This window comes from Musca vetustissima, unplaced genomic scaffold (genome assembly GCF_032173495.1).
Source record: "Musca vetustissima isolate MV318-11 ecotype Yass unplaced genomic scaffold, APGP_CSIRO_Mvet_v1 utg28528, whole genome shotgun sequence".
Lineage (NCBI taxonomy): Eukaryota > Metazoa > Arthropoda > Insecta > Diptera > Muscidae > Musca > Musca vetustissima.
Genome location: NW_026882033.1, coordinates 92,671 through 381,028, shown reverse-complemented (window position 1 = coordinate 381,028; position 288,358 = coordinate 92,671). Strand labels below are relative to the sequence as shown.

General features: G+C 34.2%; 3 protein-coding genes across 5 annotated transcripts; 1 reads left to right on the top strand and 2 right to left on the bottom strand.

The window, feature by feature from the left end:
- Positions 1–50,247: 50,247 nt before the first annotated feature.
- On the top strand, positions 50,248–148,425 carry LOC133328156 (calcium release-activated calcium channel protein 1). The gene is made up of 4 exons (XM_061536714.1): positions 50,248–50,378; positions 50,502–50,648; positions 58,775–59,317; positions 148,410–148,425. The coding sequence occupies exons 2-4, from the start codon at positions 50,526–50,528 to the stop codon at positions 148,413–148,415; spliced, it is 672 nt and encodes a 223-aa protein (XP_061392698.1). The 5' UTR covers positions 50,248–50,378; positions 50,502–50,525; the 3' UTR covers positions 148,416–148,425.
- Positions 68,141–266,974, bottom strand: LOC133328155 (transcription factor GAGA). Of its 3 annotated transcripts, XM_061536711.1 has the most exons (10): positions 266,784–266,974; positions 266,553–266,717; positions 71,706–72,542; positions 71,435–71,573; positions 70,682–71,164; positions 70,486–70,602; positions 70,042–70,431; positions 69,759–69,861; positions 69,497–69,677; positions 68,141–68,593 (listed from the first exon to the last, which is right to left on the bottom strand). In XM_061536711.1, exons 1-10 carry the CDS (start codon positions 266,928–266,930, stop codon positions 68,255–68,257), a joined length of 2,901 nt encoding a protein of 966 aa, XP_061392695.1. In that variant the 5' UTR covers positions 266,931–266,974; the 3' UTR covers positions 68,141–68,254. The 3 variants fall into 3 exon arrangements, with proteins under 3 accessions (XP_061392695.1, XP_061392694.1, XP_061392696.1); XM_061536710.1 differs by having other exon boundaries at positions 70,042–70,602; XM_061536712.1 differs by lacking the exon at positions 70,682–71,164 and having other exon boundaries at positions 70,042–70,602.
- LOC133328154 (uncharacterized) lies at positions 158,164–159,513 on the bottom strand. The gene has a single exon (XM_061536709.1). The coding sequence runs from the start codon at positions 159,511–159,513 to the stop codon at positions 158,164–158,166; it is 1,350 nt and encodes a 449-aa protein (XP_061392693.1).
- Positions 266,975–288,358: the final 21,384 nt, after the last annotated feature.

Sequence of the window (288,358 nt, the reverse complement as noted above, 5' to 3'; positions counted from 1 at the left end):
GTGGACTTTTTAAAGAATTAATTTTTCAAGGCGTGGATTTTTTAAAGAATTAATTTTTCAAGGCGTGGATTTTTTAAAGAATTAATTTTTCAAGGCGTGAATTTTTTAAACGAATATTTTTTCAAGGCGTGAATTTTTTAAACGAATATTTTTTCAAGGCGTGAATTTTTTAAAGAATTAATTTTTCAAGGCGTGGATTTTTTAAAGAATTAATTTTTCAAGGCGTGGATTTTTTAAAGAATTAATTTTTCAAGGCGTGGATTTTTTAAAGAATTAATTTTTCAAGGCGTGGATTTTTTAAAGAATTAATTTTTCAAGGCGTGGATTTTTTAAAGAATTAATTTTTCAAGGCGTGGACTTTTTAAAGAATTAATTTTTCAAGGCGTGGATTTTTTAAAGAATTAATTTTTCAAGGCGTGGATTTTTTAAAGAATTAATTTTTCAAGGCGTGAATTTTTTAAACGAATATTTTTTCAAGGCGTGAATTTTTTAAACGAATATTTTTTCAAGGCGTGAATTTTTTAAACGAATATTTTTTCAAGGCGTGAATTTTTTAAAGAATTAATTTTTCAAGGCGTGGATTTTTTAAAGAATTAATTTTTCAAGGCGTGGATTTTTTAAAGAATTAATTTTTCAAGGCGTGGATTTTTTAAAGAATTAATTTTTCAAGGCGTGGATTTTTTAAAGAATTAATTTTTCAAGGCGTGGACTTTTTAAAGAATTAATTTTTCAAGGCGTGGATTTTTTAAAGAATTAATTTTTCAAGGCGTGGATTTTTTAAAGAATTAATTTTTCAAGGCGTGAATTTTTTAAACGAATATTTTTTCAAGGCGTGAATTTTTTAAACGAATATTTTTTCAAGGCGTGAATTTTTTAAAGAATTAATTTTTCAAGGCGTGGATTTTTTAAAGAATTAATTTTTCAAGGCGTGGATTTTTTAAAGAATTAATTTTTCAAGGCGTGGATTTTTTAAAGAATTAATTTTTCAAGGCGTGGATTTTTTAAAGAATTAATTTTTCAAGGCGTGGACTTTTTAAAGAATTAATTTTTCAAGGCGTGGATTTTTTAAAGAATTAATTTTTCAAGGCGTGGATTTTTTAAAGAATTAATTTTTCAAGGCGTGAATTTTTTAAACGAATATTTTTTCAAGGCGTGAATTTTTTAAACGAATATTTTTTCAAGGCGTGAATTTTTTAAAGAATTAATTTTTCAAGGCGTGGATTTTTTAAAGAATTAATTTTTCAAGGCGTGGATTTTTTAAAGAATTAATTTTTCAAGGCGTGGATTTTTTAAAGAATTAATTTTTCAAGGCGTGGATTTTTTAAAGAATTAATTTTTCAAGGCGTGGACTTTTTAAAGAATTAATTTTTCAAGGCGTGGATTTTTTAAAGAATTAATTTTTCAAGGCGTGGATTTTTTAAAGAATTAATTTTTCAAGGCGTGAATTTTTTAAACGAATATTTTTTCAAGGCGTGAATTTTTTAAACGAATATTTTTTCAAGGCGTGAATTTTTTAAAGAATTAATTTTTCAAGGCGTGGATTTTTTAAAGAATTAATTTTTCAAGGCGTGGATTTTTTAAAGAATTAATTTTTCAAGGCGTGGATTTTTTAAAGAATTAATTTTTCAAGGCGTGGATTTTTTAAAGAATTAATTTTTCAAGGCGTGGACTTTTTAAAGAATTAATTTTTCAAGGCGTGGATTTTTTAAAGAATTAATTTTTCAAGGCGTGGATTTTTTAAAGAATTAATTTTTCAAGGCGTGAATTTTTTAAACGAATATTTTTTCAAGGCGTGAATTTTTTAAACGAATATTTTTTCAAGGCGTGAATTTTTTAAAGAATTAATTTTTCAAGGCGTGGATTTTTTAAAGAATTAATTTTTCAAGGCGTGGATTTTTTAAAGAATTAATTTTTCAAGGCGTGGATTTTTTAAACGAATTAATTTTTCAAGGCGTGGATTTTTTAAAGAATTAATTTTTCAAGGCGTGGATTTTTTAAAGAATTAATTTTTCAAGGCGTGGACTTTTTAAAGAATTAATTTTTCAAGGCGTGGATTTTTTAAAGAATTAATTTTTCAAGGCGTGGATTTTTTAAAGAATTAATTTTTCAAGGCGTGAATTTTTTAAACGAATATTTTTTCAAGGCGTGAATTTTTTAAAGAATTAATTTTTCAAGGCGTGGATTTTTTAAAGAATTAATTTTTCAAGGCGTGGATTTTTTAAAGAATTAATTTTTCAAGGCGTGGATTTTTTAAACGAATTAATTTTTCAAGGCGTGGATTTTTTAAACGAATATTTTTTCAAGGCTTGGATTTTTTAAAGAATTAATTTTTCAAGGCTTGGATTTTTTAAAGAATTAATTTTTCAAGGCGTGAATTTTTTAAACGAATATTTTTTTCAAGGCGTGATTTTTTTAAGAATCTTTCCCCTACTCCCCATTAATTCCCCATTGTTGCGAAAATAGTCCACTATTCACTTGTTATCCTATGTGTTATCTTATTCGTAATTTTTTTTGTTTTCAAATTTTAAAAATAACTACAAAAAGTAAATGCTAACGAAAAAGAACAAGAAACAAATTTGAATTTCTAATTTTTGTTTTTTTTTTTATCGAATCAAAGCAACGAGAAAAAAATGTCACTTCCTCTTCTAAAACCGCAACAAAAATGAAATGAAAAAAAATAACAGTTTTTGTTTTACATTGTACCGGCGCACAGTGGGTTAGAGTACCATGTTTTCTTGGATCAAATCAGGGAAGCTATGTTAGAAAAATTTTTCTTTATTTTTCAGTTAATACCATTAAAATAAGTTAAAAATAATGTTTTCTAAGTATATTTGAGTATAATTTTATTAAGTAGTGCCAAATGTCAGTGTAGGTATATAGTGCAAGGAGTACAATATGATAATTTAAACATTGAATTTTATACATCTTAAAGTTAATCATCCACATCGTCATCATCCGCAGCCGGGGATGGTCCGTATGACGAATTTTCAGGATTTCGACTGTCAAAAAGGTGTAAACGTCGAAAACGACATATACCTGTATAAAATGTAGTAAACGTCATTTATTTCAATATTATCACCATATACAGTCATTTTCAAGAACATATATTATTTTTACTGTATATCTGGCTATTCTTTACTAGAACTGATAAAAAATTCCGAATTTTTTTTAAGAAAAAAATTTTGATATTCGATATGAATTTGAGTAAAGCATACGTTATTTCCAACTCGATAAATGTTAATAGCCATTTTATAAAAAACATAATAGTTTTGAGTGGGTGTATGTCATTTACGTCACTGTTTCTCACAGGCCACCTCTGTCCGCAGCATCACCAACTTCTGATAATTGCTCAATATGTAAAAGGGCATTTGACACAATTTCGGGCCCGTGAATAAAAAACTTGTGCAAAGTGGTAGGCATATTATACAAAGGATACGTTTCAACAAAAAGTCGTCCTGTATTGTGTGCATATATTTGAAATTTTTCATTATTAATCTCATGGCCACTGGATACAGCTATAACCGACACGTGCATTTTTATTAAATTAACATATATTTTTGTTATTTCGGCAGATTTTTCTAGCGTTTTGGTGCGTTTTTTTGATTTATTTAGCTAAAAATGTCATCTTGTCATTCATTGTTTGAGCGCTCGAATTGATCATAAGCTTCGAACTTGTACCTATAAAAAATGCTAATAAAGAACGCTTTTACCCGACTACTTGAAACTGCACAACACAATCACTATTTGTCAAAACAATGAATATTATTAAAATAAACAAAAACAAAATATTATTGTAACAAAGAATATCATTAAAAGAAACAAAAATAACAACAATAAAATAATTAGAAAAAATAACATGAAAAACAAGAAAACACAACACTCAACAACAGCACCAGCCACGAGATCAATGTGACTTTTAGCTAATTTGACTGCTACAACACTTGTATTAAACAACGCATAGCTTCTAAAAGGCACAAAAGGGCAGCGTAAAATTTTGCAATATAACAGAGATTTATGTCCTCTTTAATATAAACCAAAAATTATGACACGAATGTGGACGAATAATAACTATTTATCCATTTAAAATATAAAAATATTAATTTTTTTGGCATTTTCAATATAAATAACTAAATCTTAATCACTTCCAAACACAATTTCATACTCAAATGTTAACGAAATATTTGCAAAATAACATAAACTTCATGTTTCCGTTGAAAAATGTTTAACTTTTACAATACTTTTTAAAATAAATAAAATTTTCTACGGGAACGTTTTCACTTTTTTCAGCCTTTTTTGGCACAAAAATTTGTATGAAGTTTGACTTTGAAGTTTCACTACAAAAACACCAGTCCACTTTTGACATTAATTTCAACGACAAATGATGTAGAATTTTATATACTTTAACCGTGTGCAAAAAATTTTAACGATACTTAAAATTTAATTTTTTAATTAATCCAAGGAAACAGGGTATTCTAACCCACTGTGCGGCGTCTCGCTCAATTCCCCTTGCCCTAATTTGCAATTCTAAAAATAATTGAATTTGGCGTTGATTTTAGTGGATTCGAAACATAGGCAAGTTGTTTCAAAATTTATTCCAACTTTGAGGGTTTTGTTTTTCAACTGTTGTTCCTTTTGTTGTTGTTTGGAAATTTCAAACAAAAGTTTTATTGCCATTCCTTACGGCAATTCTATTTTCAAACTTTGAAAAGAAATGTTTCAATGAAAATTCCTATTTTTGTTTTTTTTTGTTTTGAGATTTGAATACATTAGAACCTGAATATAGTTTCAAATGACCTTTGATCTTTAAACTCTAATCCATTTATTTTTCTTTCTGTTATATATAGAAGTGAAATATTAGGGTGTCACTATAAAAATCTTCAATTCTTCAAGGTCGATTATAGGTGTGGATTTTTTTTTAATAATTTTCAAATCCCTATAGTTTGGTTGGATATTTTTAAAAATAAAATCGTGTATTTTATTTTCGATTACCCCCCTTATTATCCATTTTGAAACCAGTATGCAGAGGATTTCACAATACAAAACCCCAAAATTGCAATATAGAAGGTTTTTTTACCTTTCTCAAAGATTTTAGTGACAAAAAAAAAAACACCTGTGTTTAATTTTCAATCAGCAAGGAGGTGTTACTGCATTCAAACAAATAAGTAAATATTTATTTTATTTATTTTATTTTTTTTTTTGTTGTGGACGGATTGGCGGATTATTGTGACAATACCACCATCACTTTCATTGTGATACGTGATATTTTCGATATTTCGAACGAAAAGAGTTTTGCTCTAATTTTTTTGTTTTGTTTTGTGCAATGCAAATACATTTCTAAATACGTAGTTTTATTAACACGTTTTCGTATTTGCACAAATAATAAAAATTAGATGTCGTTTGTTATACTAAATAAAATAATAAAATTATTAAAATTCGCCAACATCGAAATCTGACAATTGTTATGGAAAATAAAATTTTGATGGAACGGGTTCCTTTAAAAAATATATTTTTTCGGTATTTATTTAAAACAAGTGAAAAAGCGTTAAATTCGGCCGGGCCGAACTTTGGATACCCACCCTCCACCATAGATATACTGGCAGGTACTTTAAGGGGACCCCCAATCTCGGGGTCAAATTTTTTTTGATTTAATTCGAATCTGCACTAGTTCAAGAATGTCCCTACAAAATTTCAAGTAAAAATCTCAAGAACTCTTGAGAATATAGCCGATTTATTGTGTCAGCATCAAGTGACGGCTAAAGGGGTTCTCAAACTTTAAACGCGTTTTTCTCCTTTGCAAATGTCGGGCACGATAACTCAAAAACTAATAACCCAATCGATTCCAATCGATTTACACGTTTCTCTGTGTGTGTGTATAGCTATCGTATGAACTAGGATAAAGCCAATCGGTGGAGATCTTCCGTATTTTTTAACTTGGTTTTTGGTAAAAAATCGGCGATTTTTCAAAAATATTTTTTCAAAGGTCCGCCATTTTGTTAATTTTAGAGAGAAGTCAATAATCCTAGTTCATACGAGAGCCAGACATGTACTCTTTCTAACACCGTTGGAATTTTCGGATTCCGTTGTTCCAGTGAGGAGTTATCATGCCCGCTATCAAAAATAAGGACTTTTCTTTAATTACAAAAAACAACAATATGTGATATGTGCAAAAATATATGTGCAAAGTTACAAACCTTAACAAGCATTGGTATTGATTTACGAGCCCATTGAAAATCTTGAAAAATTAAAATCGAGAATGGGTGGGGTTCTCTTAAATGAAAATATAGGGAAAAAACCAGAAAGTGGACTCATACAGAAATTTCTACAAATTTCAAAAAAAAAAAAAATTTAATAGATAATTATACCCTCAGCCTTATGGCTAATGAGGGTGTATACACCTTGACACGGTGAAAATGAGCCTCATCGAAATATTGGTTCTAGACCCCATGTTTCTTTGGACCACATTTTTATTTTCATCCAAACTTTAACCATCTTATTATTTCTTTCAAAAACTTTGTTCAAGTTCGAAGATGGGGAATATCGGTCCACTCCATCTGGTATCTTCCACAGAGGGGCTAGGCCTAAATGCGGGTTATAGTTCATATATAGTAGTTCATATATTACGTTGTATTTTTTTATCTCGATATCCTCCACAGGTGAAATGATTGCAACAGAGTCTTAAAACTAAACCCAAAAAGCGGAACAAATTCGATAAATATTTTAATATAAAAAAGGGTGTTATATTAGGGCTACGCTCAAAAGGGGGCGAATATTAATACATTTTGGTAGGGAGATTTGTTACCATATACGACTACAAAATACCAAATTGCAGCAAATTCGGTTGAAAAACGCGCTCAAGAACCCCAAAATACTGAAAATTGGAGGTACCCTTATATGGGGACTACCCGAAAAAATTTACCTATATTCATAATTTTTTTGTGGAGAGATTTGCTACCCAATAAGAACTCAAAATACTAAATTACAGCCAATACGGTGGGAAAAATACGATCAAAACCCCCAAAATAATGAAAATTATATGGGGACTACCAGAAAAATTAGACCTATATTTATAATTTTTTGTGGAGACATTTAGTACCCACTAAGAACCCATTGTACCAAATTTCAGTGAATTCGCTTGAAAAACGCACTCAAGAACCCCATAATACCGAAAATTGTAGGGGTACCCTTATATGGAAGCTATGCATAAACGTGGACCGATATATCCCATTTTCTAACTTGACCTGCCTGCAGACAAAAGACAACCCTATGCAAAATTTTAGCAACCTATCTCAATTCCTTCAGAAGTTAGCGTGATTACAACAGACGGATGGACGGACGGACATGGCTAGATCGTCTTAGAATTCAACCCTGATCAAGAGTATATATACTTTATAGGGTCGGAAATTAATATTTCGATGAGTTACAAACGGAATGACAAAATTAATATGCCCTCCATACTATGGAGGAGAGTATAAAAATGCATGACCCATCATATGCATGCATTTTTTAAAGAATCTTTTTTCAAGGCCTAACCAAGGCGTGGATTTTTTAAAGAATCTTTTTTCAAGTCCCAAACAATGCGTGGATTTTTTAAAGAATCTTTTTTCAAGGCCTAACCAAGGCATGGATTTGTATACCGCACACCACTATGTTGTCAGGGTATTATAGCTTCGTGCAGCCCCAAGAGTTTGTAACGCCGCGAAATATTGGTCCTAGACCCACCTATCTCGACTAGCTGAGTCGATCTAGACATGTGTGTCCGTCCGTCTGTCCATTATAATTTGTAAACACCATACAGGCCATAGTTACGGACCAATCTTTTTGCATTTAGGGTGGGTTCTGGTCAAAGAAGACACCTATTGTTTTTGGTAAAGATCGGTTAATATTTAGTGGATGAAATTGACCAAATACTTTATATTTGTCGTATTTTCTGGTCGCTCGAGAGGCCAAAATTATGGCCCAAACATTGCAAATTTTTACATGGAGAAGCGGATCGGGCCAAGGAATAAGCATGCCTGTTTTTATTAAGACCGGTCAATACTTCGTGGGTCAAATGGACCCTGACTTTTGTGTGAATAATTACAAAATTTGTATTCTTTCCCTGAAGGTCATAGACCCGAGAAGCTGATAGTATATCCAAGAGGAGTAGTTAACCTTTAAATTGATATCAATTATATTTGTCGTATGTAATCGGATGTGGGAGTTACATTTAAATATTTACAGGTGCTTACGTATTCGGATATCATTTAGTAACCCTTTATAACGGAAAAATAGCGCTGATCGCTTTTAAATTTTCCATGAGGATCCAGGTATGGTCAACGACAACGGCTATAATATCGGTGATGATCAGATAATAATTTTGGGATGAATTGGACCAAAAAATTTTGTTTTTTTTTGTGTTTTTTTCGAGTCGATCTATAGGCCACAATTGAAAGCCGAACATCACAACACATCTCAAGGTTAAGGGAATCTGGACAAATAATTTGAAGAGATGTACTGAATTTTAGTAATATTCCGAAGAGGTGCTGTTGACCTCTAATCGGGCAAGAGGTTGCAACTATCACGAAATATTGCCCAGGCTACTAATAAAAATCCGTAGAAAGTTCGAGTTCCGTGGTAGATGTGTAGGGTATGGTATGATCGGTCTCGGAGTAGATTTATAAAAAACAAACATTTTTTAAAGTCCAACATAGGTGTTGATTTAATAAATATATTTTCCAAGCCTAACATGGGAGAAGATTTATAAAAAAAATTAAGTCCAGCATAGGCGTTACTTGTGTTTCGAAAATAGTCTTTTAATATCCATCCTAAAAAATATTTATTTTATATAAGACAGGGATTTTTTAAAGCATATTTTTAAGCCCTTACAGAGACTTGGATTTTTTTTAAAATTTTAATAATTTTTTTTTCAATAAAGGTGCAATTTTTTTTAAATATTTAATCAAGAAAATTGATTCATAAGAATTAATTGTTTTATGAAATTCTTTTAAACTCCCCTTACCCTTTTCGAAGATCTTCGAAGGTTCGGGGTCTATGCAATTGATATTAAAACCTTATTGATTGAGCCGTAAATGTTACATTTGTACGTAAATAAATTGTAATTGAAATAAATTATTATCGATTCATTTCTTTTTATACCCTACACAACTATGTTGTCAGGGTATTATAGCTTTGTTTCTATTTTAAATCGAGCATCGATTGCATTGCAAAGTTCTGTTACCTTATATTTTCGTTGCCCTAACGTTATTCGTTCCCATAGCTTAATTGAAGACTTAGAGAAAGATCTACTTACGTCATGATGCTTCCATAGAGCATGTGGTTGGTTCGTTCGTTGGTTGATATTGCAAATTGCGTTGTACCTCTTACGTTATCTCTTCTATTTGTTTTTTGTCTGAGCCAGCAGCTAGTAAGGAGGATGCTGCTGAGCTTGGGTTTAGAGCTATTGCAAAACAATCAACAACAACATTAATTACCAACAATAACAACAAATAAAAAAAAATAGATTACTCGATTAAATAATATTTCAAGTGCAAAATAACCTGAAACTATATGATCGAGGAAGAAGTGTGGCATCGCAATGATGATGATGTTGGCGATAAACCGATGCCACACGATTTGAAATATATACAACTTATTTGTTTATGTTTTATAAAATTATTTTTGTCAACAACATTGTTTATATTTGTGGTCTATTCTAATTAAAAGTACTACGTCTTAAATTGCCAAATGATAGGTATTGAAGAATCATCAAGACATGTCATAGATGCGGATTTTTTAAAGATTTTGCATGCCAATTTGAAAGAATAATTTTTCAAGGTCTCTAATGGGAGAGGATTTTTAAAAGATTTTTTTTTTGTCAGTTTTAATGTAGGCGTGAATTTTAGAATAGGAATAGGTTGCCAAATACAGCGGTCGCCAATCACTTTAAGATTACAAATATGTTTTCAAGTACCAAATATATTTGTTCTAGTCCCGTCGTTCAATATGATGATTGGTAATATATTGCTACCGATTAACATATCAACCTCATTTGATTTGAAGAATTCAGGATCTGCAAGAATTAAATCACGGATTTAATTTCGGTCAAATATTGGAATAGATTCAATCGGATTTTTACTAGTTAGGCTTGGTATTACTAAAGCACTTACGTTTACCATATTGTTTGAATTTCCACACAAAGTGTTTTTTGCACGTTTTCGTGGATTTTTGAAAATATTTTTTCTCTAAGAACTGAAAGATTTTTGAAAAAAATTTAAAAACTCCAGAGGCATTAATTTTGTAACTACAGAAATAAGTCTTCAAGAATTAAGAAAAGTCCACCTTACACTTTACTCGATAGGAAGAGGTTGATTTTTATTTTATTTTTTTCAGTTATACTCAATTATTATTCCAACAATCCAGCCCACTATCATTTTGGAATGTATCATCCTCCTATCTGTATATATTAACATTTTAAAGAAAATATTTACATATTTAAAAAACTTCTCAATTCACTGGACCCGATCATACGAACCAAACGAAAATAAGAATGTATAATAAGTTTGAAATCAGGAATAAAACACGTGAACTACAAAATATATATATGTGTGTGTACATATATATAAAACCACAATCAATGCACCATGTATTCCATGACAAACAAGCCAAGAGGTGAAACACAATTGTATGGGGGTCTGATTACAATTTTGAAGCCTTTGGGGAATGATTACAGCTTCAATGTAAATTCAATAGTTTTTTTATTTTTTGTAAATAAAAAACCCTGTAGAACATAAAGAAAATGTTCCATTCGCCCAACATGGCCTTGCCTCTGTAGTCGCTATAGCTCAGCTCGTGGTTCATTCGATGCAGATCGGCCTGGTTGATTTTTGGAGAATTTTTCTCTCAAAGACTCCAATGAAATGAAATTTCGTTCAGAATTGAAGAGCTCCGGGAGGTCCTTTCCGACCTTAACTGCTGACCTTGTGACAGATACAGTTATCTTTCATAACCGTATTAATCTGGGCTAAACGCATAGGGCTGTCGAATGCGGCTTTTCGACGACTAGGTGGAATATGTCTATGGGGTTTTTTCGTGGGTCTTTTCCATGATTAGACGCATAGTGAAAATCTGGTCATTGATGGATTTGTCAGGTCTGAAGTCGTATTGGTATGGCCCAATAATGCCATTGACCATTGGCTTCACACAGTACGCTGGACAGTACTTTATATGCGATGGGAGGGAGACTAATTCCTCTATATTTTGCACCCAGAAAAGACAAGACGATTCCCTTTTTGTGAACGGGAAACAGGATGCTGAGATTCCAAGAATTGGACATGCATTCCTCTAGCCGAATTATACTATTTGGCTGGTGTATGCTCCTGAACAGCATCTAACCACCGGTATTTGTCTTAGTTCGGTTGGTAACCCATCGGCACCTGCAGCTTTATTATTCTTCAGCCGATTGATAGCTATTCTGACCTCATCATGGCTAGGTGGTATACACTATACACGGTAATTTCTTATTGGCTCTGAGGTATCTTCATCATCGCTACTATTTGACACCCGAAGCTTTGCAAAAAGCTCCTTCCACATCCTCAACACGCTGCATATATCTGTCACCAGGTTTCCATCTTCATCTCTTCAGGAGGATGTATCTGCACCAAAGTCTTCGTTATTTTACTTGTTGGTAAAATTTTCGGATTTTTTGTTCCCGCTGGCACTTTTCTTGTCCTTTTATTAAAAAAATACGTTTCTCTTCTAGGAACGGTTCTGCTTGGCTTTAACATTGGCAAAGCCCTGTATTTTGTTTGTCACTCTTTCATATCAATTGTGGACACTGGACATCCCGCGGTGTCACCTTCGAATGTATATGCAATATCGTCTCTAATGATCTAGTTGTGGTTATCCTCGTTGACCCTCATATACCTAGGCAGTATGATCCCTGAAATAACACTATGATATTAATTTATTTTGGTGAATAGGTACATTTATCTTCGCTTTGTCCGGATCATAATTAAGGCATCTCGGACTCGCTCAATTGAATGCAGATATTTAATGACGTTCCAGTCTTCATTTCCCTTTAGAAAAAGTACAACTTTGTCTGCTTCTCGTCTAAATTGGATGAAAAACATGTATGGTGTAACCCTCGGGATGGGTCAAAGAGTCTCTTCTTGAGGTGCCCGGGAGGGGTCAAAGAGTCTCTTCTTGAGGTGCCCTCTGCCTTACGTTGTCTCCGATATCATGTAGGCTTTGGGCCGTTTGCCTTATCGGGTATAATAAATTAGTTGATCTGTTTTTCCTTCCTTGAAAAATGTATTATATAGACGATCTGTGATTTTAACTGATGGACGGAACTTCCGAATACTCCGATTTTCCAGATGTGACTATAAAAGAGTAGAATATTTTAAAAATATTACCTACTGGATGGGAAACAGAAATAAACTCACCTTTTTCCATTTTTTTTAATTTAATTTGTTTAATTCATTTATTTTCGAATCGAGGCTATCAAACACAATTCCAATCCCAACGTTCAATATTAGTGTATATTCAGAATAAAAAGATTTTCCCTCCAAAAAAATGCTTTAAATATCAAGCGATTCCTCGCTGTTTTCTGACAAACATAATGTGAGAACGCCCTCTATTGTATTTTCCCCCTAACAACACTCACTTACTACTTTCTTTAACAACTGTTCTCAAAGCAATTCGAGCAACAACACCACTGTTTGCAAAACAGCTGTTTCACATTTGTTTTTGGTTTGTTGTTTTTGTTGCTTTGCTGTGTTATCATCCGAACGACTTGTCATTATTTGGTGTCGTGTTGATTATTTCGTTTTTGTCTGTCGTCTTATTCGCATTGTTATTTTTTCGTAATAACGCAAAGTTATTAAATTTTATTTTCAATTGTTTAAGTTTGCTCGCTCTCTTTGAAATTGGCAAACAAATTTGCCAGACAGACTCTCTCCCTCTAGTTTATACTCTCGTGGCACACGTACTTAATAAGAGGAAGAAAACAAACAAACAAAACATCAATGAAATAAAAAAATAAAAAAAAATGTTTTTTAACAATACAATGGCGTGGCGGTATAAATAACTAATTAACAAAATATAATTTGTGTGAAATTTGAAAATAAAGCATTGCAAAATAAAATATTAAACAAATTATTAGAAAAAAATCAAAAAAGCAAGAGCATTCATAATAGAATTTATGAGTTGCTGCTCTGCTGCAGCGTGCGTGTGTGTGTTTGCTGTGTTGTTGCGTTTCATGTGTGCCGGTTGACATTGCGGCTCACTCTCTGCATTCTTTGCCTCTCTCTCTCTCTCTCTCTGTGTCAACATCTGTGTTTGGTCATGCTTGCATTGCAATGATGCATTGAGCACTGACTGTGCTGCCTGTATATTTGTTGTTATTGTTTGACGTGATTTGTCGTGCTGTAAATTATTACTCTGTGTAGCAAATTATTATTAAAAAAAAATAAAAAAGACAACAACAGCAACTTAAATTCACATTGAAAACTAAAAAAAACTTTATTTTTTGTTACTTTATTTCTAAAAAAACAACTTGCAAAAAAACAAAATCAACCATTCAAAATGTCATCGTTTGTGCTGTTTAGTTTCTGGCAAAACGTCAGCGTTTGCTGTAACTTCGGCCGACTCCAACAACAGCAAACAACAACATGTCTGTCTGGACAACAGCAACTTCATCGGGCCTAGTAGAAAGCGGTGGTACCAACTCCTCAGCAAATAGAACTGCAACAACAAATCCCTCTACTGAAGGACCTAAACAACCACAAAAACATTTAACCAAATCGACGACAATATCTTCCCAGCCACCAGGCAGCAGTTTACCAAACATTTTGAGTTTCAGTTCAACGCAACAGCACCATCAAGCAACAGGTGGTGGTGGTGGTAGCCTTCTCAGCAGTAACGCCAACCAACATTCCAATCAGAACTCTTTGCACATTGGTGTCATTGGCGCTGTGGGTGTTGCTTCTTCGATTATAGCCCATAGCAGCTTTCACAATAGCAGCGCTAACAATAACAACAACAATAATAATAGCAACAGTACCAACAGCCTGAACAACGGTGGTGGTGGTACCGGCGGTCATAATACTTATCAGCGACAAAGTCTTTCGCAATCCCAAATACTTAGCTATTCACCACCGAATCCAAATAAGGTAAGTAAACATGTTTTCTTTTTTGTTTTTGTTGTTTATTTAATTTATTGTCTTTTATTTCAATTTTATTTGCTGAGGTTATGCGTTTGCAAGCGTTGTATTCAGCCCCACCGAAAAAAAAACAATTCAACCTACAAAGAAAGCAAAAAAAACTTCTTTCAGTAAAAGTGATTAAAAACCTTGAGAACCGCGAATTTATTTTTAAGGCAGTAGATTATGGTACAATTTGCAATTGTGGAATTCAATTAGGGATGTCGACTAATGAATGTTACCACAGACGTTTCGAAATAGCCAGTTTGGAGAAGAAAATTTATAACAATATCAGCAATCGATATAAACATAAAAACTAGGAAATCCCAAGGTCTGATGACCTAAGAATTTTTTTTTGATAAAATGATAATGAATCCCGAAACACATGTTTTTTGGAAATTTTAAACAAATCGACTTCGCTTTGAAGCCTCCAAATCCAAGTTCAACAAATCTATAGATGAGGAGATTTTAAAACACCCTTCGTTCGTTAAAAAAACATCGTTTTAATCTACAAGAGAACCATAGGTTTTTTTGGCTTAAGTCTAGTTTAGGGGCTCCACCCGGATCGCTTTGAAATTTTTGCCGTAAGTAGTCCTCGTTGTGCTGATTACAGTGATATATATTTTATGTGGGGGAAATGCATACTTCCCGAGATATGGGCCTTGAAAGTTTTGAATATACCTTGGTTAAAACGGCCGTTTTACTAATGCCACCAAAGCAATATGGGTATCATTTTAAAGAGTTTGAATAGTGCTTTAAAAATAAATATAGTATATCATTGTAAATTATATAATATTAACTAAAATTGAAAGAAAAAACATTTGGATTGCGTAGCCATGTATGCGCCTGTCCATAGGTGAAAGTCTTAAGCCCCGGCCAAAGGCCTGCTACTTAAAAAACCTTGAATTTAATTTGAAAATTGCTCTTAAAAAAGGATTTGGATTGCGTAGCCATGTATGCGCCTGTCCATAGGTGAAAGTCTTAAGCCCCGGCCGAAGGCCGGCTACTTAGAAACCTTGAATTTGATTTGAACATTGCTCTTAAAAAAGGATTTGGATTGCGTAGCCATGTATGCGTCTGTCCATAGGTGAAAGTCTTAAGCCCCGGCCGAAGGCCGGCTACTTAAAAAAACCTAAATTTGATTTGGAAATTGCTCTTAAAAAAGGATTTGGATTGCGTAGCCATGTATGCGTCCGTCCATAGTTGAAAGTCTTAAGCCCCGGCCGAAGGCCGGCTACTTAAAAAACCTTAAATTTGATTTGAAAATTGCTCTTAAAAAAGGATTTGTATTGCGTAGCCATGTGTGCGCCTGTCCATAGGTGAAAGTCTTAAGCCCCGGCCGAAGGCCGGCTACTTAAAAAAACCTAAATTTGATTTGGAAATTGCTCTTAAAAAAGGATTTGGATTGCGTAGCCATGTATGCGCCTGTCCATAGGTGAAAGTCTTAAGCCCCGGCCGAAGGCCGGCTACTTAAATAACCTTAAATTTGATTTGAAAATTGCTCTTAAGAAAGGATTTGGATTGCGTAGCCATGTATGCGCATTCGTTGTAAGCTTTAAAATGATACCCATATTGCCTTTGTGGCATTACTAAAACGGCCGTTTTAATCAAGATATTCTCCGAACTTTCAAGGCCCATATCTCGGGAAGTATGCATTTCCCCCACATAAAATATATATCACTGTAATCAGCTCAACGAGGACTACTTACGGTAAAAATTTCAAAGCGATCCGAGTGGAGCCCCTAAACTAGACTTGTTCCCATGGAACATCGACATTGACAGAGAAGATCGACTCCGTATTCTCTCCGTCCTTGCATAGAGGACATTATTCCACGTCATTAATTTCCCACATTTAAAACAGAGATCTGATTCTTCAATGACCTGTGTTGATCCCTAGCACCATAGTCTGAATTATCATGGGATAACATTTTTAAATAATATTTCCCAATCACTAATAGGAGTGTAAATTTTAATGATCTGATATACTCCTATAGTCGTTTCATTCGAAGACATATAGTCCTAAAAGACGATGCATGGAGAGGATGTTATAAAGGAGAGGATAAAAGATGGAAAATTTTTAAATGATTTTTTGAGGGTCCATCTCGTAGAAAAAGCTTTCTGTTGCGAATCATGGAACATCGACATTGAGAGAGTAGATCGACTCCGTATTCTCTCCGTCCTCGCATAGAGGACATTATTCGACCTCATTAATTTCCCACATTTAAAACAGATCTGATTCTTCAATGACCTGTGTTGATCCCTACAGTCATATTTAACTCTTTTCTACCCATAGAAGTTAAAAGGTGTGGATTTTTTAAAGAATATTTTTACAACTCTAAATAAGGCGTGATTTTTTTTAAGAATATTTTTACAACTCTAAATAAGGCGTGGATTTTTTAAGAATATTTTTACAACTCTAAATAAGGGGTGGATTTTTTAAGAATAATTTTTCAAGGTCTTAATGGAGCCTTTCAAGGCTTCGCTAGGGCCTGAATTTTTTTAAGAATATTTTTTCAGCAACCTTGCAAGGCGTGGTTTTTAAGAATATTTTTTCATGGTCTTAATGGAGCCTTTCAAGGCTTCACTAAGGCCTGGATTTGTTAAAGAATATTTTTTCAAGGGCTCCACAGGGCGTGGTTTTTAAGAATATTGTTTTAAGGTCTTAATGGAGCCTATCAAGGCTTCATTAAGGCCTGGATTTTTAAAGAATATTTTTTCAAAAGCTCCACAAGGCGTGGATTTTTTAAAAAATAATAAGGCGTGGATTTTTTAAAGAATATTTTTTCAAGGGCTTTACAAGGCGTGGATTTTTTAAAGAATATTTTTTCAAGGGCTCCATAAGGCGTGGATTTTTTAAAGAATATTTTTTCAAGGGCTCCACAAGGCGTGGATTTTTTAAAGAATATTTTTTCAAGGGCTCCATAAGGCGTGGATTTTTTAAAGAATATTTTTTCAAGGGCTCCATAAGGCGTGGATTTTTTTAAGAATATTTTTTTGAGAAGCTACCACAAGGCTTCAATGTTTTGAAGTATATTTTTTTTGAGAAACTACCAAAAGGCGTGAATTTATTTGAAGAATATTTTTTGAGAAACTACCAAAAGGCGTGGATTTTTTAAAGAATATTTTTTCAAGGGCTCCACAAGGCGTGGATTTTTTAAAGAATATTTTTTCAAGGGCTCCACAAGGCGTGGATTTTTTAAAGAATATTTTTTCAAGGGCTCCACAAGGCTTCAATGTTTTGAAGTATATTTTTTTTGAGAAACTACCAAAAGGCGTGAATTTATTTGAAGAATATTTTTTGAGAAGCTACCACAAGGCTTGAATGTTTTGAAGTATATTTTTTTTTTGGGAAACTACCAAAAGGCGTGAATTTTTTATAGAATATTTTTTTCAAGTGTTCGGCTAGAATTGTTTTAAACGTCATTCCTATTTTAGATATTTTGATGATCCTCAGGACATTTTCCAAACAAAATGATTGAAATTTAGCCTTCCTGGTTCTTAGTTCCTATTTTGATATAGAACTCATATATAGATCCCAAAAGTTGTGCGTATATTACAGTCGTAGCCGATTTTTTTCCAACATCCTCTTCGATTTCTAGGCCTCATTTAAATGTTCCCACTTATTTTAGGCACTATCATGACTCTTGTGACAATTTTCTAAACAAAATGATTGTAATTTAGCTTCTTAGGGAATATTTTGACATCGACTTCATATGAAGTTTCCCGAAATATTTCCGAATTTTATACGGCGTTTACATTTAACCGAATTTCGTTAACCCAGTGGGTTTAAATTATCAATTCCATTGTATTTATGTCATAGAGTAGGTTAACCCGGTAAAAATTTATAATGTACACGCCGTATTACAGTCTTAGACAATTATTTTTCAATCTTATAGCCTATATTTCCGTAATTTCATTTTCTCCGAGGAATTAACAACTTCCTGGCAAACAATTTTCAATTCAAATCCATGTTTTTATATAATCTCCATATAAACTTCCCTCAAGATTTAATAGTGAAGGGCATAACAAATATTCGAACATTAAATAAACAGTGGTTCATTTTGCTCATATTTCAGAGCTTATACAGCATAGGGCATATTTAAGCTGTTCTGGCCGTTGTTACAATTACAAATCAAACTCAGAATTTTTGTGTGAAGATTTTATCTACGAACAAACTCTGAAATAGTTGCTCAACCTCGTTCCTATGATTGAAACATTTATTTCCGAACCATATATCCAAAATAAAGAAGTTTCTATGTCAAACCCTCTCTTCCAAGGCAACACCATTACTTCCCAACGTGACAAAATATTTGCAATTTCGTTATAGTTACGATTTTTTTTTGTGATTTTGTTATGGAAATGAAAATAAAATTCAATTCGCTTGACAATGCATACAATTGTATACACCAAACAAATTTCAATTAGTCATTCAAAGGAGGAGACGATAACGGGGGGTTTTTAAAATTTAAAAACCAGATTTTATTTTATTTAAACATTCATCAGCAACCAACGGTATTCACACAAAAGTTTGTATTAGCACCTCGCCAATACCTCATATTAAATGTATGTATGTACATGTATTTCAACAGGCCACGACGACGATGAAAAAGAAGACGCCACTCAATTCAATGGATATGCTTTTCAAAGTCAAGGTTTATTCCGTTGTGGCGATGTGGCTCTCACTCTCCCAAAATTTTTCGTTGATGATCAACGACTATCGACAGTGATCGATGTGGGTTCGTCATTGCTTAAAATTCTCAGTACTTGTCGTAACAGTGGAAATACAGCCCCAACCTTAGGCAAATGAATATTATCAAAGAACTGGATAGTCAGGTGAATCAAATTGGAAAAATTAAAAATTATTTGAAAATTTTCCTTGAAGGAATGGACTTGGTTTAAAATTTAGTTTTAAATGTGTACGAAGTTTTTAAATGTTAATAACAAGTATTAAATTAAAATTTAAAATCAGTCTTAAAAATAATCGTTATAGAGAATTATTCGTCATATAGATGTTCGCCCGTTGAATGCATGCTTGGTTGAGATCTTCGTTTGCTAACACAGCAAAAAAATTTAACATCATTTTTTTCTACATTGTGCCAATGAGTGTGTATGTTTTTTCTTGATTTAAAATATATTTTTCGCTGTTGTTGTTGTTGCTGCTGCTCCAATGAAAAACAATTTCCCTTGATATTTCAAGTTGAACAACAATTTTTTTTGTTTGCATTTATTTTTTCGTTAAAATAAATTTTATACAGTGAAATAAAATTAGGTGAATTCTAGGCATGTTTTTCGAATTCATGTTCCGGAATTAGATAATTTGAGGTTTTTTTTAAATACTTCCATACATTTCCATGATAAGAATATGAAATATAGTCTCTACCACAACGAATTGATAATTATTTCAGAGGGAAACCACATTTGAATTGGTTTAAATGGGTTATCATGGCTTGACATTTTTTATGGAAATATTTCTGGTCACGGTATATTGTGAAAATATATGTATGTATGTAAAATCCAGATACTTGTATTCTTGATCCAATTCTCAATATAATGAATAGCTAGAAATATTGCAAGTGTGTCTGTGTTTGGGCGTAGGTGTGAGATAAGGCTGAGGAAATTCGTACTAAAAACTACAAAATATTATAAAACGCTGGAATAAATATAGGAAAAATTGTAACATGTGCGTGAAGATAAAATCGATTTTAACTAGCAAAGGCTCAATCCACCCCATTTAGCAAGGACACCTATGACTGATTTTTGTTCAGTAAAACAGATTTTAAAATCGTTTTTAGGACTATTCAAAGACCCATTGTGGAATAAATATAAATAATACATGAAAAATGTCATTCCATGAGCATTCCATAACCGCTTTAACTGGAAAGAAACCATCATTTTTTTTTAAATTATTTTAGCAAAATTTGAAAAGTTATCATCGATGCCCATTGTGCAAAATCTAAGGGACTTTTCAATGTCTGATTCCATATTGGTGTGCCATTTGTAGTTTTCGTACAATGGGTCATTGAATATTCATCCCTAAAAAAATTAGGATTAAAAAAAAAAATAAAATTTAAAAAATTTCCAAAATTATTATTCTTTTTTTTTTTGATGTATACATTTTCTGAAAGTACACCTAGCGGGCTTTCCAATGCCGGATTCCATAGTGTCCATATTCGCACAATGAGTCATTGAATAATCATCCCAAAAAAAATCAATTTTAATAAAAAATTAAAATTTAAAAAAATCAAATTCAATTTTTTATGAAATATACATTTTCTGAAAGTACACCTACTGAGCTTTCCAATGCCTGGTTCCATGTTGGTGTAACATTTTTGGATTTAGCACAATGGGTCATAGAATTTTCATCCCTAAAAAAATTAAATTTTTAAAAAAAATTATAATTTAAAAAAAATCCAAAATTAATTTTTTTTAATGAAATATTCATTTTCTAAAAGTATACCTATTGGTCTTTCCAATGGCGGGTTCCATATTGGTGTAACATTTTTAGATTTCGCACAATTGGCATCGATGATAACTTTTCAAATTTTACTATTCATCAATTTTTCTTTTTTTAAATCAAAATGGATTTTTATAAAATACCTATATTATTTCTGAAAGTACACTTCGTGGGCTTTCCAATGCCGAGTTCCATATTGATGTGCCATTTTTAGATTTCGCACAATGGGTCATTGAATTTTGATACCTAAAAAATCGATTTTTTATAAAATTATTATTTAAAAAAATCCAAAATGATTTTTTTATGAAATATGCATTTTCTGAAAGTACACCTAGTGGGCTTTCCAATGCCGGGTTCCATGTTGGTGTGCCATATTTAGATTTTGCACAATGGGCATCGATGATAACTTTTCAAGTTTTACTAATATAATTTTTTTAACTCAAAGTGGATTTTTAAACAATGTATATTTTCTGAAAGTACACCTACTGGGCTTTTCAACACCTGGTTCCATATTGGTATAACATTTTTAGATTTCCGACATTGAATTTTCATCCCTAAAAAAATTCAATTAAAAAAAAAATAATAATAAAATGAATTTTCTGAAAGTACACCTTTGTGGTCTTTCCATTGCAGAGTTCCATATTGGTGTAAAATTTTTGAATTTCGCACAATGGGCATAACTTTTCAAATGTTACTAATATCAAATTTTCAATAAAACCATGATGTTTTTTCCAGTTAAAGCGGTTTTGAATAACTCTTGGAATTACCTTTCCGGTAGTACCACTATTTTGCCTGTATTATTTATATTTATATGTATTATTTCACAATGGGTCATTGAAATGTTATAAAAACGATTTTAAAATCTGTTATACCGAACAAAAATCTGTTATACATGTCTTTGCTAAATGGGGATGGATTGAGTCTTTGCTAGTTAAAATCGATTTTATCTTCAGGCACATCCTACAGAAGACCTGTAGATCTTTCGACTATAGAACACCGATAGAAGTAAGAAGAAGAAGTATGAAGCTATATAATGTCTATATAAGGTTTTCTCTTTATAAGAGATATATGTAGGGATTTCCTGTCTATAGAAGACATACACTATTTTCTGTCGTTGGAAGGCCTATACAATATGTTCTTGATATATGCACACTTATACTTGTGCCCACAGAATTGTGGTCCATCTGTTCGCTATACATATATACATATGTATGCATGTATATTTTTAATTAGTTAAAAAAACATTTTCATTTTCATGAGGTAACAACTACAAAAATTACCAAACGATATGCCAATTTTTTTGTTTATTCAATTCAATTTATTTTATTTTTAATCTGTGGTGTCTCGCCGTTGTACACTAAATTAAAAAGTTCCCAAAAAAATCCCCTCAACCGAGAAACACCATAAATATCTGCGATTATTTAATTTTTTTTTTTTTTTGTTTAATTTTCAAGACAATTTTTGTTTCGTTATGTCAGCCAAACATTATTTCTTTCCTCTCATTTTTTTAATAATTGTGCAAAGTGAAAGTTTTATTTTTATAAAAATTATTTTGGTAATATTTTTCAGTTGGTTGGTATTAGCCCATTTTTAATCGATATGTTGTGGGTTGTGTTGTGTTTCTCGTTGTTGTTACTGTTTGTTTGAACAAATGTGCTGGGTTTTTAATTTGATTTTTTTTGTATGAATTTGTTTTGGTATGTTTTTTTGCGATTTGCCTGTCTGCCTCGCATTACATTCGCGTCGTTTGTATTTATGACCGTAAAGAAGAAGAAGAGGAAAAAAATACTTGAATACTCCGCACATGATTGACAATGACGTTGACGTTCGACGTCAACGTTATCGACGTCGTTGTTGTTGTTGTTTTTGTTTTCTATGGGAATTGTCGTTTTAAGAGTAGGAGAGTCTCTTTTTTTAAATTGAATTGTAAGAGAGTAATAATTACTCGGTAATGGTACATTTTGTTCAGTGTTGGGCAAAATTAAATTGAGAGCAAGTGTGTGCGAGCGTAACTGAGAATTCACCATTAACAACGACTGACATAAAGAGAGAAAAAGAGAACATGTGTTTACCCATCGGCCCTCAGTTACGGTAGCGTATATGGGTAAGCATGCCTGATTTTGTTTGATCAAATTAAATTGGATCTCACTCTCTTTAGTAATAACCCATTGCGGTTTGATGGCATGCTGCTAACACACAATGAAAGCGTTTGGGCGTTTTTGTTTTAATGAATTGAATAAAGTTAAATGTGGTTTTCACATTAATTACGGTATATAGATTTCTCATACAAGCAAAACTATGTGAATAGAAAATAATTCCTCTGCACAGGACCTGAAGAAAGCATTCAGTCAACAGAAGGAATATGGTCTTTACAAGGACCTTTTGAAATGATGATCTTCATGCTTCAGGTTATAAAATACGTTGAATCTTTAGGAGACCTATAATCTAGAGGAGGCTTTTGATAACCTAACAATGTCATCTTTTCAATAAAATCTCCTATAGAAGATCTTCGAAGAACAGAAGAAATATGTCTTTACAAGGACCTTTTGAAATGATGATCTTCTTGCTTCAGGTTATAAAATACGTTGAATATTTAGGAGACCTATAATCTAGAGGAGGCTTTTGATAACCTAACAATGTCATCTTTTCAATAAAATCTCCTATAGAAGATCTTCGAAGAACCGAAGAAATATGTCTTTACAAGGACCTTTTGAAATGATGATCTTCTTGCTTCAGGTTATAAAATACGTTGAATATTTAGGAGACCTATAATCTAGAGGAGGCTTTTGATAACCTAACAATGTCATCTTTTCAATAAAATCTCCTATAGAAGATCTTCGAAGAACCGAAGAAATATGTCTTTACAAGGACCTTTTGAAATGATGATCTTCTTGCTTCCGGTTATAAAATACGTTGAATATTTAGGAGACCTAAAATCTAGAGGAGGCTTTTGATAATCTAACAATGTCATATTTCCAATAAAATCTCTTATAGAAGATCTTCGGCCCATATTGCACGAATTATGTCTATAGAAGTCTTGTCTATAGAGGGTCTTTGGGCTATAGAAGATTTAAAAAGTAGATGGTCGTTAGATAGCTTTTGGTCTCTTAAATCCCCTACAAATATTTCCCTGCAACAGAAGACCCCCCGAATGTCAGCTGTATATTGAGAAACATGTACGATGTTTTTGTATACATACGATGTTTCAAGGACTATCTATAGAGCTGTTTTCGTCTGCAGAAGACTTATGAAAAGACAATTTCCTATACCGATACTATTTCTTCACTCTTCAGAAAGACAATGAAAGGACTTCTTTATAAAACGGAGATCTGTAGGTCTGTGCGTATTAATCTTCTGCCTATAGAAAAAAAAACTATATAAATTGTATGGTAGGCCTATCGAAGGTATAAAAGACTGTCTGTCGAATATCTATAAAATATTTTAAGTGTTCGGAAAACATATCAAAAGAATTCCATTCTATAGAAATATAAGGCCTTTCAGTATAATGTGTGGCTATTCTATCTAAATGGGACATATTGTAGGTAAACTGCCTATAGAAACCTAGATATGGACTTTTGCCCATAAAATACACATCGAAGGTCTATAGAAGTCCCATTAAATGTAATCAACCTATATTAGACATACACATATCGTTTTTAAAGGTTCAAGGAAAGATCTCCTTGACGATCTATAGAAGACTTATAAAAAGGTTCCGGTACATAAAAAACTCATCAAAGGCCTTGTCCTGACGAATATCTTAAAAAAAACCTTCTGTCTTCGAAGAAACCTAGGGAAGTACTTCTCTCTATAGATGATATGTACATGCTCTTCTGTCTATATCATTCTACTGTCTATAGAAGTCCGGTGGAATGTTTTAGCATATTTTTTCCAAAAAGTGTGTCTATATTCAAGGTATAATGTCTATAAAAGTCATATAGGAAAGACTTTTGTTAATAAAATACCTATCGAAATACTTTTCGATTTTTTTTGTGTATAGAGAGTTAAAGACGATGTATAGAAATGAGTAAGTCTATAGATGACTTATAAAAATGCTCTAGACGTAAAAGACCTATCGAAGGCCTTGTCTGTGTTGAATGTCTATAAAAGGACTTCTGTCTTCCGAAAAAACTATGAAAATACTTCTCACTATAGAAGATCTTTAGAAGGCCTTCTGTCTATTTTTGTTCTCTGATAGATATATTGGAGGTATTCTGCCTATACACTAATAGTAAACTGGATCCGGTGGTAAACATTTTTTGGAGGTATTCTGTCTATAGATGGCCAATAAAATACCTTCCGAATGTCTACAGAAGTCCCACTAACCCCCCATCTATCTATAGATGAGGGGTTCTGTCAAAATACGACTGTCTATTGAAGACCTTCTGTCCCTTATTAGTTTTCGGATTATTGAAGACTGGTAGGAGATATCTGTATAAATTGTATAATGCAGACATATTGAAGGTATTTATCGTAGAAGGTTTTTAAGAGGACATTTGCGAATAGAATAACTTTAGTACGTAGAAGATCTATTGAAGGTTTTGTGTCTAGAATATCTATAAAGGTTTTATGTCTTCAAAAAACCTATGGAAGATATTTTCTTCATAGAAGATCTGTTGAAGACCCTTTTGTCTATATTATTCCTCTGCATATAGCAGACCGGTTGAATGTGTCTTTCTAAAAAGGAAATATATTGAAGATATTCTCTAGGCTTGTAGGTCTCTAGAAGCCTTAATGAAGGTATTCTGCCCATAGAAGACATACAAAAGGTTATAGGAAAGATCTCCTGTATATAGAAGGACTTCTGTCAACAAAATACCTATTGTAAGTCTATAGGAGTCTTCCTAAAGCCAATTATGTGCATCAAGATAAAATCGATTTTAACTAGCAAGGTCTCAATCCAGCCAATTTAGCAAAGACACGTATAACAGATTTTTGTTCAGTATAACAGAATGGAAAATCGTTTTTAGAACAATTCAATGATCCATTGTGCAATAAATATAAATACTACAGGCAAAATGGTGGTGCTCCCGGATAGGTTATTCCAAGAGCTATTCAAAACCGCTTTAAAATCCATCATGGATTGAATAATTGATATTAGTAAAATTTTAAATGTTATCATCGATACCCATTGTGCGAAATCTAAAAATGGCACACCAATATGGAAATAGGCATTGGAAAGCCCCTTAGGCGAGCTTTCAGAAAATGCATATTTCATAAAAAATTCATATTTAATTTTTTTTTTAATATTAAATTTTTTAAAAATTTAATTATTTTAAGGGATGAATATTCATCGACCCATTGTGCGAAATCTAAAAATGGCACACCAATATGGAACCAGGCATTAGAAATCTCACTTGGTGTACTTTCAGAAAATGCATATTTCATAAAAAATCTTTATTAGATTTTTTGAAAAAAAAAAATATATATTAGGAAAATTTGAAAAGTTATCATCGATGTCCATTGTGCGAAATCTAAAAATGTCATACCAATATGGAAACAGGCATTGGAAAGCCCCTTAGGTGTACTTTCAGAAAATGCATATTTCATAAAAATTCATATTTAAAATTGTTTTTAAATTTTAAATTTTTTAAAAATTTTGTTGTCTTAAGGGATGAGAATTCGTCGTCCCATTGTGCGGAACCAGGCAATAGACATCCCACTTGGTGTACTTTCAGAAAATGCACATTTCATAAAAAATCATTTTGGATTTTTAAAAAAATTACCTATATTATTAAAATTTGAAAAGTTATAATCGATGCCCATTGTGCGAAATCTAAAAGGCTCCAATATGGAGCCACCCGGCATTGAATAGCCCATTAGGTGTACTTTCAGAAAGTATATATTTCATAAAAATACATTTTGATTTTTTTTTTAAATTTAACTTTTTTTTAAAATTGAATTATTTTAAGGCATGACGATTCGATGACCCATTGTGCGAAATCTAAAAATGTTACACCAAAATGAAAAATGGAAGAAAAGCCATATTTCATTAATTTTCTATTTATTTTCTTTCAATTTCTATCATTCCACAAATGTATCACCCTTTAGCAAACAGCTGTTGTGTGCTTTTTATTTATATTTTTTGCCAAGCGTATTTTTTTGTTGTTGTTTTTGGTTTACCTTAACTTTGAACGATAACAGTAACAACAACAACGTCGTTGACAAATGACAAGAGCAAATAATACCAACCCCGCTGGTGGCGGCGGTGGTGTTCGTGATGGTGTGAAGATGGACGCATTGCTGCCAGAAGCTGAGGTACTATTAGCACCGGCTATTGACTGGCTGGCTGATTGACTGATAGAAGGTGGCTAAAGTAAACAACAAAACAAAAAGAACGACCAGAAACAGTTTCAACAACACCGGCAAAGCAATCGCATCCGTAAAAAAATCAACGAACAGACAGCTTAGGCGGGGCTGTTTGTAGTCTTTCCGTGCACTCGGTCTCTTTGCTGCGGGGTTATCAAAAATTGAAGAGCTAAATTTGTTTGTGTGTGATATACATTTATATTGAATTTTTAAAAAATATTATATTTCAAAAAAAGTATGAAGTGAAAAATTTAAAAAAAATGTATAAATGCTTTTCAAAAGCTTTCCCATCCTGCTTTATTGATGCGGTGCAACAAATAATTTTCAAAACAATTGATTTTGATTTTTTCCAACGCTCCTCCCCATCATTTGCTGTTTTTTTTTTTTGCAATTTCCCATTATTATTTTTGAATGATGATGATGTGCCTGGGAAGAATTGACCGTTCCAAGTCATGAATGAGAACTAATAATTTTGTTGTTGTTGTTTTTTTTTTTTTTCAATGAACGCTTGAGTGCTTCGAAATTGAATTGGAATAAATTTTCACTTTTAATTGATTGTAATGTGGCAAGTGTCATGATCTTGTGCCACCTCGTGACTATCAACATCATCTTGGTCTTGGAGAGGGAGTTCATAATTTTCAACTGTGTTTTTATACCCTTCACCACACTGTGGTACAGGGTATTATGTGTTTCTGCATATGTTTGTAACAGGCAAAAGGAAACGATATAGACACACATTTGGCGCAGGTAAAATATTTGGCCCAAGGACGAACCCTATTGAAATTAAGAAAAATCGGTTCAGATTTAGATATAGCTCCCATATATATTTTGTCCGATTTAAGGTAAATGGTGCATCAAAGTCCCTATATAAATATATTTATATATATATCTTTCGATTTGCACAAAATTTGGCATAGAGTACTGAATTAGGACCAGAATGATGTGTGCCAAGTTTCGAGAAAATCGGTTCAGATTTAGATATAGCTACCATATATAGTTTCGTCCGATTTAAGGTAAATGGTGCACCAAAATCCCTATATATCTTTCGATTTGCACGAAATTTGGCATAGGGTACAGAATTAGGTCCAGAATGATGTATGTTAAGTTTCTTGAAAATCGATCAGATTTAGATATAGCTTCCATATATATTTTCCTCCGATTTAATATAAATGGTGCACCAAAGTTAATATATATCTTTCGATTTGCACGAAATTTGGCATGGCGTACTGAGTTAAGTCTAGAATGATGTGTGCTAAGTTTCGTGGAAATCGGTTCAGATTTAGATATAGCTCCTATATATTTTTTCTTTCGATTTTATGTAAATTGTGCACAAAAGAACCTAGGTTCGTCCAGCTGCCACAAAATTATGTACAATGAAGTTAATATAAACTAATGTCTGGCAAGTCTCGTTGCAATCGGTTCAGACATAGATATAGGATCGGATATATATCTGACCAGATGAAAAATTTAGTATAGGTTGCAGAATGACATGTTTATGGATCCATTTCATTTTACTGGTCCTTCAAAAATGCGACTTCTGTTAAAATTCATCTGTTGAGTATACCCAAAGTGGTGAAGGGTATCATATAGTCGGCACCATCCGACTTTACTACTTTCCTTACTGGTTTATTTTCAATTATTGTGTTGGAATTTCATTCACACAATCTGTCCGCCTGTCTCTCTTAGATGTGTAATTTGTTAATTTGGAAGTAAATGAGTTACATATTTTAACGGGGAGGACTTCATGGAGGTACACAGTGTTTTGAATTGGAGAAATGTGGATCCCTTGTAGAAGGTAAAAAGGAATAAAGTATTTAGACATATAAATACTACTTGCAAGGCCATAGCTCTATGATGGACGTGGCGGCGAGTGTTTTCTGGTCTAATGAAACCTACACGACGTTCACAAAAAAGTAAAGATATGTAGACGATTTTCTTTTCGCAATATATCTGAAAAAGCTTCTTTGAATATAGAGTCTCGTTTATAGAGAATACCTATGTCATACCGAAGGTCATCTGTCTATTGAAGTCCAATACAATTCCTTATTACACATATAGTATAATTTCTGATATAGTCCCCGAATAAATTCCCGTAAGTCGTCTGATTATCGAAGACCGATAGAAAATGTCTGTCTATTGTTTATAATGGGCGCATAATTTAGGTATTCTGACGTACAGTGCCGACTTTTGTCGCTAAAATACTTATCGAAGGTCTGTCAAAAGGCTGCTAGGGAACATTTTGTGAATTTTTAAATTCCTTAAGAGGTCTCTATTTTAGCTATAGAGGGCGCGTTGAATGTATTTTGTCTATAGAAGGCTTAGAAAAGGACTTAGATAAGAAATATCTATCCAAGTTTTATAGAAGACCCCTTTAAGCCAATCCTCCTATAGAATACACAAAAAACTTTTGTCAATGGGGTTCTGGGGAATTTTTTCTGAACATAGAAATCTATTTATAGGGGATTTAGGATTTCTAAATGACCCTTGAAGGTCTCTTGTCTTCAAAAAAATTGTATTATAAAAGACCTCTAGTAAGTCATTTTAAACTTAGAGGCTTTCTAATAACTCTATAGTAGTTCTACGAGGGCAGTTCGGAAAGTTCTTAGCACAAAAAGCACGGTATAAACATACAAAAGTAAAGTGTTTTGGAAACTTCCATCTCTGTTATGAACACATGTTAATTTTTTTTCGATCTGGCAACTCCATCATATAGATACAAATGTTCACAAAAGACGAATCCGCATTTTTTACAATGAGAGCACGCATTTCTAATTTTTTTCATTTTTGTGCTAGGCTAAGAACTTCCCGAATTGACCTCTTAAGGGTTATTGGGATAATTTTATGAATAAAGAAAATCTCTCCTTTGATCCTCGATTTTCAATAGACCCAGAGATCTAATATTCCCAATAGAAGGTCAATATGGCTTATTGTACCCATGGACGACCTAAAAGGTTGTCATTGTCTATAGAGGACCTAGAAATGTTTTGACAGATCTGTATTCTATATATCTCGAGGTTCATGAAAACCTAGTGGCATATTTTTCTAAAGGAGATTATTATTATCGACGCTATTGTCAATAGAATTACAGTCTTTAGAGGGACTTTCTAAAATCTATCTACTTTCTATAGAAGGCCTAAAGGTTTTACTGATGCCTTCTGCGGTCCTGATGTCTTCTACGGTCCCGATGCCTTCTACGGCCCTTAGATGACCAGTAAGTGCTCTATGGCATAAAGAAGACCTAGAAGTTTTCAATGCCCTATATAAGTCTCATTGGTCGTCTATGGTCTATAGAAGGCATTCTATTGTTTACTATTATGTTCCGAATTATTCTTCTATTCCGAAACTGTGCGTCTATATTATATGTAGATGTCGTCAGTGGTGCATTCCAAATTATTCTTCTATTCCGAAACTATGCGTCTATATTATATGTAGATGTCGTCGGTGGTGCGTAAAAGATCCAAGACCTCTGAATCAATGTTCTAAAGAAGACATGTAGACTTTTTATTGCCTATATTCTTCTATGGTATATATACGATTTAGAGGTTCTCTATGATCTACAGAGGTCTCTAGTGGTAACCTATTGTCTATGGAAAACCTAGAGGTTGTCCAAGGATCCAGAGATTTTCTATGCTATATAGGCTCTAGAGGTTGTCTGTGGCCTATAGAAGACCTACAGGTGACCTGTGGTCTATGGAAGACCAAAAGATAAGTGCTATATATTTGATCTTCTTTGTTGTACATTGTGGACCTAGAGGATATTTATGGCCTCTAGAAGGCCTAGAGGTCGTTTAAAATACTACAAAATCTGTAGATCTTTCTTAGGCAAACAAGAACCTGCAACCTACTTATGAAGAAGGGAACACATATGAGACATTTATAGACAATATACGACCATTAGACATAAAAGTCAATATAAGTCTTCTATAGACTACTGAAGACCTTTTGTTTCTCTAAGGCAACAGTGGACTTATAAGTTCTTTATGGGCTTCATTATATATAGGTCTTCTATAGACAATAGATGGTCAGGTCCTGTGTGGGGAGTAGATAGTCTCAAGCTGGCAATCGCAGAACTGTAGTTCCTATATTGACAATAGGGTTGGTTAATATGATCTGTAGATCTTTTATGGACGACATATAGCCTCTAGGTCTTTCATAGAAAATAACAGATATCTAACTATTCCATGGGCACATAAAGAACCTCTAGGTACGTTATGGACAATAGCAGACCTCTAGATCTTTAAAAGACAATAGAAGATATTTATGTCAACTGTCTACTATGGAACGTCTTCAAGAGGATCATCTGAAGATATTTTTTTATACAAATACAAAACTTTCGTATTTTCTCAGTTTCTAAACACTGTGCCACCCCTTTCTCTCTATCGATCAACCCATATTTTTTCAACTCACTTGCTGCACAAAAAATTTGCATTCTCTCTGTGTTGTGGTGGTTAGTGTGTGTGTGCTGGCAATGATGAAAATTTATTGGAACAAAATTGAAATTTAATTGTGTGTGAATTCATTACGAATAGAAAAAAATTTGAATGTGACGAAACAATAGACCCGCCAGGCAACCGTTACAATAGAGAAAATTCCTTTTAAACGAGAACAACATCCGATTCAGATTTTGTTACTCAATTGTCTATCGTTTAAAAAAAAACAGATTTATTTTTAGATTTTGGGAATTCTATTTTTGTTGTCGCTTTTTTTTATTACCAAGTTAGCATAGAAATTACCTTTAGAAATTTACAATAATAAGATTTTTTTTATATTTTGAATCGATGAAGGGGTGGATGTGATAACAATTAATGTAATTGTAGGTGATTGTTAATTTTTACCTATAAATACACTGAAAAAAAAACATTGCATGACAATTTAAAAATTAAAATTTTGTTATTCTAGAACTTTTTAAAAAATCCAAAAAATCTCATCACGGATAATTGAGCTCCAATGTTTGGAAGTCTTTTTTCTCTCAGTGTGTTTTTTTTTTTGTATTCTTACCCACTATCTTCCTAATCATTATTCATCGGCTGTATCTTTGTTTTTTCATTCTAGTCTTCCATCTTCCGCCTTTTGTTTTATTGTCTAATTTGTTATGTTTTACCCCCTTTGATCTCTTGATTGCCCGTCGCTCTCTCCTCCTCTCTTTCCTCTATATAATTGATTGATTTTCTCATCAAAGCGAAAACACACAAATTTTGACATTTTGCAGGTTTCCATGGCTATTGTGTCACTGTCGTGTATTTTTGTTGACATCGTTGTTGTTGTTGTTTTTTATCATCACAGTCGTGGCACTCTCATGCTCCTTCTCTCAGAGTCAACACATCAAAGTGACAAAATGAAACATGATTAACATTGTAATAAATTGGGAAGATCGATCTATGCTACAGTTAACGTCATTAAAAAGTAAGAGGATGTAGAGGATTTAGAAGTATTTTATACGGGGTCTTGCTGTATATACGAGGGCAGTTCGGAAAGTTCTTAGCCTGGCACAAAAAGCGCGGTATAAACAGAAAAAAGTTAAGTGTTTTGGAAACTTCCACATGTTAAATTCTTTCGATCTGGCAACTCCTACATCTGTAGGTGTTCAAAAAAAGACGCATTCTAATTTTTTTTTACAATGAAAACACGCATTACTAATTTTTCCATTGTAAACAATTTCGGATGCGTCCTTATACCGCGCTTTTTGTGCTAGGCTATGAACTTCCCGAACTGCCCTCGTAAGGGTTATTGGGATAATTTCACGAATAAAGAAGATCACTCCTTTGATCCTCGATTGTCAATAGACCTAGAGATCTAATATTCCAAATAGAAGATCAATATGACTTTTCGTACCCATGGGCGACCTAAAAGACTGTCATTGTGTATAAAACACCTAGAGGGGGTTTTTTAGCATTCCCTTTAAAATATTTACAGATCTGTCTATAGAATACCTCGAGATTCATGAAAACCTAGTGGCATTTTTTTCTAAAAAAGATTATTATTAAGGCTATTGTCAATAGAATTACAGCCATTAGAAGGGCTTTCTAAAATCTATCTACTGGCTATAGAAATCCTAAAGGCTTTACTGATGCCTTCTACGGTCCTTAGATGATCAGTAGGTGTTCTATGGCATAAAGAAGACCTAGAAGTTTTAAATGACTTTTAAAAGTGTTATTGGTCTTCTATAGTTTATGGAGGGAATTCTATTGTCTACAGAAGCCCAAAGGTCTTCTATTCCGAAACAATTTGAAAATCTACATTTATTTATATTCGTCAATGGTGCATAGAAGATCCAATACCGCTGGATCATGGTTGTAAAGAAGACATGAAGACTTTTTATTGTCTATATTCTTCTCGGGTATATATAGAATTTATAGGTTCTCTATGATCTACAGAAGACCCTAGAGGTGGTCTTATTATCTATAAAAAAACCCAGAGGTCGTATAAGGATCTAAAGGTTTTTAATTATATATATAGGATCTAAAGGTTGTCTGTGGCCCATAGATGACCTAGAGGTGGCCTGTGATCTATGGAAGACCCTAAAGTATGTGTTATATAATTGGTCTTCTGTGTTGTATATAGTGGACCTAGAGGTTGTTTATGACCTCTAGAAGACGCAGAGGTCGTCTATGGTCTACAGAGGGCTTAGATGTCATCTATGGAAGATCCAGAGGTCGTCTATGGAAGATCCAGAGGTCGTCTTTACTATATAGTCGCTCTTCGTTTGTATATAGAGGACCTATAGGTTATCGGTGGTCTATAGAAGACCCAGAGTTTGACTGTAAAAATACCCAGAGGTCATCTATGATCCATAGGAAGAACCAGAGATTATCTGTGCTATATAGTTGTATATAGAGGGCCTATAGGTTATCTGTGATCTATAGAAGACGTGGAGATTGACTAGAGTCCTCTATGGAAAACCCAGATGACGCTTATGATCCATAGAAGACCTAGAGGTCGTTTATAGAAGACCCAGAGGTCCTCTATTTGTAATCAGAAGGCCGACTATATGGCACATACGAAAATAGTCGGCCTTCTGATTAAATATAGAGGACATAAAGGTTATATATGGTCTATAGATAACCTAGAGTTTGGTTTATGGTCTATGGAAAACCCAGATCTATAGAAGAGCTAAAGGTCGTTTATGAAAGATCCAAAGATTGTCTGTGCTATATAGTCGTCTGTAGAAGACCCAAAGGTCTGTTTTATATTGAGGATCTAGAGGCTATCTGTGGTCTATAGAAAACATAGTCTATTGTCTATAGAAGATTCAGAGGTCGTCTATGGTCTTTTGAAGACCCAGTGATCATGTATGGGCTACAGGGACGTACGTAGAGGGAGGCCCGGATGAATTGAATTGATTTTTTTTCACAGCAAATTTATGTTTGCAACACCGATTTTTTTTTATTTTGTACTACCCGGCCTCTCCTAAAATGAAATCCTGTATACGTTGCTGATGGGCTATACGGTCAGTATTCCTTTTTGTGACCCAGTACCCATGTAAAGTTTCCGCTTAATTTTCGGGTTATTGGGACACTTATCCCAGCTTCCAACGTGGATGTCTGCAATTTGGCGTTTAATTTTATCATAGCATAGAATTCCTTATGCTGACAATTTACCTTTTTTCTCTTTACCTTTTTTCGACACCCACTGTAGTGTGGGTAGCGCAGTGTAGTGATCGTTTAATGGATGTCGCGCGGCGTTATTGACATTTGTTCCGTACGATCACCAACCACCATTATCAATTAATTAACAGAACCCATTAATTTATGCTTCGCGCGTTATCTATTTTTGTTATTTTCTTAAAAAAAGGCGAAATATTTTTATAGCCATTACTCAGTTTATTTTTATTTAACTGAGGCGGAGGAGCTTTAGTTAAATGGAAAATTAAATATTTAAATAACCTAAATTGTTGGCAATCGAGAATCGAATCTCTGATTGTTTATTGTGGATCTGTATTTCGATTTACCTTTTCAGTTCGCTATTTACAGCTCTTATTAACAAAACAAAGATGATGTTTTAAAAATTAATAATTTATTAGCAAAAGTAGGTGGTGCCTTTGCAGATTTTGGGGTTTTGAAATATTTTGTAAAATCTGCGATTTTAAGAACATTTCCATAAAATAATTAGAGTCCTCTACGGTCAATGGGAAACCCAGAGGTCGTCTACGATCCATAGTACAGCTAAAAGGTGGTTTATGGAATACCCACCGATTGTCTGTGTCATATAGTCGATCTCCTTTTGTATATTGAGAACCTATAGGTTATCTGTTGTCTATAGACTGTAGTCCATAAAATACCTAGAATCATCTATGGGAAAGCCTATGATTCATAGAAGATCTAGAGGTCGTTTATTGAAGACCCACAGATTGTCTGTGCTATATATTCGGTCTTCTGTTGTATATTTAGGAACCAGAGATTATCTGTTGTCTATAGAAGACCTAGAGTCCATAAAATACCTAGAACCCTGTATGGGAAAACCCAGAGGCTGTCTATGATCCATAGGAGAGCTAGAGGTGGTTTATGGAAGACCCACAGATTGTGTCATATAGTCGGATTTCTGTTGAATATTAAGGAACCAGAGGTTATCTGTTGTCTATAGAAGACCCAGAAGCATGTGATGTCTTTGCAGATTTTGTGGTTTTCAAATATTTTTTTAAAATCTACGATTTTAAGAACATTTCCTAGGACGTAATTCTCATTTTGAAAATTGATGTAGGTCTATGGGTAATTCGGTATTCTATGGTCCAAAGAAGCATTCTGACTTTGTTATAGACACTACAAAGACCTCAGCGTCTCTGGGTTCTTATATACACTAGAAGTCCTCTAGGCCTCTTTAGTATCTGAGTTTTCAAAAATCGAAAATCGTCAGTTTTTAAAATCTATACGATTTTAAGAACATTTCCTAGGGCGTAATTCTCATTTTGAAAATGTGTGTAGGCTGCTTGGTAATTCGGTTTTCTATGGACCAAAGAAGCATTCTGGGTTCGCTATAGATACTACAAAGGCCTCAGGGTCTCCCATAGGACTTTGAAATCTACTTAGTGTCACTTTGGGTCTTCTATAGGCAATCGAAGCTTTTTAGGTTCTCTATAGATAATACAGGAGGTCTTTTGTTGTCAATATGAACCCTCTGGGTCTTCCATAGTCCACTGAAGTCCGCTAAGTATTCTTTTGGTTCGTCTATAGACAGTATAAACCTTCTGGGATCTCTATAGATAATACAAGATCTATGAGTTTTTTTATAGCTCACCTGAAACTCCCCTTTAGCCAAGTCTTTTAATTTTCTGTTACAGTTTATAGTGGCTCTTTGTTTTGTTTTTATTTTCTACCTTTTTTGTTCGCTATTGTTCCCTCCATTCCGTAATTTACATACATATGCTATCAATGGATTATAAAAAAGAATACCCCCACCTATTTTTTATTGACTCGTGATATTGATGACGCTGTTTGAAAGGGTCTAAGGGGATGGGTGTGATGTTTAAACGTTTTTTGTTTTTGCCCCATCGCTCTTCTTTCCATTGTTTATTTCACAATCCAATAAATAACAACAAATACAAATAGTTTTATTTTTGTCTCCCCTTACCCCTATTTATCCACATGTAAGCTTTAGTTTAGTTTTTAGTATTCTTTTTATTTGCGAAATTTTCTCCTTTTTTGGTGGTTCTGGTTGGTCTTTCTCTCGCTCTCTTTAGATTTTGGGTGTTACTCCGCTCTGCTCAACTATCAATGAACACCGAAAGAACGAACAAACGAACGATGACGACATCATTGTTGCCATTAAATCAAGCGAAAAACGCCACACTTTACTAACAACGGTAGTGTCGATATGGTTGCCAAGGTGAGGGACTTTATAAACAAATAGGGATATCTTGTTGCTGCAGATTATAAGGACTTCTTTAGGAGGAGGAATGATGAATCAGGGATTGGTATAAACAACAGATTTTTTTTTTGTTTTGAAAATCCATAGATGTCTTATATCGACAATGAAAGTCTCAGGTTCGAGTTATGGAAGATCGACTGTACCTAAAAACGACCAGAACTATTTTAGGGGCTCCGGCGATACATGTATCTTCATATTAAATTGTTTACCAGGAGGTTTTTTATTTTCAGTGAAAACGAAATACAAAATTAAATGGACTTAGGTTAAAAAAAGTCTGTTAGATGGTGAGGGTCCAGTCGAACTACCATAAATCAAAAAACCATTATCCAGAAAAAAACTTTTTATAATAATATGACTCCTTAGCGTTCGATTTCTGCGAGTTCGACCGTAGCGATTTCAAAACAACGACCCAACCAGTAACTGGAATGCCAAATTACCCCACTTCAATTGGAATATGTTCCTAAAACCCCTAAAAATAACAAAATTGAGCCATAGCATTAAATTTGACCAGTTGTTATTTTTTATCAGCCAGGAATATCAGTCACTTCGACAGGAAAATGTACTCGGTAGCATTGAAATATCTAAAATGAGGCAGTATCTCTATACGAGGGCTATACAGAAACTTGAACCGATCCATCCCATTTGCGAAATTTCAAACCTTTCTCGATCTCACAGACTCTTAAACATTGGTCCCATTTTCAAAATCGACATAGGATATAATAGATCCTTGTATTGATGTAGACCTCATGTGAAGGTCCGTCCCCCATAGACCATTATCCAACAGAAATTACTGTAATTTTTTATTCCGGTTTCCGAAAGTAAAAAAAGTTGCGATATAGTTCAATGATTTGAAAAAACCGATATAAGGCTTTCGGATATTTTGAAGATTTTAGCTGCCATTTTCCATAGTATTGGCTGTAATTTGGCTTGACATAGTAATTAATTCTTACAAATAATGTTATGGGGTCTCCGACAGCATAAAAACTTTTGGGTCTTTTAGGAACGATTGAAGATCTCAACATATTCTATAAACAATTGGAGCCTTCAGAAAATTCTCCGGGTATTTGTAAGGCAATTGAAACTCTCTGGGAACTCTTCAGGAAATAAAAACCGTATCGGTCTTGTGTAGGCTAGAAGCTCTTTCTGAACTTTTGTAGAAAGAATTCCTCTTGATCATCTATAGACATTAGAAACCAGTAGCCCTCTGAGTTAACTATTAACAAAAATAAGTCATCTATGTCGTTAATATACAACGTATGGGGCATCTGAAGAAGGTCATTGGGTCTTCAATTGAATATATATGTCAAGTTCTCTGTCATAGGGTTCATATAATTTATTTAGGTATCGTATAACCAATACAAGTCCTCTTGATCGTATATGAGCAATAGGAACCTTCTGATTCTCTGTATACAATAGGAGATTTTAGGGTTGCCTATAAAACATTGAAAGCCTATATTGAACATTGAAATCTCCTTAGTGTCCCTCTGGGTCCTCTATATTTAATACAAGATATCTCTGGGTTTTGTATATAAAATAGAAGCCCTGTGAATCTTATGTAGCCAATAGGAACCCTCTGGGTCTTCCATTCTATTCCATTGAGGTCCCCTAAGTATATCTTTGATATTTCTGGAATTTTTATAGATAATACAAGACCTATGGGTCTTTTATAAACAATATAGATTCTGTTGGTCTTTTGTAGAAAATTGAAACTGTCTTGGTTTCTATAAAGTCAAAACCCTCTTGATATTCTATCGACAATAGAAGTCCTCTGGCTTTTTACATGCAATAAAAGGTCTCTGAGTCGTCTATAGATGCCCTCTGGATCCTTCAAAGGCAATATAAGATCTCTGGGTATTCTACAAAAAGTAGAAATCTCCTGTGATAGAAGCCCTCAAGATGGTCTTTGTGATCAATAGATACCCTCTTGGTACCCTAGACAATAGAAGCACTCTGGAGGGTCTTCTTGTCAGTATTGATACCCTCAGGTTCTTCAATAGAAGACCCAGAGGCTATCTATTGACAAGAAAATCCTCTAGAGGGCTTCTACTATCTATTGAAAAACCTGAAGGTATCAATGGTGGCCATATATTGACCAGAAAGCCCTCTAGAGGGCTTTTATTGTTTATAGAAGTTGAAGAGGGTATATTGTGGTTAGAAGACTCTCTAGATCGCTTCTATGTTTATAAAAGTCCCAGAGGTTAAGAAACTCCTCTACAGGGCTTTTGTTGTCTAATGAAGAACCAGAGGCTATGGTTCGAACCAGAGGCTATGGTTCGATGGTCATATATTGACAAGAACACCCTTAGAAGTCCAAGAGGGTATATATTGACTAGAAGACCATCTAGAGGGCTTCTATTGTTTGTAGAAATCTTAGAGGGTATGTCTTTATTAGAAGACCCTCCAGGGGGCTTTTGTTGTCTATTGAAGAACCAGAGAATATCTATTGGCTAGAAGACCCAAAGAACTTATATAATACGCAGATGGGCTGTAATATCGATAAGAACAATGGGTATCTTCTATTTTCTATATGCAAACCAGAGGTCTTCTATTGTTTATAGAACACTCAGGCTATAGGACACCCAGGCTTCCGTAGAAAAAACAGATACATTCTATTGTTGATGGAGATTGGAGAGCGTCTCTTTTTTACTTTAAGACTTTTCAATACAAAAAATCGATTTATCCCTATTGCATATACACCCCAGAAGATCTTTAGATATTACTTAGACAATAAAAACCCTTGAGTCTTCTATAGACGATATAAGTTCTCTGGGTCTCATATAGGCCGTAGAATCTCCTTGTGTGTTCTATAAGATAGACGCTCTCGAAGATATATTTATTTCTTTTATTTTTAAGTCCTTGTGATTGTCTCAAGAAAATCCCTCTGATTCTTTTTTTTTCTGGAATTAGCAGGGAAATTTTCCCCTTGATTTTGTGGTGAATTATTTTTGCCATGTTGGCAACCCTGCGCACAAAACTACCGGCAACCAGGCAGTCCATTATTTTTGTTCAATATTACAAAGAAACAAAACAATAGCTCCCTAGTAGAGTAGAATAACATTTTGCGAGCTCATTCGGACCCACCTCACACACACACACACACTGATTCGCTCGCACATTATTCTGATGTCGTATCGAAAAACAAAACGTCAAAATGAGTGCGAACAACGAACCACGACAACGACGTCGATGATGATGACAAACAAAGTCTTGTTGGTGTTCTAGGCGAGTTAAGTTCGGTGTTTGGAAAAAAGCGCGTCTCAGCGGAACATTTGTTTTGGTCGTCGGTACCACCAGCAAGGCCGGGCGATAAACGTCAGTCGGCAGAATTTTTGGTCACCTTAATTCTGAAATATTTAAATATTTTGGGGTTTTAAAAAAAATAAATAAATAAAAAAAATAAAAAATAAAATAAATAAAAAATAATCGATATTTCAAAACATTTCGTGTGTGTGATGATTCTTTGCTTGTGGAAAAAAATCCACCACCACGCTTACCCTGGTGGTTATCGGTCGTTTGTTCTGTGATTAAAACAAAATAAGAAATAATAAAAGAAGACAAAAGAAAAAAACAAAAATAAATATATTAGCAATTAACATACATAAATGAAACAAGAAAAGAAAACCACAAAATTTAAATGTTTTTTTTTACTTACCCGGCTAAGACGATTTACTACGAACTGCAAAAAGTGACAGAACAAGAACCAGAACCTGAACATAATATATTCGTATTGAAACATTGTCATTATCAGGTGCTGTCGACCATCCCACGAATCTTCTTTATTCGATGTTTATCGTATTTTTATTGTTTTTGGGCTACTACCTCTCAGAGACAAATGGCAATTGCAGGCAATTAATTACCGAAACCAAACCACCCACCCTCAATCATCCATCCCATCCATTCATCTATCTCTCAATCTGTCCATCGTTGTGTCCACTCATCATTACCACCCCAGTCGTTCATCAATTGCTGCTGGCAAGGCACCTGTAAATAGTTTTTTTTTTGGTTTTTTCCTTACGTTCCCGAAAAAATCAACACCTCGCGATTGTGCTTTTCCGTCAACGCCTTGAAATTTTCGGTTTTCCATATGCGGTTTTAAATATATATCGGACAAAGTGTGTTCTTTTTTATTTAAAAAAATTAAAAGTATTGAAAAAATATAAACACAAATAATTTCAAATATTTTCCCATTTGTGCCATGTGAATAAAAAAAATCTGCATTCCATTTGTTCGCCGCGCGGGTCTCTATTACACGGGTATTTGAAAATTCCATTCAATACGAATGAAATTTATCGCCGCCATTAAAACAAAATGAACCGACGATGTCTAATTGTATGGAAATTGTGCGCTTAATATTTATTGTGTGATTTATAATAACACGACAAATAATTTTTAACTGAGGCCCTCCTCCTCACCTCCTTCCACCACCACCTCCTCTATTTATTACAAATAATTGAAGAGGTTATTCTCCCAATGTGTGTGTGTGTTTTTTATTCATTCATTAAATAAATGAAAAGATACAATTTTGGTATATACGGGTGAGCAAAACAAATTTGATATTTATTGTCTAGAGAAGTTCAGGAGGTCTGGACAATGGGAGACCTCGAGGTATTCTATTGACAATAGGTAATCTCTGGGTCTTTTATAGACAATAAAATGTTTCTAGGTCTTCCATAGATAAAGGACGGATTCGAGGTTTTTTTATAGACAATATGAAAAGAGGTTTGGAGGTTCACATTCACAAGAACCGAACCGCTTCTATACAAGATCTATAGGTCTCCTTTGGTTCAGAGAAAGGTCTAGAGGTCTTTAAAGGTTTATAGAAGTCTTGAAAAGATAAGAGTCTTTTCTGAAAGACTATTTTGGATTATATGGATGAGCAAATAAAATTAAAGCTATAGCTTATAGAAGTCCTGGATGACAATAGAAGCCTATTAGGTATTCAATGGGCAATAGAAAAATCTCTGGGCCTTTTATAGACAAATGAGCCTCTTCCATTATAGACATAGAGTCCTTCTTCGGTTCAGAGAAAGATCTAGAGGTCTTCTGAGGTCTATAGAAGTTTTGGAGAGGCTCTTTATCTATTGAAGAACATTTATTTATTTTGTTGTTGTTAAGTGGTCTATAGAAGATCTTAGAAATGCTCTTCATAACAGATGAGCCTCTTCCATTATAAACATAGAGGTCTTTTAAGATCTATAGAAGTCTTGGAGGGGCTCTTTTCATATTATTTATTTATTTTTTGTTCAGTGGTCCATAGAAGGTCTTAGAAAGGCTCCTATTCTAAAAAAGAATATTTCGTATTATACGAGCGAGCAAACAAAATTGTTTATAGAAGTCCAAGAAGTAAAGGAAGTCTATTAGGTATTTTATGGGCAATAGGAAATCTCTTGGTAGTTTATAAACAATAAAAAAAACTTCAAAGCTTTGAGATTTGGAGGTACACAGTCACAATAGCAGAATCATTTCTGTAGAAGACCTAGATACCTTATTTGGTTCATTGGAAAGGCCTAGAAGTCTTGGAGAGACTTTTCTACCATTTATTTTTTGTTCTATACATGACCCTGCATATTCTGGGTCTATAACATGTCTATAAGTCATATATGGTCTATACAACATTAAATTTTCATCTAGGTCCAAAAAAGACCAAAGTTGTTTTTGAGTTTTTTACGGCCTACAGATGACCATATTATCCATAAAGACTTAGAGGTATTCTAGTGCATATGAAAACTTTGAGATATTGTATATGTAAGACCAATACACCAAGTCTTCTTAGAAGAAATATATTTCTTACAGAAGGCACACATTTATAATGAAAGAAACAGCGTCCTCTTATATAGAAGACCTAGAGTCATTCTTTGGTTCATAGAAGTTCTAGAGGTCATCTTTTATGGTAGAAATCGCAGATAAGATTCATACTCTATAGAAGTCCATGTAATTTTTTTTTTGTTTTCCCAAAATTTTATACGGCTTATAAGACGCTGGTCCCCTATGGTCTAATGGACACTTAATTGTGATATTTTGTCCAAAAAGAAAACTATACAGACCTAGAAGTCTTCTAGTGCAACGACGACCAAGGGACCTGCGAAATTGGTCGCTATAGCAGTGACATAAGTGATATCAAATAATGGGCAGAAGGACTTCCTTAGAAGATATTAACCCTCTCGGTATTCTATTGAAAGTATAAACCCTTAGGGTCTCATGTATATAGAGGCCCTCTCGGACTTTTGTAGGCAATATGTGTCCTCTAGGTCTTCCGTAGACTAGGATTTCACTGTCTACGGAAGACCTATAAAAACCTCTTAAATTCCTGGTTAACCCAAAGAAATCCTCTCAAAAAACTTTATTTTTTATAGACATATTATATATAATAGAAGCCCTCTAGAACAATGAATGATATCGACACTCTTGGAGATATATTTAGTATATATTTCATGGAAATTAGAAATTCTCTTGGACTTATTTATAAAAAAGCATCCCCTAGACAATATAAGTCCTTTAGGTCTTCTGTAGACAGTAAAAGCCATCGAGAACTTCACAAGGTATTCTGAAACTTCTATATAGTAACCCTCTACGTTTTCTATGAGAAGAAGAAACCCTCAGGGACTCATATAGAAACCCTCTAGGACTTTTGTAGTCAATAGAAATCATCTAGCTTTCCTTTAGACAGTAGAAGCTTATAGACCATATAAAGCATCTTGATTTCCTATTAGCCAAAAGTGACCCTCTAAATAAACTTTTGGATCTTGTATAGACTATATAACATAAAGGACCTCGAGAAATTCACAGGGTCTATAGAATGACAGTAGAAACTAAAACTCGGACCACATTAAATGATAGTAGTCCTCTCGCTCTTCTGTACAAAGATATCTCCTGTAGACTCTCTGAATTTCCTATTGACCAACAAGAAACCCTTTTTCGATCTTTAATGAACATATTCTATATAACATAGAAGACTTTGAATACTGTACAAGGTATTATCTAGAGAGTTAAAACTCCGTTGAGGTTTTGTTTGGAAGGAACTAGCCCTCTCGGTCTTCTGTAGAAAGTTACAAACACTTCGGGACTAATATAGAAGATAGAAGCCCTTGTGGATTTTTTAAATAATATTTTCTCAATTGACTGCAGACTTCTATGCGTGGATGTTTAATATAAATATTTTCTCAAGTAACTACAGAATTCTAGGCGTGGATATTTCTAATGAATATTTTCTCAAGTAGCAGCAGACTTCCAGGCGTGGATTTTTTATTGAATATCTTCTCAAGTAGCAGCAGACTTCCAGGCGGGGATTTTTTGTTGAATATTTTCTCAAGTAGCAGCAGACTTCCAGGCGGGGATTTTTTAATGCATATTATGCTCATAGCATCCTTTTAGGCGTGGATTTTGTTAATGCATATTATCTTCATAGCAAACTTTTAGGCGTGGATTTTTAAATGCATATTATCTTCATAGCATACTTTTAGACGTGAATTTTAATTAATATTATCTCCATAGCATACTTTTAGGCGTGCAATTTTTTTTAATAATATTAACTCCATGGCATACTTTCAGGCGTGAATTTTTTTACTGAATATTAACTCATGGCATTATTTTAGCGTGGATTTTTAATTAATATTATCTCCATAGCATACTTTTAGCGTGGATTTGTAATTAATATTATCACCATAGCATACTTTAAGGCGTGAATTTTTAATGAATATTATCTCCATAGCATACTTTAAGGCGTGGATATTTACAGACATTAAGGAGTGGATTTTTAAAGAATATTTCCGAAGAACTAGCCGTCTTATAGGAGTGAATTTTTAAAGACAAAGTCTTCTAGACGTGGATTTTTAAAGACATTTAGGAGTAGATTTTAAAAGAATAATTTCACCAGTCCTAATTTAATTCCACAATCCTATTAACTATAAATCGTCATGCATATGCGTGTGTGTGTAGAAATAAATGATGACCACATGTTCTACTTGAACTTCTTTCAAGGACTTTTGTAACATGATATCTATCTTAAAGGGCAGATTTGCATGTTGTAAAACTTTTACGACTGGGGGATATTAAATAACGTTAAATCGGCTTAAGGAATTAGGCCAAAGAAACCCATGCCCCCAATATATTAGGTAATTTTGAAGGAACTGCAATGAAAATAAAAAGAAGGACAATGAACAATTATTTAGTCATACAGCAGGGGAAAATGTTGAACGAAATTTGAAAGGGGGTAGTATATTGAGGATATTATACCTCAACAATGAGGATCTATATAAAGTCTAGTTTCTCCAAGACTTTTTTCAACTATAAAGTGAAGTCCAAAAGGGCATATTTCAAATTCAAACTACAATTTTCTATTTAGTTAGAGCTCCAACAATTAAATATTATTTCATAACAATTGAAATTATTGAAAATCAATCACGATTGAACGAATTTGCCTTTGCCTTTTTTACATTTTTTGTGGAGAAAAACTGGGCACCTTTTTTTAATGATTTATGGCGAACTTTCAATAGTAATTTATTTGCGGCGGGTTGTTAAAAACAATATTGGACTATGTCGATGGAAAGTTACCGGACAGTTATTGGAAATTTTTTATTTACATTATCTGCAGTTGTTATTCGCAAAAAAAACTTTAATTAGACACGTTTCGATGACGTTTGGTAGGCAAAAAAAAGTATTTCAATATTAGGCTTGTGCATGGGAAACAATGTTGTTTATAATGTTATTAGACTTAAGAATTTGTGATGGAAATATTTTATAAATATTTTTGCATTTTTATCACAGTAAAATGTCTTCCTGTTTATGTCCTTCGTGACCCTTAAAAATGTAGGCCTTATGTAGAGGCTACACGTATTATTTTATAGAGCCTTGTCGTAGATTTTTAAAAATATTTCTAGAAGGGCCATCGAAAGACTATGTGTAGAATTGTCTTTATGAGGATTATACGAGCCCTGTGTTAAGTGTTTTTATGATCCTCATGTTCTCAATGCTGCAGAACCATAAGCTAATATTGTTAAAGATTATTTTTAGAAGTCTCTTATCCAGAACCCTAGGCGTGAATTTGTATAAATAGTTTGACAATGCATTTCAGGCCTCTAAAAATAGTTTTAATTTTTAACAACATTTTTAGACGGTTAATCAGGACCTTAGGCGTGGGATTTGTTAAAATGTTTTTTGAGAAGGTACTCTTGCCGTGGATTTTTTAAATATACTTTTTTTTAAATAAACCTTCGGAATTCTAGGGGTAGATTTTTATATAAGGTCCTGAGAACACTTGGCCTGGATTATTTAATATTATTTATGCAAGGTCTTTCGGAACCCCAAACGTAAATTTGTTTAAAATATTTTTAGAATGACCTGCAGAACCGTAGGCCTGGATTTTTTAAAAATATTTTGAGAAGATTAATCAGAACCCTAGGCGTGGACTATTAAAAAAATTTACAAGTACTTAAGACACTTAGCCGTGCATAGTTTTAAAATATTATTAGAATGTCCTTCCGAACCCTAGGCGTGTTTTTTTTTTAATTATTGTAGAAGGTCGTTCGGAACTCTAGGCGTGGATTTAAAAAATAGAAAGGTCATCAGCACTTTATGTGTTCATGTTTTAAAAATTATTTTTAGGCTAATCTGCCTTTAAGGCGTGAATTTTTCGATGGTTCGACAGCTTCCTAGAACCGAATATTTTAAAGAATTTTTTAAAGGGTCTGTTTTAATATTGTTTATGTCTCTGGTTTTCTACGAAAATTTTTGAAGGGTTATTCAGAAATTGTTTTCAAATATTCGTTGAAGGTTGTGAATTTTTTAAGAATATTTTTGGAAAACTCTTAGCAACTCAAGGCCAGGATTCTTTTAAATATATTTGGAAGGCTCCAAATTTTTCATAATATTTTTGGAAGGCCCGTGGGAACCATAAATTATCATGGAGGACTGAATTTTTACGAATATTTTTCAGGTCCAGAAACCTGGACCTGAATTTAGTTAAAAATATTTTTCGAAAGGCTATGAATTTGTTTAGACTATTATTGGAAGGATCTTCTGAACTCTATTCCTTAATTTAAAAATAATATTCTTGAAAGGCTCTACATTTTCAAGAATGTTATTGCAAGGCTTTGATTTTCTAAACTATTTTTGGATCTTTAGAATTATATTGAAAGGATTACAGTTCTCAATTAAAAAAAATTAAGATTCTTGAAAGCATCTGATTTTTGTACCCTACACAACTATGTTGTCAGGGTATTATAACTTTGTGCAGCCCCACCTTCAAGTATACCGATCGTCATATCTCCACTAGCTGAGTCGATCTAGACATGTATGTCCGTCCATCCGTCTGTCCATTATAATTTGTAAACACGATACAGGCCACAGTTATGGACCAATCTTCACGAGATTTTGCATGTAGAATTGGTTCTGCCCAATGAAGACCCCTATTTTTGGTAAAGATCGGTTAATATTGAGGGAATGAAATGGACCAAATACTTAATTTTTATCGATTTTCTGGTCGCTCCACAGGCCCCAATTATGGCCCAAATATCGCGAATTTTTCAATGGAGAGGGGGATTGGGCCTAAGAATAAGCATGCCTGTTTTTATAACGATCGGTAAATATTTATCGGGTCAAGTGGACCCTGACTTTTATGTGAAAAATTACAAAAATTTGTACTTTATAACCTATAAATTTATTTATAGCCTATATATTTACCCCTGAAGGACATAGACCCGAGGTGTTATATCAATTATATTTTCGAATATACTCGGATGTGGGAGTTGCACTTAAATATTTACATGTGCTTACGTAATCAGATATTATTTAGTAACCCATTACCACACTAGATGGCGGAAATATAGCGCGGATCGCTTGGCAATTTTCCATAAGGATCCAGGTATGGTTCAAGGACAACGCCGGTGATGATCAGATATTAATATTGGGATAAAGTGGACCGAAAACTTATTATTTTTTTTGTATTTCTTTAGACAACACAACCCACGGTGAAGGGAATGTGGACAAGTAATTAGAATTACTGTACTGAATATTAGTAATATTTGTTGACCTCTAGTCGATCAAGAGGGTGATATTGCCCAGGCTCAGAATATAGAACCGCAGAAAATTTGATTTTCGTGGTAGTTGTGTAGGGTATATATGGTCGACCCCGTCCGACTATACTGCTCCACTCACTGGTTTTTAACTAAATTTTTTGAAAAGTTCTTCAGATCCTTGGGCTTAGATTTTCTAATAAAAATTTTAAATCTCTAAAATATTTCTATTTTTTTGTCGGAAGGTACTAGGCCTCTCGGTGCTCTGTCCAAGATGGTTTGACTACTTTTTTAAAGGTTTTTCAGATCCTTTGGCTTATACTTTCTAATACCATTTTGACATCTCTAAAATATTTCTATTTTCGACGGCTCACTATTTTTACAAATGAAAATAAAATACAATAAAATCTCGATAATCCGGACTTCCCGAATGCGAGTAGTGCGCATTCTCGATAATCCGGAAAAGTCGGTAATCCGAATCAGGATTAGCGAGATTTTACTGTTAATAAAAACAAATATTTCTTTCTAAACAGAACACCAAACATTCCCTCTCTGCTCTGTCGGTCGTTAAACGCAATTTTTATATTATCGGCATATTAATTAATTTTGCAAAATGTTAACAAATTTAATAAAAAATAATAAAATAAAGCAAAAACAACAAAAATAAGCCAAAAATACATCAAATTGCAAAGAAACCAAAAAAAAAAAAAAACTATTGAACCCACACACCAGAAGAAAAAAATAAATGAGTAACAGCACAAGAAATGAAAACCGCCAAATAGTTTTGCAATTATTAACGTAACATAATTTCGAACATCGGCCACAAAAACAGCAGCAACAACAACAACAATAATAACTAGAACAAGATCGTTGTCATCGTGTCGTGTAACCTTAGCAAAGCAAGCGGGCCGCCAAGTGTCCCACTGACTCATAAACCAAGAAGCAGTCATCAACCAATCTTGCAACAGGAGGAAAGGAGGAGGCTACTCAAAGAAGAAGAACAAGCAAATCCAATATATCAAAAAGACATACCGCATAAAATAGAAAAAAAAATAGAGAAGAAACAAAAACATTTTTCAGCCGTTTGTTTAGAAATTAATTTAATAATTCAGTTCAGTGTGTATCGGAGTGTGTGCTCTGTGTCTCGTCTAAGTGTCGTTTGCGGTCTGTAATTCTTCTATTTTTTTTGTGCTCTTGGCGATACCACAATTTCGAAATATTTGTGCCACAGAAACACTTGGTCATAGTTTGTTATAGATTTCACCTAGAATTTTGCGAAAAAAAAACCCATTGGGTATTTTCCACCTCATAAAGACTTATCGGGGTGGTGCGGGTGAGAATCCACCTTAAGGCAACATCAGCATCGCCACCATGTTGCCCATACATTTGCAACAGCAGCAACACCATTTGCAGAAACCACAAACCACACCTCAGCCGCTGGCACCACCACCCCGTGATCATCGCCGGCCACGCCGTGAGAAGGCTCATCAACAACAACAGCGTGCCTCAGCCTCACGTCAGACAACGCCCGAAAATGATTTATTTAAAACATCCACAATATCGCTAATAACCCACCAGCCAAAAATACCAACAGCCACAACGTCTAAAATCGACACGGCATCACCACCGCCACCAAGCTCCTTGCAGCAGCCATCATCGTATCACAGTGTGGTGGCGTCTGGTAATGGTACAGCTGTACTTGCAGATGCCGGCGATGGGCCCAAAATGCATTCGAATTTAAGATATTCCCAACATCTTAACCTCAGCCAAAATAGTCTTTTGTCAAATCAAAATATTCTCAGCGATCTACAATTTTTGGGGCGACGCAGTCCCTCACAAGAGGCTGGCGAACGTCGAAGACGGAAATCACCACAGAAGCATGCCACCACTGCTTCTCATCGCCTGAAGAAGACAAAGGCGAGTCACAGTGAAAGCGATGATACCGATATTGAAGATGCCGATGAAGATGACGAGGAGGACGACGACGACGAAGATGAGCGAATGTTCAGTGATGATGCCACGGTACCCTTAACCGCAGGTTCTTCAACAACAACACTAACCGCCACCATAATACCATCCACGGCAGCCAACAGCTTTCTGAATCGCCAGTCGACAACAACATCTGCACGGATAACAGCAGGACCCACACGGGCCACAAACGGTATTAACAACAACAGCACCCTGTCAGCCTCATCGACAGCTGGTTCAACACATCAACACTTCAATCGATCAATATCAACACCACCTTCCGCGGCCGTCCAGCCCTTGGCCACAACCGCATTTGTTGAGAATCATCATCATCATTATTTGACGGAACGTCGCTCACCACCACCCGGTAGCGGTGGTGTTCCTTCTTCGTCGTCACATCTACCACACGATTATAAACTCTGCGATTCGTGTCGCCCCTTACGCTTTCAAACTCGTTCGGTTGCCTCAAGTTCGGGCCTTATAACACCCAAATCGAATTTCGGTGATAGTTCACGGTATCTAAGTGCAAAACGATTTCTCTCGCAACCGCCGACGTCGGCACTAGCTGCCGTCGCACCGGCCGCCGTTGCCCTCACATCGGTAGGCTTTCCTGCTTCACTGCTAAATACAACGCTTCAGCCGCAAACGCAATCCACCTCCCAATCAGCCAATTTACCACCCTTTAATTCTTTACGTTCATTTCCACCATTTTCTCGTTTCCAGCCGAGACGTCAGACCAGCAGCAGTATGTCACAGTCCGGTGAAGATTTGCATTCGCCCAGCTATTTGTCGTGGCGCAAGCTGCAACTGAGCCGGGCCAAACTGAAGGCGTCCAGCAAGACATCGGCCCTGTTGTCCGGTTTTGCAATGGTGAGTAGATTTTTGTATGGTTTTCTTAACGGAAAATCGAATATAGGCAATGCCCAAGTGATAATGCATAGAATACGATACCCTAAGATTTCTGTGGCAGTCTAGCATTTAAGTGAATTAATATTCTCAATAAAATATGAAGCGACACATACCGAAACGTTGGACTTCTCATTGACAGCGATATAAGCCTCTTACGGTTCTCGAATAAGCCTTAAGAGTGCTTCTATAGACGATGGAAACCCTTAAACGACAATAAAAGCCCGTAGAGACCTTCTATAGAAGATAGAGACCCTTAAAATACGATAAAAGGCTATAGAGACATTTCAATTAGAATAGAACCCCTTATTGACCTTATAACGATGATAGCAGAGATAGAAGACTTCAGATACCTTCAATAGTCGAAAGGCGACCTAAAGGCAGTCTATAAAGGCCTTTAGATCGCCTTTCGACTATTAAAGTTATCTGAAGTCTTCTATTGTATATCGAAGGCATTTAAGGGATGCTATCATCGCTATAAGGTCCATAATGGATTCTATCCTCATTGAAAGGTCTCTACGGCCTTTTATCGTCTTTTAATGGTCTCCATCGTCTATAGAAAGACTCTTAAGGCTTATTCGAAAACCGTAAGAGTCTTATATCGTTGTCTTCTATTGTATATCGAAGGCCTTTAATGTCTGCTATACAATACCTTTACAGACGAGAGAACCCCTGAAAGCGTTCCATAGACCACGACGATAGAGCCCCTTGCAACCCTTATTTACAATAGAAGCCTTCAGTGACATTCAATATTCGAAATGTGTCCCTAGAATCCTTTTATAAGCTATAGAAGTCCTTGAGAACCATTTTAGAGGTCTCCTACCGAACGGATGTAACCTTTATGTATATTTTATAGACGAAAGACGTTTTAGACACGTTGGGGAGTTTTGTGATTCTTTCAAAGAGAGCTTTCATAGGTCTTCCGTAGACGATAGAAGTTCCTAGAGGCCTCATATCGACAAAATAGCTTAAAGAACATCTACCGACGAACCAAATCCCTTTGAGGCCGACTATCGACTATAGAAGCACTTCGATGCCTTTTATAGACAGCATAAACCCTTAGATCTCCATTAGACCTTTAGAACCATTCTAGAGGTTTTCTAACGATGATCTGAGCCCATATGGATATTCTATAGACAATAGACATTTCAAGGACGTTTAAGGTTTTGTGATTTTTTTAAAGAAATCTCTTTGAATCATTCTGTAGACTATAAAGGCTTCATATCGACGACAGAAGACCCTAGAGAACATTTGACGATGACTCAATGCCCTTGAAGCTTTCTATGAGTGATGGAAGGCCTTAGAGGCCATCTATAGGCTATAGAAGCCCTCAGATGCCCCTTATAGACCCTTAAATACCTTCAATACACCTTTAGTGTCGTTCTAAAGACCTTATAAGCACTCTATATACGTTTTACGATTTTTTGGAAAAACCAGTAACACGATAGAAGACCTTTCGAGACCTTCCACCGATGACACTTTTGAGGCCTTCTAAATACTTTGGGACCCTTTATAGACTAAACCTTTTTGAAAGAACTATCATAACCCAAATCGTGATGCCTTTCAAACATAACTCTCTATGATCTTTCATGGGCAATATAATTCTTTAGAAGCCTCCTATTAATGACATAATTTTCATATTGACGATAGAGAAGACCCTTGAGATCCTTTGACTTGACCCAATGCCCTTGAACCCTTCTATGAGTGATGGAAGATTTTAGATGTCATCTACTGGTTATATAAGCCCTCAGATGTCCATTATAGACGCTTAGATACCTTCAATAGTCTTTAAGTATCACTTTGAAGGCCTTATGCGCTTTATATATACGATAGACGTTTAAGATTTTTTGGAAGGACCAGCCCCACTATTTAACACGATAGAAAACCTTTCCAAACCCTCCATCGACGACCCTTTCGACACCTTCTAAATACTTTGGGACCCTTTATAGATCAAACTTTTTTGAAAGAACAATCAGAACCCTAATCGTGATGATTTTTAAAGACAACTCTCTAAGATCTTTAATGGACAATAGAATTCTTTAGAGGCCTCCTATTAATGGCATAATCTTTCAGAGACTTTGTATCGACGACAGAGGTCCGTAGAAACATTTAAGAGACTTCTATAGGCTTTTTAAGACCATCAGATGAAAATACGAATCAGGACTTTAAGCAAAGCTAAAAAAATATATTTTTACAAAGGCCTTTAGGGCCTTATGTATGTATGGATTTAAAAAAAAAATATATATTTACAAGGATCATCAGGACCTTAGTCGTGAATTTTTCAAACAAAATTTTTAAAAGGATCATCAGAACCTTAAGCGTGAATTTAAAAAAAAATATATATATTTATATAAGGACGGTTGGTTTTCTAAGAATATTTTTACAAGGACCTTGATGGATTTTTTTAAAAAATAATTTTACAAGGATTACCAGGACCTTAATCGTGAATTTTTAACAAAATATTTTAAATATATTTTAAATATTAAAAAATATTTTTAAATGGATTATCAGGACCTTTAGCGTGATTGTTAGGCAATATTTTTACAGAAATCATCATGTCCTTATGCTCGATTTTTTTAACCATATTCTGAAGTGTGGATTTTTGAGCAATATTTTTATAAAAACCATCATGATTTTAGGCTCGATTTGTTTAACCATCAGGACCTGACGCTTGGATTTGTAAACTATATTATTTACAAGGACCCCCTAAGGTCCCGAATTTTTGAATAAAGTTTTTTTCTGAATATTTGTAAGAAATTTTAACCTGAAGCGTGGACCATCTGGACCTTAAGCGAGGACTTCTTAAACAATGTTTTTACAAGGACCATCAAAGCCTACGGCTTGGATTTTTTTAACAGTATTTTTACAAGGACCTCAAGGGCCTTAAGCGTCAATTTTGTTAACAACATTTTATCTCAGCCCGGATTTTTGTAGGAAGACCATCCGAACCGTAAGCCTGATCTTTTTAGAAAGAAAATCTTTCTTTCTTCATTCCCTTGGCTCTAATTTTTTAAAAATATTTTTAGAACTATTATTGAATCATTAAAATGGTCTTTAAAAAAATATAAAGGCGTTCGGATGCCGAAATATTTTCTTTTTATAGCAGGATTAGCCACCAGAGTCCTTAACCAAATTTTACATAGTTTTCTTGGATGGAACCACCAGCGAGGATTTAAAGACTTTTTAATTATTTTCAGAATGCCCATCAGAGCCGTATGTTGGAATTTATTTCATAAGACCCTTATAGTAGATTTTCTATGAAAACACCCACACATTCACCTGTAACTTTGTATCTACATCCCATTTTCCATTAGCAAAAAATCTGTTCGGATGTAATTACCAATGGGAAGTGATTACCAGAAAAAAACAACAACCGATCAATTGATGCAAATTTTCACAATAACATAACAAAGATTAACGACACAGGAAATTATCTGGGGATAGAATAGAAGAAACACCGATGAAAATTTTACGAAAATACAAAAAAAAATCAGGGGACAGACAAAAATTTAATCACGAGGAAACTGATAGATGCATCCCCACACAATATAAAAATTCAACAGCATTCATTGTTCTACTCTCTATCTACCTATCTCTCTCTCCCTGGGAATTTGTCTCTCTTTACGTAAATTTTCACAATGAAAATTTGTCGTAGAGGAGCTATATGCAATTTGTGAGGGTGGCCAGCCACATAAATTGTTTTACACTTTTTTTATAATTACTGTTTTTTTTTTTAATTTTTTGGTGACAAATTAATGCTAAATTGTATTTTATGCAGACCGCGCACTAGTTACGTCATTTTGCTTACGTTGTCGACAAACATATATTTTTTTATTTTTATTTTTTTTCAATTTTCCACATTATGAATTAAAATTAGCTGCACTCTTAGGGTGCAATGCCCAAAGTTCAAGGTAATGAACTCTTTGACAATTAATTAATTGTTTTTATTTTTTGTTTCGTTTTCGAATGCTCTTTGTATCATGTTCTCTCAGAGTCAAGAAAATATTTTTTATTCAGTTTTTGCTGAAAATTAAAAAAAAAATGTTTTCTCTGTTCGGGAATTTATTTTTCTATAATAGATAATATCAGATCTTCTCTGGAGGAATGTAACTCTTAGAGGTATTTCATAGGCGATATAAGTACCTTGAGGTCATCTGTAGATGATCACGATGAATGCCCTAAGAGAATTTTGTAGACAAAAACCATGGCCCTTAGAGGATTTTTATAGACGACAGAATCCCTTAGAGACATTCTATATGCGATAGAATGCCTTATACGCTTCTATAGATGATAGAGGCCCTTATATAGGCAACAAAAGAAGCCCTTGAGACCTTCTATAGTAGAAAGAAGCAGCAAAATGTATGAATATTTTTAGATAGATTATTCGTTTTTACTATAATGTTATCTGATGGTACTTCAAAAATATTCATAGGGAAATTAACGCTTTTGGATTTAATAGTATTTCTAAAACATTTCTAATCTACTATAATGGTTCTGATGACACTGTTAAAAATTTTTCTTGGAAATCCAAAGTAAGTTACAGTTGGTTCTTGGAAAAATATTTTTCCGATCCACACTTTTGGTTCAGTTGGTCTTTGTAAAAATAGTCAAATTCAATGCTTGTGGGTTTGAATGGAGGTTCATATAAAAATATTAAAAAAATACTTGTCTGTTCCTGACGTACCCAGGTCTTCAAAAATTCTAAATGGATAATTTAAAAATCCATTATCAGGGCTTATAAAAAGTTCCATGCTTATGTCAAAGTTAATCCTTGCATATATTTTCTTTAAAGATCCTTGCATAGGGGTCTAATGCAAAATTGCCAAAAAATATTCACATTGTAGAAATATTTTCATAATCAACGTTTATGGAGGAGATAGTTCTTTTACAATCTCCCTTAAAATCTCCACCCCTATGGTTATGGAAAAATATTCTATAAAAAATCCACAAAGAAAAAATATTCTTCAAAAATCCATGCCTTGATCCAGGAAGGAATATCCTTTGAAAAATCGCAAAAAAAATTATTTAAAAATCCACGCCTGTTGGTAGTCCAGGAAAAAATATTCTTTTAAAAATCGACTCCTATAAATATTCTAAAAAATCCAGGATAAATTATTCTTTTTAAAATCTAACCAGTAAAGAAAAGTAGTATAGTCGGACTGGACCGACTATATGATACCCTTCACCACTTTGGTTATATTCTACATATGTATCCTAACAGATGTCGCCTTTTTGAAGCAACATTGACATGAAATTGAACGAACTGAAATATGTGATCTTTATCTATATCTAAACCGATTAACATCAATCCCTACACATGACATTCTGCAACCTTTGCTACATTTTGTAAATCGATTTAAAGCAAACTTTGACACACGCTACTTGGTGTGCTGCACGGTTTAATATTTAATCTCAATCAGACATCCATTGATGACTTGGTTTACAGTTAACATGAATAGGTCGAATACATAGAAACTATGCTATATCTGAACCGATTTCCAGGAAAATTGCAGAGATTAATTTATATTAACTTCAGTACGTTGCGTTAATCGGCGTAGCTATGGATCTTTACTTAAAATCGGACGAAAATATATATAAGAGGTGTATATAAATCTGAACCGATTTTCACGAAGCTTAGCACACATTATTCTAGACTTAATTCGGTACGCTATGCCGAAATGTCATTTAACTAAATCGCCATTTGCCTAAAACCGGCGAAAATATATATGGGAGCTATATCTAAATCTGAACCGATTTCCACGAAACTTAGCACACAACCTTCTAGACCTAATTCAGTAGGGTATAACAAATTGTGTGCAAATCGAAACATATATAGGGACTTTGGGTCACAATTTACCTAAAATCGGACGAATCTATATATGGAAGCTATATCTAAATTGGAACCGATTTTCATGAAATTTGGCACACATCATTCTAGACTTAATTTAGTATGCTGTGCCAAAATTCGTGCAAATCGAATGATTTTTAGGGACTTTGGTGCATCATTTACCTAAAATCGGTCGAAAATATATATGGGAGCTATATCTAAATCTGAACCGATTTTCATGAAATTTGGCACACATCATTCTAGACTTAATTCAGTAGGGTATACCAAATTTCATGCAAATCAAACAATATATAGGGTCTTTGGGTCACCATTTACCTAAAATCGGACGAATCTATATATGGAAGCTATATCTAAATTGGAACCGATTTTCACGAAACTTGACACACATTATTCTAGACTTAATTTAGTACGCTGTGCAAAAAATTCGTGGAAATCAAATGATTTTCAGGGACTTTGGTGCACCATTTACCTAAAATCGGGCGACACTATATATGGGAGCTATATCTAAATCTGAACCGATTTTCATGAAACTTAGCACACATCATTCTAGACTTAATTTAGTACACTGTGCCAAAATTCGTGCAAATCAAATGATTTTCAGGGACTTTGGTGCACCATTTGCCTAAAATCGGGCGAAAATATATATGGGAGCTATATCTAAATCTGAACCGATTTTCATGTAATTTAGCACACATCATTCTAGACTTAATTCATTAGGGTATACCAAATTTCGTGCAAATCGAAACCTATACAGGGGCTTTGGTGCACCATTTACATAAAATCGGACAAAAATATATATCTTAACCGATTTGTTCTAAATTCAATAGGGCCAAATTAATGAGCTGTGTCAAATTTCATCTAAATCGGATTATAAATGCGACCTGTACTTTGTTTAAAATTTAACATCAACAGACGGACGGAGGGAAGGACGGACATGCATAAATCGACTCAGAAAGTGATTCTATGCATATTCTCAAAAGGAACCATGGATCTATCTCGATTCCTTTTGCCTGTTACAAACATATGCACAAAGACATAATACCCTGTACCACAGTGTGCTGAAGGGTATAAAAATCGCATTCATCGTGCAGGTGATCCAGGAAAAAATCGTTAAAAAATCCAATCCTGTTATGGCGCCTAAAAATATTGGTTATAAAATCTCTGTCTCGAAAATCCATGACTATGGATCCCTACAAAAAATCTTTAAAAGATCCTCGACTATATCGGGATCCTTAAAAAATCTTTAAAAGTCCTTGCCTGTTGACACTCCCAGGTCACTCCTATAAAATTCCATTAAAACCCCACGCTAAAGTTTCTTCTAACAAATCGTCTCCTTCTTCAAAATGTTCTCTTAGCGTTCTGAGTATTTTCTTGGTGAAACATTTATAAAAATTCTGTCATTCATTGAGACCACCAGATATTTTCTATAGAAAACAATATATATATATATATATATAATTTTTTTCTATAGAGAATAATATATTCCAGTCACTGAGTTACAGAAGTCAAATTTTATTTTTCAAAGACAATCTCTGAGTCCACCAGATCCAATTTTCTATAAAAAAAATACGTGGATCACAGAGTTACCTCAGTTAAATTTTTTCTATAGAAATCGACGAGAACAATAATTTTTCAAAGACAAATTCTCAGTTTCCGAGAGAAGAATTTTCTTTAGAAAAAGTCTCTCCTCAGTGACTGAAAAATATTATTTTTTTGTCAAGGTTGTTTTTGTAGTCAACCATCTGCAATGTTTAAAAATAATTTCAAATACCAGCTACCTGTGATTAAATTTATCTGTCTTGTAGTTGTATTTCCTTACGATTTAGTTAGGTTTACTTTGATAATGATTCCGATAAAATAGAAGGGAATATTTGCTAATTACGTAGCATTTAGCACATGATGTTCTATTTTTATTTTTGGGAACTCTTGCCATCAGGCAGTGCCAACAAATAGAATGAATGAATTTTTATAAAAAATCCCAAAATAAAATAAAATTAAAATTTGTTATGCGTATTAAGATTGTGGAATACATTTAGTTTTGAAATAGTTTATTTTGTTATTTCCTATTTTTAACTTCAGCATTTATTTTTTTATTTAAATATTTAAAATTTGTTAATATTTCATTTTTTTGTTTAAGTACTTTTAGTTTTGACATTATCTTTCCATCTGTATTTACTCTGTCCATTGTATTTGAATATTTTTCTAACATCCGTCTTCATCTCTGTTTTTTTTTTTCTTGCAGGTTGCCATGGTAGAAGTCCAATTGAACAATGATACCCAAGTACCCGCCGGCATGCTGGTCGCCTTTGCCATCTGTACCACGCTGCTTGTCGCCGTCCACATGTTGGCCCTGATGATCAGCACCTGTATACTGCCGAATATTGAGACTGTGTGCAATTTGCACAGCATCTCGCTGGTGCATGAATCACCCCATGAGCGTCTGCATTGGTATATCGAAACGGCATGGGCCTTTTCAACCCTACTGGGTCTAATACTTTTCCTACTCGAAATTGCCATCCTATGTTGGGTTAAATTCTATGATCTTAGCCAGCCGGCTGCATGGTCGGCGTGTATTGTTCTCATACCCGTACTCGTTATTTTCCTGGCCTTTGCCATACATTTCTATCGGTCACTGGTGACGCATAAATACGAAGTAACCGTATCGGGTATACGTGAATTGGAAATTCTCAAGGAACAAATGGAACAGGATCATCATATGGATCATCATCATGCCCCGGGACATCATCGTAATAATGGTCTTAATTATGGAGCACCGGGTGATATTGTGTGAGATCGGGAAGGGGATTATTTTATATAAAGTGTTTTATTATTATTATTTTTTTTTAATTTTTTATTAGTATATTAAAAATGTGTAAAACACATTCAAATAGTTTATATACGATACATATAATTTTTTTGTATATTTTATAAGAGGCACAGATGTTTTCATTACCGGCTGACTATTTCAAATTACTAATCTTTTTTTTTTTAATGTTACGATTCCTCCTTTCATGAATTTTAGTGTTAATTTTTTTAAAATAATTTAATTTTTTTGTCACAGCAATGTTTTTTTTCTAATATTCTGTACGATGATAAGTTTGTTATTAAGTTAATAGTTGTAATTTTTTGTATTATAAGGTCGAAAGTGTTTTTTGCACAAGGTGTATACGAAATGAATGGATAAACAGCAAAAAGAGGATTTCCATATAACTACTGAAGATTTAGAAATTGTCCTCGGTGAGAAAAAGTTTCATTCTCAGTGATGAATATATTGTTTGTCTATAGAAAAAAAAAACAGTAACTGAGAGAGTGTAACAGGATAAAGAGGATTTCCATAACATTTTTGAACATTTAGGAAAAGTCCTCAGTGAGAAAAAAAGTTTCGTCCTCAATGGCAAATAAAAAATCAGTATGGCAGAATCTGTTTCTATAGAAAAAATGTCCGTTTTTTATTTCTCAGTGATTAAGAATTTTTTTCTTTAGAAATAATCTAGAAAAAATTCTCAGTGGGGAATAATTCTTTCCATAGGAAAAAAATCCTCAGCTAGATAGTAAAACATTTTCCATAAACATGCTCAAACTTTGAGGACATTTTTTTCTATAAAACAAATCCTCATTTACTAGGGAAAAAAATTTTATGTAATCATTAAACTAAAATTTTTATAAAAAATCTTTAACTTAGGATGACAAATTTTTTATAGAAAAAAAGGCATGTCTGAATGCCGCTGAAACATTTTTATAGGAAAAAATTGTCCTCTTAAAAGTAGACATTTTTCTTTAGAAAAAAATTCCAATACTACAGACGATTTCTTTCTATAAACAAAAAATACTTGTCTTAAGCGATTCAGAATTTTTTTCTATAGTAAAAATTGTCCTCAGCTACCAAGGATTTAATCAATTGCTTAGGACTTTAATTAAATAAGGAATTGGAAGTATTTTCCCTATATTGAAAAAATCCTCAGTCTACGTCCTTGCCCCTGATAGACCTCTTTAAATTATTCTTCAATATTCTCGCTAAAGTGTTCAGAGTTTTCTTGGTAAAACATTTTTAAAAATATTCCTGTGACATATTATTCTCTTAAATCTAATATCTCGATTATTCTTTGGAACAAACTTCTATGACTGACACAATTTTTTTATATAGAAAAAAAATACCCCTGTCAATGAGGTAAATTTTTTGTTGGGAAAAATTATTACTCAGTCAATGAGATAATTATTTTTTCTATGGAGTCAGTCACTGTGACCACATTTTTGCTATACGAAAAAACAATGTTACATAGGTTTTTTCAAAGACAATCTCTGAGTCCACCAGATCCAGTTTTCTAAAAAAAAATCCCGGTATGACATAGTGACCTCAGTTACATTTTTTCTATAGAAGTAATATCGGCGAGGACAATCATTTTTCAAAGAACATTTTTCTATAGAAAAAGTCTGTTAAAAATCCTTAGTTTCAGAAAAATATTTTCTATATTTTCCTCAGTTAAAAACATTTTTTCTATACAAACAAATTTTTCTAAAAATTGTCTTCTTAAAAGTAGATATTTTTCTATATTTGTCAGAATTTTTTTCTATAGAAAAAATTGTCCACAGCAACTGCGGATTTAATCAATTGCTGGTGACTTTTTTATAAACAAAAATTTGGCCTCAGTATTTTTCCTAAATTAAAAAAATGTTCCTCAGTTTCTGAGGATTTTTTTCTATAGAAAAATTTTCCTCGGTTAAAGATATTTTTTCCTATATACAAAAATTTGGCTTTAGTGATTCAGACCTTTTTCCTATAGAAACAAAAATTGCCCTTGATAGAGAATCTTTTTCTATAGAAGAATTTTTTCTGTAGTGACGTACAATTTTTTCTATAGTTATCAAAATGTTTCTCAATGACTGAGGATTTTTTTTATTGTAAAAATTTGTGTTTAGTGACAGATTTTTTTTTTTTTTCATATAAAAAAGCAACGAATTGTCCACTAAAGAAAATAAATTTTTCCTCACTGACTGAGACCATTTTTTTTTGGACATATTTATTCACAAATATCAGGAAATGTGTATTCAGTGATAATAATAATACATACATAGAATACTAAAAATATATTCCTCAGTGAATGAAAATTTTTTCCATAGGAAAAATTTGCATTGCAGTAATTAGAGACTTTTCTTTTCTTTTTTATTTTTTTTTGAGATATTTTTTTCTGTATATAAAAAAATATTATTCGCCTAGAAGAAATTTTTATAATTTATATTTTTTCCTTAGGAAAAATATCTTTATATAGGATATATATATTTTTCTTAGGATTTTTTTTTTCATAGGAAAAAAATATTTTTTTCTTAGAAAAATATTTTTCAAAATTTGTACTGAAAAATTTATTTATTTTTATTCATTTTTTTTTCGATAAAGTCCAATACTTATTAATACAATGTATGATTTTTTAAATACATTTTTTCATTTCAATCCATTCATTTTGATATGCAATCTAGTATATATAATTTTTTTCACATCTAAACAAAAAAAAATTTTGAAATTAGACCGAATCAGTTTAAACACATTTCTTATTTTATTTTTTATGTAGAGAGAAGAAAAAACTTTAAATAAAAGACATATTTAAGTTAGAAACGAACTATAACCAACATTGAAAGAATATAATAAAGATGATGATACATATATAGCCAATTAAAATTATTACTAATATGTGAGCGATACAAAAATAATATATATAATATAATAATTTAAAATTATGTACAGTTGTGATATTGTCAAATGTATTTTATATAATATATATTCATTATTACTACTATATATATTTAAAATAAAAAATAATAATATACGAAAATATTAATTATAAACATTAAAAAATAAAAATAAATACAAATAAAAAGTAACTGAATAAGCAATATAATATATATAGTATTTAATAAAACAAAAACAAAAAATGATTTTTGGAATTTTAATTATTTGAAGGGGTAAGTACATACGGGATGTAACTTTAAAACTATATAAACTTAATTAAATTTAATGGATTTCTATAATTAATAATGAGGAAGCTGGAAAATATCCCAGGTTAGAAAAAAATAAGAGTTCATCTATTAAAAATCCTTTAAATTTAAAAAAAACGAACTTTAAAAAATTCAATACGCTATGCACAATTTCCTGAATAAAACGAACAAAGATAGCGTCTATTTGTTTAATTAAACAAAAAAAAAAAAAAAAATCAGTCGATATTTGAAATATCTTTCAACTTTCACATAATGCTAATTTTCGTTATATATAACATCCGTTTTTATATGTATTGCCAATATGTAATAAATCTTTGGAATTACCCCTAACCATTTTTTGCAAAATTTATAAAAATCGGTCAAGTTTTCGCCGAGTTATTTGAATTTGAATTCAACGATGTTCCAAAATATCCCTTGCTGTTCGGTGCTGGGCGCCTATTACATGAACATGAAAAATCACACATTTTATTTTGTCAAATATCAATCAAATAAGGTGGGTGGTAGGAAATAACTTACTTGCGCCTAAAAGTATACTTCGAATTACAAACACCTTCAATGAAAACTTAATTTAGGGACTTTTCACATCAATAGATGGCGCTATTCAGACGAATTTTCATTAAAGGCGGTTGTAATTCAAAGCATACTTTTAGGCACAAGTGAGTTAGTTGTTATCTTATTGGGGGAATCAACAAAACAAAATGTGTGTTGATTTTCATTTTAAGATAATAGGCGAACAGAACCGAACAGTAAGTATATTTCGCAACATCGTTGACTTTAAATGCAAATAACTCAGCAACTACTTAACCGATTTTTATAAATTTTTCAAAAATGGTTAGAGGAAATTCCAAAGTTTTATTCTATATTGAAAATACATATAGAAATATATGTTATATAAGAGAAAATCGACATTATGTGAGAGTTAAATGATATATTTAAAAATCGACTATTTTTAACATTAAAATACAAAACAAACATTATGGTCGATTTGGACGGCATGTGACGATATTGAAAATTGACGGCTTGACCCATAAATGATGTTTTTTTTCATAATTTATAAAATATATTAGTGATCCTGAGGGTATAAAAAATAGTTACTAATATTTAATTAAAATTTTTTTCATTTTTTAATGTTTATAAAAACTTATATTATTCCCTTTTTTACCCCCTGCCATAGAGAAAAAACAAACAATAAAATATTTTATTTTTAGTTTATTATATTTAATAATTATTTTTATTGAATAATTTTTAATTTTTTTCGGTAATTTTATGTTGTTGTTTTTTATTTAGTTTTATATTATTTTATAATCCATTAAACTGTTTCTTTTCATAATGTTGTTGTTGGTTGGTTGTTGTTCTTTGTGTGTGTGTTGTTTTTGTTGTTGTTGTTTATAACGATAATGGTTCACTTAATCGCCTAAGCCTTAAAGTTCATTTTGTTTAATATTAATTTTCTAAAATTTAAAGGGTGTTTCATTTCTTTTTTTCTTCCATTTTATATATATTTTGTAATATTTTAAATGTATTTTCTTACTTAAAATCAATAATGTTTACTATTATGTATTTTATACTACAGTTTATTTCAAAAAGAAAAAATATAATTTTTTTTATTAAATTATAACATTATTATTGTTAATTTGTTGTTTGTAGTTTACAGAGTTATTTATTAATAATAATGTAGGAGGATTTTGGGTATTTATTTTTAATATTTATTTTTTTGTTAATTAAAATTAAATTCTATTTATTTTTACATTTAAATTGAATTGTAATTTTCGAGTTTTTTTTGTTGTTATTTTAAATATATTTACTTTTCTTCTGTTTTTTTTTTATTTGCTTTCGGGGGGATCGGAGAGTTTTTTAAGATTATTTATTTTTGTATATTACATTTTATAAAATAGTAATATTAATTAGTACTTTAAAATTCTAAAATAAAAAGAATTCTTAAAGAAATTGTGAATATATATTTTTTCTTTTTTTTGAGTAGAGGCGGTCTATTAGAAAAGGATGGAAAACAATTTAAATATTTCCAAATTTAGAAACGTTTTTTCACTAAACAATGGAAAATGGATGGAAAATAATATTTTTTACAAAATTCAGATAATTTTTTGAATTTTTAAACTGAAATAACAGAATTTGGAAATCGGAATACAAATAATTAATATTGTAAAGAAAATGATGGATTTATTGCCATCAGAGCAATTCTGAGTTTTTTTTTTTTAAATAATAATTTTGAAATTCTAAAATTAAAAGAATTCTTTGAGAAATTGTGATTATTTATTTTTTAAGAGTTGGTGTGGTTCATAATGGTGGAAAATGATGATTTATTAAAAATTATTTTTACAAAATAAATTCCATTTAATTGAAATATCCCAAAAATTGAATATCCAAATACAATTAATTAACATTGTAAAAATTGATTTTTTTGTAAAAAAAAATTGAAGAGATTATCAGAGCAATTTTGGGGATTTCAGAAAAATTAATCAGGTAAAACAATCGTTTTTTATTTGGGAATTTATTTTTATCAAAATAACACCACTAATTAAAAAAACCCTGGAAATTTGGAATTTGTCTTAAACGATTTTTCCCAATTTCCGTATTTTTTTTTTTTAATTTTTTCGTTCTTGAAAATTTTTTGAGACAATATTCAATTCAATATAATAATTGAGATGTTATGGGGAACAATATAGAGATGAAAATTCATAGATGTTTTGAATTGCCATTGCCATTTAAAAGTACCTCTTGTAAAACGAATTAGATCCCATAAATGGGTTATCTAATTGAGTTTTAAAATAATTTAAGAAAATACCCATTGGACCTATTCAATATTCTCAAACGGTATTATCAAAGGGGAGAAATTTATTTTGAAAATCATCGGAGTGCTTCCGGGTACAAAAAAAAAATACTGAGGAGTTCATACCTAAAATAGGATTATGAATGGTCCAACTGAATGCACATGGAGCCTAGATGGTCCATGTTGTGTATGAAAATACAAGTCGTATACAAAAAAAGATCTTCACCGACGAAGATGTTGCAGATTTCGAGTGAATTGCTGCTACACTTCTAGAAATTTCCCATGGGAATTATTATTGCAATATAGGGAAAATTCTATTGAATCGGAAAACATGAGAGAATTTTAAGATTGTTTTGTTTTAGAAAAAAAACAATACCAATATTTTGTTGATTTTTTTTTCAAAATAAAAAGTGTATATACCCCGGTTCATTTTCTATTCTTCCTTTTTCGAGAAATTTGTAATACCTAGCTTTGGAGAAAATGTAATTAAAATTGAAAGGGAGGGTGTCATCATTTTTTTTTTTTTTTTGAACAGTATTGTCTTGGCAATTGAATTTAATTTGGAATATTAATTACAATGAAAAATTAGATTTTTTTCAAAAAATATTTTTCGACTTTTTTTGAGAACTTTTTTTAGTTGCATAATATTGCATTTATTTTCTCCTATTTTAATAAAATAAATAAAAGAATAGTTTATGTATTTGTTAAATTAAACAAATTTAAAGCTCTTTATTAAAAAATAAAAGAAAAAGTACCTTTTTTGTTTAAATTATTCATAAAAGGGTTGGTTGTTTGAGTTGAGAAATTTTCTTACTTGAAAACACTACTTAGAAAAATTAGATTAAATTTGAATTCTATATATATATTATGTATAGATATATTAATGATTTTACATTTAAAGGATAACTAGTGTAATGCTACAATGGTATACGAGAAGACTACTACTTTCATCAATACCAATTAAAAGTCGAAAAAGAAGAAAAAGAAAAATTATATAAAATACAAAATTATGTAAAAGGGCGGGGGGGTATGTTGTTATGTAGTTCACAAAATTCGTATATAAATATATATGTAATTCATTGAATAAAAATCCTCTTCCTTTTATGGGGTTTGGGTGAGTTTTTTTTTTAATGTTTCAAAAATAAAATGTTTTTCCTCTCCTTTTATAATACAACACCTCCTCTTCAAAACGAAAAAAATAGTCAACAAAAATTAGCTCTAAATGGAACCATTATAATTACAATAAAATTTCTTGTTGTAGTTTTTTTTTTAATTCAAAAAAATATATATTAAAAAGGAAATTCTTAAAAAGAAATAATGAACATTGTTTTATGTTTTATTTTGTTTTTAATTAAATATTTTGTTTAACAGTTTTGTGGTTGTTGTTTTTCGTGTTTCTTTCTTTATATATAGTCTAGTGTTTAGGTATTGAGTGAGTTTGTTGTTGGTTGGTTGATTGGTAGGTAGGTAGATTGATATTACAAACTAATTGATTGAAACGCAAGAAGAAAACATTTATAATAAAACTCCATTTATAAATAAATCATTCTTTGCTGTTGTTAACTCTATTTGTTTGTTGTTGTTGTATATTTTTATTACAATAGTTTTTTTTTATATTTTTTATTCTTCTTCATCAACATCATCTATTTCTTATAAAAATCCATACTTAAATTATGAAATAATAGTTGTTTTGTTTTCCTTTATTTTAATAAAAAATAATAATAAACTTAAACCTTAAAACTAGAGAAAAGAAACGTAAAAAACACCCAAATAATATCCACATCCGCATCCTGTCCAGCTGTTATTATCAACTCATGTATTATACAGAAAAATATGTGTGTGTGTTGAAAGTAAGTAAAAAATTGGGAAATCAACATAGAGAGAAAATTTTCTTTTGGAGGCATAACAAAGTTAGGCCTGATGAAAATTGTGTGGCCACAAAAAATTAGTTTTGCCTTTTCCAAAAAGAAATATTGAAATTTTGAATTCTTTATTTTAAAATTTCTGGAGGGGAGGTTACTCAAACAAGATATTTCTGTTATCCTCTAAGAATATAATATATTTATTAAATAATTTAAATAAAATCATATTTTAGCAGATAATCTAAATTTGGAGGGGACTGTTGATTTCACCTCCTCCTATCTCTATTTGTTGCCAGTGATATTATTTGAAATAAAATGAAATGTCTATTCAGTTTACACAAATCTACTAAATTTAAATAGATTTTTGTGGTTTTGTGGTTGTTGTTTTTTGTTAAATCTAAATAAATTGGTATACCTTGTTTGATTTTATTTTTCCGTTTTTTAACATTAGTTTTTTGTTTTCATGTTTTTTTAATTCTTCATGATTTGATTTAATTATTATTAATAATAATTATATTGTTGTTATATTACTAATATTATTTTTTTTTTTTATATAATTTAAAAATATTTCCATTTTACAATGATTTTTTTACGGATTTATAGATTCTAATGTCTTATACTTGATGTTATTGATCTTATACTCCGTTTTAAATTGTTTTATTCTTTTTTTTAAGTTTTTTTATTTATTTTAATTAAAATGTTGTTTGTTGTATTTATCCTGTCTGTCTCTCTGCCTTATCTGTATCTCTGTATGTGTGTGTGTGTAGTTTATGTATAGGTCAATCAGTCCCAAAAACATTTTTTGTTGTTGTTTTTTTGCTTTTGCTCTTCAATTATTATTTTTTTATTTTCAATAAAAATAAAAACGTTCGAAACGCATTCAACGTTTTGATTTTGATGATTTCTTGCGTTTGTTGGCGGCTGCCATCGAGGTGGAGCTTGTTGCACTATGATGGTGTTGCTGATGATGTGTTGTTGTTGTATGATGACCAACGCCGCCGATACTTAAATTGGCTGCTGCTGCCGCAGCCGCTACAGCAGCGGCTGCAACTGTAGCTGCTGCTGGTACCACTTGCAGTGATTCTCAACTTCTCTCGGGTGTACTGTGGTGATGATAGATCTGCTGAATTTGTTGTTGTTGCTGCTGTTGTTGTTGTTGCTGTGATGCCGCTGCGGCTGAATTGCTGGCGTGCTGAACTTGCTGCTGCTGACTCGATGAGGTAACAACATCCTGTTGCTGTTGGATATGTTGGGCATGTTGCGATTGCTGCTGATGATGTTGCTGCTGCTGTTGTTGTTGCTGCTGTATATGGACTACGTGTTGTTGCAGATGTTGTGGTGTTTGGCTTTGTTGCGGTGTACTACTGCCACCGTGCTGATGCGGTGATGGACTATATTGGAATTGTTGCTGAAACATAGGCAACTTGATAAATTTATGTGTTGTTGTAATAATTGTTGAATTCAAATTAAGGGGGAGTAGTAGTAGTAGTAGTAGTTGTGTTGAAGAGTTAAAACAAAAAATAGAGATATAAAAAATAATAATGAGATTAACAAAATGGAGATGTTGTGTGACACAGCAGCATATTATGAAATTATAATAAAAAATACATATATAAATACATTTGTTATAAACAAATATATTAAAAATTAAGTAGTTTTAAATGATTTGTTAGGGATCTTGTATAGAAATGTCGTTTAATTTGTAACTTAACATTTTCCGGGTTTTCAGTGGAATCTATTTTGGTTAACAAAACCGAATAAAAGGTTTATCTTTTATCGGAGACTCCATTGTTATTCGGTGATATACGCCCACCGTTTTTGAAGTTGTTTCGTCATTTGAAATAATATTAAAAATCAAGGACATGGGAGATGTTGGTCTTTAAAACAAATGTTCTTAAAAATTCACACATGTGGAAGTGTTGGTATTAAAACAAAATATTCTTACATAAATTCCCGACTTTGTAATTGTTAGCATTTGAAAAAAAAAATATTTCAAAAATCCGAGCCCTTGGAACTGTTGTTCTTAAAAAAATATTCATAAAAAAATCACATCTTTGGAGCTGGTGGCGTTTGAGTACATATTCTTAAAAAACAAACCATGGGATGGATGTATGTTAATTTGATTGGATTTGCTGGTATTTCCCTTAAATTTTATTAAGATTTTTGCAGTTTCTTCCTGATTGACATCTTCTAATTACTCATTTAAACATTGATTTTCTAAATCCTATTCAACGACATTTCTATATAAAATCAATAAAAGCAAAAAATAAATACACAAAAAACACATAAAAAAGTAGTATATACACAAAAATGTCTAACAACTTACCGAATTCTCTTGACTGTGTTCGATAATTTCAATGCTACCCGATGTATTGCCCGATGTATTATTTATGGAAGTTCCACTTGTATTGGAGACATCATATTTACCGCGTTTAAAACGGCCATACAAAGAGCTATAGGGCAAATTATAATGGATAGCAGCCTGATTGATGGACATTTGGCCAATTCTATAGAATAAAAAAAATCATTTATTAATACAAATCTCTCTTAATGTAATCAAATTATTCAACATGATAAACTGTTCTTACCGCACTGAATTCAAAGCTTCATTCATAGCATCTTCCGACCAGGGAGTAGGATTGGAGCGTGATAATTCGATGCCTTCACGTTTACAACGACCATAGAGGGTACCTTTTGGGTTTGCACATATCAGGAAGGAATACAAATAAAACGAATTATATACATTCTTATAAAAAATGAAATAATTAAAAAAAAAATCAATTTCACAGCCCAAGAATAACCATACACAAAGTTTGCCATGAATAATCATCTTAATGTAAATTGAAAAAAAAAAATGACTGGAAAGCTTACCTGTTGGTATACCAAATTCAGCACTTGCCTTCTGTACGGATGTATGACCCGCACGTATGGCCTCCAATGCCCGTTCCAAATCGTCAGGTGTCCATGTTGTTGGTGCGGCATTGAATGGCGCAGCCAATCGTATACCCTCACGTCTAGCTATCTTATACAGCGTCGATGAAGGTATGCCAAAGGCTTTCGATGCTTTATTCGCTGATATTTGTCCAGAGCGTAATGCTTCCAAAGCATTGTTTAACGAGTCTTCATTCCATGATTTGGTGCCTCCTTCCTTCTTCGGTGTCTCAATGCCCATGCGATGGGCTCGCTGCCATAGTGTAGTGGAGGGGATGCCATAGGTAACGGATGCTTTCGTCAGACTCATGTTTTGATTCTTCAATGCATCTAAAGCTGAATTCATATCATCTTGTGTCCAAGTTTTGGGACCATTAAACTGACCTTTCATATCTCCACCATGCTGCTGATCTAAATTAGTATAGTGTGGTTCATTTTGATCATGTGGTGAGCCATTGGCAATCATCATCGAATCATCGCTTGTATCAGAGTTATACATATCTGTAAAACCAAGTAAAGGGAACAACAGATATGAATAAGTAAATAATTAAAAATCATGTTGCTACAATTCTAAACTTACCCATATGCCCGGTGGTCATCATATTTACAATTTCCGGTGTTATTATCATGCCCGGTTCATGTTTTATTTGGCTCGGATCAATCTCCATCACTGTTGCACCCGTGATGTCCTGATGATGCTGTTGTTGTTGGTGGGTTTGTTGATGATGTTGCTGCTGGTGTGATTGTTGTTGTTGCTGATGCGACTGTTGCTGCTGTTGATGACTTTGACTTTGCGCCTCTGCCATTTGTTGAGCATGCAACTGTTGTTGTTGTGCCTGATGATGGGCGGCAGCTGCAGCAGCAGCCTGTTGCTGTTGAACCTGCTGCTGCTGTTGTTGATGCTGCTGTTTGGCATCGAGGACTTCTCTTTTAATTTGCTGTACCAGATTTGAATTTGATTCATCACCGGTTTGATGGTGCATCGAGTGCATTGGAGATTGATCGAGCCGTTGTATCATGTGTTGGGCCAAATGATTGTCGATATCGAGCGGTTCGGATGGGTCTAAAAAATGGGTAAGAAAAGAATTTGTAGCAAAATAAGTTTTACTGATTTTTGGGAAATATCTATGATATGAAGCTATATAGAATACTGATCTAAATTCGTGCATTTGTGACTGAAATGCAATTAGGAATTTAAAATGGGGCCCAAAATGGATATGTTCTGATGATATTTTTTTTTTTTTAATTTTTGAAACTAATATGAACTTATGTTTTAGATTTCAATACGTTACTAAAACTATATTAAGCAATATAAATACAAAAATATACTCACTTGATAAATCTCTGGTATCCGTACTGGGGTTACATGACAAGTCTACGTGTTCTGTAACCGTAACTGGCGTCGCTGATGGTGCCGGTGGTTCTGGGGCAAAATCTAAGAAGCCCATTGGTACTCCTAGAATGCCACCATTCTAGAAAACAAAACAAGAAAAAAATCGTTAAATCATATTCTGACTGGAACAGAAATGATGCGTATAGCTTATCACCCATTTTTTTATTGTTGTTGTATGTCTTGCTATACACATTATTTGACGGCCACTTACCATTCCCATGCCTAAACTAGTCATATTTTTATCTTTTCCGTCTCTAGCTACTACAATTTGTGTTACAATTGCTGTTCCCGGTGCCGTTACGGTAGTTACACCACCAGCATTATTCGATGCTGATGCCGAAGATGCAGATGCTGGCGAAGCCGATGATGCTTCAGTTTTACAAATTTTTTGTAATGTTGGCTTTTCCGAATCTGAATCTTCGCCTGTGTTTATCGCCGAGCCACCCTCCTGTTGTTGTTGCTGTCCACCGCCTGCTACACTAGTTGTAACTGTTTGTACACCGGATACGGGTATATAATTTCCAGATGATGTCTGCTGTAGACTTACAATAGCCGCTTGATTTTGATTTTGTATTAATATAGCTTGAGGATGTTGCTGATTTTGTTGTTGCTGCTGTTGTTGGGTCTGTTGTTCGTGATGTCCCAATATTATATCCGGTGATTTTGAACGTTTGCGTACTCTAGATTTACGACCACCGCTTAATTGTTGCGATGATATGGGTGTAGAGGTTACCAATTGTCCGGCAGCGGCCAATTGTTGTGCACTATTGGGACTGACAGCTTGTGTGAGTACAGCGGTATTGGCTAACTGTTGTTGCTGCTGCTGTTGTTGTTGCTGCTGTTGTTGTTGGTGATGATGTTGCTGGGGTATGGGTGGTGAGGATTGTCCCGGTACTACCGTAGCATTGACAATATTACCAACTACGGCTTGTTGTATATTCTCCGAAACGGTTATAGTTGCTGTGGCAGCATCATTTAGATCATCAGCATTTTCGGCGGTTTCACAGAGACCTTTGATTTTTAATTGCTCAGCAGTACGCAAGAGACCCTGTAAAGAGAAGAACAAATGTAAATTATTAGATATTTGTTATATATATTTGATTATTTACACAATTCAATAAGAAATTGTAAAATTAATTTACGCGCTAAAAGTAGCGCTGCAAGTGTCATTGCCAAGATCACCTGTTCCACCTTATTCTGTTGTCAATGACGCCGTAATTAGTGAGAGTCGTAACGGAGTTTAATTAACCACGTGTAATATTTTTACTTTTTGTTGTATAAAATGTTATTAATTATTTTAAATAAATAAAAATAATGTTTTCCCTTTAGAATGATATTCAATTGCAAATGAAAAGATCACCTGTTCCCTGCGCCATTGTGAATGGTTGTTTTTGTGGAAGTATGTGTTGTAGTTAGTGGACGACGCAACGTAACGAGAATGTAATATAGCTGCTTTATACTCTAATGTAATAAATGTATATTTTTATTAAATATTTAAATAATTGTAATAATAAATATATATTTTTATTAAATATTTAATTAATTGTACATAATGTATTATATTAATTAATAACATAATTAATACAATTGTTAATAAAAATATAATATAGGATTATTTTTTTTTCTATGATTTTGCGAGACATGCAATTTTAAAAGTAGGAAAATAAACAATATATTGTAATAATTCAATATTTTAATTGTTTTATATTAATTAATAACAGAATTATATTAAAATTTTAACAAAAAAACTTTGAGAATTTAGTTTTGCTTTCTCATAGAGCCAAACATAATTTGAAAGGGATAATAATAAAAACATCCTTGTAAAAAAAGGCTTTTCAGTTAGACCGATAAATTAATAAAAAAAATTAAGAAAATAAAACAGAAATATATAAACAATACAGAATTTAAATAAAACATAAAACCCATAAGCAAGTATGCAGAACACGAGGACTATAAAACACTGAAAATCTCCTTAGAAATATTCAAAATGAACGAAAAAAGCCTATAAAAAAGGACGTTAAAAATTCCAACTTACCCCAAGGAAATAAAGGACACAAATAACAAAATTACACTGTGTATTGTTTTGGACACAAAACGGTTATGATGTCAAATTAAGAACTACTCTTCAGCTGAATGCACATAATGGGAAACCTTAGCACTTTCGTTGCGCTGCCTCAAAATAAAAAAACTTAAAATCAGAGCTGTTATATTGCTTTGACGGTCGGGTCGGGTGGAAGGGGGTGAGTCTTAACAATTTGCCCTGCGTAATTTCCGCACAGTAAATACAACAGCAACATGACCCACGAAATAAGTAAATGATTTAAGTTCGGAAAAAATTGCTATGAAAAAAAGGAATTTTCAACTCTTTTTTGTGTTCGGTAAATAATTTCTGGTCCAGGGATGATGTTTCCTTTTTGAAGAAAGAACATCAAACAAATGACGGCTGGCGGCGGACTATCGGTTGGAGAGAAGAAAAAATGAATGCGCGGCATTGACTAAAATTTGTATTTTGTAAAAAAAGGTTGCTTAATAACTAAGTAATGGTAATGCAGATGACGGTGTCAATGGTGGTGGTGGGGTGGTGTGGATTGTTGCTCTGTGGTTGCTTGTTAGGGGGTGGTGGCAATGCCAATGTTTGTGTCTATATTTTCCCATTGATGAGGGGTGGCATACACGACTGACAGTCTATCAGTCCGGTCGGCCGGCAAGAGACCGTCCATCAGCAGCAGCATCATCATCAACGTCTTATCGTGACGCCAGCGAAAAAAGGAAGAGTGGAAAACACTTTTAGATTTCCACTTTATTCTTTATCATGTTGTTGTTGGCTTTTTTGTATTTTTCTTTAAGCAATTCATGTCCATGATGAGTTGTTGGCCCTGATATCCTGTTGGCGTTGTTATTGTGAAAGGATTGTATTTTTTTTCGTTTCATTTGCAAGACAAGAAATTAATGAGAATTCTCTTAAAAAAATACACATTTTTTCCTGCTTAATTTATAAAATTTGTATACAACAACAACAGCAACATAAAATAAGACGTTTGCAGATGACACCAACAGCAAAGGGCGGTCTTCTCCGGACAAAGATGGAAGAAAAAGAAAAAAATTGTTCTTCAAGAAAAAAATATAGAACTTCAAGGCAAGAGAAATCTTTTAAAAATGAATTTCAACTCATTAGAGAGTGAAAAAAATTTACATAATAAGTGATTTTTTTATGAAAGTAGGTGGTAGGTCTTTGGTATCTGCAAGGAATGGAAGGAGTATACTTTTGCTGGACAGGATATTGAGTACACAAAAGTAAGACCATAACAACAAAAAAATGGGTAAAAAAGGATAGATATTTCATGTTCTTTGGTTTTCTTTTCTAATTAAAAATATAAATGATGTGAAACAGGGTCTCTAGTATTCGTTGTTGTTGTTGTTGGTCCTTGTTTCCTCCTTTTAGTTGTTTCTATTCTAGTATCAAGGAGTACATGATTAAATTGTAGTTTTTCTGTTTCGGTGTTATTTTGTTGTATTTCTTTAGGGTGCTTCATTGTACGCCTTAATTTTGTTTCGTCGCCTTTGTGCCAGCAGCAGCAGCATCGGCATCAGTAATGAAAAGTGTTGTCCATCCTTAAGAAGTTTTTTCTTCATTTGGTTTCTTGTTATTAAAAAAATAGAGAGGGTTTTTTTTTCTGCTAACATGCAAAACTAAATTAATGTGTTTTCTTATTCTTGTAAATAATTATTTTGTTTCTTTGAAGATGATTTCATTATGAGTATCGAAAAAAAGTTTGGAAATAGTAGTGCTTGGCTTCTCTGTAATTACAAATAACAAGTATTTGGGCTAGGTTCACAGATTTTTGCTATAAAACATTGTTTTTATTGAATTTTCCAAATCTGCTTATTTCAGAAATTGAAAAAAAATTATATTAATCGTTTTGTATTTTTTCCTATAAAAGTTATATTATGTCTTTTATGTTGTTTGTTTACAAAATGATCAGCTGATTGCACAGATCACTTGTTTATCATATTATCATACTATTGAGAATGGTTGATCTCTGAACTTGACTAAGGAGAGTAATTACGCAAGTGAGATATTTTTTTTTTATAAATATAAATGCCATTCAGAGTACTGCAATTAAAAAAAAAATACTGTGAAAAATATACTTTAAGAACTACGTAAACGATATTTTGACATTTAACTTGAAAATCAGCTGGTCAAATCAATTATTGTGAAGTCAATTCACAATAATAAATTTGACAGCAAACTTATGAACAGCTGATTTTCCTAGATTTTATTGGGTTATCCTTTAAAAAAAAACTTTGAAATAATTAACTATTTTTAAGGCTTACTAATAAAGGGCGTACATTAAATTTAGCTGTCATTTGCTGTCAAAATCGTTTGTTGTGAATTGACTTCCATTATGAAAACTTAACACTTTTCGATATTTTTATAAATATACTTGTGGTGTAATTTTGCAATTGATATTTAAAAAATCATTCACAGTTGTTAACGATATATATTTACATATATATATTTATTTATATTACGTATATATATTTACAAATAATATAATCAAACATTAAACATTAAAACCAATAACAAAATAATCCATCATTGTCATGCCGCAATCAGCTGATTTTACTCGTAAAGGATAATATATAGTTGTAAAGATTTTTTTTAATGTGAATGATATTAATTTCAGTATTATAATTTAGAACATACATTAATTTACGTTTCATTGTAAATGATTAAAAAATACATTGACTTTAGAAATCTTTACAAAAAATTTATGCAGCTATTAGCACCTAATTCTAATTGATGTGTTATTGTGAATGATTACGATATTTTATTTTGAAATATATATAAAGTATATTCCCTTCTTCTAAAGGCTAAAGTCCAGTAATAAATAAGTTAACTAATGATTTAGTACACCGCACAACCGTTTTGACAGCTGTCGTATGTCATAATTCTTAATGCTAGGTCTTAAAATATTCTATCTTATATTGTAATTATTTAATTAATGAATTTTGACATCGAACTTGAAATTATATATCCAGCCATTCATCTATAGGCATTGGGTAGGTCTTAAAATATTCTATTGTGAATTGTAATTATTAAATGGCTGTGATTATTAGCAAATGTGTTCATTAACCTTTTATTGTGAAAGCTTATGAACATAAACCCTTTTATTTTGACAATTGCTCTGATTAAATGCGAAATATATGGTATTATTGGTCAGCATAACGTAGAATTATTCAAAGATTGATCATATTGTAGACCAATATGTACGTACATCCTTTTAAACCATTCACAATAGTTTTCTGCAAATTTACGTTAAATCAGTGATGCAAACTCCACATTATTGTGTTCTAACAATTTATTCACAATAGTTTTTTTATTCAAAGGAGATAAATTTACTGTCAACTTGGCCATGAATTCGGATACACAGGAGGCAAAAAAACGAAACCAGAGATTAATATTTAACTTTGGTTCCCCTGTTTTTTATATTTGTTAAATTCTAATAGGTTTGTTTTCGGTTTCATATTCAATTCACAATAATTCAATTAAGATTGCTATCTTATGAAACAGCTGATTTTTCTTGACTATGTTATCTGGCCTATTTTTAAGGCCTATTAATAAGGTCGCGTAGGAAGATTTCCTGTAAAACAGCTGTTTTCTTCTTTGCTGTCAAAATCCATTATTGTAAATTGATTAAACATTATAAATAAGTAAACAAAGTACAAATTTATGAAATTAATCTTTAGGACAGCCTATTGTTTGCACAGGCCTTGACGTTGTATTCATAAATATATGTAATATGAAACATTCACAATAGTTTGCATGACAATCAAGGCCTATGAAAAGGGTCATCCAGCGAGACCAGATGTATATAAGCTGCTTCTTAAGTTTTTTGTCAACATCCATTATTGTGAATTGACTTTCGACCATTATCAAAACGTAAACAAAGTCAAAACTTTTGGAGAAAAAATAGCTGATTTTCGCTTGCTGGGTGCACATCTTAGTAGATCTTGATTACAACTATGCATTTTTTATTCTCAATGCATTTAATCTAAACCAATCACAATATGTATGGCAGAACATCAAAAACAACAGTGATGCCAAGTTTTATTTTAAAAATCTCATCAGTTTGTTTATGTTTTATGATTTCAAATACTTTTTTGTTTAATTAATTGTATTAATTTCAGAATTTGGAATAAATTATTTCCTTTTATAAAATTTTGTTAATTATCTAATTAGTAGATCTTGATTACAATTATGTATTATTTTATTCTCAATGCTTTCAATCTAAACCATTCACAATATGTGGCAGAATCCGAAAAGTGATGCCAAGTTTTTTTAATCCCGTCAGTTTGTTTATGCTTTAATAACTTTCAATTATTTTGTTTGTTTTCCATAAATTGTATAATTTCCACAATTTTGAAAATTATTTTATGAAATTATATTATTATTATTTCTATTTAACACTCTATTTCTTGTGTATAACAGTTGTATAACACAACTTATCTTTTACACACTTTGTCCGCACTTTTCGACTTGGTTTATGTTAGAAAAACAATTACAAAATAACTTCGAATATTTCGAATATGCAATAAATGATTATATAAAAATAAAAAAACTTAAACACACACAAACAATTCTCTTTTTTTAATGATTATATATACTCTCTTACTCTCTCACATTGAATGACAGACATATTAAAAAAAAAACTTGCGGAGGATGAAGAAGGTACTACATGGAGTTGGCGATGGCTAAACCCCTTTTTTTAGATCTGTACAGAAAAAAACTTTAATTAATGATGAGTTTTTTATTGCCTGTATATATATGAATTGATTATTATATACTATGAATATATAGTATTTACATGTATATAATTGCTGTGGGTTTTTTTCATTTTGAAATATAAAAAAACGGTTTTATCTTGGGTCTACTACAAATTCAGGATTTAGGAAAAAATTACAATTTATATATAAAATATATATAAACAGGCCACCCATCCTTTTTCGTGTTGATATGTATGTGTATATAAATATAAGTCATTGCATATAATCTAAGCTAGTCATCCAGCAAACCAAGTAAGCCGAACTGGCAGCCGTCTGCCTGCCTGCCACCAGCCAGTCATTCAGCCGTTTATGTATTAGTAAATGAAATGTTATTTTTTCCATCCGGAGTATTTTTTTATTTTTTCTAAAAAAATTAATGATATAATGTTGCAATCAAGCTTACATTTCCGTTTACTCCGACAATACCATGCCATCCAAACCAGTCATTCATTCAGACACCAATGAACGCCTGTCCGCCTGCCTGCCTGCTTTGTTATTTTTTTTACTCCTTCATTTGATATGGAAGAAAATCGTTTGGGGAAGAATGGTTACAAGGCCGAAGAGGTATAGAAGAAGAAAAAAATCGAACATCGCGAGCTCTGGCCATGCTTAAAACAGTCGACGACGACCATTTAAAGGACCAAAGAACTAAAATCCATTTCATAACACCCAATTCAAAGCAACAAACAATCACACACACACACACTTAGAGAAAAAAAAACATCAAGTCCACTCACACTAAGACACCAGTCAGACGGGCGGACAGTCAGGAGCAGCAGCTTACATTGGTAATTAGTATGGCATAAAGGAAGTTATAGTAAAAAAAAAGAAAAAAAAAATAGATCCCACCCGAGAAGAGCATTAAGGTGGCAAAGGCTGTGGTGGGTAGCAAATGAGGCTGATCTCTGTGTAATAGGAAAGGGTGGAGAGGGGTAGAGAATCGCACACACACACACACACAGTAAAACAACGGTGACTATAAAGGTTTTGGGTGTTAAATATGAAACATGTTATGGGTGCTCACTCAGCTTAACTGGGTGGCTGCTGGGCTGGCGGACAGGGTTATCTTCTCTGAGCTAACTGCCATTAGAAAAAGGGATGGAGAAAGCGCCTGAGTGGCTGGTCTGTGTGGTGTTGGGTGGGTTGGTTTGCATTTGGCATTTGGGTACCGCCGCATCCGCAAGTTTTACCCCTAACTGCTCTCTTTATAATTTTTAGTGATTTTTTTCCACTTCGGCCTGACTCTTTTTTAATGGGGTTTTTATATAGGATTTTTTCCACACTTTTGCCATTGTATGTAATTAATTTAAAAATGTACATATAACAACAACAAACAACTGAATACAACAACAACTACAAGAGAAAAAAACTTTACTTCACTAGACAATTACATTTGGAGGGAAAAAAGAAGAGTATTTTTTTCTTGTAGTTTTTTTGGAACAGTCGCTGTCGTCTGTTCCGAATGGAATGAGAGGCAGGCAAATGGAGGGTACACTGGCCTGCTGCTATCAGCTGGCAGGAATTTAAAGAAGGTATTTTAGCCAGCAACACTACCAAACCATCAAAGGCATTAATGGTTCACGAAACAACAACAGCAGCGGGAAAAGAGGAAAAAAAACAGGCACGGAAATTGTATGGAAAAAAAGAATTCAAACTCATTTACATAATTTTCTGTGGATTGTTTTTGTATTTTTTTCCTTGTGTGCAGTTTTTCCTTAACTACGAAGGGCATCTTCGGCAAAACTTTACATTAAAAACTTCCCAGGGTCGATTTGGCTTCATCTCTCACTCTGAAACCCAAGAATGGGATTTTTTTCTGTGCCCACCACACTTGGTGGGGGGTAGAAGAGAGTAGTGAGCGGGTCAGGCCATCCCAGCCAGGCTGTGAGTGAATGAATGAGTGTGGTTTTGCTGGGCATGACCGTCGATCGACTAACCAACAAAACGAACAATCCAACCCAGAAGAATAACATAAACTGGGAAAAAATAATCTCTATATAATTTTTAACACCCTTTGGTGTCATTTAAATGCGCACAACAACAACATCTACAAAAAATACTGAGATGCTTATATACTAGTAGACTACTACCATTCAGTGTGGTACTTAGTTACAATATATACACCGCTTTTTTTCCAATGCAGTTTTATTCGGATCCCTTTTCCCCCCACCCGCCAATTTGGGTGTAAGTGTATCACAGTTCCGTTTTATTTCAGATTTTTTTCACAGCAAATGCCACGAATTTCGTGGAATTTTTTGTAGTTGATTATATGGAGAAAAAATAGAAGAGAAATGTCAATGAAAGGGTAGGATGTAATAAGGTTTCTTTCTTTTTTCTTGCATGATATTAAACTGAAATTAAAAATGCTGGATATTAGGTGGTGGAGTAACCGGAAATATTTAGTTTGAAATATGTAAATTAGCAATACTAAGCTCCATTCTCACAAGGAAACTTAATATATACTATTGTGAAGGCCTAAAATTATGCTATTTCAATTGTGCTTTTATAATGACAACGTCAACAAAGTAGTTCATTCACAATAGTAGGTTTTAACTTTCTAATGATGGCTCATAAACAAGTCATATTAATAAGGTATCCCAGAAAAATCATTTGCTTCTCGATTTTAATAACAAAATGCATTATTGTGAATGGACGAGAAATTATAAAAACCTGAATAACATCCCCATTTTTGATATTTGCTTTTTAAATGACTTGGCAGATAATGCCTCTCGTATTGTCACAAAATATATTTCCTATTTTGAATAGTATCGTATGAAATTGTAAACACAATTTTAGACAACAATCAATCACAATGGTAGTCTTTTTTCAATTTCTCATTGACCAGTAGGCCCTTTAATCATCACTATAATTCACAATAACATAATTCATATAATATTAATGACAATAATCATGTTAAAAGTGGTGTGTCATTTAGATTTACAAAATCCTCTCGAAAATCCTCCTCTCAAACGTCAATACCATACCGTCAAATATAATCCATGGGATTTGGGAACTATTGACTTTTGAAATCAAGTGGATTTAGTAGTCTAAACGTGCTCTATTTGTATGATTGTAATTCACAATAGAGTTTGTTTAAGATATTTGTTAGTCTAATAAAAAATTATCAATAAATAAACTGATTTCTTTTTCATATAATTCACAATAGAGTTAATGACATTAGTTGTATAATTCACAATAGTGTTATGATTAAATAGCAATATATACTCATCATTTTGAATGTATGTAATAAATAACACTGTTAAATTCAAACGTTTCAGCTTTTCTTCTTTCAATCCCCATTCATTTTTGGAAGTTCTATTACTAAGGTAACATAGCTAGCGAAAATCAGCTGTTTTTTCACTAGTCTGGACTTTATTAACGTTTTCATAATGTAAGTCAATTCACAATAATGAATTTTGACAGCCAAATTGAGAAGCAGCTGATATTCAGCTGGCCTCCCTGGATGACCTTATCAGCTGTTTTTTAATAAAAAGTACTTCATAGGCAAAACATTAAGTATTGAAAATAATTCACAGTGATGTTTTTTAAGATATCATATAAACAAATAAATAACATTTAAAATTGCACGACTGGGGAGCAGAATCATTTGTCATCATATCATTCACAATAAAAATAAATGAAACTAGAGGCTATTAGTTAATGAAGATAATTCACAAAGGTGTATCTACTGATTTTTCTTGGATCATCAACAAAATTGATCTCAAAACTTCATTATATTGAAAGTATATTATTTAATAAGTTTAATTCACAATAGAGTTCAGTTGTTTGAATTCACATTATTAGAGACAATATATAATTAAAATCTTACGCATTAAAAGCTCGTCTATGGATTCTGCTCTTATTGATTCAATAAATTTGCACTGATTCTTATATCACTGATTATCTTACATCACTGATTATCTTATATCATTCACAAATAAATGAATAGATCACAATTATCTAATTTTCATAATTACAAATAAATATTAAACGACATGTTTAAAAGAATTTTAACAGATCGATGTACGGCTCAGCTGTTTGTCCTCATTTTCCTATCATTCACAATTAGAAAATGCAGAGGGCTGTATGTATGAGCATTTATTTAATATAATTCACAATATGGCCACTGTCATTGTTATCAAATATAAAATCAAATAATAAATAGAAACATTTTAATAACATTATTAAAGTCTATTTATAACTTAAATCATATGTATTTAAAGCTCGTCTATGAATTCTGCTGTTTTTGATCTCATAAATGTGCACTGACTCTTATTATATCACTGATTATCTTATATCACTCACAATTAAATTAATAGATCACAATTGATCTAATATTTTCATAATTAAATTTATAAATAATAAATGACGTGTTTAAAGGAATTTTAACAGTTCGACGTAGGGATCAGCTGTTTGTCATCATTTTCCTGTCAATCACAATAAGAAAACACAGAGTGCTATGTATGAGCATTTAATTAATATAATTCACTATAGTAGTAGCATTATGTTGAATTATATTAATTGGTATTCAATTTGAAATCAAATAATTAATTGAAATATAAAAAATATAAAAGACAGTGAAATTGAACGGATCAGCTGTTTCATGGATGATCAAATAAATTGTCGTTTATTATGCATCACATTTGGTATGATTCGTTATTGTGGCGGATGAAATTGAGAGCATATTATTAATAGGTGCAATTCACAATAGAGCTTAGATTTTTATTATTTAATATAAATTTATAAAAACAGTATTAAAAATGAAATGTTAATTTTTATAAAATTGCAAAAGTAAAATTATACCCATTTGTATAGTAAATTAGTTTTCCTGGACAAGACAGATATATGTATAGATGTGTCTTAGAAATGTTGTTGCAAACGTATATTTACTCCATAGTCCTTCTTATTAAGTGCGATAACAAAAGTGCAATTATGAAAAAAAGGAACAGGTCCTTCCAATCCTTTGTAAGAAGTTAAAGACCTCCATGAAGTTGACCCCCTTGAGGTATGTATCTCTCTGCATGTCAAACCGGGGGTATATTTAAATATATTTTTTCTTAAGTTTCTTTTTGTTTAAGAAAGAAAAGTACCAAGATTTTTTTCTTACAATACACAATTTCTTTTAATTCATAATTTTATTTTGGTAGTTGTTGTTGCTGCTTGGTCTTCAGGCATTTGTCTTTTCTTTTGTTTTTTTTTAATTAATTTATGTAAGTATGTATATGCAAGAATAATGAATATTAAGAGGGTGGGTGGACAGAAAAAAAAATCCTTCATTATTAAAACTAGCGTTCGAGAATGATGGCCGTTCGCTTCGCCCGTTCAATGCTAAGAAATCTGAGAGTAAATAAATGACCCTTTTCAAAAGTTGCTGTTGTTATTGGTTCTTCGAGGTTTTTTTTAGCTGGCATTTTTAAGTTTTCTTTTTCATGTTTTTTTTTCTTGCATATATTTTTCTTTTAACAATGTCCTGCCGTTGTTGTACATATATTTATATACTTATTTATCGCCTTGTTTTTTTGGGGAATATTTTTGTACATTATTTTCCTCAGATTTTTTTTCTTGTAAATATTGTATATAAGTTGTATACTTATAAACATAAAGGAGAAACATTTTCAGTTTTTTGTATTGGAAAAAAAGAAAATATTAAGAAAAAGATTAATTATTGATTTTAATTAATGTTGTCGTGGTTACTTTGTTTCTTTCATAAAAACAAGAGGAATAATAATAAAAAAATCTTTAAGAATATTGTAAACATAATGAGGGAAAAAGTATACAATTTTTTGTGTTGCAAAAAAAAGAAAGAAAAGAAAAAGTATCAAGTTTATGTAATGAGAAAAAAGCTCAAGAAAATCTGATACAGAGAAAAAAATCTTAAAAAAATATTAATTATTATAAATAATGAAAAATAAGAAAAGGAAAGAAAAACTTTTTTAATTTGTTAGCTAGAAAAGGCAGTATATATTTCTGTTCTTTCATTCACAGTAACACAAAAGTTAATGAGAATAATTTCTAGGTAAATTACTTTGATTCTCAATAGAGGGGGTTTTTAAATATAATTCACAATACTAATGTATGAATTATGAAACTTTTAACAAGGCACAATGCCTTGATGTTTGATGTCAGTTTGATGTCAAAATCCACTTCATGAGTTTGCTGTCAAAATTCCACTATTGTGAATTGACTTCCATTATGCAAATATATACAATGTCTAATTTTTACATAGAACTTGAAAAAATCAAACAGCTGGTTTCCGCTTTCTCGGTAAAGGTACGTTTAGATTTACGAAATCCACTCGATCCCAAATGTCAATTCTATAGCTTAAACGTCAAATATAAAATACTGGATTTGTGAACAGGTTTAACGGAATAGAATTGAAATTTGAGATCTAGTGGATTTAGTAGTATACGTATACGAGAGATCTATTAATAAGGGCATAATTCACAATAAAAACACGGACGATACTAGAAAAAATTAATATTCATTCACAATAATAAACATATCTTTCCGATTAAATATCAATTTTTATAGTGTTTGGGGATCAGCTGGATTTTTTTTTAATGGTCTAATAAATAACACTGAAATATCACTCACAATAAAAAGTAGTACATGCGAGAACTTCGAATTAAAATAGATTATTAATTAAGATTAATAAATCACAATAGAGTCAGTCTAAAATGTTTACTTATAATAAGCAGTGACCATATGTATATGTTATATGATCCAATAAATTGATGTAGATTCTACAATTTTTTTCAATATCATTCACAATAAATAGACGTATAAATTTTGAAGAATTTTAATAAAAAATTACACTTTTTTGTGATTAGATATAAAATTATGAACAGCTTGGTCTTAAAAACTACAATGGAGTTATCATTCACAATAAGGAAAAATTTAGAAGCGTATTAATTGAAGAGTTTGAAATTATAAATATAATTCACAATAAAACTAATTTCTTTGCGATCAGCTCTTTTTCTCGGTTGGTCTAATAAAGAACATTGGAGTAACATTCACAATAAAGACACGGATGGAATTATACGTATTTTAATTATTGAACCTTATTCACAATTACATTAATTTATTTCTGTTCAAATATCAAATTATGAATAGCTAGGGGATCAGTTGTCTTTCTTGCCAGGTCTAATAAATAGAAATGGAGTGACATTCACAATAAAAAAGCCGAATGAAACGAGCAGCATTTTAATTAATGAAACTAATTCACAATAATCCTAATTTCTTTGTGAGTAAATATAACATTATAAGTGGCTATGGGTGCTCAGCTGTTTTCTGGAATGGTCTGGTCTAATAAAGAACAATGGAATATCAATCACAATAGACAGATGCAATTATACGTATTTTAATCATTGAATATAATTCACAATTATATTAATTTATTACTGTTGAAATATCAACAGTGTATCATTCACAATATAGACGCGGATGAAATTATACATATTTTAACAATTGAATATAATTCACAATTATATTAATTTATTTCTGTTCAAAATAGGGAATCAGCTGTTTTTCTTGGCTGGTCTAATAAATAGCAATGGAGGGTTATTCACAATATAAAAAACAGAATGAAACGAGAAGCATTTTAATTAATGAAACATATTCACAATAATATTAATTTATTTGTGATTAAATGTAAAATTATAAATAGCTAGGGGTTCAGCTGTTTTCTGGAATGGTCTAATATATAAAAATAGAGAAACAATGAAAAATAAAGTAAAAAAATGTTGTTACCATTCACAGTAACAAGAGCTAATAAGATCAGCTGATAATTAAATGACTTTAATCACAAAAGATGTTCTTTTTTCCTTTATTTTTTGAAGAAACACACACAATTTATATTTAATTTAGCAACATTTACGACCTGTTCCTGTTATTATTCACAGTAATAAGAGCTAATAATATCAGCTGATAATTAAATGACGTTAATTCACAATAGATATACTTTTCCTTTATTTTTTAAGAAACACACACAATTCATATTTGGTTTAGCCACATTTACGACCTGATCCTGTGTGTACTGCAATAATCTACAAATTTTTATTTCTACTTTTTTTTTTGAATAAAGTTTTTTTGAGGTTAGGAAGCAGCACGTGTATTTTACTTTATTCACAGTAGGCAAGAAGTTAATGGAAGGTTTTATTTTTAATTGTCTATAAAGTTTCAGCCCTGTTGGTATTTTTCCTTATCTATAAAACTATTTAAGTGCCTGCCATCAAATAGCTTGGCAAAAATATAACAAGACTAAAATAAACTTTCTTGCAAAATTCATTAAAAAATTAAACTTTCAAAATCATATTTCAATTTTTATTAACATAACTGTCAATGTTCGCCATATCAATGCATTTAAAATGCCAATAAAAATATATTTTAACAAAAAAAGTTTAAAACCAAAAAAACAAAACCCAAATACATTCACAATAATGATAATCAGATGGGGAGGCTACCTCATTTTGGCAGCCAGTGATTAAAAAAAATCAAAAATGTTACCTTTAGCTCCCATCGAAGAGGTCGATCAATAAAATATTTAAATAAAAAATTTCTGCCAACCACTCACTATTCACAACTGATGATGGCGACAATGACGTCGGTGTTTTCGGTATATATTTTCAATAGAAAAATCTCTATTAGCCAAAATTATGTTAATTTTAGCCAAAATTAACTCTAGAAGGGGGATTTTTTTTTTTTTTTGGTTTCTTCAGCGTCTACACAAATGTTTACCTGTAACGAGAAACAAAGAGAAAAGGTTTTTGCAAATTAGTAAATGGGGAAAGATACAAACTATTAATTTACATACATATAAACATAAACAAAATTTTACAAATACATTTATACAAAAAATATGTTAATAATATATAATTAATATGAAAACGAAATGAAAAAATAAAAAAAAAAACGATTAAGTATTTAATTTTTCTGCCCAGCTCTGCAAAATTATGTATTCACAAAAAATATTGAAATGAGATCATGGTGGTTTCACCACAGAGACGTATGGACGGCTTTGAACCAATTATAACAAGATATTCACCTAAGCTAACAAAGAAATTCCAAGAAATTAAACAAAAATCGCTGTAACAAGCAGTAAATAATAGAAAATAAAGACCCTCTATCCCGTTGACTAGGGGATTCCCTTTTTGTTTGATCGAATATAAATCATTGACAATAAAAATTATGTGTTAGATTTTAAAACATAAATATGATATTAGAAAAACATATTTTTGAAAAAAAAAAAACAATTTTAGCGTGAATCTGGGATAGTATTGGACAAGATGCCGAAATAAAATCTGTTTTTGTTGCCCTCTAGTAGAGGTATTTTCATTTTTTGGTGTTCTTTTAAATGATTTCAAATGCCAATTCCATATCGTATGCGGCACCTTAATCATGTTCAAAAATATTTGACTTATACGCTATGGAATTGACATTTGAGATCGAGTGAATTTCGTAAACCGAAACGCAGTTTTAATTCATAAATAAATAACAAAATAAACTTCATTTCTTTACGGTTGAAGCGGCGAGATCAGCTGTTTTTCTTTGATGATACAACAGTTTGATTCACAATAAAAATTGAATGCAATTGGAAGCATATAATTTAACGGTACATAATTCACAATAAAGCTATGTTATTTATGATCTACAAAAAAAATTACAAATTTGCATATTGCATATCCACAATAGAAGTCGATAAAGTTAGAAGCATGAAAAAAATTCACAATGGAACTGATAATTACTTAATGCGTAATTATAAATAATGATTGATCTGGATACTACAACATTTCCAAATTTCCATTCACAATAAAAATGTTACGCATTTGGAAGCATATTATTTAATGGTAAATAATTCACAATAAAGCTTCGTTATTTATTATTTAATATTAAACTGCATACATCTCATGGAATGCACAAATTTCCATATTGCATATTCACAATAGACGTCGATGAAGTTAGAAGCATGATGAAATTAATGAAAATAATTCACAATGGAGCTGATAATTGTTTAATGCGTAAATAATGATTATAATATAAATAATGATTTGCAACATTTCCATATCATTCACAATAAAAATCATATGCAATTAGAGGCATATTATTTAATAGCAATCACTTCACAATAAAGCTAAGTTCTTTAAGTTAATATCATGTTCAACTGTACACCTTTCATGGAATGCGCAAATTTCCATATTGCATATTCACAATAGAAGTCGATGAAGTTAGACGCATGAAAATAATGAAAATCATTCATAATGGAACTGATAATTTTATAATGCTTAATTCATATAGAAACTCCAACATTCCCATATCATTCACAATAAAAATTCTATGCAACTAGAAGCATATAATTTAATAGCAATTAATTCACAATTAAGCTATGTTATTTATGATATATTGTTCAAATGCATGCCTTTCTTGGAATGCATAATTTTTCATATTGCATATTCACAATAGAAATCGATGAAATTAGAAGCATGAAAAATTATTGAAAATGATTCACAATGCAGCTCATAAGATTAAATTGTAAATAATGATTAAAATTTGAATACAAATTTCCACATCATTCACAATAGAAATTGTATGCAATTAGAAATTATGATTAACTATTCAAGTAGAAATGTCAATTCACAATAGAGCAAATTTATTTATAATTTAAAAATGAAGGAAAATAAAACAAATTACATTTCAAATCCATTGTTCGAAGATGGCAGAGTGTTTAAGTCATTTCTAGTTATCATTCACAATAATAAGATAATACTAATAGTTTCCAGCACATAATGTTATTCACAAAATTTATGCTATTAAGAAATAGTGCGAAAATTGATTTTGTCTAATTTTCGGCATTAACGAAAAAAAATCGAAATAGTTATAATTTTTATTTTTGCTTAATAAATCACAATAACATCCCGTTCAGTTATTGTGATTTATTAATCAATAATAAAAAAGGGACCTGTTGGACCATGGACCATGTAACGGCAGTTTAAGTTGCTTTCATTCACAATAACACAATAATGTTTATAAATGTTCAATTATTTTGTATATTATCAAATTTTAATTCACAATAGAACTTATATTTTATATTTTTCCTTATATGCAGAGAAAGGTTACTTTTCGGAATGTTTAAGTTTATATAACCGATGTCAATTCACAATAATGGATTTTTGACAGTAAACACGAAAAGCAGCTAATATCCAGCTGATCTGCCTGGATGATCTTATTCAGAGACCATGCAGAGGATATTATTGAGTGACCTTATTAAAAGGCGTTAATAAAATTGTTTAATTGTTACTAAAATGAATTAATTCACAATAGTTCGCTCTATTAATTCCACAAAACATATCAAAAAAATTTCCGTTCGTTTCCGTTTTGCGATATTTCGAATCCTAAGATGCTATTTTAAGCAGCTTTTTCAGTTGATATAGTTTTTGAGATGCGTCCTTCAAATCGAAGGACCAAATTAAAAACACAATAATGTATTTTTTAAAGTAAACTTGAAAAGCAGCTGATATGCAGCTGGTCTGCCTGGATGACCTTATTTAGAGACCTTGCAAAAGATCTTACTTGGTGACCTTATAAAGAGGCGTTAATACAGTTTTTAATTGCTACTTACTAAAATTAATTCATAATAGAGCGCAGATCATTAATTCCACAAAATATATCAAAAAAGTTCCGTTCGTTTCCTTTTTGAGATATTTTGGATCATAAGATATTATTTTAAGCAGTTTTTTTCAGCTGATGTAGTTCTTGAGATGCGTTCTTCAAATCGAAGGACCATATTAAAAACACAATAATGTATTTTTGACAGCACACTTGAAAATCAGCTGATATGCTGGATGATCTTATTTAGAGAACTTGCACAAGAACTTACTGGGTGACCTTTTAATAATACAGTTTTATATTTGTTACTTAATAGAATTAATTCACAATAGAGCGCAGCTCATTAATTCAACAAAATATAACAAACAAAGTTTCGATCGTGTCCTTTTTGAGATATTTTAGATCCTAAAATAATAAAAAGATAACTATGTAAGAACTTACATAGTTATCTTTTTATTATTTTTTTTTAATTGTTACTTAATAAAATTAATTCACAATAGAGCGCAGATCATTAATTCCACAAAATATATAAAAAAAGTTCCGTTCGTTTTGCGTCATTTCGGATCCTATGATGATGCTATTTATAGGAGTTTTTTCAGCTGATGTAGTTTTTGAGATACGTTTTTCAAATCGAAGGACCAAATTTGAAAAAAATGGAAACACCTTTTAAGGTCTTTCCCATTAAGTTGGCGATTTTCTTTGCAAAATATTTTTCAAGTTGAATATTGAATGGACCAATGTTTTCCTTCCAAGATTTCTGAATGACAAATAATTTACAGATATATTTGCAAATAAGAAAAAAATAAACAACAACAACAAAAAGCGAAAATTTATGCATGGGAAATGGCAACTGTGTACTTCCTTTTTTGTGCAACTTTATAGAACGGAAATGTAGCACTTTACATTTCTTTACCACATGGGACATGATCGGATGGATGGATGAATGAATGGCAGGCTGGCTGGGCGATATAAGGTGAATGAAAGCCAAGAAGAAGAAGAAAAAAATTACAAAATTATTCAAAGAAAGTTGTAGTCGTTGTCGTCGCCGCCTGCAACATTGTAGTAGACTCAGCTGTCAAGAGATATGTGTGATATGCCAAAGACTTAAGAGGCGAAAAGAAAAAAATCACAACGATTTCAGAATCCAAAAATAAAACTGCAAACTTTCTTTTGAATGCAATACTGGCAGGCAGCAAGATAGGCAGAGGCTGAGGCAAAGAGAGCGAGAACGAGGGAGAGCAACATTTCCACTCGCTATCTCTGTCAGCCGTGAAAATTGTAAAAGAAAATGTTTTATGTAATTATTTTAATTTAATGTGACACACGCAAATCGATAAGGCGCGCGCTTGGCAACGAGCACGATGGGTGGGCAATAGAGGGGTAGGGTTGATATTGGAATCTATGTGGAGAACTCTGAACTTCATCATCATTGTATTATGTTTATTTATTCCGAACAAACAACAAGGAAAAAAAATCGTTCTTCAGATTAAATGATATAAATCCGCGTAAAAAAATTATTGAATTTTTTCACCCAAAACTTTTCTGTGTAATGAAACGAATTAATAAAAAGGCGAACTCCCTTATCGAGGTGGCGTGTCGTCAATGAGGTTCGGTAGAGGTGGTGGTGGTGGTTTCTCGACATCGTCGTCATTTCATCATGACATGATATGAATTTTAAATGATTTTTTTTAAGTATTTTTTCGTTGGGATTATCATAGGACTTTGACTCTGGATGGAGTGAGGCCGAAGGGAAGGAGCAAGATGATGATATTCATCAGCATGTAACCAAAAACTAAGGGGCAAGTGTGGAATTGCCAAAAAAAAAAAAACATTTTTTTATAAGAGCATGCATATTTATGATTTAAGTAGAAAAAAATGTGCAGCACCATGACTCTCAATTTGTAACATGAAGCCAGCCAAGGTGCAAGGATCCAGAATATGAAAGGGTTATATTGACTGACGCTGGTGGTGGGTATTTAACAAATAATGTACTATTTTTAAGTATATAATTTGCATAATTTATTTTGAGCGAAAAAAAACTATGACAAGAGAAAATTTAATGATGTTATTGAAAATGTGCACAGAAAATGGAGAGGTCATGAAATAAATTCCCAGTTTTAAAAAATTAAAATAAAATAGTCACAACATCCCGATTATAGTATTTTTTTATATATTTAAAGTACTGCAGGTCATATTTATCCCAGGAAAATTTTACGCAGAGGAATAGACAGAGAACTAAAAGAAAATCCTATATCCATGAATTTTTTTTTTTTGAAATTTCGATTCCCCACCGCCTTTATTTTTGGGGAATTTTTTATGCGCTATAAGGATATAACAGAGAGCATTAATTAAAGCGGAATTTATTTTGAAATGAACCCAATTTTTGGATTTTTTGCTTTCATTTTTTTTTTTAAATTTTCCCATTTAGGGATTTTAATTTTTATCTTTTTTTATAATCCTTTCAAATATGATCGATTTTTGAATCGAGTTTCAAATATAAATTGATATTTTTTTTGATATTTTAGGGCAGTATTAGAAATGTTTTTTTTTTTAATATTTGAAACATCTTCGTTTGTTTATGCAAAAAATTGAATTTTCTGCAGTTTAAATTTTCCCTAATTTTGGGTATTTACACCCCTCACCACACTGTGGTACAGGTTATTATGACTTTGTGTATATGTTTGTAACAGGCAAAAATAATCCAGATAGACCCATGGTTCCTTTTGAAAATAAGCATAGAATCATTTTCTGAGTCGATTTATGCCATGTCCGTCCGTCCGTCCGTCCGTCCGTCCGTCTGTCCATGTTACATTGTAAACAAAGTACAGGTCGCATTTATGATCCGAATTGGATGAAATTTTGCACAGCTCATTTGTTTGGTCCAAGGACGAACCCTATTGAAATTAAGAAAAATCGGTTCAGATTTAGATATAGCTCCCATATATATTTTCGCCCGATTTAGTGAAAATGGTGTACCAAAGTCCCTCTATATCCTTCGATTTGCACGAAATTTGGCACAGCGTACTGAATTAACTCTACAATGATGTGTGCTAAGGTTCGTGAAAATCGGTTCAGATTTAGATATAGCTCCCATATATATTTTCGTCCCATTTAAGGTAAATGGTGTAACAAAGTCCCTATATATCTTTCGATTTGCACGAAATTTGGCACAGCGTAATAAATAAGTTCTAGAATGATGTGTGTTAAGTTTCGTGAAAATCGGTTCAGATTTAGATATAGCTCCCATATATATCTTCGTCCGATTTAAGGTAAATGGTGTACGAAAGGCCCTGAAAATCATTCGATTTGCACGAAATTTGGCACAGCGTAATGAATAAGGTCTAGAATGATGTGTGTTAAGTTTCGTGAAAATCGGTTCAGATTTAGATATAGCTCCCATATATATTTTCGTCCGATTTAAGGTAAATGGTGTACGAAAGGCCCTGAAAATCATTCGATTTGCACGAAATTTGGCACAGCGTACTGAATTAAGTCTAGAATGATGTGTGCTAAGTTTCATGAAAATCGGTTCAGATTTAGATATATCTCCCATATATATTTTCGTCCGATTTAAGGTAAATGGTGCACCAAAGACCCTATAGCGTACGGAATTGCGTCTATAATAATGTGTGCCAAGTTTCATGAAAATCGGTTCAGATTTAGATATAGCTCTCATATATTTTCGCCTGATTTTAGGTAAATAGTCCACTAAAGTCCCTGGAAATTTGCATGAAATACTGAATAAAGAGTAGAATAGTGTTTGTTAAATTTCGTGAAAATCGGTTCAGATTTCATATATTTTCATCCGATTTAACTTAATTGGTGCACCAAAGACCCTATATATCTTTCGATTTGCACGAATTTTGGTATAGGGTACTGAATTAAATATAGAATTATGTTGCTAAACTTCGTGAAAGTACTGAAGTAATATAAATTAGTCTCTGGCAAGTTTCCCTGAAATCGGTTCAGATATAGATATAGTACAAAATGAAAAAAATTCTCTGTTGCAAACATACATTTACTGGCCCCCCGGGCCGCCCCCCTGCGTACGTCCATGTTGGTCATAGACCCACCTTTATGTATACCGATCATCATATCTCGTCGAGCTGAATCGATCTAGACATGTGTGTCCGTCCGTCTGTCCATTATAATTTGTAAACACGATACAGGCCACAGTTATGGACCAATCATCACGAAATTTTGCATGTAGGATGGGTTCTGGCCAATGAAGACCCCTATTGTTTTTTTTATAAAGATCCGTTAATATTTAGGGGATGAAATGGACCAAATACTTAATTTTTGTCCGTTTTTCTGGTCGGTCCAAACATCGCGAATTTTTACATGGAGATAGCATTTGTATTCTATGGCGTATATATTTATCCCTGAAGCATATAGACCCGAGAAGTTGACAGTATATCCAAGAGGAGTGGTTGACCTTTAAATTGATACCAATTATATTGTTGTATTTACTCGGATGTGGGAGTTACACTTAAATATTTGCAGGTGCTTACGTATTCAGATATTATTTAGTAGCCCATTACCACATTGAAGGGTGGAAATACGGCCCTGATCGCTTTGAAATGTTCCATGAGGTTCCAGTTATGGTCAAGAACAACGCCTATAATTTTCGGTGATGATCAGAGTAATTATATTGGGATGAATTGCATCGAAAACTTATTTTGTTTTTTTTTTTTTTTTTTTTTTTTTTTTTGAGACGATCTATAGGCTACAATTAAAAGACGAACATCACAAAACAAATCACGGTGAAGGGAATCTGGACAAGTAGTTAGAAGGGCTGTACTGAATATTGGGAATATTCGGAAAATATATCAGTGTAAGGAAGAGGTGCTGTTGATCGCTAATCGGTCAAGAGGGTGAAAATATCTCAAAATATTGCCCAGGCTCGAAATAAACATCCGCAGAAAGTTAGAGTTCCGTGGTAGTTGTGTAGTGTATCGTATGGTCGGCCTCGTCCGACTATACTGTTCCGCTCACTGGTTTTTATTAATTTTGTGAATTAATGTTTTGAAGTGAAGATTTGTTAATATAAAAATGGGTGTTTTGTTTTAAATTATACTTATACGATTTTTAACAATATTTTTTCATATATTTCCCAAAATTTTAGAAAATTTTTTTTTATTTATTTTTTAGTTTTTTTATTTAAAAAATGTCTAATTTTGTTTTAGTTTTTTAACATAGATTTGACTAGCATAAGTTTTATTTTCTAATCTCGCATCAGACAAACCCCAGCACGCTTGCTCTCTTTGAGAGTAATTTGTGTGAAACAGAAAGCGGTTCTATGTCTGTTCTAATCCAGTGTTGAACAGAGCTAAATTGAGAGTAAGTGTGGGAGAGCGTAACTGAGAGATCATCATCAAAAAATGACTGAACAAAAGAGAAAAAAGAGAATACGTATTTAGCCATCACCGCTAACGTACTATTTTGTGCATTTGTGTTCTAATCCCATTGTATTGTTACCATCCCATCATTCCCCGCCTCTCTCTCTCTCTCACTCACTCTCTTTCACCGCTCATAGCTACAAATTAAATGCCGCTAAGCATTTTCAATTAAACTCTATTGAAAATTAATTATTGTTTCCAAAGTTTTTGCTATCCAAAAAAAAAAAAAAAAAAAAAAAAAAAATCAGCTGACTTTGTTGCGAGAAAACCACACATACACACACACACACACACAGAGAAACATTTATTTGCAACAAATTACACCAGAAAATTCCCATCGAAAGTTAAAAAAAAATACATCGTGGTTAACAAATTGCTTCAAGTTCAAAAAGTTCAATGGTTAAGTATGTGGCAAAGTGATTTGACTTGAATTTTTTTGTTTCGATTTAGTTTCACAGGGAAGTAATGGAGGAAGACGAAGCAGCTTGGATGGGATAGTAATTGAAAAAAAAAACACTGCAAAATAATTCATTAAATTCCCAAGTGGAGTAGTGTGAGGAAGGTGGAAAAAGTCAATATAAGTAAATCTAGAAGTAAATGTTATTTGCCAAATGGCAAATTTGAAGTACTACGGGAGAGAGTGAGAGAGCGAGGGAGAGAGAGGGGGTACACAATTCGCATGTTTTCTTTCTTTGCAAAAATTAAAAAAAAAACAACAACAAATCAGCACAAATACAACAACCTTGCCATGTCGTCATCCAGCCATCCCGAGCCAGCCAGCTAGCAGCTATCTATCTTTGGTGTGCCAATATTCACTCTTGAGTAAACAGTGGTCAGTCAGTCGGTTGTCCCCCGTCATTTCCAAGTGTTGCGAGTGTATGTGTGTGTGCGTGATACACTCAACAGCAGTTTGCAAAGTTTATTGAACTTTTTTTTAAATATTTTTTTGTAGATGATTTTTTGTTGTTGTTGTTTTTAGCAATGCCATGGATTTGTTGTTATTGGCGGTTGCTCTTTTTCGAGAGTTCATTAAAATTTTGTTGTATTTACAACACCATGCGGCGGCCCAGCCAGCGTATTAGCACGCTGCGGAGGTATAAACAGCAACAACAACAACGATGACAACAACACCGCCAAATGCTATCCCCAGTAACAGCTGAAAAAATCGCTTCAACTATAGCATACTAATGAGTTTTTTTTCATCGTTCAGTTTGAGTTTTGGAATACGATTTTCGATTTTTTTGCAAAACAAAAAAAATAAAAATCATGCAAAATATGGGGGTTTAGAGTGGAGTGATCGATTTTTGGAATTTAAAAAATATAAAAATTAAAAAAACAATGTTTGGAAAAAATTAAAAATAAACAAAAATTTGAAAAATCGCAATTAAAGAAATAAAATTAAAACCAGTGAGCGGAGCAGTATAGTCGGACGCGGCCGAGCATACGATACCCTACATAACTACCACGGAACTCAAACTTTCTGCGGATGTTTCTTCCGAGCCTGGGCAATATTTCGTGATATTTGCTCCCTCTAGCACGATTAGAAGAGGTCAACAGCACCTCCTCCTTACAATGACATATTTTCCGAATATTACTAATTTGCGGTCCAGTCTTCTAATTACATGTCCAGATTCCCTTAACCGTGGGTTATGTTGTGATGTTCGGCTTATAATTGGGGCCTTCAGATCGACTCGAAAAAAAAACACCAAAAGAATTAAGTTTTCGATCCACTCCATTCGAAAATTATTATCTTATCTTCATCGAAAATTATAGGCGTTGTTCTTGACCATAACTGGATGCTCAGGGAACATTTCAAAGCGATCAGTGCAATATTTTCGCCCTCTAGTGTGGTAATGGGTTACTAAATACTATCTGAGAACGTTAGCACCTGTAAATATTTAAGTGTAACTCCCACCTCCGAGTACATACGACAATATAATTGGTATCAATTTAAAGGTCAACCAATCCTCTTGGATATACTATCAACTTCTCGGGTCTATGTCCTTCAGGATTAAATATATACGCCATAGAATAACAATTTTGTCATTTTTCACACAAAAGTCAGGGTCCATTTGACCCGCTAAATATTCACCGATCTACATGAAAACAGGCATGCTTATTCTTTGGGCCGATCACCTTCTCTGTGTAAAATTTTACAATGTTCGGGCCATAATTGCGGCCTCTGGAGCGGTCTGAAAATCAGACAGAAATAACGTTTTTGGTCCATTTCATCCCCTAACTATTAACCGATCTTTACCAAAAACAATAGGGGTCTTCATTGGCCAGAACCCATCCTACATGCACAATTTCGTGAAGATTGGTCCATAACTGTGGCCTACATCGTGTTTACAAATTGTAATGGACGGACGGGCGGACGGACAGACATGTTTAGATCGACTCAGCAAGTCGAAATATGACGATCGGTATACTTAGAAGTGGGTCTAGGACCAATATTTCGGACCATAATTGCGGACTCTAAAGCGACTAGAAAACCCGATAAAAATTAAGTACTTGGTCCATTTCATCCCCTAAATATTAAACGATCTTTACAAAAAACAAAAAACTACATGCGAAATTTTGTGAAGATTGGTCCATAACTGTGGACTGCATTGTGTTTACAAATTATAATGGACAGACGGACATACATTTCTAGATCAACTCAGCTAGTCATCGATCTTTTTTTCCAATATGCCGCGGCGTTAATTTCTGCACAAAGCTACAATACCCTGACAACATAGTTGTGTAGGTTATAAAAAGAAAATTATTTCATAAATTTTAAATCCGTGCTTCGCGCATAGGACCACAAAAACATTTTAATCATATAAGCCTTAAAAATATTTTTTTTTTCGAAACCTAAATCCAAGCCTTTAATATGTCTCTCAAACATATATATATATATATATATATAACTTCTCGCATAGTGCCGCCAAAAATATTTTTTAACAAATTCCCAACTTAGTCACTTTTTTTCTTGAATTTCCAAACACAATAAAAAAGTCTTAATTCACCTAATATCGCCACCCTTTATTTCTATTGGCATGTAATTATAATGCACAAGTGTTTATATACATATATAATTTTTTATATATACTTAACATGCTATTTATCTCTATATATCGCCACATTACAAATAAGTACTAAGTGCATAAACAATAAAAAAACATTTCATTTAATATGTGTGTAGAAGAAGAGAATGTGGAAGACAACACGAATGTAGTCTCAAGAGAGAAGTCTCAAAGGGTGGACGGACATTGGGCCATTCAATAATTGTCGGATATGTATGTAAGTTTTTGTCGATGTTTTGTTGTTGTTGCGATTTGCTATCGATAGGCATAAAATTATTTGTTTGCTTGTGTTTGTTTTTTATTATTTTTGTAAATGCTGGCTTCCATATTTGCGTAAGAAATTAGCAAGTCCATGGCAAATCCGTGGCGTACATTGAATGAATGACTTACAGACACTGACTTGGTTGGCTGTCAATAATTTGCGAAAATCAGTATTTTTTTGCGATATAGCTTGTTAATAATATGAGTAGCTTATTTTCTGCTAAATAATGTGCAAAAAAAAAACTTAACTAGGTATGAAATATAGAAAATTCCAAGTTTGTTAATAGAAAAAATTTAATATCATTCCATGGAGATTTTTTGGTACAGAAAAAAATATATATAAAATTATAGTAGCAGAAGAATTCTGTCCTAAATATCGGAAGCTCTGTTTTTAATAGAAAATATCAATTCTCAGTGAAAGAGGAATTATTTTTACGAAAAAAATGGTCTCAGTGTCCGAAAATATATACGGGAGCTATATCTAAATCTGAACCGATTTTTACGAAGCTTTGCACACATCATTATACTCTTAATTTAGTACGCTGTGCCAAATTTCGTGCAAATCCGAAGATATGTAGGGACATTGGTGAACCATTTACATTACATCGGTCGAAAATATATATGGGAGCTATATCTAAATCTGAACCGATTTTCACGAAACTTTGCACACATCATTCTAGACCTAATTCAGTACGCTATGCCAAATTTCGTGCAAATCGAAAGATATATACGGACTTCGGTGCACCATTTACATAAAATCGGACGAAAATGTTTATGGGAGCTATATCTAAATATGAACCGATTTTCACGAAACTTTGCACACATCATTATGGACTCAATTCAGTGCGATGTGCCACATTTCGTGAAAATAGAAAGATATATAGGGACTTTGGTGCACCATTTACGTAAAATCGGACGAAATTATATATGGGAGCTATATCTAAATCTGAACCGATTTTCACGAAACTTTGCACACATCATTCTAGATTAGATTTAGTACGCTGTGCCAAATTTCGTGCAAATCGAAAGATATATAGGTACTTGGGTGCACCATTTACATTAAATCGGACGAACATATATATGGGAGCTATATCTAAATCTGAACCGATTTTCGCGAAACTGAACACACATCATTCTAGAATCAATTCAGTACGTTATGCCAAATTTCGTGTAAATCGAAAGATATATATGGACTTCGTTGCACCATTTACATAAAATCGGACGAAAATATATGTGGTCGCTGTATCTAAATCTGAACCGATTTTCACGAAACTTTGCACACATCATTCTAGACTCAATCCAGTACGCTATGCCAAAATTCGTGCAAATCGAAACATAAATAGGGACTTTGGTACACCATTTACACTAAATCGGAGGAAAATATATATGGGAGCTATATCTAAATCTGAAGCGATTTTCAAGAAACTTTGCACACATAATTCTAGATTCAATACAGTACTATATGCCAAATTTCGTGCAAATCGAAACATAAATAGGGAGCTCGGTACACCATTTACCTTAAATCGGACAAAAATATATATGGGTGCTACATCTAAATCTGAAGCGATTTTCACGAAACTTTGCACACACCATTCTAGATTCAATTCAGTACGCTATGCAAAATTTCGTGCAAATCGAAAGATATATAGGGACTTAGGTACAGCATTTACACTAAATCGGAGGAAAATATATATGGGAGCTACATCTAAATCTGAACCAATTTTCACGAAACTTTGCATACATCATTCTAGACCTAATTCAGTACGCTATGCCAAATTTCGTGCAAATCGAAAGATATATAGGGACTTATGTGCAGCATTTACATTAAATCGGACAAAAATATACATGAGAGCTATATCTAAATCTGAACGAATTTTTCCCAATTTCAATAGGGTTCGTCCTTGGGCCAAATAAATGAGCTGTGTCAAATTTCATCCAATTCGAATCATAAATGCGACCTGTACTTTGTTCACTATTTAACATGGACGGACGGGCGGACATGCATAAATCGACTTAAAAAGTGATTCTATGCATATTCTCAAAAGGAACCCTGTGTCTATCTCGAATCCTTTTGCCTGTTACAAAACATATGCACAAAGACATAATGCCCTGGTCACCAAACAATGCCTGAAGAGGATTTTTTTCCCAAATAGGAGGAGGTTTCAGTGTCGGAGAATTTTTTCCTGTTATAAATGCGACCTGTACTTTGTTTACAATTTAACATGGACGGACATGCATAAATCGACTCAGAAAGTGATTCTATGCATATTCTCAAAAGGAACAATGGGTCTATCTCGATTATTTTTGCCTGTTACAAAACATATGCACAAAGACATAATGCCCTGGTCACCAAACAATGCCTGACGAGGATTTTTTCCCCCAAATAGGAGGAGGTTTTAGAGTCGGAGAGTTTTTTTCTAAAAACAAAAAATATGGTCTCACAAAGTCCGAGTAATTTATTCTACATAAAAAAATCTGTCTAAGCTAATTTTTTTTTCCAAATTGTCTCCATTCTCCGGAAATAGATCCAGGTTATTGACATTCCTTTAAGAATGTCTTCTTGCAGTCTTTTCCTCATAATTTGTTTCTTTTATTTTTCTCAAGAAAATCTCTGCAGGAAATATAGAGCATAATAAACAAGTCTTGTTTAATTTATCTGGTCGTTTATAGTCCCGACCAAGAAGTGGCTCTAAGCACAGGTTACCTTCACATTACCTTTACGTTGTTGGTGGCAATAAAAACGGTTATTTCTTTTGATCTGCTTCGTTCTTTTTCTACTTATTTTTTGATGGCAATTTCTTTTGCCATTACAACGAAACACAAGTATGTTGGCTGGCTGGTTTTCTGTAAACGTAAAAAATCGAGGACAAGGAAAGCAAAGCAAACCAGCCAAGATAATGGAGGGGGCCCGGCCGGTGTTTTGCTGCGTTTACACATGTTGCTTAGAAATTGCTGTAGTGTTGTTATTTATTTATTTTTTTTTTGTTGTGTTTTGTCTTTTTTATATATGTGATGTGAAGTTGTTGTTGTTGCTTTTTATTTATATTATATAATTTTTCTTTTTATTTTATTTTTGTTGGTTCTTCTCTTCACCCACATTTAACAGCGCCATCGTCGAGACATTGTCTTTGAAGGGGACTAAAAACATAGTGATGTCTGGTATGTCTGTCTGTCTGGTCTCTTTGAATTCTGGTTTCTTGGGGAAAAATATTACTTTTACTTTCTTACACTTTTATTTTTTTTTGTTTTTTTTTTCTGTTTTGTTTTCTTTCTTCTCACACTTTTTTTATTGTTTTTCGTTTGCCTATTTCTCGAGCTTCAAAGGCAATGTTTGGGGGTTTTTTTATATCAAGCTTGGATTTTTTTGTTTTTCTGCTTCCTTTTAAAAAAAAAAAAAAAAAAAATATTTTGTTTTGTTCTTGATATTCTTAAGAGATTTTGTGTACCCTTATTGGGTTTATATTTTCGTTTTTTTTTTATAAAAAGCGAATTTCTTATTTTTCTTCTCTTCTTCTGATTTTTATTTTCGTTTTATTTTTTTTTCTTATTTTTAGTATTCATTTTTATTTTCTTCTTCGTTCATTTTATTGTGCATTTATTTTTGCCATGAAGACGATGAAGATGTTCTATTTTTATAATCTAAAGAAATTCGACATTGACACACATTTATCGCCGTTCGCTTTTTTTGCAAGTGATGTCTTTCTTGAGTTTGGCACCAAAATAAATTGAAAAGAAAAAAATAAAAATAAAAAAAAAAAATAACTGAGAATTTAAAGAATGTCCCACGACAATGCAGTGGATTGGAATTGAAAATACTGTATGGGACAACAAAATTAGTTTCCTATTAAAAACCAGTTAGGAAAGTAGTAAAGTCGGACGGTGCCGACTATATGATACCCTTTTCACCACTTTGGCTATATTCAACAGATGGGATCCTAACAGACGTCGCATTTTTGAAGGACCATTAATATGAAATTAATCATATCATTCTGCAAACCTATACTACATTTTGGTCAGATATAGAGTTGATTCTTACAAAATATCGAAATCTAAACAGATTTCATTGAAACTTGTCGCATGTTAATTTACACCGATTTCAGTATGTTTTGTGTATTGGCCCATTTTTTATAAATCAAAATTTCGTGCAAATCGAAGGATATATAGAGACTTTGCTGCACCATTTACCTAAAATCGGACGAAAATATATATGGGAGCTATATCTAAATCTGAACCGATTTTCACGAAACTTAGCACACATCAGTCTAGGCTAAATTCAGTACGCTGTGCCAAATTTCGTGCAAATCGGAAGATTTTTAGGGACTTTGGTGCACCATTTACCTTAAATCGGACGAACATATATATATTGGAGCTATATCTAAATCTGAACCGATTTTCACGAAACTTAGTACATATCATTCTGGACCTAATTAAGTACCCTGTGCCGAATTTCGTGCAAATCGAAAAATATTTAGGGTCTTTGGTTCACCATTTACCTAAAATCGGACGAAAATATATATGGGAGCTATATCTAAATCAGAACCGATTTTCACGAAACTTAGCACACATCATTTTAGGCTTAATTCATTACGCTGTGCCAAATTTCGTGCAAAACGAACGATTTTCAGGGACTTTGGTACACCATTTACCTTAAATCAGACGAAAATATATATGGGAGCTATATCTAAATCTGAACCGATTTTCTCGAAACTTGGCACATATCACTCTGGACCTAATTCAGTACTCTATGCCAAATTTCGTGCAAATCAAAAGATATTTAGGGACTTTGATGCACCATTTACATAAAATCGTACGAAAATATATATCGGAGCTATATCTAAGTCTGAGCCGAATTTTCCCAATTTCAATAGGGTTCGTCCTTGAGCCAAATTAATGAGCTGTGCCAAATTTTATCGAAATCGAATCAAAAATGCGACCTGTACAATGTTTACAATTTAACATGGACATACGGACGGACATGCATAAATCGAGAATGTCACACCATAATGCAGTGGATTGAAATTGAAAATTCTATCTAGCAATAAAATTTGTTTGGACCAAAAATTTTATTTTTGTCTGATTTTCTGATCACTCCAGAGTCCGCAGTTATGGCCCAAACATGGCGATCTTTAAATTGATCCCAATTACGTTGTCGTATGTACTCGGATGCGGGAGTTACACGTAAATATTTACAGGTGCTTATGTATTCAGATATTATTTACTAACCCATTACCATCACACTGGAGGGCGAAAATATAGTGCTGATCACTTTGAAATGTTCCATGAGACACCAGTTATGGTCAAGAACAATGCATATAATTTTCGGTGATAATCAGATAATAATTTTGGGATGAAGTGGACCGAAATTTAGATTTTTCTGTTTTTTTTTTCGTGTCGATCTATAGATCACAATTTTAAGTTGAATATCACACCAAAACCCACGGAAAATGTGTCAGTGTAAGGAAGAGGTGCTGTTGACCTCTAATCGGGCAAGGGGGTGCAACTATCACAAAATATTGCTCAGGTTCGGAATAAACATATGCAGAAAGTTACAATTAACCTTAATATCTAATTTTTTTATAAAAATCACTCCTCTATAGCCAAGGAATTTCATCTACAAAAAACTTTTTTTATGAAAAAAAGTTTTCTCTGCTTTTTATAGAAAAAAAGTTTCTTAAGGATTCGAAAAAACGGGTGCTGCGGAGCCTTCTTTTGTCTATAATCTTCACTGATTATTTAAATGCTATGCCTAAGCACTTTTCTGGCTGTCCTCATTGTTGTTTTTTTTTTTCTGTTCGGGGGTTGAGGAGGAAGAGAGCGAGAGGAAGAGAAAGAAAACTGTGTGTGTCCGTCTGATAATGTCATTGGTTTTTGTTTTAATTTTTTGCCATTTTTATGGTTTCAAAAGCTTATTGGGCATTGGTCGAGGTTGGACTTAAAGCCGACACTACGACCATCACTACCACACTGCCACCACCACCATCAACCACGACCACTGCCTCTACACCAGTGGCCTTTCTATTCGTCATGTACAAAATTGTCAGCCAGCCAACCAACCAACCAACCCTTTTGCCATCATCTCCCCCTGGCCACCTCCCTCCCTTCCATTGTCCATTGCCATCCTCAAGCAAGTATATATTTGTATGTATGTTTGTAAGCAACATTTAAGATGACCCCTTCCACAGTGTGCCTTATATACACACATACATATATACTCTGAGTAAATGAAGAATTGTATAAATGGCTAGCTGGTTGGTCCTGTGCTGCCCCGCTGCTGTCATTGTTTTTTTGAAAGAAAGAAAAAAAGTTCTGCATGTATTTCCTTTTTTTTCGAAAGACCTTTAAATCATTTTTAAGGGTTGAACGATGAGGGCTTAACTACTTTGTATGCAAATGCAAAAAAACAACAACAACAAATTCCTTTAAAATATTATGTATATACAAACATAAGACATAATTTGTATACAAAATGGTACAGGGGTGTAGCAGGAAAAAGGGGAGGGGGATGAGGTTGGCAACATTTATTCTAATTATTCACAAGAAAACTATGTGATATTTGGGATGGAGGGGACGGACCTAATTTTTGTTAAGAGATATTTTATCCCACCCATATATATGTGTTGTCCACGCCACTGGCCTTCAAAGGTATTTGTGCCGCCAACGTCATTTCCTTCTTGATATTCAATCAATGCTACCTTTGATATTTCTCCCCACCTTCACCGCCTGCCCACACCCCAACTTATTTTTTATTTATCTCCTGATCTGGGGGGATTTATTCCTTTTTCTTATATTTTTTTTAATAAAATAAGCTGATGTAGAAGAAAAAATATCATATTTCATATCACGATTGGAAAAAAATACTCAAATTTTTATGCATAAAATTTACATAATTTTTTTTTGTTTCGTTTGGTTAGAAATCCCAATGGATTTATTGATTTCGTATCTTTCGTATTTGTGTGTAGATGTAAGAAAAGGGTTATGCTTATTTACTTTTATTTTCGTTATTCCGAAAATTCCTTATTGAATCCTTAGAATACCGTTTTAGATGCAAAAAAAAAACTATTTTTTGGGGAAATAAATCCCCAATTAGATGGAATTCGCATTTAAATGTGGTATTGAACTTTTGCGATTTTTTAATTCAATGGAGGGAGAATGGAGGGAAAAGGGAAATTGAAAATAGTAAGAGGAAAATGTACCTTCAGAAAGATCGAGGATTCTTTTTCTCTTCGAAAAAATATTTATAAAAAATCCCTCACATATTTTATCACATCTTTTTTAGACTTAGAAAAAATATTTAAAAAAATCTTGCCTATTTTAGCTCTCAAAAATATCGGACGGGCCGACCATACGATACCCTACACAACTACCATGGAACTCTAACTTTCTGATGATGTTTATTCCGAGCCTGGGCAATAATTTGCTCCCTCTAGCCCGATTAGAGGTCAGCAGCACCTCTTCCTTACACAGACATATTTTCCGAATATTACTATTCATAGTCGGTACAGCCATTCTAATTAATTGTCCAGATTCCCTTCACCGTAGGTTGTGTTGTGATGTTCGGCCTATTATTGGCATCGACTCGAAAAAACACAAAAAATTAAGTATTCGGTCCACTTCATCCCATAATTATAATCTGATCATCACCGAAAGTTATAGGCGTTGTCCTTGACCATAACTGAAACCTCATTGAAAATTTCAAAGCGATCAGCACTATATTTCCGCCCTCCAGTGTGGTAAAGGGTTACTAAATAATATCTGAGTAGGTAAGCACCTGCAAATATTTTAGCGTAACTCCGACATCCGAGTACATACGACAATATAATTGGTATCAATTTAAAGGTCAACCAATCCTTTTGGGTATACAATTAACTTCTTGGGTCTATGCCCTTCAGGAGAAAATATATACGCCGTAGTATACAAATGTTGTCATTTTTCACACAAAAGTCAGGGTCCAGTTGACCCGCTAGATATTGACCGATCTTTATCAAAACAGGCATGCATCCTCTTTTCCATGTAAAATGTCGCAATGTTTGGACCATAATTGCGGCCTCTTGGACGACCAGAAAACCGACAAAAATTAAGTATTTGGTCCATATCATCCTCTAAATATTAATCGATCTTTACCAAAAACAATTGGGATCTTCATTGACCACAACCCATCCTACATGCAAAATTTCGTGAAGATTGGTCCAAAACTGTGGTCTATATCGTGTTTATAATTTATAATGGACAGACAGACGGACGGACACACATGTCTACATCGACTCAGCTAGTCGAAATATGACGATCGGTATACTTAAAGGTGAGTCTAGGACCAACATTTTGCGGCGTTACAAACTTTTGGGGCTGCCCAAAGCTATAATACCCTGATACTTCGAAGAAATATAAAATCCAGGCCTAAATTTAGTCTTCGATTTTTTTAATTCACGCCTATTTTACTATTTGAAAAAAAATTTAAATATCTAGTTATGTTTTTGGCCTTAAAAAAAAGATTTTTGATAATTTTTTATTTTAGTCCTTGAAAAAAATTTAAGAAAATCCTAGCCCATAAGGCCGTCTAAAAATACTTTACAAAAATAACGCCTATTTTAGGTCTTCAAAAATATTATTTTTAAATCTAGGGGGCTTAAAAATTTAAAAATTCCGCAGTTTTAGATAATTTTTCGCTTAACCCTAGGCAAATTTTGTTTTAAATTTAAGTAAACCTAAACCTCAAATAAACCATTTAAGCCACAAATAGCTGACCAATTATGGTCAGAGAGCCATTGCCTTAAGGAAATTCAAAAAATTCCAAACTCAGCCGCAGAAAATGCCAAGCAAAATGGCAGTCGTGTGTGAAAAATTTTGTTTAGTTCACAACATTCATTCCCTTCATTTTTGCAAGGATGGTGAAGAAGGGCTTCTTCTCCGTCAGGTTGCGATGGTAGCAGCAGCAGTTGGAGGCGACAACAACGATTTGTTGTGTTCAACAAAAACATCTGTACTTATTGTATGTTTAGTAAATTACTTAAATTCGATGTTTTTGTTTTTGGGGGGAATATAATTTTTTGGTTTACCAACAACAACAACAACTAATCATGCAATTGCAAAAGAAACGTGCATTTTAATACGCTTCGTTGCATAAATGACCAACGAAAACTAAAAGAAGAAAAACGGCAAAGTTTGAAATTGTTTTCAAGAAGTTTTCTGTGTCTGGGAATGATTTGAATGGATTGACTGGATGGGATGAATGGTTGGCTTGGCTGTTTATTTGGTGGTTACTTGCTAAAAATTGATGAGAATCATTTTGGAGGATGATGACGATGACGCGGAAGGCATTAATGGAGTCGTCTTGCGGGTCAGGCTTCTGTGGAGAGTGGCATGTCATCATACAACAAAATGTACACAATAAATATTGTCATGAGACTCTGTCTAGTCTGTCGTCAAACAGGTTATGCTAATGGCTGGTTGGTGGGTTAGAGGTCAATGTAATAAACAATTATTTTTACACAAAATTATGGGGAAATTTAGTTTTTTTGAGGATTTAATGGCACTTAAAAATTGGAAACCCTTCAATAAAATCCAAATTTTTCAGATTTTGTGCTATTACAAATTCATATATACCATTCTTCATGTTCTCATAAAGAGTATAAGCCTCTCTTTGCTCTCTATACATTATTCTTTAGTAATTTTAAATAAATTTCCATTTATTATTCGAATTAAAAAATATATATTTAAAATGAATTTATCACCTCAATTGATAGGAATTAATGTAAATATGGCAACCCTGCTGTAATAAGTTTACAATTTATAATAAATATTTTCTTTTGTATTGTCTTCCCTAACTCACCAACAATTTAGCTAATGTAAACACAACATAAACTTTAGGTTAATGGCATTAATTTAAGTCGCAAATTTACCAACCGACAAGTAAAACACACAAGCACACAAACAAACACTCAACGGGAAATGGAGAAACAAACATCAACATCTTTAAGAGAAGATCCAGCCAGCCATCCCCCTACCAAAATAACAAGAGTTATTTGGTGGCTACCATAGAGTGCTAGAGCAGAGTCCCGTGAGAGCCTGAGAGATCATCCAAAAATGACAAAGAGAAAACGTGTTTGGCAATCACCGCTATCGTACTATTTTGTGCATTAGTGTGCTAGAGAGACGGCAGGCGATGGCAAATATGATTAGTGAGAGTGAGTATCCAACAGGAGAAAAAGAAAACAACAAATATATATTGCTCCACATGTTAAGTATGAATGACGGCTCTGAGAGGAGACTCAGAGTGTGAGTGGCAAATTAACACATAAATACTTTAACTCTTTTATTTTTGTTTGTAACGGAAGACGGAGACTTAACATGATAGAGCAGAGCCGAGCAGCAGTACACAAGAACGGGTGCAAACAACAAAAATACACACACACTATGTTTTTTCGCAAAGAAATCAACGAATGCGTGTCGCTGGCTTCGTTTCTGTTGTTGTTGTTGCTGCCGCCATTCTCGGCAAGGTGAGAGCAAATTTACACATACAATATTAACACGTATTACAAATAATGGTGTGTGGTTGTTGTTTTTGTAACAACGAGGAAGCCCCACATTGAAGCTCTGTTTATATGACGGAGTGAGAGGGAGAGAGAGGGAGTCATCTTTGTTGTGTGTGATAATGTTCTTTGCAAAATTTAACATGTTAAGGAAGTTACATATGGGCAACGTAAAAAAGCAGCAACAAAAAGAAGAGCTTCAAATGGTGAGAGATGCCAAAGAGAATGGGAGCCAGTGAGTAGTAATTGAGTGTGTGTGTTATATTTGCACTTGTAAGGTTTCGTATTTTGCCTCAAATGATGACGACAATGGAAATGGAAAAAAATAAAACATGGGCAAACAAATATATGAGCGTGAATGTGTGCGTGTGTGCAAATATGTGTGTTTGCTATTTTGTTTCCTTCCAGCTGTTTGTTGACCTCAAATTCAAGTCATGGTTATGGCCAAAGTTTTAATAAAGTTATTTGCAAAAAAATAGAAATAATCTCAAGGGAAAGATGGGAGGGCTACAATTACAATTGAGAGTGAACAGAGAGTGGGAGAAGCACAAAGAGAATCATAGAGGATTAAATATATGACGATCATCATGATTTCTTGATTTATTTATGGCAAAGAAAAATTAAAAAAATAACAACAAAAAATAAAATTGAATTATTTAAGGACATAGAACACACACACATACACATTTACATTGGCAGAATAAAAATTTGCAAACAAAAATGGAGCCATGTTTTTTTTTTGCAAAAAATATATGTGACAAATTTGTATTGAAATTTGTCAACTCTATCTCACAATAATTTCTCATAATCATTGTTATTGTAGTAGTTGTTGTTGTTATTATTGCTTGTGTATGTCTTAATTGCCGGCATTTTTTTTTGGTTTGCCAATAAAAAATTGAGTTGAGTGAATGACGGTTTTCTGTTGAATTTCTTCGACGAGTTTAAAGTTTCAGATAATGGCCGGACATTCGAGCAGGGACGTAGCTTTATGCTTGATTGTATGTCACGGTTCATTGTAATTTTCTAGTTATAAGTTTTTTTTTTTTTGTTATTGTTGTTGTTGCCCTTTTATCTGTTGTTCTTGGAAAAACATGAATTATTTTATTCTCCGTGAAATGATGTTGTGTTGAAATAATAAAAAATTAACAACAACATTGAAGTGAGGTCCCAAACAGACAAAACTTGTGAAATCGAGTCAATGTGAAAGAACTTTGCTAAAATGGAGCATCTTTTCAGAGAATATTTTTGTTTTTCTAGAAATTTTTCAAAAAAAAAAAAAAAAAAAAATAAATAAAAAAATAAATAAATAAAAAAAAAAATAAATAAAAAAATAATAATAATAAATTTGAAAGGCATTGGAAATGTTAACATTAATTATTTGGGAATACATATTACATTTGGAGGGCATTTGAGGTTATGTTAAAAGTATTTAAAATTTAGGGTTATGACACACTTTGAGGTTATATACAAATTAAAAAAAAATAATAGTAAAGATGAAATTTTCCCTGTCTAAAAAATGTAAAGTTATTTAAAACTACTTACATATTTAATTCAAGGAATTGTATTATAAAAAATATCACTCACCTAAAAAGAGAAAAACATTATGGAAAAAATTAATAGTTTATTAAAAAATCAAGGTAAAATAAAATTATATATTTTAGTATATTTATAAAAAAATCATCCACATATTTTTTGTGGGATTTTTCTTTAATATCCGCAATTTTTATAAAATCCCCAATTATCCCCACTTTTTTAAAAATTATTAGAATTATATATTTTGACTCCCTTTGAAATAAATTTATTTATACATTTTTTTCAAATATGATAATGATTTCAATTTCCTCATTTCATTATTTGAAATTCTCAAATTTCCCAATTTTTTAAATTTTACAAAAAAACTTAGGGGACTTGGAGATTTTTTGAAAACGTCTGGTATTTAAAAAAATTCAAATTTTAGTATTGAAATTTAATAATTTTTATATTTCCGAGTCATTTTTTGAAATTCTTCATTTTGCTCATTTTTCTAATTCTAGAAAAAAAATCATTATTACTGGGAATTTTTATAAAAATGCCAAGGATTAAAAAATATATCAGTATTCAATTTTAATAATTTAGTTTTAGTATTTCTTTATTTTCTTATCACTTTTTGAAATTCCCCTTTTTCCCCACTTATTTAATTCAAGAAAAAAAATTGTTATTTCTGGAATTTTTTGAAAATGTCACGAATTATTTTTTTTTTTTTTTTGTTGTTAATAAAATTTTATAATTATATTTTCTTATTTCATTTTTTCTTGGAAATTGTTTGAAATTGTCACGAATTATTTTTTTTTACTTTGTTAATAAAATTTTATTTTTATATTTTCTTATTTCATTTTTTTCTTGGAAATTTTTTGAAATTCTTCACATTTCCACACTTTTTTACTTCTAGAAAAATTGGTTATTTTATGTAATTTTTGAGATTTTTGATAAGGATTTTAAAAAAAATTATAATTCCAGTATCCAAACTTAGTAATGATTTTAATTTTCATATTTCTTTATTTTTTAAATTTTTTTTTTTTTTTTTTGAAATTCCCACTTTTTGTTAATCCTAGAAAAAAATCTTTATTTCTGCGATTTTTTTTTTGAAAATTGCAAGGATTAAAAAAATAATAATTTCTGTATTCATATTTAATAATGATTTCATTTTCTTGTTACATTACTTTCAGGAAATTGTTTGAAAATCCCAATTTTCCCCACTTTTTTCATTCTAGAAAAAATCGTTTTTTTTTTGCAAATTTTATGAGACCAAAATGAATTTAAAAAATATAAAATTGTAATATTCAAATTTAATATTTATTATATGTTCATATTTAATTATTTCCTGAACATTTTTGAAAAAAATCTCCATTTTCCCCACTTATTTTTAAATCTACATCAAAATTGTTATTTTTGGGAAGTTTTTAAAAAGGCCAAGGATTAAAAAAACATGTATTTAATTATTTATGTTTTCAATCACTAATTTCATAACGTAAATAAATTATTTCAATATATTGCAGGATTTGTTGCCAAAAAAAAAAATTCCCTCAATTTCCCCATTTCTGGGAATTCAACGGAAATTGAAAAAAAAAAATCCCTAAAAATACAAACAAAAACCTCTTTATAGGAAAATTATGAAATATATAACAATTATCCTTTGTAAATAAATTCCTGGAAATTTTGGTAAATCCCCACCGGAGGATTTGAGGCAACCCTTTATTATTTTTTTTAATTTAATTATCTTAACTCCTTCCATCCTTTGAGAAAACAAGTTTATTTTATTGCTTTTTCTTGTTTCGCTGGTTTGACCTAATTTTTCGGCTACTTGCCAGGGAAATTCCAAAATAAAAAGAAATAATAAAGGTGAAGAAAATAAGAAAAATAAACAAAATAAATCAACAAAAGGGAAGGGGACAGGAACAAAGCAAACAAAAACGCTTCACATATGTCGATGTGCCCATGCTGCTAAAGGTAAATTGAAAAAAAATGTATAAGGGGGACTACTTATTTAACATGTTTCGTAATTTTCGCATAGACTATGAGCGGAGGAGGAGGATTTGGAGGAGGAATCCACCAAACAACCATCCAAAGTCATTGTCATAAAACATGTTTGGCTGACTGCTTCGCTTAAAGAGTTATTTTGGCTCCTTTTGCTTTGGGAGTTTATTTTTTATGTGTGTGTGTTATTGTTCTTATACGATTATAGAGGTGCTGCTCTTGTTGTTGTTGATTTCGTTACTTGGTTGACTGGTTTCCTTTATGTTGCTCTTTACTTGGTGTTGTTGTTGTTCTTGCATGATCTGCCCCATGCTTTTGTGCTGTCGTCTCTCACCACACATATAATAAAAATAAATCTTTCAAGGACGTTAGAACATAAGGAAAACGAAACCCCAACCACCACCAACAACAACAATAAAATTCTACACACAAAACGTCGTCGTCTTATACGAGCAAGAGATGATGACGAAGACAAGCTAAGGAGTTTATAATAGGAGTATCACAACATCTCATTTTGTTGTTGTTGCTGTTGTCTTCGGTGTCTCACAAACAAGTTGTTTAACCACAATCAACTCGGGAAGCCAATATTCGGCAAAAAAAAACGACAAACCACCAACAACATCGTCATCTACTACATCACCACTACACTATCAACACCACTCGTCTCTTCTTCTTTTTCTTCTGCATTGAAAGGAGTTCCTACTTCATTGTTGTTGTTGTTGTTATTCTTAAAATTAAAGGCAGCCATAAAAAATAACAACAACAGCAACGAAAACGTTGTACCAGCAAAGGCATTCATGCCAAACTAAACCAGTTAAAACGTGCATTGTGGAATTTCAATAGAGCAATAAGGAGTGTGAGAAAGAGAGAGAGGGAGTATAAGGGAAAGGAGTGCGTTGTGTTTCGAACGGAAGTCTTCACTAAGTTGGTAGCATTTGTTTGTTGTCTGGGAATCCTAGATGTAGGTAAATAAAAAAAGATGAAGCCCCACCAAGAAGTCAAAGTAGACAAGACCAGCAAAATAAATTATCCAAAGAACCAGAAAAATTCCATTCTCAATGAATGGCGTTTATTGTTGTTGTTGTTGTTGTTTAGTGTCGGTTCTGTGGTGAAGTGTAAAAAACCGCAAGGATTAATTCGTTGGCTTTACACACAAATTACACAGGCTTAAAAAATAGTCATCTTCTTGGCATTATATTATGGGGAGGAGGAGAGGAAGAGAGGAGCAAGTGTAATTAAGTGATATTTTATGGAGGGAATTTAAGTTTTAATAATATTTAAGGATTTTGTAAAGGAAAAGAGCTCTTGGAGGCCACTCTTCAGTGAATAGGAAACCGTGTAAAAATCTTTGGTAGCTAGAAAAAATTCTAGCTTGCTTTTTGCTTCCTGAAGTGGTTCGCAGCGCAAAAAGGAACTACATCCATTCCATTTTCCTTCACTGGGGTACACGTACGTTAATTTGGTCAATGAACGGAAAGATCTAGATGTAAAATTGGATCAAAGGCAACTAAGTGAAAGTGTATCAAAAGAAGATCTAACATTGGGCGCCATTCAAATACTGCCTGAAAAATATACGAATAACTATATAATGCTTCGAATAACTATAATGCTTCAATTTCTATATAAATTCATTGACATTGGGCGCCATTTTCTATATGTCAGTTTCCATGTCCCACGTTGGGCGCCATATGCTTAAGATTTGTTTAAGGTCGCTATAATAAGTTGGAGAGAGAGAGAGTTCCAAACGTTCTCCAGACATTATTTGAATGGCGCCGAATAATGTCTGGAAAATATTGAAGTAATTTTAATATTTGAGAATACGTTAAATTATATAAAAGTTCACACGTTGGGCGCCATTTTTAATATGTCAGTTTTATATCCCACAAAAGTCGCTATAATATGTTAGAGAGACAGAGAGTCAATGTTGGGCGCCATTTGAATACTGTCTCAAAAATAAAATGTCAATTTAAAAATTTCTTTTTAAATGTTCACACGTTGGGCGCCATTTTCATTTGATATATATTTTGTTGAAAATTTTTGATTTGCCTGCAATTGTTTGACCAAAAATATTTATAAAACCTGAAATTTAAAGAGCCCAGAGCGTTGGGCGTCATTTTAAAATCATTTATATTTTATTCATGGGATTTATAATACGTCAAATTGTATAAAAATTCACACATTGGGCGCCATTTTTAATATGTCAGTTTTATATTAAATGCCCGCACGTTGGGCGCCATATTCATAAGAGTCCTCGTATCCCACCAAACTCGCTATAATATGTTAGAGAGACAAAGAATCAATGTTGGGCGCCATTTGAATACTTTCTCAAAAATATATATAATATAAATATTATTTAATTTTCACACGTTGGGCGCCATTTTCAATTAATATTTATTTTGTTGAAAATTTTAGATTTGCCTAAAATTTTTTATCCAAAAATATTTCTAAGATCGGAAAGTAAAAAAAGAAATAAATATTTAAGAGCCCAACGTTGGGCGCCATTTTAAACTCATTTATATTTTATTCATGGTTTTTATAATACTTCAAATTATATAAAAATTCACTAGTTGGGCGCCATATTTTATAAATCAATTTTATATTTAATTCCCACAAAAGTCGCTATAATATGTTAGAGAGACAGAGAGTCAATGTTGGGCACCATTTGAATACTGTCTCAAAAATAAAATGTCTATATATATTTTTTTTAATGTTCACACGTTGGGCGCCATTTTTAATATGTCAGTTTTATATCTCACAAAAGTCGCTATAATATGTTACAGAAACAGAGAGTCAATGTTGGGCGCCATTTGAATACTGTCTCAAAAATAAAATGTCAATTCTTAATATTTTTTAATGTTCACACGTTGGGCGCCATTTTCAATTAATATTTATTTTGTTGAAAATTTTTGATTTGCCTGCAATTGTTGGACCAAAAATGTTTATAAAACCTGAAATTTAAAGAGTCCAAACGTTGGGCGCCATTTTTAAATCAACAACAAAATGGTACTCCCCGAGAAATAATTGAAATAAAATAATAATTATAAAAAAAAACATACGTTGGGCGACATTTTCAACAAATAATTATTTTATATTTTAATGATTTTTTTTCTAAAGAACAAATAATGGAAACTAGATTTCTTAAATATAGTTAAGTTCTCTGAAGGTCTTCTGGTTTACTGAACAGAGAATATATTAAAAAAAACTTAAAGATGGATTTTTACTCCCTTTGTACTGATTTATTATTATTATTATTGTATTGTCTAGAGGATTTTCCCTAAGCATTTTCTTTTATTTCGTTTATTTTCTTCTTTTTTATGCGATGTTTTTGGCCTAAATATTTTTTTATATGTTTGTATTTGTTTTTTCTTTATTTTGGGTGCATTGGAACGTTGGGCGCCACTTTTAGCTTTAAGCGTAAATATAGATATACAAAGAAAGGCAGACAGAGAAGAAAGGAAAAAAGCAAACGAAAACAATTTTTTTTATATATTTTTAAAGGTCGTTTAGTTTTCCCTACTTCCAACACAAGTGCAGGCACCTGTACGCACGCACACACATCTAATGTTGAAGTAGATAAAATGTTTTTCCCATTTTTTGCCGTAATATATTTCTTACTCATGTGAAGTGTGCTGCTGCCTTCCTTCTTTCGTCGAAGGAATTATGTGTGTGTCTTGGAGCGTTGGCTTTAAGGAAAACATTTTACAATTCCCGTTTCCTAGACATCTTACCTATATTTTGTTTTTTATTATTATATTTTATTCTCTTTTGGTTTATATTTTGTATTTGATAGTCGCGCCTTTTTATTTGTATTTGAGGACAACAAAACTTGCTTTCTGGATAGGACAGTCAGACGTTAAGACAAACAGGTTGTCACATATCCGTCTAGGCCTTGGGCTTTTGTATAGTGGTATTGTTCTAGAAGCAGCTTTTGTCAACTCTCTGAGTCTTCTTCTTCTTATGACAAATGTCTTCATTTGTAAGAAAGGAAGTCTTTATTTAAAAGAACTGATATGAGAGAATCAGGGTTTCATATTTACAATCACGATATGAAATAGGAAAAATAAACAACACAGGGATTTGTGATTTTTCTTCCTTTTTTTTTGTTAAATTTTGGAAGGCCCAACGTTGGGCGCCATTTTTAATAAATTATTTTTATGGTCATATTTTCCAAAGAAAACGAGCTTGGGTATATCCCTCTTAAAAGATGTCGGAGAGGAAGCGAAAAGATTTCTTTGAAATAATCCATTTGGAAATATTGAGCAACACGTTGGGCGCCAATGGTCCTCCTTGTAAGGGATTTTAAATGTTTTTTACAAGTCGCTTTAAGTTTTCATTATTAAGAGTTTTGTTATTGGAATTGTACGTTTAAGAATTAAATTGCAAAAGATATTTTTCCTGCATTCCTTTGCTTGGGCGCCATTTTGGTATTAGTCATGACAATGTGTTCAATTTCTCTCTAAAAAAGGAAGAACACAAATTGGAGAGAGGTATGTCAAAGAAGTTTTATTGTCGATTCATTCGTCATAAATTATTTTAGAATGTTTAAAGTCACATTTAGCCCATCGTTGGGCGCCAATAATCCTCATTAGAAGGAATTTTGATTATTTTCTCTTTATAGGACGCCTTAAGTTTTCATTGTATAAAATTTGGAATTTTTGGTTTAAAATTTCAAAAAAAAAAAATCGACGTTCTCTTGCTTGGGCGCCATTATTATATTGGATTTTAAATTCATTTTTATTTTATTCATGAGATTGCTTGGGCGCCATTATTATATTGGATTTTAAATTCATTTTTATTTTATTCATGAGATTTATAATACGCCAAATTATATAAAAATTCACACGTTGGGCGCCATTTTCAATATGTCATTTTTATATTTAATATCCGTACGTTGGGCGCCATATTCTTAATAGACATTATATATAACTGAGTCAACATAAACAAGGCGGAGGAATTCGAAACACATCCCAGTTTCCTAAGGAATATATTTTTTTAGGATTGTTTAGAGTAATAACATAAGTGGCCCCAAGTTGGGCGCCATTGATTGATTATTGTAAGTTGTTCATCGCGTTTATCTTAAATGTAAATAAATTTACAAAATAATAAATTTCATTGCAAATACATTTTTCATCACAATCTCTTTCAACATAGTCAAAGTAATGTCCCCACGTTGGGCGCCATTTTCTAGTTTTCTTTGGATTTGTACAACATTTGTGATAATTTTCATATTGTTTGTAATATTTAACTCTCGATGTCAATATAATAAATTTCATTGCAAATACATTTTTCCTCACAATCTCTTTCAACATAAAAGAAATGTACAAACGTTGGGCGCCATTTTCATTTTTGTTGGATTCGAACAACATTTGTGATATTTTTCATAAAAATTTGTTAATATTCATCTCTCAGTGTCATTGCAGGTGTTCGGAACTTGTCGAAATTTTAAAACGAAATTACCAAATTTTTGATTAATTATAGGGCAGAACTAAGAAGGAAAGGTGTCTTTCTCGTTCTTAAAAAAAACGTCTCGCATTTAAAATTACTTTTGAATTTCTTTTCACACACTAAAAACAGGCCAATAAACGAGGAAACAGGTGCCAATTTTGTGCTACAACAGGTAGCAGTCCCTAACACAGAGGGGAAGCCAAAGAAGACAGGACGGAAAGACGCCTAAATTTAATTAATTGTTTTAAGGGGAAGATGAGTCTCCAAGGGGAAAGATAAAAAACAAATAATTCTTTAAGTCATGCCAAAGGAAACAAGGGTAATATATAAAATAACAGATATGGATGTTATCATATAGAGGGAGAGAGAGAATGGAGAGAAATAGAAATACCACTGGGAAAAGAGAGGGCAATGTAGTTACTTAAAAAACGTCAATATAGCACATAAGATGAATGTGAAACTCAAAAAATTTGGTAATCTAATTACAAAAAATATATACAATTTTTGTCTTATTGGCCCTGACTGTAATTTTACACTTCAGTGTAGATTTAATGAACCGCAACAAAAAAAAACTATTTTGTAATCAAGGTTAATAGTTTAGGCTTAATTTTTAACAAAAACCAAAAAAAAACCTACAGAAAAATATTAAAATCATGGCATTATGAAATGATCATTATGTGGAACAAAAAAAAAAATGCCATTGAAAAGGCAAGGTTATATTTTTTCGGTAGAAGTAATACAAGTAGGCCTAATTCTCCCCTTCAAACATTTTTTCCAACTAAAAAACTATATTAAAAAAATAAAAAAAACAACACACAATAAGAATTGAAAATCATTATCATTACCGGCAAAATTTTTAAATTTCGTTGGTACTTATGCTGGTTAACGACCAGGCGGGCTTAGACAGTCACCGAAAAATTCAAAATTCCGGTATTAACTTAAATTAAGAAAACAAAAAAAAAACCTAAAAACAAAAATTCCCTCTCCTGTGAGCCACTTGTGGCACCAGCAGAGACACAAAATACATAGGAATGCTGGTTGGTTGCTGGGGGTCTTTACCTGCTTAGATGGAAGACAAGCGGATATTTGTTGGCCTATGCGGGCAGCATAAACATTATATACAAATACAACACATACATGAGGAATAATTTGCGATGTAGAGAAGGAGTTGGGAGGGAGGATCGTTCAATTTAGGAAATTACGAAAAATAAAAAAATATAAAGGAATCCATAAACATAGATTGCACATCAGTGGCGCCCAACGTAAATTTCACATTTTGTAGGAAAATGTAAATGAAAAAAAATATAGGTTTATTACTAGTGGCGCCCAACGTCGACTTAATATCTGCGGGGTCAAAAAATAAGAATTCTCAAAAACTGAAATTAAATAAAGTGGCGTCCAATGTTGGGTATAGATTTCCAATTGTGGTGTTTTTGGGAATAACAATTTGTGGCGCCGAACGTTGGTAACAGATTTCCAATTATGGTATTTTAGAGTATTTAAAAAAGTTTACATAAAAAACAATCAAATAATATCAGCTTATTTGTGTTATTCAAACCAGTGGCGCCCAACGTGGACTTAATATCCCCGGTGGTAAATAATTTACAAAAGACAAAATTATTCAAGAACAATAAGGATTCTCAAATTAGATTTTCAGTTGTGGTATTTTGGAAATTTCGAATCTTAACTGTAAAAAGTGGCGCCCAACGTTGGGGATAGATTTCCAGTTGTGGTATTTTGGAAATTTCGAATCTTAACTGTAAAAAAGTGGCGCCCAACGGGGAAAATATTATTTCAATATGTTTGTATTGAAAGTGTCTATGGAGTTTACCCAAAATTCCATATTCTTAGGTCGTCATTGGTCATCTTTGGCGCCCAATGTCAGTTTTGAACCTCCGGTATATTAATTTAGATAATGGGGGCCAACAATTTTAATATGCATTTTTTTATTAAAAAAATTAGATCTGGAACTTCGGAAAGTGTCAATTAAGGGAAGTGGCCCCCAACGTGGAACATATGATTTCAATAATAAGCATTTAGAAGAAAAGGCCAACATTTTGAATATGTTTTTTCATTTCAAAATATAGTCCGTAAGTCTCAAATCCTAAAATTAAAAATTGTGGCGCCCAACGTGGAACATATTAAATTAATTAACACTTTTTTCCAAATTTATTTTAGTGGGAAATGGGACAAACATTTTTGATATGCATTTTTTTTATTAAAAAAATATAGGTCTGGAACTACTGAAAGTGTCAACTCTTCAAATTAAAGAAAGTGGCGCCCAACGTGGAACATATGATTTCAATGGTCAGCATTTAGAATGAAAAAGAGCCAACATTTTGAATATGCACTTTTTTATTTCAAAATATAGTTCTGTAAGTCTCAAATGCTAAAACTAAAAGTAGTGGCGCCCAACGTGGAACATATCAATTTAATGGCGGGCATTTGGAACCCAAAAAGGCTAGAATTCAAAATGAACATTTTTTCCAAATTTATTTAAAAAAAATATTTTCCTGAAAGTGTCACCTCTTAAAATTAAAGGAAGTGGCGCCCAACGTGGAACATATGATTTCAATGATAATCATTTAGGCTTGAAAAATGGGGCCAACATTTTGAATATGCACTTTTTTATTTCAAAATATAGTCCGTAAGTCTCAAATCCTAAAATTAAAAGTTTTGGCGCCCAACGTAGAACATATCAATTTAATGCCAGGCATTTGAAACAAAACGGCTAAGATTAAAAATAAATTTTTTTCAAATTTATTTAACATTTTTAATATGAATTTATTTTTTTAAAAAAATATAGGTCTGTAACCACTGAAAGTCTCAACTATTAAAATTACGGGAAGTGGCGCCCAACGTGGAAGATATGATTTCAATGGTAAGCATTTAGAATAAAGGCCCAACATTTTGAATATGTACTTTTTTATTTCAAAATATAGCCCCTAAGTAAGTCTCAAATCCTAAAATTAAAAATAGTGGCGCCCAACGTGGAACATATTAATTTAATGGCGGGCATTTGGAACAAAACGTCTAGAATTAAAAATTAACATTTTTCCAAACTTATTTAATTAAGTTTAGTGGTTAATTTGCGATGCTGGATAGGCCTGAGATTTGGCGCCCAACGTAAAAAAAATTAATAATTTTAATATATGAAATAATTTTTTGAAATTCCATATAAAAGAAAATAATTCTGCAGTTACTGCAAGCCTTAAATCCTGTAAAAACGACCACAACGATGTCAAAAAAATTTCAGTAAAGTAAAATAAGTTTAGTGATTCCGCCATTCCCAATGGCGCCCAACGTGTGTGCCAAAATTTAGGTGTATTAATATGGACTTTTAATATATGTTTATATCGAATAACAATTAATCTCAACTCTACGATTAGAAACCTTGCATTTCTAGCGCCCAATATTCAGTGGCGCCCAACATGGGCAACAAATAAGAATTCTTAGTTAAAAACTCAGACATTTTTGGAACTCAATGGCAATCAGAAGATAGATAATATATGGCGCCCAACATACTACCATCAACATATCTCTCAATATTCTCCTCCACATAGTTTTTTTTTATTTCCTCTAATTTTTCACTCGATCCTCGTACCAAATTAATATTGTTTACGCACTTTTGGCCTAATGATAATTGCAGAGCTTAACCAAAAATATAAAAACAAAAAATTGAAATGAAGCAATAGCCAAAGTAACACCATCATCATCATCATCATCGCCGTCGTTAGAAAAGACCAAGCAAACAAACAATCATCAAGCGTTGCGTCGTTTCTGTTTTATTTCTTTTATTTCGTTTTTTGGGTAACCTGAGGAATACAAGTTCAAGGCCTTTATTTGGGTAGTTGGTACTTGTTGTTGCTCTTTGAGTTTTGAGGTATATTAGAGAGTGGTTTGTGGTATGATGACTCGGTTTGTTATAATGATGCCGGTAGATAGATGATGTGTGAACAACAATTATTTTTATCGTTGTTGTTGTTGGTGTTGCTTTTATTACGATATACGACGACGACGAGTGTATGGAGGAAGGGAATTATGGACAGAGTTTTTGGTTTCTTAATTTCGTTGTTTAAGCTCTCTGTTGTTGTAAACAGACAATCATCGATGGTTGTGGTGTTGTTGTTGTTGTTGATAATCAAATATAATGATTATTTCTTTTTTTGGAATTATGATTAATTAGCTTTAATTACATGCTTTAATTTATAAAAAAAGAAAACTGAACAAAAAATCGAAAGCTCAAAACCTTTGAGGGACTTTTTTGGTTTTGAAATATTTTGTAATACACCCTGAATAGTATCATTTTTGAATAATATTTCTTGATAATCAAAGTGTCAGAAACAAAACTTTCGAAAAAGTGTTACAAAAGAAGTCAAATTTTTGATAAACAATTAACTAATTAATTGATCAGCTTAGCGTTTGAAAAAAATATGAACTTTTATAAATAATGGCTTTTAAATAAAAAAAATAAATAAAAACTCTTGAAGGGAAAAAAAGCCTTTTTAACAATTTTAATCAGATTGTACAAACTGACGCCCAACATCTTCACAAATATATTGCCATTTAACTAACAAATTAATTTGCGTTTGATCAGATCCATTGCTGACCCATAAACAAATTAACTGAGAAGCCTAGTTTAAAATTAGAAAATAGAGCAAAAATGCACTCAACTTAACAAGTGGCGCCCAACGTTTATTTTATAATTGGCAAAATTTACTTAAATGGCGCCCAATATTTTTTGAAAATAAATTATGTACACTAGCATTAGGAGGTGAAAATTTTGTTCCTTGGCGCCCAAATGAAAATTGATTTCATAGAGCATAAGGAAATCCAATTAAAAACAAAACAACTCAATTCATTTTGAAGTGACAAATTTTCAACAAGTGGCGCCCAATGTTTTTCATTAACTTTTTAAGTATTAATTTTTTTCCATTGGCGTCCAACTGAAAATTGATTATTTTCGTTCAGAAATATGTCAACAGTTTTTTTCCAATGAATAAACTTCAAAAGTGGCGCCCAACGTTGTCACACAACACAACACAACTTTGATATTATAATGGCCAAAGAAGGAAATCATCATATTTGAATTTTTATTTTTTCTTTCCACGGACGTCTTAATTTTCACGCATCAAAGTTTCGACAAACGAATGTAAATGTTTCTAAGACCAAAGGGAAAAAATGTCAGCAGTGGCGCCCAACGTGCTAAAGGTTTTTTTTTTTAATATCAGAAACTTAAGAAGTTCTGAGACAAAATCATCCATTTTCAGTTGGGCGCGAATTATACAAATAATATTTTTTTATTTTTTATATAAATCGACAGAAGTCACTGTCGTTTGCAATGGCGCCCAATATGAACCCAATTAAATAATTTCGCCAAACTATATAAATATTTACTTAATCAGAAACTATTTAATTTGGCGCCCAACATGTCAATGACAAAAAAAAAAAGAAAATGTTTACACAGTGGGATCCTTCTTAAGAAAGACCCAATATGAGTGGCGCCCAACGGAGACAACAAATATCACCTAAACACCAAACGGAAACCATGATTTAAAACAAGTGGCGTCCCCGTAATGATTCCAAATATTTTATTTTTCCGATTCAACTCTTCTTAGGGAGTGTAAGCTTCTTAAGAAAGACCCAGTATGAGTGGCGCCCAACGGATTTTGATACGACAAATACCAGCACTTCACCAGTGATTTCTCAATAATCAAAATCTTCTTTGAAAGACCGAACAGGAGTGACACCCAAGGGATTTTGACAAAACAAATACCACCACTGTACTAAAACTACAATAAAAATCAAGTGGCGCCCAATGTTATGATCCCAAATATTTGAATTTTTCCGATTCAACTCTTCAAAGACCAACTATGTGTGGCGCCCAACGGATTTTGAGACAACAAATATTACTCTCCACTTCACCATCAAACGATAACTACGCTTGAAATCAAGTGGCGCCCAACGTTATTATCCCAAATATATTAATTTTTTCCGATTTAATTCCTCTTATGAAGAAAAAGCCTCCTATGAAAGTCCCGCTATGAGTGGCGCCCAACGGATTTAGAGATAAGTCATAGCACCACTTCACCATCAAACGATAACTACGATAAAAATCAATTGGCGCCCAATGTAATGACTCCAAATATTTTAATTTATCCGATTCAACTTTTCTTAAGAAAGACCCAATATGAGTGGCGCCCAACGGATTTTGAGACAACAAAAACCACCATTGATAAAAATCAAGTGGCGCCCAACGTTGATCCCAAATATTTTATTATTCTAATTCAAATAAAGCGACAAATAAAACTTCGTTCAAGCAAATGTTCCAAAATCCAACAATGAATGAATTGATTTTGTGTCTAACTGGCGCCCAACATTCCTAACAGTACATGTGCAACATTACAACAGTTTTAATTGTCATGGAACGGAATTTGTTTATTTTTTCAAAGTCTCACCTTTGAAATTTGGAACCCAACATTAAGAAGGTGAACAATTTTTTTAAACTTGGATGCCTTAATTAGGGTAGGTTGTAACTTTTCAACGCAATAGAGGCTAGCAAACAACATTTTTCATATTGGCGCCCAACGTTTTTTTTTTACCTTAAAATAAATCCATGTTCCGCTTATTAGATTTTAGACTAATTTTATAATCACTAAAAATAATTTGGCTCAAGCGAAAAAATAAAGAGGAAAACTCAATTTTACATATGAAAAAAAATACTCCAATGGCGCCCAACGTGGGGTAATTGTAAAATTCAGCCCAGATTTAAAACAAATTCATATTCCTGCGTTTTTTTGTCGTTCTTTTCAAGATTTAACCCCCTTCCGAACTACATCATTCACTTTGTGTCTGCCTTGAATGCCACACATGGCCAAGAAATTCAATTTTTTTCGCTCAATATTGAAACTATTTTTTTTTTGCACAGTTATGCATGACTATCTATCGCCACACATGAATTGATTATAACTTAATTTGTGTGTGAGTGTATGTGTGTGTGTTGGTATGGAACAAACCATATATATCTGCGATATATATGAACTTTACCGTTTCCAATTCGTGTTATGTTGCATGGCTGCATGGTGGAAAGGGTATGTTGGTATGTGCGTGTGTGTGTTTGAGTGTAACCAATATTGGCAATTAACACTTTTTTCCCCCCTGCATATATACATATTTTACATGTTTTTGTGGTTGTAATGGTAGTTGTGATTCCATGACTGCAACACCACGACTGTTTGCTACCATGTTACGGTTGCATTACGTACGTGATACGTAGCACAAGTGAACTGCTGTTGTAGATGCCCCCCGCCAGTTACGTGCACATGTTAAAAGTTCATTTTTTTCAATGGCATACAAACTTGGTCTAAACATCATCAACTGGCCATCTTGGTGGATGATGATTGGAATATTTATTGAAATCGGTATTGAATGGTTCCCGACATCATCAAAACACCGCCAAGATGCGAATATATAGAACTATTATATCTTACCCTCTTCCCTCTGGCTTTTGTTTCCTCAGCTTCTTTTCATTTTTTATTTAATTGAAAAAAATATTAAGAAGCCAATACAACAACAATAATAGCAATGATATTTATTGCAAATTGCAATTTTTGCTAACAAACAACAGCAAGAAGATCGACCAGGCTAACAAAACGACAACAGATGTTGAGATGTTAGTTGTCTGAATGCGTTGTTGCATTGGGTTGTTGTGTGGTGGTATGAGGTTGAGGTTGGCACAGCTTTCTTCAATCATGCAGTTATTGACCCATAGCCAATGATCTGAAATAATAACACACACACACACAGCCAAGCAATCGTTCAATGTTTGACCGATACAATGGTCATTGAATTGGTTTTGTTGTAGTTGTTGTTGTTTTCTTCTTCTTTTTCTCATTTCATTTCTTTACAAGCGACCATGTGGATTCGATTCGATTTTATTTTTTTAATTAAATTAATAAAAGTTTTTGTTTTTTTTCTAGTTGCAGTGCAGTGGTGTGAATTGGTAACATATATGTCATCACAAACACATACACACTCACTCACATGTGTATGTGGCTGTTTTACCATTGACCTGACTCTTAGCCTTAATTGTATTAGCCATAAGTTGGATGAGCCTCTTTCGTTCGCTCCCTCAGCGTTTTTTGTGAATTCAAGACATAATTGTTGCACAAATTAAATTATGATTGATTGTCTCTGACGACGATGATGATGATGATTGAAGTTTTGAAACGAATGGGGCCCTGAAGATGGGGTTTTCCCCCATATTAGAAAAACAATTTTAAAAATAGATGTTAATATTTTAAATACCTACAAAGTAGGCAAAATAAGGGAGATAATTTTCGATATGTTTTCCTCGAAACCTCTAAGAGAACACCTTCTACAGAAAAAACAGATCTCCTAAGGTTTATTCTATAAAAAATTGGACTCCATGGAAGTCCCCTATTGATAGAAGAGGACGCAAGCTATATATAAAAAATCAACTATTAGCAGAATATTGAAATTGTTATCTTTTAGGCCTTAAAAAATGTTCTTTGGGAACCCAATGCCTTAGGTAGGCTTTGTTTTTTATCCGAGCGGAATATTGAAAATTTTCTCTGTTTGGGTCCTAAAAAAACATAGTCTTTAAAAAATCCAAGCCTTAAATAGACCTTGTTTTTTTTATTCAAGTCTTGAAGAAAATCCGAATTTTTTCTTAAATCCAAAAAAAATTTGCAGTCGTACCCTTCTTAAAATCTACCGTTGAACTCTCCTAAAGAAGAAAAAAGCTTCTTAAGAGCGACCCACTGTGATTGGCGCCCAACGTATTTTGAGACAACAAATATCATATCACCACCAAACGGTAACCACAATTAAAAACAGGTGGCGCCCAACGTTATGATCCCAAATATTTTTCTTTTTCCGATTCAACGCTTCTTAAGGAGAGTAAGCTTCATAATAAAGACCCACATTGAATGGCGCCCAACGGATTTTGAGACAGTAAATATCACTTCACCACCAAACCACGATTAAAAACAAGTGGCGCCCAACGTTATGATCCCCAAATATTTTGTTTTTCCGATACAACTCTTCATAATGAGAGTAATATTTTTAAGGGCCAGTATGTGTGGCGCCCGACGGATTTTGAAACAACAAATATCAATTCATTGCCAAACGGTAACTATGATTAAAATCAAGTGGCGCCCAACGTGATGACACCAAATATTTTATTTTTCCGATTCAACTCTTCTTAAGGGGAGTAATCATTTTAAGTAAGACCCACATTGAGTGGCGCCCAACGGATTTTGAGACAACAAATATCAACACTTTAACTATGATTAAAATCAGGTGGCGCCCAACGTGATGACACCAAATATTTAATTTTTCCGATTCAAACAAAAGCGGCATATAAAGCCTTGTAGAAGATCCGATTTTTTTAATACATTTAAATCCAAAAAAAAAGTTCACAGTGGGACCCTTCTAAAGATCTACCGTTGAACTCTTCTTAAGGAGAGTAAGGTTCTTGAGAAAGACCCACCTTGAGTGGCGCCCAACGGATTTTGAGACAGCAAATACCAACACTTTAACTTTAACAATGATAAAAATCAAGTGGCGCCCAACGTGATGACACCAAATATTTAATTTTTCCGATTCAAATAAATCGGCAAATAAAGCCTTGTAAAAAATCCTGATTTTTTGATACATTTAAATAAAAAAAAAAAAATATTTATAGTGGGATCCTTCACAAGATCTACCGTTGAACTCTTCTTAAGAAAGACCCACTGTGAGTGGCGCCCAACGTATTTTGAGACAAGAAATATCACGTCACCATAAAACGGTAACCACAATTGAAATCAAGTGGCGCCCAATGTTATATACCCAAAGAATTAATTTTTTCAAAAGGAGAGTAATCTTCTTAAGAAAGACCCACTCTGAGTGGCTCCCAACGGATTTTGAGACAACAAATACCAACACTTTAACTACGAAAAAAATAAAAGTGGCGCCCAACGTGATGACCCCAAATAAAAAGGAAGTAGAAGGAAGGCTTTCTGAGGATCTTCAGAAGCTTCAACAGAGAGAAGGCCTTCTGAATGCCTCCTTCAAATGCATATGGACCCTATGAAGTCCTTCTGAAGGTATTCTATGAATAGAAGACCATAAGAAGGACTCTATGGACAAACGGCTTTTGGAAGGTTTTAAAAGGAAGTCTTTTTACAACTAGCGGGCCTTTTGAAGTTCTCCTAAAGAAAAATACATTTGAAATACCCTCAGGTCTTTGACTGAAGATCTCCTTTATGAACATTGCACTTATCCGTGTTTTTTTGTTTGTAGAAGACCCTCTGAAGCCTTTCTGAACACCATAAATGCTCCTGTCCTTCTCAATATACATATATGTGGACCTAATGAAGTTATCCTAAGGGCCACATCACAAAAAGAACTCATTGACACAAGGCATTCGTATGGAATTTTGGAAGGCCCTAAAAAGGTCGTTATGCAACTAAAAGACCTGGAGGTTGTATGCCTATAAAATGCCATCAGAGGTTGTTTGTCTTGGTCTCACAGGATCTAAAGTCTTCACAAGGTCTAAGACCTTTTGAGGATGATCTCAGGCATGAAAAAAAAGTTTCTAGTCTTCAAAATCTTCATTAAGTAATTTTCCCCTAATGAAGATTCTGAAAAATCTCTTAAAAATATATATGGGGTCTATATAGAGAACATCCACTTGAAAATTTCTTTATAGACAGAATGTATTCATGTGAAATTTGGAAGGTACTTAGAAGTCTCTCTGCTGATGAAAGACATTCATAGGTTTCTCTAAATAAACCATATCGAGGTTTTGTGACCAATTTAACCATTCGGAAGTCTTCAGCACTTCTATAGAGACTCCCTTCAGTTCGTCTATAGGGTTTCTCTTTAGCTCTTCTATAAAGACTCCCTTCAGTTCGTCTATAGGGATTCCCCTGAGCTTGTCTATAAGGAATCCCTTCTCCCTCCCTTCAGCCAGGCTATCCCTTCAGCACGTATATAGAGACTACCTTCTGATATTGTATAGAGACTCTCTTTGGCTCGGATTTCTAAAATGCCTCAAGCCTTTTATAGAGGTCTTGTATCTATATAAAGCTCCCTATAAAAAGATCACCCAAAGACTAGAGTCTGTCTTCCGACGAAAGCAAATAGAAATGAACTTCAGTTACAGATCTTATACAAATAGACGATACTTTATTTAAAGATAGACTTACATATGATTTTTAGGGACCTCATGGAATTCTCCAATCGGGAGGTGATTATATGATTATAGAAGGGTTCAGATGACCCCCCCTTAAAATCCTTCTTTATAAGAATCTGGCATAGGCAGACATCTTTTTCAGTTTTCTTAATAGCAGAATACCCTTCGAGGACTTCCTAAAACCATGGCATATTTTGGAGGTAATCCAAGACCCTTTGAAATTCCAGCAGGTCGGGTTTTACCATTTTTTATTTTTTTTGCAATTTACATGACACTACACAGCAAAACTGTAAAGGGAATCCGACAACAACAACAATTTGTTTCAAGAAAACAACAATATGTTGTTTCCTACCCGATTTATAACAAATGATTTGGTTAACGGGTGCTGCTGCTGCTGAATCATAAATACCAGAGAGATACAGAGGGAGCCAGAAAGGAAAGGGGGAGCAAGGCAACAATATTGAATTGATCGACAAAGTGGCCCGGCTGTCCAGCCGACCGGCATGGCATAAAAGCATGAATGCAAGCAAAAGCAGCCAGTCAGCCAGCCAAGCAGTAGCAGTTATGGCCAGGTAAATGAGAAAATTAAATGTATATATTTAAGGGTATACATATGTAGATATATACATACATATGTATGTAATATTATGTACATTGCGTGCATGTATGGTCTCCACTTGCTATGAAAAAAAAAACAACCAAAAGAAGCCAAGTAACCGTAAGCCTCATTTCTTTGGCATCATTCAACGGACTGGTGGACTCAATGGCTGCCTTACCTTACCTTGGCTTGCCTTACTCACTCGCTTGTACTCAAAAGCCAAGCTATGTTACATGGCGCGCTATCCGGGTAATGTCTGCTGCACATTGTGTATATATATATATATGAATATGTTTCAATATATATAAACGGATATACTTATTTATATACATACTCACTCGCCCGTCGTACATGTAATTTGCAATGCCACACCATACCATAATCCACATGGCGTGCATTGATGAACTACCAACGACTGAACCGGGCGACCGAACGAACGAACATTGCAAGTGGAAGCCGTCGATGACGATGGAGAAGAAGAAGCAGTGAAAAAATATACTCAGCCACGGAAACTGTTCAATCGATAAGTCACGTCAAAAAAAGAGGAAAAAAAACAATACTGAGAAAATCCGGTAGGAAAAGGGGAGGGGAGCGGTTTTAAACGGGCAAGGAGGACCTAATGGGAGATTAAAAATGGGCTTTTAAAAATATGTGTTTTTGGAGGTCCTCGATCTGTTCTGGAGGAGTCCCTTTAGTACATTATAAAGCCCGTGACAGTTGACAGGTCTATTTAAAAAAAATGAAAAATATATCTTTGGAAGCCCCTGAGCTATTCTACAAGGTCCATGGATGATCCTCAAATAAGCATTAGACACTATAGAAAATTCGCTAGGGATATTAGGAGTTCGTAGCTGACCCTCTATATACTGAAATATTAAAAAAATCCGAACTTCTAAAGACAGTAGATCTCCAGACAGAATACCTTTCACCTTCAGATCTTCTCTCAAGATATTTAGATTTTTTGTTCGCCTATAAAGACTTCCCGAGCATTCAAACCTCACTATAGACTATCTGGCCCCTAATTAGTCTAAAAGGATCTATGAAACCCCACAAAGGTTTCTTAACCTTCAGAGCTATAAAAAAAAACTCCGTGGAAATTTAGATGGCCTGAAAAACGTCAGAGATCGTCTATAAAAACTAACTTCCGCTGGTCTTTAAAGACAACCTGTGACTCGTCAATAAAGTCATCTCGGAATTCAGATCGTCTATAAACCATCCCTGGCCTTGAGATCGTATATAAGAAGGACTCCTTCAAGTATAGGGACTACCTGGCCATCAGATGGTGTATAAAGAATCCCGGCATGTCTGTCGAGGCTCCCTACAGCACGTTTATAGAGACTCGCTTCAGCCCGTATAGACTGCCTTCACATTATCTTTACAGGGACTGTAGAGACTTTCATATAAATACAACCTTCAAAGATCATCCGATCGTCAGGTCGTCTATAAAGACCCTCAGACCTTTAGATCGTCTATAAAGACTTCCTTTGCGGACCTTCAGTTTACCTATAAATACTCCTTGCCATAAGATAATCCACCTTCAACTAGTTTTAAGTCTCTAGATTGCCTATAGAGGTTTCAGTTTACCTATAGAGGCTTGCTGATCTCAGAATGCCTATAGAGGCTTGCTGATATCAGCTTGCCTATAGAGGCTTGCTGATATCAGCTTGCCTATAAAGGCTCCCTGGCATTCAGCTCGCTTATAAAAGCTCTATTAAATACAGCTCGCGTATAGAGGCCCCCTGACCTTAAGGCTCGCCTGTAGAGACTTCTTGCACTTCATCTCGCCCATAGATGCTCTCTGATCTTCAGCTCGCCCATAGAAGCTTTTGACCTTCTGCTCGCTAATAGAGACTAACTGACTTTCAGGCTCTCCTATAGAGGTTCCCTGATCTTCAGTTTATCTACAAAGGCTCCCTGACCTTCAGCTCGCCTACAAAGGCTCCCTAACCTTCAGTTCGCCTATAGAGGTTCCCTGTCCTTCTGTTCACCTATAGAAGCTCCATGGCCATTAGACCGACTCCCCTACAGAAGCTGCCTGACCTTCAGTTCTCTCATTGAGGCTCCCTGATCTTCAGCTTGCCCATAGAGGCTCCCTGATCTTCAGCTCTCCCATAGAGGCTCCTTGACTATAAGCTCGCTTATAGAGGCTCTCTGAACTACAGCTCACCTATAGGAGATCGCTGCATTTCCTCTCGCCTATAAGGGCTCCTTCAGTTGGCCTATAGAGGCTCTCTGAATTTTAGCTCGGCTATAAAGGCTCCCTAATCTTCAACTCGCCTATAAAGGCTCCCTGATCTTCAGCTCCCCTATAGAGGCTCCCTAATCTTCAGATCGTCTATAAAGGTTCCCTGACCTTCAGCTCGCTTATAGAGGCTCCCTGATCTTCAGCTCGCCTATAGAGGCTCTCTGACCTTAAGGCTCCCTGACCTATGCGTAGGGATTCCGTACCGGGCCTTGCTAAAAATAAAAAATGAAATACCTTTAAATTTGGTCCTTCGACTAGATCATCTATATTGTTAGCCTTCATTGAATTTGGTCCTTCGACCAGGCCAAAATTTAAATTTCAACGATATAAAAAGACCAAATTATGCGTACGATTTCTTAGATTGATTTGACTCTTCGACTAGGTCGAAGGACCATGTCGAAGAGTCAAACCATGGCTTCTTCCAATCGAAAAAACCTATTTTATTGTTTTAGAAAAAAATATTGTTTTTAATTAACAAATTTGGTCCTTCAGCTAGTAAAAAAATGTTATTCGCATTGCAAATTTGGTCTTTCGATTAAAAACAAATTTTGTTAGAATTAATAAATTTGGTCCTTCGATCAAAGCATCGAACTCAACGAAATCGAAGGACCATTTTCAAAATTAACTCTCAACATTATTTTTGTAAATAAGACCATTGAAGAACTCATTAAAAATGTTCTTAGCCTAACAAATTTGGTCCTTCGATTAAAAACAAATTTTGTTAGCATTAATGAATTTGGTCCTTCGATCTAACAATGAAACTCAACGTAATCGAAAGATCATTAAAAAGTCCTCAAAAAAATCCTCATCCTATTACGCCATGTGGAAAATTGACGTGAAATTTCCATACCAAAATTTCCTTTACCCAGAATATAATTTATTCTTCGACCAAGGTCCTTTGGATTAAGTTAAAGAAAGTGTAGTCGTTCGTATGTAGTTCTATATGTTAACATATTAACACCATGTTATATACAAGACATATATACTTCTGTATGTATGTAACTACATAATATACAGCATTGCATGTTGTCTACTACATAACACATACAGTAGCCTCCATCGCATCGGAACAGCTAAAGTAGCAGTTCAGTATGTTTGGCATAAATGTGGCTTCCATCATCATGGACACGTCGTCGCCGTCATGTCATGCTAAGTAGCTAAAATGTATGTCTGTCTGATAGACTGTATGTTCATTAGTCAGTCATTCAGTCAGCCAGCCAACTATCCAGTTAACTAGGCACAGTCAGCCAGCAATCATATTATGCTTAGCCTAGTGAAGGCTAAGACATTCTTATATAGATTTGTCCGCCAGCTGTACATTGTCCTAGAGCTGGTCAAGATTTCGTCGCCCGTCTCTCCTCACCATCGACAATTCGAAATCTCTTGTTAATTTGCTACTTGGTGTAAATAAGTCCGTCTCGTTGTGAGACGGCCCAAACAACCGACATCATCATCATCATGTGGAACGGTTCCGCTAAACTACTTAACGCTTAAAAAGAAATACACTTTGTTGCAAAAAATACAAACACAAAAACATAGGCTTTTGTTAAACGGATTTTCTTGTAAGGAGGGGAAGATTATTTCACTAAAGAACTATCGATGAATATTGCCGTTCTTTTCATATGAGATTTTCAATGGTATGATATGTTGGGAGGGACGGTTTGGGACGGTGTTCATACCTAATAATATAGTGGTAATTTTGTAGTTTTTAGACTGATATCTTAATTATCCAACATGAAAAATAAACAGTTTTAATTACAGCTCAATGAAATTTTTAGAGGTAAAGAAGAAAGTAGGCAATTTATATGAAAAAATAAAAAGTATGGGGGAAATAATTTACACTAAGGGAAATGTGGTCCTTCGAGTAGTCGATAACCTTAAAAGCATAAATTTTGTTTATATTTCTGCTAATAATTCCCACAATTGATCATTAAGTCTAGTCGAAGGACCATATAATAAAATCAGATTTGCTCTATGCGAGCAATGGTTGCTAGGGTAATCCAAAAGTTATCGAAGGACCATTTATGAAATGAAATAGTATTGAAATTGAATGCCTAGGTTCTAAAAAATATCTAGAAAAAAAATTTATTGGCAACTAGTTGAAGATAAGCATAAAAAATTTTGCCCAAAATCTCTTGAAAGATCTTTGTGGAAAAACTCAAATAAAATTACCTGACATGTACATTTGGTCCTTCGACTAGAAACCAATGTTGCTAGTCATGAGTAATTTGTTGCTTCGACAAGATTAAAATATGAAATTTGAACTAAATCGAAGGACCAATTATACGAGAGTATACTAGGATTATGATTTTGTTTAACTTTTTCTAGGAAAAATTTTGTAAAATGGTCCTTCGATTGCTCACAAAGATAGTGATGAATATGTTTTCTTTTGAGAAAAAAATTAATTAAAATCAAAATTTTATATTTAAAATTAATAGTGAAAGCGATATTGAAACATGTCATTGCCATTTAAAATTCCATCGAAGGACCATTTAATAGCGAATAGATTTTATTAAAAAATGATTTCTCGAATGCTCACAGAAACGAACAAAACAAAAAAAACATAGTTTTACAAAAGGCTTGGTCTTTGTAGTTAGCCAAAATTTATTTTATGTTTGACAAATATGAAAAAAAAAAATCTGAAAATCGTTTCATATTCAGTCGAAGGACCACAAAATATTTATAAATATATGATATCTAATACATTTGATTGTAAAATGGTCCTTCGAGGAGGTGAAAAATAGTTCTTAAAAGCAAAAAAAAATAGTCCATTAAGTTAGACAAAGCTACAACAGAACCTCGCGAGAAGAAGTCGAAGGACCATTAACACATAATCATGCACTTTTGACATGACGTGAAAAATAGTTCTTAAAAGCAAAAAAAGTCCATTAAGTTAGGCAAAGCTGTAACAAAACCTCGCGAGAACAAGAAGAAGAACCATTAACACATAATCATGCACTTTTGACATGCATAGAGAATAATTTTTGGTCCTTCGACATGAACATTTTCTAAAAAAATTAAATATTTTTATAATAATATATACTTTTTCAATCCGAATAGATAACAATTCTTCTGTGATACCGTAGTAATTTTTCCGTAAAGATTTCTAAAAAATATTTTGGCAGATTTTATTATGTGTAGTATTAATATGTGTTTTCGGAATAATTTTTGGTCCTTCGACATGAAAATTCTCTCAAAATTTAAATATTGTTTTGAATATATATTTTTTTTTGCTTTTTTCAATCTGTATAGATTAAAATTTCTTCGGAGTAATTTTTCCGTATAGATTTCCAAATTATAGTTTGAAAGATTTTATTGTCATTTTATTCTGTGTAGTATTAATATGTGTTTTCCGAATAATTCTTGGTCCTTCGACATGGAAATTATATCAAAATTGAAATATTGTTTCGAATATTTTTTTTTTATTTTTTCAATCTGAATATATTAAAAATTCTACTGTGAGTAATTTTTCTGTAAAGATTTCCAAATAAAAGTTAGGCAGATTTTATTGTGTGTAGTATTAATATGTATTCTGGGAATAATTTTTGGTCCTTCGACATGAAAATTCTCTAAAAAAAATTAAATATTGTTTTGAATAATTGTTTTTTTTACTTTTTCAATCTTTATAGATTAAAAATTCTTCGGAGTAATTTTTCCGTAAAGATTTCCATATAATAGTTAGGCAGATTTTATTTTGTGTAGTATAAAGTGTTCTGGGAATAATTTTTGGTCCTTCGACATGAAAATTCTCTTTCAATTAAAATATTGTTTGAATATGTTTTTTTGCGTTTTTTAATCTTTATAGATTAAAAATTCTTCGAAGTAATTTTTCAGTAGAGATTTCCAAATAATAGGTAGACAAATTTTATTTTGTGTAGTATAATGTGTTCTGGGAATAATTTTTGGTCCTTCGACATGAAAATTCTCTAGAAAATGTAAATATTGTTTTGAATATTTTTTTTAGCTTTATCAATCTGTATTGATTACAAATTCTTCGGAGTAATTTTTCTGTAAAGATTTCCAAATAATAGTTAGGCAGATTTTATTTTGTGTAGTATTAATATTTGTTCTCGGAATAATTTTTGGTCCTTCGACATGAAAATTCTCTCAAAATTTAAATATTGTTTTGAATATTTTTTTTTTTGGCTTTTTCAATCTGTATAGATTAAAAATTCTTCGGAGTAATTTTTCCGTAAAGATTTCCAAATAATAGTTTGAGAGATGTTATTGTCATTTTTTTTGTGTGTAATTCTCTCGCAATAATTTTTGGTCCTTCGACATGAAAATTATCTCAAAATTGAAATATTGTTTTGAATACTTTTTTTGGTTTTTTTCAATCTGTATATATTAAAAATTCTTCGGAGTAATTTTTTTGTAAAGATTGCCAAATAATAGTTTGAGAGATGTTATTGTCATTTTTGTGTGTGTAATTCTCTCGCAATAATTTTTGGTCCTTCGACATGGAAATTATCTCAAAATTGAAATATTGTTTTGAATACTTTTTTTTGGCTTTTTTCAATATGTATAGATTAAAAATTCTTCGGAGTAATTTTTCTGTAAAGATTTCTAAATAATAGTTTGAAAGATTTATTGTCATTTTATTGTGTGTAATTCTCTCGCAATAATTTTTGGTCCTTCGACATGAAAATTATCTGAAAATTTAAATATTTTTTTTTTGGCTATTTCAGTCTGTGTTCTTCGGAGTAATTTTTCCGTAGATTTCCAAATGATATTTACTTTGTGTAGTATTAATATGTGTTCTCGGAATAATTGTTGGTCCTTCGACATGAAAATTCTCTCAAAATTTAAATATTCTTTTGAATATTTTTCTTTTGGCTTTTTCAATCTGCATAGATTAAAAATTCTTCTGTGACACCGGAGTAATTTTTCCCTACAGATTTCTAAATAATAGTTTGACAGATTTTATTGTTATTTCAGTTTGTGTAGTATTAATATGAGTTCTCTGAATAATTTTTGGTCCATCGACATGCATATTCTATCAAAATTGAGATATGATGTGTAGTTTTTGGTCCTTCAATGTGAATATTGTGACAAATTTAAAGGTTTTTTACGAGTGTTTCAGCTGTGATATTTTTCAATACAGTCGAAGTTGCGCCCATAACGAATTTTCCCAACAATTAATACTCCATAATGGTCCTTCGACTATTGATCATAACGACGAGATTATAGATTTTTTTTTTTTGATTTCTTGAAATTTTTGAGTATGACATTTAAAACCATCCCTAACATTATTTTAATGGTCTATTTATCAAATCAGGGGGATTTTTCAATTACTGCCGAACAATGTCTGTAGTATGATATTTGTTTTCAAAATAATTTTTGGTCCTTCGACATGCATATTCTATCAAAATTGTGGCAAGGTGTTTAGTTTTGACAAATTTAAAGGTTTTTTTTTACGAGAGTTTCAGCTGTGATTTTTTTTTCAATACAGACAAATGGTCCATATGGTCCATAATGGTCCTTCGATCATTGATCATTTTTGGTCCTTCGACATGCATATTCTATCAAAATTGTGGCAATGTGTGTAGTTTTTGGTCCTTCGATGTGAATATTGTGACAAATTTAAAGGTTTTTTTACGAGAGTTTCAGCTGTGATTTTTTTCAATACAGACGAAGTTGCGATGATTCCCAACAATTAATTCTCCATAATGGTCCTTCGACCATTGATCACAATGACCAAATTATACATTATAATTATTTTTTAGGATTTTTTTTAATATTTAGTATGGCTTTGAAAACAAATACCTAACTTTTCTTTTAAGGACCTGTTTATCAAATTAGGGGGATATCAGTTTCTGCTAAACAATTTGAAAGCTGCTTTCCCTTCTAATATGGTGGTCCTTCGAGCCAAGCCAAATTACGATTTCTCTCTTAATTAAAACCGATTGTTTCCCAATAAAATTTATGCAAAACGAATGAAAGCGTTGCAAAAGCAAAAACTACAAATCGTAGAGAAAATAAATAATTAACCCCCAATGGCCTTGACCAATCTGCGAAGAAGACGTCACCTTTGACATGTGCAAAAAATAGAAGACAGAGACAAAGACATGGTGTAATAATGAGGAGAAAATATGGGGAGCAACACAAATTTGACATGGTGCAAAAATAGTAATTATTGAAAAATAAAAAAAATATAAACGAGAAGAAAGATGAAGAAATTGCCATGAAGATGATGGTGAAGATGGCGGCAAACAAATGTCAAGGTAAATAAATATTAAAAATAATATTTGGTATTTAAAAAAAAATTTAATAAAAATAAATACAAACATTTGCTGTAAAACCCAGATAGATATTTAAAAGATCAAATCTGAGATGGCGATGACCCCCCCGGCAAAGGGTCATTTATTTTTGGGTGCTTTTTCGCAGAAGTGAAATCAAAATGTGGATTTCAAAATGTGTGAGATGATGTTTTGTAAAAAGCTTGGCTAATATTTTTAAAAAAGTATTCACAAGATGAGGGCATCAGTGGTTTGCTGATTATGGCTTGCAAAAGACTTAAACCTGACCATTATAATAATAATAATGATGCGGACATGTCAAAATTGATTGATGTTTTATCCGAGAGAAGATATTTATGAATAATAATATTTTAAAATTATTAAAAAAAACTAGTTTGGAACAAAAATGGCAAGGCACGTGGAAGCATAACCTATAAGACTTTTTGGGGTATGCAAAATGGTCCTTCGACCTAGAAAAAAATGATTAGGAAGCAAAAACATTGGTCCTTCGACCAATCTAAACAAATTGGAAAGGCTCGTGTGCGATAACGTGGTTTTGTTGTACACTAAAGAAATGGTCCTTCGACATATACAATATAGAGTTATGAAGCAAAAATATTGGTCCTTCGACCCCGGGAAAAAATGTCATTGAGGCCTAAATAATCTGAAGGAAAATTTGTACACCAGGTTTTGTGCTCAATTCATTGTAAATCTTCAAACCCCAAAAAAGAGACTCCAAATCAATTTTTTAATCAAAAAAAAAAAAAAAAAAAAAATCCCTTCTCAGAAACAATGGCAACCCCTATTTTTTTAAATAATCCACAATAATGCGAACGCACAGCAAAGCAAAATTGCCTCTACTAGAAATTCAAAATGAATAAACGAACGACTGACTACGCGTCAGCAATAATTAATCAATATTAATTAATGCAAAAACAACAACAAAAATCGGAACAACAATTATAGACTTCTCAGATCAGTCAGCCAGCCAGCCTTCCACGAAGCCTAGAAATACAACAAACAAATAATAAATACGTAAACAAAACATGAAGGAGAAGAGGGCAAAGAAGAATCAGAAAAAACGAAACTGAATTATGACAAAGAAGATTTTTTTCGAAGTTGAAGTACTTCAGAGCTAGCTAGGCTAGGCCTCCCCACCGAACCGGCAGACAATATCAAAATTAATGAAACAATACGCATCGAAATTGTTATTATATAAATGATTTTAAACAATGATAGGCTTAAAACCAAAAATTGATTTATTTCAAGATTTTTCAATACTGAATACAAAATGCAAACTCACATCCGGTCAAGGGTATGAAATCATGGTGGATAACTAACACATACAGTACATTTTTTAAAACAGACCGGGGTATGGGAATTTTTTTTTCTTTAGAAAAAAAAAACTAACAGACCCGAGTCTATAGATAGAAAAAAATCGCAGACAAGGGTCTACGAATTTTTTTCTATAGAAAAAAATCGCAGACAAGGGTCTACGAATTTTTTTCTATAGAAAAAAATCGCAGACAAGGGTCTACGAATTTTTTTCTATAGAAAAAAATCGCAGACAAGGTTTTTCTAGGAATTTTTTTTTATAGAAAAAAAAAAACAATGGACCACAAGGGTTCTACGAATTTTTTTCTATAGAAAAAAACCTCCGACAATCTACGAATTTTTTTCTATAAAAAAAATCTCCGACAGACAATTTTTTTCCTGAGGTCTACGAATTTTTTTCTATAGAAAAAACTAGAGACCTGAGGTCTACGAATTTTTTTCTATAGAAAAAACTAGAGACCTGAGGTCTACGAATTTTTTTCTATAGAAAAAACTAGAGACCTGAGGTCTACGAATTTTTTTCTATAGAAAAAAATCGCAGACAAGGGTCTACGAATTTTTTTCTATAGAAAAAAATCGCAGACAAGGGTCTACGAATTTTTTTCTATAGAAAAAAAGTGACAGACCGGGGTCTGTGATTTTTTTTCTATAGAAAAAAAGTGACAGACCGGGGTCTGTGATTTTTTTTCTATAGAAAAAAAGTGACAGACCGGGGTCTGTGATTTTTTTTCTATAGAAAAAAAGTGACAGACCGGGGTCTGTGAATTTTTTTCTATAGAAAAAAAGTGACAGACCGGGGTCTGTGAATTTTTTTTCTATAGAAAAAAAGTGACAGACCGGGGTCTGTGAATTTTTTTCTATAGAAAAAAAGTGACAGACCGGGGTCTGTGAATTTTTTTCTATACAAAAAAAGTGACAGACCGGGGTCTGTGAATTTTTTTCTATAGAAAAAAAGTGACAGACCGGGGTCTGTGAATTTTTTTCTATAGAAAAAAAGTGACAGAAAAAAAGTGACAGACCGGGGTCTGTGAATTTTTTTCTATAGAAAAAAACAGACCGGGGTCTGTGAATTTTTTTCTATAGAAAAAAAGTGACAGACCGGGGTCTGTGAATTTTTTTCTATAGAAAAAAAGTGACAGACCGGGGTCTGTGAATTTTTTTCTATAGAAAAAAAGTGACAGACAGACGGGGTCTGTGTGACAGACCGAATTTTTTTCTATAGAAAAAAAGTGACAGACCGGGGTCTGTGAATTTTTTTTCTATAGAAAAAAAGTGACAGACCGGGGTCTGTGAATTTTTTTCTATAGAAAAAAAGTGACAGACCGGGGTCTGTGAATTTTTTTCTATAGAAAAAAAGTGACAGACCGGGGTCTGTGAATTTTTTTCTATAGAAAAAAAGTGACAGACCGGGGTCTGTGAATTTTTTTCTGATAGACCGGGGTCTGTGAAAGAAAAAAAATGACAGACCGGGGTCTGTGAATTTTTTTCTATAGAAAAAAGTGACAGACCGGTGTCTGTGAATTTTTTTCTATAGAAAAAAGTGACAGACCGGGGTCTGTGAATTTTTTTCTATAGAAAAAAAGTCATAGACTGAGGTCTACGATTTTTTTTCTATAGAAAAAAATCTGCGACTGAGGTCTGTGAATTTTTTTCTATAGAAAAAAGTGACAGACCGGGGTCTGTGAATTTTTTTTTTCTATAGAAAAAACTTACAGACTGAGGTCTGTGAATTTTTTCCTATAGAAAAATTCGTCTATAGAAAAAATAAAATTCTTTGAAAAAATAAAAAAATATTAAAAAAAAATCCAATCTTACCTTAATTTCAAATAATGAAAAAAATGTGTATTTAATCCAAAATTCTGAAGAATTGTAATATCCAAAATGTGTGTTTCACTTGTTGCTGATATTCCAATAGATGTTTATGAATGTGTGTGTGTGTGTGTATCCTTGTTGCAGGAACAAGTCTAAATCACTTGTTGTAGTTATTGTTGTTGTTTTTTGTATTTCTTTTAAATTGGAAAAACTTGTTATTTGAAGTGACTCGGTAATTTGCCGGTGGTTTGTTTAGAATTTCAAACACAAAAGAGAGACACTCAAAAAAAGTGATTGTCTACCCAAAAAAAAAAACAAAATCCGGAAGATCATAAAAATGGAGGAAACAATTTTATTCTAAAAATAAAACGTGACGTATAAGAAAATCATTTAAATAAAAGAGGAGGAGAAGAAGAAGCAGCACACATGTGTGTCTTGGAATTTGCAACAAAGAAGAGAGCTGCTTAAAGAAAGTAATATAAAATAAATAAAAAAATATAAAAGAAGAGGCAGCCAGACAATAAGAAGGTTTGGGGTAGAGGATGGGGGCAAAGAAAAGAAAAACGTCTCAGACTGGTAGACTGAATGAATCGACAACAAAAAATAAATAGAGCACCAGGAACTCAAAAAAATGTATTCCAGACGACGATTTAGAAAGGAAAACCGGATATCTTTGTCACAATTTTTCAACACGACACTGGACACGAAACAAGTTCGGCTTAATGGTCATCATCAGGCAGCACTTTTTGGTAAATTTATAATTTTTTCTTTCATTCTTTGTCCTAATTTTTTGTGTTGGATTTTTTTTTTCAAATTTTTATTTTTCCAACAGTGTCAACAATTTTTTTAAAATTCTTAATTCCGAGTTTTTTCAAAAATTAACACCAATATTTTCACGTATGCATGTCGTTTGTACCTCTCAAACAACAAAAAATATATCTACACAAAATCCGTCCGTATACCGTCCGACGTTGTACCGCTCGCTGGGGTTCGTTATACCTTTTGCCGTGTTCAATTTTTTTCTTTTCAACACAAAAAATTAAAAAAAAAATACTTCGACGAAATGACGTGCGCTCGGTTGTACAAGAAATTAAAACACTGAAGCCAAAGAAAATCACCAGCAGTTTGAAAACCAAGAGCTGGCTCAGCAGAGAGGCAGCACCAGCCAGCCAGCCATCCAACACCACCAACAGTGGCGGCAGCAAGAGGAAACCAACAGCAGCAGCAACAACAACAACACATGCTAAGAGGCAGAAAAAAAAAAACACAATTCCAAAAACCTAAATTGTTTCATGTTATGCTCATGTAGTATTTCTTTCGGTCGGTTGAGGAGCTATAGCTGGCTGTTCGGCGTATTGGCATGGCCGCTAATGTTGTTGTTTTTGTTGTATTTTTTTCCTCATTTTACCACCAATACATTTGGAAGAAACAACAGCGGCTTAAGACTCGAACACACACACACAGATACTCAATACATGATTGCTCATTTACAAGATACAAATTCTCACTCATACACTTGCCAAGGGAAGCATGGATGGGAGATATGAACTGTACACAATTTTTTGTCTTGACAGACTGAGGTCTGTCCCCGGCCTGGTAATTTTTTTCTACAGACAAAAACATTTTAAGACCTCGGTCTGGTAATTTTTTCTATAGAAAAAAATTCTCAGACCTCGGTCTGGTACTTTTTTCAATAGAAAAAATTCTCAGACCTCGGTCTGGTAATTTTTTCATTAGAAAAAATTCTCATACCTCGGTCTGGTACTTTTTTCAATAGAAAAAATTCTCAGACCTCGGTCTGGTAATTTTTTCTATAGAAAACATTTTCAAACATCGGTCTGGTACTTTTTTCTACAGAAAAAAATTCGTAGACCTCAGTCGGATATTTTTTTCTATAGAAAAAAATTCGTAGACCTCATTCGGATATTTTTTTCTATAGAAAAAAATTCGTAGACCTCAGTCGGATTTTTTTTTCTATAGAAAAAAATTCGTAGACCTCCGTCGGATATTTTTTCTATAGAAAAAAATTCGTAGACCTCAGTCGGAGATTTTTTTCTATAGAAAAAAATTTGTAGACCTCAGTCGGAGATTTTTTTCTATAGAAAAAAATTCGTAGACCTCAGTCGGAGATTTTTTTCTATAGAAAAAAATTCGTAGACCTCAGTCGGAGATTTTTTTCTATAGAAAAAAATTCGTAGACCTCAGTCGGAGATTTTTTTGTATAGAAAAAAATTCGTAGACCTCAGTCGGAGATTTTTTTCTATAGAAATAAATTCGTAGACCTCAGTCGGAGATTTTTTTCTATAGAAATAAATTCGTAGACCTCAGTCGGAGATTTTTTTCTATAGAAAAAAATTCGTAGACCTCAGTCGGAGATTTTTTTCTATAGAAAAAAATTCGTAGACCTCAGTCGGAGATTTTTTTCTATAGAAAAAAATTCGTAGACCTCAGTCGGAGATTTTTTCTATAGAAAAAAATTCGTAAACCTCAGTCTGCGACTTTTTTCTATAGAAAAAAATTCGTAGACCTCAGTCGGAGATTTTTTTCTATAGAAAAAAATTCGTAGACCTCAGTCGGAGATTTTTTTCTATAGAAAAAAATTCGTAGACCTCAGTCGGAGATTTTTTTCGTAGACCTCAGTCGGAGATTTTTTTCTATAGAAAAAAATTCGTAGACCTCAGTCGGAGATTTTTTTCTATAGAAAAAAATTCGTAGACCTCAGCCGGAGATTTTTTCTATAGAAAAAAATTCGTAGACCTCAGTCGGAGATTTTTTTCTATAGAAAAAAATTCGTAGACCTCAATCGGAGATTTTTTTCTATAGAAAAAAATTCGTAGACCTCAGTCGGAAATTTTTTCTATAGAAAAAAATTCGTAGACCTCAGTCGGAGATTTTTTTCTATAGAAAAAAATTCGTAGACCTCAGTCGGAGATTTTTTTCTATAGAAAAAAATTCGTAGACCTCAGTCTCAGACCTCGGTCTGTGGTTTTTTCTATAGAAAAAAATTGTCAGACCTCGGTCAGTGGTTTTTTTTCTATAGAAAAAATTGTCAGACCTCGGTCAGTGGTTTTTTTTTTCTATAGAAAAAATTGTCAGACCTCGGTCAGTGGTTTTTTTTCGGTCTGTGGTTCTTTTTCTATTGAAAAAAATTCACAGACCTCGGTCTGTTGTTTTTTTCTATAGAAAAAAATTCTCAGACCTCGGTCTGTGGTTTTTTTCTATAGAAAAAAATTCACAGACCTCGGTCTGTTGTTTTTTTTCTATAGAAAAAAATTCACAGACCTCGGTCTGTTGTTTTTTTCTATAGAAAAAAATTCACAGACCTCGGTCTGTTGTTTTTTTCTATAGAAAAAAATTCACAGACCTCGGTCTGTTGTTTTTTTCTATAGAAAAAAATTCACAGACCTCGGTCTGTGGTTTTTTCTATAGTAAAAAATTGTCAGACCTCGGTCAGTGGTTTTTTTTCTATAGAGAAAATTCTCAGACCTCGGTCTGTGTTTTTTTTCTATAGAAAAAATATTCCGATCAAGTTGATATCCCATATTTTTTAATTTGTATCATTCTGTCTCTTTCTATTTTTATTGTCGCTCATAAATCAAAATTTATGATTTTTTGATAAGACCATCAAATTGAGAAAATTGTCTACCTGTTTCGATTTAAGCCACTCTCTCTCTCTCTGTCTTGGTTAAAAAGGGAGTGAGAATAATTGTGTAAGAGAACCACCACTTGTGGCAAAGTAATTTTTTGTGAAGGGAACAACAATTTTGCGGTCGAATAACATTGCTTACAAGTGTCTTTGACTTGGCTCACACACACATACCCATACCCATTTAGCCAACAAGACATTAAGGCTTATAAGCCAGCTACCTGCTTTACCGTCCGTCCAGCCTTAATGAGTTTTTTCTTTCAAATTTCCGAAAGCAATATTTTAAATTTTTTTCGAAGGAAAGTCTTCTTCGTATCTAAGACCTTGGCATCTCATATTTCCATATTTTCTTCTATGGTCACCCTGAAACGTTTCTCTATAAAATATAGGGCGACCAATTGAAGTTCTTATAACTAAAATCGTCGTCATCATCCATTCGTCTCCATCAATAGTTGGCTAGTTTTGTCGTCATCATCGCCATCGTGTCGGTTTTCCAAATCCGAGAAATATGATTCGTCGTCGTTCGACAATTCATTTTCACCGAAAATCAGTCATTCGTTCATCGTATCCCGCATCGGTTTCCAGCATTCGTTCGTTTGGTGTGTTTTACAGCAATTAGTAGTAGTTGGCTAAAAGTTCGGATATGTATGGGTGTGTGTGTGCGCTTGGGTGTGTGTGTAAGTGTAGTTTGTTGCCAAAAACCGACAATGACGGAAACGATGTCGAACTAAAAACTACTTCGTTTACAGCAGGGTGTTGATGAACAACAAATAACTAAATTTAATTCATATGACAGGGTGGTTGGTGGTGTGAATGTTGGTCAACATAGCAGGGTTGCCAAGACCTCCCGAACTACTAAAAATTTAAATAGAAAATTAGTTCAAATCGGGATTTAAAATCTTGAAATTTATTTTAGAAATTTTATTTAATTTTTTTCTCAAACATTCCCCCTATTCACTTCCCCACATTATAAAAAATGCACGTTGGCAACCTCTCTGGCCTCTCACCATAATCAGCGATGTGAGAGATTAGGCTGGCTGAGGGGCTGACTGGCATGATGGCTTATTAGCTACGGAAACCCAAAACCGTGTCTTTACAATTAAAGTCTTACTTCGAGAAGAAAAAAATGACTCTGACAACAACGGCAACAACAACAACACTATGGGTACAACAACATACTTCGAAGTCATTGCCAGCAAAGAATAGGTAGTGACTATGGGATTTTGATGGACTACCACAGACAGTGAAATACCGGCACAGCGACACACACACACACACTCGCACACCTTTGACAGACAGTCACTTACCAATACAAATGAAACCACGACTCAGAAAAAAAGAATTAAATAAATGTTGGTTGCGGCGTCATTAAATCGATGACGCTCTCTCACAATGACCACATAGGCAGAGATGGGAACTTGTAATTATCGAAAAAAACAGAGAGATTTTTTTCTAAGAAGAAAAAAAGTACCAGACTTGGGTCTGGAGTTTTTTTCTATAGAGAAAAAGTACCAGGCCGATGTCTACCCTATGATTATTTTCTATTGGAAAAAAATCTCAGACTGAGGTCTACGAATTTTTTCAATAGAAACAAATCTCCGACTGAGGTTTACGAATTTTTTTCTATAGGGAAAAATATCCGACTGAGGTCTACGATTTTTTTCTAAACCGCTAAGCACCGACCGCTCTTCATAAAAAGAGCCAATACTTGCTCCTTGTTCAGACCTATTTCTCCGTGTAGAATTTCATGATGTAGGAGTCATAATTGTAGACTCTGGAGCGAACAACTCCGGGGCGAAGTTACGACTGCTAACATGCCAATCAGCTTCGATCATTTCTCCGATTTTATCGACATTTTCGACGACAGGCCTAATGGATTTCTTTTTTTCCCCAACCTAATATTAGCCAATCATTTCCAAAAACAATAGGGGGTCTTCTTTGGTCCGAACTCAACGTGCATGTAAAATTTCGTGACAAATGCTACATAAGTGTGGCCTGTATTTAGTTTACAAATAATAATGGACAAACAGGTATACGGACGGAAACACATATTTTTGAAATTTCCATAGAAAAGAAGTGCCACAGACCTAGGGGTGTGAGAATTTGTTTCTATAGATAGAAGTACCAGACTGATGTCTGAGAATTTTTTTTTATAGAAAAAAGTACCACACTGAGGCCTGAGATTTTTTTCTATAGAAAAAAAGGAACCCAAATGGGAAAATTTCAATGGAAAGGAGTAGCTACCATAACAGAACCCGAAAGGGATTCTTTTTACCCAAATACACACACATCGATACAAAATTTGATTGGAAAGGAGTAGCCACCATAATAGAACCCAAATGAAGAAATTTCAATGGAAAGGAGTAGCTACTATAACAGAACCGAAAAAGATTTTTTTCTCTCTAAAAATACCTAGTATGTCTAAAGAAGCAGGTATCATTATAGCAGAACCAACAGGGGGAAGTTTAAATGGAAAAGAGTAGCTTCCACAACTGAGCTTGAAAGGGATCTTTGGGTCTGTGATTTTTTTTCCAATAGAAAAAAGTCCCACATACCTTTTGGGGTCTGTGAATTTTTTCCAATAGAAAAAAGTGCAAAATTTTTAAAATTTCCATAGAAAAGAAGTGCCACAGACCTAGGCGTCTGAGAATTTTTTTCTACAAAAAAAGTACCACACTTGGGTTTGGCAATTTTTTTTTCTGGTACCGGACCGAGGACTAATAAATTTTTTTCATAGAAAAAAGTACCAGACCGAAGTCTGAGAATTTTTTTGTATAAAGTACCAGACCGAGTTCTGAGAATTTTTTTTCTATAGAAAAAAGTACCCGACCGAGGTCTGTGGCAATTTTTTCTATAGAAAAAAGTACCAGACTTGGGTCTGGCAAATTTTTTCTATAGAAAAAAGTACCAGACCGAGGTCTGTGAATTTTTTTCTATAGAAAAAAGTACCAGACCGAGGTCTGTGAATTTTTTTCTATAGAAAAAAGTACCAGACCGAGGTCTGTGAATTTTTTTCTTTAGAAAAAAATGCCAGACCGAGGTCTGTGAATTTTTTTCTTTAGAAAAAAATGCCGGGGTCTGTGAATTTTTTTCTGCAGAAAAAAATGCCAGACCGAGGTCTGTGAATTTTTTTCTATAGAAAAAAGTACCAGACCGAGTTCTGTGAATTTTTTTCTATAGAAAAAAACACCAGATCGAGGTCTGAGAATTTTTTTCTATAGAAAAAAAAAACACCAGATCGAGGTCTGAGAATACTTTTTTATAGGCTTGGGTCTGACTGAGGTCTACGAATTTTTTTCTATAGAAAAAAACACCAGATCGAGGTCTGAGAATATTTTTTTATAGGCTTGGGTCTGGAAATTTTTTCTATGGACATTTTTCTACACAATTTTATGTCTACGAAGTTTTTTCTTAAATTTTTTATCCACAAAATTAGATAAGATATGATAATCAGTACTTACATATATAAATTCTTTAGAGGTTATATATTTTGATTAACAATCGCTTACCTGCAAAGAGAAAAATAAAATGGTCAGTTGGCGGAGTAATAAGAAAAGAAAAAAATGGAAAAAGAAAATATTCGGAAAATTGTGGGCCAACCTTTGATTGACCCCTTATTATATATGGGTTTGTTTAGAGGACTTAACTTTCGATTTTAGAAGTTGGATCCATTTGTAGATCCCATAACTCACCCTAGATATATACCCGATAATAAAAAAATCCAACAAGAAAAAGTCATCCTCCTTATTCTTCTCCTCGTATAAATAATCATTGAAATTCAAAACTTAATTGCACAGGAAGGAAGGAAAGCTTGGCAGGATGTTACATGGGGAGAAAGACAAAAAAACAACAACAACGACAAAAAATTCCAAATGACAACGAGAATGAAATGGCAATGAATAAAAATCTGCCTTTGGTTTTTTCGCTACTAAAAAAATGCAGTGGCTTCAAACCAATGGCATGAAAAAATGCCTGATGATTTGAATACCTAGTCGGAGGCAAAAAAAAAATGGATGGATGGAGCAGAGATAGCTTCAGTGGTTTGTTGAGATTTCTAACGCAACCAAGGCGGTGGGGTCTGAGATAGATGATAGGGAGAAGATATTGAAACTATAGGGGGACAAGGCTCATGAGAAGCTACAAAACAATGCATCATCATCGACAGCAGGGCAGCAAGAGCAGCTGAATCTCAGCCATGCAGTGTGAAGCCAAGTGGGATTGAGAAGAAGAAAGAAAACAACACAGCAACCAAATAATAACAACACCGATGTTGTTGTTGTTTGTTGCTGTAGCAATGTTAGAAAACTTACAACAACAAATCCTTGATAGTGCCCAGCAGCCACCTTAGCCCAAAGAGATATGGCCTCCAAAGGAGTAGAGGTAGAAGAAAATAAAAAAATGCAAAAAACACGTAACAAATACCCAAGGCAAGGACCACAACAACACAAGGATCTAGAGATGAGGAGTGTGGTTGCTGATGATGACTGGAGATTTCATAGAACAGCCCAACGGAAATCGAATGTAAACTAACAAACAACAACAGCAATAAAAAATGAAAAAAATAACGTAAGGATATCGATGTGAAAAACAGGTCCTAGGTAAGGAGAAACGTAACGCAACGTAACGGCACTGGAGAGGAAAAAAATTCGATTATCCACCGAAAAAGAATTGTAATTAAATCTGAGATACGACGACATTGCAATACAACAGCAGAGGTAGCAAGGAGCAGCAGGTATTGTGCAACAGACAGGATCCGACCCACGGACACACACACCACATATATCATTTGCAGCTACCACCCACCCCACACTTACTCTAATGTATATCCTTCCTTGCTTCCTTTGGAAGAAGATTTAAATGAGAAAGACAAATCCCTGGCTCAGCAGCTGCCATCACGACTAGTGAGAAGAAGAAGAAGCAGCAGCAGGAGTTGTAGGAGGTGGAGCCACAACAAACCGTTACGCCGGGCTTATCATCAATGTCGTCGCGCTCTTTTTTAATGGAAACTTTGCATAGTCAGCGATTAAAACAGAAAATGAAAACGACAACAACAACAACCTGAACAACGATGAAGGCTGAGGGAACCAAAAAAACTAAAAACATTTTTGAAAGAAACGACATTAGAAGGTGGCAACGGATTTAAGGTGAGGAAGATATTTTTCAATTCAAGATAACAAATTTTGAGAATTTTCATGTTCTATCGGATAGCGGAAAAGGCGGTCTGTGGGACTTTTTTCTATAGAGAAAAATTTCTCTATAGAAAAAAGTCCCACAGAAAAAAATTCACAGACCCCAAAGGGTCTGTGGCACTTTTTTCTATAGAAAAAAATTCACAGACCCCAAAAGGTCTGTGGCACTTTTTTCTATAGACCCCCAGGTCTATGGCACTTTTTTTCTATAGAAAAAAATTCACAGACCCCCAGGTCTGTAGCACTTTTTTTCTATAGAAAAAAATTCACAGACCCCCAGGTCTGTGGCACTTTTTTTCTATAGAAAAAAATTCACAGACCCCCAGGTCTGTGGCACTTTTTTCTATAGAATAAAATTCACAGACCCCTAGGTCTGTGGCACTTTTTTTCTATAGAAAAAATTCACAGACCCCAGAAGGTCTGTGGGACTTTTTTTCTATAGAAAAAAATTCACAGACCCCAGAAGGTCTGTGGGACTTTTTTTCTATAGAAAAAGATTCACAGACCCCAGAAGGTCTGTGGAACTTTTCTCTATAGAAAAAATAGAAAAAATTCACAGACCCCAGAAGGTCTGTGGGACTTTTTTCTACAGAAAAAAATTCACAGACCCCAAAGGGTCTGTTGTACTTTTTCTATAGAAAAAAATTCACAGACCCCCAGGTCTGTGGCACATTTTTTCCATAGAAAAAAATTCACAGACCCCCAGGTCTGTGACACATTTTTTCCATAGAAAAAAATTCACAGACCCCAAAGGGTCTGTGGCACTTTTTTCTATAGATAGAAAAAAATTCACAGACCCCCAGGTCTGTGGCACATTTTTTCTATAGAAAAAATTCACAGACCCCAAAAGGTCTGTGGGACTTTTTTCTATAGAAAAAAAATCGCAGACCCCAAAAGCTTCGTGGCACATTTTTTCTATAGAAAAAAATTCACAGACCCCAAAGGGTCTGTGGCACTTTTTTCTATAGAAAAAAATTCACAGACCCCTAGGTCTGTGGCACTTTTTTTCTATAGAAAACTATTCTCAGGCCCATTAGGAAATCCCGTTTCGAGTCCAGTTATGGTAGCTAATCTTTTCCAAACAAATTCCGCCTTTTGGGCACTGGCTACTCCTTTTCATTAAAACTTCCTCCTGTTGATTCTGCTATGATGATACCTGCTCCTATAGACAGGCCGTGGTATTTTTAGAGAAAAAAATCTTTTTCGGATCTGTTATGGTAGCTACTCCTTTCCATTCAAGTTTCTTCATTTGGGTTCTATTATGGTAGCTACTCCTTTCCAATCAAATGTTCTTATTCGGGTTCTATTATGGTAGCTACTCCTCCTTCCTTTTTGGGTTATTTTAGAGTAGCTGCTAATTTCCATTGAAATTTCTCATTTTGGGTTCCATTATGGTAGCTCATAATTTCCATTCGACTTCCCTCCTTTGAGTTCTGCTATGGTAGCTGCTCCTTCCATCCTTTGCATTTAAATATCCCCCGTCGTTAGTTGTTCTTTTCGACAGATCGGTGTCTGTGAATTTTTTTCATAACATCGTATATGCCGATCATCATATCTCGATTAGATGAGTCGTGTTTGTCCATTATTATTTCTAAACTCCGTACAGGCCACACGAAATGTTGCATATACGTTGAGTTCGGACCACAGAAAACCCCCTATTATTTTTGGAAATGATTGGCTAATATTAGGTTGGGGGAAAAAGAAATTCATTAGGCCGGTCGTCGAAAATGTCGATAAAATCGAAGAAATGATTGAAAAAAAATCCTTTTTCGGTTCTGTTATAGTAGCTACTCCTTTCCATTGAAATTTCTTCATTTGGTTCCAAACAAATTTTTTACCGTTGTGTGTGTATTTGGGTAAAAAGAATCCCATTCGAGTTCTGTTATGGTAGCTACTCCTTTACATTGAAAATTTTCCCATATGGGTTCTATTATGGTAGCTACTCCTTCCCTTTTGGGTTCTTTTAGAGTAGCTACTAATTTCCATTGAAATTTCCTCATTTTGGGTTCCATTATGGTAGCTCCTCCTTTCCATTCAAATTCCCTCCGTTTTGGTTCTGCTATGGTAGCTACTCCTTTGCATTTAAATGGTAGCTGCTTTTTTCGACAGATCGTGATCTGCGAATTTTTTTGTATAGCATCGTATATGCCGATCATATCTCGATTAGATGAGTCGTGTGTTACCTGTTTATCCATTATTATTTCTAAACCCGGTACAGGCCACACTTATGTAGCAATTGTCACGAAATTTTGCTTGCACGTTGAGGTCGGACCACAGAAAACCCCTATTGTTTTTGGAAATGATTGAATAATATTAGGTTTGAGGAAAAGGAAATCCATAAGGCCGGTCATCGAAAATGTCGATAAAATCGGAGAAATGATCGAAGCTGATTGGCATGTCTGCAATTATGACTCCTATATCATGAAATTCTACACGAAAAAATGGATCTGAGCAAGGAGCAAGTATTGCTCTTTTTATGAAGAGTGGTCGGTGTTTAGCGGATCAAATGGATTTTTTTTTTTTTTTGTAAATTATAATGAAGAATATATTGTTTTTATTTAAAAAAAAACATCGATACATATATTTTTTTAAATCGTATTACATTATTTTTTTAGCTCCTCCCATTAACCAAATTCGATTTCGAAGAAATTGCAATATATCAGGTTTGGGGAAATAAAAATAGAAGCAATAACCCAAAAAATACAAAAAAGATTTGAAGAAGTACTCTTCGAAATCCAAGCAAAGATTTTGAATATTTGAAACACTTAGGGGAACTAATGCCCTCCCCCAAACCAATACTCCAAACACCCAGAGAACCGAACCAAACACCTTCTCCACTCACACACACATCATCGCCTTTACATGAATCTTAAAAAATGAATATGTATAGAATAATGTTGTGATTGTTGTCAGCAGTCAAGAGAAGAGCATCACCAGCCTCAGCATCGGATTCATTGTCACCCCACATCCAACCGAGAAAAAAACACTACAACTATATTTTTTCACTATTAAAAAAACGAGGTATGTATAGGAGGAGAAAGAAGAGGTTTGGATGGCTTGTATACTAACTAGTCTAAATACAGGCCCAGGGAGGAGGGCAGGGTAGGCAAGGCTTAGGGATTAAAAGTGGCCAACTCTTTCCTAAGACTGACTAAGGATAAGAGGTCCATATTACCTCTACCTCTCCTACCACTTTTTTAAGTTCGAAAAAAAAAAAAACTTCAGGAGGGTTGAGCCACCAAAGGAAGAAGAAATTGCCAGGAATGATGACGTCTACCTCCACGAAGTATCTTCTCCTGTCGGTTCGATGTTGAGAAGTGGCTGTAAATGTGCAAAAAAAATGGTGGAAAGGGGTCTAAGTGTTGTTGGCAAAGAAATACGAGAAGTGTGTACCCAAGTTTTGTGGCAAAATGGATGGTAAAAAAATGGTATTTAATGCAGAGATCCTGCACCCCTACCTCCTTCAGCCTTCTTCAACATTTGCATAACATTTATGGGGCGGGATTAGCATGCCACCACCACGATAACGAGATGGCGACGGCGAACTAGGTGGAAGGATATTAGCAGCAAAACTTTGTAAGTTTTTTCGAATGCAAAACTAAAGGAAGGACTCCTTGCACTGATGGTCAGCAGCTGGAACACAAAACACATACCCGGACACACACACAGGAACGTGATACAATAGTAGTAATAACCTCTTCAGGAGGAGAACAACTGAGGAGAAATGGTAATAGAGGTTGGCGAAAAAAAAACGAAAGGACTCAGCAGCCAACAATAGACGACGAGACGAGTTATGTCCGCCGTGTATCGTTGTCCTGGGCGATTTGTGTGGCCAGTTGAATAGAAAAAATAAAATAAAACAGAACCAAACTAGTAGAAGACAAACGAAGAAAAGGCTTCATTAGTTTACACTTGCTGCCCAACCAAAGCCAAGAGCCTGGACACAAAGATGAAAGTTTAGACGACATCCACGACGGAAGAGAAGGATGCAAATGGAAAGCATCCTTTGGAAAAAAATGATATGCAAAAAACCAGGTCCAGAAAAAAAATCAACACTCTGTTGATTTTTGTAAGAAGGAAGGGGAAACAAAAAAATGGCAAGCAGAAATAAATGTGAGTGAAAGAAACAGCATGTCAGAAAGACACACCAATACACTCACACACACACATATCCAAACAGAGACAAATGTTGTCCGTTGTTGGAGGTAATGGAACGGGTTTGGTCGCCGCCAGATATCATTGTAGTTGTTAATGAATGTTGTGTTCCGAAAAAAAAAAAATAGAAAAATATAGAAACTATGTATAGAGGAGTGGAGTATATAACCCGATGGACCAGCAACAACATTATGGTCTGAAAGAAACACTAAGGATTCATGTGGGGTGCTGCCCTGGATATCTGAAGGCGAGGAGCAACTCAGAAGGATGCTAACTACCCGCAGTTTTGAGATTAGTTAAAAAAATGGAACCCCAACCTTTCTTTTCGTTAAAAAAAATGGACACCCAAACACCTCTCATAGTAAGAAAAAAAATCTGGAAACCCGACCTCCTACCTCTAACATCGGCTGCTGGGGATGTCTTGAGAGGAGACAAACTTTTTTAGCACTGCAGGATTTTTGTTATGTTTTCCAAGGAACCTGACAAAAAAACTTTTGGCTTCCAACAAAATACACAGAAGTTAAAAAAATCTGAATCAGGACGACAAGAAAAAAAATCACAATAGAAAAAAGGACATCGGCAGCAGTAGAGTGGAAACGAAAAACTATGACCAAGAAGTAGAAATATATATCAAATTCATATTGTCCAGTTGTACATCATACAACACTACACTGGTACATACACACGCACATACATATATATATATATATATATGTAATATTTAAAAAAAACAAATACATAAGCTTTTTTGTTGTTGACTATGTCTGTAGTAGTAGTTGCTGCAGTGACCCACCATCCATTGTTGGCCATTGTCAGTGATCAGAGCAGACCCGCCTGTCAATCTCCGCTTTCGAATGAAGGTTATATAAATTCTAGAATATGGAAATGTATCCCGCCACCAATCCACTAACAAAATGCTGGTGTAAAACAATACAAGAGTTAATGAACAATTATTTTTAAAAATGTTTTTTTTTTTTCTCTCTCTTTTGTATTCAATACCACATCACCTAGATTATCCTGTGGTCTTATGGGTTTCCAGCAGTCCTCAGTGAGACTAAGGAATTTTTATGTAAAAAAATCTTCAGTGGTACTGAGGAATTTTTCTCTATAGTAAAAAAAAATCCTTAGTGGAACTACTTCATATTTTTTTTCTATAGAAAAAATTCCTCAGTACCACTGAGGACTCTTTTTTTTTCTATAGAAAAAATTCCTCAGTACCACTGAAGACTCTTTTTTTCTATAGAAAAAAATCGTCAGTACCACTGAGGGCTCTGTCTATAGAAAAAAAAATCCTCAGCATAGAAAAAAGAGTCATCTTTTTTCTATAGAAAAAAATCCTCTGTAACACTAAGGACTCTTTTTTCTATAGGAAAAAAATTCCTCAGTAACAATGAGGACTCTTTTTTCTATAGAAAAAAAAATTCCTCAGTAAAAAAAATTTCTTCTATAGAAAAAAAATTCCTCAGTAACACTGAGGACTCTTTTTTTCTATAGAAAAAAAAATCCTCAGTAGAAAAAATTTCTTCTATAGAAAAAAGAGTCCTCAGTGTTACTGTCACTGTTACTTTTTTTCTATAGAAAAAAATCCTCAGTTCACTGAGCTGACTTCTTTCTATAGAAAAAACAATCCTCAGTTCACTGAGGTGACTTTTTTCTATAGAAAAAAATTCCTCAGTTCACTGAGGTGACTTTTTTCTATAGAAAAAAATTCCTCAGTTCACTGAGGTGACTTTTTTCTATAGAAAAAAATTCCTCAGTTCACTGAGGTGACTTTTTTTCTATAGAAAAAAATTCCTCAGTTCTCTGAGGTGACTTTTTTTCTATAGAAAAAAATTCCTCAGTTCTCTGAGGTGACTTTTTTTCTATAGAAAAAAATTCCTCAGTTCACTGAGGTGACTTTTTTCTATAGAAAAAAATTCCTCAGTTCACTGAGGTGACTTTTTTCTATAGAAAAAAATTCCTCAGTTCACTGAGGTGACTTTTTTCTATAGAAAAAAATTCCTCAGTTCACTGAGGTGACTTTTTTCTATAGAAAAAAATTCCTCAGTTCACTGAGGTGACTTTTTTCTATAGAAAAAAATTCCTCAGTTCACTGAGGTGATTTTTTTCCTATAGAAAAAAAATTCCTCAGTTCACTGAGGTGACTTTTTTATATAGAAAAAAAATTCCTCAGTTCACTGAGGTGACTTTTTTCTATAGAAAAAAATTCCTCAGTTCACTGAGGTGACTTTTTTCTATAGAAAAAAATTCCTCAGTTCACTGAGGTGACTTTTTTCTATAGAAAAAAATTCCTCAGTTCACTGAGGTGACTTTTTTCTATAGAAAAAAATTCCTCAGTTCACTGAGGTGACTTTTTTCTATAGAAAAAAATTCCTCAGTTCACTGAGGTGGCTTTTTGCTATAGAAAAAAATTCCTCAGTTCACTGAGGTGGCTTTTTTCTATAGAAAAAAAATCCTCAGTTCATTGATGTGGCTTTTTTCTATAGAAAAAAAAATCCTCAGTTCACTGATGTGGCTTTTTTCTATAGAAAAAAAATTCCTCAGTTCACTGAGGTGGCTTTTTTCTATAGAAAAAAATTCCTCAGTGAACTGAGGTGGCTTTTTTCTATAGAAAAAAATCCTCAGTTCACTGAGGTGGCTTTTTTCTATAGAAAAAAATTCCTTAGTTCACTGAGGTGGCTTTTTTCTATAGAAAAAAAAATCCTCAGTTCACTGAGGTGACTTTTTTCTGTAGAAAAAAATTCCTCAGTTCACTGAGGTGACTTCTTTCTATAGAAAAAAATTCCTCAGTTCACTGAGGTGACTTTTTTCTATAGAAAAAAATTCCTCAGTTCACTGAGTAATCTTTTTCTATGAAAAATATTTTAGCCTCTTCTTCTATTATCGTTGTGTGTGTTGCATACTTTTAGGAGTCTTTGTTGCTCATCAGCAGACTAGTTCAAAACATGTTTTTTCTGTAGTTTTTTTTTTTCGATGAGCCCACATTGGCTTAGATTTTTTTTAAGCGGGAGATCAAAATCGTCTCTTCCATTTAACTTTTTTTATAGAAAAAATTCTCTCACCAGATGTCACTTTTTTTGTACAGAAAAAATTGCTTCGTTTTCAGAAAACTCTTTTGTTCGTAAAAATATCTCGAAGTTTGGAGGACTCTTTTTCTATGGAAAATATGGTTTATCTATTATCTATTATGTGTTATCTTTTAATTGTATACATTATAAATATGTATATGTGTGCTGCATACTTTTAGGAGCCCTTTGCTGCTCATCAGCTGACTGATTCAAAACATGTTATTTGTTCAATTTTTTTGAGTAGCCCACGTTGGCTTTAATATTTTATTGTGAAGAGGGGGATCAAAATAATCTTTTTCCTCTTCGGGTAAAAAATAGTACTAAGAAAAAAATGGGTCGAACACTTACCATTAATTTAGGGTGTCCTGACAAAAATGAACAACATCAGACCGCGAACTCAGGAACTTATTGAAGGCACAATGTTACATGGAAATCGTTGTTGTGATTATTGCACACTGCAGAAAATATATTACATGGGGTCTTCCAAAATGTGGGATTCTGGCTGGGTAATCCACCTTCTGTTAAGGCATTGTGTGTGGTTTTATCTACTATAATGACGATCTCGTGATTGAGAATGGTCGTCACGGCGATTGTAAGGCAGTTGTGAATTGTGGATATTTGTAGAGGAGGGTCTTCTGGAAGCCTCATGTGAGGAGAATCTTTGGATTGAGGCGTCACCTTGCCATGAACGATTTTGTTGGGAAAATTGTGGCAACAGAGCTTGTGGTGGTGGCTGTGACCAGGCTGGAGCAGTGCTAAAAATTGGCTCGGGGGAAGCAAAAGGGTTTCTGCTTTGAGTCTGGTTGTAAGAACTGCTGTAGAAATTCCTCGAGCTGGCTTCTTGACTTGTTGAGGGTCCTGAGAAATCTTGAGAAGAATATTCCGAAAATGTGGATGTTTCATTTGAAGACTTTCTTTCTGTGAATTTTTGACTTGTTGAATGTCTTACGGAATCCGGTGAAGGCTTTTCCGAATATCCTGACCTTTTGTGAGAAGACTTTTCGTGATTTTGCTGCAATTTCAAATGGATGTGACCAAATCGATAGGCAATGTGACCCTTGATTTTCCTCAACTCTTGCCATGATTTTTTGTCGACTGCCAGGGATAGTTCCACATTTGAGCCCTCCGACCATTTTCGTTGTAAAACTCTCCATGAGGTGGCTTTCAGTTGATTTTGTGCCTCAATTGTACCCAAGATTTTGAAATTGGCCAAACCTTGACTATTGGGAAATGTGCCATGGACATAATAGGTTTGAGGAAAATCTGCCTCCTCAATGATTTGCAAATCTAAATCAGATTTACTTTTTATAATATCTACATTCATTTGAAGCCACTCTGCAGTATTTGCATTACTACAGCTGACCATAAGCCAGCCTCGCCGTGGATGGCATCCCTTAAATTGTGGTTTTATTTCACAACCCGTCTCAATGGCAGCATCTATGATGGCTTCTTGAAGCCTATCCAAATCTTCGGTGGTAAAGGGATTTTGATAGAGATCCCGAGGCATTAAACCCATATTTATGGTGCAGGATTCTAGACGAGATTTCTTGATTGATTCTCTAGAATATCTTTCAGCAGTAAAATTTCTTTTTAGCGGATATTTTCGTTCTTCTGGCTTTTTGGCTCTTTCCAAGGCTTCTTTACGGCTAAGACCCTCAGCCAAGGCCTTTTTGAAGCGTCGTTTCTCTGCGGTATTTAGTTTTACGAAATGCGGTTCTTGTTTCGCGGTATCTTGTGGTGAAGGTTCAGGAGAGCCCATTGCTGGTATTTCAGTATTTTCGGTATCACTTGAAGGCACTTTTGGGGAAGCCATCCCACTAGTCGTCTGCCAATTGGTCTCCCACTTCTCTGGATTTCCGATTTCGTTGGAGTCCTGGGTTGAAGGAGCCATTTTAGGGATTTCAGTTGTTGTTGTTTCTTTACTTTCCTGTTTTAAATTTTGATTGTAGTTCATAATACTGTCCTTTTCACATTAAGGATATTTGGAATTTTTTTGGAGAGAACCTCAATGTTCATCAACTATCCAAGAATAGCATTTTTATCTTCACTTAATATATATTTTTTGTTTTAATTTTCTTTTTGTAAGAGACACAAATGAACACAAAGTCCTTCTTATTAGCCTCTTCTTCTTTGTTTTAAATCCTTTAGAAAATAATTTTTAATTTAATATTTAAATTTCACAAAGAAATTACGACCAGATTTTTGTTATCATCCTAAATGTATGCTGCATATAATGTTTGAAATAAGTATAAATCAGGACCACAAGGAGTTTCGCAAAGAAGCTCCACAAATGGTTCCGGGAAAAAAGTACCATATTAAAAAATCCTCAGTAATATGAGGAAAGTGTCTATAGAGAACTGTTGATTTTTTTTCTGTAAACAAGGGCTGTGGATTTTTTTCTATAGAAAAAAGAGTTAACAGCGGGCATTGGATTTTTTTCTATAGAAAAAACGAGTCCACAGAGGTCTGTGGAATTTTTTTCTATAGAAAAAAGAGTCCACAGAGGTCTGTGGAATTTTTTTCTATAGAATAAAGAATCCACAGAGGTCTGTGGAATTTTTTTCCTATAGAAAAAAGTATCCACAGAGGTCTGTGGAATTTTTTTCCTATAGAAAAAAGTATCCACAGAGGGTTGTGGAATTTTTTTCTATAGAAAAAAGGATGCACTGAGGGCTGTGGATTTTTTTTTCTATAGAAAAAAGTATCCACAGAGTTCTATGGATTTTTTTTCTACAGAAAAAAGTATCCACAGAGGGCGTTGGAATTGTTTCTATAGAAAAAAGTATCCACAGAAGGCTGTGGAATTTTTTCTATAGTATAAAAGTATCCACATAGGGCTGTGGAATTTTTTCTATAGAAAAAAGAGTCCACAGAGGTCTGTGGAATTTTTTTATATAGAAAAAAGAGTCCACAGAGGGATGCGGAATTTTTTCTATAGAAAAAAATAGTCCACAGAGGGCTGTGGAATTTTTTTTCTATAGAAAAACATATCCACGGAGGGCTGTGGAATTTTTTTTCTATAGAAAAAAGAGTCCACAGAGGTCTGGGGAATTTTTTTCTATAGAAAAAAGAGTCCACAGAGGTCTGTGGAATTTTTTTTATAGAAAAAAGAGTCCACAGAGGTCTGTGGAATTTTTTTCTATAGAAAAAAGAGTCCACAGAGGACTGTGGAATTTTTTTCTATAGAAAAAACAGTCCACAGAGGTCTGTGGAATTTTTTTCTATAGAAAAAACAGTCCACAGAGGTCTGTGGAATTTTTTTCTATAGAAAAAACAGTCCACAGAGGTCTGTGGAATTTTTTTCTATAGAAAAAAGAGTCCACAGAGGTCTGTGGAATTTTTTTCTATAGAAAAAAGAGTCCACAGAGGTCTGTGGAATTTTTTTCTATAGAAAAAAGAGTCCACAGAGGGCTGTGGATTTTTTTCTATAGAAAAAAGTAATCACAGAGAGCTGTATAATTTTTTTCTATAGAAAAAACGAGTCCACAGAGGTCTGTGGAATTTTTTTCTATAGAAAAAACGAGTCCTCAGAGGTCTGTGGAATTTTTTTTCTATAGAAAAAACGAGTCCACAGAGGTCTGTGGAATTTTTTTCTATAGAAAAAAGTAACCACAGAGGGCTGTGGAATTCTTTTCGATAGAAAAAAGTAACCACAGAGGGCTGTGGAATTTTTTTCTATAGAAAAAAGAGTCCACAGAGGTCTGTGGAATTTTTTTCTATAGAAAAAAGAGTCCACAGAGGTCTGTGGAATTTTTTTCTATAGAAAAAAGAGTCCACAGAGGTCTGTGGAATTTTTTTCTATAGAAAAAAGAGTCCACAGAGGTCTGTGGAATTTTTTTCTATAGAAAAAAGAGTCCACAGAGGTCTGTGGAATTTTTTTCTATAGAAAAAAAGAGTCCAAAGGAGGCCTGACATTTTTCTATAGAAAAAAAGTCCACAGAGGTCTGTGGAATTTTTTTCTATAGAAAAAAGAGTCCACAGAGAACTGTGGATTTTTTTTTCTATAAAAAAAAGCATCCACAGAGAACTGTGGAATTCTTTTCGATAGAAAAAAGTAACCACAGAGAGCTGTGGAATTTTTTCTATAGAAAAAAAGTATCCACAGAGGGCTGCAGAATTTTTTTCTATAGAAAAAAGTCCGCAAATGGCTGTGGATTCTATAAAAAAGTGCCCACATTTTTCTGTAGAAAAAAAATAATTTACTGTGTTAATTTGTTTATCGCTAAATAAAAATGATATTTAATTAGACCACAAAATTTGTGGTCTACTTTTAGGCTTATCATCCCTCTGCTTTGCCTTCTCCAATTATTAAGACGTACTTGGGATCAAATTTCAAGTGCTATTGAGTTAATTAATAACATCATTTTGAACAAATTATCTGTTCCTCCTCAAGATACTTATTTCTGTTACCATGAAAAATATTGTCTTGTCTATCAACCAGGCGGGCGGTGTTTAAAATACCATTTCTGTTGCATACTTTTAGGATTTGTTTGTGTGTGAGAAATTTTACAAATGCCATTAACGATTGGTGGTGAGGATGATGGTGGGGTGGTGGTGGTCGATGTTGACAAGGATATCAACATGTTTGACTTTACAACTACAACAAAAACAACAACAACAATGACAACAGCAACAACAACTGCTACAACAATAACACAATTAAATATTCATATCTTAAGTTGGTTGTAATGCATATTTGCCAGTTTACAAAACATTTTCATTAATCTAATAAGACGACTTTGTAATAATTTTTCGGGGGACGGACAAATACACAGAGACAGACAGACGAAGACCAGATGATGATACGTAAGTTATCCTTTTTTGGTTGTGTGAACGGAGAGAGACTCATGAATCTGTCTATCCTTCTGTGTTTAACCATGAATTGGTAATTGTGCGGTATGTATGCCGGCGTTTGTCTACTCTAACCAGGACGAAATTTTCCACTGTTGGTCCTGGTGGCTATAGAGTGTTTACATTGGCTGTGGCAACAGTTTGCAAAAGTTTACTTGGGCGGAAAACCTCTATTAGTAGAAGGGTAATCTTTTTCGGTCGTCGTGGCAAATGTCTCATTGCGGGTAGGTGTGAGTGTGTATGTGTGTGTGTGTGTGTGCCAAGAGCCAAGGTTCTAAAGAGTTTTATGCTAAAATCCTGATGATGACGATGATGTCGTCTAGAGCTCCAGCCTGATGTTGGAGGATTCTCATCCATCCAGCTGGTGTGGCTTCTGTTCTGGGTGCCAAGATGAATATTGTTTTACATTCTTAGTGAGCTGTGAACTGTGAATTCTGAACTGATTTAACTTTGAACTTCTGGAGAGCACACATACACAGATACTCACACATTGAAATACACACAACCACCCACAATTACGAAACATCATTGGGTGTGTGTGTGTGTGTTCGAATGGCTTTTCTCCAACCAAGCCACCAGTTGCTTTGACTGTGAAAGGAGGTAGGAATCTCAGTCACAATTGAGGAATTATATTTTTACAAATTACAAGCATACTTTTAGGATGAATAGCTTTACTGTTTAATGGGCGGGCAATACACACACAAATTACTGATGATGATACTCAGCTGGCTGGTTACTACTCCTGATGATGATGACGATGATGCTGATTTTATCTACTGAACAGTACTTTTAACTTTTTAAAATACAACAACAACAATAGTAATGAATTGTGTCCTTTGAACGGATCCTGGGAACTACTTTTTCCCCTACTCTCCCTCTCTACGGAAAACAAAAACTTCATGTTCGGCAAGGATAATTATTTGTTGCTGTTTAACCATAAAGGAAGCCACAATTATTCCAGCCCCTCAGCACAATGATGGACAGACAGACAGACTGACAAATGAAGTGTGTGTGTGAACCACAAAAACTATGCAGGAGGGGTTAGGTAATCCCGTCACATAGTGTAAAGTCCATCCTTCTCGAAACAAAATGAGGAAAGGGGTGGGAAATTAGCTAGCCAGCCAAGCAAATACTTCATTCATTGATCATACGGACGGACAATAACTTAATCGGAGAGAGGTCCAGTTATGATTATCTAAAAAATAATTAAGGTTGTGATGTTGTGGTGATAGAAAAGGGTCAACAAAGGGGTTAAAAAGGGCACTGAAGGACCACACAAGGCAGGACAAGAAGGTATAAATGAATGGAAGGCTGGCTGACTGGCAAGGATATGCTAATGACCCTATATAAATATAACACTTAATTAGCTTAACATAGACACGTGATATGATAGTGCGCAAGGGGTGAACTGAGTGGACGGACCCTGTGGACAGAAGGGGTTAAACAGTCATAAATGTCCTCTAAATTTTCCTGCAAGTCCATGGCAATGATTGTAACCTTTCTTAATGACATTGTTGCATTGAGCTCGGAAAAGGGTTATCCTGACCTATCCTCCTCATCAGCATATTATACTGATGACTCTGCCAAAAACTTGAAACTAATCTGTACCAGTGTGTGTGTGTGAGTGTATGTGTGTGCGCTAAAGTGTCTTGTATCAAACCAAACCATAAGTTGAGTTTTAATTGAGCATAAAATGTGCAAATGATTGTAATTAAAAGTTATAAAAATCGGAAGTCAACACTTTGGTTGAATGCCAGCCAGCCAGCCAAGAGGAAACCGGTTCGAATGTCTATCAGTTTAGTTAATGACTCTCACAGAAAAAAAACTTGTATTACAAGCAATTTATTTTTTGTTGTTGTATGTAAATCTTGGCCAAACTCTAACGAAGTACTTAGTAAAGAAGAAAGTAATAAAATATGACTATTTTAGGAGAATTTTTTTTATAGAAAAATCAATTTTTTTCTATAGAAAAAATCCACAGTCCTCTGTGGAATTTTTTTCTATAGAAAAAAGTGTCCACAGAGAACTTTGGATTTTTTTCTATAGAAAAAAGTGTCCACAGAGAACTTTGGAATTTTTTTCTATAGAAAAAAGTGTCCACAGAGAACTGTGGAATTTTTTTCTATAGAAAAAAGTGTCCACAGAGAACTGTGGAATTTTTTTCTATAGAAAAAAGTGTCCACAGAGAACTGTGGAATTTTTTCTATAGAAAAAAGTGTCCACAGAGAACTGTGGAATTTTTTTCTATAGAAAAAAGTGTCCACAGAGAACTGTGGAATTTTTTTCTATAGAAAAAAGTGTCCACAGAGAACTGTGGAATTTTTTTCTATAGAAAAAAGGCATCCACAGAGAACTGTGGAATTTTTTTCTATAGAAAAAAGTCATCCACAGAGAACTGTGGAATTTTTTTCTATAGAAAAAAGTGTCCACAGAGAACTGTGGAATTTTTTTCTATAGAAAAAAGTGTCCACAGAGAACTGTGGAATTTTTTTCTATAGAAAAAAGTGTCCACAGAGAACTGTGGAATTTTTTTCTATAGAAAAAAGTGTCCACAGAGAACTGTGGAATTTTTTTCTATAGAAAAAAGTGTCCACAGAGAACTGTGGAATTTTTTTCTATAGAAAAAAGTGTCCACAGAGAACTGTGGAATTTTTTTCTATAGAAAAAAGTGTCCACAGAGAACTGTGGAATTTTTTTCTATAGAAAAAAGTGTCCACAGAGAACTGTGGAATTTTTTTCTATAGAAAAAAGTGTCCACAGAGAACTGTGGAATTTTTTTCTATAGAAAAAAGTGTCCACAGAGAACTGTGGAATTTTTTTCTATAGAAAAAAGTGTCCACAGAGAACTGTGGAATTTTTTTCTATAGAAAAAAGTGTCCACAGAGAACTGTGGAATTTTTTTCTATAGAAAAAAGTGTCCACAGAGAACTGTGGAATTTTTTTCTATAGAAAAAAGTGTCCACAGAGAACTGTGGAATTTTTTTCTATAGAAAAAAGTGTCCACAGAGAACTGTGGAATTTTTTTCTATAGAAAAAAGTGTCCACAGAGAACTGTGGATTTTTTTCCATAGAAAAAAGAGTCCACTGGCAACTGGGGAATTTTTTTCTATAGAGAAAAGTGTCCACAGAGAACTGTGGAATTTTTTTCTATAGAAAAAAGTGTCCACAGAGAACTGTGGAATTTTTTTCTATAGAAAAAAGTGTCCACAGAGAACTGTGGAATTTTTTTCTATAGAAAAAAGTGTCCACAGAGAACTGTGGAATTTTTTTCTATAGAAAAAAGTGTCCACAGAGAACTGTGGAATTTTTTTCTATAGAAAAAAGTGTCCACAGAGAACTGTGGAATTTTTTTCTATAGAAAAAAGTGTCCACAGAGAACTGTGGAATTTTTTTCTATAGAAAAAAGTGTCCACAGAGAACTGTGGAATTTTTTTCTATAGAAAAAAGTGTCCACAGAGAACTGTGGAATTTTTTTCTATAGAAAAAAGTGTCCACAGAGAACTGTGGAATTTTTTTCTATAGAAAAAAGTGTCCACAGAGAACTGTGGAATTTTTTTCTATAGAAAAAAGTGTCCACAGAGAACTGTGGAATTTTTTTCTATAGAAAAAAGTGTCCACAGAGAACTGTGGAATTTTTTTCTATAAAAAAAAGTGTCCACAGAGAACTGTGGAATTTTTTTCTATAGAAAAAAGTGTCCACAGAGAACTGTGGAATTTTTTTCTATAGAAAAAAGTGTCCACAGAGAACTGTGGAATTTTTTTCTATAGAAAAAAGTGTCCACAGAGAACTGTGGAATTTTTTTCTATAGAAAAAAAGTGTCCACAGAGAACTGTGGAATTTTTTTCTATAGAAAAAAGTGTCCACAGAGAACTGTGGAATTTTTTTCTATAGAAAAAAGTGTCCACAGAGAACTGTGGAATTTTTTTCTATAGAAAAAAGTGTCCACAGAGAACTGTGGAATTTTTTTCTATAGAAAAAAGTCATCCACAGAGAACTGTGGAATTTTTTTCTATAGAAAAAAAGTGATCCACAGAGAACTGTGGAATTTTTTTCTATAGAAAAAAGGCATCCACAGAGAACTGTGGAATTTTTTCTATAGAAAAAAGGCATCCACAGAGAAAGCACACTGTTAGGGAGATGAAAACGTGTAGCATACTTTTAGGGTTGATTAAATGAAATATCGATATTAACAATAACTAATTCCTAAGCCACACTATCAGCCTCCACATTTTTGAAACTTAAACATTAAAAAAATAAAAAAATACCTTATGAAGCCTATTTTCAGGTAGTTGAAAAACAGTTCTGTTAGTAAGTAACCTAAATTTATAGACCACAAAAAATACGATAATAATATCCTGCCCAAACAATACCAAGTAATTTGTGAAATCAGTCATTAGTAAAAATGAGTACAGCCATGTTAATAAAACATTGATGGGACCAACACTAAAACAACAAACCCAGAGTATTTAGGAGCAGTGCGGAAGCTGAGCGGAAGTCAACCACCAACAGGAAACTATATTTTTACCATCTTTTTTGTTTAAATACTTTGCACACACAGACAAAAGTAAGACCCAACCTAAATAAGTAGTTCTCATAGATTTTGTTTCACTAGACAAAGTGGATGCCAGACAGGCAGAATTGACTGGTCGTTCGGACGGGTTGATATTCTAAACACAGAAAGCCAACAAAAACTAGAACAGGAAGTTTAAAGGAAGCTGTTGTTCGGGTAGTTAGTTGATAAGTTCTGCATCAGTAGACATTAGTGTTTTTTGTTGTTGTTGTTGCTTTTCTTACTATTTCCACAACTTATTTTTATGTTGTATTTTTTGCTGCATGAGAATCGGGTAGCCAATAGTGCAGACACAAAATATATATTTGTTGTTTTTGTATTTTATTGAGTAATATAGTTTACTCTTTCTTTTACACTTTGGCCAATATTTAGTCTATATGATGATTTTGTTTTTGGAGAGTCGATTAAACTATTCAATCGAAGTTATTCTTCATTGGCTAATTGGTTTTTGAAGGAAACATCAGCTTTGGGTGGATAAAAAATTCCCAGGAGGGTTGAGAAATTTTTTTCACTCCACTGTTGTCTGTGGAGACTTATTTCTACAAAAAAATCCACAGTTCTCTGTGGACACTTTTTTCCTATAGAAAAAAATTCCAAAGGTCTCTGTGGACACTTTTTTCTATAGAAAAAAATTCCACTGTTCTCTGTGGACACTTTATTCTATAGAAAAAAATTCCACAGTTCTCTGTGGACACTTTTTTCTATAGAAAAAAAATTCCACAGGCCTCTGTGGACACTTTTTTCTATAGAAAAAAATTCCACAGTTCTCTGTGGACACTTTTTTCTATAGAAAAAAATTCCACAGTTCTCTGTGGATGCCTTTTTTCTATAGAAAAAAATTCCACAGTTCTCTTTTTTCTATAGAAAAAAATTCCACAGTTCTCTGTGGACACTTTTTTTCTATAGAAAAAAATTCCACAGTTCTCTGTGGACACTTTTTTCTATAGAAAAAAATTCCACAGTTCTCTGTGGACACTTTTTTCTATAGAAAAAAATTCCACAGTTCTCTGTGGACACTTTTTTCTATAGAAAAAAAATCCTCAGTACTCTGAGGACTCTTTTTTCTATAGAAAAAAATTGCACAGGTCTCTGTGGATACTTTCTTCTATAGAAAAAAAATTCCACAGGTCTCTGTGGACACTTTTTACTATAGAAAAAAATTCCACAGGTCTCTGAGGACTCTTTTTTCTATAGAAAAAAATTCCTCAGTAATACTGAGAACTCTTTTTTCTATAGAAAAAAATTCCTCAGTAATACTGAGAACTCTTTTTTCTATAGAAAAAAATTCCTCAGTAACACTGAGGTGTCTTTTTTCTATAGAAAAAAATTCCTCAGTAACACTGAGGTGTCTTTTTTGTATAGAAAAAAAAATCCTCAGTAACACTGAGGTGTCTTTTTTGTATAGAAAAAAAAATCCTCAGTAACACTGAGGACTCTTTTTTCTATAGAAAAAAAATCCTCAGTATCACTGAGGACTCTTTTTTCTATAGAAAAAAATTCATCAGTATCACTGAGGACTCTTTTTTTCTATAGAAAAAAATTCCTCAGTATCACTGAGGACTCTTTTTTCTATAGAAAAAAATTCCTCAGTATCACTGAGGTGTCTTTTTTCTATAGAAAAAAATCCTCAGTATCACTGAGGTGTCTTTTTTCTATAGAAAAAATTCCTCAGTAACACTGAGGTGTCTGTTTTCTATAGAAAAAAATTTCAGTACTTTGAGGTGTCTATTTTCTATAGAAAAGAAGAAAAAAATCTCAGACCTCTAAGTTGTGGACTATTGTTTCACAGACCTTTGTAGACTAGACTCTACAGGAAAAAAATTGCCTAAGATATTTTTCTCTTCAGAAAAAGGTTTTTTCTATAGAAAATCTTCAGCAGGCTAGGAAATATTTTTTCTATAGAAATTGAACATTCTTTTTTTGTGATAACTGTACTTTTCTATTTGCACACGAAATTTCTGGGCTTTTATTCCGTTATTGGTTTAATGAAACGACGAAAAAACTGAAGAGGAAGAGTAATGCAAGAATTGGTTACAACAGGAAGTGTGATGGCTAAAGCTTAGATGGTCTTTAGCTGAAACTGTCCTGTCCGCTCATGTAATATCAGTCTAATTGTATATTCTCTTATGACAGTCGTGCTGTTTTTGTGGCACCATATCCCATGGAGTTTTTTTCTGGAAAAATCTTCATTACCTCCTTGAAATGTGAGGAATGCGTTTCCCCCCAGCTAGAAGTTTTTTTCCGATCATTGTTGCAATCGGCAATGAAGAGGTTTTTAGTTCGTTTTTTTCTCTATGGTTCGAAGGTATTCTTAATGTCGAATCACTGTTCTTCCTTGTTAATTTTTTTAGTTCACAATTGCAATGTTGGCATTCCGAACATACATTAGGACGACAACGCGGCATTGAAGGAAGGCAGGAAGTTGTGTGTGAAAGAGAAGAAAAAAAAACGAATGTAAAACAATCCGAAAAAATAGAAAATCTGACGAAGAAAGAAAGAAATTGTTAAGGAAAGAATGAAACAACGACATGAAATTGTAATTAAATCTTGACCAATGTTAGTTACATGCAGCAGGACTCCCATCACTGCTGTTGGTGTTAGATACCAATGAGAAAATGTTGAAGGATGTGCGAGAGTGTGTATTTGTGTGTCTTGCATCCTTAGAAATCAATAGATGTCCTTTTGTTGCTGAGTTGCAACATTTCTTTTTCCTCCACCTCAGCCCTTAATGGCTTTGCTGTGGATGGTGGTCCTATCCACCGAGAAAAAAATCATTTACACAGAAATGCCATTTTTTATGAAAGCCCTGCAAAAAAATTGGAAACATCCTGAGGATGTTTCAACTCTTTCTTTTACATGGTTTCCTTCTTTACTGCTTTCTTTCGAAGAAGAAAATGAAAAAAAAAAAAATGGAATTTCAATTTTATTCTTATGTCTGCCTTCCTCTTCACTTCAATTGCTAGATTTCCATTTCAAGTGGACATTGCCTTGCCCCTGCCTCTTTGCATATTTGCATCTTGAGCCGGACTTTGTGTGTGTGTGCGAAATTTCCAATCAAGAAATTCACTGAGAAAGATGAAATTCACTGAAGCATAACTCTCGTGTGAAGGCTGCAGCTATTTTGCAATCTTCTGTTTGATAGCTTCATTTAATTAAAAACAAATGTATGGTCAAGTTGCATATTGACATGTGTGTGTGAACATGGCCACAACGAATTCTTAAGAAACGGAATAAGTTTCCGTGGAGATAAACGAGAAATTCATCAAGGTGGAAAAAATTGCAGTTATGCGCCTAAATGTAGGCAACATATTTCAATTTTCTATAGAAAAAAGACACCTCAGTGTTACTGAGGAGTTTTTTTCTATAGAAAAAAGACACATCAGTGGTACTGAGGAATTTTTTTCTATAGAAAAAAGAGTCCCCAGAGAACTGAGGAATTTTTTTCTATAGAAAAAAGACACCTCAGTGGTACTGAGGAATTTTTTTCTATAGAAAAAAGACACCTCAGTGGGTACTGAGGAATTTTTTTCTATAGAAAAAAGACACCTCAGTGGGTACTGAGGAATTTTTTTCTATAGAAAAAAGACACCTCAGTGTTACTGAGGAATTTTTTTCTATAGAAAAAAGACACCTCAGTGTTACTGAGGAATTTTTTTCTATAGAAAAAAGACACCTCAGTGTTACTGAGGAATTTTTTTCTATAGAAAAAAGAGTCCTCAAATGAGGTGTTTTTTCTGTGGAATTTTTTTTCTATAGAGTGTTACTGAGGATTTTTTTTTTTTTTTTTTTTTTTGGAAAAAAAGAGTCCTCAGATGTACTGAGAAATTTTTTTTTTCTACTCAGTGTTACTGAGGAATTTTTTTCTATAGAAAAAAGATACCTCAGTGGTACTGAGGAATTTTTTTCTTTGACCTTTTCACCTTTAAATGTGTTGAATGCCTTGAACCAGTCATTATTGCGTGAGGTAAAAAATTCCTTATTTCAATGTCCTTAATAAAGGATGCCATAATTTTAATAAATCCAATTTTTGAAGACTTGAAGCTCACGATTTTTGGGTGAATGCGGGTTAAGGTGTGGTACACATTTTCTTATTCGTGTGAAATACTTACGAACGAATTTTTTGTTTTCTAGCCCGCAATTTAGTAGAAGTGGAGGGGGAAGAGGCGACACTTACCTGCAAGAAAAGAAGGGAGAAGAAAAAAATAATTAATTATTTGATTAAGTGGCAAATAAAATAAATAAAAACAGGCCTTAAATTATGTTTAGAGAGAGACCTGAAACTCAATTGTAAAATTATGTTAAGGGCGGAATGGCAAGTCAAAAAAAATAAAGAAAAAAATGATGGCATATTTTTGTGCGTGCAAGGGTTGCTTGTAAGGACATGACAAGATAAATATCCTTTTACGACAACAACAACAAAATTTGTGTTTTATGATAGCAATTTACATGAAACCCTTTTTCGATTTTTTTCTTCCCAAAAATTCCTCTTTGACAAATAAGAAATTTATTTTGTGAAGGAAATTCTAGCTCTCTAATGAATTTAATAATTGACAAATGAAGCATACTTTCAGGAGAGGTAGGGGGTGGGGGAAGCGTGACCAAGATATTTCTTGAGGATAGAATTGGGGAAAATGGATTTGGGTTTGTTTATAATTAATAGAAATTATTTGTGGAAGAATTACGAAGTAGAAATGGACTCGATTCCTTTGGCCATGGCGAAAAGCTGAAGATGCTGCTTCATTAGTCCATACTTTTAGGCTGACTGACTTATTGTTATTTTCCTTAGAAAGTACAACAAAAGCGCGTGTCAAAAACAATTTTTTTTTATTTTTCTAGAAAAAGAATCCTTTACAAAAAAATCCTATTATTTTTGGTGGAGAGTTTTTAATTATGGAATTTATTTATTTTTTTACTGAAACACGCGACATATTTTTAGGGATGTTGTGATTTTTTTTTTCAAAAAATACCCAACAAGGAAAGGGTTGAGCGAGAAGGGGGTTTCTATTTCAATTGTTTGATTTAAGTGAACCCGAAATTATGTTTCTTTGTTTGTCCAAATCGTTTTTTTCAGCTTCATCAAATAATAGGCCTTATTCCAAGAGCAAGGAAAAAAAGGGTTAAGACAATTTGAATAGAAAACTATAGCATAATTTTGGGTTCATATTTCAAAAAATATTCAAAATAAAAACCAAACAAAATAGACGGCTATAAATTTCAATTGTTTGCCTGCCAGCAGCCGGATTCCATAGTAATTATAAAGAGAAAAAAAATTAATGGATGAAGGAAAACAAGTATTTGAAATGCAGTTTCCTGCAGGATATTCATTAAAGGGTTAAATTTTTTCCACAAAAAAAAAATTTGGTTTGAGAACTGACACGAGCCAAAAGGAGTAATTAAAAAAACGGGATATTTGATTTTTTTAGGAAAAGTCCTCACAAGCCCTTCTTTTGAAAAAAATCCACATTCCACTGTTCTCTCTTTTCTATAGAAAACAAGTGAAAAAGCGTTAAGTTCGGCCGGGCCAATACTGTCAGGTACTTGAAATGTGCCTCGTCGAAATATTGGTTCTAGACCCCACGTATTTTTGGACCAAATCCATTTCAGAAAATTTTGAATTCATCCAATCTTTGCCTATATTATTATTTATTCCAAACTTTGTTCAAGTTCGAAGATGGGAAATATCGATCCACTTCTTCTGGTACGTCCCACACAGGGGCTAGGTCTAGGCCTAAAACCGGGCTATAGTTCATATATAGTACATTATCGAACCTTACGTTCTATCCTCCACAGGAGAAATGATTACAACAGAGTCGTAGAACCAAACCCAAAACGCAGAACAAATCATATAACTATTTTAATATAAAAAAGGGGGTTATATGGGGACTACGCCAAAAAGGGTGCGAATATTAATAATTTTTAGTAGGGAGATTTGTTACCATATACGACTACCAAATACCAAATTGCAGCGAATTCGGTGGAAAAACGCGCTCAAGAACCCCAAAATACCGAAATTTGACGGTTACCCTTATATGGGAGCTATGCCTAAACGTGGACCGATGTATCCCATCTTCGAACCTGCAGACAAAAGACAACCCTATGCAAAATTTCAGCACCCTATCTCAATTCCTTCAGAAGATTACAACAAACGGACGGACATGGCTAGATCGTCTTAGAATTTTACCCTGATCAAGGATATGTATACTTTATAGGGTCGGAAATGAATATTTCGATGAGTTACAAACGGAATGACAAAATTAATGTACCCTCCATACTATGGTGAAGGGTATAAAAATTCCACATTTCCCTGTGGACACTTTTTTCTATAGAAAAAATGCCACAGTTCTCTGTGGATGCCTTCCAGTTCCCTGTGGACACTTTTTTCTATAGAAAAAAATTCCACTGTGCTCTGTGGACACTTTTTTTCTAAAGAAAAAAATTCCACAGTTCCCTGTGGACACTTTTTTCTATAGAAAAAAATTCCACAGTTCCCTGTGGATACCTTTTTTCTATAGAAAAAAATTCCACAGTTATCTGTGGACACTTTTTTTCTATAGAAAAAAATTCCAAAGTTCTCTGTGGATGCCTTTTTTCTATAGAAAAAAATTCCCCCGTTCACTGTGGATGCCTTTTTTCTATAGAAAAAAATTCCACAGTTCACTGTGGATGCCTTTTTTCTATAGAAAAAAATCCACAGTTCACTGTGGATGCCTTTTTTCTAAAGAAAAAAATTCCACAGTTCTCGGTGGATGCCATTTTTCTATAGAAAAAAAATCCACAGTTCTCTGTGGATGCCTTTTTTCTATAGAAAAAATTCCAGTTATCTGTAGACACTTTTTTCTATAGAAAAAAATTCCACAGTTCTCTGTGGATACTTTTTTTCTATAGAAAAAAATTCCACAGTTCACTGTGGATGCCTTTTTTCTATAGAAAAAATTCCACAGTTTTCTGTGGACACTTTTTTCTATAGAAAAAAATTCCACAGTTCTCTGTGGACACTTTTTTCTATAGAAAAAAATTCCACAGTTCTCTGTGGACACTTTTTTCTATAGAAAAAAATTCCACAGTTCTCTGTGGACACTTTTTTCTATAGAAAAAAATTCCACAGTTCTCTGTGGACACTTTTTTCTATAGAAAAAAATCCACTGTTCTCTGTGGACACTTTTTTCTATAGAAAAAAATTCACTGTTCTCAGTGGACACTTTTTTCTATAGAAAAAATTCCTCAGTTCCCTGTGGACATTTTTTTCTATAGAAAAAATTCCTCAGTTCCCTGTGGACACTTTCTTATTCAACTTTTTTTCTGTAAATCAAATTTCAATTGTCTTCAATCTTGTTTTCCCCAATTCCAATTCATTTGAAATGGTGTCCAGAGAGAGAGAGAGAGTACTTTTCCAGGATTTTTGCACATGGCTTAAATGTAAAGTCCTTTATCTGGGATGTATCAATTTCGTTCGGTTGTCACCATACATTTTTTGCTTACAATCGGGATACACAAATTGCCTTAACGTGACTTTTGAAATCGAATGTGGCCATAGAGGGACAAAAAAAATAAAATAAACGAGTGTTAAAAAATGGTTATCCACACAGCTACAGCATACATGACATTTCCTGTTTGGTACCTCAATTAAAGCATACATTCAGGTGTCCCATAGAAATGAAAGAAATGACGAGGCTTTTGCCATAAACGTACAGTGGAGCAAATTTGAAATGAAAATCAATCATTGATAAAAAAAAATTTGAAAGGATGTCCTAAAAAATCAAATGAAATACTGATTTTATATATATGGGATGTATGTATTAAAAAAAAAATAATAATTATATCCCGCGAACGCCCTAAGGTAAACATTGAATAAGTTGTTTGAAAAAAAATTTTTTTTTTTATTTTTTTAATTTTTTTTTATTGTTTTTTTTTTATATAGAAATCTCTCTTATTACGCTTTTTTATACGTTTTTAAAAAATAATCTTAAAATTATTTCTCTAATTAAAACGAATAAAAGTCGACGCCCCTAAAAGTATGCAATTCCATTTTTTAGAAACAGATGTTGAGGATCATTATTTTTTTAATTATTATATTAATTTTCAACTAATATATTTTTTTTCTATTTTGTACCCATCCCATTAAGAAAATATCCTCTTATTGTCCTCCCCTATTTCTAAAAAAATACCTGGCCTACTTCAAGGATTGCTGCTCCTCTTAGATTTCTGCTCAATTTGAGAGAAACACGAGGCAAAACAGATGCAAGACCCTTAAACAATAGCTATGATTTGAACTGATGATGATGACGATGATAACATACAATTTATTGTCTGTCCTCAGATGTTGGGAGGCAGTGCACACACACACACATGAAAACCACTTCCGATTGTCAACTTCCGTGGCCTATTCATTCATATGATGTGGATTGTAGATGAAATAGAAAAAAATACACACAAATTAAGGTATACATTTAGGAGGCATCTATCTATACAATAATCATTGGGAAAAATGGGGCTAATTCGGTTGTTGTCGTTCTTGTGGGGTAAGGTATTTAATTACACATTTCTTTGTAAAAAGAAAAAATTGTATTTATAGTATAATTTTAGGGGAGACAATAAATAATGAAATACTGAAGCATACTTTTTGGATGAAAAGTATTTTTAGGATACGAAAATGAGAGATTTTTTCTATACAAATAAATTAGTACCAGGATTTTACTTGATCCAAAAAAAACTGCAAGAATTTTTTTTAATCAATTAAAAAGAATTCATCTTTGGAAACGAGGGATTTTATCTCTACAGAATTTTATTAATTTCTGGGCCTACTTAATTTTTGCCTTTCGGACAGCTGTTTTTTTCTGTAGAAAAATCAATTTAATGTTCTTAGAAACTGTATTTATCTATAGCAAAAATAATCCTCAACTTAAGAAATTAGTTGGTTGTATTTTCTTTTATAGCTTCTCTGAGTGTGATTTTTTAAGTCCTCAGAATGGATTTTCTATAGAAAATTGTTTTTTTTTTTATAGAAAATCCATTCTAGGAAACATTTTTCCTACATGGAAAACCAATTTTTTTCTACAGAAGGAAACACAGTACCTTACACTCCTTTGATGGAAATCCTCTTTAAACGAGACTTCAATCGATTCTTCTATAAGAGAGGAATCCCACTGAACCTGCATCTTTAGACTTGATCATTTTTTTTCTTCATAAAATGAATCGTGGGATCGATTAGAAATTCAAAAAGCACGTTGAGAAAAATTCAGTAAGCCTAAAAAAATCCAAATAAATTACCTAAAAGTATGCTATCATCCAAAACATGCCTAAATGTATGCTGCAATAAATATAGAAAATATGCCGAAAACTATGCTTCCATTGGCAGTCTACAAAATTAAGTCAAAATAATATTAGTAAAACCTTTAAATGTCTTCTAACATATATTTCGATCTTCCACAGATAGTAAAATACCTTTAGAAAGGTTTTATGGTCATTAGAAGATCCTCGTAAGGATTTGCCCAAGTTATAATACTACACAAAGCCTGATAATATGCCAATAGGATATCTAAAGAAAGCTATAACCCAAAAATAAATAATTGTGTTGCAATTGCTATACAAAAATCTGCCTGAAAGTATCTGCCGTCTAGAAGAATGTATATGCCAAAATAATTTAAAAGACCTTCAGATATAATCTACCTAGATCTTCCGTAGTCACAGGAAGACCTTCAAAAATATCTTATGGTCTTTAGAAGGCTCTAAAATACATTTCCTAGTTCATAAAAATTTACAGAGGTGTATGTTAAAATAAATAGAAAAAAACTTCAGAAATCGTCTATAATCTACCTAGATCTTTCGTAGTCGCAGGAAGACCTTCAGATATAGCTTATGATCATTATAAGGCTATAAAAGACCTTTCCTAGTTCACAGGAAGACCTTCAGACATTTCTTTTGGTCATTAGAAGGCTCTAAAATACATTTCCTAGTTCATAAAAATGTACAGAGTCCAGGCCTTCAGGAGTATGTCAAAAATAATTTAAAAGGCCTTCAGAAATCATCTATAATCTGCATAGATCCTCTGTAATCACAGGAAGACCTTCAGAAATATCTTATGGTCATTAGAATGCTATAAAAGACCTTTCCTAGTCCACAGAAAGACCTTTAGAAATATCTTATGGCCATTAGAAGGCTCTAAAAAGTATTTTGTCCTAGTCCATAAAAATTAACAGAGTTCCTAAAGCACCTCAAACAGTAGACAGGAATAACGGCCAGGAAAGTTCTACCCTGCATTTGGTGGGACTGGAAGCGGGTTATTTATTATAAATTGCTTTCAAATGGCCAAACGCTGAATTCTGATCTCTACTGTCAACAAGTGGACCGTTTGAAGATACCAATTGACCAGAATTGGCCAACCGAAGAAGTGTCGTGTTCCACCAGGACAACGCTAGGCCAGACACACATCTATAGTGACTCGCCAGAAACTTCGGGAGCTTGGTTGGGAATTTTTGAGGCATTCGCCATACAGTCCAAACTTGGCACCAAGCCATTATCATCTCTTTTTCTTGCATTGCAAAATTTCTTTAATGATAAAAAAAATTGGTATCTAGGGAGGATAGTGAAAATTGACTACTACAGTTTTTTGGGCATATCGAGAGCAGGACTTCTATGAGAGAGGCTGTATGAAGTTACCTTCTCTATTTGGTCATAGAATACTCTTGTGATATTTTAACAGACTTCATAAGGTATTTAATTGTAAGCCTCTATACCTTCAGAATGTTTCTCAGGTTTATCGGAGGTCCTTTATCATCTGGTAAAAGACCTACAGTGGTCTCCAAAACCTGCACAAGTTTCTTAGGTTAGTCGGAAATATTTATGAATACCTTTAAACGTTTTCGAGAGCACTGTAGTTTTTCTTCTAGATGATAAGGACCTCTGAGAAGCATTCTGAAGGTATGCAGGTCTCCTATTACATACCCGAGAAACATATCTTCCTTATGAATATCACAAGAGTATTCTATGACCAAAATGGAAAATATTCAGACTTAAAAATCTTCAAGAATGCTTGAAGAAAATAAGACCCTTATGATTATGATTTAATTGTAAACTGTATCATCCAATAAGAAGATCAGTAATTGCATCATCCATCAGAATATTCTCAGGCAAACAGAAATTTTTCATAGGATTCAGCTCTCTATTAAAAGTTTTATTAAATTTCATATAAGAAAATATATGAAAAAGAAGTCGTGGACTATTTTTCAGGTATCTTCGAAGATGCCTAAAAATATTTGGATAACATTCAAAAGGCAAAATTTGAAAAATCCTCAGACTTGTGTTCTTCGATTGTGGAAAATATAAATATAAATTAAAAATATATGTAATACAAAATAAAAATAACATAAAATATAGTTTTTATAACATATTTTCAGGCAATCATAAATATCATAGGTATGAAGAATTAAATTTCTTAAAGAATATTTAAAAAATCTAAGCTAAAATATATAAGGAATGAAACGAAAACCCAAATAATAAAACTTGTATGAAAACCCACATGTATTTTAAGAGGTCTTCTGCAGCCTAATAGACTCTTTCGGTCAATACAGCTTCAGAAAACCCCTCGAAAGTCTTCTTTGAATTCTATATAAACTCAAAAGAAAGAAATGACTTTTTATTGCATATTTTCGGGCTAGCTTAGTGGTCTTCTGCAGCCCGTAGTAAGTTTTTAATAGACTCTTTGAGTCAATACAGGTTCAGAAAATTCTCAGTAGTCTTCTTTGAATTTTATATAAACCCAAATTAAACGATTTACTTTGTATTGCACACTTTCAGGTAGCTAAGAGGTCTTCTGCAGCCTCTAGTAGGTACTTAATAGACTCTTTCGGTTAATACAGGTTCAGAAAATCCTCAGAAAAATTCTTTGAATTCTGTATAAACGCTTTCAGGCTAGCTAAGAGGTCTTCTGCGGCCTCTAGTTGTTTCCTAATAGACTCTTTGGGTCAATACAGGTTCAGAAAATCCTCAGAAGACTTCTTTGAATTCTCTATAAACCCAAAATAAATGATTTATTTTTTAATGCATACTTTCAGGCTAGCTAAGAAGTCTTCTATAGCCTCTAGTTGTTTCCTAATATACTATTTCGGTTAATATAGGTTCAGAAAACCCCTCAAAAGTCTTCTTTGAATTCTCTATAAACCCAAATTATTTACTGTTTATTGCATACTTTCAGGCTAGCTAAGAGGTCTTCTGCGGCCTCTAGTTGTTTCCTAATAGACTCTTTGGGTCAATACAGGTTCAGAAAATCCTCAGAAGACTTCTTTGAATTCTCTATAAACCCAAAATAAATGATTTATTTTTTAATGCATACTTTCAGGCTAGCTAAGAGGTCTTCTGCAGCCTCTAGTATGCCCTTAAAAGACTCCTTCGGTCAATACAGGTTCAGAAAATCCTCAGAAGTCTTCTTTGAATTTTATTTGAACCCCAAATAAATGATTTACTTTATATTGCATACTTTCAGGCTAGCTAAGAGGTCTTCTGCAGCCTCTAGTAGGTTCTGTAAAGGCTCTTTCGGTCAATATAGCTTCAGAAAACCATCAGAAGTCTTCTTTGAATTCTATTAAAACCCAAAATAAATGATTTATTTTTTATTGCATACTTTCAGGCTAGCTAAGAGGTCTTCTATAGCCTCTAGTTGTTTCCTAATATACTATTTCGGTTAATATAGGTTCAGAAAACCCCTCAAAAGTCTTCTTTGAATTCTCTATAAACCCAAATTATTTACTTTTTATTACATACTTTCAGGCTAGCTAAGAGGTCTTCTACGGCCTCAAGTTGTTTCCTAATAGACTCTTCGGTTAATATAGGTTCATAAAATCCTCAGAAATCTTCTTTGAATTCTATTTAAACCCAAAATAAACGATTTGATTTCTATTGCATACTTTCAGGCTAACTGGGATACCTTAAAGTATGCTTCAAAAAGTAAATAATGGACAAATCCTTAAAGTATCCTTTAAATATATATAAAAAAAATGTCTAAGGAAAACGTATATAAAAAGGAAGACGGGAATACCCCAATAAAAAGCAGAAAATAAATAAATACATCCTGAATAACGTCATTGACCTTAAGACACATTGAGGAGGACGAGAGAAGGGGAAAACTAGGAAAAGGAAAAAGGAATTACACCATACAAGAGAACAAGTGTATGTAACCGTCAAAGAAAAGCCGGTCGAAAATAAAATAGAATATAAAATAACATTATATAAAAAAATCAGGACTAAACACACCATATATTTGATGTAGAAGTAGATAGGAAAAACCGAACTGAAAGGTTTTTGACATTGCTGCCAAAGGAAAAAGAAGAAATAATAAAGAATTGTGTATGTGGAAAAAAGCAAAAGTAATTTTATTTTTATAGAGGAAAAATAACAACAAAAACGAAAAATCAAAGAAAAGAAGATAAAGGCAAAGTAAAAGTAGTAGAAAAACGCCAGCCAAAAAAATCCTGTTAACGTGGCTTACAGAAAAAAAAAACCGACAATAAAATCGTCAAAGAATTCCAGCAGACAAGTCTGAGCAAAAATTGTTACAGCAAAACACAAACAAAAAATAAATAAATAAAAAAGAAGCGCAAAAATAAAATGTGAACAAAATAATGATGCTACCATATGGGAGGAATCATGGCAAACAAGTGAGAAAAAAAACTGCGGAACAGGAATAACCATAAAAGGCCACAAGTTAAAGACAAACTACCAGCCAAGACTACCCAAGGTAGACTAGTAATATCAGCCTATTCTCCCGACCAAACAACCAGCAAACGGAATTTTTGCAACAAAAACAAAAAAACAAAGCTTTGAAAACGGAAGTTGTAAACGCAGCAGGTTTTCTGACTTATTTCCTCCCACCCCAGCCTAGTAGATAGAGGCCACCAGAATATTATATTGCGGGAAAAAGCAAACTGCCTCATTCAAAGATGAAAACAAAAAATCAAAAAAATAAAAGAAAATAATGGCAGCAGAATATAACACTTGGAGTAGAATGGAGGATCTGCTCAGGTTGGCTGGTCTGTCGGTCGGTCGGCTGGCTAAAAAATAAAGGCTGAGGTCTAGGTAAACCAGACACAAAAGTGAGTAGTAGTAGCAGTAGTGAATGGTTCGACTCGGCACACCATCCATATACAATGGCCAAAAAGAGGGGGCGCTAGATGATGACGACGATGGTCATTGAAATTTTCGTTGAATTGCCAGACAGGTTTAAGCAGTTAAGTTAAAGCGCTATTTGAGAAGCAGAGCGGCGTTAAGGAAACAAACAACCTGCCTGCCTGCCTGCCTGCACCTCTATCTCCTTTACGGGAAAAAAACACACAAAACTTGTGCAATAAAATATCTACAAAAAGAAGAAAAAAATAAACAAAAATAAGTCTCAAAAAGCTACGGCAGTGATGATGCCATCCAAAAAATAGAAGAAAAAAAACACGAAGTGAAGGAAACCAAAATTGCGACGCGTCAGACACTCAAAGCCCAGTTCACTCACTCACTGGCTGGCTCTCTCATGGAACACCTCCCCACATATCCAGTTTTCAGTAATTCGGTCACACATATGTAAGGAGTGTTGGTGTATGGTAGTAGTAGGTGTGGTGTGTGTGTGAGTTTGTGACCATCACATTGGAGGTTATGTTATATTCTTGTCCTGCTTTCTTGTTATTTTATTTATTTGTTATTTTCGATTTTGTTACGCCATCACCATCGTCATTGTGGCATAAAACGCTTATTTTGATGTCATCATAATAGATATTTTCGTTTTACTTTCAATGGGGGAAAATTTGTTGTTATTTTTTCTTTTCTTATGTGTTATACTAAAAGGTTCTGATTTCCGCATTTTCTATGTTTATTCCTTAAAAATTCAAAATCATAGCTAATTCAATATTTTTTTTGTAATAAAATTTAAAGAGCCCAAATTGTGTCAAAACAAATACAGCCTAAATGTATGCTACATAATAAATTCTAACATCAGCCTTAGAGTATGCTACAAAAATTAAAAGATATCAGAAAGCTTATTCTGTGTGACATTAATAAAACCTGCCTGAAAGTACTGATACTTTTAGGAATTTATTTGCAAAAAATATAGGGATCTTATCCAATCATTAGAAACCCTTCCGAAATTTCATACAGTCACTACACGTCTCATATATATGCGCTGAGAAACCTGAAAGTATGCCACAGCCTATGACGCATGTCTGGTATTATACTATAATGGGTAAAAAAATAGCATTAAAATTTCTTCATATCAAAATCAGCCCGAAAGTATGCAACAATTATAATAATACTTTCAGGAGCCGTATATAAACCACCAGACATTCGAATTCATTCGCAGCCATTAGGTCTTTAGAAATTTCGTATGCCCAATTAGTGATATTTAAGAGAACTCCATTAGTTGATAAAAATAATCGTTGAAGACTTTTATTGTCGAACAAAGACCTTCATATATATTTTGTGGTTCTTTAGATGCAATCTATGAGATATAGGCCTCCAGAGGTCGATGATTCAAATTCAGAGGTCTTCAGACGATATACAAAAAAGACCTATGAATTAAAATTCGAAATCGAAAGCGTTTATATTTAAAAGTTTTTATAGAAAATAATAAAAAAAGTAAAGTGGCTAAAAACACACACCTAAAAGTATGCTCCACTTCGTAAACAAAAACATGCCTGAAAGTATGCTATAATGAATACAAGAAAAGCCTGTCTGCAATTATGCCACCGTGAGTAAAGGAACAATTTTTTTGTCAATAGAAAATATAAGGAATCTAATGTCTACTGCAGAGACTTTAGGCATTTTTTCAGATGCTTCTGATAGTGCGAAAAAATTGGATATTCAAAAAAGACCTCTGAATAAAATTCAATTCAGAGGTTTTCGGGCGATATACAGAATTCGATTATATTTAAAATTTATTATTGAAAATAATAAAAGAAGTAAAGTTGCTAAAACACACACCTAAAAGTATGCTCCACTTCGTAAACAAAAACTTGCCTGTAAGCATGCTAAGATGATTACAAGAAATTATGCCACCGAGAGTATAGGAACAACTTTTTTGACAATAGAAAATATAAGGCAATTAAGGTTTTCTGCAGAGACTTCAGACATTTCTTTAGAGGTTTCATACGGAATTGGAAAATTGATTCTATAAAAGAAGAAGAGAGACAAACTTTATTGTCCTCATTCATCCGCAACAATAATTTATGGACTGATTTTCATTGTCAAAAGTTGGCATTCAGAATCCTCTTGAGGTTATATAAATGGTCTTCTGCGGCAAATACAAGAGTTTAAGTGTGGTTCTATGGTCAAAATATGCCTCTGGGTAGATCTACTGTAGTCATTTTGGGGTCTTCAATAATATATTATAGATCTCCAGTGTCTTAAGCGTTCAGTTAAGTCTTCTGTTGATATATATACTCCCTGAAAATATGCTACAATAATTAAACAAAAAAACATGCCTAACAGCATGCTACAATTATTAAATATAAACGCCACCCTGAAATTATGCTACAATGAGTATAGGAACACCAGTACTCAGTCATTAAAGGTTTTCCACAGCCATTTTAGAGCTTTCATAAATGTTGTATGATTATTACAACACCTTTAGAGGTATTCTGCAGCCAATAAAACATCTGACATAGGCACTAGAAGTCCTTCAGATGATTTCTACAATCAAAAAGCCTTTTTAGGTTTCTCTGATTCAGATATGGTCCTTATTACAACTTAAGTAGTATTTTGTGACCAATAGAAAACCATCAAAAATGTTTCGGATGGCCTCAAAACATTCAGAGGTCTGCAGTTATGATTAAAATATTATCAAAGATTTTATATATTCATTAGAATATCGCCAGAGCATTCTATGGACATATGAAAAGATCTTCAAGTATTTCAATAGCCTTAGGTAATTGATAAACGTCCGACTAAGGTAAATCGAATACCTTCAAGATGTCTGCTATGATCCTCAGAGGATCTTTAACCGTCCTCTCTTGGTTAAAAATCCTCCGAGGACCATAGCAGACATCTGAAGGTATTCGATTTAAGGCGAATACATTTTAAATAATTTTTATGATATATAGAAAAAATTTCAGACGTCTTCCTTGAAACGAACTACCAAAACTTTTTTAGACCATCGGAACCCTTTCAAAGAATTTTTTTCGATAAACAAATTTATTCATGAGTCTTCATTGCCAAATAGAAGACCTTCAGAAGTTTCTCTGATTAATCGAAAAATACCAAAAAGCATTAGAAGACCATCAGAACATTCTATGGCTAATGGAAGACATTTAAAAGCCTTCAGTGGTCAAAAGAAAATCGTCCGATCTGCAAAGGGTTTTTTTTTAGTTATAGAACATATGCAGAAATCGCCTATTTCATATAGGAAAATTGTGGAATTATTTTATGGTGAATAGAAGGCCCTCAGTGGAATATGTGTCCAACCGAAGACATTTAAAATTATGCGGTGGTCAATAAAATACCTCCGGAGTGTTTTTTCTGCCTTTCCAAAAACTTTAGATATATTTTAAGACTAATGTAAGTTCTACAAATTTTATTGTGGTCAAAAGAAGGTTAATTAAAGACCTTTAGAGACCTTTTAGGGTCAATAAAGACTTTCAAAATGCGTTTATTGCCCCTCGGATAACATCAGTGATTTCAAAAGATGAAAATAAGACCTTCTTAGGTTTTTGTCGGGTAAATCGCAGACCTTATATATTTTTAATTGAATAACTTCAGAGGTCTTCTACAAATGAAACCAGACCTTTAGAAATCAGCAGAGGGTCATTATGAGTTCTTTAGATACCTATCCACGTATCCGAAGATATTTACATGCATTTTGGGGGTCTAGAGAACATCAGAAACAAGCCATGCGTAGGTTTTACTAATCATTTGAAGACATTCAGAGTCTATTGTTAAATGAAGCTTCTTCAGAGGTTTCTCCTTCTATCCTAAGACATTTGCAGGCATTCATGGGTCACAAAATAACTTCAGATGTCCTAAATGTATTTCAATAAACATTTAGGGATCTACTCATCTTCTACATTCACTTGGTGACCTTCAGAACTTCTTCTATTCTGTAAACACGTATTTCTGATGTCCTTCGTAATGAAAGAATAGCTTCTAGTGTCTTCCATTCTAGCGAAATAAGCTCCAGAAGATTTTCTATAGGCATAGATTTTACAAGTCCATTGAAAGGTATTTATATATGTTCGAATATTAGCAGATGACTATCTTGCCAGGGACTTTCTACGAGGATGAAGAGAAGAGAACTGCAGAGATCTTCTGTTGTCATTGCAAAATCCAGAGCTTTTTAGAAGCAGGGTTTTAGACCTTAGATCTACTCATCACCTACGCTAATCTGATGATTTTATCAAATCTTCTATATGAATAAGATATTCGGGAGTCTTTCAAACGTCGTCTGAGGATCATCAGAGGTATTCCATGATCGTTTTAGGTATTATGCTTCCAACTCCAATATAAGGTCTTAAAATATGTTTAAATATTAGCAGATGACATTTTCGGGCCGAAATAGATTTTCAGAAGTAGGTTTTTACACCTTAGATGTTCTGGTGATGACGTTAAACAAATCTTCTATAAGAATAAAATCTTTAGAATCATTTTAACTATCAACAGCCGTCGGAGGATCTTCAGAGATATTTCGTGATCATTTCAGGACCTCAACCAGTCTTTTATGACCACAATGACCTCTTCAGAGAATATCCTGGGGGTTGTAGTAATTCTTTAACTAAATGTCTCTATTACCCTTGCAGAATTATATAAAATCCTCTTTTTCAAGGCATACTTTTAGGTGTTGTGTTCAACACAAGTTCAGACAAGTAATTACCCTTTTAAATCATCATCAACTTCTTGGAAAGTGAATCTTATCGTCATTTGAAACATCAACAATCCACTTCTACTTCGGCAACAAGTCAAGTCTACCATTTAATTAACACTTTATACAAATTCGAAAAAGATTGTGTGTTGCATACTCTAAGGAGCTTGTCTGCCGTTTAATTATTGCCAAGCAGTTAACATCTTATTTTATTTGCGTTGCGTTTGTTGTTTTTAATGTTGAAAAGTTTAAATAGAGTTTGACAGTTTCAAAAGTTAGCAAAAAACGACAATCAATGAAAAAGGCAATGAAATGGCAAATTAAAATAAAGCATACTTTTAGGTAGCAAGAACAACTTTTTTTTTATTGTTGACAAAAACCAATGACAAATTTGTTTAGAAGAAAAAAATTAACAAACAAAAAAACAATTTTTTTTTTAATTTTAACCATGAAACGGGTTTCTGGGGGGAAGTAACTCTCCACAAAGAAATTCCTCCTTAAAGTATGTGATGTTCATTCAAAAATGATCCTGTGTAGCTTAATAGCATTAAATACCATTAAATTACCCTTGTATCCTTCTGTTAAATAATTTTTAAATGAATCCCAAACCAATTTACAAGCACACATGATGTGTGCCTGTGTGTGAGCACGGAGATTCGCACTTTGTGTTTGGTTTGCCTAAAGATATGCTACACATTGCAAGGTTATGTTGAACGTGTATGCTATGCTACAAAAGTTTTACATATCACCTTACAAAACCAGAGGGTGTTAACAAGATTGCTAATTGTTTACAGCAAACAAACAAAAAATGAGTTACCAAGAACCGGAAGGAAGGATGTAATGAAGAAATTTTTAAATAAGAAATTCATTTTCAAGACCAAGGACAAAGTAATTAAATCTGCAGGTAGCATAGGTTATGGTTTAGATAACATGCGTGAGAAGCAGTATAAAAAGTAGAAATAATTTTGTAAACAGAAAAAAGTCTGGAAACAATATTCGTATAGGGAAAAAATAGTCGAAATTGTACTATTTTAATCATAAACCTGAAGGCCTTCTTGGGCACAGAAGATATCCGAAGACCTTCTCTGAAGGTTCTTCCATAGGTGATTTCTGTAAGTATTCTATTGACCATAGATGAACTCTGAAGGTATTATCTTTACCATAGCAGAACTCTGAAGATATTTTATGGACCATAGAAGTCATCCGATAGTCTTCGATTTTTTAAAAGTTTTCTTCTGAAAGACTTTTAGTGACCATAGGTCTCGTTTTCTCTGAAGGATATATGGATCTATTATTTTAATGACTATAGCAACATATTCAATTGAACATAGGTGAACTCTGATATTAATTTATTTACCATAGCAAAACTCTGAAGATATTTTATGGACCATAGAAGTCATCCGATAGTCTTCGATTTACTATAGAAAACCTCGAAAGGTCTTCTACTGACAATGGAATACCTCTAAAAGACTTTTAGTGACCATAGAATACCTCTGAAAGTCTCGGAAGATTTTCTCTGAAGGATATATGGATCTATGGAAGATTTCTGAAAGTATTTTAATGACTATAGGTGAGCTCTGAACGTATTCAATTGAACATAGGTGAACTCTGAAAGTAATTTATTAACCATAACAGAACTCTTAAGATCTTTTATAGACCATAGATGTCATCTGATAGTCTTCGATTTACTATAGAAAACCTCTGAAGGTCTTCTACAGACAATACAATACCTCTAAAAGGCTTTTACTTAATATAAAAGACCTCTGAAGGTCTCCGATGTTTTTCTCTGAAGGATCTTCCATTGACTATATCTTGAAGGTTTTTTTATGACTATAAGTGAATCCTGAACGTATTCTATTAACCATATGTGAACTCAGAAGGCATTTTATTTACTATAGTAGAACTCTGAAGGTATTTTATGGACCATAAAAGTCATCCGCTAGTCTTCGATTTACTATAGAAAACCTCGAAAAGTTTTCCATTGAACATAGAATACATCTGAGTCTTCTGCTTTCAATAGAATACATCTTAAAGTCTTTTACGGACCATAAAATACCTTTGAAGGTCTTCAAATGACCATAGAAGACTTCTGAAGATCTCTGAAGATGTTCTCTGGAGGATATTCCATAGAAGATTTCTAAGACTATATATTGACTTTAGGAGACCTCTGAAGTTATTCTATTGACCATAGCAGAACTCTGAAGGCCTTTTATGTACCATAGAAGTCCTCCGATGGTCTTCGATTTACTGTAGAAAATCTTGAAAGGTCCTCAATTGGACATAGAATACCTCTAATGGTCTTCTAATGACCATAGAAAACCTCGGAAGGCCTTCACCTGGCCATAGAAGACCTCTGAAGGTCTTCAAAGATTTTCTCTAAAGGATCTTCTATTGAAGATTTCTGAAACAATTTTATTGACTTTAGTGACCTCCTAAGGTATTATATTGACCATAGCAGAACTCTGAAGGTCTTCTCTTAACCAAAGAAGTCCTCCAATGTTCTGTGATTGTTTATAAAAAATCTCGAAATATTTTCTTCTGAATAGAATACATCTGAAGGTATTATATTGGCCATTGTAGAATTTATATTGATCAAAGAATATCTTACAAGACATTTAAAGGTCTCCGAAGATCTTCAATGAAGCATCTTCTATAGAAGTCGTCCAATAGTCTTCGATATACTATAGAAAAACTCGAAAGGTCTTCCATTTAACATAGAATACTTATGAAGGTCTTTTAAAGACAATAGAATACCTCTGATGTTCTTCTAATGACCATAGATGACCTCTGAAGGTCTACGAAGAATATTTCTGAAGGATCTTCTATAAAAGATTTCTGAACGTATTTTTTTGACTATATGTGACCTCTGAAGTTATTCTATTGGCAATAGCAGAACTCTGAAGGTCTTCTCTTAACCATAGAAGTCCTCTGATGGTATTTGATTGTCCATAGAAAACATCGGAATGTCTTCAATTGACCATTGAATGCCTCTGAAGGTTTTCTATTGACCATACAAGATGTCCAAAGGTTTCCTATCGATCGTAAATGATCTCTAAAGGTATTCTATTAACCTGATGATTTTTTATTCTCTATAGAAAACATTGGAGTGTCCTCAATTGACCTAGAAGACCTCTTAGGGTGTTCCACGGCCCATTGAAGAATTTATATTGTCCAAAGAATACCACACAAGGTCTTGTACTGGCCATAAAAAACCTCAAACGGGTTTCTGTTGATCATAGACTATATCTGAAGGTATTTTATTGCTCGTAGAATACCTCTGAAGGACTTCTCTTGATCATAGGAAACCTATGGAGGTCTTCCATTGATCACATAAAACCTCTAGTTGTCTTCTATTGGCCACAGAAGACTTCTGAATGCCTTCTCTTCTCTTGACCATAGAAGTTGAATTTGGAATTCCTCGAAATTTCTTCCTTGAACATGGAAGTATTTATCCATTTATAATTCTAGAAGGCCTACAGAGGGCCTGCTACTGACATATAAGACCTCCAAAGTGAATGGAGGAGCCCAGAAGGGCAAAAATGTCTATAGAAGACAATTAAAGTTCTTCTCCATAGAAGACCATTGAAAGTCTGCTATTGACTGTAGAAGACATGTGATGGCCTTCTTCTGGGGTACATCGAAGACACCTGAAACCCTTCAGTTAATATAGCATTTGTAAATGTTGAAGCATACTTTTAGGAGCTGTTGTTTACAAATCAATATTCAGAGAATTAAAAATCATTCGGATTTTTTTTTCAGACACGTTTCCAAATAAAGAAAACTAATATTAGCTTTATAAATATTGGAGACCATAATGTTCTTAATCCGCTTAGTTTTGTAAAAAAAAAATCCCGCGCATAATCTGCAACTTCACAGATAAGCCAATAGCAAAGAAGATTTTCTATTTCTGTTTTTGCAATGGTAAGAGTTTTTAATTTGTTAATTTTTTGTGTCCTCCTCCCTTTAAAAATTCCTTTTTTCTCCACCTATAATTTTTCCCCATTTTGTCTGTGACGCCAAAAAGTATACTACGAGAATTGCAAAATTAACATTTTGTTCGTGTAAAACCAAAATCCCATTTCCAGTTTTTTTGATGGTGGGGAACAAAAACTTTGACTAGGATATTTTGTTAAATCCGCCATTTTTTCTGGACCTCCGAGTTTTTTTTTATTCTTTTTGTGCCCTTACTGGCCTTTGTCTTTCATTATTGTAATTTGTTTGATTCGGATGTTTTTCGTGTTTTTTTCCCCAGTTTCGCCTTAGATTCGTTAATGAAAAATAATTTTTTAATTAGAATTGTTCGTTTGTAATGCTTTTGCGGCGCGTCGCTAATTTTTTTCTCCTTACATGTTTTATTTTTAATGAACATTTCGTCGGGCTAGCTCCAGGAGCTCGTTAGTAGCTAACCAACGAAACAAAAAAATATATATATCCAGAATCCTCTCACTGGCCACCTAAAAGTATGCTATACATTATTTCGGTGTTTTTTTTTTCTTCTCATTAACTTTTTAATTCCCCATTGGAGGTTGGCGTTCTTTGACCTGTAACATTGTGTCTGCTCGCAAAACGTCAGCCAAAGTGATTTGATTTGTGTTGAAAAAAAGCAACAAAAACAATTACCACAAGAAAAAAACTAATAGTCTGGACACTAAGTTTTGTTGTAAGTGAAGTGCATTTTTATGTATATATTATTTTATTTTTTTAAGGGCAGGACATTTGCAGAATTGGCAGGAAGGGGTAGGGCTTCAAAAAAAAAAAAAAGGTAAAACCTCCAATAACATCAAGAAAAGTCAGACAAAATTATGAGATTTTTTAGGTTTGGGAAGCCACAAGCTTTCTATTTTCGGACTGCGGATGGTTTCATGGGGAATATAAGTCCTTCATCTGTTCTCCATAGACAAGTTTAGACCTTTAGATACCTTCCCATATCACGATTAGATTATTGATGGAATCTAAGGCAAAATGACTTCGAAGGCTATGCAAAGTTGTGGGACTTAATTTCAAAATTTTATTTTCTCCGACGATTAAAAAGATAGAGCTTATCTTAACTATATCGCTTCTAAAGAATATCCTTTGAGGGATCCGACGGTCTCCTATGATTAAAAAATATAACAGTCAGCTGTTCTTAATAGTCAATAGGAAGATATATTTTCAAGGAATCTATGGCCATCGTTCAGATTCGTTCGATAATCAAAAGCACTCATATATTGTTCCCATTTTAATTTGGAAGCCTTCGGAGCGTCTTCGTGGCAAAATAAAAACTTTTATAGTCAGCGGATCCTTATTGTCAAATGACCTCCTTAAAATTAATCAAACTTGTAAAGAAAAAGTAATGTTCCTCTCCCGTGCTAGCGATATATTCTTGTAAAGAAAAAGTAATGTTCCTAACCCGCGCTATGGAAATATTCCATGTGTGGTGCATACTTTTAGGCTAAGAAATCTCAAAGTTGACCTATGCTACCTATCTATACGAAATAAAATTGTATGGTCTATATACTAAACTAGGAAGTTGATTTGTAGCGTCGAATGGTCAATAATATATAGATTTGGGACCATTAGATGGCCACCATATGGTCAATAATTTTCAGTGGTCAATAGTTTGTCTTCAGAGGTAAACGAGGGGATGGAAGAGGTTCAAAAAATCAAATGTAAATCCCAAAGTGGATTTCAGTGGGATTCCATTTAACATCGAACAGATGTAATGGCAATTGTGATCAATGTGTGGTGCATACCTTTAGGCTGAAAAATTCCAAAAGTGAAATAGGGCTTTTACACATGCTCCAAAAGTCAAACGAAGATCCCTAAGTGGGTTTCTGTGGGTTTTTACTTAACAATAAACAGTTTTAATAGCAATTGTGGTCAATGTGTGGTGCATACTTTTAGGCTGGAAATTCTCAAAAGTGCACTACGGCTTTTGTCTATACGACATACAATTTTCGGTATGATAAACAGCATCCTGAAGATGGCCAATTCAAAATAATACTTTTTGAGAAAACATTTTGGTAAAAATATTTTTTTCAAATGGTCTCTTTGAGGCCAACGAAAAATCATCCAAGTTCGTTTAATTATCAAAAACCATGTAAATTTGAAAGTCTTCGTACAAAATTGTCGATAAAATGGAAATTAATCGAAGTTGTATAGAAAAAGTAATGTTCCCCCTTGTGATATAGAAATATTCAATATGTGCTGCATACCTTTAGGCTAAAATCTCAAATTTGACGTATGCTACCTATCTATACGTATGCGTATACCTATCTATATACTAAGCTATCTATATACTAAGCTAGAATATCCCTTAGGGGGTTTTAATTTAACTACGAACTGATACAATGACAATTACGGTCAATGTGTGGTGTATACTTTTAGGCTGAAAGTTCTCAAAAGTACACTACGGCTTTTGTCAATACGAAATAACATTTTCGGGATGAAAACTGCACCCTGAATATGTCCAATTCAAAATAATACTTCTTGAAAACAAATTTTAGTCCAAATAATTTGTTTAATTAAAGACAATATTCTTATGTCTAAAAATATATTATGGTCAATAAACTTAAAGCTGGAAGTCTCCCAATTCCAGAATTCCTCTGGCGAAAAATTTTAAGCCAATAAACAAAAAGCATAAATTCAAATAAAATTCTCCAATAGCCCTCGATGAGCATTAGAAGTCCTTCAGAGGCTTACAAAGGTCAATCGACAATAAAATTCAAATGGTCTCTTTGAGGCCAGCAAAAAATCCTCCACGTTCGGTAGATAATAAATGTACTCATATAGTCTTCACATTTTAATTTGAAAGTCTTCATAGCGTCTTTGTGGCAAAATAAAATATTGTGTAATAAAACTCAGACCTCCAGTGGATCCTTATGGTCAAATAGTATCTCTTTGGGGAAAACAAGATAGATTAGAAGTTTGGAAGAACATATGTAATAGCAATTGTGTTCAATGTGTGGTGCATACTTTTAGGCTGAAAATTCTCAAAAATGACCTACGGGTTTTATCTATACGACATAACATTTTCGGGGTGTTAAACATGGATTCTGAATATGACCAATACAAAATAATATTTCTTGAGAAGACATTTTGGTCCAAATAATTTTTCTTTTATTAAAGAAAATATTCTTATACGTAAAAATAAACAATAATTTTGAGACTAGAGATCTCCCAATTCCAGAAATCCTCTGGCGAACACTTATAAGTCAATAAAATATTAAATTCAAATAAATTTCTCCAAATAGCCCTCTAATGTCCGTAGAAGTCCTTCAGAGGCTTACAATGATCAGGTGACAATAAAATTCAAATGAGTCTAGCAAAAAATCATCCAAGTTCAGTGGATAATTTTTCATGTTAGTTTGAAAGTCTTCGTAGCGTCTTTGTGGCTAAATAAAATCTTGTGTAGTCAATTCAAGGACTACAGAGGATCCTTATGGTCATATGGTTTCATATGGACAATCGAAGAATAAATGAACAGAATTTAGATTTCCTGATAATCTAAAATCTTGTGTAATCAATCCAAGACCTCCCGACAATTCTTATGACCAAATGGTCTCCTTTTTAAAGACAATCGAAGAAGAAATGAACAGAATTTAGATTTCCTGATAATCTAAATTCTTGTGTAATCAATCCAAGACCTCCAGAAGATCCTTTTATGGCCAAATTGTCTCTTTTTCAATGTCAATCGAAGAAGAAATTAACAGAATTTAGATTTCCTGACAATCTAAATTCTTATGTAATCAATACAAGACCTCCAGAGGATCCTTAAGGTCATATGGTCTCTTTTTCGATGACAATCGAAAAGGAATTGAACAGAATTTAGATTTCCTGATAATTTCAATTTTTGTGCATCAATCCAAGACCTCCAGAGGATCCTTATGACGAAATGGTTTCTTTTTTCAAGGACAATCGAAAAAGAAATTAACAGAATTTAGATTTTCTGATAATCTAAATTCTTGTGTAAGCAATCCAATACCTCCAGAGGATCCTTATGGTCATATGGTCTCTTTTTCGATGGCAATCAAAGAAGAAATGAACAGAATTTAGATTTCCTGATAATCTAAAATCTTGTGTAGTTAATCCAAGACTTCCAGAAGATCCTTATGACGACATGGTTTCTTTTTTTCAAGGACAATCGAAGAAGAAATGAACAGAATTTAGTTTTCTGGATAACTAGGAGTTTCAGTATGACGAAAGCATGTTCCATACATTGGCTGTAGAGAATCTCTATGTCCATCTTAGTCTAGTCTCTGTTGAGCCATAGAAGGATCTTCAGAGGTTAATATAAAATGTTCCATTGTTCTATAAAATAAATTCCAGACCCCTAAGAGACTTTTCATTATGAGGAATGACTTGTTTGTAAATTACAAAAATTAAAACTTTAAACAAAGTTTGCCTTGTAATATTACACCCCAAAATGAACTAATCGCTTCCATATCCTCCCTCCTTTCAAAGATGAAGCCCAGAAAAATCCGCTCATTAGCATAAAACTAATTTCTCGCTACTTAATTATGTTCATAGTTGTAAAGAAAGGAAAAAAGAAGAGAAAAAACTCTTCAATAAAAAAAAACTTGGTCCTTTTCAAAGGAGATAACTAACTATTGATGAGTAAGACGTTTTTTGTGTCGCGATGCCTAAAAGTATGCATTTGATTTCAATCAGAAAAAATGGCAGCATATCATTGGCATGCAGCAGCTCGACAACCAACCAGGCACACGACATTCATGAAGAAATCGCCTTGCATAAGATGTCAATAAGTTATTACAAAGTGGGTCCACACAAGATGAAGAATTAACAGCAATTGTGGGGGTCGGGTCCTGAGCACCCCCTAACCCCCCTTTTTCTTCTAGTACATTTGGTGGTCCTTGAGAATCTTTTTATGCCCACCAAAATAAAAATGTAAAGAAACGAACTCCTTCATAAGCAAGTCATTTCCGTTGCAGGCAGGACTCAATACAACCTCAAAGTCGGATTTTTGCCACCCTACCTCTTCACTCTTCTCCCCACCCTTATTTTTCCACTGAACACAAACAATTCATGCCTTTGATGTTGTGTTGTGTGTTTTTTTGTGGCAAGTGTCATACTTGGCAATGTTGAAGCTGCGAATTGCTTGCCGTCTGAGAATGTATGCGGCGCATCGGTCGGTCGGCGACGGCATTTGTCCTTTTTTTTCTGTTTTAAGTTTTGTGTGGCTCAAACCGCCCAAAAATATGCATTAAATAATGTTTAATACATGATTGTGTGCTCTGCTTAAGAAACAGCATCTCTGGCTGGTCTCATCTTTGGCTTGAGGTAGGATGGCGAGAAGAAATATATGGGTGGAGAAGAGGGGAAATTGTGGCTTTTGGGTGCAGGATTTTTTTTCTTTTATAATTTATATAAAACATATGCGACATATTTCTATGTATATACATACTGTATACATATATACAACAACAAAAAATATATGTACATAAATACAGCGGCTTCTTTGCAGATATAAAGAAAAAAATCATTTGCATTTCTTTGTAGAGGTCGGTCGGTCGGTTTCTCGGTCTTTTGGTCGAACATCAAGCCTTTGGCTGGCTGGCTGGTTATTGGTATTCAAGTGTCCTTTCTTTCCAATATGGAAAATATGTGAGTGTATGTAAAGAAAAAAATGTTTCTTTGACAGAAAAAAAATCAAGAGCTTGGCATCATCAAGAAGGCCTTTATCTGGATGGGAAGGCAAGTTTTTTTCTTCTTAACCTCAGCAGCAATGCATTCTCTTTTTGTTGTTGCAGTGCGTACGATTTTTTTACAAAAAATAAATGAACACATACGCATAATTTTCCATTACGAACCCCACCCTCCACCACCTCCAGCTGTCTCGCACACACCCTCACACAAATATAAACCTTGTGCGTAGAGGTTGGTGGTTCTGGTTCTGCAGCTGCATTAATTACTTGCTTTTATGGCGGATTTTTTATACCGAGGCCTGGGCTTCCACCATATAACCTCGACATCGTTGTTTTTTCCAAAGAAGCTGCTGCTGCAAAAAAACTGCAATGCAAAACTTCTTAATCCGCAATGGACGGCGATGTTCACAAACAAAGATTTTCTTTCCTGTGTGAATTTTCCTTTCAAGTTTCGTTGTTGTTGTTGCTGCTGTTTTCTTTTTTTTAAGATGGCATTATAAATGCAAGTTCCTGAGTATTATGCGTTTGCTCACGCACACTCACTCGAACACCCACACACACCCTCACATACTCTTGGGTCTCATGTATGAATATCAAGAATCATGAATAATTGCATATTTATGCAATAACACCCACCTACCCGACCCAACCCAAACGAGACAGAGTTTTATCATCACCTGTAAAGAAGCAACCATCATCCCCTGCCACCATATTCTTAAAGAAATTTATGGAGGTTTATTTTTTTCCGTTTGAGATGAACATTGGACATTTGGGATTATGGCCAAGGAAGGTGGAAAGAAGGGGTTAAGATTATAACAAAGATTTTTTCCAGAAGAAGGATGAGGTGTAGAATGGGTTAAGATTATTTCCATATGAATAAAAAAGATAATCGATATTCCGAACATTTTATAATTTCTTCGCAGGTGAAAAATATAAAAAATGCAATGTTTGATGCATACTTTTAGGCTGACATTTTTCAAAAGCGACGTATAGCTCTATTATATACCAAATAGCCACGAAAAAATTCGCAGCTTCAATATTCCGGACATTTTATAATTTCTTCGAAGGTAAAAATATAAAAAATGCAATGTTTGGTGCATACTTTTAGGCTGACATTTCTCAAAAGTGACCTATTGGTTTTATATATACCAAATAGCCTACGAAGCCATGAAATGTTTTGTAAAAAATTAAAGTTTATCGTACTTCTGAACCAGACAAACATGTTTCCTCCATATGAAATATAGAAATGTTCAATGTGTGGTGCATACTTTTAGGCTGACATTTCTCAAAATAGACCTATAGATTTTATATATACAAAATAGATTAGAAAATTTCCTATAATATGAAAACTAATCGAATTTATAAACAAAAAGTAATGTCATCCACGTGATATATAGAAATATTCAATGTGTGGTGCATACTTATAGGCAAAAAGTCTCAAAAACCTAGTATGATCAAAGGAATGGCTTCATAAGTCTATATGATCAAATGTAACCCTTAATTTTTTTCTAAAATAAGCGAGAAAACCCTATTTAGGTATTCAATGACCGACAGAAGTCCTATAGAATATTTATCTGGGCAGCAGAAGTATTTCTTAAGACTTCTAAATATATCAATATCTCATTAGAATGAAAAATAGATCAATATATCATTAGAATACCCTTAGATAATTCGTTGTTATATCTAGCCCCTTCAGAGGCCTTCTGTATTAATTTGAAAGTTCAGTTCAGAGAGCATGCCTTCAGGGGCATCTATCGATATGGTCAAATACGGAATCCCTGCAGACATTTTCTCAGAAGGGGATGGGAGAGGCTTCAAAAATAAAATCAAGGAAAATCCCAAAGTGGGCTTTTATTTAACAACAAACAGATGTAATAGCAATTGTGGTCAATGTGTGGTGTATATTTTTAGGCTACGAATTCTCAAAATTGGCCAATGCTACCAATCTACACGAAATAAAATTGTATTGTCAGTATACTAAACTAAGAAGTTGATTAGAAGCCTCGAATGGGCAATAAAATATGGTTTTGGGGTCAAAAGAACGCTAACACATGGACCATCTAAATCTGAGAATTTTTATAGCCCCAATTCTCATATATAGTTTCAATTTTAATAGAAAATATCCTCAGGTTAATTGGGTTTTATTCAATTACATAGCAATTACGGTCAGTGTGTGGTGCATAATTTTAGGCTGACAATTCTCAAAAGTAACCTACGGGTTTTATCTATATAAAATACAATTTTAAGAGTGATATATTGGAGCCAGAAAATGTCTAATTCAACATATTTCTTCTGGAGAAGGCATTTTGATCAAAACAAAATTTTTAATTAAAGAAATGGTTCATATCATTTAAAAATAAACATATCATGGTCAATATACTTGAACCCAAATTATCCCAATTACAGAATTTTTCTTGCGAACCCTTGTAAATCAATAAATAAACATAAATTCCTCCTCTAGTTCTCCATGGCCATTAGAAGTCCTTCAGAGGCTTGAAAAATTCAAATGGCACCTCTGAAATGATACGTATACCCAAAGTCAATTCTTCAACAACTTTTCCATAGTCGATTTGTGATTTCAGGGGTTTTCTATGACAAATATGAGACTTTCGGGATTTTATAGCGAAAACTATGACTTCCGGTAGCAACTGAAGGCCCTAAGAGACTATGCTCTATTCTTTTAAGTGATTTTCAAGATTTACATAGTCAAAAAAGGATTAGCTGTTCTTTTGTGGCTAAAGAAAAACTTCTGGGGAATTTTGTGTTCCATTAAAGGCACTCCGAATTGGTTCACTAATATGGACAGTGAGATAATAGTATGTCTTCAACTTTTTGTTATGGCGCAGAGAAAGGCATCGAATGCCTTCTATTGATAAAAGAAGACTTTCAGAAGGAAGGCTTTTAATTCTTGTAACCCAATAAACGATTTTATTTGTGTATAGAATGTCATCATAGATCGCCTAGTATCGATTGCAGACTATCAGGAGTCCTTCTATTGTTATAGAAGACCTTCAGATGACTTTTATTATTAATAGAATACCTTCATAAGAAGACTATGGCAAATAGAAGTGAAAATATGGACTTAAAAGAAGACCTTCATAAGAAGACTATGGCAAATAGAAGTGAAAATATGGACTTTGAAGTCCACATATAGCAGAGAATTTATTTTGTGAATAGAATGTCGTCTAATGTCGATTGGAGACTACCAGGAGACCATCTACATGCAGGTGCATTTTATTGCAAATAAAAGACCTTTATAGCAAGTATATCGCAAATAGTAGTAAATCGAATGTAACATTAAAAATGAACTTCGAAGGTCTGGCATATGGAAATCAGAGAATTTATTTTGTTAGTAGAAGATTTTCAGAAGTATTTTTTGGAAGTAATATGCTTTACAGTCCCGAAAGCCTTTAGAGTTCCATAAGAAATATCTAAGCCCCATAAAAATACCTTCCGACGTCTTCTATTTACAAAGGAATGTCATCTGTCATTCCTCTTAAAAAAATTAAGATTCCAAACATAAAAAAATCCATCCCCTAAAAAAATTCTCCTGTCTGCGTAAATACAAATATTTGTAAATATTTTACACCTATTTTGAGGCATTCACTAAAAATAAGACATACTTTTAGGCAGCCAAAATAGTGTGAAGGATTTATGCGGTGAGCCGTCTGTCTGAGAATTTTAGCAAATAGAAGACGAGGAGAGAAAAAACAGTTATTTGCCAAAAAAAAAAAAATGAAAAAGAAAATCAAACACACGGAAGCTTTAATAATTCGTGGCAATAGTTTTCTATCAAACTTCTACACCGCAAGGAGGATATACATATATGAAGGAGAAGAGAAGGGCAAAACAAAATATGATTGAATATTAAGGAAGGAAATTGAGGCATCATCAGGAAAACTTTCTGTTATTGGCAACAATATTTGTTTGATTCAATGATTTTTTATTGATTGGAAATTTTCTTCTCTTGCTGCTTAACTTTTATTTCAGAAGAATTATTGCGCGAGAGAGAAGTTTAACTCAAAGTAAAGAAAAAATGGCAGAGACAAGACAAGGAAGTAAATGAGGGCGGCCACAAAAAGTTAATTGCAAGACTCCGACAAGGAATCGTGGAATGGCTTTGTGAGGTGTTAAAATGCTATGAGCGTGTGTCTTGGTTGTACGAAAACAAAAAATTAAGGCGAGGCTTGTGCTAATTTTTTTTGCCTTCGATTTTTTTCTGTCGTTTGTTTTTAGCGATAAATGAAAATTGCCTTAACGTTGGAGGGTGTGTCAAATAATAGCTACTAAACATGTTAAGACAATGATTAAAATTGTTGTTGTGGTGTGTAATCAATAAGAGACAATCAAAAATTAAGGCAAGCCGAAGTGAATCTTGGCAAAGGGATTATCACATGTGTGTGATAGGAAAAGGATAATTACTTTATGGATAGTAATTGGCATTAACATAAAGGACCCTACCCTAAATTGCATAGAACAACATTTGGATTCGAAAATAGCATTTACGAAGGTATGGAGGACTGGAGTCTACTCTTTGAGAATGTTGAATGTATTTGGAACCTTCTCATCTAATTCTTTTTTATGAAACCTTGAATCAGGCCAGAACTTTGTGCACAAGATCTTTAAATAGAAAAATCACTTTTTACGGACACATAAATCCTACTAAGGCTTAATGAAGTTATTAGAGGTTCTGAAGACCTCTGTTTGAGAATGTTAAATGTATTTGGAACCCTCTCGAAGGACCATTTCTCATTTATTCCTTTTTTATGAAACCTTTATTGATGTCAGAATTTTATACACAGGCCTCTATATAGAAAAATCACTTTTTACGGACACATAAATCCTACTAAGGCCTGAAGTTATTAGAGGATAAGAAGACCACTCTTTGAGAATGTATAATATATTTGGAACCTTCTCGAAGGACCATTTCTCATGTAATTCTTTTTTATGAAACCTTCATTGATGCCAGAATTTTATGCACAAGACCCTTAAATAGAAAAAAAACATAAATCCTACCAGGTCTTAATTAAATTATTAGAGGGTGAAGGGCATATAGGAGCACATAGAAGCATATAGTACTCTGAAGACATTCCAAAGGGTTTATATGACTTATTGGAGGTTAAAAATATATAGTGAGATTCTGAAATAGGTGTTAAGGACATATTGGATGTAAAGAAGGATGTTAAAAGACCTGAAGATGCTCTCAGAATGGATTAATTTAAGAGCATCCATTGAAGACCATTTTTACGCATAACCATATAATAATATAATTTGAAGAATATTTTTCTAGGACTCAGACTTTTTTACAGTTAGACAAGCCCGGATTTTTATTTAAAAGATATCTATTCAATAAGAAGGCTCTCCGTAGATTGTCATACAGAATCTCTTCTATAGACAAAATACTTTAAAAAAAATATTCTGCCTATCGAAAATCTTCGAAAAATTATCCTCTGAGATTGATATTGTATCTATAATGTTCGAAATCTCAGAACATTATTGATTTTTTTTACTTTCTTCTATGGACAAAATGCATGGAGAAATTTTTCCAAAATTGGCCTCTGTAGAGGTTTAAGGTATAATTCCAATCATATACTTGAAAAAATAATCTCCTGAAAATCTTCCATTGACATAATACCTGCTGAATTCCTTTAATATAAAAAGAAGACTTCTTGAAGGAATTATATAGTCAGAATACCTTATAAAGGACTTATAAATCGACTGTTGGGACTTCTATAGACAGAATACGATTTGTAGGTATGTTATAGACATGAGGTCTTCTATGGTACAGATTACCTCCTAAGGCGTTCTATAGACAGAACTTCAATAATCAGAATACCTTCTTAAGATCTGATATTCTGTATAAGATCTGACATTCAGTTTCTTACAGATATTCTGAAGTTTAGAAATACTACCGAAAGTCTTCAATATATCGGGTCTATATTATAGTCTTCTATTAACGGAATACCTTCCTAATACAAACAGAAGACTTCTTAATGGACGTGTAGAGCCGGAATATCGTCTAAAGGGCTTCAGTAGACAGAAGACTTTTGTATAGACATGTTTTCTACACATATGAAATAAATGTTTTTTTTTCAGAGAATTCGCATAGCTATTCTCTAGCTCTCTTGAAATACCTTCGTAAAGATCTGAGATCTTTTTGCAAACGTTTTCTGCATAGAACTCTAAAAGTAGTCTTGATAAAATATTTTCTAAGGTACTTTGAAGAAAATTTGCCGAAGGCTTTTGAAAATCATCACTTCTAGAGAATGCTTTACGATCTACATAGAAAGTTCTCATATAGAACAAAAAACTTCTCTTTAAATATTTATTTAGGAAAAAAAATTAAAAAGCGGCTAGATATGAGAAGTCCCTAATAATATATGGGGGTCGGCCCTCCATGCGGAAAGAATAAAAAAAGGATAAAGATAATGATAAATATAACAAAGGACATCTAAACTCTCCTACAATTTATAGGCCTGTGAAAAAATATACCTTGAATATATACCTTCAAAAAATATTCTTAAAAAAATCCATGCCTTTTCCTCTTCCGGCTGAAGAGCTGCAGGTATTATTATTCCTTTAAAAGAGCTGCTGGAATTCCTTTTCCAGTGGATGAGCTGCAGGAGTTATTCTTCCTGTGAAAGAGCTGCAGCTTATTATTCTTTCTGCGGAAGCGCTGTAGGTATTATTCTTCCTGCGGAAGAGCTGCAGTTATTCTTCTTGCTATGGAAGAGCTGGAGGTCTTCTTCTCCCTATGGAAGAGCTGGAGGTCTTCTTCCTATGGAAGAGCTGCAGCTATTCTTCTTCCTATGGAAGATATGCAGGTATTCTTCTTTCTTTGAAAGAGCTGCAGGCACCCCTCTTCCTGTGGAAAAGCTGCAGGTATTCTTTTTCCTTTGAAAGATCTGCAGGTATTCTTTTTCCTATGGAAGAGCTGCAGATATTCTTATTCCTATGGAATAGCTGCAGCTATTCTTCTTCCTATGGAAGATCTGCAGGTGTTCTTCTTCCTTTGAAAGAGCTGCAGATATTGTGCTTCCTTTGAAAGAGCTGCAGATATTCTGCTACCTTTGAAAAAGCTGCAGATATTCTGCTTCCTTTGAAAGAGCTGGAGGTATTTTTCTTCCTATAGGAGAGCTGGAGGTATTCTGAATCCTATAGCAGAGCTGCAGATATTCTTGTTCCTGTGGAAGAGCTATTCTTCCTATGGAAGAGCTGCAGCCATTCTTCTTCCTATGGAATAACTGCAGCTATTCTTCTTCCTTTGAAAAACCTTCAGATATTCTGCTTCCTTTGAAAGAGCTGGAGGTATTTTTCTTCCTGTAGGAGATCTGGAGGTATTCTTAATCCTATAGCAGAGCTGCAGATATTCTTCTTCCTGTGGAAGAGCAGCAACTATTCTTCTTCCTATGGAAGATCTGCAGGTGTTCTTTTTCCTTTGAAAGAGCTGCAGATATTCTGCTTCCTTTGAAAAAGCTGGAGATATTTTTCTTCCTATAGGAAAGCTGGAGGTATTATTTCTCCTATAGCAAAGCTGAAGATATTCTTCTTAAAATTCTCTTTAAAAAATCCACGCCTTTTATAGACCTTCAAAAAATATTCTTTATAAAAATCCACCCCTCATCTAGGTCTTGAAAAAAGTAGTCTTTAAAAAATTCTCGCCTTTGATAGGCCTTTGAAAAAATTATTTAAAAGTGTCCACGCCTTTTATAGACCTTCAACAAATATCCTTAAAAAATTCCACGCCTTTTATAGACCTCCAAAAAAATATCCTTAAAAAATCCACGCCTTTTATAGACCTCCAAAAAAAATTCTTAAAAAATCCACCCCTCCTCCAGGCCTGGAAAAAAGTAGTCTTTAAAAAATCCTCGACTTGGTGAGGCCTTGAAAAAAATCTTTTAAAGAATCCACACCTATTATAGGCCTTGAAAAAATATTCTATATATTGGGGAACCTCTGAGTTATCTATAGATCGAGGACCTTTGAAAGATCGTATATAGAGGGGAAACAATAAAAAATAGGAGTTACAAAGACCCTCTTCCAAGTAATCGGTGGGCACAAGATCATATGTTCATTTTTCTACAAGTCTGAGAGATTCCTGCGAGGAAGTTTTAATTACATCTGAAAGGTAGATCAATAAAATGAGGAAGGTTTCAAAAAAGAACAGAAAGAGAATAAGAAGGGACAAAAAGGATTATAGCCAGAACAACTGCCAAATCCTTGAAAAGAACAACACCAAACACATTTATATCATAAAAATATAAAATTTTATAAATTTTCGAACCTTAAACGGCAATTCCCAAGCAAATATATTGAGAAGAAAGGCAGCAAAGAAAAACAATAACAACAACAACAAGAAAAAAAGAATATTTTATTTTGGTCATAAGAAAAAAAGGACATTCCACTAAAAAGGAAAGGTTCTCATTTTCGATATAAAAAAAAACTACATCACGCTCATAGCGTAAAAAGGAATCTGAGAGCGAGAGAAAACGAGAAATGCCATTGCCACTATAATCAGCAATAATAACAATAACAACAAAAGGAATAAATAAAAAAATAAATCCCTCAAGGAAAAAAATATAGCAAAAAAGGACTGCAATAAAACTGCAAGGCAGAAAAACAAACGCTCTCTTTGCTTGGCTGGACAAAAAAAAAAAGATGAATTTCATGATATGTCTACCTTGTCTATATATATATATGTCACACGATATCAGAGGGGATATAGGTGAAAAAAGGAATCTCACATGTTCTCAGGATGGTGAGGAGTAAAAAGAATGAAAAAAATCACTAAAGAAAAAAATAAATATTTTTAATGTGAGCAAAGGAAAAAAATCAGCTCAAAGGATATTTTTTCATGGAGAGGGCGAGAGAACGAAAAAAAAATTCAGAGAGTAAAGCTAAGAGGTCTGAGAAAATGAGCCACAAAATGGCAAAAAAAAAAAACATCGCTGAAAGGAAGAAAAAAATATGTGACTCACACACACACATGAAGAAATATATTCACTCGACGGGTGAATATAAACATGGTGGGTGACTCGCTCTCACTCACCATCACTTCACCATACATATCCTTTGCATTAAGCTAAGAAGAAGAAAATTTCATTCACGCATCAAAACACACAGAGACTCACACAGACACATACACAAACACATGCCAATTTTTACAATATATATCGCACACACACAGCCACAAACACATCAATAATAAAAATAATGCTGAGGGTCGAGAATCGTGGCTGCTGATAAGTCGTTGGTTTTTTTTTCTACTCTCACCCACACATTTAGTCAGAGAGCGAACTTCCACCCGGCGGACATAAGAAGATGAAAAAATATCGTGTATATGTATAACAAACCTTCCAACCACCCTTAAAGATGTATTTCCTGAAATGGTGAATTTATTTTTTTTTTCGCTGGCGTGTGGTGCTTTGTCAGAGTCACATTATTGCCGGTTGAAAAAAAGAAATTGTCTCAGTGTTAAGGGGTGGTATTTGCCAACCTGACTGACGGCTGGCGAAAAAAGAGGTCGGCTCCAATGAAAGCAAAAAAAAAATAGAAAAAAACACCAGGGCAGAGAGAAAATCATGGCAGACGGCTTGAACCATTGTTAAATAGTTGCAAAACAAAATAAAACAACAACAAATCAAAGCGAATAAGGTTATCTCAGGGACAGACATAATTCAGGACAACAACAGTTGTGGAAAAACTGTAAATAAAAACAACTAAGGAATCACGCATGGAAAATTTAGAAGCAGAATAAGAAGAAGAAGCAGCAGCAGCAATTGACAAAACATCATCGAAAAGCAAACGTGGCGTCCCCTCTCGTAAATATTGTCAAAGTAGTAGCTCTTCGAAAATAACTTAAATCAACTGCTAGTCACCAGACTTGACTTAGCTAGACGACTGATTTCGAGCTAGCCAAATGCCAGACAGAAAATATTATGAAAATAGAATATGGGAGGAAATAAAATGTGAAATGGAAAATATTACGAAAATAGAATTAAAGGAAAATTAGGAAAGTTAAAGGAAAATTCGGGGTGGTAAGGTCCTTCAAGTCTGCAATAGAAAACAAATGGGTCCGCGAAAAAAAATTATTTTTAAAAAAAATTACACTTCTGAAGTCCCTAATTCATACATGTGTTGGTCCTTCAATAACATTTTTTTCTTTAAAAAGCCAAAAAAAGTCGTTAAGTTCGTGGTGGGCTTTCCACATTTTTTAAATCGATCGGAACCTATTTTCTGTGTAGCAACAAGCTCTTAAGAGACACTTTACAATGAGGTTGTTTTCGCCCAAATGGACCTTTATAAGGTGGGGCTATTAAAAACATGGACCAATATTGCACATTTTTTCATTCAAGAAGCCTTTAATTTACCCGGTATTTGAAGCGCACTTTGGGTCAAACCTTCAAAATACCCACAATAGGGTCAGAAGAAACGGTATTAGGGCCTATACCAAACATTTAATTTTTAAAGAAAATTTTCTGCAATGACCATTTTCGTTTTCCAAGATCCCGAAATCCCTAATAACATCGAAATTAGTAGGAAAGTATAGCTAAAAAAACCTCTTCAAGCTGCCGAAAAGGAGCGGGGACCTGCATTATGGCAATGGAACCTATATCAAAAATGTTCTGCTATGATAGTTTACGCCTCCAAGAACCTAGGAAATACCAAATTGAATACTCTTCGGTGGGATAATGTAAAATAAAAACTCCACAGCTTGGAGGGGTCTTCAGAAATGTTCATTAGAAATACACGCCTTTAAGAAGCGTTTAAAAAATATTCTGTAAAAAATTCACCACTGAAAAATATTCTTAAAAAAAAACTCCACGCATTAGCTAGGCCTTGAAAAAAATTTTTCTTTAAAAAATCCACTCCTCTGCCAAAAAATGGATCTATATAGAAAATTTTCATCAAAGGCGATGTTTGTTCTCCAAGATCTCGAAATCCCTAATAACATCGACATTGGTAGGAAAATATAGCTAAAAACCCCTTCAAGATACCGAAAATATGCGGGGGACCTGTATTATGGAGATGGAACCTATATCAAAAATGTTCTGCTATCCAAGAACCCAGAAAATACCAAATTGAATACTCTTCGGTGGGAAAATGTAAAATAAAAACTAAAAAATGTTCCTTAAAAAAATCCATGCATTTTATAGGCATTGAAAAAATATTCTTTAAAAAATCCACGCCTTTTATAGGTCTTGAAAAATTTACCTTTAAAAAATCCACGCCTTTTATAGGCCTTGAAAAACATTCCTTTAAAAAATCCACGCTCTATATAGGCCTTGAAAAATTATTCTTTAAAAAATCCACGCCTTATATAGGCCTTGAAAAAGTATTCTTTAAAAAATCCACGCCTTATATAGGCCTTGAAAAAGTTCCTTTAAAAAATCCACGTCTTGAAAAATATATATATATAAAAATATTCTTTAAAAAAGCCACGCCTTATATAGGCCTTGAAAAAGTATTCTTTAAAAAATCCACACCATGCCCCAGCCCACAAGGCTTTTATATGCCTTCTGGACTGGGGCATTTTCGTCCATTCTCACAAACATGACCTAGCCAAAGTAGTCGCTGCAGCTCAATACGTCTAACAATGTCGATGTCCGAGAATAGCTGGTACAACAGATGGTTCATTCGACGGCGATATTCACCGTCAAATCGGCCCATAGATCTTTCAGAGAATTTTTCACTCAAACACTCTAAGAGCTGCCTCATCTGCTTACGTAAGTACCCAGCTTCAGATCCATATAGCAGCACAGGTAGTATCAGCGTCTTGTAGAGTGTGAGTTTGGTCTGGCGGAAGGTGGCCTTGCTTTTGAGTTGTTTGCTCAGACCATAGTAGAATGGGTTGGCCATCACTATCCTTTTCCGAATTTCAAAACTGTTGTCATTCGTTTTATTTATGGCGGTACCATCGTAGTCGCTGCAGCTCAATACGTCTAACAATGTCGATGTCCGAGAATAGATGGCACTGGAACTTATGGTTCATTCGCCGGTGATATTCACCGTCAACGCAGATCGGCCCATAGATCTTTCGCAGATTTTTTCTCTCAAACACTCCAAGAGCTGCCTCATCTGCTTGCGTAAGTACCCATGCTTCAAATCCGTATAACAGCACGGGTAGTATCAGAGTCTTGCAGAGTGTGAGTTTGGTCTGGCGGGAGGTGGCCTTGCTTTTGAGTTGTTTGCTCAGACCATATAGCAACATCGGTTGGCCATCACTAACCTTTTCCGAATTTCAAAACTGATGTCATTCGTTTTATTTATGGCGGCGGTACCGAGGTATATAAAATCTTTGACTACCTCGAAGAAGTTGTAGTTCTCAAGTCCACAGTTGATCCAAGTCTACTGGACGTCTTGCGCGTTGATAGCATCAGCTTGGTCTTCTCGCCGTTTACTGCCACACCCACTTTGGAAGACTCCTTCTCAATTTGTTCAAAGGTGGCTGTTACCGCTCGCAATATTCGATCCATAATGTCGATGTCATCGGCGTAGGCGAGTAACATTTATTGTTTGGTGTACAGAGTGACATTTCTGTTCACTTTTGCCCTCTCGTATGACATTTTCCAGCAGGATGTTAAAAAGGTCACACGACAAACTATAACCTTGTCTGAATTCTCTTTCGGTATTAAAGGGCTCCGAGAGGTCATTTCCGACAATAACTGCTTATTTTGTGCCTGTTAAAATTATCCTGCATTGCCGAATTAATTTTGCTGGAATGTCAAACGCAGACATGGCTTTATACACCTCTGAACGGATAGGGTTGTCGAATGAGGCTTTATAGTCGACGAATAGATGGAATGTGTCGATCAGGGTTACCGTGTGCGACTAAAGTCGCAATTTGCAACCTTTTTGATGCTCTGTAACGCTGTTTGCAACTTTTTAAGCTTTGTGCGACTTTTCTTTCCTGTTTTTGTTAAGTTATATTTTCCTTTTTATGTCTTAATTCAAACTCATTTTGATTCGTCCACTTCGTTTTTGAGGTCCAAGGGTATCTGACATATTCTAGGAACAGTTTTATTGGCGATTTTACTTTTCTGTGCGACTTTTTTTTTCAAGGGAACGACTTTTTGTGCAACTTTTTTTTTAAATTCCCAACGGTAACACTGGTGTCGATGTGTTTTTCGTGGGTTTTTTTCCAGGATTTGGTGCAGAGTGAAAATCCGGTCAATGGTGGATTTGCCAGGTCTGAAGCCACACTGGTATGGTCCAATAATGTCATTGACCACTGGCTCCAGTCGTTCACACAGCACACTGGATAGCACCACTTTATATGCGATGGGAAGGAGACTTATTCCTCTATAGTTGCCACATGTCGTCTTGTCTTCGTTTTTGTGCACGTGACACACAGGATGGTGAGGTTCCAATCATTGAGCATGCATTCTTCTAGCCAAAATTGTACTAATCAGCTGGTGCATGCTCCTTACCATTGCTCCTTTATTATTCTTCAGCCGATTGATTGCTATTCTGACTTCATCTTGGCTAGGTGGTATACACTCTATACCGTCATCTATTATTGATTTTGGGGTATCCACTTCACACTGCTACTATTTGAGCAGTTTTATTAAAATGCTCCTTCCAGATCCTCAGCACGGTGTCTGTATCTGTCACCAGGTTTCCTTCTTTATTATTACAGGAGGATGTGCCTGCACCAAAGCCTTAGTCTTTTGTTAAGCCTTGAAGAAATATTTTTTTAAATATCCACTCCTTTGCTAAGTCCTAAAATATTTATGAACAATCTACGCCTATATTGGGCCTAGAGAAAATATTCTTTAAAAAATCACGCCTTGGTTAGGCCTTGAAAAAATATTCTTTAAAAAAAATCACGCCTTGGTTAGGCCTTGAAAAAATATTCTTTAAAAAAAATCACGCCTTGGTTAGGCCTTGAAAAAATATTCTTTAAAAAATCCACGCCTTCTATAGGCCTTGAAAAAATATTCTTTAAAAAAAATCACGCCTTGGTTAGGCCTTGAAAAAATATTCTTTAAAAAATCCACGCCTTGGTTAGGCCTTGAAAAAATATTCTTTAAAAAATCCACGCCTTCTATAGGCCTTGAAAAAATATTCTTTAAAAAATCCACGCCTTCTATAGGCCTTGAAAAAATATTCTTTAAAAAATCCACGCATTATATAGGCCTTGAAAAAGTTCCTTTAAAAAATCCACGTCTTGAAAAATATTCCTTAAAAAATCCACGCCTTTTATAGGTCTTGAAAAATATTCTTTAAAAATCCAAGCCCCCTACAGGTCTTGAAAAATATTCTTTGAAAACCCCACGCCTTATAAAGGCCTGGAAGAAATATTTTTCAAAAAAATCCACACCATGCCCCAGCCCACAAGGCTTTTATATGCCTTCTGGACTGGGGCATTTTCGTCCATTCTCACAAACATGACCTAGCCAAAGTAGTCGCTGCAGCTCAATACGTCTAACAATGTCGATGTCCGAGAATAGCTGGTCCTTTTTATGTCTTAATTCAAACTCATTTTGATTCGACCACTTCGTTTTTGAGGTCCAAGGGTATCTGACATATTCTAGGAACAGTTTTATTGGCGATTTTACTTTTCTGTGCAACTTTTTTTCAAGGGAACGACTTTTTGTGCAACTTTTTTTTGGCGCAGAGTGCAAATCCGGTCAATGGTGGATTTGCCAAGACTGAAGCCAATGGTCCAATAATGTCATTGACCATTGGCTTCAGTCGTTCACACAGCTCACAGGATAGCACCACTTTATATGCGATGGGAAGGAGACTTATTCCTCTATAGTTGGCACATGTCGTCTTGTCTTCGTTTTTGTGCACGTGACACACAGGATGGTGAGATTCCAATCATTGAGCATGCATTCTTCTAGCCAAAATTGTACTAATCAGCTGGTGCATGTTCCTTACCATTGCTCCTTTATTATTCTTCAGCCGATTGATTGCTATTCCGACTTCATCTTGGCTAGGTGGTATACACTCTATACCGTCATCTATTATTGATTTTGGGGTATCCACTTCACACTGCTACTATTTGATACCAGAGAAGTTTTTTTTAAAATGCTCCAGCACGCTGTCTGTATCTGTCACCAGGTTTCCTTCTCTATCTCTACAGGAGGATGTGCCTGCACCAAAGCCTTAGTCTTTAAAAAATCCACGCTTTTGCTAAGCCTTGAAGAAATATTCTTTAAAATATCCACTCCTTTGCTAAGTCCTAAAATATTTATGGACAATCTACGCCTATATTGAGCCTAGAAAAAATATTCTTTAAAAAATCCACGACTTGGTTAGGCCTGGAAAAAATATTCTTTAAAAAATCCATGCCTTGGTTAGGCCTTGAAAAAATATTCTTTGAAAAATCCACGCCTTGGTTAGGGCTTGAAAAATATTCTTTAAAAAATCCACGCCTTGATTAGGCCTTGAAAAAATATTCTTTAAAAAATCCACGCCTTGGTTAGGCCTTGAAAAAATATTCTTTAAAAAATCCACGCCTTGGTTAGGCCTTGAAAAAATATTCTTTAAAAAATCCACGCCTTGGTTAGGCCTTGAAAAAATATTCTTTAAAAAATCCACGCCTTGGTTAGGCCTTGAAAAAATATTCTTTAAAAAATCCACGCCTTGGTTAGGCCTTGAAAAAATATTCTTTAAAAAATCCACGCCTTGGTTAGGCCTTGAAAAAATATTCTTTGAAAAAACCACGCCTATTTGGTCCTTTAAAAAATATTCTTTGAAAAAACCACGCCTATTTGGTCCTTTAAAAAATATTCTTTGAAAAAACCACGCCTATTTGGTCCTTTAAAAAATATTCTTTAAAAAATCCACGCCTTGATTAGGCCTTGAAAAAATATTCTTTAAAAAATCCACGCCTTGATTAGGCCTTGAAAAAATATTCTTTGAAAAATCCACGCCTTGGTTAGGCCTTGAAAAAATATTCTTTGAAAAATCCACGCCTTGGTTAGGTCTTGAAAAAATATTCTTTAAAAAATCCACGCCTTGATTAGGCCTTGCAAAAATATTCTTTAAAAAATCCACGCCTTGGTTAGGCCTTGAAAAAATATTCTTTAAAAAATCCACGCCTTGGTTAGGCCTTGAAAAAATATTCTTTAAAAAATCCACGCCTTGGTTAGGCCTTGAAAAAATATTCTTTAAAAAATCCACGCCTTGGTTAGGCCTTGAAAAAATATTCTTTGAAAAAACCACGCCTATTTGGTCCTTTAAAAAATATTCTTTGAAAAAACCACGCCTATTTGGTCCTTTAAAAAATATTCTTTGAAAAAACCACGCCTATTTGGTCCTTTAAAAAATATTCTTTAAAAAATCCACGCCTTGATTAGGCCTTGAAAAAATATTCTTTAAAAAATCCACGCCTTGATTAGGCCTTGAAAAAATATTCTTTGAAAAATCCACGCCTTGGTTAGGCCTTGAAAAAATATTCTTTGAAAAATCCACGCCTTGGTTAGGTCTTGAAAAAATATTCTTTAAAAAATCCACGCCTTGATTAGGCCTTGCAAAAATATTCTTTAAAAAATCCACGCCTTGGTTAGGCCTTGAAAAAATATTCTTTAAAAAATCCACGCCTTGATTAGGCCTTGAAAAAATATTCTTTAAAAAATCCACGACTTTATTGGTCCTTTAAAAAATATTCTTTAAAAATCCACACCTATATTAGGCCCTGAAAAATATTCTTTGAAAAATTCACTCTCATATTCGGCCTTGGTGGAAGGATCTCAAAAATATGCTTTAAAAAAATCCACGTCTGGTGGAAGGACCTCAAAAATAGATTCTTTTAAATATCCACGCATGGCGGAAGGACCTCAAAGAGTATCCTTAAAAAATCCACTCCTGATGGAGGAAGTACATAAACAATATTCTTAAAAAAAAAACACGGCCATTATGAACCTGGCCTAAAGATCTCTGAAAGGTCTTTGGAACATTGGTCCTCTTCTTCATATCATTTACCTATCACCTTATTTCTCTGGTTGTGTGTATGTTTGGTAAACCATTACACATGGTACTTGGGAGACTAAATTTATTATCCTTATGTTTTTTTTTTTTTTTTTTTTTTTTTGTAAAGGGATACCACCCAACCAACACTCCTTCTCCCCCCTCCTCTACAAATCTCAACATAATAGAAAAGCTAGCAATTCCTTGAAAGACGAAGAGACAAAAATCTTAAGAATTTTAGTATTTTTATAAGAAAAAAAAATAGAAAAAAGTAACGAAAAATAGTACAAAGGAAAAGTAAACAACAACAACAGCTAGCTAGAAAGTGAATAAGGAAACGACAAAAAAACCTTGGAAAACCGGTACAATAAACTTGTATAACATATGATTCGGAGGACGAAGACGGCAATGATGATGATGATAATGGCGAGCGATGACGACAATGACGCGACCAACAATTTTTTTTTTTTTTGCGAAATAAAAAAATATTTACTACCACACATATTAACTATACACAAATACAGACATAGTAGATACGCATATACATACATAGACTCAACAAAAATTTACGACTATTTTCTTCTAGTCGCTCTCATATTTTTTTGTTTGTTTGTTTCGTATTTTTGTTAAGCAGTATTTTTTTATTATTATTGTTACTACGACGAAGGCGACTAGAACTCTGTTGACTGAATGGCTGGCTGGTAGACTGGTTATTTGGATGGCTGGCTGGCTGACTGACAACAGGGCCAGCAGCGTAGACTTGAATGGTGGGTTGCCAGTCAACCTGCCACACATTCCTTACACCACCACCATCATCTATGCCGACTTCTTCTTCTCCTTGCAATTTTTATTCGCAGCTTGTTTGTCATGTTGTTGTTATTGCTGTTCCTCCTTGTTCCTCCATACGCTATTTTTTTATTGTTAAAGGTTGTTGGTTTCAACGAAAGCGAAATTTTTATTTATTTTTCCTGTTTTTATAGAATTCTCTATATTTTTGTTGTTATTCCTCCTCTTCGTCGTCGTCATCGCCGTTTTATTTTATTTTTTCATTTAGCCTCAAAAAAATTCCGCATGACGCCACACGTGTATTATTTCGCTGCTAACATAAAAAAAATGTAAACAAGCCGCCGATGTTTGGCAAAAAAATAGAAAATCGAAAAAAGGACGGAAAACTGGCCTTTAATTCCAGCACATGGTATGCGGTGTTTCCCCAAAAAAAAAAAAAAAAAAAAAAAAACAACCAAAATAGGAACACGTTGTTTTTAGGTTAGGTGGAATTTCAAGGAAGCAACATACAAAGGTGATGGATATATTTTTTGGTCAATGACTTCTTGTGTTTACCGAAGAGAATAGATTTAACAAAAAAGAAAATAAAATTTGTTTATTTTTATGTTAGAAAATCTGATGCCTACTTTTAGGCCACAAATTAAAATAGGATGATTTTTATACCCTACACAACTATGTTGTCAGGGTATTATAGCTTTGTGCACGCCGCGAAATATTGGTCCCACCCACACACCTTTAAGTATACCGATCGTCATATCTCGACTAGCTGAGTCGATCTAGACATGTGTGTCCGTCCGTCCGTCCGTTCGTCAGTCCATTAAAATTTGTAAACACGATACAGGCCACAGTTATGGAGCAATCTTCACGAAATTTTGCATGTAGAATAGGTTCTCTGGCCAATGAAGACACCTATTGTTTTTGGAAAAGATCGGTTAATATTTATGGGGATGAAATGGACCAAAAACTTTATTTTTGTCGATTTTTCTGGTCGCTCCAGTGGCCCAAACACCGAATTGTATGTATGGAAAAAGGGATTGGGCCAAAGAATAAGCATGCCTGTTTTCATAAAGATCGGTCAATATTTAGCGGGTCAAATGGACCCTGACTTTTTGTCAGAATACAAATTTTGGCAAAATTTGTATTCTATGTGGTATATATTTGCCCCTGAAGGACCTAGACACGAGAAGTTGATAGTATGTTCAAGAGGAATGGTTGACCTTTAAATTGGTACCAATTATATGGTCGTATGTCCTCAGATGTGGGTGTTACACTTCAATATTTACAGGTGCTTACGTATTTATATATTATTTAGTAACCCGTTACCACACTAGAGGGCGGAAATATAGCGCTGATGGCTTTGAAAATGGCTTTGAGATTCCAATTATGGTCAAGGACAACGCCTATAATTTTCGGTGATCATCAGATAATAATTTTGGAATGAAGTGGACCGAAAACTTAATTTTTTTTTTGAGTCGATCTATAGGCCGCAATTGAAAGCCCAACATCACAACATAACCTACGGCAAAGAGAACCTGGACAAGTACAGCCCTCGTCTACCGAATATTAGTAATATTTGTTGACCTGTTAACACAAAGTTAGATTTTCATGGAAGTTGCGTAGGATATTATCATATGATCGGCCCTGTCCGATTATACTGCTCCGCTCACTGGTTTAAAATATTTTTCAATGGGTAGAAGATTTTTTCAAATGGAGAACTATCGGGAGAAAACGAGAGAGGAGAAATGTATTTTCAGAAAAACGAAGAAAGAGCAAGAAAAACGTGAGCGTGAACAAATCGAGATGTAAAGGAGTCAGAATAAAGTCCGAAAATTCTACCAAGGCCCAATATAGGTGTAGATTGTCCAAAAAATATTTTTAAAGCCCAACATAGGCGTGGATTTTTTAGAATATGTTTTCAATGCCCAATGTAGGGGTGCATAGCTTAAAAAACATTTTTTCAAAGCCTGTGGATTTTTCGAAGAATATTTTTTCAAGGCCCAATATAGGTGTAATTTTTTTCAAACGATTTTTTTTTCAAGGTTTGAAAAGCTTGGATTCCTTCCACTTAGATTCCTGGTTACCTTTAAAACCTATTCTTCAAGGGTCGAAAGCAAGACTTATCTTTTTAACAAATAGTTCCGACATTCCCATTTTGAAGTAATTTTCAAGCATCCAATAGTCCTTGGTGTTTTATAAAGATTATTTTCAGTGATTATTTATACTCTTTCGAGTCGAGCTTGATGATCGAAGATTTGAAAAGGAAAGCCAGGCATATTGGGCTATGTGGCTTTACAAAGGTCGTACGTTGATAACTTGTATTTATTCCGCCCTGATGGGAAACTTGCGTTTGCGAATTAAATTGAAATTTGTCAAAGTTCGACATTTGTCTTCATTCTAGGAACAGTCCTTTTCAAAGCAGATTTTTGTTGTAGCGATGGATAATTAATCCACACACCTACAATTGCTTCCATGGTATACACATGTTTTTGCGCAACCGTTTTGGAAGTGTGTTGATGGCTCAGAACGTTAGGTGGTCTGGGCAACATTTGTGTTGCTCCGAGGACCTATGTTCGAGCCCTAGCCTTGCTCAGCCGAAATTAATTTTTGTTATTTGAATTTTGCCTTGTAAGGGCAGTGATCATTTGAAAGTAATTTTAAGTGATTATTTATACTCTTTCGAGTCGAGCTTGATGATCTAAGATTTGCAATGAAGAGAAGACAAATGTCGAACTTTGACAAATTTGAATTTAATTCGCTTATGCAAGTTTCGCATCAGGGCGGAATAAATACAGGTTATCAACGTACAACCTTTGTAAAGCCACATAACCCAATATGCCTGATGAGCCGCTTAACCAACGGCGAAATGCGTCGCATAATGGTGGGCACGTAGGTTCTTCTCCTGGCATTCCTTTTCATTGCAAATCTTAGGTCATCAAGCTCGATTCGAATGAATATAAATAATCACTTAAAATTACTTTCAAATGATCACTGCCCTTACAAGGCAAAATTCAAATAACAAAAAAAAAAAAAGATTATTTTCCTTTGAATTTCTAAGGATAGAAGGAGATTTTAAGCTCTTCTATGGACAGTAGACCTTCCGCAGGTATTCTCCAGAAGATTTCCTTTATTTATAACCTGCGATCTATGCACAAAATTTCTTCTTTCTTATTTATTTGCAATTAAAAAACATCAGATCCACCTACAATTATGCTTTGAATTTCATCATAATTTGTTAACCCCTAAAAGTATACTTCATTTTTTAATTCATCATGCAAAAGAGGGTGAAAAAACAAAGTGAATCAGAATTCAAATTAATTTACTTCACACGTTCTGAAGATAATCAAGCCAAGACGATGGAGAAGAAGAAGACGAAATTGACTTCTACGCCCACTCATACTTGGATAAAGTTTTACAAACACACACAGAGAGTCATATATATACAAAACACATACACACATAAAGCCACACACACACACAGGATGATAGGATGTGCATGGGATTGTGTTGGTGCTCCTGATGATGATGATTTCCAATTGGCTGGTGCTTTACATTTGTTTAATTTCTACGTGCTCTTTTGGCCTGTTGGCATCTTTCCATAACTAGTTGTTGTTTTTTGTTGTTGCTATTGTCGTAGTTGTTGTTCGTTTGTTGTTTGGAGGAATGCATTGAGCAAGACAACAGCAACAACAACAATAAGAACAGTAAAACCACTCCTTTTGCATTGCAAAAACAACAACAACAGGAACAACAACAAAAGTCGAACTAAAAACTAGAAGAGATGAACTTTTTGACATAACGACATCAAAGTTTGACATTCATTGTCATGCCGCATCATGTTCATGGTGTTTGTTCTTTTTTTTTTCGAACTGCCAGGCACTATTTTTTCCTGTGCATTCATTCATGACTTGTCGTCTTAAGCGGTTGCCGTGTTTGGTTTTTTTGTTCTCCCACCTATTTCAGGCTTTATGTCTTTTCAAAAATTGGCCAGTTATTCTGAGCCGGAGGATGAGGATGATTGTAATCATAGTTCGGTTTTAGGATGGAGGTGGAGACAAATGTCTGGAAAGTTTTTGGACTAAAATGCCTTACGTGGCAGTCGTGTTTCGCAAGTTGTTCTTCTATGACAAAGGCGATATTTTTTTGGCAAAATAAAGAAAAATATATCCCCTGCAAAGGCATTCATCCTCGGCTACTTCGAGTAATAATCCGTTTCTTTTTTTTTTTTTGCCCAAGTGTATGCCATAAATTAATGTAATTATGACGCCTAATAGCATGCCATGATTTGTAATAATGGTACCACCCAAAACATTTAGCAGCGCCAAGAACAACAAAAATCGCGGGTTCTGTCATTGTCGTTGCTTTGTTTTATTTCATAAGGGTTGGGCCTTTTATTTGGGACAATTATTTTATGACCAGTTTTTTTAAGGTTGGACTGGCTGGATGAGTGGCTGGTTAGCTCGCCAGCCAAGTTGTTTTATTATTGCAAACCAATGGCTTTAGGGCGTTGGACAATCGAATAATGATAATTACTATTATCGTAATAAAAAAAAATCATAGAAATCCACTAAAAATATTAACCACAGGTAATTTAGCTATTAATTTTATTTTGGAGGTTCTATTCAACACGAAAGGACAAATGAAGAGTTAAATTGTGATGTCTACTTTTAGGCGTTCCTTAAAGGGAATTCTATAATAAGACATTGGTCACAAGGAGATTGTATTGGCAATATATCAATTAAAAATTAAGACTTGTAATATTTAAAAAAAAAGTGTTGTAATATAAAAAAATGTCCTAAAAAAATTTGAAGCATACTTTCAGGCATTTCTGAAAATCAATTACTTTCGAGTAAAATTTTTTTGAAATTTGTCATTAAATTTATTCTCAAATTCAGAATTCTATTCTATAGAACCTGAAGCTATAACAAGTTCGATGTGAGAGATATTATTGAGGCCTAGAGTCCTTATTCACATTAGGCAATGTTAATTGCCTAAATTCTATCCTTAAAACTATGAACATCATTACACGACATTTATTCACATAATATGTAGTAGAAAATCGTGCAGCCGAACAGCAATGTTAAACTGTTCGAGGACATTGAGAAGTCTAACCTACGAACGTACTTATAAACGTTGTGGAATTCAGAAACAAAAAGTCAAAGACCCATAGAGTGATATCTCCGGATATGTTCTGATATTTTACAACTACAGAACGGCATAGAGATTTTAATGTATGCAGATGATTGTACGACCATTGCAATGGATCCTATTATTGAGGACATATGTGAGAGGATAATCGTCTACATAACTGGTGATCTTGTGAGTTTCATCCATCTGAGAATATCAAAAAATATTAGGTTGAAGAAAAAGAAATGCATGTGGACGGTCGTCGAAAATGTCCATAAAATTTTAGAAATGATCGAAGTTGACCGGCATGTTAGCAGTGTAACATCGCCCAGGAGCTAAAAATCAAACATTTCCACAAAGCTGGATTCAAAAAGAAGCTCGAAGTTTGGATACCACACCAATTAACAAAAAAAAAAAAAATAGGATGGATCGAATTTCCATTTCTTAAACGGATGGTGACTGGAGATGAGAAATGGATCACATACGATAACCCTGTACGACAAGGATCGTGGTCAAAGAGCGGCGAAGCGCAACTCAAACGATGGCCAAACCAGGACTAACGGCCAGGAAGGTTCTGCTATGCATTTGGTGGGACTGGAAGGGGATTATTTATTATGATTTGCCTCCATATGGTCAAACGCTATATTCTGATCTCTACTGTCAACAATTAGACCGTTAAAACTTCCCAACCAAGCTCCCGAAGTTTATGGCGGGTCACTGTAGATGTGTGTGGCCTAGCGTTGTCCTGGTGGAACACGACACCACAGGAGATGTGGCTCAATACCAAACATTTACCAGAAACGACCAGATTTGGACAACAGGAAAGTTATCGTGTTCCACCAGGACAACGTTAGGCCATACAAATTTACAGTGACTCGCCAGAAACTTCGGAGCTTGGTTGGGAAATTTTAATACATCCGCCATATAGTCCGGACTTGGCACCAAGCGATTATCATCTTTTTCTTGCATTGCAAAATTTATATAATAATAAAAAAAATTGGTATCTAGGGAGGATTGTGAAAATCGACTACTAGAGTTTTTTGCAAATAGAGAGCAGGACTTCTATACACAAAACGGTGCATATTTGGCCCAAATTGGACATTCCGAAGCATGTTCAATGAAGTCCTAGAGTTCAAAAAATTCCCGCCTTGTGGAAGCTTGAAAAATATTCTTTAAAAAAATCCCCGCCTTGTGGAGACTTGTAAAAAATATTCTTTAAAAAATCTACGACTTGTGGAGCCTTGAAAACAAATTCTTCAAAAAATCTACGCCTTGTAGAGCCTTGAGAAGCATAATCTTTAGAAAAATCTACGCCTTGTGGAGGCTTTAAAAAATCCACGCTTGTGGAGCCTTGAAAAAAATATTGTTTAAAAAATCTATGCCTTGTGGAGGCTTTAAAAAATCCACGCTTTGTGGAGCCTTGAAAAAATATTGTTTAAAAAATCTACGCCTTGTGCAGCCTTGACAAAAATATTCTTTAAGAAATCCATGCCTTGTGGAGACTTGAAAAAATATTCTTAAAGAAAACCACGTCTTGTGGAGGCTTTAAAAAACATTTTTTTAAAAATTCACGCCTTGTGCAGCTTTAAAAAATCCTACACAGATTCCCTGTGCCTGCAAGCTATCCTACCCAGGAAAGTTTCGAGCAAAGCCTGCCGAAAATTCAGGTAATTGGAAATTGTGCCGGGTCCTCTACCATGCTGTAAATATTTTCACACAATGCATTTCAGTTATTCTTATTTTTTCCAAAAATATTCCTCGATAGTATAGTGATTAGTATCCTCACAATAGTTCAGAGACTATTTCGAATGGGTAATAATATTAATAATAAATAATATTCTTAGAGATTTGAAAACCGTGATTTAAAGAGTGTCTTCCATTATGGAAATTCCTGTTACTCTATATACTTTTTTGAAAATATTCCTCGATAGTATAGTGATTAGTATCTCCACCGGGCAATAGTTGGAAGACAGCTTTATAACCGCATCGTTTTAAAGAAAAGCTATAAAATTTGAATTAATATATTATTACTCGATAGTATAGTGATTAGTATCCGCATTAATAAATTTTGATTTTTTTTAACTCAATCAGACATGTAAACGAAGTCCCAAAAAACCAACATCGGAACAGCATAATTTCGAAGGAAATCAATAGAATTTGAATTTATATATAATTCCTCGTTAGTACAGAGGTTAGTATCCGCATTACTAAATTCATTCTTAAACTCGATCAGACAAAATATCCTCTTTTTTCTTATTTTTCATTTAAATAATATTCCTCGATAGTATAGCGGTTAGCATCCTCATTACAAGATATACATCTAAAGAAATTCTTTTAAAAATATATCTCTGGATAGAATATCAACTTTGGTGTAAAGATCCTGTATCGTATTTAATTTCTAATATTATTTTCTTCACTAAATATGTTGAGTAGATTGTAGATCCCTACTCTGCCAAGTCTGAAATTATTCATTAGAAATCACAGATTTAAGAACCGAATGGCTGAATTATAATTAGAATTATGGTAACAAACCATGGTAAAGTTTCTAATGACCTAATTTCTATAACTTACACAATTATATAATAGTAATACTAACAAAAAATCAGGTCTCTATTTTTAAAAGTTCCGCAACTATTTACCATAAATATTAATCACAAACATACAAAATATTTCAAATTACAAATATATACTACAAAACTCAAAACTTCTACAAAAATATTTTATAAGAAAAAAAAAAAACTAAAATTAATGAACTAATAGAAAAAAATTGAAAGTTTTTTCAGACTTACATTTGTGATTTGCAAAGAAGAAATGGTGTGTTATGAAGGAATTAATGGAATTCATGTTTTTTTCGAATTTTTATTAATGATTTATGAAAACAAGAAGCGCAGAGCGTAAAAAAACTCAACATATCAACACAAAACATTAAAAATGGCACACACTCACACTCTGAAAAAAAAACGTGTAGAACGTCGAACATAGAGACTACTTTTAGGGGTTGTATGGTTCGGCGGCTGCCGCCGGAACAATATGATTCATTTCATAATGGTAATGGCAATGTGCCGGCTTTTTGGAATAAATGGTTGGTTGGTTGTTGGTCGGGATCAACACACGACACAACATGCCGAATATCTAACAAATAAACACCGCACAAAAAAATTGTTCTACGTGAATCATTTTATGAAATGTGAATAATTTTTTCTATTGAAAATAACCCAAAATTTGAATATTTTTTTTTTGTTGGTTCATGATTAGCTTAAACATTGGCATTTGCTGCATATGTTTAAGGGGATTAATGGCAAAGAGAAGAAAACATAGACTACTTTTAGGGGTTGTTTCATTTTTCCGTATTACTAATAGAAATTATGACGAAGCAAAAACAAAAAATTATATGTATTGCCTAATTTGAATATTTCCGTTTAAAAACGGCAAGGCAAAAAAATCGAACGCACTCTAAACACGCAAAATGTAATGCTGTGAAAAATCATTATCACTATTGCCCGTCCCGCCGCCTGCCAGCTTTTCAAACCTTCATCATTACCCTACCTAAAAAAAAGAACGGGGGAAATCATTAAAAATTTCCATTGATGAACGGGCAAAAAAACACACACAAATCGATGGAAATTTTGTAATCTAAAACTCAAGGTGAAAGTCGTCGGAGTGGAGTTTTTCTTCCACTTCCCTCAACCACCAAATCAGCGGGCACACTTTTCTTATCGAAATGTGTTCAATTAACAATAGAGCCACAAACAAAACATTGATATTCAATTGTTTATAATTTCCAGCGGCTTCGTAGACCCAAAATTAAATAAGTGCTGATGAAAATCGGATTAGAATTCATAATTAAGGAGCATTTGGCAAAGGTTTTGCTAGTGGAAAGAATCCCTTTTTAGGACAAAATATTACCCTTTCATTGAGTTTTTTTCCGATTAAGTGAAGTCAAGCGTGCCAGTATTTTCAAAACACAAAATATGGGGGAAATATTTTTTTCTAAATTACAGTTTTCCAAAAAAAACTTTTTGTTTTAAAATATTTTGAGGAACGAACGGAAAATCATCTGGTTGGAAAAAAATCTAACATAAATTTGTTCATAAAATCTAGACTCAAAAATTCGTCTTCATAGTTCAATAAATCGAATTTCTGTCTTTAAACCCTTGCTTTCTACTCCAGGAAAAACATTACAATTTTCCCCTAACACTGATTAAAATTCAGACCTATTAAATGTATAGTTGCGGACATAAATCTTATATTACATCACAAAATTCTAAATATGGCAGATCAGTTCTAATCTTTTATAAAAATAATCCTCGATAGTAAAATTCTACTAATTCTTCCCACTAAATATATTTCTATAAGGGCTATAAAGAAAGGAAACACCGACTAGTCTGTATTTAGATGTTTAGAACCCGGAAAGCCACATAACATCCATTTCGATTGAAAGATGCAGCTACAGTAGCCAAAAACCATTTCTGAGTATATCAGTTTAACCCTTTTTCTCTTAAAAGATATATTTTGCTATAATTGACCGTATGTGGATTTATTTCTGATCTAAAAATTCGGTAAACGGTAATAATAACTACTTTCAAAAATGATAAAGCTGGATTTGTATGTCGGTGAGTGCCCAGGGACAGCGACGATAAGGCTAAAACAAAACTCAAAAATCGATCGCCTTTTCCAGAAAAAATATGTTGCGTATCGCACATAAAATTAACTAAACATCTACCTATTCTTAGATCCGAATTGAATGATCGCTGAGAAGATATGTTTTCAAAACTGCAGCCAAAACAAAAGACAAACAAACATTTCTTCGATAGTATTGGGATTAGTATATCGCCAATATTTTTGGAGTAAAAATTCCTCATCGCACTTTTATGTGAAACATATGTTTGAGCAGCGGGTCAGTTTTAGCACCCAACCTTTGGAATAGAAACTTGCTTTTCACTATGGATTTTCTTATTGAATAATATATGCGAACCATATATACTCGATCCTCGATAGTATAGTGATTATAGCCAAAAGTGATATAGCCAAAATTTCATATCGAACTTTTCATGTGAACACTATGTTTGAGAAGTTCAATAATATGCTTTGTTATATCTGAATTAAAATTAAGTTTTTCCTCGATCCGAACCTTATATTTTTTACATGAGTTTCAGATACTTTTCCTCTATAGTATAGTGGTTAGTACTGTCGGCATTCTTGCTACACTTGTTGAGTAAAAATTCGTCATCAAGGTCTGTAAACCATTCCACGATCAATGTTATTAGATAAAAACAACATTTTTCCTCGATAGTATAGTGGTTAGTACCCAACGCCGTTTTATGAAAATATCGTCTGTAACCTTCTACAAAATGTCGATTAAATCGGACAAATGATCGAAGTTGACCGGCATGTTTGCAGTCGTAACATCGCCCAGCAGTTAAAAATCGACCATAAAACTGTTTTAAACAATTTACACAAAGCTGGATGCAATTAACAGGAAAAATAGGATGGATCGAATTTCCCTCTGCGAAGCCTTGGCCAAACGGAATGAGATAGACACATTTCTTAAACGGATGGTGACTGGAGATGAGAAATGGATCACACATGAGAACCTTGTACGACACTGATAGTTGTCAAAGAGAGGTGAAACACATCAAACGGTGGCCAAACCAGGACTAACGCTAGGAAGGTTCTGCTATGCATTTGGTGGGACTGGAAGGGGATTATTTATTATGAGTTGCTTCCATATGGCCAAACGCTAAATTTGGATGTCCACTGTCAACAACTGGACCGTTAGAAACTTCGGGAGCTTGGTTGGGAATGCATGTTTTAATGCATCCGTCATACAGTCCGGACTGGGCACCAAGCGATTATCATATTTTTCTTGCATTTCTAAATTTCCTTAATGATAAAAAAAATTGGTATCTAGGGATAATTGTGAAAATCGACTACTAGAGTTTTTGCAATTAGGGAGCAGTACTTCTATGAGAGAGGAATTATAAATAAAGTCCTATAGTTCATATAAAAATAATGGATTTCTTTCTTTTATAAAAATATCGGTAGATACGTTTTTTAAATTACTTTTCCTCGATAGTATAGTGATTAGTATACCGCCAACATTTCTTGACTAGAAATTCTTTAAGGAACTTTGAATGTGAAGCATCTGTTTGAGAAGATGGAAAATATATTTTGAGATTAAAAATAAAGTTTTTCCTCGATAGTATAGTGACTAGCACCCAACCTTTAGATGAAAATATAGTCAGTAATTTCCTAGAAATAATATGTCATGGAATTTTTAAAAAGACTTTCCCAGATAGTATAGTGATTAGCACCCAACCTTTAGATGAAAATATCGGCTACATTTCTGCAGAAAATTGAATGATGTTATAAAAAATGTGTGCTTATGAGACTTTTAGAAAACTTTTCCTCGATAGTATAGTGATTAGCACACAACCTTCAGATGAAAATATCGGCTACAATTTTCTAGAAAAAATTATAAAAATTTGGTTTACATATGGAATTTTTACAAAGATTTTCCTCGATAGTATAGTGATTAGCACCCAACCTTCAGGTGAATATGGCTGAATACGTCTGCAATTCTCTAGAAAAAAAATCGTATAGAAATTTGGTTTACATATAGGATTTTTAGAAAAAATTTCCTCGATAGTATAGTGATTAGTATCCCAACCAAAATAAAAGTGTTTGCACCTTGTTATCGAACTTTGTATCGATGACCTTTTTTTATGCCGCAGAGAACCATATATTTGAGAAGATCATTAAATGTGACGACGTTCCCCCTTTTGGTTTTTTCGCAATGAAAAAAGAATCGATCTTGCTGTGAGTGATGCAATTTTCAATTTTTTGTTTGTGTTTCTTCTTTCATTCGCTGCTTTCTTGTTTTCTTCGCGATTTTTTTTTTTTCGTTTTTGGCTAAGTGTTGAATAGTGGAATGGCTGGCAGGCTGGTAGTCGGATAGAGGGCAACTAAACGAAACATATGTTAGCCTTCACCTCAAAAATAAAAAAGTGCAATTTTCGTAAGAGTTTTATATGTTTTCACACACAAACACACCAAGACAGAAATTCTTGTGAATGTCAAAATAAAGCAGAAAGATGATGAAAAAAAGAGAAAATAAAAAGGAAAATAGAAGGTGAACAAAAGAAAAACTGTGATGTTAGGTTGAAGAATTTGGGTTTTATAACAAATTAAATTATTGAGAATTATTTTTGTTTATATTTTTTTCTGGTAGGATAATTACATTTGAACACTCTTTTTTTTGGGTTTGGAGAACACACACACACTCCGCTAGCTGAAGACAAGCTTACTCTCGCAGTATGGGGGGAGCTCTCTTCCGGTTATATTATATTGTTTAACGGGCGGAGGCCGGTTTGTTTTTATTGGAAGCAAAGCCAGAGAGAGAAAGAGAGTATTTGCGAGAGAGAGAGTCTGCTGCTAAATGATGATAACAAAATATCTGGACGTAATTTTATTTTCTTTTCTTATTTTTATTTTTTCTTAATAAAATATATTTACTTTATTTTTTTTTTTTTTGGTTTTCTTTTTAGGATTCTTTTTGTTGTTGTTTTGGAACACTTGTTTTTTGTTGTTGTTATTGTAAAAGGATTGCAATTGATTGCACGTTTTGGTATTATTATCGCCCGATTTTCTTTTTTGAATAGAATTTTTATTATTTTCTTTGGAAAAAGATCGCGGGCTATTTTTGCGCGTAGTAACTTTAGGACCACTACCACAGGCCTCAGACAGGTGAGGAACCTCGCGTTAAGGAATGCTAAGCGCTATATTTTGTTTTTGGCATATGTGGAGGTTTCTCGTTCGTCTCGTCTTGGGGTTTTGTGTGACTGGCTGGCTGTTTTTGGTTCGAGTATCGTAGAGGAGCCAGAGATTATTGACACTTTTCCGTTTAAGCGACAAATGATTTGTATTGAGCAGAACGGCGGCCGTAACGACAACGACTAACGCGATGAACGATGATGATGAACAGAATTACAAATAAAAGATGATGCAAAAAAGACGACCGACCGACGACGACCAACCGACCAAAGGCAAGCAGGCAGGCAGCAATGTGATGACGACGACGACGATTAGCACACTCACACATTTATGTTGTGGCACAATCGCACACACACACACACACTCGGAGACAGTGAGGCAGAAACGTACACACCAAGGAGTAAAAGCATACTCACACTCAAGCTTTGCTCTTGACGCCGCCACCACCACCACCGCCATCGTCGTAGCTAACCCACCATCGTTGAGGAACTACACCGCCGCCGCCACACCACGCTACACTCACTCACCACTGCTGCAAAGTGCCACACACACACAAACACTGAGGCAGACACAGGCAAACACACACACCCTGACACACGTGTACGTACTCACAGCCAGAAGACGTGGAAAAAAAATATCGAGGGAAAAAATGAGAAAAAAACGCGAGGAAAAAAATGGCAGTAAGCAATCCAAAGCCAAACAGACAGCCAGTCAAGCCATTCAGTAGTTCAGCCAAAGACTATGCGAGTCAAGGAGCAAACAGCCGCCATGGCCATAAGAGCCAGTCAATCCGTCAGTTCGGTAAGTTAAGGCAACGGCAAAGGGTACAGTGGCTCCCAATGAAAAAAAAAAATACCGAAACGCCAACTCCCCAGTTAATACTCCAAGAAAAATCCAGCAAAGTGGAGCCTCCGAACATGAAAGGGAAGGCGGAAAAAATATCCAAGGTGGAGAACCAAAGCAGGGAAGATGGTTGGAGAAGAACCAGATGAGAACTGCAAACAAAAAAAATATGACTACAAATCGAAGTGAATGGGCGAAGCAAAAAAAAAAATCCATCAGACATGGCATGTTAGGGCTTCGAAGCCTCCAATACACCTCTCACTTTGATTGTGGAAAAAACTCCAAGAAATCCCAATACAAGAAGGTGGCCGACCAGCAAAAGAATACAACAACAGCAGGAAGAGGACGGATGATTGTAGGGAAGAAGAACCAAAAGAAAAAAATCAACACGAGAGCAAAGAGCGAAAAAAGCCAGCAGCAGCAACCACAAAAAGCCAGAAAAAAACGTTGAGGGAAAAATCAGCAGAAAAAGAAGCGAAAAAAATCAAAGGAAAAAAATTTAGCTTGGGCGGGGGCTGAGAGGGGAAACCTCAAAGGGAAGTGGAGAAAACGGTGGGAGATAAGGCCCTGCAAACACCACCTAGACGGAGAAGAAGAAGGAGCAGAAGTGGAAGACGTTGAAAATGAAGCTGCTGCACATGGAAAAAAATGCAATATTTGTTCCAAAGGAATCTCCACTCTCCCCTCCCAATTCCACCTTTTACAACTTGAGTCACACACAGTGGGACGAGGTGAAATAAAAATCAGAGACGAAGGAAAAAATATGAAAAACCTGGCAAAAGGATATTGCAAGATAAAGGAGAGAAGAAACAAACGACTAGGAAAGAAAAAAACTCACAGTGGGACGAGGTGGTCCAAAAATCAAAGTGAAGGGGGGGAAAACGTCAGAGAAAAAATAAAAAATGACAGAAAAGGAATTGCAAGATAAAGGGGAGAACAAAAAAGAAAAAAAAAAATCAGAGAGCTCGAAAAAGAAAGGCCCACAATTGTTTGGCAAAGAATTCAAAGGCGAGAGCAGTAGCCAGCCTGCCAGACGTCGTCGGCATTGAGGGACTCAGACTTGAGGCAGAGTCAAAGCAGTATAGGGGATGGAATGGGGTGACGTTAGGCAGGCATCTCTAGCTGGGCTGCTAATGCCAACTCTCTAATGCAGAGCGTAAGGAATGTAGGAAAGAAAAAAACGCTAGGGGTTGCATTCTGCAAAGAAAAAAAAAACGCTCACCAAGAAGGGGTGGCTGGGCTGGCGAAAAAAAAATCGGGGTACAGCGGCTTGCTTGTACTTTTTCTGGGGGGTGAATGAGCAAATTTTGTGGGTAAGCCGGCTGGGGTGGCAGGGCAAACATATAAAAACGGTACCGCTGCCAGGATTCACAGCGATACTAAGAGAGAGCAAGCTCAGCGAGAGCAAATAAAATAGAATGAGCAAAAATAAAGGCAACAAATTTGAGTAGTTAAATTACAGAAAAAAAACACTCGAATTATATAGAAACTATGGTGGACGAAAATACCAGAAAAAAAATGTAAAGAGAAAAATATATTTAAAAAAAATACATTCTTATTTATTGAGAATAAATTGTGTGAGGCAAAAACCTCAAAAAAAATAGAAAAATATATATAAAAAAGTGAGGTTATTTGTTTCTGTTGAGCAAAAATCGCTTCAGACATCCCTTACGAAACACATAACATGGAATACGAGCGGATATCACTCGAAGTAGAATTTTGTTAAGAAAAAAATACCTACATTTTGTGAAAAGGCCAAAGAGGCAAGGAAATATTTGCCAGAGATACAATTGACATGCTTGATTATTCTTCTCCAATAGGAATGTGAAAGTGCGGAATGAAGTTTTAAAGGACCTTAGGTGGTTAAAGAATTGCAAGAAATATACCCAGAAAATAATCCAATAGGCATTGGAAATATAATTAAAAAAATCTCCTAGGTCTTGAAAAAAAAAATTATCCAAGGACTTGAAAAATATTTAGGTATAACGAAGGCAACTAAAAGGGCTCCAAAAACTTATAAAAAATTAATTCTAATATTCTATGATCCTTTAAAAAGTATGCAAGGCTCCATGCGGTCTTGAAGAAAATTATTGAAGACTCCAATAGTCCCTGAATTAAATATTAACCATAAATTAAAAAAAATGGCCTAGGTACATGACCTCAGTAGATCTTGGAAATTGCAAAAAAAAAACGTAAACCAATCCTGTAATAAATAACTCTCCACCAAGTCCTCCAGAGGCCTATAAACAAATTATAAAAATGTCCACGCCTTAAAAATATTTATAAAAGACCCACGCCAGTGGATAGGACTTAAAAAATATTTATAAAAGACCCACGCCAGTGGATAGGCCCTAAAAATATTTATAAAAGACCCACGCCTGTGGATAGGCCTTAAAAATAGTTATAAAAGACCCACGCCTGTGGATAGGCCTTAAAAATATTTATAAAAGACCCACGCCTGTGGATAGGCCTTAAAAATATTTATAAAAGACCCACGCCTGTGGATAGGCCTTAAAAATATTTATAAAAGACCCACGCCTTAAAAAATATTTATAAAATACCCACGCCTGTGGGTAGGCCTTAAAAAATATTTATAAAATACCCACGCCTGTGGATATGCTTTAAAAATATATCTTTAAAAATCCACGCCTGTGGATATGCTATAAATATATATCTATAGAAGATCCACTCCTGTGGATATGATTTAAAAACCCACGCCTGTGGATATGCTTTAAAAACCCACGCCTGTGGATATGCTTTAAAAACCCACGCCTGTGGATATGCTTTAAAACCCCACGCCTGTGGATATGCTTTAAAAATCCACGCCTGTGGATATGCTATAAATATATATCTATAGAAGATCCACTCCTGTGGATATGCTTTAAAAATATATCTATAGAAGAACCACGCCTGTGGATATGCTTTAAAAATATATCTTTAAAAATCCACCCCCGTGGATAGGCTTTAAAAATATATCTATAGAAGATCCACGCCTGTGGATATGCTTTAAAAATATTTCTTTAAAAATCCACGCCAGTGGATATGATTTAAAAATATATCTATAGAAGATCCACGCCTGTGGATATGCTTTAAAATATATCTTTAAAAATTTACGCCTGTGGATATGCTTTAAAAATATATTTTTTAAAAATCCACGCCTGTGGATATCCGGACGGGATAGAAATCGTTAAATATGCAGGTGATTGTACGATCATGGCGTCGGGTCCCATTGTTGAGAACATATGTGTGAGGTTGAACGCCTATCTCGTCGATTTAGCAGCCTTCTTCAAAGCGAGGAATATGAGAATATCCGTCTCGAAGTCGTCAGCCACACTATTCTCCACATGAACTGCGGAGATGAAGAGAATGCAGTTGAATGTGCAGGTCGAGATGCATACAATTTCGACCTCCAACTACCCCACCAAAATACTCGGGGTCACATTCGACAGTATGTTCAAACCGTCCGCACAAACCACAGCTATTTGCGTTAAGTTGAAAAGTAGGAACAATGTCCTCAAGTCGCTTGCCGCAGCACTTGGGGCGCAGATAAGGAAACCTTGTTGACTTCTTACAAAGCGATAGGTCGGTCGTCTGTGGCAAGCTATGCGGTTCCAGTGTGGTCTGCGAACTCCAGTGATACGCAATGAAGAAGTATTCAGACCTGTCAAAATGCCGCACTGAGGACTGCGACAGGGTGCCTCCTCATGACACCAGTGGACCATCTTCATGAGGAGACGAAGATCCTTCCCTTACGTCAGCATAGCAATATGCTTTCGTTGCAGTACCTGCTCGGGTGTTTCAGGGACAATCATCCCAATCATCATATGGTGGATAGGACTCCACCACCCAGGCGTGTCAGGAAAGATCTGCATGATCTAGAGAGAGAGAGAGGTAAACGATACAAAAGGGAGCCTCTAGATCAAGTTGCCTATCGACCAGGTCTGAATGGAATTCATACTGATGCAGTAACCGCAGCGCTGAACGGATACAAAGTGAATGCTGTCCTCGGAGCTCACCCCCACCCATAGCAGCCGAAGAACGTCAGCTGCCCAGACAAACCAGAGTTGTTTTGGCCCAGTTACGTTCTGGATGGTGCAGCAGTCGTCTCAATTCGTATTGGTCACGGATTGATGATCAGGTGAAGAATGTCTGCCCAACATGTGGTTCGGGCCCTCATACCACACTGCACTTATTCAAGTCCATTCTAAGTATTTGGTCCATTCCATCCCCTAAATATTAACCCATTTTTACCCAAAAAAACAAGTTGCCTATAGAGCAGGTCTGAATGAAATTCATGCTGATGCAGTAGCCGCAGCGCTGAACGGATACAAAGTGAAAGGCGTCCTCGGAGCCCATCCCCCCACCATAGCAGCAGAAGAACGTCAGCTGCCCAGACAAACCAGAGTAGTTTTGGCCCAGTTACGTTCTGGATCGTGCAGTCGTCTCAATGTCTGCCCAGCATGTGGCACGGGCCCTCATACCGCACTGCACTTATTCAAGTCCATTCTAAGTATTTGGTCCATTCCATCCTCTAAATATTAACCAATTTTTACCAAAAACAATAGGGGGTTCATTGGGCCGGAAACCATCCTACATGCAAAATTTCGTGAAGATTGGTCCATAACTGTGGCTTGTATCGTGTGTTTACAAATTATAATGGACAGACGGACGGACGAACGGACACACATGTCTAGATCGATTCAGTTAGTCGAGATATGGCGATCGGTATACTTAAAGGTGGTTCTAGGACCAATATTTCGCGGTGTTACAAACTCTTGGGGCTGCACAAAGCTATAATACCCTGACAACATAGTTGTGTAGGGTATACAAATCCACCTCTTGGGATATGCCTGAGGATAGGCTTTAAAAAATATTTTTAAAAAATCCAAGCCTTGGTTAGTTCTTGAAAAAAAATATTTTTAAAAAATCCAAGCCTTGGTTAGTTCTTGAAAAAAAATATTTTTAAAAAATCCACGCCTTGGTTAGGTCTTGAAAAAAAAATATTTTTAAAAAATCCACGCCTTGGTTAGGTCTTGAAAAAAAATATTTTTAAAAAATCCACGCCCAGGTTAGGGCTAAAAAAAATATTTTTAAAAATCCACGCCCAGGTTAGGACTTGAAAAAATATTTTTAAAAAATCCACGCCTTGGTTAGGGCTTGAAAAAATATTTTTAAAAAATCCACGCCTTGGTTAGGTCTTGAAAAAAAATATTTTTAAAAAATCCACGCCCAGGTTAGGGCTTGAAAAAATATTTTTAAAAAATCCACGCCCAGGTTAGGGCTTGAAAAAATATTTTTAAAAAATCCACGCCTTGGTTAGGGCTTGAAAAAATATTTTTAAAAATCCACGCCTTGGTTAGGGCTTGAAAAAAATATTTTTAAAAATCCACGCCTTGGTTAGGGCTTGAAAAAATATTTTTAAAAATCCACGCCTTGGTTAGGGCTTGAAAAAATATTTTTAAAAAATCCACGCCTTGGTTAGGGCTTGAAAAAATATTTCTAAAAATTCCACGCCTTGGTTAGGGCTTGAAAAAATATTTTTAAAAAATCGACGCCTTGGTTAGGGCTTGAAAAAATATTTTTAAAAAATCCACGCCTTGGTTAGGGCTTGAAAAAATATTTTTAAAAAATCCACGCCTTGGTTAGGGCTTGAAAAAATATTTTTAAAAATCCACGCCTAGGTAAGGGCTTGAAAAAATATTTTTAAAAATCCACGCCCAGGTTAGGGCTTGAAAAAATATTTTTAAAACTCCACGCCTTGGTTAGGGCTTAAAAAAATATTTTTAAAAAATCCACGCCTCTAATAGACCTCGAAAAAATATTTTTTATAAAATCCACGGCTCTAATAGTCCTTGAAAATAGGATTATATACGATTTTACGAATGTTGTTAAAAATTGCCCCAAATTATTAAACCTCTCCCCTCATTGGTTAATGACGACTTTTTTTCCTGCTATTCTATTCAAATATATCACAGCTGCGAAGTGAGTGATACATGAAAGCTAATGCCGACGCCATTGCATTCTGACCAGTGTCCAGAAGTTCTTGAGATGATACATGCAGAGGAAATATGCGCTCGCGCTCTATCTCTCTCATTTTCAAGATATGTGAAAATATTTGTTTTTTTTTTCCTTTCGATTGGAAAAAAAAGAAAATCCAAGGAAGGAGAACCATATAAGAAATATAACTCAAGATTCTGCCAAGACAAAAAAAAATCACTCTTTCAGGCCAAAGAGAGTAAGAAAAAAATCTTACTCTCTTTTCAAAGTCTTGAGATTGGAAATATGTTTTTTTGTTTTCTTGCGAAAAAAAAAAACAATTTTCGTAGGAGTATATAGGGAATCTGAAATGGAATCGAGTGACACTTTGTCCATGGGGCCATGCTTCATTGCAATTTTCTTTTTGTTGATGGTTCGTTCTCCACGATGAAAGATTTGAAGAAGAGAGAGAGAGAGAGAAAAAAATAACCAAGAAGAAACCTCAGAAATCCGATACCAAAATGAAGCAAAAAACAATACTTCTTCGAGAATGAACCGAACCGAAGAATGAGGCAAAAAAAAGAACAGCATTGCAGTCAAGTGATTTGTTTTCTTCAAAAACACAAAAAGTGACTGGTGGTGGTCATGACGCTAACGTTTTGCTCCGCACCTCCTGGGTTATTGGTTCTCGTCCATCTGACCAAACCTCCCTCACATCAATTTGTGTTCAGTGCAATATGACGATATGGACAGCCAAAGAGTATTGATGAATGTCTTTATATGTTGGAGGGAAATCTCAAATGCTCCCCTTCTCCCCCTCCTCACCCGCCACATTACCTTGGATTTTAGGGAGCAAACAGCAAGTCGCCGTAAAGGCGTAAAGAAAAAAAAGAAGGCAGTGCTTGAGTGGCTGGCCTAAAACAAAGCGGAGCCACAAAACAAAATAAAAAAAATGTTCATACTGAAGAAATTCTGCAGGAAGGGGAGGAGGATGAGGAGGTTCGGGACTGTGTGATAAGCTGGAGAAAGATGATGGTGATGATGAAGAAAAAGAAATCGCCACTTGGCCACCACAACGTATCTTATTAATGACTGGCTGGTTGGATGGTTGGTCTGCAATATAGCTGTGATGTTCTTGTTGCTGTTTTTGGTGGCAACAACAAAAAACTCGCCATACAGTGGATGGTGTTATGCATAAATACCCCTTTTTTTGCACATAGTTTTTTCTTCTTCTTCTTCTCGGTGGTCCACAATAACCTTATTTACAACAACTGCAAGAAAGCGCTATATAAATATACTGGTGGCATGCCGGATGCAAGGGGGTCTTGAATGAGGGTGCCCAAGGTATATAACTGACGACACCCATCCTCCTAAGGCATCCTACTTCTAAATAGTATATACTATATCGGACAAATGGTCGTTGGGTTGGTCATCTGTCTGCATGGGAAGACCCTAATGTAGTTGTAATTAAGAATGGTAAAAAAACTATACCCCGGAAAAAAGGGAAGAGGCAAAGACACTCACACACACACACACTCTTTCTGAGGACAGTGGGTTGTGAACTTTATGGACCCCACCACTTTGTTTTTAATTCAGTTTTTTTTTTTTATTTAAATGGGGGGTTTCCTTAATGACTGCTAGAAAGAGATAGCTGTATATATACGAGTGTGTGTGTGTGTGAAGGAAAGCAAGAAAGTTTTTAAAATTTTTACCAATTTAAAAAGAGACAAAAAATCTGGGATGGAAAAAAAATCCCAAAACTGATGACGAAGAAAAAAAAAGTTATGAATCTTAACACTTTTGATGAGTATTGGAAAAAAGACAGAGAGAGAGAGAGAAAAAAAAAACAATCTTCGAAAGGATTGAAAATTTATTGTGTTTAATTGGTAAGTAAAAAAATTTTTTTCAGGAAATTAAAGTCATTAGAAGAGAAAACATGTTTAAAATTTGCGATAAAGGCAGGAGACTTTTTTCGAAATTAATATTTTACAAAATATTCCGCACATAGAAGACCTTCTATAGAATTTTTCAGAACAAAAAAATTCTTCATAGGTTATATATATAAGCTATTTATTTCCGCAGAGAGGTGAGGACTTACCTTCATGAATTTATAGACCTGACTTCATAGAGTTTTATAAAAATATATATTAAAATAATGGACATACCTGAAAAGAGAAAAAATATGTTTCAAAATTAAAAAGCGTTCCAATTTATAAAAAAGTAAAAGGTGTAACATTTTTCAAGACTTATGAGGTGTCGAGGATTTAAAAAATCTTTAACAAAAAGGCAGAAGCTGAGGACAAATTTTTCTGTAGAAAAAAAAAAATCGTGAGAACCTGTATATAAAAAGGCGTAATTTTTTTTAAATAATTTTAAAATATTAAAAATACCCTAAGTATACCTTATACCTTAAGTATACCGATCGTCATATATCGAATAGCTGAGTCCATAGAGGCGTGAATTTTTAAAGAATATTTTTCTAGGTCCCATAGAGGCGTGGATTTTTAAAGAATATTTTTCTAGGTCCCATAGAGGCGTGGATGTTTTTAAAGAATATTTTTCTAGGTCCCATAGAGGCGTGGATGTTTTTAAAGAATATTTTTCTAGGTCCCATAGAGGCGTGGATGTTTTTAAAGAATATTTTTCTAGGTCCCATAGAGGCGTGGATGTTTTTAAAGAATATTTTTCTAGGTCCCATAGAGGCGTGGATGTTTTTAAAGAATATTTTTCTAGGTCCCATAGAGGCGTGGATGTTTTTAAAGAATATTTTTCTAGGTCCCATAGAGGCGTGGATGTTTTTAAAGAATATTTTTCTAGGTCCCATAGAGGGGTGGATTTTTAAAGAATATTTTTCTAAGTCCCATAGAGGCGTGAATTTTTAAAGAAAATTTTTCTAGGTCCCATAGAGGCGTGGATGTTTTTAAAGAATATTTTTCTAAGTCCCATAGAGGCGTGGATGTTTTTAAAGAATATTTTTCTAGGTCCCATAGAGGCGTGGATGTTTTTAAAGAATATTTTTATACCCAACACAACTATGTTGTCAAGGTATTATAGCTTTGTGCAGCCCCCAAGAGTTTGTAACGCCGCGAAATATTGGTCCTTGACCCACCTTTAAGTGTACCGATCGTCATATCTCGACTAGCTGAGTCGATCTAGACATGTGTGACCGTTCGTCCGTCTGTCCATTATAATTTGTAAACACGCGATAGAGGCCACAGTTATGGACCAATCTTCACGAAATTTTGCATGTAGGATGGGTTCGGCCCAATGAAGACCTCGATCGGTTAATATTTAGAAGATGAAATGGACCAAATACTTTATTTTTGTCTGATTTTCTGGTCACTCCAGAGGCTGCAATTATGGCCCAAACATTTAGATTTTTTATATGGAGAAGGGGATTGGGCCACTTAATTGTTGTCGGTTTTTCTGGTCGCTCAAGAGGCCGCAATTATTGCCCCAACATCGCAATTTTTACACGGAAAACGGAATCGGGCCAAAAAATAAGCATGCCTGTTTTGATAAAGATCGGTCAATATTTAGCGGGTCAAATTGTATTCTTAATGGTGCTAGACCCACCAATATTTCGGACCCTTACCCTGGACCCTGACTTTTGTGTGAAAAATGACAAGCGTTGTATTCTAAAGCGTACATATTTACCTCTGAAAGACATAGACCCGAGAAGTTTATAGTATATCCAAGAAGAGTAGTTGTCGACCTTTAAATTGATACCAATTATATGGTCGTATGTACTCAGATGTGGGAGTTACACTTAAATATTTACAGATGCTTACGTATTCATATATTATTTAGAAACCCATTACCACCACACTAGAGGCCGGAAATATAGCACTGATCCCATTGGAACTTTCCATGAGGATACAGGTATTGTCATATAATTTTTTGTGATGATCAGTTAATAATATTCGGATGAATTGGACCGAAAACTTAATTGTTTGTGTTTGTGTTTTTTTTTTTCGAGTCGATCTATAAGCCGAACATCAAAACATAACCCACGGCGAAGGGAATCTGGACAAGTTTAGAAGGGCTGTACTGAATATTAGTAACATTTGTTGACCTCTAGTCGGTCAAGAGGGTGCAAATATCGCGAAATATTTCCCAAACTCAGAGTATAGAACCGCAGAATGTTTGTGGAAGTTGTGTAGGGTATCATATGGTGGGCCTTGTTCGACTGCTTCGCTTACTGGTTTTTATATTATTTTTTTTTATATCCTATCCACAGCTTGGATTTTTAAAAATTATTTTAAAAGGTCTACCAATGGCGTGCATTTTTGGAACATCTTTTTTCCAATGTCTATTTTTAGATTTTTTTTTTAAAATTTTTCATAGGGTACACAGGGGTATATTTATTTATAAAAATAATGTTCCGGAAGCACAAAGTCGTGGATTTTTATTAAACTATTTTTGCAAGGCCTATCCACAGGCATGGATTTTTTCCTATATATTTTTAAACCTATCCACATGCTAACATTTTTAAATATAAAGTATTTTTCAAGGACTTTAAACAGGATTTGGGATGGGATTTTTAAATTTTCAAGACCTATATTTTTAAAAATATTTTTCAAGATCGATAAAAAGTGTGATCTTTGTTTAAAATATTTTTTCAACGTCGACAAAAGGCGTAACATTTATGAGTAGTCGATGATTTATAAAATCTATAACAACAAGTCAGAAGCTGAGGTCAAATTTTTCTGTTGCCATTTTAAAGGTAATTTCATAATGCCTCTCTCATAGAAGTCCTGCTCTCTATTTGCAAAAAAAAAAAAAAAAAAACTCTAGTGGTCGATTTTCACAATCCTCCTTAGATGCCAATTTTTTAGCATTAAAGAAATTTTGCAATGGAAGAAAAAGAGATGATAATCGCTTGGTGCCAATCCCGGACTGTATGGCTAGTCACTGTAGATGTATGTGGCCTAGCGTTGTCCTAGTGGAACGCGACACCTCTCCTGTTGGCCAATTCTGGCCGTTTCTGGCCGATTGCTATCTTCAAACAGTCCAGTCCCGTTGACAGTAGATATCAGAATTTAGCGTTTGGCCATATGGAAACAACTCATAATATATAATTCCCTTCCACCGCTTCACCGCTTTTTGACCATGATCGTTTTCGCACAGGGTTATCGAATGCGATCCATTTCTCATCTCCACTCACCACCCGTTTAAGAAATGGGTCTTTTTTCATTCCGTTTGGCCAAAGTGGCTCCGCAGATGGAAATTCGATCCATAATTTTTTTCTGTTAATTTGTGTGGAACCCAAATATCGATCGCCTTTTTGAATCTAGCTTTGTGTAAATGGTTTAAAACGGTTTTATGGGCGATTTTTAGTTACTGCTAGTATGCAGGTCAACTTTGATCATTTTTCCGATTTTATCGACATTTTCATAATGGATTTCTTTTTCCCAAAAAAAAAAAAAAAAAAAAAATTTAAAAATCTAAGCCTTCAAAAAATATTTTTTAAACCATTTTTTAATCATGAAAAAATATTTTTAATAAATCCACACGTCTTCGAGACTTGGAAAACTATCTTTAAAAAAACCTAGCCCATGAAAAAATATTTTTACAAAATCCACACCTATAACCTTAAAAAAATATATTTTTAAAAAGTCCATTCCTCCTATAGCCCTTGAAAATAAATAACAAGTGAAAAAGCGTTAAGTTCGGCCGGGCCGAACGTTGGATACCCTCCACCATAGATATACTGACAGGTACCAGAAATGAAAATATAGGGAACAGACCAAAAAGTGGACCTATACCGACATTTCTAAAAAGGGATTATGTAAACTGTAATACAGATTTCAGAAATTTTGGATAATTGTACCCTCACCCTTATGGCTAACGAGGGTGTATACACTTTAACACGATGAAAATGTGGCTCATCAAAATATTGGTTCTAAACCCCATGTTTCTTTGGACCAAATCCGTTTCAAAAAAAAAATTAGATTTCATCCAAACTTTGCCCATCTTATTATTTCTTCTAATCTTAGTTCAAGTTCGAAGATGGGAAATATCGGTCCACTCCTTCTGGAAACACCACACAGGGGCTAGGTATAAATTCGGGCTATAGTTCATTATCGAACCTTACGTTCTACTTTTTTATTTCGATATCTTTCACAGGAGAAATGATTACAACAGAGTCTTAGAACCAAACTCAAAACGCGGAACAAATCTGATAACTATTTAAATATAAAAAAGGGGGCTATATGGGGATGACCCCAAAAAGGTGGGCGCATATTAATTTTTTTTTTTTTTTTTTTTTTGGTTGGCAGATTTGTTACCTTATACGACTACAAAATACCAAATTGCAGCGAAATCGGTTGAAAAATGCGCTCAAGAACCCCAAAATACCGAAAATTGGAAGGTAACCTTATATGGGGGCTATTCGAAAACATTGACCCATATTTATAATTTTTTGTGGAGAGATTTGGTACATATTAAGAACTCAAAATACTAAATTACAGCCAATTCGTTGGAAAAATACGATAAAAATCCCCCAAAATATTGAAAATTAGGAGGTATCGTTATATGGGGGCGACCAGAAAAAATTGGACCTATATTTATTATTTTTTTGTGGAGACATTTAGTACCCAATAAGAATCCAACGTACCAAATTTCAGCGTATTCGGTTGAAAAACACGCGCTCAAGAACCACAAAAATACCGAAAATTGGGTGGGGGTACTGTTATATGGGAGCTATGCCTAAACGTGGACCGATATAACCCATCTTCGATCTTGACCTGCCTGCAGATAAAAGACAAACCTATGCAAAATTTCAGCACCCTATCTTAATTGCTTCAGAAGATAGTGTGATTACAACAGACGGACGGGCGGACAGACGGACATGACTAGATCGTCTTAGAATTTTACTCTGATCAAGAGTTACAAACGGAATGACAAAATTAATATACCCTCCATACTATCGTGGAGGGTATAAACATGGCGGACATTTGAAAAAATATTTTTAGAAAATCGATGATTTTTGAACAAAAACCAAGTTAAAAAATAAGGAAGATCTTCACCGATTGGCTTTATCCTAGCTCATACGATAGCTATACACTCACAGAGAAACGTGTAAAAAATTGGAATCGATTGGGTCATTAGTTTTTGGGTAATCGTGCCCGCCATTCGCAAAACCAATGTTTAGAGAAAAACGCATTTCACGGTTGAGAAGCCCTTCAGCCGTCAATTGATGCTGACACAATAAATCGGCTATATCTTCAAGAGTTCTTGAGATTTTCACTTGAAATATTGTAAAGACATTCTGGAATCAGTGTAGCGACCAGAAAATCAGACAAACATTAAGTATTTGGCCCATTTCACCACTAGATATTAAACGATGTTTACCAAAACCCATTCTACATGCGAAATTTCGTGAAGATTGGTCCATAACTGTGACTTTTATCGTGTTTACAAATTGTAATGGACAGACGGACGGACGGACGGACGGACACACATCTCCAGATCGACTCAGCTAGTCGAGATATGACGATCGGTATATTTAAAGGTGGGACCAATATTTTGCGGCATTTCAAACTATTGGGGATGCACAAAGCTATAATACCCTGACAACATAATTGTCCAGGGTATAAAAATCCACGCCTCCTATACCCTTTGAAAAAAGGGTATGACTTCATATAATCCAAAGAAAATAAAAAAATCATCGACTAATGATTATTGATTTTTTTTTAAATCCACGCCTTTTATAATCCCAAAAAAAAAAACTTAATAATCAACGACTAATGATCATTGAAAAAAATATATATTTTTTAAAAAAACCACGACTCTTATAACCATCAAAAATTACTTTTGAAAATCCACGCCTCATATAATCCTCAAAAAAAAAAAGAACATCTTCTACAGTTCTCAAAAAAGAATCGAAAAAATACATAATTAACATTTCAACCTGTCTCCGAAATATTTTTTTAAAAATCCACGCCTGTTACAGTCCTTAAAAAATATTTCTTAAACTCTAAGGCTGGTGCAGCCTTTGAAAAAATGTTTTTTTTTTTAAAATCCACATCACAATTAGGCCTCAGAAAATATAATTTTAAAAAATCGCTGTGTCTTTTTATCCTTTAAAAAATATATTCTTTGTCCCACTGTTCCCCCTCTTAGCTTTTTCTGAATGACAGAAAAAAATGCAAACGACGAATGTAGCCAAGGAAAAAAATGTGAATGCTTCGTCGATTAATGCTTGAAGGAAGAATGCAAGAAAAAAATAACAGCAACAACAACAACAATTCATACATGAAGCATACACCACAAACAACAACATCAAGCATTTATACTGCGCCCTTTTTTCGCTTTTTTTTATTTCTTTGCTGGCATGCTATAATCGAGAAGCACCAGCAACAGAAAAAAAACACCATCGGTAAGCAGCAATAGCAACATCATCAACTACAACAAATAAATATATCAATTTGTTGTATGTTGGTAGAGAGTGTGGTGAGTGGAAGATATGAATACACAATATGTACAACAACAACAACACGAAGAAGAGCAACAACAACAACACCACCACCACCAACAAAATAGCAGCGACATCTGTAGTGCAGCCATACGGCCATGCCTCCAATCCTCCACAAAGAGATTCTCGTAGCTATAGCTCCATGAGTGTGTGTGTATGTTTGTGTATGAGTGTGCTTGAAGGGGGGAAATGCGGTTAAGGAGGGGTGTTGGTGGTCTGCTTATATATGAATGGCGGCAACCCAATAATACTACTACTACTACTTCTGCTTCACCATCATCTTCGTCTTGTTCGTCCCGATGACGACGACGATGTAAAAAAAAAAAATAAAACAATTTTTTTAGCGAAAAAAAATCCACCAGCTTGAAAAAGAACACGCAAAGAAGTATATGGAAAGAACACGAACAACAACAACAGCGACGACGATAGTGGCGATGAGCAAAGAACTGGCAAAAGTAAACGTATGAGATGTACAAGTGGACACAACAACAGCAGCAACAATAAGAACAACACCAACAGCAACCATCGTCGTCGTCGTTGTCCAACCATCCATCCAGCCATCCAAAGTCGCCAGCCAGCCAGCCACACTACAACAACCAAGAGGACACACAACATAACGACACTGGACATCATGTGGTCGTATACAACCTACGTAAGTATGTCGTTACGTATACGTATGTATGTTCGTACGTATGTGTGTGTGTGTGTGTGTGTATTTCTGTACATACGTTACGACGTTTTTTAACATCAACAACACGCGGTCGGTCGAATGTTAAGAAGAATCCGCAGCAGCAGCACGACGACAAATGGTGACGACAAAGGAGAAGAAGAAGAAGAATTGGATCAATTGGGCCTGCTGTGAATGATGATGACTGGATGGCTAACAGGCTAGTAGTAAAGCCATGTGTAGTTCTGTTGCAGGCGAAGAAAGACAGGGAATTCTGGCATGGCAGGCTGCCTGGTTGACCAAAAGACGAAGGTGAAGGCAGGCATCCGCTGCTTTCGATGATGAGAAGACACCAGCCAGCCAGCCAGTAGGGCTATAAGCCATCGCCATCACAGCCCTGCAACAACCACAACGGTGTTGCAGCCAGCAAACCATTGTCGTCCACGACCTCCTCGTCGTCGGAGTTGTTGTTCTTGGTATATAAAAGGTGGTGGTCGTTTGGACAAACGTTTCGCGGCCACTCTGGCTGGACATTGGAGAAGTGTTTCTTCGTTTTTTTTTTTTTTTAATTTTTCCTCTCCCAACACACACACACACAACATATAACAGTAAAAAAAATCCACCCATACACTGACAGACTTCAGACTTTCTATCCTCCTCAAAGGTTCTCAAGTTCTTTGGACTGACCACCATCATCATCATGCCAAGCCAACTGCACCACCACAACTATCATCTGGCTCTGTTCGTTGTCCCCTTCTGCCTTCCCCATTTTGGACACCATGCAAAGAAGAAATGTGGCCAAAAGTAAAGGAAGAAAAAGGAGAAGAAAAAAAACAATGACCAAAACAAAATAACACTCAAAGAAGAAAAGGAAGAAGAAAAAAACCAAAGAAAGACCGCCACTATTGGGACAAAGACATACATCGTAGGCTAAGTGGGAAGAAGCAGAAAAAAAACTTCGTTGATGTTGTTGTTGTATTGCATGGCAAAACCAATAACTCAATCCTTGTCGTCGCAGCAATCGTGGTTCTTATTCCATTTGGCAAGAGCTACGAAATCCTTTGGAGTAAAAGAATAAGAAATAGCGTGGCAAAACCCCAGGAAGTTCGGAAGAAGAAAAAAAAATAAAAGAAAAAATAGCAAAACTTAAATAAAGAGAAAAAATAGAATAAAAAAGTTCTCCAAAAACCACTACAAAAAAGAAGAAAGAAAAATAAAAAAAGGAACTGAGTAAAAAAGAGAAAAAAAACCCTCCAAAGATGTTTACCTTCCCTTCAAAATTCGGCGTAGAAAATTGCCAAAACTTCGGAAAAATAAAACAAAAACATTTCAGATATTGGAAAGCGATATCGGAGAGAAGCTACTAAAGCCTCGAAGAGAACATTATTTTTCTTATTGCCTTACTTTGGTCAGTCTGAGAAGGCTGTCTTTTTTTCTCACTCTGCCAGCAGGAGAAAATCGGAAACAGCTCAAAATTGAGTTGAAGAAAGTTTGGAACGAAGGTATGTCCATAGAAAGAGGGAGAAAAATAAGGAAGATGGTCCATGGTGTCCAAATTTTAAAAATACGGGAAAGAAGGCAACATTTTACACCTCGTAGGACCTTAAGACAAAATAAAATCGAGGGGAAGTTACCCAATGATGTTTTGTGTTTCTTTTTTTCCGGTAAGGCCTCGAAGTGATGACTTTTTGACTGCTATGGTCATGAGAGACAACTAAGAGAAGCTATTGAAGCCTCGAAGAGAACACTTTTTTCTTATTGCATTACTTTGGTCAGTCTGAGAAGGCTATCTTTTTGTTCTCACTCTGCCAGCAAGAGAAAATCGGAAACAGCTCAAAATTGAGTTGAAGGAAGTCTGGAACGAAGGTATGACCGTAGAAGGAAGAGGAAAAAAAAGGAAGAAGGAGAAGGTCCATGATGTCACCATTTTAAAAATACGGAGAAGAGGGCAAAAGCTGACTCGTCATAGGACCTTAAGACTAAATAAAATCGAGGGGAAGTTACCCAAAGATGTTTTATGTTTATTTTTTTTTACTTTTGTAGATTTTTTTTCTGCTGAGGCCTCAAAGTGATGACTTCTTTACTATTTGATTGCTATGGTCAGTCTGAGAAGGCTGTTGTTTTCTCACTCTGCCAGTAGGAGAAAATCGAAAAAAGACCAAAATGGAGATGAAGGAAGTCTGGAACGACGGAACGTGCTTTGAAGGAGAAGAAAAAACGAAGATGGTTCATGGTCAAAAGTTTAAATATACGGAGAAAAATACAAAATCTGACTCGCCGTAGGACCTTAAAAAGATATTAAATCGAGGGGAAGTTACCCAAAGATGTTTTGTGTTTGCAGATTTTTTTTTCTGCTAAGGCCTAGAAATGATTATTTTTATTTTTGACTGCTATGGTCAGTCTGAGTTTTTTTCTCACTCTGCCAGCAGGAGAAAATCGGAAACAGCTCAAAATTGAGTAGAAGGAAGTCTGGAACGACGGTATGTAGAACCAGGAGGAGAAAAATAAGGAAGATGGTCCATGATGTCAACATTTTAAAAATACGGAGAAAAAGGCAAAATCTGACCCGTTGTAGTACCTTAAGACGAAATTAAATCGAGGGGAAGTTACCCAAAGATGTTTTTTTTTCTTAAATTTTACAGTTTTTTTCTGCTAAGGCTTAGAAGTGATGACTTTTTTCTATTTGATTGCTATGGTCAGTCTGAGAAAGCTGTCTTTTTCTCTCTGCCAGCAAGAGAAAATCGGATACAGCTCAAAATTGAGTTAAAGGAAGTCTGAAACGACAGTATGTCCATAGAAGGAGGAGAGAAATAAGGCAGATAGTCCATGGTGTCAAAATTTGAAAAAAAAAATATATATATATGGAGAAAAACGCAAAATCTGACTCGTCGATGGATTTTGAGGCGAAATAAAATCGAGGGGAAGTTACCCAAGATTTTTTGTTTGTTTTTTACCTTTACAGTTTTTTTTTCTGCTAAGGCTTCACAATCAATATCACAGAACAATAATATCACAGAACGGAGAAATCGGAGGAAAATAAAGGCAAGAAGGTCCTCAGTGTCTAAATATCAATATTATGGAAAAGGACAAAGTCTAACATATCGAAGAGCCTATAAATGGAATAAAGATGATGTAGGGGAAATAATTCCCATATTCCAAGAATACGGAGAGACTACTAGGGGTCAATCTTAGATGGCTGGAGAAAAATGGTAAACATCTTAAAATAGAGATTAAGGATGACTTAGGCAATTAGAAAAAGAACAAGTGAAAAAGCGTTAAGTTTGGCCGGGCCGAACTTTGGATACCCTCCACCATAGGTATACGGGCAAATACTTGAAATGAAAATTTAGCGAACATAATTCTACAAAACGGTTTATGTAAACCATTAGCTACGCCAAATACAAAACCCCAAAGCTTGGACTGATACTAATGACGCATGGTGGAATATACAATTCTTAAACTTGAGCAATTTAGATAACAAAGTTAGATTACATACTATAGGAATTAGCGAATATTTGGGGCTATGCCTAATTAATGACCGACATATGTCAATTTCGAACCCAATATTTTTGTTTTGTGTCTCAATTGTTTCATTCAGGAGGTCTAATTATATGGGTGAGATGCATAAATGCAGGCCGATATATTTCATTATCGAGTTATTTTATCACGATTTCCTTAGAAAGCGGAATGATTACAACTGATGGCTAAATTGTCTTAAAATTCCATAATTTGTAGGGTAAAACTGACTATTTCGAGTAATGCTATGGTAGAATACGCCTATATGGGGACAACCCCTACACACGGAACTAATCTGCTAATTATTTTAATATAAAAAGGGGGTTATATGGGAACTACCCCTAAAAGGGGGGCGAATATTAATAATTTTTGGTAGGAAGATTTTTTACCATATGCGACTACAAAATACAAAATTACAGCGAATTCGGTTGAAAAACGCTCTCAAGAATAACAAAATAACGAAAATTGGGGGTACCCTTATATGGGGGCTATGCGAAAAAATTGACCTATATTTATAATTGTTTGTGGAGAGATTTGGTACCTATTAAGAACTCAAAGTACTAAATTACAGCCAATTCGGTGGAAAATACGATCAAAACCTCCAAAATACTGAAAAGTAGGAGGTACCGTTATATGGGGACTACCAGAAAAAATGGACCTATATTCATAATTTTTTGTGGAGACATTTAGTACCCAAAAAGAACTCAATGTACAAACTTCACCATATTCGGTTGAAAAACGCGCTTAAGAACCCCAAACTACCGAAAATTTGGGAGGTATTGTTATATAGGAGCTATGCCTAAACGTGGACCGTTATATCCCATCTTCGAACTTGACCTACAACAGACGGACATGGTTAGATAGTCCTAGAATTTTACCCTGATCAAGAATATATATACTTTATAGGGTCGGAAATGAATATTTCGATGAGTTACCAACGGAATGACATATTAATTTTAAGGGTATAAAAACAACTATTTATTAGTGGGGAATGTATGCCATTGTCCGCCGAGGGGTAAGGCAGGGAAGAGTATAGTTTCGGATCTCGCCACTGATCCTCATCAGTTCCCTTATGCATTTGCAGACAATGTATTGTACTTGTCTGAAAATGCCTTGTCGACCACGAAGTCAGGCACCGTCGAACTTCTCATTGAGGTGGTATCGCTGGTAACGTACGTACTTCGATTTGTCACGAGAGTCATTTGGGTATGAAAGGTTTTTTTGTAAAGAAGCAATAAATAGCTTCTGGGGAGAATATCCCAACAAAAAAACTAAGGGAACTGATGAGGATCAGTGACGAGATCCGAAACTATAGTCTTTCCTAATAAATATTTGTTTTTTTTTATACCCTTCACCGTACTGTGGTACGGGTTATTATGTCTTTGTGCATGTGTTTGTAACAGGTAAAAGGAATCGAGATAGACACATGGTTCCTTTTGATAATATGCATAGAATCACTTTCTAAATCGATTTTTGCATGTCCGTCTGTCCATGTTAAATTCTAAACAAAGTACAGGTCGCATTTTTGATTCGAATTGGATGAAATTTGGCACAGCTCACTTATTTGGGCCAAGGACGAACCCTATTGAAATTGGGGAAATCGGTTCAGATTTACATATAGCTCCCATATATATATATATATATATATATATATATATATTCGTCCGATTTAAGTTAAATGATGCACCAAAGTACCTATATATCTTTCGATTTGCACGAAATTTGTTACAGCGTACTAAATTAATTCTAGAGTGAGGTGTGTTAAGTTTCAAGAAAATCGGTTCAGATTATGATATAGCTCCCATATATATTTTCGTCCGATTTTAGGAAATTAGTGCACCAAAGTCCCTTTATATCCTTCGATTTGCACGATATTTGGTACAGCGTACTATATTAAGTCTAGAGTGATGTGTGTTAAGTTTCGTGAAAATCGGTTCAGATTTAGATATAGCTCCCATTTATATTTTCGGTCGATTTTAGGTAAATAGTGAACCAAAGTCCCTATATAACTTTGGATTTGTATGAAATGTGGCACAGAGTACTGAATAAGGTCAAGAATGATGTGTGCTAAGTTTCGTAAAAATCGGTTCAGATTTAGATATACCTCCCATATATATTTTCGTCCGATTTTAGGAAATTAGTGCACCAAAGTCCCTATACATCCTTCGATTTGCACGAAATTTGGCATAGCGTACTGAATTAAGTCTAGAACGATAAGTGTTAAGTTTTGTGAAAATCGGTTCAGATTTAGATATACCTCCCATATATATTTTCGTCCGATTTTATGTAAATGGTGCACCAAAGTCCCTATATATCTTCCTATTTGAACGAAATTTGGCATATCGTAATGAATTAGGTCTAGAATGATGTGTGCTAAGTTTCGTAATAATCGGTTCAGATTTCGATATAGCACCCATATTTATTTTCGTCCGATTTTATGTAAATGGGGCACCAAAGTCCCTTTATATCCTTCGATTTGCACGAAATTGGGCATAGCGTACGGAATAAGATCTAAAATGAAGTGTGTTAAGTTTCGTGAAAATCCGTTCAGATTTAGATATAGCTCCCATATATATTTTCGTCCGATTTTAGGTAAATAGTGAACCAAAGACCCTTTATATCCTTCGATTTGCACGAATATTCGGTGCTGTAGAGATGATGTTTAGAGGGTGCAATGAACTGAAAACTTTATTTTCGACAGATTTACTATTCGCTTCATATTTCACACGGTGGGAAAGGGGATCTGAGGAAATACTTAAAATTGCTGTCAATATTCCAAGGGTTAAATCAACATTAAATCTAAAGTGACCAAATTTTTATTCTATGGCGGAAATATTCACTTCGAGAAAACAATATGCCAAGGTTACAAAATGGAGCTGTTGACCTATAATCGATCAAGAGGGTGCAAATATCGCGAAATATTCTCAGGATCACCGAGAAAGTTAGATTTTCCACAGAAAGTTAGATTTTTATGGTGGTTGTGTAGGGTATCATATGGTCGGCCCCGTTCGACTATACTGCTAAATATTTAATTTTTCCATTTCCACCCCAATCTTTGATCAAAGATCAAGCCCATATATTCATTCAAGTCGAATCAATATCGAAAATCGAATTTTTCATTCGAATCGGAATGGCCTAAGATATTGGAAATTTCAGTTTGTTTTATTGAATCGACAATGGAAAGCCTCGAAGAATGAAGTCGTTTCGATAGGAATGATAGAAGCTAGGCGCCGCCACCCAGCAAAGACACCAACCATTGCACAAAATTCAAGCTGGCGTTATTTCTAGGCAACAATAGATGGCAGTCGCAATTACCTCAGGACCAGGTTATAGCAAATAATCAGTCGGCATGCCATAATCCTCGGATATTAGATGTTTTCTATTTAAAAAAAAAAGTCCCAAATCCCTGTCCTCAAAGCTACGCCTCTGCCAGTTTGCATAACGAAAAAAAATATATAAGCCAAGTAAAAAAAAACAACAAATAAAAAAGGAGAGCGAAAAAAAACGCCACAGAAAAAAATACCGTATCCAAGGAGAAAGGTAGGTATCGTAGCGGCCATCGTCATCATCATCACGGCGAGTTAAAATGTGGTATTTTGTGCTGCTGATTTAAGCTCAGTCAGCACATGGCCACATGGCTTGGGCAGCAGTCAAGCAGCTGGCTGTCTCACATAGACCTACAAACTACAAGGCTCAAAACTAATACAACGGAAAACCTCCAGAGCAGCGGCAGCAGCACCACCAATACCTTCCACTTTTACCAAGGTAAGAAGAAACCTTACAAGAGTGCCTGCCGTTCGAAAAAAAATATTCATCAGACTTGGTCGAACAAAAACTACTTGGAAAAAATTTCGAGGTGAAAAAAATTAAAACAACAACAATCGGGTTTTCTAAAGGCTCTGTAAAAAACAAATGGTCACTAGGAAGACAGGCGAGCGGACGAGCTAGACAGACATGCAGATGAATGGAGAATGGTTTGAATGGAGATGGTTTGAAGGGTGAAGGTTTGAATGGGTTTGTTTGTTGGCCCATCGCTGGCGACAATAACAATTTGGCATAGAACAACAACAACAACACATCTCAATATAAAGATACCAAAAACTGCAGCAACAAAAAATGGGTTATATACAACAACATCAAACTCATTTGGACGACAACAACAAACCAGAAATTGCAGTTAGAAAAAAATCTACAAATTTCCACCTAACCACCTCCCGAAGCCAAGGAGGCAGGCAGGCAGTGAGCTCTATTTTTTTCCAAGAATGTGAAAAAAGGCACGAATCGAATCTCCTGCAACCAGTCTTAGACTCCGAACACAAACACACACAGAGAGACACACTCATACATACAACCCAGCTAGACGTTGGTGGTTGGGGCGGCCAACGCTATGCAATGATGGTTGGTTGGTAAGCAAAGCAGCCATAGAGGCAGCATGGCCATCATCGTGGTCGTCATCCTTCTTCGTTGTGGGCTTTAGAACCAACTCCTTCTCTGCTTTCCTTTTTTCATTCCTTCTTTGCGCCATTCCTTTGGCAATGCGAAGCAATCAAACAAGCAGCTTCATGGAGGAAAAAAAAATGGAGTAAATTTTTTGCCTCAGAAAAAAAGGGTCTTCTTTTGGGTTGTTTGTGTTGCTGTTGTTGTTGGGATTGCTTGCTATTTTTTTCGCCGCGCCGCCAAAAGCTTTTTACAGTTTTGACTTTACAAAGAATGAATGGAAGGAGCGGAACGGAAAATATCCCCCACGAACATTGCTCGCAGACGTTTTGCATAAACCAACCAAATCTAGAAGGAGGAAGACAGACAAATAACACAAAACTCCGGAGATATCCTTTTCGTGGTAGTCGATGCTGTTGGTTGTTGTTTTATTTTCGGATTGTACACAATTCCACTAAAACAAAAAACCCGATTTTTTCCGAAAAATCATTTGAAAGAAGGCTGAAATGCCTTCCAACCACGCAGCCAAGCATCGGCGGAAAAAGAGTCTTGGAATAATTTTTTTGTTTTGGTTTCGGTTTCGGTTTTTTATTCAACTTCGGACCGTCATGACAACAACGACGGCTGTTGTTAACCTTTTGCCGGGCGAACTTCGCAATTGATGGCAACAAATTCACAACGGAAAACAGGACATAAATGATTGAGGATTGAAAAAAAGCAAGCTCGGGTTGATGGATGTTGATGGATATCGAAAAGGAGTTTGAAACAAAAAATCGAATCTAATTCTCAGCTAAAAGGAGGAAACTTAACAAGGATTGATAGGCAGCCGAACACAGCCATGGCAAAAACTGGCAAAGCATCTTTTGTAATATATTCCCGGATTGAGAGGTGTCAGCATTTGTAATCAATAAAAATTTACAACAACAACAACGGCAGCAAGAAAACAAAAACAAGTGAACAAGTGAAAAAAATCATCCTGAAACAAAAAACTAATTTGTTATTGAAGGCATATCGTTCATCCATAGATATCCTTTCGTTTCCTTGGTGTAATGGAAAAATATAATTCATTTGGTTTTCAAATTTCCAACAAAAAAAAAAATGTGTAATTACAAAAGATTTCATAAATCGATAAAAAAAACCTGTGAGCGGAGCAGTATAATCGGACGGGGCCGACCATATGATACCCTTCACAACGTCCACGAAAAACTTACTTTCTGTGGATCTGATATTCTGAGCTTGGGCAATATATTGCGATATTTGAACGACCATCTGGACCAACTAGAGGCCGACAATTATTACTAATGTTCAGTACAGCCCTCCTTCTAATTACTTGTCCAGATTCCCTTCCCTTGTGTTGTGATGATCTTATTCCCATTGGAGAGCTAATAGATCGACTCGAAAAAACACAAAAAATTACGATTTCGGCCCACTTCATCACAGTATAATTATCTGATCGTCACCGAAATTTGTAGGCGTTATCCTTGACCATAACTGGAACTTCATGGAATATATATTTCCGCCCTCTAATTTAGTAAAGGGTTACTAAATAATATCTGAATACATAAGCACCTGTAAATATTTAAGTGTAACTCCCACATCTGAGTACATACGACCATATAATTGGTATAATTTTAAAGGTCAACCACTGCCCTTGGATATACCAACAAATTTCCGGGTCTATGTCCTTCAGGGGAAAATATATACGCCATAGAATACAAATTTTGTAATTTTTCACACCAAAGTCAGGGTCCATTTGACCCGCTAAATATTGACCGATCCTTATGAAAACAGTCATGCTTATACTTTGTCCCGATCCCCTTCATTGTGTAAAAATTCGCGATGTTTGGGTCATAATTGCGGCCTCTAGAGCGACCAGAAAAACCGATAAAAAATAATCATTTGGTCCCTTTCATCCCCTAGATATTAACCGATCTTTACTAAAAATAGGAGTCTTCATTGGCCAGAACCCATCCTACATGCAAAATTTCGTGACGATTGGTCCATCACTGCGGCCTGTATCGTGTTTACAAAATATAATGGACGGACGGAAACAATGCTTCCAAATTCAGATTTCAGGATTCCAACTCTATCGGTTCGCGCACAATTCAAATTGTACACAGTAGTTCGAATTTCCAAAACTTGCTACATAACCGAAACCTACACCCCGACGATGCTCCTAAGTCTCAGTTTCAGGATTCCAGCTCTATCAGTTCGCCTACAATTCAAACTGTGCCAAATTTAGTACACAGTAGTATCAAATTCCAAAACTTCCCATATACCCCTACCCTACACCCCTACAGTGATCCTACATTCAAGTTTCAGGATTCCAACTATATCGGTTCCAAAACTTCCTACATACCCCAATCCTACACCCGCACAGTGATCCAACATCCAAGATTCCATCTCTATCGGTTCATCCACAATAGTACACAGTAGTACCAGTTTCCAAAACTTCCTACATACCCCAATCCTACACTCCCCACAGTGATCCCAAGTTTCAGGATTCCAACTCTATCGGTTCGCGAAAAAATTTTTCAATTTTCTACATACCCCAATCCTACACCCCCAACAGTGAACCTAAATCCAAGTTTCAGGATTCCAACTCTACCGGTTCACTCACAATTCAAATTGTACCAAATTTAGTACACAGTAGTACGAATTTCCAAAACTTCCAACATATCCCAATCCTACACCCCCACAGTGACCATAAATCCAAGTTTCAGGACTCCAACTCTATCAGTTCGAAAATTTCCTACATACCCCAACCCTACACCCCCACGGTGATCCTAAATCAATGTTTCAGGATTCCAATTCTATCGGATCACCCACAATTCAAATTGTACCAAATTTAGTAGATAGTAGAACCAATTGAAATTGTACCAAATTTAGTACACATTAGTACAAATTTTCAAAACTTCCTACATATCTCAATCTTACACACCAACAGTGATGCTGTCTTCAAATTTCATGATTCTAGCTATATTAGTTCGCCTAAAATTCAAATTGTACCAAATTTAGTATCATTTAGTACCCATAAGTATTAATTTCTTAAATTGAATTCTGACCCCAATCCCACACCGCTACAGTGGTCCTGGCTCCAAATTTCATTGTTCCCGCTCTATCGGTTCACCCACAATTCAAATTGTACCAAATATAGTACGATTTAGTACTTTTCGTAAACATAAGTTAAAAAGTTCCAAAACTACGTACATATTCCAATCCCACATTCCGACTTTAATGTTAATTACAAATTTCAGGATTCCGAAATTGTACTAAATTTAGTACATTTTAGTACATTTCGGATACTTATAGTTAGAATTTCCAAAAAAAAAAATCCTTTGCTACAACTATTCTACTCTCCATCAGTGACCCTAATTTAAAATTTAAGAGTTCATGCTGTACCGGTTCGCCAAATACAAATGGTATCACATTTAGTACGTTTCGTACCGTTTTAGTACGAATTTCCAAAAACCCAGCCTTATTTGAAACATTCGGACCAAGAGTAACCCTCACACAAAATAAGAGTTATCGTCTCATTTTGGTTGTTAATCGGTCATTCCAGTCAATGTTTTGTGGTTAGACGAAGTCGTCGAAGTCAAACAAAACCAACGAACCAGTTAATCATTAATTGTGTTCTCTTGGCGAAAAAAAATCAATGTTCGAAAAATTTCGAACATGTAAAATGACCATAATTAATACATTTTGGAAGGCAAATCAATTTCTTATCATAAAATATTGCCTTTTATGAAAGAAAATTACATCTTCGAATCATTAAAATCAATGTTCGAAAATTTTCGAATGAAAATCAATGTTCGAAAAAATTTGAACATATCCAAAAAATTACCATAATTGATTCATTTCAAAGTTTAATCAATTTCATATCATAAAATATAAGCATTATTACATTTTCGAATCATAAAAAAACAATGTTCGATTTTAATTTTGGAATAAAATTCAAAGTTCGAAAATTTTCAAACATTCCCAAAATTACCAAAAACTGTTTTTCACACAATACATCATATATTATCACAATCTACATAGCATCTAACATGAAAAATCAATGTTCGAAAAATTTCGAACATGTCTTAGAATTGCCATAGATGATTTATTTTGAAGGTTAATCAATTTCACATCATAAAATATTGCCTTTTGTCAAAGAAAATTAATTTTCAAATCATAAAAATCAATGTTCGAAAATTTTCGAATGAAAATCAATGTTTGAAAATTTTCGAAAATGTCCAAAAAATATTAATTAATTTTTTGAAGGTAAATCAATTTCTCATCATAAAATATAACTTTTTTACATGTTGTAATCATAAAAATTCAATGTTCGAAAATTTTCGAACATGTCCAAAGAATTGCCACAATTGATTCATTTTGAAGGTAAATCTATTTCTCATCATAAAATACCTTTTATCAATGAAAATTATATATTCGAATCGTAAAAATCAATGTTCGAAATTTTTTGAATGAAAATTAATGTTCGAAAAAATTCGAACATGTCCAAAAAATTACCATAATTGCTTAATTTTTAAGGTGAATCAATTTCTTATCAGAAAATATAACTTTTTTACATCTTCGAATCATAAAAATCAATGTTCGAAATTTTTCGAACATGTCCCAGAATTGCCATAGTTGATTTATTTTGAAGGTAAATCTATTTCTCATCATAAAATACATTTTATCAAAGAAAATTACAGCTCCAAATCATAAAAAATTAATGTTCGAAAATTTTCGAATGAAAATCAATGTTCGAAAAAATTCGAACATGTCCAAAAAATTACCATAATTGATTCATTTTTAAGGTAAATCAATTTTTCATCATAAAATATAACATTTTTACATCTTCGAATCATAAAAATCAATGTTCGAAAATTTTCGAACATCACAAAAATATATATATATAAAAAATGTAAAAATCAAATTCTCATCATAAAATATAACTTTTTTACATCTTAGAATCATAAACATCAATGTTCGAAAATTTTCGAACATCACAAAAATATATAAAAATGTTGATTTTTATTAAATTTTTAGGTTCAAATTATTTTCGAACATAAAATATCAAACTTTTATTTATTATTTATTTCCCTTTGAGCCACTGTATGGCCCTTTTAGGAGTTTTTTTTTGTTGTCTCTCACACACTCACGGCCACTAAAAAAAAAACAAAATGCACTCTTTGACACAGTCAAATAAACAGCCGAAGCAGCTGCAGCAATAACAACAACAAATCTACAACAACAACATATCATTATCATCTCCAAGAAAAATGCCAGGCAGCGGTAGAAATTGACGTCAGAAAGTTTGTGCATGTTGAAGTTTGAAAAAAGTTAAAAAAACACACACTTCAAAAAAATTACTCTGAGAGTTTTTTCTTTCTACACAACTCATCAGAAATTCACAAAACATCGAAGAACTAACACCCTTACACACACACACAAACTTCACTCTTTGGGTGATGATGGGCAAGCCGCATAACCCAACACCCAACAATCGAGTCATAGCCATTCTTCGTGACTCCCCGCCGAAAAGTTGTCATTGTGGTTGCCGCTCTTTCATTGAGGATACATTACAACGTCAGCAGTAGCATGAACATGGTGGTGGAAAGAGGGGTGGAGGCGGGTGTTGTGAGGCGGTTTAGTGCATTGCGGTGTAGCCAAAGAAGATATCGGCGGAAGAATGGCGCGAAAGGAAAAAAGACACAAAAACAAAACACCACAGACCGAAGAAAAAATTGCCTTTTTCGCGAAGTACCCCATTAACCATGAATGTCGGCTGAAATGCTATCTTTCAATGTGGTGGCGGTAACGGCGGCGGCTTGGCTGAGTCACCAACAACAGCCACACAAAGCTATCAACAAACTTGGCTGCCATTTGCCTCTGACTAACTTACAAGAAGAGTGTGGCTAAGCAGCAGCAGAAGCAGGCAGTCACATCACACGGAAAAAGATGTAAATTGAGAATGGCCACACAAACACAGAGGCACACACACACACTCACACCGAGGAGGAGACACATACCCAGGCACATGGGAAAAAACTATCTCTTCTGATGAGGAAGCAACCCAACCAAATGCCACCATATGCAACATGACTTAATACCGCCACCAACCATTACCACCCTGACATTTTAATCACCGTCATCAGACGACAAAGGGAGGCAGTCATTCCGCCAGTTGGCCACCTCTGCTTACCTTACCTTACCAACCAACCTCCTCATCAAATGCCGCCATGCCATCATATCTCCTTAGTTTAATCCCACAAATGCTTGCTTCATCGTGCCTTTTTTTGTAATGTTGGTTTCCATCACCCACCCAACCACATTGTGTCCGTCCTCCTTGGTAAGAACTTCATTCCTTTTTGTCCCCTCGCTTCTGCCACCTCAGGCCACACGAGAACAATTCAAAAGTTGTTCCATTTTTTCCTAGCGAATGTCCATTGCTGCTGTCTGGGCCAGGAAAAAAATGTTTGTAAAAGACGATGCGAATGATGGCGACGGCATCGTTGGCGGCGACGACAATCCGACAAAAACAAAAAATCCCACCATGGAGGTCAAGTAGGAAGGTGGAAAAAAAGCCAACGTGGAAAAAATTGTTACCCATTTTTTCGAAGCGTTTTCCTCTTTTGGCTTGAAGGAAAAAAATTAGAACACCGAGGACCAAGGAAGCAAATGAATGAAATGTTGTTGTAGCTACGAGACATGCACAAACATGAAAAAACACCTTTCTCAAGGAGAGAAGGAGTGCGAAATCCAGATGACGATGGCGAGAAGTAAAACAAAAACAATAACAAAAAAAAATTGGGAATAGGTTGCTTGTAGTGGTTAGGTTTTTTTCAGTTAGGAGTTTTTTTTTTCTATTTTCGATTTTCATTTTCAGGAAGAGTTGTTGTGCAATAATAACATCGTGGAAATCCTTAACCAAAAAACACGCAAAAAAACGAAAGGATATTTCTCCGGCACCACAAGGAATGGGGTAGACAAAGTCGACAACAAATAGTCTGTGGAACAGACTAGAAATGCTCCAATTATTTAAATTTGGGATTTTATTCACTTTATTTATACATTTTATACACTTCGCCTTAAGTTCGAAAATATTCGAATATAAAGGAAATGAGTAAATTGATATAAAAACCAAAAATATATCTTAATTTAGCCCTGGATAATGTTTAAAAGTAATTTTTGGAGCAAAAATCTAAGTTCGAAAATTTTCGAACATAACAAGATGTGCAAAAAATCTATTTTTTCATTCATAAGTAATTTTTTAATGAATTTATGAGGTTTGATTTTCATGTGTATGACATTTTTAAAAAAAAATTGAAGAAAAATATAAGTTCGAAAAATTTCGAACATAAAAAAATTTTGAAAATTTTACTTTTTCATCAATAAATAATTTTTTTATGAAACGATGAGGTTTGATTTAACATAAAAAAGCAATTTTTAAAACAATTTCGAAGAAAAATCAAAGTTCGAAAATTTTCGAACATAAAGGAAATAAGTAAATTGACATAAAAACCAAAAATATATGATAATATACCCTGGAAAATGTTTTAAAGTAATTTTTGAAGCAAAAAAATCAAAGTTCGAAAATTTTCGAACATTACAAAATGAGCAAAATTTTACTTTTTTCATCAATAAATACATTTTTAATGAATAGCTAAGGTTTGATTTAACATAGAATTCAAATTTTTAAAACAATTTCGATGAAAAAATCAAAGTTCGAAAAATTTCGAACATAAAGGAAATGAGTAAATTGACATAAAAACAAATAATATATCATAATTTAGCCCTGGATAACATTTAAAAACTATTTTTGGAGCAAAAAATCAATGTTCGAAAAATTTCGAACATCACAAAATGTGGAAAATTGTACTTTTTCATTAAGAAATAAATTGTTAATGAAACGATGAGGTTTGATTTAACATATAAATCAAATTTTTAAAACAATTTCGATGAAAAAATCAAAATTCGAAAATTCTCGAACATAAAGAAAATAAGTAAATCGACATAAAAACCAAAAATATATGATAATATACCCTGGAAAATGTTTAAAAGTCATTTTTGAAGCAAATAATCAATGTTCGAAAATTTTCGAACTTAACAAAATGTGCAAAATTTTATTTTTTTTATTTCGAATAAAAATTTGAAAATCGAAAATATTCGAACATCAAAAAATATTGAAAATTGTATTTTTTCATCAATAAATATGTGTTTAATAAATAGTTGGGGTTTGATTTTACATAAAAATCTAATTTTTAAAACAATTTCGAAGAAAAATTAAAAAATCGAAAATTTTTGAACATCACTAAATATTGAAAATAGTATTTTTCTTCAATAAATATTTTTTTTAATTAAACGATGAGGTTTGATTTTGCATAAAATTCTAATTTTTATAACAATTTCGAAGGAAAAATCTAAGTTCGAAAAATTTCGATCATAACAAAATGTTGAAAATTGTAAAAATATGTGTTAAATGAATAGTCGAGGTTTGATTTAACATACAAATCAGCATATTAAAACAATTTCGAAGAAAAAATCAAAGTTCGAAAAATTTCGAACATAACAAAATGTGGAAAATTTTACTTTTTCAAATATAAATACATTTTTAATGAATATGTAAAGTTTGATTTAACATACAAATCAAATTTTTAAACAATTTCGAAGAAAAATCGAAGTTCGAAAATTTTCGAACATGACAAAATAGTGAAAATTTTATTTTTTTATATCAATAAATACATTTTTAATGAAACGATGAGGTTTGATTTTACATAAAAATCTAATTTTTAAAACAATTTCGAAGGAAAAATCAAAGTTCGAAAATTTTCATTTGTATGACATTTGTAAAACAATTTCGAAAAAAATCAAAGTTCGAAAATATTCGAACATCACAAAATGTCGAAAATTACATTTTAACGTCAATAAATATGTTTTAATTTTTAAAACAATTTCGAAGAAAATTTTAAAAATCGAAAATTTTCGAACATCACTAAATATTGAAAATAGTATTTTTCTTCAATAAATATTTTTTTAATTAATCGATGAGGTTTGATTTTACATAAAATTCTAATTTTTATAACAATTTCGAAGGAAAAATCTAAGATCGAAAAATTTCGAACATAACAAAATGTTGAAAATTGTACTTTTTGTATCAATAAATATGTGTTAAATGAATAGTCGAGGTTTGATTTAACATACAAATCAGCATATTAAAACAATTTCGAAGAAAAAATCAAAGTTCGAAAAATTTCGAACATAACAAAATGTGGAAAATTTTACTTTTTCAAATAAAAATACATTTTTAATGAATATGTAAGGTTTGATTTAACATACAAATCAAATTTTTAAACAATTTCGAAGAAAAATCGAAGTTCGAAAATTTTCGAACATGACAAAATAGTGAAAATTTTATTTTTTTATATTAATAAATACATTTTTAATGAAACGATGAGGTTTGATTTTACATAAAAATCTAATTTTTAAAAAAATTTCGAAGGAAAAATCAAAGTTTGAAAATTTTCATTTGTATGACATTTGTAAAACAATTTCGAAAAAAAATCAAAGTTCGAAAATATTCGAACATCACAAAATGTCGAAAAATGCATTTTAACGTCAATAAATATGTTTTAATTTTTAAAACAATTTCGAAAAAATTTTCGAACATCACTAAATATTGAAAATAGTATTTTTCTTCAATAAATATTTTTTTAATTAATCGATGAAGTTTGATTTTACATAAAATTCTAATTTTTAAGACAATTTCGAAGAAAAAATCTAAGTACGAAATTTTTCGAACATCACAAAATTTTGAAAATTGTATTTTTTTTCAATAAATAATTTTTTAATGAACATATGAGTTTTTATTTATCATACAAATCAAAACTTTAAAACAATTTAGAAGAAAAAATCCAAATTCGAAAATTTTCGAACATAACAAATTTTAAATTTTATCATTTTAAAGCATCAGATAATTTGAAATTATGCAATAAAAGTCTAATTTCACTTTAAAACATTTATTTTGAGACATTTTTTGGTTAAAAGTCAAAATTTGAAAATTTTCGAACATAACAGAATTTTATAATTTTAGTATTTTTTAAAAAGAAATACTTCTTAAATAAAAATTTGAGGTTTTTTTCACATGAAAATCAATATGCAAAGCAATTTCGAAGAAAATAACAAAGTTCGAAAAATTTCGAACAGATCGAAATTGTATGAATTTACCGAATAATGAAATAATTTAACCCTACATAACATTTAAATGTAATTTTGAAGCAAAAAAATTCAAGTTCGAAAAATTTCGAACATAACAAAAATTAAAAATTGTAGTTTTTTATTGCCTTAAATATGCATTTGAAATTGGATTTCAATTAAAATAATAAATTTTAGAACAATTAAAAAAACTCAAACTTCAAAAATTTTCGAACAATAAAAAAATTTCAAATTGTTGAGCTGATTTCAAAATTTTAAATTCCAAACCATTATATTTTTTTCAAAATAATAATTTTAATTTCTATTTCGAATTCTAAACTTCCCTTCAAATTCTTATTGAACCACCCAATTGCAATCCCTTATTATGAATAGCAAAACGCAACATGCCGCGTACAATCTACGCAACAGTAGAAGCACACCAAGAATAACTCCTAGGCATAAACAATCAAACAAACACACACATACACAAACAACCTAACCAAAATGACGACGACTACTACTACTCCACACGATAAGTCTACGCAATTAATAACAACATCATTGTTAGTCATCAGACACGAAGTAGTTGTATAGGATTATGGATCGACGAAACGAAGTGCTAAAAAACGACGACGCCGAACGACAACTACTACCAACAAGCAAAGCAAAGGAAATAGACGAAGTGTCCACCACATAGTTAAAGAACAAACTACACTCACTGCTATCGTCGTATCGCACGAAGAGTTAACGATGTGTTTGAATGATGCACAACACACGAAGCATAGACAAGTGTTACGAAAGCTCTTTAGGTAAAGGCAAATGTTAGTTAGCACTGGCAAACAAATTGTTTGGCACGCACGCACACACACATACACATAGCCACACAAAGGCAACTAAAAACTTTCGTTGTTACACAGGCAAACAGACATAAAAGAAATTACAATAAAACTAATCTCACGCACAATCACGCTCACTGTCGCCCACCCCAGGTACTCAAACCAAATTTGACATTGACTTGGTAAGGAAGATGGTCTCATCGGACGTAGGATGAATGAAATGCAAAAATAGGCCCTGGTATTCAATAGGAATACCTTCTTCTTTTCTCAAAGTTCACCATCTGATCTGCTATGAGAAGACCCAAGATAGGTATAAGACCTTCTGGTCCTCTATGAGAACTCCTTCTACCTTATGGTCTCCTATAAGAGAACCTATTTGGTCTTATACGAGGAGTCTTTCTTGTCCTCTACATAAACCTATGAAAATGAGAGGTTCTTCTGGTCTTATAGGGAGACCTCCTGATCTGCTATGAGAAGACCGAAGATACATAGGTATAAGACCTTCTGGTCCCCTATGAGAACTCATTCTACCTTATGTTCTCCTATAAGAGGACCTATTTGGTCTTCTACGAGACTTTCTCGTCCTCTACATAAACGTATGAAAATGAGAAGACCTTCTGGTCCCCTATGATAATTCCTTCTACCTTATGGTCTCCTATAAGAGAACCTATTTGGTCTTCTACGAGACTTTCTCGTCCTCTACATAAATGTATGAAAATGAGAATTTCTTCTGGTCTTATAGGGAGACCTCCTGATCTGTTGTGAGAAGACTCAAGATAGATATTATGAGAACTCCTTCTACCTTATGGCCACCTATAAGAGGACCTATTTGGTCTTCTACGAGATTTTCTCGTCCTCTACATAAATGTATGAAAATGAGAAGTTCTTCTGGTCTTATAGGGAGACTTCCTGATCTGCTATGAGAAGATCCAAGATAGGTATAAGACCTTCTGGTACCCTATGAGAACTCCTTCTACCTTATGGTCTCTAAAGAGGACCTATGAGACTTTCTCGTCCTCTACATAAACGTATGAAAATGAGAAGACCTTCTGGTCCCCTATGATAATTCCTTCTACCTTATGGTCTCCTATAAGAGAACCTATTTGGTCTTCTACGAGTCTTTCTCGTCCTCTACATAAACGTATGAAAATGAGAAGTTCTTCTGGTCTTATATAGGCGGACCTTCTGATCTTCTACATGAATATCTCCCGGTCTTCTATAAAAAATACCTTCTAAACCTTCTACGAAAATAAATTCTGTTCGCCTATGAGAAGACCTTCTGGTCGTATAGAAAAAAAAACTTCAGTATTTTTAGGAATATCCTCCTCCCCTTGCCTTCCTTAGGAATATATATTCTAGGCACTTCTGAACTGTAGGTTATGGTACATTTCATTTTTTAAAATTAAACAGTCAGAACCCCATCTCTGTAATGTATGCTAACAGTGATGTTAGTCTATGTCACCCTGTTACTTAAAGAAAGGATTGTGTGTTATAACAGGGTGACCACAAAAAACATCATTTTTGTGCATCATCGTAAAAACGTAATTTCACCACATGTGGTTAGTTAACATGGTAGCCAAGTTCTAAACCATCAACTGTTTATTTTTAGCAAATTCCACCACCAACATAAAGACAACATTCACTACAGACTGTTAACTGCAATAAAATAAGCCCGCCTTTAATTCACAGAGTTGAGCGTATGACAGAGGCCGTGATTACACAGACAGGTCGTCATCATATGGTTGTAAATGATGTTTTAATAGCATCATGGTCTGGAGAATCGAAAATTCCTTATGTGGATGAAATCCCTTTTGCTAGTCTACCTATATTAAGAACCCAGAAGGACAAATTCGCCATAGGTCAAGCTATGGAGCTATGTCTAAATTAAATTTTAGAAGAAAACGCTTTATATGTTTGTTTGGTTGGGGCTATTGTAGAATAATTTTGGGAATGAGGAATAAATCGAATGAGGAATATTTTTGTGAAACATATCGAGTCCTTGGACATTTTTATACCCTCCACCATAGCATGGAGGGTATATACATTTTGTTTTTCCGTTTCTAACTAATCGAAATAATCATTTCTGACCCTATTAAGTATATATTAGGTGGGAAAGTGAACAATTCGATTCATTTTACAGTTTGATAAAGGCGAAAATGCAAGCCAAGCGGCTAAAATTGTAAATGGTGATTATGATTCCGATACTGTAACAGGCAATTATGTGCAATTTTGGTTTCGTAGATTCCGTTCAGGAATTTTTGTTGTTAAAGATGCACCTCGGACAGGTCTTCGAAAAAATGCCGATAAAATCGGTGAAAGGATCGAAGTTAACGGGGCATGTTAGCAGTCGTAACATCGCTCAGAATCTAAAAATCGACCATAAAACTGTTTTAAACCATTTACACAAAGCTGGATTCAAAAAGAAGTTCGATATCTGGGTGCCACACCAATTAACAGAAAAATTGGTTGGATCGAATTTCCATCTGCGAAGCCGCCTTGGCCAAACGGAATGAGATAAACCCATTTCTTAAACGGATGGTGACGGATGGGGATGAGAAATGGATCACTTACTACGATAACCCTGTGCGAAAACGATCGTGGTCAAAGAGCGGTGAAAAACCTCAAACAATGGCCCAAACTAGGACTAACGGCCAGGAAGGTTCTGCTATGCATTTGGTGGAACTGGAAGGAGATTATTTATTATGAGTTGCTTCCATATCAGAGATGGCCTGTCAGAAACAGTGACGTAAATGACATACATTTCCGACGTATAATACATACGTCAGAAACGTCGGAAACCTACCCAAATCCATTAGGTTTTTGACAAAATAGCAATTTCCATTAATCAATCTGGATAATACGCATGCTTAACTCAAATTAATATAAAATTTCAAAATTTTCTTCTAAAAAAAAAAATTAGTAATTTTTACAGTTCTAGCAAGGTATAGTGAGATATATGTAAAAATAATATGTATTCTTGAAAATAACTGTATATGCTCATAATATTGAAATAAATGACGTTTACTACATTTATTACATTTTATACAGGTATATGACGTTTTCGACGTTTACACCTTTTTGACAGTCGAAAACCAAAAAAATCGTCACACGGGCCATCCCTGTTCCATATGGCCAAACGCTAAATTCTGATCTCTACTGTTTGAAGTTGGTCAATTGCTATCTTCAAACAGTCCAGAAACGGACGGAATTGGCTAATAGGAGAGGTGTCATGTTCCACCAGGAATTTCGAGAGCTTGGTTGGGACATTTTAATGCAACCGCCATACAGTCCGGATTTGGCACCATCGATTATCATATCTTTTTCTTGCATTACATTTTTTTAATGATAAAAAATTGGTATCTAGGGAGGATTGTGAAAATCGACTACTAGAATTGTTTGCAAATAGAGAGCAGGCATTATGAAGTTATCAACAAATCATACAACAGAACTGTGCATATTTGGCGCAAATCCGACATTCCGAAGCATGTTAAATGAAAACCAATAGGTTCATATAAAAATCATGGATTTCTTTTTCCCCAACCTAATATATTCTTGATCGGCGTAAAATTCTATGACGATCTAAGCATGTCCGTATGTCCGCCTGTCTGTTGTAATCTCTCTAGCCTCTAAACGAATTGAATTGAATTGCCAAAATTTTGCATAGAGTCATCTCTTGTCTGAAGGCAGGTGAAGTTCGAAGATGGGCTATATCAGTCCATGTTAGCTATACCTCCTTATAAGGGTGCCCTCCCATTTTCTATATTTTGAGATTCCTAAGCGCATTTTCAACCGAATTCGCTGAAATTTGGTACAATGGGTTCTTATTGAGTTCCAAATGTCTCCACAAAAAATTATCAATATCGGTCCACTTTTACTGGTACCCTATAAAGGTATCGCCCAATTTTCGTTTTATGGGGTTCTTGAGCGTGTTTTTTAACCGAATTCGTTGAAGTTTGGTGCATTGGGTTCTTATTGGGTAACAAATCTCTCCATCTCTCCACTAAAAACAATATATATAGTTCCACTTTTTTTCCGGTAGAACCCATATAACGGTACACGCCAATTTTCGGTATTTTGAGGTTCTTGAGCGCGTTTTCCAACCGAATACGCTGAAATTTGGTACGTTGGGTTATTATTGGGTATCAAATCTCCCCACTAAAAATTATAAATATCGGTCCACATTTTCTGGTAGCTGTCATATAAGTGAACCACCCAATTTTCGGTATTTTGAGGTTCTTGAGCGCGTTTTCAGCCGAATTCGTTGAAATTTACTACATTGGGTTCTTATTGAATACTAAAGATCTCCACTAAAAATTATAAATATCGATCCACTTATTCTGGTAGCCCCCATATAGTGATACTCGCCAATTTTCGATATTTAAGGATTCTTAAGCGTGGGTTCTTATTGAGTACTAAAGGTCTACACAAAAAATTATTAATATCGGTCCACTTATTCTGGTAGCCCCCATATAACGGTACCACACAATTTTCGATATTTTGGGGGTTCTTGAGCGAGTTTTTCAATCGAATTGGCTGAAATTTGGTACATAGGTTTCTTATTGAGTTCTAAAGGTCTCCACTAAAAATTATAAATATCGGTCCACTTTTCTGGTACCCTGCATTTGGTTCTTATTGAGTACCAAAAGTCTCCACTACAAATCATAAATATCGGTCCACTTTTTCTTGTAGCCCCCATATAACGGTATCCCCAAATTTCTCGCTCGTTTTTCAATCGAATTCACTGAAGTTTGGTACATTGGGTTCTTATTGAGTACCAAAAGTCTCCACTAAAAACCATAAATGTAGGTCCACTTATTCCGGTAACCCCCATATATATCGGTACCCACCAATTTTCAGTATTTTGCGGTTCTTAAACTCGTTTTTCAATAGAATTCGCCGAAATTTGGTACATTGGGTAGAACTTTTTTAGCAATCTTAGATCAAGTCCCAATATTATGTGGGGCAGGGTGCACCCGTTGGCCCCATCTTCAAACTGTATAGAGGTCTAGTAAATTATTATGATCGATATGTCTAGTTCGCTGAATATTGAATTTAAATTTTTGTTCTCTAAATACGAGGTTTACACTTTTTAATACTTTTTACAGGGAAGGTACTAGACTGATTAGTCCAATAGGATGATAGGGCTCCTATAGACCTTAAAAAATCCAAGCCTCCTACTTATAGTCCTTGAAAAAAAAATATTAAAATAAATCTCAATCTCCTCCTTATAGTCCTCTAAACATTTTAGGGGGAAGGAACTAGAATGATTAGTCCAATAGGATGACAGGGCTCCTATAGACCTTAAAAAATATTTAAAAAATCCAAGCCTCCTACTTATAGTCCTTGAAAAAAAAATATTTAAAAAATCTCAATCTCCTTAAAATTTAAAATTTTTTTAAAAAATCCTCGCCTCTTACAGGCCGCTAATATGACTAGATTTATTTGCTATTTAAGGTTCCAAATTTGAATATTCTTAATTTTTAACTAATTTTCTAATCAACTTACCTGTAATTCAGATTCGGTAACATCAATTTCACCGCGATATACAAAATCAATGATGGTTTTCAAATCTGTGAATATAATATCGCCCGGCAATATAATCGTTGGATGTTTGCAGGGATTCTCAAGGAGAAGCTTTTGAAAATATGATGAACAAGCGGATAGGACCACCTGGAAGAGAAAATCGAAAATATGCATTAATATGAGTAAACCCCAATTGTATTCAAGTGCACATACCTTGTGGGCCTTGAGTGAACCATGTTCACAGGAGAGGGTGACATCGACAAACGATAGATCCTCGCGCAACTGTTGGAACACCGAAGTCATGGTGTTCTGATAGTTGTTCCATCGTAAACTAAAATATTGATGACTTCGTTGAGCCATTTTGTTGCCGTTGTTTTTCTTTTTGTTGCTCGTATTTTGTTGTAATTGTTGTTATGGGGGGGTTTGTTGGTTTGCTGGTTGTTGTTGCTTTGCCTTAAATTGGCGTCACGTTGTTGTTGTAGCTCTTCTTCTTGTTGTTCTTTTTTTCTACTATTTAATTGATCGAAATAGTAGTATTTGTTTGATATAATGACGATGCTGAGCTGCTAAATTGTTGTCTGCTCTACAGCGCACGTTCGGGTGTAGTCACTTTGCCTAGTGAAATAATAGTTGTAGGCGCTGGTGCTGTTATGCAAATTTTTTCTTTCGATACAAAATTTCCAATTTTTTGTATATAAATTTTAATTCAGTTTTGTTGTTGTTGTTTTAATTCAATAATATGTTCTGAAAGAAATAAAAAAAAATTATTAATAAAAAATTAAAAAAAAAATATTTAAAAAATATATTTGTTGGTAAAAATCGGCGCAAGGTAATAGTCCAGTTTCAGAAAATTTAGATTTCATTCAAACTTTGCCCATTTTATTATTTCTTCCAAACTTAGTTCAAGTTCGAAGATGGGGAATATCGATCCACTCCTTCTAGAATCTCCCACACAGGGGCTAGGCCTAAATGCGGGCTATAGTTCATATATCGAAACTTACGTTCTACTTATTTATCTCGATATCCTCCGCAGGCGAAATGATTACAACAGAGACTGATTTAACGATTCGTCAACGCCCAGACGAAACGGCTGAAGCTAGAATCTTGAAATTTTGGGTGAGCGTCACTCTTGGTCCAAAGGTGACTGATAAGGCTGGGTTTTTGGAAATTCGTACTAGAACGGTACGAAAAGTACTAAACAAGTACTAAATGTGATACCATTTGTATTTGGCGAACCGGTAGAGCTAGAAATTAAATTTGGATTGGAGGTCGCTGATGGAGGGTAGGATAGATGTACCAAAGGGTTTTTTTTTGGAAATTCGAACTATAACTATCCGAAAAGTACCAAAATGTACTTAATTTGGTACAATTCTGTAGCATGTGATTGGATAGAGCTAAAAACTTGAAATTTGGAATGCGAATTAGGGTTGATATGTAGAATCTATTTAAGGAGATGGTTTTGCAAGCGTCGTGTACTCATGTATACGAAAAGTTACTATATGGTACTATATTTGGTACACATTTAATTTGGAGATACAAATCGAACTGGAATCCTGAAAATTGAAATTAACATTACAGTCGGAATGTGTTTTTTCGAAATTCCGAACTATAACAATCCGAAAAGTACGAAAATGTACTAAATTTGGTACAATTCTGTAGCATTTGAACGGATAGCGGTAAAAACTTGAAATTTGGAATACGAATTTGTGTTGAGATATAGGGTCTATTTAAGGAGATGGTTTTGAAAGCGTGTACTCATGTGTACGAAAAGTACTATATGGTACTATATTTGGTACACATATTTAATTTGTAGATACAAATCGAGCTGGAATCCTGAAATATGAAATTAACAATACAGTCGGAATGTAGGATTGGAATATGTACGTAGTTTGGAGCTTTTTTACATATAAGTACGAAAAGTACGAAATCGTACTATAATTGGTACAATTTGGATTTGGGTGAACCGGTGGAGCGGGAACAATGGAATTTGGTGTCAGGATCACTGTATGGGGTCAGAATTCAATTTAAGAAATTATTATTTATGGGTACTAAATGGTACTAAATTTGGTACAATTTGAATTTTAGGCGAACCAATAGAGCTAGGAATAATGAAATTTGTAGTCAGGATCACTGTTGAGGTGTAAGATTGAGATATGTATGAAGACATTTGTACTAATGGGTACAAAATTTGGTACCATTTGAATTGTGAGTGAACCAATAGAGTTGGAATTTGGAGATACAAATCGAGCTGGAATCCTGAAATTTGAATGTAACATTACAGTCGAAATGTAGAATTGGAATATGTACGTAGTTTTGGAACTCTTTTATTTATGTGTACGAAAAGTACTAAATCGTACTATTATTGGTACAATTTGGATTTGGGTAAACCGATAGAGTGCGAACAATGGAATTTGATGTTAGGATCATTGTAGAGGTGTAGGATTGGGTTTTAGGACTCAATTTAAGGAATTATTACTTATCGGTGGTACTAAATGGTACTAAATTTGGTACAATTTGACTTTTAGGTGAACTAATAGAGCTAGAATCATGAAATTTGGAGTCAGAATCATTGCTGAGGTTTAAGATTGAGATATGTAGGAAGTTTTAGAAAATTGTGTTAATGTGTACCAAATTTGGTACAATTTAAGTTATGGATGAAGCGATAGAGTTAGAATCCTGAAATTTGGATTTAGGATCACTGTGGGCGTTTAGGGTTGAAGTATGTAGGAAGTTTTGGAAAATGGTACTATTGTGTACTAAATTTTGAACAATTTGTATTGTGGGTGAACCGATAGTGTTGGGATCTTGAAACTTGGATTTTGTATCACTGTGGGGGTGTTGGTTTGGGGTAAGAAAGCGGTTCTGAAAATTTGTACTACTTTGTACTAAATTTGGTACAATTTGAATTGTGGGTGAACTGATAGAGTTTCAATCCTGAAACATAGATTTTGGATCACTGTGGGGTGCAGGATTGGGTTAAGATGGATGTTTTTGAAATTCGTACTACTGTGAACTAAATTTGGTACAATTTAAGCTGTGGGTGAAGCGAAAGTTGGAATCCTGAAATTTTGGTGTAAGAAGGAGGTTTTGAAAATTCGTCCTACTGTGTACTAAATTTGGTACAATTTGAATTGTGGGTGAACCAATAGAGTTGGAATCCTGAAATTTGAATTTGGAATCAATGTGGGGGTGTTGGTTTGGGTTAAGTTGGAAGTTTTGGAAATTCGTACTACTGTGTATTAAATTTCGTACAATTTGAATTGTGGGTGAACCAATAGAGTTAGAATCCTGAAATTTGAATTTAGAATCATTGTGGGGGCGTAGGATCAGGGTTTGCAGGAAGTTTTGTTAGATGGTTGAGGAGGGTACTTATGGATACTTAGAGAGCGAATCATGAAATTTGGTACTAAGTGTTACTCAAATTTAATTTATGGTCGATATTAATGGGTGGATTCTTTTCTGACATATGCAGTTTTCTGTGAAAATAAAATAATATGTTAATACATGTTTAAATATTTCCTACATTCGATCTTTACCGAAAACAATAGGGGTCTTTATTGGCCCGAACACATCCTACATGCAAAATTTCGTGAATATTGTTCCATAACTGTGGCCTGTATCGTGTTTACAAATTATAATGGAGAGACGGACGGACGGATCGACTCAGCTAGTCGAGATATGACCATCGGTATACATAAAGGTGGGTCTAGGACCAATATTTCGCGGCGTTGCCAACTCTTGGTGCTACACAAAGCTATAATACCCTGACAACATAGTTGTGTAGGGTATAATATATAATATATACACGCCTCTTACAGTCCCCAAAAAATGTATTTTTTTTTTAATCTAAGTCTCTCACCGTCCCGTTTTACAAAAAATCCATGGCTCCTGTAGGCGTCGAACAAATATTTTTAATAAATCCACGCCTTTTATAGACCTAAAAAAATATAATTTTGAAAAATCCATGACTTTTATAATCACCGCAAATTAGTTTTAGAAAAAATCATACTCCTGTGCCTGTCCTTGAAAAAAATCTTTAAATATATTCTTCCCATTTTTTTTTTTTCAAATCTTACTACAAATCAATGACCTTTTTTTCGAATAGCCTTTTGCAAAATATGTTTCTCTAATTAGAAATTAAAATAATAACCTCCAAAACAATTGTATAGTTGTTGTTGCTCAGCTCTGCAATTTGCATAAATCCGACAACAACAGCAACAATAACATCGAGATTTTCTACATGTATAGGCAGATATAAAACAATAACCCCTTTATATCGACTGGCATACATGTACAGACGTACAGACAAATACAATTTTCCAGGGTGACTTTAATTTTTTTATACCGCTCGGTCCCCTGTCACTTCGCTCCCCTTGATTTTCTTGCATAAAATTAAAAAAATAAAAACCGAAATCCAAGACAATGCAGCAAAATACAACAACGACGACGACAATAAATATCTGAAGCAATACCCATACCTCGTCGAATTAAAACGAAAATTGATTTTGAAATGTATTTAAAAAAAACCCTTCAATTGCATTTTTTGCAAATTGCATTGTTCGATGGTGGTGGTGGTGGCATATGGCGTTCGGTGGCTGCTACAGAGTTGCCATTTAATTTCAAAAAAATACGAAAAAATATTTTTGAAAATCCACGACTTCTAGGGACATCGAAATTTCCTTTTTTTGATTCTAAGCCTCCAAAAAAACTCAAAAAAATATTTTTCAAAAAAAATATTCGATTTATGCGTGTCCGTTCGTCCGTCTGTCTGTCCATGTTAAATTGTAAACAAAGTACAGGTCGCAATTATGATTCGAATTGGATGGAATTTGGCACATCACATTTATTTGGCCCAAGGACGAACTCTATTAAAATTGGGAAAAATCGGTTCAGATTTAGATATAGCTCCCACATATATTTTCGTCCGATTTAAGTTAAATGGTGCACCAAAGACCCTATATATTCTTCGATTAGCACGAAATTTAGCATAGCGTACTGAATTGAGCCTACAATGATGTGGGCTATGTTTCGTGAAAACCAGTTCCGATTTAGATATAGCTCCCATATATATTTTCGTCCGATTTAAGGTAAATGGGCCACCAATGTCGCTATATATCTTTCGATATGCACGAAATTTGGAATAGGGTACTGAATTAGGTCTAGAATGATGTGTGCTAAATTTCGTGAAAATCGGTTCAGATTTAGATATAGCTCCCATATATATATTTTCGTCCGATTTAAGTTAAATGGTGCACCAAAGTTCCTAAATAGCTTTCGATTTGCACGAAATTTTGCATTGAGTACTGAATAAAGAGTAGAATGGTGTGTGTTAAATTTCGTGAAAATCGGTTCAGATTTAGATATAGCTTCCATATATATAATCGTCCGATTTAAGGTAAATGGTGCACCAAAGTCCCTAAATATCTTTCGATTTGCACGAAATTTGGCATAGCGTACTGAATTGAGCCTACAATGATGTTGCCTAAGTTTCGTGAAAATCGGTTCAGATTTAGATATAGCTCCCATACATATTTTCGTCCGATTTAAGATAAATGGGCCAACAATGTTGTTATATATATTTCGATTTGCACGAAATTTAGCATAGCGTACTGAATTGAGCCTACAATGATGTAGGCTAAGTTTCGTGAAAATCGGTTCAGATTTAAATGTAGCTCCCATATATAGTTTCGTCCGATTTAAGGTAAATGGTGCACCAAAGTCCCAAATATCTTTCGATTTGCACGAAATTTGGCATAGCGTACTGAATAAAGAGTTGAATGTTGGGTGTTAAATTTCATGAAAATCGGTTCAGATTTAGATATAGCTCCCATATATATTTTCGTCCGATTTAAGATAAATGGTGTGCCAAAGTCTCTATTTATCTTTCGATTTGCACGAAATTTGGCACAGCGTACTGAATTGAGTCTAGAATGATGTGTGCTAAGCTTCGTGTAAATCGGTTCAGATTTAGATATAGCTCCCATATATAGTTTCGTCCGATTTAAGGTAAATGGTGCACCAAAGACCCTATATATTCTTCGATTAGCACGAAATTTAGCATAGCGTACTGAATTGAGCCTACAATGATGTTGGCTAAGTTTCGTGAAAATCGGTCCAGAAAAAGATATAACTCCCATATATATTTTCGTCCGATTTAAGGTAAAAGGTAAAATGTTTTTCTTGTTTTTTTCTGGTGTATTTTTTCCGACCAAAAAAAAATAATTCATCCCAAAAACTGGCAACTCTTTTTCCCCCCAATTCTTGCAACAATTCACACAGCGAGAGTATCGTTCGTTGCATTTGAACTGAAAAACCGCAGAGCCTCTTTAGAGCTCAGCGGGTTTTTTGTACACAGAATTTTGTTTGCCTCACGAAAAAAATATTTTTGTTGTTGTTTTTTGAGTTTACCTTGCTGCAAAAGATCTTAACAAGCTTAGCAGAGTAGTGGAAGGTATTGTAAAGCTTAACCATTGAAGAGTCAATGGCAGCACAACAGCTCAAACAAAGTCTGTCGATATTTTTCAGTGAACAACAACCAACAAAAAAAATTCTGTTTTACTGTGAATTTGTAAAAGAACAAGAGGAAGGCGAATACAAAAACTACAAACAAAAAATAGTGGCGGCATTTCAATACCCACCAAAAAAGAGAGAAACTTTTTTTCTGTGCTCGAAAAACATGTTGCTTTGTATTGCAGCAGCAACAGCATCCCTATAAAATGATTCGGAGGAGGTAAATAGTTAGAGGTAGGTATAAGCGTTGCTAGTTTTGAAAACTGTAGAGTAACTGCAATAACAACTACTGCTGATGAATACAACAACTGCTGCAGCAGTCATTACTGCAGGAAGCTGCCATAGCGCAGTTGTCAAAAGCATTTCGGTCTTTTTTTTCTTTTTTTTTTTTTTGGGTAAAATCTCAACAACAATGGGGCATCGTTTGTTTTTTTGGGATTTGTAAAAGTTTAAAAAGGTAGTTCTCAAAACAATACAACCGAAACAACACAAGGTATTGCATTGTATTTATTTATGGTGTTGGTTTGTTGCGCGACGACAGCCCTTTGGTATTGCCCTTGTTATGTTATTACAGTTGGGGATAAAAGTGATCGAACATAGGCAATATTAAAAAAAAATCCACCCCTTTGTTCAACTTCATATGGTCCTTGAAAAAAACAAATATTTTTAACTAGCATATACCCGCTACTTCGTTGGCGAATGTGGGATGTATTAAAAACCCTATATCGACCATTATTAACATTTTAGAACAATTTAGTACAACAATGTTCTCCTATAGTATGTTTTTCAAATCTACCTCTATATCTCAACCCTACACTTTCATTATGTTATTTTCACAAAATACTGCATATGTCAGAAAAACAAATAAAGCTGCACGTTAACATCGACCATAAAGTGAACATGGTACCATTTAGTACCCAATTTCGTGATTCGAGCTCTAAACCCTGATAAATTTTACCAAATTTAGTTCCATTTACCATACATTATTTTCATAAGTACCCTCCTCAACCATGCAACAAAACTTCCTGCATACCATCAATGATTCCAAATTCAAATTTCAGGATTCCAACTCTATCGGTTCACCTACTATTCAAATTGTACCAAATTTAGTTCACAATAGTACCCATTTCCAAAACCGCCACAGTGATCCCAAGTTTCAGGATTCCAACTCTATTGGTTCACCCACTATTTAAATTGTACCAAATTTAGTACAAAGTAGTTCGAATTTCCAAAACTTGCTACTTAACCAAAACCGACAATGCTTCTAAATCTCAGTTTCAGGATTCCAACTCTATCGGTTTAAATTGTACCAAATTTAGTACACAGTAGTACAAATTTCTAAAACTTCCCACATACCCCAACCCTACACCCCCACAATGATCCCAAATCCAAGTTTCAGGATTCCAACTCTATCGGTTCATTCACAATTCCAATTGTACTAAATATTGTACACAGTAGTACGAATTTCCAAAACTTCCTACTTAACCCAAACCTACAACCTGACAGTAGTCCTTATTCCAAGTTTCAGGATTCCAACACTATAGGTTCACCGACAAATCAAATCGTACTAAATTTAGTACATAGTAGTACCAATTTCCAAACCTTTCTACATACCCCAACCCTACGCCACCACAATGATCCCAAATCCAAGTTTTAGGATTCCAACTCTATCGGTTCACCCAAAAATCAAATCGTACCAAATTTAGTACACAATAGTACCAATTTCCAAAACTTCCTACTTAACCCAATCCTACACCTCCACAGTGTTCCTAAATCAAAATTTCAGGATTCCAACTCTATCGGTTCAATCACAATTCAAATGGTACCAAATTTAGTACACTTAGTACAAATATCTAAAATTTCCTACATTCTCCAACCCTACACCTCCACAGTGATCCCAAATCCAAGATTCAGGATTCCAACTCTATCGGTTCACCCACAATTCAAATTGTACCAAATTTAGTATACATAGTACAAATTTCTAAAACACCTCCAAAAGTTTTAGGATTCCAACTCTATCGGTTCACCCACAATTCAAAATTGTTCCAAATTTAGTACACAGTAGTACCATTTTCCAAAACTTCCTGCATACCCCGATCCTACACCTCCACAGTAATTCTTAATCAAATTTTCAGGATTCCAACTCTATCGATTCATCCACAATTGAAATTGTACGAATTTCCAAAACTTCCTGCTCAACCCAAACCTACACCTCCACAGTGTTCCTAAATAAAAATTTCAGGATTCCAACTCTATCGGTTCACCCACATCTCAAATTGTACTAAATATAGTACACAGTAGTACCAATTTCCAAAACTTTCTCCATACCCCAATCCTGCACCCCCACAGTGGTCCTTAATCCAAGTTTCAGGATTCCAACTCTATCGGTTCACCCACAATTCAAATCGTACTAAATTTAGTACACAGTATCACCAATTTGTAAATCTTCCTACACCTCCACAGTGTTCCAAATTCAATTTTCAGGATTTCAACTCTATCGGTTCACCAACAAATCAAATCGTACTAAATTCTGTACATAGTAGTACCAATTTCCAAACCTTCCTACATACCCCAATCCTACACCCCCACACTGATCATAAATCCAATTATCAGGATTCCAACTCCATCGCTTCACCCACAATTTGTACCAAATTTAGTATTTGTACCAAATTTAGTACACTTAGTACAAATTTCTAAAATTTCATATATACTCCAACCCTACACCTCCACAATGATCCCAAATCCAAGTTTCAGGATTTCAACTCTATCGGTTCACCTAGAATTCAAATTGTACCAAATTTAGTACCATTTAGTACCCATAAGTATTAATTTGTTAAACAGAGTCCTTACCCCAATCCTACACCTCTACAATGATCCTGACTTCAAATTCCATTGTTCGCGCTCTATCGGTTCATCCAAATCCAAATTGTACCAATTATAGTACGACTTAGTACATTTCGTACACATACGTAACAAATTTCGAAAACTACGTACATATCCCAATCCTACACTCTGACGGTAATGTTAATTTCAAATTTCAGGATTCCAACTCGATTTGTATCTCCAAATTAAATTTGTACCAAATATAGTACCATATAGTACTTTTCGTACACATAAGTACACGGCTTCAAAACCATCTCCTTAAATGGACCCTACTTCTCAATCTTAATTCACACTCCAAATTTCACGCTATCCGTTCACATGCTACAGAATTGTACCAAATTTAGTACATTTTCGTACTTTCCGGATAATTGTAGTTCGAATTTCCAAAAATCCTTTGGTACATCTATCCTACACTCCATCAACGACCACGAAACCAAATTTCAGAGTTCTAGCTCCACTGGTTCGCCAAATACAAATGGTATCACATTTAGTACTTTTCGTACCGTTCTAGTACGAATTTCCAAAAACCCAGCCTTATCTGTCACCTTTGGACCAAAAGTGTCCCTCACCCAAAATTTCAAGATTCGATCATCAGCCGTTTCGTCTGGTGGACACTCGAAAAAAATTGTAAAAAAAAACTTTTATCCTCTACTGTATGTCTGCCGCGCTAACTGCTCTGTGTGTCTGATCTTTACGATCGAAACCAGTTTTGAATTGAATTGATTTTTTTTTCAAAAAAGGGGTTTTTTGTTGTTATTTCGGTACAATTGTCGTGATTATAATCTAAGGCTTCCATGAAGAAACCAAAAAAAAATCGTCTGGTATGAGCTTCTAATTGAATACAAAAAAAAACCAAGCAAATTTTTTTTTCAAGTAAACCCTTTGCCATCAAGAGGCCCGTTGAGAATTGAGAATAAGTGTTATATCGGTTTAATTGTTAGCAAAGGTCAGTGATTTCATTTCCGCCTAAATAAATAAAACAAAAAAAAATGGAATGAATGGCACACAGAAACCAAAATAATTAGTTGGGTAGCAAAATGGAGGTAGGGTTTGCAAGCTGAGAACGAACGCAACATTGTATGGCATACCCACTGATAAGGGGTCAATGGAAAGATGAAAACCCATGCAGCTTTCCTTAAGGCTCATTGCGAAAGAAAATGACCTCTAGGAGTTGAAAAAAAATATTTTTTTTCGATTTGTTTTTTTTTTAATTTTTCTGTGCCAAAATTCTGTGGCTCTACAAAAATCGCAAGATGTCAAGGGCTGTACCATCTAGTTGGGGTTCCAGCCTGCATTCCATGTTAGGTGTGTGTATCGAAGCTCTTCATCATGTTATAAACATCAATTATAAGACGATTTTAAATACCTTGGAAGGAAGGAAGGTAGAGTTAGTTACAAAGGAGGCTACGCTAAGCTGTTGTGTTTACCAACAGCCAACATAATGGGCAATTAAAACGTATTCATCACCATTCGAACATTGAATGAGGACAAGCCGCAATGCAAAGTGTTGGTGCGATGATGCTCCATCGTCCTCCCTCCACAAAACTGACTACTCAACGATATTCAATGGGCCAGACAATAACTCGTGCCACATTCACATATTGTCGTAGTAAAGGTATGAGAGAGAGCGGATAGCCAAGGTGTTGGGGCAGTCGATGCGATCTGTTTTGACAAAATCGTATTACCACAAATATCAGTGAACATTTTCCTTGGAATGTCGGCCTCCACTGCGGATCCTGTACAATGATGATGATGATGATGCCACAATATAGACACTCACCGGACTTGTTCCACTGCATCAGCACCAGACCTTGAAATCAGACGAACAACAATGTACAAGAGCAGTAAGTCGTCGTTGTCTTCATTGCTAAATAGCCGAAATAAAACAAAAATAAAAAAGATGTAAAAAAGCGAAAACTAGTAAAATTATGTTGCATGCTTTTCCACCGCGCTCAGTCACCAAAAAAAAAAGGATAACAAGAGCCACATTAAGCAACTAGTCTTCGGGCATGAGTACTGTGTGGCACAGTGGCACAATTTCGAAGAAAAATTTTGTAACAAATAAAAAAATATTAGCAATAAATCCACGCCCCATATAGTCCTCGAAAAAAATATTTGTAACAAATCCAAGGGTGGCTTAGGGGAAGATAGATACCAAGCCACGGCTCTAATTGGCTTTAAAATGGCGAAGTCCAGGCTTATCTTGGTCCCTCTTTCATCTCAATTGTGAACACTGACCTCCCCCCCGTGGTGCTACCTGGGTTACTTGTTTTCATCACCCGTTGAATATGTGCCGCGAGTTCACCCATAAGAACTATAGAAAAAATGGGTTGAGGCGCCCTCCTACTATGAAAAAGCAAAGAAAAAGAAAACCAATTAATGCAAAAATCGGAAGGGAAAATATCTTTGGCCCCATCGTCGGAAAACTCAGCCTTCATGAAGAAACAGCCGACAACGGCATGAGGTTGATTGACTTCGCGGCAGCAAAAAAACTTGATAGTTAGCAGCAGCAGATTCAAGCATCTCGATATACACAAGACTTCTCCTGATCAAGCAACTAGAAATCAAATTGATCATGTTGTGGTAGACGGAAGGCATTCATCCAGTGTATTAGAAGTTCGGTCGATCCGAAAAGCGAATATCGATTCGGACCACTACCTTGTAGCAGCCAAGGTTCGCACTCGTCTTAATGTCACACCAATAGTGCGATGCTAACACAACAGGTAGCCGAGGCCTACTCCGCTCAACTTACACTTCTTGTTCCGATAATAGTATAGAAGCACAATGGCAAAGAATTGCCATTATAGTAGACCCTCAAAATAATTTTTAAAAAATCCACGCCTTATAGAAGACCCTCAAAATAATTTTTAAAAAATCCACGCCTTATAGTAGACCATCAAAATAAATTTTAAAAAAAATCCACGCCTTATAGTAGACCCTCAAAATAAATTTTTAAAAAAATCCACGCCTTATAGTAGACCCTCAAAATAATTTTTAAAAAATCCACGCCTTATAGTAGACCTTCAAAATAATTTTTAAAAAATCCACGTCTTATAGAAGACCCTCAAAATATTTTTTTAAAAAATCCACGCCTTATTGTAGACCCTCAAAATAATTTTTAAAAAATCCACGTCTTATAGAAGACCCTCAAAATAATTTTTTAAAAAATCCACGCCTTATAGTAGACCCTCAAAATATTTTTTTAAAAATCCACGCCTTATAGTAGACCCTCAAAATAGTTTTTAAAAAATCCACGCCTTATAGTAGACCCTCAAAATAATTTTTTAAAAAATCCACGCCTTATAGTAGACCCTCAAAATAATTTTTAAAAAATCCACGCCTTGTATTAGACCCTCAAAATAATTTTTAAAAAATCCACGACTTATAGTAGACCCTCAAAATAATTTTTAAAAAATCCACGCTTTATAGTAGACCCTCAAACTGCAGCAAAAGCAACACTTGGGTACCAAAGATCACAATCACGAAATCCGTGGTACGATCAGGAGTGTCGTAATGCTACAGATATGAAAAACGCATTAATCTGCTCAGGAACAATAAAGCAGCAGGAGCCGACGGGTTACCAGCCGTACTAATCAAGACTGGTAGTCATGTTGGTCAGGAGCATGCACCAGCTGATTAGTAAAATTTGGCTAGAAGAATGCATGACCAATGATTGGAACCTCAGCATCCTGTGTCCCGCGCACCAAAAAGGAGACAAGAGATATGTGCCAACTATAGAGGAATTAGCCTTCTTCCCATCGCATATAAAGTGCTATCCAGTGTGCTGTGTGAACGATTGAAGCCGATGGTTAATTACATTATTGGACCATACCAATGCGGCTTCAGACCTGGCAAATCCACCATTGACCAAATTTTCACTCTGCGCCAAATCCTGGAAAAGACCCACGAAAAACACATCGACACATACCACCTATATGTCGACTATAAAGCCGCATTTGACAGCCCGATCCGTTCAGAGGTGTTTAAAGCCATGTCTACGTTCGGCATTTCTGCAAAATTAATACGTCTATACGGTATAACTTTAAGTGGCACAAGGTCAGCAGTTAAAGTCAAAAAGGACCTCTCGGAGCCCTTTAATACCGAACGAGGATTCAGACAAGGTGACAGTTTGGCGTGTGATCTTTTTAATAACCTGCTGGAAAAGGTCATACGGGGCACAAACGTGAACAGGAATGGCACTCTGTACACCAAACAACACATGTTACTCGCCTACGGCGATGACATCGATATAATGGGTCGAACATTGTGTGCGGTAACAGCCACCTTTGAACAAATTGAGAAGGAGTCTGTCAAAGTGGATCTGGCAGTAAACAGCATGAATACCAAGCTGATGGTTACAAGGCGCAAGACGTCCAGTAGACTCCGACCAACTTGAAAACTTCAGCTTCGAGGTAGTTAAAGATTTTATATACCTTGGTACCGCCATAAATAGAACGAATGACATCAGTTTTGAAATTCGGAGAAGAATAGTGATGGCCAACAGATGCTATCATGGTCTAAGTAAGCAGTTTAGAAACAAGGCCGCCTCCGGCCAGACCAAACTCACACTTTTCAAGACGCTGATACTATCCGTGATGTTATATGGATCTGAAGCATGGGTACTTGCGTAAGCAGATGAGGCATTCTCCGAAAGATCTACGGACCGATCTGCGTCGACGTTGAATATCGGCGTCGAATGATTCACGAGCTTTACAATTTATACGCGGACATCCACATAGTCAGTCGTATTGAGCTGCAGCGACTAAGATGGCTAGGCCATGTTCTGCGAATGAATGAGAATGTCCCAGCTCAAAAGGCATATAAAAGCGAGCCTACTGATGGTTCCCGTAGGCGGGAAAGGCCACGAATCAGATGGAAAGACCAAGTAGATAACAACATCTTGGAACGTGGAGGAGATGCGCACAAGACCGAGGCGCTTGGGAATCTTTTTTAAGCTCGGCTTATGGAACAACAATTCTGTAATCCAAGCCTCATATAGTCCTTGAAAAAAATATTTTTTATAAATCCACGCCTCATGTAATCCTTTTTTGTCGGAAACAAAATCTCACCTATGAAAATATGTTATTTTTTATTTCCATCCACTGTGCAGCACAACATCCCCGACCTCCACAACATAACTGACTGCCACGAAAAAGACAAAACATCATTACCAATTTCATGTTGGCCAAAAGAAAAAAAAAACGAAAAAAGACAAACTTTTCGAATGGATTTCGAAAAAAGTCAAATTGGTTGGTAATGTGTAGTAACGTGTAATGGTGCCACATTTTGTTTACATTGCCACGATGGATCTTAAAACTAGCAGTATGGAGGATGGTCGTTGTAGTACCATCGAACCTATCCAGCCATATATGGTTTCTTTATTTGAGAGCAAGAAAAAAAGTATCCCTTGGTTTCTCGCGTTCTGAACTTATAACCTTCATCCTTGGTAGCGTTTTTTTCGCAAATGCTATTTTTAGCTCCATGTATGATAGTGAGGGTTTTCGAAGGATGATAAGGGGAACAATGATGTTCTTCCTTAAAAGAAACAAATAAAAAATAAATAAAAATAAAAGTAATTTTACAAAAAGTATTCACCCTAGTGAGCTAGACATGTGACATGTTTTGAGATCATATCGTGAATATATTATTCGGATGTCGAAAAGGATGATGGGGATAAAAAGAAACGATGTACTTCCTTGGAAGGCCAATGGAGTCTTTAATGAGTCTTTAAATTTCTATAAGAGGCGTGGATTTTTTACAAACATTTGCTCGAGACCTACATAAGGGGTGCATTTTTTAAAATTATTTTTTCAAGGCCTTACCAGGCGTGGATTTTTTAAATAATACTTTTCCAATGTCTATATAAGGCCTGGGTTTTTATACCCTACACAACTATGTTGTCAGGGTAATATAAGCTTTGTGCAGCTCCAAGAGTTTGTAAGGCCGCGAAATATTGGTCCTAGACCCACCTTTAAGTATACCGATCGTCATATCTCGACTAGCTGAGTCGATCTAGAAATGTGTGACCGACCGACCGTCCGGCTCTCAATTATAATTTGTAAATACGATACAGGCCACAGTTATGGACCAATCTTCACGAAATTTTCCATGTAGGACCGGTTCTGGCCAATGAAGACCCCTGTTGTTTGGTAAAGGTCTTTAATATTTAGACGATGAAATGGACCAAATACTTAATTTTTCTCGGTTTTTCTGGTCGCTCCACAGGTCGCAATTATGGTCCAAACATCGCAAATTTTTACATGGAGAAGGAGATCGGGTGAAAGAATAAGTATGCCTGTTTTGATAAAGATCGGTCAATATTTAGCGGGCCAAATGGAGCCTGACTTTTGTATGAAAAATTACCAAACTTGTATTCTATGGCGCATATATTTACTCCTGAAGGATATACACCCGAGAAGTTAACATTATATCCAAGAGGAGTGGTTGACCTTTAAATTGATACCAATTCTATTTTCGTATATACTTGGATGTGGGAGTTACACGTAAATATTTACAGGTGCTTACGTATTCAGATATTATTTAGTAATCCATTACCACACTGGAGGGCGGAAATATAGCGCGGATCTCTTTGAAATTTTCTATGAGGATTCAGGTATGTTGAACGACGACGCCTATAATTTTCGGTGATGATCAGATAATAATATTGGGATGAAGTGGACAGAAAAGTTTTTGTTGTTGTTTTTTTTTTTTTTTTTTTTGAGTCGATATAGGCCACTAGGGAATCTGAACAAGTAATTAGAAGGGCTGTACCGAATATTAGTAATATTTGTTGACCTCTAGTCGGTCAACAGGGTGAAAAACTATAACGAAATATTGTCCCAGGCTCGGAATAAAACTCCGCAGAAGGTTAGAGTTCCGTGGTAGTTGTGTAGGGTATCATATGGTCGGCCCCGTCCGACTATACTGCTCCGCTCACTGGTTTAATAATATATTTTTTTCGAGGACTATATAAGGCGTGGATTTTTTAAAGAATATTTTTTCAAGGCCTTACCAAGGCGTGGATTTTTTAAAGAATATTTTTTCAAGGCCTTACCAAGGCGTGGATTTTTTAAAGAATATTTTTTCAAGGCCTTACCAAGGCGTGGATTTTTTAAAGAATATTTTTTCAAGGCCTTACCAAGGCGTGGATTTTTTAAAGAATATTTTTTCAAGGCCTTACCAAGGCGTGGATTTTTTAAAGAATATTTTTTCAAGGCCTTACCAAGGCTCTGAGGCTTATAAAGGGCGAGGATTTTTTAAAAATATTTTTCCAAGGCCTTACCAAGGCTCTGAGGCTTATAAAGGGCGAGGATTTTTTAAAAATATTTTTTCATGGCCTTACCAAGGCTCTGAGGATTATAAAGGGCGAGGATTTTTTAAAAATATTTTTTCAAGGCCTTACCAAGGCTCTGAGGCTTATAAAGGGCGATGATTTTTTAAAAATATTTTTTCAAAGCCTTACCAAGGCTCTGAGGATTATAAAGGGCGAGGATTTTTTAAAAATATTTTTTCAAGGCCTTACCAAGGCTCTGAGGCTTATAAAGGGCGATGATTTTTTAAAAATATTTTTTCAAAGCCTTACCAAGGCTCTGAGGATTATAAAGGGCGAGGATTTTTTAAAAATATTTTTTCAAGGCCTTACCAAGGCTCTGAGGCTTATAAAGGGCGATGATTTTTTAAAAATATTTTTTCAAAGCCTTACCAAGGCTCTGAGGATTATAAAGGGCGAGGATTTCTTAAAGAATATTTTTTCAAGGCCTTGCCAAGGCTCTGAGGCTTATAAAGGGCGAGGATTTTTTTAAAAATATTTGTTCATGGCCTTACCAAGGCCTTGACGCTTATAAAGGGCGAAAATTTTTTAAAAATATTTATTCAAACCTTACCAAGGCTCTGAGGCTTATAAATGGCAACGACTTTTTAAAAATAGTTTTTCAAGGCCTTACTAAGGCTCTGAGGCTTATAAAGGGCGAGGATTTTTTTAAAAATATTTTTTCAAGGCCTTACCAACCAAGGCTCTGAGGCTTATAAAGGGCGAGGATTTTTTTAAAAATATTTTTTCATGGCCTTACCAAGGCTCTGAGGATTATAAAGGGCGAGGATTTTTTAAAAATATTTTTTCAAGACCTTACCAAGGCTCTGAGGCTTATAAAGGGCGAGGATTTTTTAAAAATAGTTTTTCAAAGCCTTACCAAGGCTCTGAGGCTTATAAAGGGCGAGGATTTTTTAAAAATATTTTTTCAAGGCCTTACCAAGCTCTGAGGCTTATAAAGGGCGAGGATTTTTTAAAAAATATTATTTTCAAAGCCTTACTAAGGCTCTGAGGCTTATAAAGGGGAAGGCTCTGAGGCTTGTAAAGGGCGAAATTTTTTTTTAAAATATTTTTTCAAGGCCTTACCAAGGCTCTGAGGCTTATAAAGGGCGATTTTTTTTTAATATTTATTCAAACCTTACCAAGTCTCTGAGGCTTATAAAGGGCGAGGATTTTTTAAGGCTCCGAGGCTTATAAAGAGCGAGGATTTCTTAAAAATATATTTTTTCAATGCCTTACCAAGGCTCTGAGGCTTATAAAGGGCGAGGATTTTTTAAAAATATTTTTTCAAGGCCTTACCAAGGCTCTGAGGCACATAATGGGCGAGGATTTTTTAAAAATATTTTTGAAGGCATTACCAAGGCTTTGAGGTTTTTAAAGGGTGAGGATTTTTTTAAAATATTTTTTTCAGGCCTTTCTTCAAAACTTCGAAAATGTTTGCATTCACAACAAAATGTCAAAATTCAAAATCGTTCACGTTCCAAAGAAATGCAAATTATCAAAAAAAAAAATGTCAACAACAACAACAACGAAAAACTGTTAACGAAAATTTATAATCAAAACAAAATTGTTATATGCTCGTCGTCGTTATAAAACAAAAAGCAGCACCAGAAGAAGAAGAAACAATCAAAGTGTGTGTGTGAGTGAATGCCAAATGGACGAACCTGTGTGTGTGTGTTTTGTTGGTAGGTTGAATGCTGTTGCTGAGAACGAACATGTGGTAAATGGCATGGAGGGCTGTTTTGTGTTTTCGTTTTTAATTCTTCTCGATTACAATGGATACGATGATGATGATGATGAAAAGGAAGAAAAGAATGCAAAAAGAAAATAATTCATATACCTAGCTAGCTAGTTGTTGTTGTTGCTATTACTGTTGCACATACTTTTGGGTATTGTTTGTTTTCATTCGTCCTCCTCTCTGTTGTTGTTGTTTTTGTCGTTTTTGCCTTTGGCAAAGTTTATGCAAAAGCGAAAAATACAAAAAAAAAACATGTTTGTGCCATTGTTGTTGTTACCTTTCTTTCTGGCGCAAAAACAGCGAAAGTTCGACGAAATGCGACGATGAATGGCAAAAAATAACACAAACACACACACACAACAACCGAATGCATTGCACAAACAAATATGAGAAACAAAAATAACTCACAATAATGCGGGATATACTGAGAAGGAGAGGGGAAGGCAGAGAGTAGCATGCCATTAAATAATCCCCCTCTTTTATAGAACCGCGTTGACAACAGAGTTATAAAAAATATTTGTTGTATTTTAAGTAATTGATTGAATAGACGGAACGACGGAGGTACTAAAAAAGTGTCCCTCTATCGCTTGGGGAGTAGGAAGTCAGTCAGTCATTCAGCCATGCCACCATCCATCCATCCATGTACTTCTAATTTATTCAGCAATCAATTATTTACCGCCATTTTTATATTGACTCCATTATAGGGGAAGAGGGAGGGGTGTATGTTTTCGTTTTATCCCTATTTAATGTTCGTCGATTTTATTTTTATGTGAATTCTTCCCTACCTCATTGCGGGGAATTTAAAAACAGAAAATCGACCAAAGAGTTGAAGATATTTTTAATATATTTTAGGAAAGACGTAAATTAAAAGATTTTTTGGAATAGCGTGGATTTTTTAGAAATAATTGTCAAGGCCTATAGAAGTTTTGAAATTTTAAAAATATTTTTCGAGGACTGTAGAAGGATTGGATTTTTGTAAAATAATTTTCGAGGCATATAAAAGGCTTGGTATTTTTAAATAATCCTTCAATGTCGATAAAAGGAGTAGAAGCTTTGATTAAAAAAATCGAGCCCTTTAGAAGGCGTGGATTTTTAAAAAATATTTTTTCCGATGACTATATAAGGGAGGTTTTTTTTTAAATAATTCGTTCAATGCCTATAAAAGGAGTAGAAGCTTGGATTAAAAAATCGAGCCCTTTAGAAAGCGTGGATTTTAAAAAAAATATTTTTTTCGAAGCCTATATCAGGAAGGAGGGCCTTTAGAAAGCAAGCAGTTTTTAGAATTAATTCTTCGAAGCCTTTAGAAGTCGTGGATTTTAAAAAATCTTCGAGGACTTCGGAAGTAGTGGATTCAATCAGTTGCCCTCCAGTAAACGGTTTTCTTGGGAGTCTGTGATATTCACATCGCATTCACATATTGTTGCTGGGTATTTTCCCCTTCGCTGTTTTCCTTGGCTTCACATCGTCTCCAATCCTTGCCTTACCGATTTTGAAGTACACGTTATTGGACACATCGTAGTTCGCCTTGCCCTTGGTCTTAGCCAGACTTGCCATTGAAAACCTGTCTAAGCCTAACACAAGGAGAATCCGTTCCTCCTTCTCCTCCCTGTGGAAGACTTACCATTTCTTCAAGTGCAGTGTCTTTGTTTTGTAGGCTGAAGACCTCGAGCATGCGTTCCGTGACGAAATCCCTGCCCCCAACCTCTAACGAAGACTGTAGCCTTTTGTAGTTGAGAAATGTCTTTTTTTCCTCATCAGCTTGAGTTTCATTGTTCCATCTATGTGCCCAATGCTTGCTACTAAATTTCTCAGGGCTTTTATGCTTTTTGGATTTTTAAATTCCAGCATTAGATAGTTCCCTTCGAATTGGCAGCTATCTAGTTCGATAGAGTCCCCACCTTCTAGTAGGTACTCCATAATCTTGGTGTTGACCGCCATTTAACACTTCCTTATGGGCCTCCTTCTTTTGCTTACCGAACCGGCTATTTCCGTCGATCACTGCATAGCAGAGCTCGTCTCGATAGCACTTCCTGGCAACCTTGGCATAAGACGGCGGCTCCTTACCATCTGTTGATGGCATTTTCCTCTTTCGCAACTTCCGGTTGGTCCATTTGGGATACCCGGTCTTTGCGGAAGATTCCGACTCAGCACTCGTCTTCTTGATATCAGAACCAGCTTCCTTATGGGTCTCCTTCTTTAGCTTACCGGACGCGATATCTCCGTCGATCACTGCATAGCAGAGCTCGTCTCGATAGCGCTTCCTGGCAACCTTGGCATAAGATGGCTGTTCCTTACCATCTGTTGCTGTCATATTCCTCTTTCGCAACTTCCGGTTGGTCCTTTTGGGATTCCCGGTCTGTGCGGAAGATTCCGACTCAGCACTCGTCTTCTTGATATCAGAGAGCCAGCTTCGTCTGCCCTCGTCAGTGGATTCTCGTGAAAGTCTCCTATGACGCTTGTTTAACTCGGCGTCAAACCGTTTTCTCTTATTATCGGTCGACGGGAAGCTCTTTTTCTTTTTGACGGATTTGATAGTCGCCTGCTCATCCGTAGACCTTATCTTCTTCGCCGCTTCCGCAGAAGTGGAGGGAAGGTCAGGCGTATCCTATTGAGCATCTGTCTGTATGTCGCTCTTTTTCTTCATCCGATTCATTCTGGCCAACTTCCGCCTTTGTGCCCCAGACAACTGCTTCTTCCTGGTTGTGAGTTTGACGATATTTCAACTCACCTCCTCCATCATATTGTCAGCCTCATCTTCTTCGCCGCTTCCGCAGAAGTGGAGGGAAGGTCAGGCGTATCCTTTTGAGCATCTGCCTGTATCTCGCTCTTTTTCTTCATCCGATTCATTCTGTCCAACCTACGCCTTTGTGCCCCAGACAACTGTTTCTTCCTGGTTGTGAGTTCGGCGATATTTTTACACACCTACTCTATCATCTTGTCAGCCTTATCTCTCTTCCGGCTCTCCAAGACAGTTATGTTTGTCTGATTATCATGATCAGACTCAGAGTTCAAAGTTGAGTCCCCTCCTGTCTCTGAAGGCTGGGTCGAGATTGCTCTTCCCATGTGGTTCCTCAACTTCGATTGGCCTTTGTGCCCCCAGACAACTGCTTCTTCCTGGTTGTGAGTTTGGCGATATTTTTTACTCACCTCCTCTATCATCATGTCAGCCTCATCTCTCTTCCGGCCCTCCAAAACAGTTATGTTTGTCTGATTATCATGATCAGACTCAGAGTTCAAAGTTGAGTCCCCTCCTGTTGCTGAAGGCTGGGTCGAGATTGCTTTTCCCCTGTGGTTCCTCAACTTCGAGTTGGTGTTGCCCAAAGGCTGAGTGCTTGTAGAGATAACTTC

Bases quoted from the DNA above. Each gene is read 5' to 3' on its own strand.
- LOC133328156 (XM_061536714.1), top strand. From the start codon at position 50,526: ATGTCACAGTCCGGTGAAGATTTGCATTCGCCCAGCTATTTGTCGTGG. The intron at 50,649-58,774 runs GTGAGTAGATTT...TTTTTCTTGCAG, and splicing joins TGTTGTCCGGTTTTGCAATG to GTTGCCATGGTAGAAGTCCA.
- LOC133328154 (XM_061536709.1), bottom strand. From the start codon at position 159,513: ATGGCTCCTTCAACCCAGGACTCCAACGAAATCGGAAATCCAGAGAAG.
- LOC133328155 (XM_061536710.1), bottom strand. From the start codon at position 266,930: ATGGCTCAACGAAGTCATCAATATTTTAGTTTACGATGGAACAACTAT. The intron at 71,165-71,434 runs GTGAGTATATTT...CCCATTTTTTAG, and splicing joins GGATACCAGAGATTTATCAA to ACCCATCCGAACCGCTCGAT. The intron at 69,862-70,041 runs GTAAGCTTTCCA...CAAACCCAAAAG, and splicing joins TGAATTTGGTATACCAACAG to GTACCCTCTATGGTCGTTGT.